Genomic DNA, 288,358 nt, shown 5'->3' on the forward strand with positions numbered 1-288,358 from the left:
CTATGGAAGCTGGGTGCACTGGAGCTGTGCAGTACAAGTATTGTGAGGCTGCTTTGACATCCACAAGCAGGCCTGTCAGCCCTGGTGCCCAGGCTATTTGTGTAAACACTGGTGCCAACCCAACTGTCCTCAATAACCCAGTAAATACACTATATGGTGGGGGTAGCAAAGTTTATTTAAATGCAACATTTGATAACTTTCCTTCTTTTAAGAAAAGCTTTGATGAGTGGTGCAGGCAGGGCAGGCATGTAGTCATGATAAATAAGTGTAATAAAAGTCCATTCACATCAGAAGATAAGGACTTCGAGTATATTAGGATTAAATATAGCTGCATTCACGGTCGCACAATAAAGCCCAGGGGGATAGGAAAGCGACCAAAGCAAGCTTACAATGGTACTGGCTGTGAAATGACAGTATGGGTAAGCCTATGTAAATCGCCTACTCTGCACTACAAGATAACTAAACTACAAGCTAAGCATAACCATCCCGCCCCGCCGCGGTAGTCTAGTGGCTAAGGTACTCGGCTGCTGACCCGCAGGGCGCGGGTTCGAATCCCGGCTGCGGCGGCTGCATTTCCGATGGAGGCGGAAATGTTGTAGGCCCGTGTGCTCAGATTCGGGTGCACGTTAAAGAACTCCAGGTGGTCTAAATTTCCGGAGCCCTCCACTACGGCGTCTCTCATAATCATATGGTGGTTTTGGGACGTTAAACCCCACATATCAATCAAATCACCAAGCATAACCATCCCACAGAATATTATGATTTGTATCCTCAGAAGCGGCTCCTGAATCATGGAGAAAAAGAAGAATTCTTTGACTTAGCTAAATGTAATATTGGCGCAAAGGATTTTAAAAACTTGGTCGAGCAAAAAACTGGTAAGAAGTTAACTACAAAGGACATTAATAATTACAAGCAACGATTTTCTATTCCTATCCGCAATGAGCAGGCTCATGGTGAAATGGTTTTAGAGAAGGTAGAGACCTTGCTAAAAAATAATCCAAACTGGGTTATTCACTATGAAATGAATCAAAATAATAACCTGCAATTCATACTTCTTCAAACAACGCATATGCGTGAGATTTTGGAAAAGTATTCAGAGATTCTATTTATTGATGGAACGTATAAAGTGAATATTGAGGGTTATATTCTTTACTCTATATTAGTTGAAAACGGTCGTGGTCGTGGGAGACCTGTGTGTTATGCCTTCTTACGAAATGAGACGACTGAAATTGTTGAGCCCATGTTCACAAAGTTTGTAGATTTCAACCCATTTGTTGTGTCTGCTTGCAAAGTAGTGATGATTGATAAAGATCTCAATGAACTGCGCATTTTAACCAGTATTCTTCCTAATTCTAACATACTTTTGTGTACGTGGCATGTGTTGCATTGTTTCCAGCAAAAGGTTAATGAAAAAGCTAGACAGCAACGTGATCAGTTGCTTCCTCTCTTAAAAAGCTTAGTTTATTCCCCCACTGAGCAAGACTACTTCGATAAGCTTGCTAACCTCCAAGCTATGACTTGCACAGATTTCATTTCTTACTATATGCATAACTGGCACTTGTGTAAGGAAATGTGGGTACATGCATATCGGCAAGCCCTTTCTACATTTAGTAATAATACTAATAATCGCATTGAGTGCCACAATCAAAAGATTAAAAATTATCTCTCTTCAAGCATGCATTTGGTTCAAGCAATAGAAGCATTGGTAGGTTACATTGATAATGATTCTTTATCTCTACAGTTCTCTAAGCTTAAAGAAATGAAGCTGAACCTAAACATAAATGATTTCAATGACCCATTTCAGCTAGAATTGTCCCGTAATTGCACTTCTGAGGCTACAAGTAAAGTACTAGAGCAGTATGAGAAGTTTAAAAATGTAAGTTATCAAGTCACTTCCACTCCTAATTCTTATGTTGTAGTTTCACCAAGATCACAGTACAGTGTTTCATTGTGCTTGGCTTCTTGCACATGTGCTTTTTATAACCAGTACACTCTGCCTTGTGCACATATTTTAGCAGTGCGTGACTTTACTAAGCAAGATCTTTTCGACAAGGCTTGCATACCAGACAGGTGGTGCAAGGATCATTTCCTGAGTGACAGCTGCACAACCACTAGTGCCACACCAGTGGTAACAAGCAGCATTCAGTCACCACCCTGTGTGAAGCTTGACACTGCACAAGAGAAGTATACTTATGCTTATAGGAGTCTTTGCGAAATGTCAAAAACCGTGGTTAACGTATTATCTAATTGTGGTGAGAAGGAGTTAATGGGAAAACTTTCGTCCTGCGAGGCTTTCTTCAGAAATTTAACCACATTTCCTCGTAACCAAACTTCAGCAGCCGTAAAGGCTGCACCAGCTCAGTTAGCACAAACTACTGCCACAAGTTATCTTGGGCATTCTAACAGTACAAAGCTTGTGGTACCTTTGGTTAAAGCAAGAAGGGGGCGGCCAAAAAAAGTGAGAGCTGTCAAGCGTAAATTTTTCCCAAATCAAGTAAAAAAGGTAGGCCTTGCAACTGTTAAAGTAGACATGCTAAATGTCTACAAACGGTATTCTCTTTCAGATGCAGATTTAAATGTTCTGGTACAGGTCACCTCCATATCAGATAGCGTAATCAATGTCGCACAGTATTTAATTCAGAAAAAGTATCCTACTTGTGTCGGCTTTCAAGATGTCTTACTGGGCCGATGTTTACAATTCACTCAAATCAAAGGCCCTTTCGTTCAAATCTTGCATGTTCAGAACCCCAATCATTGGCTTACAGTAACAAATGTTGGTGCGGACAAAAACACAGTCTTCATATATGATTCAATTGATCAAGATACCCCTCCTAACGCTGTTAGGCAAATCTGTCATATTCTAAAATTACAATCGCCAACATTAACCATTCAAACAATGAAGGCACAAAACCAGTGCAACACACTTGACTGTGGCTTGTTTGCAATTGCCAACATGTATTATATAGCGTCAGGCAGAAAACCAGAAACTTTGAACCTTAACCAAGTTATGCTACGCAAACATTTGCTGCAATGCATACAGAATGGTATGATCGAAGACTTTCCCCTTATAAACTCCATGGCTGCTCGCGTACAGCCAAGAGATAGTATTTACAAGTTACATTGTGTCTGCCGGCAACCACAATATAGAGGGGTAGTATTGGACATTACTTGTGCAAGTTGTTCAAGAGGATTTCACGGAGCTTGTCTCGGCTCTTTAGCAGCTAACTTGGACAAAAAAGTATTCGTGTGTTCTCAGTCATGTTTGCTGGTTGCCAAGGAAAAAATACATTTTTCTAATTAATAATAGCATTCCATTTTGGTGTAGACATATGGCAAAATTTCTAAGCATTCTTCATGTCTCCTCCTCTAATTTTTGCTTTTCTTTAAAGGGCCACTCACCGGGTTTGGCGATTTTGAGCTGACGTGCAATGCGTACATCGGGAGTTTATGGTCACGTCTGCCAAACATTACAACTCTATGCGACGCGGAAATGGGTCAAATTTCAAAACGCACGCTTCTCCCCCTTTTTTTTTTTGGGTCGCGCCCTCAGAGAAGGAGGTTATGATGTGCAAGTATGAATCGCCCTACATACACAGCAGTGCAGTGACGTTGGTCCTATATGTATACGACTGTGCTCTGACGCTGCCAACAATGGCACGTGACATGACGGAAATTATTTAACGTGACATGCGTAGTTAATGTAATTTGTTGCTTGAAGAGATTAATAAAACTTGGGATACATATTGAGACGCAATAGAAGAATGTGTTTGTCTTTTGCATTTTTTCCCCGTGAATTGCAACGAGATGCCGAGCTAATGTGCTGGCGTTTCGCATGCGTTTGTGTCTCCGCGGTTACTGCATCAAGCAGACTCCTGTCCTGGAAAAGAAATTAATGGTCGTGCGCATTCGAGCACTCATTATGCTCATCTTTTCAACCGCATCAAAGCCAGCGTTTCCAAACAATGTCGCAAAAACAGGCAGTAGACACAATACAATGCTGGTCAACAAAAAAACACCGCTCGCGCGCTCGAGGGTTGGGCTTGTTTGAGCACGTCATGTGCACGTGACCTCTTGGTTGGATGCTGGAGAGGGTAGGAAAGAGATTTGGCTTGTGAAGGCTACACGGGGGAGTGGCAAGGGTTTTGAGCTTGCCTCTTTTCATCCTTGTTTTCTGCTGTTAAAAAAAGAAGAAACTGTTTTCTCAGCTCGTAATGAACCGATTGAAAAACTTTTTGTGGTATAATGCTCTCCGTTAGATACACAACTTCCACAGTTTGTTATGGGACCTGGTGAGTGGCCCTTTAAGGACTGACTTCAGGGATCGAAAGTATGAAGTTAGGCATGTTGGTAATGCATAACGGATCACATAGCACAAAAATTTGACCCAGGACAAGAGAAAGAACAAACACGAGTGCTCACTTCCAAGAAGATTTACCTTGAAGAGCAAACACATATATACTCCTGAAATGTGAAAATCAGGCAAATCATTCAAGACGCCCACAACTGCCATGCGCAAATATCTTACATTTTCAAAAAAGACAATTTGACAAAGCCCGAGACAGAGTGCTGATGCAGTTCAGCTCTAGTCTACAAATCCTCTTTGCCTCGATAATTTCTCTTGTCATTTTATTTGTTGTTTTTCCTTCCAGCAATAATGATGTCCCGCAAAATCATTTTGCAGCCACACGTGCTGCAATGAACACCCTTGTAACCTCAAGAATGGTCGCAATCATTTCTTGGCCTTGCACTGCAGCAGGTGTGGCTCCAAACCACTTTTGTGTGACACCATTATCATTGGGAAAAAAAAACTACAAGAGAAATTGTCGTGGCGAAAAAGATTTGTAGACTAGAGCTGAACTGCATCAGTACTTTCTGTCACTCTGTCTCTAGGGATTTGTCAAAACGAATTGCCTTTCCTGAGGATGTAAGGTTTTCGTGCATGGAAGTTGTGGGCTTTTTGAATGATTTGTCTATTTTTTGCATTTCAAGAGTATATATGTTTGCTCTTCAAGATAAATCTTGTTGGAGGTGAGCACTCGTCTTTGTTCCTTCTCTTGTTCTGGGTCAAATTTTCACATTATGTGATGAGTTAACTTTCTGCATGCACCACCTTATTTTTTTTCCTTGTTGTAAGCTAGTGGTGGAGCGTTAACTAGAAGTACATAAAAACATTGCCAAATGTAGTTACCCCAAGGAACCAAATTCCTTTGTTGAGGCAATCCTTTCTGTGGCATTCCTTCTTTATTGACTTCTCATCACGTCAAACCTCAAACCTGTCTCTTTCATAAAAGTTCTAGAACTAGTTCTTGCTTTGTTTTGTTTTTTTTGCCAAAAGTAGAAAAACTTCTTTTCGTTGAGCAAATTTTCCTGAACTAAAATATATTCATATCTAATGCACGGAATGAAAAAGAAAAAACAAGAAAATTTATAGGCTGATCACTAAATGTCAATTGAATAAGGATTTCGGAAATAATACCATGAATGGCACACAACAAATACTCATGCATGCAGCCTTTTACCATGTGCAGCTGTAAACTGCAAACAAAAAGTATCGGATATTGTATATGATTTGCTTTTTTTTCTTTTCAGCAACAGTAACTTGCCCTTTAAGAGAAAAATATGAATATGAAATTTTCAAAAATAGTCATTTTTGAAAACCTGTCAATATATCAAAATGATTTAGTTGATTCATGATTATGCAAGCAGTTCTTGCATGCCTGTGGCACTGGGATTGTTAATGTAGGCAGGCTGAGTTTGTAATGTTCTAAAGCCTCAGCATTTTAGTGTTATATTACAATATAACATTCAAATATTTTATGAATTCAACTATGAAATTTGCTCACAATGAGTTTGCTACAAATTAAGCAACCAAAGTCTGTGTATATATTGCCCACATTAACGTCACACTGCCACAAGTCTCTAGGCGGAGCCTGACCGCTACAGCGCGCGTTCTCGGGTGGCGGATAGAGAAAAGTCTTGCAATGAAGTGATGCTAAGCAGCTTTTATTAATAAACAAGACTGGCACTTGTGCCCGCGGACCAACAGGCAGAAAATACATATGACAACAGGAGTCTTTTCACTGCTGTGGTGGGCAAGTTGAAAGTTTCAGGTGCCATTTTTCAAACTCTTTGATTTATCTGTTGTTTTTTTCGTCTGTTTTCTTCATCTTGTACAGGTCCAGTACATTGGGGACTCACCCTGTTGTCAAGTCATCAGGAAGTTGGACGATGCTGTCTTCTTCTAGCTAAATTATGCAACTACTAAGAAGGGGATCAGAATTCTATTTTGTAGCAGTTATTTTACAAATAAATGTTAGTAAAATTTTCCTTGGTTGTAGTAGTGTCATTGTGTACTCACGGACCATAACATTACATAAGACAGGAATTCAAGTGCACAGCAAAAAAGTGCTGCTATGAACACCTGTTATCAACATCAGCTGGTCATTCTTAATTTTGGTCTTTTATTTATCGCAGATCGAGTAGCCGCAATTGCTTGGTTTACAGGCTGAGAGAAAATTTAGCTCCCTTTCTTACACGCCAAAGGTTGCTGGCAGTGAAACAGCGTTGTCAGCATTTTGATAGATACATTGAAAATGAACGTGAAAACGGTGGAGGGACAAGACAAAGTTGAAGTACTGAGTCTTTCTAATCTTGTGTCTCCGTCGTGTTCGTGGGCGTTTTCCAAAAATGCATAGTTTCCAACTCGACCTTACTGATATATTGTGAAAACTTTATGAAAACATGAATCCCCGAAGTTAAGTATAAAACTTTCACATAGAATGCATCACTTCTAGCTTCAACAGTTGAGCTATTACAAAACTTTGATAAGTCGCAATGCACGTAAAAGCAAGTATGGTCAAGCTTCACTGCCTTGTAAAAGCACTGCGGTAAAGCCAGGGTGAGCAGAAGAGCATTACATGATACGAAATGAACGCATGCACAGGCCACTTGTGCATCAAACAAATATAAGCATTTGCGACTGCTCAGGCCAAGTATGCATCTTGGCGAGTCCTTTTCAAACAGACAAAAAGACAATTACCAAAAGATGATTAAGCTTCACTGCATGGAAAAAGCACTGTGGTAAAGCCAGCGTGAGCAGGAGAGCATTACATGATATGAAATGAACGCATGCACAGGCCACTTGTGCATCAAACAAATATAAGCATTTGCGACTGCTCAGGCCAAATATGCATCTTGGCACGTCCATTTCAGGCAAACAAAAGGAAAAATACCAAACTATGATCAAGCTACACTGCATGAAAAAAGCACTGCGGTAAAGCCAGCGTGAGCAGGAGAGCATTACATGATATGAAATGAACGCATGCAAAGGCCACTTGTGCATCAAGCAAATATAAGCATTTGCGACTGCTCAGGCCAAGTATGCATCTTGGCACGTCCGTTTCAGGCAAACAAAAGGACAAATACCAAACTATGATCAAGCTTCACTGCATGGAAAAAGCACTGTGGTAAAGCCAGCGTGAGCAGAAGAGCATTACATGATACGAAATGAACGCATGCACAGGCCACTTGTGCATCAAACAAATATAAGCATTTGCGACTGCTCAGGCCAAATATGCATCTTGGCACGTCCGTTTCAGCAAACAAAAGGACAAATACCAAACTATGATCAAGCTTCACTGCATGGAAAAAGCACTGTGGTAAAGCCAGCGTGAGCAGAAGAGCATTACATGATACGAAATGAACGCATGCACAAGCCACTTGTGCATCAAACAAATATAAGCATTTGCGACTGCTCAGGCCAAATATGCATCTTGGCACGTCCGTTTCAGGCAAACAAAAGGACAAATACCAAACTATGATCAAGCTTCACTGCATGGAAAAAGCACTGTGGTAAAGCCAGCGTGAGCAGAAGAGCATTACATGATACGAAATGAACGCATGCACAGGCCACTTGTGCATCAAACAAAAATAAGCATTTGCGACTGCTCAGGCCAAGTATGCATCTTGGCGAGTCCTTTTCAAACAGACAAAAAGACAATTACCAAAAGATGATTAAGCTTCACTGCATTGCGAAAGCATTGCGGTAAAGCCTATAAGTAAATGATGTGCATCAATCAAAGGATATATGCCTTATTCGTCGTACGCACCTGTTGGTGTATTAAAGCTGCTCACATTTGACAGGCTATTATGTGAGTGAGAGGCAATACCTGATGTGATAATAGCTGTTACATTTCTTTAATTGCTCACTTTGGGAACTATAGCTGGTTGATCGCAAGTTGAATTTGCATGAGTCCTTGAGTAACTTAGCCACGTGCCATCTTCGCACATGATGTCTTAGCTGTCACCGAGTTATATAGATAGATTGACGTGGCGTGGCTTTGATTGCGCGCGCAGTGCTGTTTAGGTTAACTGCTGCAGATGGGGAATAAATATTTAAAATCTCGTGGTACGCGATGCATTTGGTAAGGCATGCAGGGCTTATTCCTAATGTACGGCTCCTGCTTACGAGCTGCGCAGTCTGCGATCTGCGCCGATAGACAAACTGATGGTGGAAGAAAAATTGCTCTCTCCCACTAAAGGGAACCATGCATACGTGTGAAGCAGCGGGCGCTAACGCTTACACAGGCGGCGCCGTGGACGCTGGCTCTCATCGTGGCGTTGCGCAGGAGACCAACCTGGGGACGAGGCGCTAAGCACGCAGTGATGGACCAGTGTTTCTTTCTGTAACATGCCAATCACTGCTAATAGGTGAGAGACACAAGACTCTTATTAAATGCAGAGACCCTCAGTACATTTTTAACTAAGTATAACGCGCACTCTGCTCATTTTCATTGTTCAACAACGCACAAGAGAAATCTATCACCAGCACTACCTTGGAGGTCAATATCCAGTGCCTAATACGGGGTGACCAGTGAACGGTTGGGCAGTGCTATCAGTCATTTTTTTTTTTTATCAAGGAACTCGCTATCAGATGCTGCTTGCGTCGGTGGTGCGAGTCGAGAGAAGGGGGAGTGTAGGAGAAAAGAGAGACGGGGAGGGGACGCGCATGCGCAGCAAGGGTGGTCACGCCGCACACAGCATTGAACTCGACCATAACACGCTTGGCGTCTAAAGTGGCCCCAGTGTACGAGAGAAAATTGCTGGATCTGCAGTCGAAGATTTTCCGCCAAAGAAATGTAGGCTGCAGACTCTAGATCACATTACCGGCTGCCATTTGGTTCAGCACATTAAAAGTATCAGTTAATTTACATGGAGCATACTACGAACTATAGCTACATGTACTTTATAAATGTACCCGCAAAATCACCTGTAAATTTACATGGTGGACACTAATCCAGAGTTCCCGCCTGTTTCTGAAGCATTGTTACAGCAGAACACTGAAAAACATTGCTGCAGGTGCATATATATATATATATATATATATATATATATATATATATATATATATATATATATATATATATATATATATTCACACAGCAATTCATACACGCCATTCTAACAACCTGACATATACACATGGCCCCACTCATGGGTTGGCTGCTGTGAGGAGCATGCACAGTAGCTTTCCTTGACACTCGCAGTGCATCATTTTACTGTAACATAAACAGCGTCATAAGGCTAGACTATATTTTAGTTTTATGACATTCTTTGGCTCCCAAGGAGCAGGATGCTTTTCTTGAAAAGAAAAAGAAAAGGCAGATCTCATGCACAGTATACAGGAATCGATGCATAATATGCGAAGCAGCCAGGAAGGAGGAAACCATGCTGTACAATTAAGACGTGGATATTATGATTTGCATGTTAGGAAATGTCATTTATGGTCATCATACAGTGGTATGCAATGCAAATTTCACTGTATATTAAGTTAGCGAAATTGCCGCAAGCACACCAAGAGCCCGGCATGTAAATCACGTGGTGCATGATTGTATGTCATAATTTACATGTTACCATTTGCTCTTTATGTTCATCATGCAGTCACGTCCATAGGTTGACGAACTCACCCACGAGTCGACTCAATCAAACTCAGATCAAGCTGTGAGCCTCAGTCTGAATGAGCTGCATAAGTTTTGCTGACCTATGGTCACGTCATATTAATTTTGGTATAAACCAAGCTATAGCAAAATAACCGCAAGCACACCATGAACGTGACATGCATGTGAGCCCATTCGTGACATGCATGTCATGGTTTTTCCATTACCACACCATTAATTTATGTTATTTGCACAAAAATATCTCGTCATATCATATTTGGCATATATCTATGTAATGAAACAGCTGCGAGTGTACCAATCAATGTATAACGGTATGTATACCAATTTTGGTGTGTACATCCCTTTAATGATATGCTGAGGAGTGCACAAGGTCGTAGGTGGCTAGATAGATGGGTATATATATATATATATATATATATATATATATATATATATATATATATATATATATATATATATATATATATATATATATATATATATATATATATATATATATATTGAGAGAGAGAGAGATCGTTTGATTGTATGATTGATTGATTCAAAGTCACAGAAGTTCACTAAGAAATGCATTGCACTTGAAGTTAAACAATAGTAAAAGGTCAGCTTTTATTATTATATTGCGTGAATGGCACCAGTGCTCTATCTGGCTTATTAAATGAATATTATTTAATTTATTGTTATATAAATATAAAAAACACACCTATTTCATTTGCAGAACCCTCTGAAGAAAGTAGCATGTTATGATCGTAAATCTGTAATGGCTGGATGGCTCATTGAGATGTTGTCACTCTCTTACCACATTGCTTGTATTGCCTCTGTTGGCAATAAAACGCCAATGATAACCCCATTTCATTCATAGACAGTGCCAAGCTTACTGCCTACATCCCAGATCAGTGGGCTTGGGCTGAAGGCTGCTGTTGCGAACGCGTGTTGCCACTTGCATTACATCGTCAAAAAGTTTACAGTGTTACAAAATTGAAAAAAATAAAGTATTTCTTGAGTTCAAAAAACAATACTTCCCTGTAACTTCACATATCTTTAGGTAATATATATAACTTTATGAATACTTTTAGTCCACTAAGTGACCAGCAAAGTTGGCTTTCAATGAACACTGAGCTTTCTTCTAAAAAAAAAGCGAAATTGGAATTTATTTTTCAGTCGATATATCTTGAGCACCTTAATCGTTTTTACTTCATAGCATGTTGAACAGGCTGCTATGACATATTAATTGTGCCGTTTTATTTTGACATGCTTCTACAGTGAATATCGAAGTTCACAAATTTATTCAATTTGTCTCATGCCAAAATCCCTTAATGAGTTTATATACATAAAAAGTAATTTATTTACAGGTACATTATCTCATTAGCTTGCCATAAACACCATTTTATCGAGTGCATCCTATAGACATCCTTTGAATGAAAATTGTTGTTTGATACTCTCTAGCTCAGTCGGCGAAAAGCTATAAACTAGCACGAACAGGCAAGAAAATTTTTGTCTACAGAAATTAGCAAGCAGAGCAAGTTTTAAACACAAAGAAAAATTTGGTGATTTTTTAGCCAGATTTTGCAAAAAGCTGTTGAAGAGTGAGTATCATTTTAGTGGAGAGTTGTAGATGTTTGTCTGGCTTTTCGCCTGACATGTTACTCTAGATACTGGGTGATAACTATGATATATGCATTGATAAACACATAACACATACACTCACACATGTGCACTACACTATTTACGATGTTTCGTTCAGATTTGGGGCCCAAAAGAATGTCAGTAGCACTTTTGTGGCATGTAACGCACTGGAGCTACTTTGCCATGGGCCTAAAATATCTGGTGACTCTCCTTAAAAAGTATAAGTGATTGCTGTCTATATCTAACAAATTCTGGCCTTTTGGATTATATTTATCATACCTTTATCTCGTGTTTGTTTGATACTATTGAGATTTTGCTGTAATTTTAAACAATCAAAAAATATTCCCCTAGAGTTATTCAAACAAAAGACCAAATTGAATGGTACTGCACAATATTACTTGCACTTTTCAAATACTTTCACACCATTAATTCTGACACGTCAACTCTACCATGCTGTGTCCAAACTTTTATTGCATGACTTCATCAGTGTACTGTTATCATTTACTTTAGAGTTTTGCCTCTAAATTTAGGTTACAGACTTTAACAAAGTAGTACGACCTTTTCGAGACAGTGTATTGGAAGGCTCCAAACAATTTGAACCCCATTGGGTTCTTTATTGGGCCCTAGTATTCCACCTGACGTGGTTCTCTAGAATTTCACTTCTACAGAAATGCAACCATGGTGCCTGGATTAATCAAAGCTGCATCTATTGGGTGAGTAGGCGAGTACTGTATGAGCCACTGAAGCGGCACCACCTCTGAAAATATAAGTGCATACATGTGCACCAGCCTATACATGCAAATGCTTCTCTTGAATAAAAAATGATTTTTTTGTGGCTAAAGTATTTTCTTGCTATTTTTTTCTTCAGGCTTAGAAATGGCATAAAAAAGACATTCACAAACTTTATTGATAATGACTAACTAGCCTAAAAATTCATAAAGCGGTTTCATTTAAACGGGAAGGAGACTTTGGTACATTAGAATTGTCATTTACTGATTTTCTTGCAAGAAATGCCTCAAGGCCCTTACTTGTAGGGATATATTACATAAAGAGGAGGGAAAAACAGATACGCTGTAGCATCAATAAACAGCAGAACAACAATACTCATCAAACAAACACCTAAAAAAGTGTGACATAACAAACAAAATATACAAAAATGCAATTCTGAAAATAGAAAAGCTCTAGTGAGACAGCCTACAAATGGGTAATACTTTTAATAAGTTTATTAAATTTAAGTGTATTAATTTTAGTTGTAATATAAGGAGGCAGCCAGTTCAACTCGATAATGGTTTTAGGGATGAATGATTTAGCAAAGATGGAAGTACAGCAAGCTATGTGTTTAATTTTGAAAGGACGATGGTGATGTGGAAATATGATTGGAAAAAAAATGAAGTAATGAGTGGCAGTATATTTTATAAAAAAGAGGTAAATAAACTAGTGTACAATGATGGTAAAGGTTATCAAGACCAGCACAAGCCTTTAGGACTGACACACCAATGAAATGGTAGTAATCAGAAAAAAAAATCTGTTGCATTTTTTTGGAGAGATCGATGTTACCTATGATGTAGGCCTAATTCAGGTGCCACATCTATGAAGTATACTCTATATTTTAGGATGAATTAAAGTAAAGTGGGTGAGATTAAGCACCTGTGCAGGAGCATGTTGTAGATTACAATTTGAGAGGCAGAGAGGTAGTGGCAACTACAAAGCGAAATAGGTATGACGGCTCCATGTCAGGTCAAATATAGAATGAACATTTAAATAGTTGTCAGTGCAAGCTGAATCAACATTTATGTATTTGGAGTATGTGAAGTTCAGAAAGCAGCATAAAACTTTTTGTAAACGTGACAAGTTGAGCCTTACACTTATTTAGAAATGTAGCCATGATGAGCCCCAAGTTGTAATTGAACAGAGGTTGCTTTATAATAACTGATAGCCAGAGTTACTTTTCATGGCTCAGTACACTACAAATGAGGTCATCAGTGAAAAAGTCTAGTTTGAGATAAAATACATTCAGGCAAATCATTAACAAATATTAGAAAAGAACAGGGGACCAAGGAAACTTCCCTGCGGAGTGCCGAATGTTACTTGAGCTGTCGAAGAGTAAGAGCCATTAACAGAGGTGAATTGACTGCGATATCAGAGGAACCCTTGTATACTAAGATGTGTGTGTGAATGTTCAGTTGTGTTAACTACAGAGTCTATGGCCCGTATTCACAAACCAACCTTGGCCTTTCCTCGAGTTCTCCTCAAGCTTTTGTACCCTCCACTTGTGTTATAAAGGCACAAAAATGGTAAGGAGGTAAAAAACTACAACAAGACTGGTTCACGAATACTGGCCAACTTTGTACATCAAGCGCAATAAAGGCTTACAACCGATAACAAAAACTTGAGGTAACACCGAGGATGGTTAGTGAATACAGGCCTATGGTCGGAGACTCAATCAGTGCACCGAAAAAACTGGGAAACAAGGTTTCAACTTGAAAGCCAGTGTCTATTAATAAGCCATGAGTAAATTATGTCAGCTGATGATCACAAGGAAATTCCTTACAGAAACTGTGCTATTTAAACATGATGTAATTTTTGAAATAATTATTTATTTGAGTTTGAATGATGCCTTCGAGGAGCTTGGAAAAGGTGTAAGTGAAAGGAATGGGTCTGTATTTTAGAGAATCAGGGCAGGTGTCTGATTAGAACATTGTATAACTTGGCTTCACACCAGTCATGAGGAATGCAGCAAAATGATAATGATCAATAAAAAAAGTGCAGTAAAGGCTTCAAAAATGCTCCCAAACATATTTTAATATATCGTGGCTATAAACAAGGAGATCTATACTTGCAGCATTTTTATTGTTTCTAAATAAAGAAAAAATACCATCTTTACTGACGACTACAAATTTATTGCATAGAATAGAGAAATCATGAAATGAACTAAAGATTCGAAAAGGAGTAACCATTTCAAGAGTGAAAACAGATGAGAACGCTTTTATAATAAGATAGGCAGAATAGACGCCATTCAGCTAGTCAATGTTCAGATGGATCAGGATATAAATGCGGCTTATATTACATTCCAAAATCTCCAGGGTTTATTACATAGCACAGTGGACACGCAGGGGTGTCTGCATAAGCAGGCGTTTAGTGTGTAGTGACACCACGGACCCGAGCTAAGGGGGGGTTCTCACCAGAGATGGATTGGCCACCCGGGTGCAGTATCTGGCCACTACCTCCCACATGCATACGTCAAATAACTCACGGCCCTCAGTCCCCAGCAGCTGCGAAGCAACTGACCCCGGCAGCGGTCAGATCTGCAATGCAGCAGAGGGTGCTAAGAATCTCTGGATCCAGACAGGCCACCATTGGAACCTGAACTTGGCAACGTTTAACACTAGAACCTTATCTAGTGAGGGAAGCCTAGCTGTACTACTCGAGGAGCTAGAGGGTGTTAAATGGGATATAATAAAACTCAGTGAGGTTAGGAGGACAGATGAGGCCTATACGGTGCTACAGAATGGGCACCTCCTTTGCTATCGAGGCTTGGCTGACAGAAGAGAACTGGGAGTGGGGTTCCTAATTCACAGAAACATAGCTGGCAAAATATAGGAATACTATAGCATTAATGAAAGGGTGGTAGGTATCGTAATTAAACTCAATAAGAGATACAAGATGAAGGATACAACCTTACGCGCCTACATCCAGCCACGATAACGCATCAGTTGAAAGCTTCTATGAAAACGGACGTGGAATCAGCAATGAGTAAGGTAAAAACACACTATACTATACTGATGGCAGACTTTAATGCAAAGATAGGCTGGAGACCAGGCAGTAGGAGATTATGGCATCGGTACTAGAAATGCCGAAGGAGAGCTACTAGTAGAATTTGCAGAACGCAATAATTTACGTATTTTGAATACTTTCTACCAAAAACGAGGAAACCGTAAGTGGACATGGAGGAGCCCTAATGGGGAAAGTAACAACGGAATAGACTTTATAATGAGTGCACACCCAGGCATCGTGCAGGACGTGGAAGTGGTTGGCAGGGTGTGATGCAGTGACCATAGAATGGTACGGTCTCGATTTCACCTAGACTTGAAGAATAAACGACAGAAACTGATACGCAAGAAGCCAATCAATGAGCTAGCACTGAGAGGGAAAGTACAGGAATTCAGAGTCTCGTTTCAGAACAGGTACTCGGCTCTTAGTGAGGAAACCAACCTTAGCATAGATACAATGAATGATAATCTGACGAGTATCATTACGGAGTATGCAGTGGAAGTTGGAGGTAGGGTAGTTAGACAGGACACTGGCAAGCTTTCCCAGGAAACGAAGAATCTCATTAAGAAGCGTCAAATCATGAAAGTCTCAAGTACAACACACTAAATAGAACTGGCAGAGCTTTCGAAGTTGATTAATAGACGTAAAGTATCCGATGTAAGAAGGTATAACATGGAGGGAATTGAACATGTTCTGAAAAATGGAGGAAGCATCAAAACAGTGAAAAGGAAACTTGGAATAGGGAAAAATTGGATATATGCACTAAGGGACAAAGAAGGCAAAATAACTACCAATATGGATAGGATAGTTAAAATAACGGAGGAGTTTTACAGAGATCTGTACAGTAGCCAGGACAACCACGACCTTAATACTATAAGAACTTGCAGTAACCCAGATGACACCCCACTAGTAATGATAGAAGGAGTCAGAAAAGCTTTGGAGAGCATGCAAAGAGGCAAAGCTGCTGGTGAGGATTAGGTAACATCAGATCTGCTGAAAGATGGAGAACAAATTGTGTTAGAAAAACTAGCCACCCTATTTACGAGGTGTCTCCTGACGGGAAGGGTACGAGAGTCTTGGAAGAATGCTAACATCATCTTAATACATAAGAAAGGAGATGACAAGGACTAAAAGAATTACAGGCCGACCAGGTTGCTGTCCGTAGTATACAAGTTATTTACAAAGGTACTTGCTAACAGAGTTATTAAAACATTATAATTCGATCAACCAAAGGAACAAGCAGAATTTCGAACAGGATACTCAACAATCGACCACATTCATACTATCAATCAAATAATAGAGAAATGCTCAGAATATAACCAACCACTATTCATACCCTTCATAGATTACGAGAAGGCGTTTTATTCAGTAGAAATATCATCAGTCATGCAGACACTGCGGAATCAGAGCGTCGATGAAGCATATACAAAGATCCTGGAGTACATCTACAGGGGATCAACTGCTGTCCTAATGCTTCATAAAAAAAGCAACAGAATACCAATCAAGAAGGGTGTAAAGCAGGGGGATAAAATCTCCCCAATGCTATTTACCACGTGCTTACAAGAGGTTTTCAGAGGCCTAGAATGGGAACAGTTAGGGATAAGAGTTAATAGAGAATACCTTAGTAACCTGCGCTTCGCCGATGACATTTCATTGCTGAGTAACTCAGGGGACTAATTCCAACTCATGATTAAAGAATTAGACAAGGAGAGCAGAAAGGTGGGTCTTAGAATTGATCTGCAGAAAACGAAAGTAATGTACAACAACCTCGGAAGAGAGCAGTGCTTCAAGATAGTTAATAGTGCACTTCAAGTTGTTTATTTATTTTTATTTCATAATACCCCTAAAGGCCCCCGAAGGGGTATTACATAGGGGAACGGACACATGAAACAAATTTTTGTACGCTTATACAGTCTAAAAACAAGAATAAACAAAATAATGAAAGCGAGCTAAATACAAAAAGCAACAACAACAACCAAAATCAGATACTATGAAAAAAAGAAAAATTAGGCAGAGATGAAATATTGAATACTGGAAACATAAATTAAGGGCACTAACAAATACAGTATACAAGCAAAAAAAACTAAAATGATGGCATGATCTTAAGATACAAAAGTTCGCAATTAACACATAAATAATACAAATCAAGCGTGTACAATGGTCGTGAAAAACATTAACACATGATAACAAGAAAAATAAACAGTGATGTACATATGAAGAAGCCTAATGAGAGTACGTGCGGTGGATATCTAGTCGGAAATGTTGAGTAAAAGTTCGTTAAATGTTGGGAAATCTGCTTGAGTGGCAATGTGGGATGGCAAGCTATTCCATGCAACTATTGTTCGGGGAATGAAGGAATTAGCGTAATGAGCTGAGCAACAAGTTATACATTTTATCTTGAAGATATGGTCTGTGCGTGGAAAGATGACTGTTGGTGCTTCGAAAATGCGGTGAAGGTATGGGTGATGATAGAGCTTGTGGAGAAGCGAAAGGCGGGCAGTTCTGCGGCGATGAGTTAAGTCGTCAAGCTGAGCGCGAGTTTTTAGTAAAAGACTATGTCTACTTAGTGCAGGTAATAACCACGGAGCCGAACCAAGAGATTGAAGTAACTAGAAGAATAAGAATGGGGTGGAGCACATTTGGCAAGCACTTTCATGTTATGACAGGTAGATTGCCACTATCCCTCAAGAAGAAGATATATAACAGCTGTATCTTGCTGGTACTTAGCTATGGAGCAGAAACCTGAAGACTTACAAAGAGGGTTCAGCTTGAATAGAGGATGACGCAGCGAGCAATGGAAAGAAAAATGGTAGGTGTAACTTTAAGAGACAAAAAGAGAGCAGAGTGGATCAGGGAACAAAACGGGGTTAAGCATATCATAGTTGAAATCAAGAAGAGGAAATGGACATGGGCTGGGCATGTAGTGCATAGACAGGACAATTGCTGGTCGTTAAGGGTAACTAACTGGATTCTCAGAGAAGGCATGAGAGTTAGGGGGAGACAGAAGGTTAGGTGGGCAGATGAGATCAAGAAGTTTGTGGGTGTAAAGTGGCCGCAGCAAGCACAGGATCGAGTTAACTGGCGGAACATGGGAGAGGCCTTTGTCCTGCAGTGGACGTAGTCAGGCTGATGATGATAGTGCACAGCACCTCAACTGACGGCTTGAGGCTTTGAGCATTTTTCTGTAATCCATATCACTTGCTGTTGAATTCCCAAGGATTAATAGGGTACAGTGTAGACCTACGCAGACATTTTTGTTTCTTCTTTTTATTGGCTCTTTGAGGCAAAAATGCACATTTACTACACCGTACTTTTGTAACACGTATGTGTCATATCATGAGTTCGGGTAGTTTTGAGCGGCGTCTAATTTTGTTCAAAAAAATGAAGAGAACATAGAGCTAAAAGGCTCTCAGAAAAAGAAGTTTCAAGGTTTATCTCATCAAAATCAGAACCTACAATTTGTATAGGCTTCGTGATAAACTGAGTTAGGCGAAAGTCTTAACAAGCTTTTATAGTAAGGCATGGGCTACCTTATCACTAGCCGAGATAGATAAAGTGACAAAACTGAAGCCTGGAAGTTTAAAATCGCCGAACGTTTATAACTAACACTAAATTTGGCGTAGGTGAGGAGGCGACAAAATTTGTCAGTAGACCATCACATAAGGTCAGGAGGATTTTGCCCGGTCCTTTAGACCCACATGTTTTTGTCCTGCCACTGTTGAGCTTCAGTTATGAACTAAGTAGCCAAGAAGGGCATCTCTTAATCTGTCTATGTTATGAGAGATTAAAATGCATGTGTCGTATCAGTTTAGGTCATCGTGCACAATGAATGCATGGATCCGATGCAAGCAAATCAACGCAATACAGGCATCACACATGAAGCAAGCACTTCAGCTCCTTAGTCAGACATATGATCGCAGCACTTCCAACCATGCCCTGGTCACCTCAATAGCGAGACGTGAAGACTTCGTAGATCATGTGAGTTTTTCGACAAAATTGTAGTGCTTTTGTAATCTAGCTGCTATAGGCAACATTAAAAGAGGCTCTCGTGCAGTGCCAGGATTGCCAGCCTAATGCTGACTGTACTAACATTGTCGTCACAGGTGAAATTAATGAATTAGTGTGGTTTTATGTTGGGTGTTGCATTAATTAAATTGATGGCAACCTGTACAGTATGGCTAGTAATTCAAGTAGTAATGGGTTAGTCATCTTTATCTCATTTGTGAAGAAAGGTTGGATGAAAACAGCTTGTATACCTTTCTCTTATGTTGATGATAATAACCTTTCTACTTGAAAAAGGTTTCTACATGCATACGAAGCTACAATAGTCAGCCCTGTCCATAGCTGTACAAGGTTTGCAAGTCCTACCTGCGAACCTATCGCTGCACTATAACACGCTAAAGAAGAAAAGAAAACCGAAGAGCACCTGCAAGTGGTTTATATGGCAGTCTATTTGCGAACATATTCAACTCATACTTAGTGGAAGTGCAGCAGCACATCGTAGCCGCATGAATTAAGATGTGTGACCCTGGGCATGAGGGAGGTCAAGCTGGTTTGCTTGGTGGTCCAGACACGACTACCTGGTCTAGAGGCACAAGCGACAACATGGCCAACATTCCAGATTTGTTTAAAAGAAATAAGCGGACCATCTCTTCCTCAGAGTGTAAGCATGTAAACATTTTAATATCCAGTGCAAGGGTATAGTTAGCACAGAAGCTTAACGTGGCATGCATAGCACGTACATAAATGACTTTTTGTTAACTTTTTCATATAAGGCGATTAATAATGTGCTGCATGAAAACTGAAAATTGCATACGCAAGTTGTATCGCATTCTTGATTTTAGCAGCGCACTGAAAGATCCTCGTCCCTCAGAGCACTGCTGAAATTAATAACAATAATGTACTGTCTGCGACACAAGTTAACAAGTTTCTCCTAAGCACATATTGGACTGATCTTCCTGAATGCCGCCTCCTTTGATTTCGAATGTTTGATTATCCTCGCAGAATAGGACATTTATACGCTTGTTCAACAATCGATGCACTTTCTTGCCGAGACGTACAAGGACACACAAAACTACAGGCCCGTAAGCGAAAACGATGCAACTGACTGCATCGTTTCCTCCGCCACTGGGTAAGCAATGCTGTTCACGCTATTCATTGAAGCTCTGATGACAGAAAAACGCGCCGCAGTAGACGTGGTACGAGAACAGCGTCACTGGACGCATAGATTTCGCGAACGAAAGGCAAGGATGCCCATTAATTTGACACCAGACCACCGATTTCCTCTCTGTCTACAAAAGAAACACTCTGTCGACAGGCAAGGATGCACATTAATTTGACGCCAGACCACCGATTTCCTCTCGGTCTATCAAAGAAACACTCTGTTGACGTTGCGATGCAGATTTATCACACGGTGTTCGGCGAATGCTGTTGACATGGCACATTGCGATGTAGAATGTACACATGTACTGTACAATATTGTGTGCGATACTGTACGTATGTGTACTGTATGTGTACAATACTGTACACATGTACTGTATTAGGGTAGTCGTAGGATCAAAATGCGCTCCAAACCGAAACCAGGGGCAAACCCGCTGCACCCTCGAGCACAGAACAAACAATCAACTTATTTTCCTTTTAATAATACTTATAAACAAAAAATAATTTATTAGGTTGTTAAATTGAGCAATATATACTAAAATTACAAAATCAGTATACAAAAGATGTATTTTTATACAATGCGTCAATAATGAATTTATGCACTATAAAACACGTTACACACTTGTTTAATGACACTTTTGTAAGTTTATTGTATTATAAAGTAATTATTTGCACATTTGAATAGCTTTACGTTAATTTTTTTAAAGTGACGTCACTTCTGTGCGGCGCAGCAGCCAGTTCTGTATGGGGATGGCTGCTGCGCCGCGCGGTGCACGAGACGCTGCCTATTATTTCACATGCATGTGATTACAAGTGCGCTCTATCGTCGTGTAAGATTTCCGTGTTTTGCATTGAACAGCTAGCAGTGTTTTTGTATACTATTTTGATAATTTATTTCTTCTTCGGCCTATATGAAATGCTTTGTAATATATGTACTGTTACTTGAAATATTGTATGATTGTGTGTAGACTGACTGATTCTCACTTTCTTGGTGATTTGTATGAAATACTTCGAAAGTACATGTCCCCCCAATGTGATGAACGTTTTAGCTTTGTGATTTCATGGAATAAAATGGTATTTAAGGCTTTGCAATTTGCACTGCGACATTTTTTGACCTTGAGCACGGTAATTTTAGTGAATATTTTCAAGAAATGCACAAAAAAATGCACCTATATATTATAAAAGTGCACTTTGAAATCGTTTTCCACAGCACAAACACATTACTCTTCCAAAAACCGCTCAGCACGAATATCTAGGGAAATCTAAGGAATATTTTTCACTTCAGAGAGAGAAAAAGTGGCTCCGCAGGTTGGCAGCACTGGCTGTAACATGTGTGCTGCTGTTTGTGTCATAAGTGCACGTGCGTGATGTTTTCCTCTAGGCAAACACCGCAAAAGCGTCCTAGACAAGATGACAGCGTGGCAAGGAAGCAGATTTACCCTATATTCTCTTCCGGAAGCTCTTCAAAGGTGAGTGCACGTATACTGCTGTTCTTCAAACACCTGTGCGTGCGAGCATGCCCTGTCAGCGCAAGTTTGGCGGTTCCTTCAAAGGTCGGGTGCCCCACTTGAGATGCCGGTCCCGTCTCAAACATATTCGTCAAAGTGAAAGTTGGGACACCATTCAAGTGAATTACTGTCCTGTCTTTGTTGTTGATCTTGTTTTGCGTGCCGTTAGCCCTGACATAGGAGTAAAACTACCTTCGAAAGTGGCAGAGTGAAGGACAACTTCCTTTCTGCAACTTCCGAGAGCATCCGATAATCTTTATCTACCATGTTTATTGCGCGCTCACTGCGTGGTGTCGTAACTCATAAAGTAGCACAGAGTATGTCATTCGGTAAATAAAATCTTTAAATCAAGGCCAGCTGGAGAATCTGTGCCTGAGAATTCGCGAGCTCTACCCTTTTTCGACGCTTTGCATCGCGTACAAGTTTCTGGTGGCCTCTTCATGTTAGCTGACTCAGAAGTAAGCTTCTTCTTCGTGCACTCATATTCCTCATCTCACCGCATAGGGATTGATGTTGTGAATAATATCATTGTTTTGGGACGTTAAATTCCGACAACTGATAATTAAAATAAACCTACCGCCAACATTTGGCGATATTGCCCGCTCAACATACTTCAACAGAAGTGTGTTGAGCGGGTACGCCCGTTGTTCTCGACTATGCGAACGTTGCTTGCAGTTTTGTTCTTGCGTCGCGATCTCCTTTGCCGCTCCGGGTTACTGCTGTCGCTGAAAGGCAAAATGAAATGTTACGCTCAATTATGTTTTCAAATGTACTGATTTGACTGCCTTATTGTGCAAGTCCGTGTGTTCTGCAATGTTTACAACACCAAAGTGCTCAACCTAGTGTATGTTGACCCTGATGCTGGTTTACTCTTTAATTTTAATTTAATTTTAATAAGCCACCAAGAGACGTGTTGGATGAGAAATGTCATTACAAGTTTAGATAAAAAGCGGAAAAAGACCCATTCATGTGGCAAATTAGCTGTACCTGAGCACAGCTCTAGTATGAAACAAAGTGAGCTGTTGTTTTCCCTTCCTGATTTGCGAATATTAAATCATTCTTTTTTCACCTTGGGAAGTACAGAGACACACTCCAACTTCTTCATGCCATATTACTTCAGTGTACTCCACTTAATTATTTGTAATGTACTTGTTAATATCCATTGAATTATAGGCATTCATTTGTTATAAGTTTATGTACTTAGTTCACAAGATGACACTTAACATATATTCTTTGATTATGGCTGGCAGCAACTTTGCTCTTGCAGTGTCATCTATACCAAGTTTTAATGTTAGGGCAAACACAGTCACAAATGTTCAGTTTTTTCTTGAAGCTTATCCTAGCATCTATTAGGAAAAACACAAAGGGCAAGCATTCGAGTACTGGCCTGATACCACCAGAGCAAACGATCATGCAACGCAAACACTGGCTCGTTGTAAGACAAAGACAATGGAAGTGTGGTGTAAGCTCAACTGAAAGGGTCATATGGTTCATCTGATGTCTCGTGTAAGCTATCCATTGTCCCCATTTTTGAATGCTAATCATTGTGGCATTTGTACTCTTGTTAGGCAGGAGTTGTAAAGGTCTTAACCATTCTGATTATACATTTCGCACACTTTTTGAAGAGTGCTGGAAGCACTTCTGCTAGGTCACTTGATATTTCACTTCTGCTAGGTCACTTGATAGAGCTCAATGTTATACAGCCCAGCTGGCAGGTGCGTTCCTCTGGAAAGGAAACATTAGCTAAACATCGCCCTGATGAAGCACTTGAGCCAGAAAACTGAGCCAGCTTTCCTGTCCTTGAGGAAGCTTGGTTTATAAAACTGAAGCTTTTGCCTAAGATGTCACTGAGAGATGGTCTTTCAGTTCATGGGATAGCAAATCCATTCCTGAGATCACAACTCTGCTAGTGCTTTCCTAGCAAACATGAAAATTTTGGGTGATGTACTTTTTCATTGCAACTTCTGTATGTGTAGGAGTATATATGTGTAAATTGTATGTACTTGTGTAAACTGCTATAACTTATGCATTGCAATTATTTGCAATATATACCGATAAACTGTTTGCCAGAAACTCCTAAATGGGTGCTGGTATTGCACCGGGCACTAGTCATTTAGATTAGTGGACCAGCTATTCACCCCAAGATAGAGCGGAGTCGCCGCCCGGTGCCCACTGGCTGAAGGGTGCCTTGTGTGGATTGCTCCCTGCGTCGTCTGCTAGGCACATAAGGCTAGCATATGCGTGCACGTCCTGCTCATCCTCAAATGGTGGTTTGTCCCACTCTGTTAGTGCAAGTTGTACTGCTTGTACATTTTGCTGGCTCAATCTACAGACACCCTTGGCCTTGATCGGCTGTATCTGCACTGCAATAAGATCAGTTCATGCACTTGCCAAGAGTGCTGTATATTATCGTTGTACTGTCCATTCGCTAGTGGTGTAGGTGCTGCTTTATAGTTGGTGCACTTGGCGTCGTCCCAAACATGAGGAATATTAAATATTGCGTGAATGCAGAGTTTCAGCAACTGAGTGATAAATGAAGGTATGCATTGTTGTTAGGGGTTCAGGTCTGTGACAGTGTTGTTTATCGGTTATGCGAGAAGCATTACTTGTGCTTGAGATAATCTCTTATTGTACAGTCCTGGTCCCACATCAACGAAACATTTCTGTCTAGTTAATTCTGACACTTTGGTACTTATATTGTTATTTAAAAAAGAATAGAAAGTGGAATGAAACAGAGGTGATTAAACTTGAGTCGCTGTGCGCAATTTTAACATAGGGCAAAATTTGTACAGACACACCTGTCTGCTTAGATTTGGGTTCGCTTTAAGGAATCCAGATTGTCAAAATTAATCTAGATGGCATGCCTGACACTTATGTCATATAATTTCACGTGATATGTCATCTTTTTTTTTTTTTACACTGCCTTGACCATTTTTGTGGGGTTTTTATAGACTGATGGAAGGAGCAAACATTGTCTGCTTGAAAAAAAAAAAAGACTTTTCTCTCATCAATTAACCAAACCTTTATTTCACCCCTTTCATGGAGATAATCACTCAAAAGAACGTTGGGTGCGGAATTTTTACCTTTTATACCGTTATAGGAAAAAAAAAAGAGAGCACTAAAGCTATCTCAGCCCCATAGTTTTACTACATTCATTTCATGGAAAAATGAGTCACAGGAAATATAGATGCATATTCGTGGTTATTTCAGCTTGTCACCCAAAAATATGAAATTTTTCTTTCTTTCTCTTTTTTTTTCGATTATTAAAGACCAGCAAGCATGAAGCAAAAATAATTAATTTTGTCGCACTACAGCAGGGCATAGTGGGAGACACAAGTGCTACACTTACAAACAAATATGCAAGAAATGTGACATAGCATGAAAATGCACACTGTCGCCAAGTGCTAACATCCCTTTCAATGGAAGGTTGCGTTGCTCTCACAAGTAATATTAACGTTCGGCAAGATTTGTGCATCTCTTCCTTAGACGACATATATATTACGAGTATACTGCAGTCAGTGCATTTTATTAGTCGACAAGCAGCTCACACTGATCACAAAAAGTTGAACTGCATACATTGGTATGCGTGCCGCTGGCTGCCTGTCTATACCAGTGCAGTGATGGTGCTGCAGCCATATCTAGGGGGAATTCATGCAACAAATTTTGATAATCGTGTAATGAAGTTTCTCTTTTTCATTAATTTAATGAATTTGGTGAACTTCTGTTCAGCAAACAACTATTGTCCCTGTCACCCCTGCCGAGCCTTTAGACGAGTCGAAACCAACACCAGAGTTCAAGCCCTTGGCTGAGAAAATGCGGCCCTCTTCCCTGGATGAGTTCATAGGCCAGAGTGGTGTGCTGGGTGACCAAAGCCTTCTGCGGCAGCTCATCACCAGTAACCGCATTCCCTCCATGATTCTCTGGGGACCACCTGGCTGTGGAAAGGTTGGAATCTTGTGGAGCACTAGTAATAGTAGTACTTAATAATGTTAAAGTATATTCGTACAGAAGAAAAAGATCATAGCTGTCTCTTTGTGTTGATGCACACATTCAATGCTCTACTGGGGCTGTGGGAAGATACAGGTTGAAGTAGCCTAAAAAAGGGATGTTGTGAAATTTCTGGTGTCCTTAGGGCCTTCCTTAGGGTCAATAAAAGTGTCCTCACCTTCCTTTAATATTGTTGTTGTTCTTCTTAAAAGGGTGCACAGGTGGCCATGTGACTTTAGGCCAGACGGCACAATTGCCTTTGGTAATACTTTGGCTGATGACCGTGATGATGAATTGTGGCTCAGCTTTTTGTTGGCAATTATCAATCACCTACTAGTTACTCAATTCAAATGGTGTGATGTCCAGTGCAAAGGTGTGGTATCGCATGTCTAGAGACCGGATTTTAGGCAAATGCCTATTTTGTTCCTTTTGTTCCTATCACTTTTATATATGAGCCTGAATTAGAGTTTAGCAAAGCATTTTATAGTGTTCTTATAGTGCCTATCAATGCCTGTTTTGTATATTTCTGTCTGAATTCCTACAAGTGCCTATAAATGCCTATTCCTAATCACTGCCTATGTAAACACTATTGCACCGCAAATCTTGTTTTCGAGTACAGTTTAAAGCCTGTTACTCATGTTGCCAGGCAAAGGTGATCGTTCGGAACTCTACCAGGTGCAACATAATTTTTTAGTAGAGCAAATTTCTCAAAAGCTACTGCTAGCAGCTATGAAATGCGACAAGGCGGCCACCTTATGCCACCGCACTGACATGGCGCTAGTAGTTCGAGGAGGGGCAGGAGGAGATAAAATGCTATGTCTGCAGCCCTAAAAATGAGAGCACATCCCAGCGTATACGGTGGAAAGAAAATAAATCTGGGAAGAGGAGAGGGGAAGAAGGGGACTGTGACTTCCATGGCTGAGGATATGGCGAGTGGCTTTTACAGACGTTCTTTCACTCCAGCGTTCCCCAGGCATTGAAGTGCCTCCTTAAAGACCTGGATCTGTTGGGGAGCAGAGAACAGGAAGTACCTCTGTACAACTACAGGAAGATGAAGCACGAGTGCAAAACAGTAAAGTGCCGTTAGGAAAATCAGAGCACAAGCAAATTTTAAAAAACTCATGCCCAAATGGCTTTTTTTTTTGTAATTTACTTCTTAAAAGGCACTTCACCTGGTCACATAACAATATATAGTTGGACACTGGAAGTTGTTGCATGCACAATGAATGACTTTGTACCACCAGAATTTTTGTTTAATTGTTTAATTATGAGCCACAAAAGCATGATGCGAGGAGGTGTGCTTGATACCTTTTCCACTCGCCCTATGTAGACTTCGCAGGCCAAGTTTTTCCCTGCCCTAGACGCAGCAACTCGGAGCCTTGGAAAATCACGTAACTCGGATACATCAACACGTCATGCGCCCAGAAGGTTACATTCCGATGATATGAAGAAGCCAGGCCGTGTATGCAAACGGTGTTGTGTCGCTTTGGCGTTTTCTATAGTGAGAATACTGCCTGTTTCTGTGGAATGGATCCTCCTATACACGCACGTTTGAAGAGAGTGGCATGAATTGTGTATCTTAAACACGATACATGGCATCGCACTGGAGCTGCTGTAAGGGATGATGCATCAAAAACAGATCAAGTGTCCCTTCTCTTCGACCCGTGAGTTTTTGCGCTGTTACCGCCCATAATGTATCACTAACTAGCCCAACTATCAGTCTTCCTTCAGATCAAGGTGTGCCAGGGGTGGTGCCATCACGACGCGACAATGGCCGGAACACGAACGCAAACGAAATGGAGGCAGCTTAGTGTGGAATCTCACCCGTTTCTAAGCAATAAATAAATAAAATAATAAACATGCAAACAGATTCTGTTTACGTGTTTTAATATTTCTATCAACTTTCACTCTTTTATTCAAACAACGAATTGCACAAGTTACATGTCTCCTTGAATAATTCTCACAGTGTCATGTACTACTGTGACGTGCGCAGGACGATTCATTGTTGCATGTCACCTCCTCCATGTTGGTTGGTGCGCACCTGTGAGATAATGGGTAAGCAGTGTTCCGTCTGACCTCTCACCTCATTCCGGGTAGCGTAGTGTTGGAAATGATGGCAGACATGATCGTGAATGCTCAGTGCATGCATTCCAGGTCTGCTCGATATGCTCAAACTTGGTGAGGGGCCCTTCAAGGTGTTCACACACGGAGGAGAAATTGAACGTGCATGATTAAACTCCGCTATTACAAGGCCAAGAGACCCTTCTGACCTTTTAGCAGTCTAGCCACTTGGCCTTGTGCTGGTATTCTCTGCCGTGCCGAGAAAAGAGTCGGTACCGTGCTTATTCGACGGTGGACACATACGTATATAACGATGCTGAAAAACAAAAGGAGAGACCATGATCTGTAAACCTGGCCTGAAAAAGGACAGTTGCATGGCTATTCTAAACCATTGGTGTCTTTGCACCATTGTAAACTAACATTATATTTTTGCTTTGCTGTCGTAGAAACAGGTCGCACACGTCTCTTCAAAAATTCAAATTTTTGTAAAAAATTTACTGTGCCTATATGAACAATTTCGGGGACCTCAAACTGCATTTTGCTTGTCTATTTTTGGTGCCTTAAACCTGATTTTTTTAGTACCTAAAATTCTGGCCTCTAGTTATGTCTGTTAATGTGACTGCTTGCCCAAGATGATGTCTTTACGGGGTTTTCCCAAAGCAGTTTCAAGCACTGGCATGTCTTTGTGGCAAAACTCGTCACTGCTGCAAAAAATACTTGTGTTTGACTCCAGTTTGCATTGTGGTTTTTGTGTATTGGAAATTTTATTGTGGTCATCAGGGTATTTGCACTGCATGCCACAACCAGTGCCTGATGAGGCACTTAAAATTTTTGGCGTAATAAGAGACATTGCCAAAGCACAATTATGTTAGAATAAATAGCTGATTGTAGACAATCTTTTCATTACAATAATAAACATGCACATAGATTCAGAGAAATATGTGATGTCTTTATGCAATCATATTATGAGGCGGGTTCAGCAGCTAAGCGAAACGTATTGGGGGTATCTTTTCAGAAAGGGATTAGGCTGTTAAACAAGACCAAGCACTCCGCTCATGAAAGAGGTTCTCGGTGAGACATATGTTCTTTTTGGTTGAGAAGAACTGGTGGCTTGTAAAATTGAGAACACAGTGCAGTTACAGACGACACAACAGCAGTGGAGTTTCTAGCCGTGATGCAGTACTCAGTGGCCATCATTGTCATCTGTATCTACAGCTTGTTCACCCACTTGTACAGGAGCTTTGATGCTGCCTAAAAAAGTGAAGTTCTATCTGGAGTGATTAGCTGCAAACATTAACAATACAGTGATTATTTCTTATGACTCTGGAATGTAGAGTTGATACAGCACTTGGCTGTATCATGGGGGTTTATCAAGGAGTGCAGTGGCTACAACGATTGTAGCAACAGCAGGCAGGGTGTAGCCAGAGAGCAAACTGTTCGTGTGAACCAGCTGATGGTAGTGCGCTTTTTTACGAGCTGATCTTCCTCACATAATGATCATCATTGTCAGTTTATTTATGTCAACTGCAGTTTGAAGGCCCCTTTCCAATGATCTCCCCTCAGCCTGTCCAGCATCGGCCGATTCTGTTTTAATTTTATTCTGCAGTATTTGAATGTCTATATATGTAGGTTTCATTTCCGAAGTTGACTTTTTTATGACCTGTCATGGTAGGTCTTTTAACTGAATAAGGGCACGCACACAGACGCGAACACTGAAACAGGAAGTTGTTTTCGTGTTTATGTCTATGTGCACACCTTTATTCAGTTAAAAAATGAACCAATTCCAACTACCCCAATTATCCATGCTACTGCCATGGCAGCTTAACTGCGGTTTCATGGCTACTTCATTGCACGAGTAATCTCGAAAATGAAGGTTCAGCGCTCTGCCATGGTTACATAAGTTCGAAATGGGGCAAAGAGTCTCATGAACCTAAATTTTCTGCACGCTATATAACTTAAGATGAAGATTAATTTTGTTTTCTCCCCTTGCTGTGTGCTCCATAGTGCCATAGTTTAGGCACATCCAGTTTTGTACAATAACCTAAAGAGGATACTGTCGCTGCGATTGTTGTACCACAATAGAAATCATTGAAAGTACAGGCTTCAAACTGGGTAGATTTATCTAGCAAACTGCCTACGCATCTTTTTCTACAGTTTCAGTTTTGTTCTTCACGCAGCGTAGGCTGTATGGTGTGATACAAAGCACTCGGGCAAATAGGATGAAGAGCGCTAGGTTTCTTGGTTTGCTGTTGTATTGAAGTTTTACAACTAGTATGTATTTGACAATTTTAGCAAATCGTCGTGCATTCACTGCTGCGCGTAGACGTAGCATCCTTAGATGTAGCTGGATATTTTATAGAGCTCACATCTTTTTATAAGCGCATCTTGCGGAAATTAATTGAGATAGATTGGCTAACTAGATGCACCATCACGCTTTTCTGACTTTACTTCACAGCAAAGCGAGGGATGCATTAGGGGCAGACCACATGGATAGACACACAAGACATTGCAACAGACGATGTGTTAGGTGTTTCAAACATAATACTGTACTATCATTTCTATAAATAGGTAATACATACTTGTGAAGAAAAGCAAGCACGTTTGTTTTGAAGTGTTATGAAAAGTAATTTATTGTAACCTCATGCCAAACCTAGAACACGATGACAGAGCAGTGCATACCTTGGTTGTTGAGTTTGTCCAGGTTTCACTTCCATCTCATAGTTAAAGAAACTTCTTACACGGCTGAGACAGCTGCGCATATTGCGCATTTCTGATACATCTTCGTTTCTTTGCGCCAAAACAGCCCCGATAGTTAGAATTTTGATGCCAACGTCAGCTTCAGGGGAGAAAAAAGGCCACGTTGACTAATAAGAAGCGAACGGGCATAATCCTTTCTTTTTTACTCTACACCTTTCTGATGACAAATGCTCCCATGGTGGTGCCATAATCTCCTCTAAACTATTGTAAATATGTGTGACCCATCAAAAATGTGCTGCTGTGCACCAAGCATGCTGCTTCTACTATCTAGGCTGTGTGTTTTCATGCCACTTTTGCTAGCAAAAACCACAGAGTCGGTAGGCAAGCGTAGTGGCGTTGACTGTCAGGTTCTTTGTTGTGCGTAGTACGTTCCTCTAGTAACTGCGGTTTTCATGTCAACACTCCTGCGTGCGGTCACCTATGTGTGCGCATTTGCCATGAGCGAGTATGACTGTAAACGAGGAGTGATTTTCCTGTATTCGACGCGTCTCCTGGATGCTCTGGCGCGAGAACATGGGTTTTCAAAATGGGTTCCGTGAGCGATAGAATGTGTGCAGCCCATTCCTGGTTTACGCCCATTAGCTACTAATTTATTTAGACAAACAAGTTCTCATTGTATTTTGCATTTTAAAAAGGCCATCGCACGCGAAACCCGCACATTAGTGTCTGGAGGTAGAGGGGAATACTTGGTTATTTGCGAAGCCGTGGTGACAGAACGCGCGTTCAAACCATTTTAAACGATTTTAATGGGTACGTCGGAGCGCGACTCGTGATGTGTCGGAAATCACGTGGCACAGATGAATAATGATTTGCCACTGCTTTGTTTTGTAATAGAAACTTGCGACAAGCACCACTTTAAGAGGCGTCGTTGCGTGCCGGCTCTTACACGAGCTTTTAGGCTTTGCTTCACGTTCGTTCAGTCGGCGGCTGTTCCACATTGTGAAAGGCAAACTTCATTTTCTTTCTTTTCTTTTTGCAATAAAACCGTCCTCTATGCATTCGGCGGTTCATTTGCATGGACACGAATTTCTTACCTGCGCTACGTGAGTCGTGGAGCGGCGCGCCCCCACATTGCCAAAATTGGTGCCCCCACATTGCCAAAATTTGTCTTTTCGAGCTCCCAGAACGACATAATAAATGCCACTAACTGGTACGAAGCAAGGTTATTCTGCTCCCAAATTAAAATTTTTGTGCTCCCAAAACGTCAAATTTTTGTGCTCCAAAAACGTCTAATTAAACGGAAAAGAATGAAGCAAGTTTTAAATAAAGGTAGCCACATATTACTTTGTTTTATGCTATGAAAACAAGCGTCTTCAATTTCAAGAACGTAATCCATTCGGAGCAGATTCACAGCTTGTACCTCCCATCATTCCCGTGGTAATGCAAGTGCTACTGAAGGGAGCCCGCAATAACAGTAGCGCTGAATTCCCATCTAGGCATTATATTATGAAACCCTATGGGAAAAGGTTTGGTTTTGCTACTGGCCTTCCCAAAACTTTGGTGTATTTGTAGCGCCTCAATGCACCGCTCGTCAAGGAAGAAGAAGTTGGCATTTGGGCCGCGCGGTGGGAGCAGCGCGATAAAAAAAAAATCAGTTTGAAAACTGAACGCTGTCAGGGCTGGATCTTTCCCGTGTCAGCTCCGACAGTTAATAGTGACCCGATAAAGAACACGCAGCCTTGATCATCCCGCATGGATCCCGCCGGCTCTGCCACCAATTCTACCGGTCCTGACGCCTAAGAAGACGCCAGACCTAGCGGTGCTGCAGTCGCTGCGATTCAACATGTCAACCTGCCACCATTTTGGCCCAACAGCCCCAGCACATGGTTTCTGCAGGTCGAGGCGCACTTCCGTCTACGGCAAATCACCAGCCAACAGACCAGGTACTGGCATCCGGTATCCTGCTTACCTCTGGACGTAGCCAACGACTTAGCTGATATTTTAGCGTCGCCGCACCCGAGCCATCCCTATGACACGTTGAAGGCAGCTGTTATTTCCCGCAAGTCTGAGTCTGAACACAGCAGACTCCAACAGCTCATCACGGCTACAGAGCTCGGTGACTGTCACCCTATACAGCTCCTGCGACGCATGCGCCAGCTCCTTGGTGGCCCCTCCGCCCCTCAAGAGGAGAAGCTGTTACGTGAGTTGTTCCTCCAGCGCTTACCTCAGAGCATGGTCCCGGGCCTCGTAGCTACAGGAGATGTCCCAGTAGACACACTCGCTGAAATGGCTGACCGAGTGGCGGACTACTCGCGGGCACATAGCCTCAACGCCGTTACCACACCGCCACCGGCCACCGCTGCAGACCCGGCGCTCGCGAGCATCGAGAATCATTTGGACGCCCTTCTCAGGCGCCTCGATGACTTTGTACCTGGGCATCGTCGACCGTCATCCAGGTTTCAGATACGCAGTCGCTCCTCGACGCCCATACGTTCTCCGAAACTTTGGCCACCCAACGCGCCGCGGGACGTTTCATCCTCAACCGTGTGCTGGTACCACAGCCGATTCGGTGCCTCTGCTCGCAAGTGCACTCGCATGTGATCCTGGTCGGGAAATGCGACAACCGGCCACTGACGGCGGCAAGTGGTACTGGTCGAAAGTCATGCCGCCATTTCTATGTGTCTGATAAGATCACTGGCGCTTGCTTCCTAGTCCACACAGGAGCCCAGGTTAGAGTCATCCCGGCCTCGTGTGCAGATCGTCGTCGCAATGAACAGACCTGCCCACTCCAAGCGATCAACAATTCCGCCTTTCGCATATACGGCCAACGCTCTCTTACACTTGACCTTGGACTACGCCCTATGTTCCGCTGGATTTTCATCCTCGCTGACGTCTCGCAAGCTGTTCTTAGAGCTGACTTCCTCAGTTTTTGCAACCTTGCTGTAGACATGCATGCTCATCGCCTCATTGATCTCAACACCCGCCTCTCCATCAACAGTGTACTCTGTTCTTTCTCGCCAACGGGACTGCGAGCTCTCACACCTGCTTCGCCGAATGCAAAAATACTCGACGACTTTCCCAGCATCACGAAGCCGCACACCAGAGAGTCACCAGTGAAGCATTCTATCACTCACCACATTGTGACCTCTGGACCTCCCGTTTTTACACAACGCCGTCGACTATCTGGAGAACGCCTCGCCATCGCCCGCTGTGAGTTTGAGCACAAGCTTGAACTCGGCATTGTGCGGCCTTCCACCAGCAACTGGGCGTCGCCACTCCACATGGTGCCGAAGAAAGATCCTAGCGACAGGAGACCATGTGGGAATTACCGCAATCTCAATGCCCACACCTTACCAGACCGCTATCTACTTCTTCACATACAGGATTTCACATCAAATTTGGCTGGGTGCACAATCTTCTCTAAGATTGACTTAGTGAAGGCTTACCACCAGATTCCTGTAGAACCCGCCGACATTCCGAAGACGGCCATCACCACCCCATTCGGTCTGTTTGAATATGTGAGGATGCCTTTTGGATTGCGCAACTCTGCACAGACCTTTCAGCGCACTATCAACGAGGTCACGCGAGGTCTCGATTTCGTATTTGCCTACCTTGATGACCTCCTTGTAGCAAGCTCATCCGGCCCTGAGCATGAAGCCCACCTGTGCACCCTTTTCCACCGCCTGGATGATTACGGCCTCGTAATTAATCCCAATAAGTGCCTCTTCGGCATCGCTACAATAGAGTTCCTAGGCCACCTTGTCACTCCAAAGGGTATCCAATCACTCGCCAGCAAAGTGAAGGCTATTCAAGACTTTCCACCCCCGACTTCACTGAAGAGACTCCGAGAATTTCTGGGCCTACTAAACTTTCATCGCCGCTTTCTTCCAAAGTACGCCACATTCCTAAAGCCCTTGACCGACCTATTGGCTAAAAAGAAATACCCAGCTGCGCCACTGGAGTGGCCCAAGGACGCTGCATCTGCCTTCGGCACTGCCAAGAAGGCTCTGGCAGACGCTACCATGCTCATACATCCCGTCCCTGATGCCCCAATTCGTCTCATCACCGATGCATCAAGCGTGGCAGTTGGCGCCGTTCTCGACCAGCACGTATCGGGTTGGCAGCCCCTTGGGTTTTCCTCGCAAAAACTGAAGTCACCAGAGACAAAATACAGTACATTTGCCCGAGAACTCCTGCGGTATACCTCGCCATCAAACATTTTCGTCATTTATTGGAGAGCCGGGACTTTTACGTCGTTACAGACCACAAGCCCCTGAGGTTTGCCTTCTATCGCAATCACAGCAATTATACTGCACGGGAAATCCGTCAACTATGCTTTATTTCCGAGTTCACTGTGGATCTCAGACACGTAGATGGGCTGGAAAATGCTGCTGCTGATGCACTATCCCGCATCGATGCCTTGTCGACCCAGCCACCACTAGACATGGAAGAGCTAGCAGCTGCCCAAAGCAACGATCCTGAGCTGCATCGTCTTCGCTCTTCATCCACGTCTCTATCGTTCACGGAGTGCCCACTTCCATTTTCTACTTCATTAATAACGTGCGAAACGTCTACTGGTGTCCCTCGGCCCTTCGTGCCTTCAGCTTTTCGTCGTGCAATTTTTGATCAATTGCACAGCACGAGCCATCCTGGTATTCGTGCGACACAGAAGCTAGTCACATCTCGTTTCCTTTGGCCAAGCATCAATGCTGATGTCTGACGCTGGGCGCGAACCTGCCTTGAGTGCCAGCGCGTTAAAGTTCACCGTCACACTGTCACGGCAACATCCCGGTTTGGGCCCCCAGACGCAAGGTTTTCTCTCGTCCATCTTGACATCGTCGGTCCTCTTCCGTTATCGCAAGGAGCCTGTTACCTGCTGACATGTGTGGATCGCTTCACCAGATGGCCGGAAGCGTTTCCCATTTCCGACATTACAGCACCAACAGTTGCCAAGGCTTTCACAAACGCCTGGGTGTCGCTCTTTGGATGCCCTTCTGTCGTCACCACTGATCGCGGTCGTCAGTTTCAATCGGCCCTTTTCACCGCACTTACCAATATCCTGGGCATTCGACACATCCAGACAACTGCCTACCATCCTTCCGCCAATGGCATGGTCGAACGGCTTCATCGACAACTGAAAGCTGCCTTCACTGCTCACCAGCCAAGGGAACGTTGGCTCGACCACCTCCCCTTCGTACTTCTGGGCATCCAATCATCATTGAAAGTGGATCTCGGCTGCTCATCAGCCGAACTAGTCTATGGCGTTTCCCTGCGTCTTCCAGGAGAATTCTTCGAGCCATCATCGCCACCTTCCACTCACGATGCCTCCACGTACATTCGAGAGCTGCGCACCATGTTTCGGGACCTTGCTCCTGTGATTCCTGCTGACCGACACCCCCGGTCTGTCTTCGTCAGTCAGGATCTGCATGACTGCAGTCGCGTCTTCGTTCGGCGTGACCAAATACGGCCACCACTAACACCAGCCTATGATGGCCCATTCCGCGTACTCCATCGTACACCTAAGACGTTCGCGCTGGGCATCAATGGCCGTGAAGACGTGGCTGCTGATCGACTGAAACCTGCGTATATCGCCGCTCTCGCGGCTGCGGGGTTTCAATCTAAAATTTGGATGCCAACATCCAAGCATGTCCACTGGGTGACTCCTCTGGTGATTTTTGCGGCTCTCGCTCTACGGGGGGGAGCCCTGTAGCGTCTCAATGCACCGCTCGTCAAGGAAGAAGAAGTTGGCATTTCGGCCGCGCAGCGGGTGCAGCGCGATAATAAATAAAATCGGTTCGAAAACTGAATGCTGTCAGGGCTGGATCTTTCCCGTGTTAGCTCCGACATATTAAAACTACATGACGAAACTGTTTCGTAATAATGAGAAGAATAGTACTCAACTTGTGTTTCAATGGAGGAGAGCAAGAAAATTAGTAGCGGCACAACTCGCAATAAACACACCTTGTGTTCTGTATGTCCATTAAGCTGCATATCATGCTTCATGGACGTAGATGAACGTTATTTCAGGGAGTTGGATGGAACAGCTGTGCCATTTGCGCCATTGTGTGCCTAATTGTTTGCCTGCGTCATTCAGCGCCAGTTCACCCATGTTGTGCAAAACTCGTTTGTCTGTGCCGTACTGCGCCGCAGCACCCGAGCTTAGTCCTAAGATGTGACAGCTCCTTGCTTGTAAACATGGCTGGCTAAAACATATACTTTTTGGTTTTATCGAATTGGTTATAGTTCAGGCTTTTTCAAGGCTGTGAACGCTCCAGCAGCAGCTGTGAACGTTGATTCTCGTGGCGCCGTCATGATCGCTATGTGCGCGTGCTACCACGGCAGGCGTCAGCGCGAATTGCTCGTGAACCTTATGTGCTGCACCCTCAATGTAAAGAGACTTCGAAAGCAGCATCTCTTCCTGGAGCGGCCATATTTTTTACATCAGTGTTTACACTAGTATAGTTATGTGTTATCGGATCTGAAAAGCTTGACTGCCAGCCTTACAATTTGTTTCTATCACATTCATTGCTTTGCCCTTGCGGTGAAGCTTTTTTTAATGTATAATCTGATGGCACTGTTTGGGAAACGGAAAAAAAGGATTACGGTAACAGTGCTCAAAAGAAGTTAGATTGATGTTCGATCTCCGGGACAGTCGGGCAAAGACAAGTGTGCAGGACTGGTCACCGAGTGCATGAGCGTAATCTTGTTCATTTGGCTGCTGTGCTCCATTATATGCACTTATCGACTTGGCATTTGATGCTCGCATGTGCAGGTTAAACAAAATTGGTGGCTGTACATAGCTAAAAAAATTTACATTTGCACCGCAAGGGCATAGCAATGAAGGGGATAGCAACAAATTATGATGTATGAAGTCAGGCCGGAAGTTAACTCTTTTGAATATAATCTAACGTAACTGTAACGCTGGTGTAAGTTAATATGGTCGCTTCAAGGAGAGCAACACTTTTCGCAGAGTGTAGTACGTAGAAGTGTATGCGAGCTGCCCGCTTATGTCTGCCAATCGTGACCACGCTCTTAGAAGAAAATTTCATAAATGCTGCTCAAGAGACACCCTCCCCCATCCCTCACTTCTTTTCATGCTTTTTCAAGATAAGCGGAGCACTTCACTTCTGCTTCGATGGCAAGCCTCTGTAAAAGACTTATGACATCTACGCCTAAAAACTTGTCGAGAATGTCCTTATAATTCCCATAGCAATGATAAGGCTATTGCACAATTTAGCCAACTGTTTGAGAACTGCATCTTTGGACAAATGTTGCTTTTTGCAAGTGCTGTGTAGCGGAGCCACATTTGCTCTGAATGTTCTGACTGCTCTAAAATTGCTCGGAAAGGCCCTTCTGCCTGCTTCAGAAACACCTTTCTGGCTACTCGAAGCCTGCTTGCTCTGAAACGCACTTTTGCCTGCTCCCCAGGACTGCTCCAAAATACATGTATTCTGTTTCAGCCCCGTTGTTTGCTGGAAGCCCTTGGCTAAAAATACCCACGTGACTTGCCTGGTGGGCATCATGTTTACCATTGTGCCCACATCAGGCAGAGGAACAAAGAGTGAGCTCATATAAATCCCAGAGGAAAAGAAATTAAAGAAATACTTTACCTCCCATTTTCATACCCAGCTTGAAGCCTCTTGAGTGAGACCTGAGAGGGAGAGACTCTTTATTAGGAAAACTGCTTTTTGTAGGTGTCCATATATCGCTGACATGCTAGTGAGTTATGTTTACTTTTTATCCAGGATGGGAAAAGTATCTTGCTGCATGTGGTGTGAACATGTGCTTTGCTGCGAAGTCCAGTGATGTTCCGTGCAGGGAAATTCTCTTTTTTCGGGGAATTTTCGCCTGTCACTTTGAGCAAAAGAGAAAAGGGGAATTTTCGTGACATTGCAGGGAATTTCAGGAATGGTTAAATTCTCCTCATGACCAATAAATAGTGGTCACAGTGTGCCTTCATCTGCTGTAATCGGTTCTGCCGCATGCACCACACAAGCATAGCCTTTGAAATTTGTTTCTGATATTTACATGGAGCGATTTTTAGTTCACTATTGCTTTTACACTTGAAACCCACAATGTGCAGTGTACTAACAGTATATGAATTGATAAAGTCATGCTTTCATTGTGCGGTTGCAGAGGCGCTATTCATGATTTGAAATATTGCCAGTACGCCAGACACTTGTAAGTAAAGTATGTCTGTGCGTGAATGGGCGTGAAAAATAGTACTGTTGCCCAGGGAAGTATGCTGAGAATTTCGTCAACGTTTGCAGGGAAAATTTTCCGAAATATGGAATGTACATGTCTCTGATGCGGAATTATTCGGCGTAGTACGGAACATCACAAGCGAAGTCAGGACACTTGCCAACAAAAAGCTGGCGTGTATACTCGAGTAGTTCTTCAAGCTCTGTACGCTGCAGTTTTTTTTTTTCATAATATTTTCAGCCTTTCTGGCAGTGTTCTGAGTGAGAGATTTTTCAATTAACAATTGAAGTACTACAAGTTATACTAGCTTTATTTGCACTGTTTCTTGCATTGCTTTTGGTGTTAAACATTTATGTCTGACCAGCATTGATTTGCTTTACAGACAACATTGGCCCATATAATTGCGAACAAGTGCAAGCAGTCATCAGATGCAAGGTTCGCAACCTTGTCCGCAACTACGGCAGGCGTGAAGGATGTCAAGGATGTCTTAGAGAGAGCCAGAAATGACCAGAAGATGTTCAAGAAGAAGACCGTGCTGTTTATTGATGAGATTCACCGTTTCAACAAGCTTCAACAGGTTTGTCACAAAAGTGTTCTGACGTTACACTGAAGCTGTTAATTTTTTCCTTATACCTTAATGTGCTTGCGGTACTATTATCATCACGAATGGCCTGTACCTTTCTATAGTGTGAAACGGCATAGTTGTGTGCTGATGCTTGATGCTGATGACCTCAGATAGATGGCGCTCACCCACAGAGGGGGATGAGCCAAGAACCGGGTGGCAGGATATTTAAATGAAACTAAAATGAAATAAAGCCAATCTGATAAATTAGTTTAGAGATAAAACTGCCAATAAACAAAAATGGTAGGGCCTGCACTCTATTCGTTCTTTTTATCTTCTCCTTCCCTCGCATGCCAGACAATCGGCTATGCCGATATGTCTGGTATGGGATGCAATACTAACTCGCATGGGCAAGGTAATGAATACAGGGAGAGACAAAGAAAGAAAAAAAAGACAAGGAAATAAAAAGTCTGACAACAGAAGGAAAAGAAAAATTTTTGGTGAAAAAAATTTTTGGGTAAGTGCCTACAAGTGGCGAATGCAATGCCAACAATAATGGCATCTGCCCTCGGTGCACTTCTCAGAGGAGTGTGCTATTCTGAACATGTTATCATGTTTTTATCAGATTGAATGGACGGGTGAAGAGAACAACACACTAAAATCAATGATGACCAAGTCCATTTTAGTAGACAAAGACCACTGTACTAATAAGCTATATATATAGCCCCTTCAATGAATGTGCTCTCCTGTTAGCAGCAGCTGTTTGCTGTGGTGGATGGGATGCCGTTCGCTGTTATATCTTCAATGAGTTAGCAGCATGGCTGCATTACTGAAATGGGACTAATTTTTTAATGCCAGTTGGTCTTTCTTACAAACTGGCGCAATTTGGGCTGTCTTCCAGTGGTGGACAAACTCCAACAGCAATAATAAAGCACAAAATATTATATCAGGAAACTCTGACGTGGTTGTGGTATGTCTGCAAAGAAACTTGTTAGTGACATTGGCATGGACATTAAGGTTTTAAGATTGGTACCATAGAGAGTATGGCAGCATGTGATGTATAACTTGCATCAACTGCTGGGATGCTCCGCAGTTACATCAACAATCACTGCAGTCGGAGTGAACACTCGAAATGTGTATCATGAACGAGTTCTACCATCTCTATAACCATCTGTCCATTTACCGTTGTATTGGTCTCTTCTTCTCAGGAATGTGATTCCTCGATTACTTGGGCTAGAATCAGGAGAAGGCAAATTAAAATAAGAATCTCACAATCCATTCTCAACAGTTGTAAGCTTGCCTTTCACTTCAAACTTGGCTGCTCAATGGCCTTTTTTGATCTCGTTAACTTATGTCTTTTATAAAAATGTTGCAATTGGTCCATTCTCAGCAACTACATTCTTGAGGTTGGATATGTACTTCTTTGTACATCTCTTTTTTTTTTATGGTATGTCTATTATATTCAACTGCTTTGCATGATCTTACATGGAACGTGTGAATGTTTTTTCTCAGTCTGATCAGATAGCTTTTGCAGGACGTCTTTCTGCCAGCTGTGGAGTCTGGCACGATAGTCCTGGTGGGAGCTACCACAGAGAACCCGTCCTTCTCCCTCAACTCGGCTTTGCTCTCACGATGCCGCATCTTTATGCTCAAGAAGCTCCCCACTGCTGAGGTAGCACTCATTCTACATCGTGCTCTGGCCCATCTGGACGTTGAGCTTGTCTTCAAGAATGACGAACCACGAAAGGACCTTCCAAGTGGGTAAGCTAGAGAACGAGGCTTTTCAATTCACGTCAGTATCTGCGTGAGCGTGGAATGACCTGCCAAAGCTTTGCTTTAGGTTCGTAAATGCTTGTTCTCTTCAGGATCTATCGTGCAGACTCTTACAAGGGCTGCGCTTCCAGTTTGGCAGCCCAAATGCCAAAAAAAATCCATAAATTTAAAGTTATTGGTGAGAACTCCATAACTACTACAAAGTGCGTAAACTTGGAGGACCCTTGAGTTTTGCCTTCAAGAGTAGAACACCCTAGCATAACCGGGCCCTCAGCACATTGTTTTCTCAATTGCTAGCCTGGCGTCTATTCTCGGCATACTATGCCTCAGCCGTGCTGTAACAAATTTCACAATTGTGCCTGTAATATTAGCAGGCTTGTGCAAATATTGTTTTGAATATTTCAACGAGTATTACTGTATTCGACTTCGCTTGGATTTGAATTTAATTTAGAAAAACTTTCGTCGAAATGAACTTTCGTCGAAATATCGTTCTGCTTGTAACCAACTGTAAATGTGGTTTCACTGCAGTGGAGACGTTTAAGCCGTGAAAGCACTCATCTAAATGCATATTAGTGCACATGTAACCTCCTGTAAAGGTTGATTTGCTGCAGTAAAGGGTGCTAAGCCGTGAAAACATATATTTTTGAGAAATGCGCACCGCTGCGAAGCCCCACTTTAAAGGCTCATTTATACCAAAGGCGGGGCGGCAGAAGTGGCAAGGCGGCAAAGCGGGAAAAATCTCCTTTTCAGGCAGTGAAAGCGGGCCGAAAACGAGGCGACAAGCGCGATCATTCCCGGAGCAATTTTTTGCTGACTGCCGAAGCTTGCCGCTTTTCGCAGCCAATCAGAATGCCACATGGCGGAGGCGCGGTAGTGGCACTGATGTACCTTTAGGAAAGCATTGCCGTCATAGTGACACATGCGTAAAAGCGTGAGGTACCCGTCTCCTCAGCCGCGCGGTCAGCCAAAGGATGGTGTGTGGTCTGAAGAGGTGCATGCACTCACTTCTTCGAGTAGCCCACTTGCTTGCTATGTCGCGTCGCCTTTGGTGTAAATGAGCCTTAAGGTTAAATGAGGACATTATCCTCACATCGTTTTATACTTTTTTAGTTGAAAAGCTTGTTATACTTGCCTGTATGCTATAAGCATAAAAAATTTTAAGACCTAACATATTTTATAGGTTCTCACTAGGGTTGTGCAATTATCAAAATTTTTTAATACAAATAAATAGCTTCAAATATGAATTGAATATTTAATAATGAAGAGGTGCAATTTTCTTTCACCAGTAATCTTTTACCTAATCATATAGTTATGTTAGAAACAGTACAATTGTTATAGTCGGTTATTATGCACAAAAATGAAAAAAATGTCACCATCTGCACTCTCCAGAAAGCATAAGGCTGTAAGTGTTGAGCTTGTGACTGTGATGTCTTGGGTTTAATCCACATGTCAAAAAAAACTTTTGTATCTTTTTTTTAATACAAAAAAAGAAAAGCTTTTGTACCTGCCATGGTGGCTAGTTAGCATGAGGCCACTGTTTGATTGTGTAACAGTTAACGCCTGTGTACTTAAGTCTAAGCATTTACTAAAACAGCCTACAGGTGGTCATGGTTCATCCGGGTTCCCACACTATCAGTCTTGGCTCGAAAGACCCCGATTTTATTGTTTTGTTTTTAATTTTCTCCCCTGTTCTCACCCGTCAAGCCACTAAAGGAAATAGGACTACTTGGGGCGTTTTTCAAGTACACAGCAGTACTTGTTATCTCTCTTGCTTTCGTTTCCTTTGTCGAGGGCTGCGCGCTCGCCATTTTCCGATCAAGAATGATGTGTTGCGCTGATAGCAGCACGATCGTGACGAAGATATACCAAGAGCGCAGAGATAAAGCGAGGTAAGCGCGCAAAGTAGATTATTACTGATGTGTGATGGAAAGGGACTTTGAATACGCCTTTTTGTTAATGGAGCCACAACTCCCGGCAGCGAGGGCACTATTTTGCCGCATCGCGACCCCCTTGGGTGCACTGGCTGCTGACGGCAGTAAACTGAAGTTGACAAACGAGTGACATTGCAGCAATGGTGTAACAAGGGGTCGATTGCAAGAGATGTTGCCGCGCAATCGCGATGTGCGTACAACGGATTTTTAAAGCCACTGTCGGGAACCCAGTGGAACTACACAATAATCCGTCCGTCACCTCACATGTGCTACCGTTAGCAACAGATATGTGATGACGCCATTGTAATATTACAGGAAGTACATGGCCCTTTACATGTTTGCCATTGTGCAAAAAAACACGTCAGCTTATTCACATGACCATATCCACTACCATGGAATCATTCCGGAACTATGAAGAGAGTATACATACTGAAGTAGCGGCATAGCTGACAGACGACTCGTCAGGCTTCGACATGTGCATGTACGTTTGTACGTCGATTCATTAGCGGAAACTGGCTTGGCTATACATGAAACGCATTACCATCGTACATCAAGCTGAGCGCGCCCCTAGCTAGTTGCGTGCAGTGCATCGCCTACTAAGCTCACTCCATCAGCACCGTGCGCTATAACGTATGCGCGTGCATTTGCCCTTGTGTAGAGATATTCTTTTTTTTCGTGCTCGCTCAGAACAGGACCGAGCAAATGTGTGAAGACAATTTTGTCGAGCCAATGCCGTGGCGGCGAGTCGCCTTCGTTTACATGAGCGATGTGCGCTTGCGGTTCGGCGCACAAAGGCGCAACTTATATGAACTGTAACAGAGCTAAACTGCTAAAACACATGTACTGCTCTGCAGGCAGTACTTAGATTGATTGAGATGTTTATCGTTGCTAGGTTTGTCGCGAGGACGTGCCGCCGCATTCTTCGGTAGCCATCATCACGCTCCCGTGAATTTCCATGCAGGCATCACTGCATTTGCGCCGTAGTCATAGTAATCACTGCATGATCTACTGAGGCTCTTATCGCAAAATCGCAAGTTCTTCGCAGTGACATGTGCGAACGACTATTCGTGAACACCGAATATTTGAGGTTGTTCAGATATTTAAAATTTTTGAATATGGGGTTATCGAGTCGAATACAAATATTACAAATGCAGTATTGGACGAATACTCAAAACTTTTGAATATTCGCGCACCCCTAGTTGTCACTTCTACCAAAATTCAAATCCTGCTACTATTCAATGTTGTTTTCATTTCCTCTGATCCAAAAAAAAAGAAAGGACTTTTGCACAGGCCTTGTTTCACTTAAAAAAAAATATTGTGCAGGTTAGTTGAATCATGACAAATATGCCAATTTGTTTTTATAATATGTGATATATACTATTTGAATTCGATACCATGTTATTCAACCAAAGTCACTCTTCACTTAGAATTCGCTTGGCACTTGAAATTCATTATTCGTACAAGCTTAAACATTAGCCGCTTTTAACTATCCTAGAATGCTTACAGCTTGTACAATGGTGCAGTGCCAACTAGTCAATAATTCTTCCTTTTGGGAATTAGCAAGGAGCCCACAATGTGTTCGTAAGGCAACATGTTAACCAACATAGCTGCTTACTTTGTTCGAATTGGTATGAATTCGTCTCATGTGGCAGCACCGTGAGCAGAATTAGGCCTCACCAGGACTCGGAGAAGTAAGCTCAATCACAGTGTGCATAGGTGCAATTCCTGATGTTTCAAAGTATGTCAAGTTCGATCGCAGGTGTGTATGAGTCGGTGGCATGGGTCGAACAACAACTTTATTGCCGATAGTGATGAGTTTAAGTAGGCCAGGCGAGTGACATCACGCTTACGTAGGAGCGACAGCTTGTGCTCGCTATCGCGGCCGTGCCAACTCGGTTACATCTTCCTTTCCTTGGAGAAATATTGGTCGCTCTGGCATGGGGTACCGACGAGGCTCATGACGTTCCCAAGTGCTTCTCCGTGGTAGTGGGGGCTCTGGAACGGGACCCGAGCTTGGCAAGCCTGAGGAAAGTGTTGTGGTAGTGTCGGGGCATGGTAGCTCTGGAACCTCCCGGAGATGTTCTCATGTGCGTCGCATTTCTCGGCCATCTTCTGTTTTTACCAGTACGGAGCCTGAAGCTCCCGCTGATCCCAGCACAACGACCGGTGACCACGTCCCTGTGTGCATGTACAACGAGGCCCTCTGACCGGGTGAGAGGGCACGCAGGTCCCGAGCACTTCGATTGTAGTAGACCTTCTGCTTGTGGAGAATCTCTTTTAGACGGGAGTGCACCTTCCTGCTGGGCAATGGTGACAGCTTCAGGTAGCAGGAGGGAACCGGGAGCAGTGTTCTTGTCTGTTGACCCATCAGCCTCTGCTCAGGTGACTTCAGAATAGCATCACGTGGAGTATTGCGCAACTCAAGCAGAACTAAATGGAAGTTTGGGCTGTTAAACGAACACTTCTTCAGCAGCGTTTTCGCTTCTTGAACTACCCTTTCGGCCATGCCATTTGCGCGAGGGTGATAAGGGCTTGACGTCATGTGGGTGACTCTAGTTCATGCAGAAATTCACGGAACTCTTGGCTACTAAAAGGGGGCCGTTGTCACTACAGAGCTTCACTGGTAAGCCGTGGACCGGGGAAACTTTTGCACACCACTTCTTCAAGTGCCAGGCTGTTGTGTATCGATACTTCTTTATTTCAAAATAAAAGAAGTAGAAGTCTGCAATTAAGGCAAACTGTTTACCACCGTGATGGAATAAGTCCATGCCAACCATTTCCCATGGCAGACTGGGGACATCATGAGACAGTAGAGGCATCTTAGTGTTTTGCTTTTGCTGAGCCTGGCAATCTTTACATGATGCTGCAACCTGGTTAGTATCACTCAACATGGATGGCCAAAACATGACACTCCTAGCCCGAATTTTCATCTTTTGTGTCCCCGAGTGGGCCAGATGAAGAAGCCGAAGGATTTCAGCTCTCTTAGACCTTGGTACGGTTACCTACCGATAAGGCCATCTTGTGCATGCATTTCTTCCCCATATGCCCAAAATGGCCTGGCACATGCTGGGACGTCCTCTTTGTTTTCTGGCCAGTCAGTCTCTGCATAGGATCGAACGGTTGACAGAGCTGGATCATTGGCAGTTGCCACACGTAGTTCCTCGAGGCGATGCTCAGAAGTTAGAACAAGGGCAATGACGTTAACATTGAAACACTCGGTTTTTCCGTCAATAACGCCTTGCTTGGAAAACGAGAGAGCGCACCAGCCAAAAACAGCTCTTTTCCTGGTTTGTACATTAGATTGATGGCGTATCGCTGCAATGTCAGTCACATTCATTGCAGTCTAAGTGGGCATTGGTGAAGTGGCGTACTAAAATTGGCGCCAACGGACGATGGTCGGTTTCCACCGTAACCTCAGATTGGCCGAAAATATAGTCGTGAAATTTTTCGCAGCCATGCGCAATCGCCAGAGCTTCCTTTTCAATCAGCGCGTACCGCATGTGAGCATCGCTGAGCGATCTAGACGAGAAAGCGATAGGGCGAACGTCTTGTATAAGAACGGCGCCAACGCCCATGTGGCTGGGGTCAACAGAGAGGGTGACTGGCTTTTTCGGATCGAAGTAGGCAAGCACTGGCGCTGTTACTAAAGCTTGGCGCAGCTCATTGAAGCTGCATTGCTCTTTTTCTGTCCAGACCCTTGATTGATTGATATGTGAGGTTTAACCTCCCAAAACCACTATATGATTATGAGAGACACTTCTGTCCAGACCCTGGCAATATCTTTGCGCAGCAATGTTTTAAGTGGTGCGGTGAGTACAGTCATTCGAGGAATGAAGCACTGCACATAATTCATCGTTCCGAGGAATATTTTCATTTACTTACTGTTACTCGGCACTGGCGTGTCCAAAATGGCTTGGACGCGATCGGGTCCCAGACTCAGTCCTTGCGTGGTGAAAACGTGTCCCAAGTAGCGAACTTGCTCCTGCAATAAGACACATTTCTGCGAGTTCAGACGGAGGTTATGCTCATGGCAGCATGCGAGCACCCCGGTCAAGTTGTTGTCATGCTCTTCCTTCATTGTGCCCCAGACTAATATGTCGTCCATTACAACCACTAATCCAGACAGGCCCTCCAAGAGGCGGTGTATGGCTGCTTGAAATATTTCCGGGGCGAAAGCAATTCCAAAAGGCATGTGGAAAAACGGATAGCGCCCGAGGGCGTGCTCATTGTGCACAATCTGGAGCTGCTGTCAGAAAGTTTTATCTGCCAGAACCCAGATGCTGCGTCCAAGGTAGAAAAATATATAGCTCCAGCTAGTCGTTGCGCGACCTCCTCTAGAACTGGAATAGGGTAGTGTTCGTACAGAATAACCTTGTTGAGCGCCATTGGGTCGAGACAAATTCTTACTTTATCACCTTTAACTACGGCTACCATATAGCTTGACTATTCTATTGGTTCGGTTACCTTGGTTATGACGTTGTGCTCCTCCATGCATTGAAGTTCGGCCTTTACTTTTCTTCAATGGCGACCGTAACCCTTCTGGCTGGCACAACAACACCGACAACGCCGGGTTCAAGCTTCATTTCGTACTCAAATTTCTTCAGCTGTCCCAATCCTGTGAAAACATCGACGAAGGGCTGCGCCGTCGGGTAGAGTTGCTGTGTCTTGACGCTATGGACGCGATAAATCAAGCCAAGACTTTCTGCCGCTGCTCCGCTGAGGGTCGCCGGCACGTTTGGCTCATTGACGAAGAAGGTTTCATGGTGCTGTTTATCGTTCACGGATAGCGAGAACTTTACTTTAAACTGCGCAGTTGTTTTGTGGCCGAAAAAACTCGTTAACGTGGCTCGGCAGGCTTCACGAGTCTTTCTCGGAAGCGACAAAACATCTTCCTTCGAAATCACACAACAGTTTGCCCCAGTATAAAGTTTGCAGACCATCGGACGACCTTCAGTGGAAACTGTCGCTGTCCACTGGTCGCTAGCGAGTGCGTCCACAGTTAAAGCGTCTAGAAAAAAATGTGATCTTCGCTGTGCAAGAAGGATGACTGCGAGCATGTTTAGGCGAAATGATTCAATCCTCCACATTTCTTGCACGCTTTTCCTGTTGCTGGGCAGCGACTGCCGTGGTGAACTTTGTAGCCACATTTGTTACATGGCTTTGTCATTCTCGCCAATGCATTTACGGCGGCAGTTTCAGCGCCTTCAGTGGTGCCACGTATTTGTCGAAACTGCTCCTCGCCTTGCTCTTGGATGCGACAGATTTCGACTACTCTTTGGTAAGAAGGGTTTTCAGAAATTAACTTCTTTTGCAGCCCCTTGTCCCGGATACCGAGTATGATGCGGCTACGAAGCATGCTCTCTTCTGAGTCTCCAAAATCGCAGCGTTGGACTAGGGTTCGCAATTCGACAAGCCAGTCATTGAAACTTTCGTCCTCTTTTTGGTCTCGGGAGCCGAGGCAAAACTTGTGGTAAGCGAGGTTCTTCGCAGGCTGGTAGAAATCATCAAATTTTTTAAATTATAAAATTTACATTGGTTGTTTCTTCTCCTGGCTCAAACTTGAACAAAGCAAACACTTTTCTAGCCTCCTCCCCTATGGTCACTAAAAGCGTCGCCGCCTGAACTTTTTTTGGTTGCTTGTTCAGCTGAGTTGTTGTGGAAAACAGTTCAAACTCACTTTTTCAGGTCTTCCACCCAAGCCAAGCGTCTCGCGATGTGTCGAGGGGCCTCGGAGGCAGCAGGAGCGTTTTCGGCAATGCAGGCAGTGTCGGCAATGTAGGCGGTGTCGTCATGCTGACTGTTTTCGACTGCCACCATGTGTACAAGCCGATGGCATGGGTCGAACAACAACTTTATTGCTGATAGTGACGAGCTTAAGTACGGCCAGGCGGGTGACCTCAGGCTTGGGTAGGAGCGACAGCTTGCGCTCAGTATCGCAGCCGTGCCAGCTCGGTTAGAGCAGAGGGGAGGAGTCATTCTGTGACGGTTTTTCTCACTAGTTCCAAAGTGGCGAAAAGTGAAACTTTTCACCACTTGGGACGAGCAGGCCACGTTATTGTAATGTGATCATTGAAGTTGCGCTTGTAGGTGCCAAATTGAAGCGTAATTATACTCTAAATTATTATTGAGCCGTCCACACAGAACGAGTGTGCATTCGTCACCAAGTATTGTAGATAGCTGTGACCTCATGATGCACAAGCAGCAGGCAAAACTGTTCCGGAGCAACGAAAGAACCAATGGCAATGTGTGCTAGAGCAACGAGGCAGATGCGCCTGATCATAGGCCTTAAAACAAACTAAACATTGGCATTTTGTACAATTGCTTCCTAAAGGAGGACCTAGCTGAAGAAAGAAACCTTAAAGGGGTGCTGACACAAAAGTTCACAGCAGAGATAGCATGCGGGATTGATTCCCGTGAACATGCATATATAATACATAAAATATCAACAGCAATATAGCTTAGAAGGCTTTTCACATGAATTCTAAAAATATTGACACCATCAAAAGTCACTTTGTAGTGACCCCTTTACTTTCCTCAAGTTGCCACGCTGTGGTCGGTGAAATGATGATGTTATAACCACCTTTTTTTTTTTGCCGCGTTTGTTCTGGCAGTTCGTACGTCTCGGCGGCTGCTCGCAAGTCCATGGCTACGACCCACATGTTGAAAGTTTTGTGTTTTGGCAACACTGCTGTCCTTTTTTCTGTTTTTATTGCTTTCTTGGTGCGGACCGTGCGGAAGTGCATCATAGCCATGTGTGCTGACGTAATTGGTGGCTTGTCATTTTCGGAGCTCTCTGTATTTAAAACAGGTTGGTAATGAGAAGCATGTAATTAATTATCTGTTGTGTGCTGCATCAAACTGTGTGTCATGTTAGGACTAACAGGCCCCCAGCAGCACATTGCAAATTGTGAGGCTAAGTGTTTTGTGTCAGCACCCTTTTAAGGTACATTCTTTTTGATGAGCCCAGCGAGACAGCGCCAGGTTGCACCATTGCACAGTGCTTCTGACTTTCTTGCAGAGACATAAGGCAATTTTAATGTTGTTTAGTTGGGTAACTGTAAGAAAATTAAGCTTGTTAATAATGTTGTAATATGTTCACTCGGTTACAAACTTTCTTTGCAGTGAACAGCCCCTTTTTGATTACTTATTTCTTTTACATTGTGTATTTATAAAGTGCACTCCAGATAAGAGACAGTGTAAATCAATAAGCTCTAATTTCTTAGGAATATAACTTATAAGGTGCTTTGCAAACCTGTGCAACTTTTTTCTGTAATTCCACTTTGAAGCATTAGAAAAATCTGAGAAATATTCTAAAATTCTTTGATTAGCTTTACACTAGAGATTCATTATTCAAATTAGCTTTGCACTCAGAATTTCGCTATTCGTACACCTGAAGTCTATGGCAGTTTATTTGGCCAGAAAAGTTCACCAGTGGAAGTGTTCCCCGTCTTTTGCCAAGGCCTCATTGACGAGCCATTGCAGTTGGTTGGGGCGTTATCACTGCAAAGGATGGGCTTTCCTAGAGTGAAGTGAGGATTTGGAATGAGGTTTCAGAGGTGGTTAATTAAACTGGCATACCACGCCTTGTGGTACTTGAACATGAGCTCTTCGTGATGAGAGTGTTGCTGCGATTTGTAGTTGTGGAAAACAACACTGGTGTAATTTTGAGAAGTCAGAACTTCTTTGTTTCTGACTTAATCATGTGCTCCTAAAGGTTTGCTAATATTTTACACATTTTCTCACGATGTCAAGAGAGTCTTATAACCAGGTTACCACTTTATATGGCCTTATGGTTCATTCGCAGTAAGATTTACTCAGCTGCGAACTTTTTTGGCAATATTGTGGACCTCACAGTGTGTTATAAAAGAATTAGACAGAAAAGGTAAAATAAAGTAGAGCAGACCCGCATTATAAATAAGTGAACAGTAAGGTGGGAAAGTTCAGTTTAAGTGGCAATGTTAAACAGTGGTAGAACTGCTGTGCCAACTTTGCTACACTGCACCAAACCACTTCTTGTGCCATCCTGTACCAAAGCACACTGTAGTGCCGAAACTGCTCCCACACTCTCTTCTGTGCCTTTATGTGCCGTCATTCATGACAGGGCATGCCCAAGCGAGCTCCTGTCATCATCATTACCTGACGTGCTGTCGTGACATTGGTGGCTGCACGAAACAATCAGTTTCGCCGCGAGGGCGAAGCAATAAATACTGTAAGAACAAATTGTAATGCTGTACGAAGTAAGGCTATCAGCTAACTCTCTTCAATCCGATCTCGCGTAACTCTTCGAAATGCTGGGAGTGTAACGAAATATGGCCATGCTTTAGAGTGCAGTGGTTTTCAGACCCTGTAATCTCAGCGCAAAGTAAGTGGACCATTTGCTGATGCCTGTTTCTTAATATTGAGAGAGTGCACGGTTCAGCGCAAGCGATCTCGCCCTTATTGTCGAAGTTTAAGTTGCTGTTGTAACGATCGCTCTTGTGGCCAAAGTTCAAGTTGCTGCCCCCCCTCCTTCCGACACTTCTTTGCCCAATGAAAGACAGGCAGGGCCTTTCCTGTCCTTGCTGCTTGAGAAGCCATCCACAGCAGGCCTAGTATGCAGGGCGATGTTCTCACTTATACTCTTCATGCAACAGGGATGGCTGGCTTGTTTAATCTATACTTCAGCAATGTTCATCGCAAGCGCTTACGCGTCCTACCCACACGTAGAACATAAGATGCACAGGCTGATATTATCGATTTGGAGTTTATATGGATTGTGACAATGTCTGTCTCATTGCTATGCAGTAAAAATGAAGATATTTGTTTTTTAAGGACGATTGTCTTTTTTGGAATACTTCAATGCAAAAGTTTTGGTCGGTCTGTCTGTTTGTCAACCAAAACGGCTGAAGTTCAGCCACATCCACAGCGCCCACCAATACAGTGAAATCTTGGTAGAACGAACACCACATTAACAAACTTTTCAGATTAAAAAACTTTTAAACAATCCTGTACCGACTGCTGATAGTTGCAATATAGAATTATTTCACTACTGCGTACTTCAGAATACCGAACTTTTCAGAATAACGAGGGCTAATTTAGTTCCGAATTATATTAACAACGGCTCAGTGCTACGAACCCATGTTCTGAAATCTGTCGCGGCCACCGGAGCGGTACGCAAGCAGACGACACAGCGAATGGACACCTTGCTTTTCGGAAAATGCACAATGGTGCACGGAAAAAAAAAACAACGAAAGGACATCTTTTTTGTTTGTTTGTTGAAACGCCGACGCTGCAGTAAAGTAAGCTAGAGGGCTCACTCGCCAGCCGGTGCCGTGCATCGTGATGACACCGCGAAAGTGTCAAAAATGTGTTTTGGTGTGCCTCCGTGGCGCAGTGCCACCGCCGCCTTAGATGTAGTGAGTGTTGGCATTGGGCCAGTTTCTACGTGTTTGGAGCGGCGGTCGGTGTGTGAAACTTTCATTCATCAGAGTACCCATCGCACCTTGCATCGTCAAACTACTGGGTTTTTTAGCGAATAGTGATGTGATTTAGCAAGCAGTAACCGTCTCACGTGGTTTTTTTAAATGCCTCTGCGGCGGCTAAACCACTGTTTTGTGCCAGGCTGTTAGACAGGTTACGTCCACGTGAAGAGCAGCACAAAGCCGTTTTTGTTCGGTGTTCCGAAGGATGCAGTCCTGAGGAAGCAATGGGAAAAAATTTGCATTGAGGGGATAAAGCTGTGGACGACATATCTGCCATGTGTGAACTTCATTTTGAGCCGAGGTATGTGCAACGGCACTACGTGCATGTAATCGAAGGGAAGGAAGTACCTATACTATGTGGGAATCTTTGCCTGCGAGAGGACGACGTGCCCACCATGCTGTTTAACTTGGCGTTGTTTTATACAAAGAATTCGCCACGAGAAAGGCCTATTCGAAAGATAAAGCGATCGGGAAGCGTTCAAGGGGAGCAGGTACGTTGTGATACTATTGGCAATACTATTGATGGCTGCGCCGTCAACTCGGCAGAAATGCCTGCCACATGTGTGCAGACAGACAGACGCACGGATGGATGCACACATGGACAGACGGACGTACGCATGCACGGCTGGATGCGTACATGGGCGGAGGTACGTACACACAGGCGGACGCTTCGCCCCACTAATCATCATTCACTGTATGAATATGATGTGATTTTTTTAATGAAATGCAAAGATTGATTTGATTTGATTTTGATTTTTCAATTCAATTCAATTTTATTTCATCCCAAGGATGAGGGCAGGCTCGGGAGAAAAGTGACGTTTTGTCACTTGAGGAGAACCCGAGCCTCCCTAATACATGGCAAGCAACGTGGACGTGGGTGAAGAAACATAGGCCATGAACATATAGGCAACGAACATAAGCCATGAGATGTTTAGCGCAGTACAAGTCGGAAGATGCACGTACAGTAATGCTATATACAGAGACTAATATGCGTAAGTAGTTCGGCACAAATTCCGAAGTACAATGCAAAATATGACGGAATACAGAATACTATATATATGACAACAATGCTATGCATAGAAATTGTGTGTACACACATTCACATAAATATACACACACATATGGAGATGCATATACAGACACATATATATACACATACATACACATATATATATATATATATATATATATATATATATATATATATATATATATATATATATATATATATGCACATATATATACACATATATATACACACACATATACATATATAGAGAGTTCCATGAATGCCTGGACCACCATTTTCTCAATTTTCACGATAAAAGCACTTCCCTAATGTCACGTGCACTGCATTTCTCAAGGATTATTTTCGCCTCCAGTAATTTATTTAATAACAAAGGAACACTAAAACATAACATTTGTCGCCCAAAATTTGTTCTACAGAATCAAGTTTACATTGATAGCCGCATTACGTAAGCCTCAAATAGTTCGCCTTCACTACTTACCACACATAAGTGCGATTCACGTGCATCTGAAAGCAGTGCATAATCCCTTGGATGTACTGACTTCTGCATGCAGTGTAAACATGCGTTGCACGAGTAGTGATGACAGAGTTTCAAAAAAAATTGTTTGCTGCAGATTTACTCGAATGAGTACTCACGGTCTTTGGTGTGTTTCGTTGAACATGCCTGACATAACGAACTAACAGCAGAGCTGTATACACCACGCTACAGTGTTCTCGAAAGTTACTGTGATTTTTAGGCACTAATAGCCAATGCACAGAGTTCGCACCAGTTGTCTTTGTGTTTTCTCAGGTACATCCGCGTTACTGCCTATGCTGCCATAATTCATGTGCATTTTCATGCAGTATATATGATAACAGTGTGCAAAAACCATAGCTTCAGTTGCGCATTATCGCCTTCGTCAGGCAGGGCCCTACATTGAAGTCACTGGTGGCGCCACCACACATGTGACATCCGGCTTCAAGCAGGCGACCCCAGCAAGCCCACTGCCCTCTTTTAGCTCACTTTAGCTGCACCTTTACAATACAAGCGCAGAGGTGAGGGGCGAGGGCGACACGGGAGGGCAAGGTCAGTGAGGCAGAGTGGGAGTTGCAGAGCAGAAAGCATGTGGGCGCGGAAAACTTGAGACAGCGAGGGAGCACAAAGTGAAACGGGAGGAATTGGCATTTCTAGCTTTTTTTTTTGTTCGGAAGATGCTATGACATCCGTGACACTTCGGGTTTTTCTTATCTTTGTCATTTCAACGCGTGCTCTAGGAGGCCTTGTCAGTCGTGTTCATCTCTTTTCAGTGATTACTCATCGTGTTCACAAAGCAAGTCGGCATTCACATTGTGGTGCTACTATAATGAGTGCATCTCCGATTGCGATGAAGAAGCGGAAGCAGTTTTTGCTAAGCAAGAAAGTGGATATTCTTCAAGAACTAGAAAGCAAAAAGCAGGCTGTTGTGGTCAGAGAACTTGGAGTGGCCTGTTCCACAATCGCCACGATCCTGAAAGATAAGGACAAAATAATGAAGCGCCAGGATCAGTCGCAACTTGCCCCTCAAGGAATCGACTGTGGCTCGATGACTTCCAGCCAACAAACTCTGCGGTGCTCACATGGTTCAAAGACGTAAGAGCCCAGAACGTGCTCATGTCGGACCCGCTGATTCAGGAGAAGGCGCTACAGTTTGCTGCGATTTTGAATGTAACAGACTTCGAAGCATCTTCCGGTTGGCTTCACCGTTTTCATTAGCGAAATGCCATCACCTGGCAAACTGTGTCCAGTGAGAAGAAGGCAGCAGATGAAGCAGCCGTGTTCACGTGGCGGGAAGAGAAGTTTAGAGAAAGAATAGTCATACAGCGTGGCCGATATATTCAATGCCGATGAGACGGCCTGCTTCTACCAACTTCTGCCAGACAAGATGATTCACTTTAGGGGGAAGAGTGCAAGGGCAATAAAAAATCTAAGGTTCACATTAGTGTTCGGTATTGTTGCAACGCAACTGGTGCAGAGAAGCTTAAGCCTCTTGCCATTGGAATGTTTGCACAAACGCACTGCATAACGAGTGTAGTGTCCCTTTCATGCGATTTACAGGGCAAACAAATGAGCCTGGATGACTCGAAAGCTCTTTATGGAGTGGCTCTGACCGTGGACAAGAAGATGAAAAAGGAAGGACAAACCATTTTAATGATAGTTGATAACTGCTTGGCGCACATCGTCAACGTTCGGCTGACTGATGTGCGTCTTGAGTTTCATCGCTCAACTGCACATCTGTGCTTCAACCCCTCAATCAGGGAATGATTAGAAGTGTCAAGGCACACTTTTGCAAGCGTTTATAAACCTGCAACTTCCGAAGTCGGCTGTCATTAACGTACAACAAGCAGCGCAAATGCTCAGCGGCGCATGGTGGAGGGTCACTTTAACAACTGTTCAGAACTGCTGGCAGAATGCAGGGCTTATGCACACTAGTAAGCAGCCAGACGACGCTGGGCAGCCACGCAATGATGACCAGGCGGAGAAAGGCAATTATGGCAAGCTTTGGAGTGAGATGACCGATCTGTTGGCCATGGATTCAGTCTCGTTTGACGATTATGTGTTGTGCGATGAAGGAACCATAACATCAGCAGAGCTGGCGATAGAAGACGTCTTACAAACCATTCAAGATAAATGCAGCGACAATAGTGTGGACGATGCCACGAACCATGAAGGTGCAAACTCGTCGCAACCTGAAGACCGTCACGAGATCATGACGGCCGCAGATATGATGGATATTGTGTGGAAAGCATGAATGTTTCTAGCGAAAAATGCCAAAGCGACCGAATCACACCACAGGAATGTGGACAAGCTGAAGGCCTCCGCGCTGCAAAGTTCGTGCTGCACACATAAAAAAAAAATCACAGACTTCTTTAACTAAACGTGTATTTTTGGTGTTTACTTGTGCATTTGTGTTTTCTCGTGAAAAACGAGTTCAAGGACCCACCATTGTAAAAGTAAGCTCTTTTTTTTGGTCCGTGGAAAGTGATTATTTATAGTAAATTTTTGGTCTTTCACTTATAACAACCTTTCACATTAACGAATGAATAGCTGTGGCCTCCTGACGTTCAATATACCGAAATTTCACTGTATTGCTCAGGTTTCTGCGCTCATACTTGCATACCAGCCAAGTCTCCCGAATTGGCCGGGAGGTTTCTTCCGTTTGTATGGTTGTCATGAAAATCCCCGGAAATTGAAATTTTTGTGCATGATCTGGCCACATTGACAAAATAACAGCTCAATCCGCTCCATGCTTTTCAAATCAACCACATTTTATTGTAAATGAATTTAAGGGGCGTTCGTCTAAACGTACAGTAGAATCTCAGTGATGCAAAACCGTGGCAAATATGAATTAGTGAAATTTTCCTGCCAAATTTTAGCATGTTTATTGGTATAGTGCCTAGAATACATTGGGCCTAAATTCGAATGTTCCCAACACATTTCCTAATCACAACAGGTGATACAAACTTCAGTATGGAAACCGTCGAATGAAGGCTGAGAACTGCGTACTCAAAGCTTCAGAAATATGCGTGCGGCCAGCGCACGCACTGTTTTTTACAGTGAACATGATTGTCGTTGCCACAACTGCTGTGGACAAAACTAGGGTCGTTCTTGACTTGATTACGTATGGCAGTGATCACACTCCTGCACCAACGACACCAAAGTGCACCAAATCAAATTCACTCTGCAATCCTGATAATATCAATGGAAATTGCGCTACACTTCGCCAAAGTCGGATTTGGAAGCGTCTATCACCGGCGATATCTACGCCAGCACATCAAAACATGTGCACCTTTTCTTGGGGCCACCAAGGTCACAATCACGCACCTAGAATTATTCCGCTGAATAAACAGTGGTCGCATGTGTGTCCTAAATAATCTATGATGCAATGTTTAGTGTCGACGCAGCTTTTGTTGTGCAAGTCCGCTTAACGGCAAAACGTGCTCTCCGCAGGTGCTCATGACGCCTAGTCCTATTGGTACCATTAAACTGTGGCAGTGATTCACCAGCAGCCGTCGTCGGTTCCTGGAACGCTGCTGATAGTTCGTATGAAGGGTTGCGCAGCACGTAACTGAATAGATTTTCACTAATGGCTTCACGCTTGCCACCAGAATACCTGTATAGTCTACTTCTGGACGTCGCGATGTAATTTTTTGTGCTTCACGTCCTCAGAAGAACACGTGAAGGATGAGATACGTTGACACTTTTTCTCTAATATACTTTATTCCTGGATATTCATTGAAAAGAGCTTTTTTTGCAATGCCTTCCTGCAGCACATTCGCGTTTGTAATTGCTGTTGCGGTGAAAGCCCCCAAAAGACCCTGCTCTTTCGAACTCGATATTGCTAGGGTCTGAACACATTTTCGCATGGTTTTTTTCTAATGTTATCTCATAAATGAAAGCATGCGTCCTGGTCGGAGCAGCTGCAATTTGGTTTTAATACGCACAGCTTTCAGTAGGGGGGGCCACCGCCTGCGGTTCTGGTGTCAGAGGGCCCACTGTGAAACGACTGCGCCCTGTTATACACATGTTTTTCGCTTTCCATGGTCAGTAGTGTGTGGTTAAAAAAAATGTAACATTACGACATTGCATTCACTGATTATTTTTTTCAGGGGTGGGGAAGAATGTAGTCGCTAACATGTGATATATCTCGAAGCATAATGAGACTGCTCATTAACTTTCTGTGCTACCAACCTCGACATCGCGTTTCGGATAACTGACAGCAGGAAAACCGCTTCGGGAACTGAAGTGATCATTGTCCCTTTAGCCCACGTTCTTTTGACTTACGCGATATCGGGTCCAAAATATTCAATTTATTACTGTCACACAAGCTCTTAGCAATGAATTCGATACCTACAAATTGTATTTCTAAACCATAAAATAAGGCCTGACGTCATCTGCGAGGTGCACTGGCAGCAAGGTTTCGATTTCGGAGGTCCGTGCACTCGCCACACGCGCATAAAACTTTCTGCACGGGCAGTGTTCGATATCCGTACAGCGACTTAGATGACGAGATCCCCAGAACACCTCTTTCACGCCGACGCACGTACAGATAGAATCAGACTTGTCTAGAGCGCCCAGCCGGCTGCTCCAGCCGCCATACTTTTTTTTTTCTTTTCAGAAATGTTTAAAGGGAGACGCCGTAATTATACCAAACATGGTCATACTGCATGTTAAGTCCTTGTGCTATAAGCTTGTAGCCAACGTGAAATAGAAGCTGCGGCCAACAACACTGTCAACAAGCATGCACTCCGCTGCTCTAGACAAGTACGATTTTATAAACGGCAAACGGCATTTATGAATAGACCTCCAAAATGGCGTGACTATGGTGTGGCCGCCTCGCTATCAAGGCTCAGTGCACACCCCTATATGGCCACTCCAGAAATCGAAGCACTTTCACCCAGTCACTTTGCATTGAGAGTACAAGGTAGAAGAGTATACCAGCTGTCTTTAGTGCCAGCCGCAATAGAGCGCACCATGCAGCGACCACACCCTTAAAGTCAAAGTTCAAATAACAATGCCCCCCCCCCCCCCTTGCGGTCCTAGTTCCTTTCTGCTCCTTGACAACGGGTGGCGTGTTCCTTTCTGCTTGAGTACCAATCGACGGCAGGCCTGACACACCGGGTGATGTTACCATATCCGTCCTTTGTGCAAAGGAGATAGGTCGCCGCTTTTATCTCTGCTTTAGCCGCGTTCGTTGCCCCTGCTTGCGCGCTTTCACGCAGCAAAACATGATGCGCGGGAGGATGTTCTTAATTTGGACAATACTCAAAACATGATGGTGACAGCCAGTAGTGCAGCCAGGGGGGGACATCGGGAACGTCCCCCCTTCCCCCAAATTTTCGTTCGCTTTGGCACATACCGCGCAAAATGACCCTTTGCCTGCCTGTTTCTTCCCCTTAAACTCAAGGTGCCCCGTGCGCCCCCCCCCCCCCCCCCCCCAAAAAAAATTAGAAATATTTCTTTCTACGCCCCTGACGATGGGAAAATCCAGTCAGGAAGGTCAATATAATTGCAATCACAATAACAACAATATGGCTGTCGCCTTCAAGTTGTCTTAGGCTAATGCATAAGATGCCCCTTGAGGTTTTTGTTTCTTTTTGCATTGCTTTTTAGATTACACTATAGGGGGTTTTTGGAGTATAGGCAGAACGCCCTAGCCACATAACACACCACTTTAAAATGAAAACAAAGTTTTTTAAATCGTTCAGTTTCAGCACAGAGAGATGAGTGCCGGAGGAGATTGGCTTTATGAGACTACTTAAATGACGTCTTGTTGCGCCCATCAATATAATCAGTTGTGAAGAAAAATAACCTTTTTTTTATCCTTGAATTCATCTTATATAAATGCAGTTGGGACTGCGTGAGTCTCTAGCATTTGACTACTGAATCTGCTAATAGCCACATGGGTGCACTCAGAATGTTATTTCATGAAGTACTATTTTATCATCCAGTATTCTATTTATTTGCTACGAGAATAATCACTGAACAAGTTTTTCCAGAATACTCAACAGCATGATATTATTTTGGCATGATCAACTGAATTAGAGAGTGCTCCTAAGATCTCTAGCGTTATGAGGTTTGCAAATAATCAAAATATTTCTAGCTCTTCACAAGAGCCCCAAAATAATTATTCATATCCTCGAATGCAAATGATCTTGCTTCTTCTTCAGGATGTAAAATTAGCTGCTCGGGATTGCTCCAAAATGGAAAATTTCGCTGCTCCAAAGTGCTCATTACGGGGCCTAGTCAACAGGCTCCAACTTTTTTTTTACACCTTCCAAACAAGCTCGGCGATTCGTAGAGTAGACCACAGTGATCACGTTTTCTGAATATACAGAGCTGCGCGCCGCGCAGAGCCTCTATTTCGAAAAACCATTCCCGCGCTCCTTTCCTACGCCTGACCAATGTTCCTTGCACGCACAGTAACGACAACTCGGCGATCAGCGAAGTGACGCAGCACGCAGTTCGTCGATTGGTCTAAACCAGGTCTCAACAGACAGAAGTAAAGTCAACGACAGACAGTTCCTGTTTCCACTTACAGCTACGACAGAGCTATTAATTCATACGAGTTGCGAAACTTCCCATAGGCTTCATGCATCGAAATCGGAACACTTCACTGACCCAGTTTTTGGGAGCGAGCAGATTGTCGTGCCACCTGTTGATCAGCACACCCACTATTATGTGCATTATTTATATTTTGTGTTGCTGCTCCTAGATGGTGCGACAATCTGCTCCCAAAAAATTGAAATCTAGAAAAATTGGTCAACTTCATATCCAGGTTTCGGAACGCAGTTTTGCTGCAACTCATTGTCGGCTGAGAATCGAGTGAGTGGGCTGCGGAGAAGCATCCGCACCGGGTGAACAGTAAACAACCAGGCATCACAGCAAGTGGAAGTGCATTGCGACTGATCAAGTTCACCGATGACGTCAATCGCTGACGTCTAGTCACATTGCCGAAGTGGGTGGAGTCACAACGGTGGGCCACGCCTTCCCCTTTCTCTGAAGGAGAAGGGTGGCGAGACCGCACGAAAATTTGAAACCAGCTGAACGCGATGCTCCAGCCGCTGTAACTTCTTTAATATAGCACGTACTCACAAAATTCTTGTGGCAGCATGTTCACGAAGTAAAAGTGCACATATTTCTTTTTACAACAATTTTTATACCTTGTGCCTGTTTACTGGCCCTTTAAAGGCCAACTCCGGCGTTTTTTTGAGGTCAATAAATCTCAATGAAATTCTCTGGGTACGTTCCTTTGCACATTTCGGTCATTTATGCCAAATTACAGTTTTGAGAAATGCGCTGATTGTTTGCAAATGAATTTTAAAGATTGCCTCGAGAAGCTCACCTCGCTTGCCAGAATTATTGGCAACACTGTCTGTGTGACATCACGTTTGGCATGTCAACGGAAATGACGGGGCCGATGGCATCGCTACTTTGGCTGCTACAGCATTTATTGTGCGACCACAAGGCTACGGCGGTGGTGTTTAACATGGGTCTAGCACAGAAAAGCTTTCTTCCTTCCTCTGTGCTCTTTGGCCGGCGCTTCGCTAGTCTGGCTTTCAGAGTTTTTATACTCCACGCCGGCGGGACTCCGGTTCTTGCCAAATAGTACGTCATAAGCAGACAGGGCGCCCGGTTTGGTTTCGGTTTCGTTATTGCCCTTTTTTGTTTATTAAAAATTCTTTTCAAATTTCCTGAGCATTTAAGCTATTGGGCTCATCACAAGAGTGTCTCAGGAACATAGAAACACCATTTACCTTGACAGGGTAAAAAAAATGCCGGAGTTGGCCTTTAATCGAAATTTTCGCTTCTACAGAGTGCCCCAAAATAGAAATTTTTTCTGCTCCAAAGTGCTCCAAAATGGAAATTTTTCTGCTCCAAATTTAAGTGCTCCAAAATGCAAATTTTGTTATTTTAGAAATTGCTCCAAATCAGCAGGCCTCGGTAGCATCACTGTGTATGGAGACGACCTCACTGACAGAACCCCGAAAGTGTCCGTGCGTGAAACGCTCAACCAGTCAAAGCAACGCTGCTTTCCGCAAACTTTGCGGGCAAAACCGTGGGATATGCGATCGTAGATGGCATAAAGCGACTTAGTTTTGAAGGAACATGCGCAGCCAAATACACGGAGATTGAAAAATGAACTGTATACCGTTACCATTGCGCACAAAACCTCGGTTGCGGCGACACAATAGCGATCTACAAGTTCCGAGGGTACGCAGCTAACGCAGCAGTAAATTTAAGGCAGTAAATACATAAAAAAAGACCAGACGCGTTTTGGTTTTCCTGTCAAAAGAATCTAGTAGTGAGCAAAGCTTTGACTTGCCCCTTTGCTGCAGCTAGCTACGCCATCCCGTTTGATGCTATGTGTCCCAGAAAGGCATCCACGACTTGCTTTAACGGAAATAGATTCTACTAGTTGTGTTGATTTTTTTAGATTCTCACCTTAGTGGGAAACCCTACCCTCATGTGTTCGGCCACTCCAAGCCACTATAAGACCGCAACACCGATGTTGGGGCTTGTGTTTGAGACCCCCTCTCGCTCTCCTTTTTCGTGATGTTTTTTGTTTGTTTGTTTGTGGCTGGTTTTTTTTGTGCCAAAAAAAAATAGGGTCAAATAAACACTGCATTCCCCCCCTTCCCGTTCTGGAAATCTCCCGGATTCAGAATCCTTGAACTTGGCAAGAATGTACTTGTGCTATTGTCGATTAAAAAGTAAATATTGCGCATATCTGAGGCACAGTATCAACACATCAATATTCTGCGGTGTTTTTTTATACTATAGAAGGCATACATAAGTAATGTTATGAACTGTAGGGTTTATTGCGCTGCGCTGACAATGTGACACTATGCTGAAAGGGCAAGTTTCCTACGCTTTGCTAAGACTAACGGTGCTGTCATTTACCTTGAAATCTACAAAATATGGCCTGCAAGATTGTGCACACATGCTGTGCGCTTGCTATAATGGAGGCCATTCTTTTGTTTTCTGAGATTACTACCGGATGGTGCTCATGTCTCACACAGCACCTTTAGAATCCCATTTACCGATTTTTTTCGTGCAAAACATCAAATAAATGTTTTAATCTATTTACTCTCTACAGACAGAAGTCTTTGGATGATATTTGCAGTCGAACATGCAAATACGGGGCCAATTTTTTGGTCCTTCATTCTGTACATGTCAACACTTTTGTTTTGTCAATGTGAGCATCAAAAAAATTTCCTCTAAAGAGAGTTTAGCTATGCATTGCACTGCTTATTTCTATTTCACTCTCGGTTTTATGTCTGCTGTGGTTGTTTAATGGCACGAGCATGTTGTGTTCCAAGCACCCCTGTGTCACGAGCGAGCCTCCGAACCCGCGAAGGACCGGATGCTGAAACTGCTTCCAGATGTTGACTCCTCCCCTTCTCCCGCTCGGCGCAAACGAGCCACCGTCGTTTCGCCCGGCAGTTCGGCCGCCGCCTCCACCCGAATAGGAATAAACTTGTTTTTAACCGTTCGAGGCTGTTAGCTTTTTGGACTACCGCGACCTACGAGTACGTCTATGGGCCGACGACAACACCGGACATAACAGTGGCGACGAGGAAGTGGATTTGGACCAACGCTACGCAACGATATTGACAAGCTACAAGCTATGGCTACGCACGGGCTCCCAAATCGGCTACCCGAATTGAACGGCTCATCATGGTCATTGTGGTTTGGATGCCTGCAATTTTACTTCGAGGCTAACAACATCACTGATGCAGCAATGAAGAGGGCCAACCTGCTAACGCTGTGTGGGGAGCAGACATACAACACAGTCTGTGCCCTGATTCAGCCACGCACTCCAGCAGCTGTTGACTACGACGACATCGTAGCAGCGCTACAAGAGCACTATGACCCAAGGCCATCGGAGGTCTTCTGTCGAGCCCGCTTCCAACGGCGAGACCAACTGGAAGGCGAAAAAGTGGCAGAATACGTAGCGGCTCTCAAAAAGCTCGCTACTGACTGCAATTTCGGGACGTTGACCGTGACAGCTGCAGCTACTGCGCAGGAGGGAGGATCGACTGCCACACCTGCTAACACCACTATGCTCCCTTGGACGTTATGTTGCGTGACCGTTTTGTGTGCGGACTGCGTGACGCAGGCCTACAACAATGCTTGTTCGCGGAGACGGGTCTCACCTTCTCCAAAGCCTACGACATCGCCCAACGAGCGGAGAGCGCCGGTCACCAGCAGAGGGATATTCGACGGAACGTCGAGCCGGTGCATCACACCAGTCAGCAGTCAGGTCATTCCACGTCTAAGGCAAAATCAAGCAGAAAGTACAGCGCTGTTGGCGATGCGACGACATGCACGATCCCCAGGTATGTCGATACAAGACAGCGACCTGCAATTTTTGCCAAAAACTGGGACACATTGAAAGGGCATGCATCTCGAAGCGCTAACAGCTCGGACCGAAGACTTCAGTGCAACGAAACAACAATGTCGACGCACAGGAGGGCCAGACGCAAGATACAAGCCGAACAGCGCTAACGTCTTCGGCACTATATGACTTAAACGCCGTTGTTAACCTCAGAACGAGACCGTTGTTAACCGAGACAGAAGATTACAACTGCAATTATGGTACACCAGCGCCCTATCAGGCTTGAGGTGGATTCCGGAGCAGCATGTACGCTCATCAGCGAGGACACTTTTCGCGCTACTTGGCGTGAGAACGCGCCAGCTCTCCAGCAAGACGACACGCAGCTGAGAACGTGGTCCAGACATTCCCTTCCACTTCTGGGCTGTGCCAACGTAGACGTGTACTACAACGGGCAGACCCATCAGCTCCCCTTGCTAGTCGTCCACGGTTCTGGATCAAGCCTTTTAAGACGAAATTGGTTCACTCCCCTTGGAGTGGTCATTGGCGGAGTTCACCACACACCCAGTTATCCGTCAGTGGAGCAGCTTCAAGATAAGTACAAAGCGGTTTTCTCCGAAAAAATACCAGGGAACAACGGACTTCCAGTCACACTGGAGCTGCGGGAGGATGCGATGCCGAAATTTTTGAAAGCTAGGTCGGTGCCTTTCGCCCTACGAACGTCAGTCGAGAATGAGCTTGACCGACTGCAGGAACAAGGGATCATCGAACCGACGCAACATTCGGAATGGGCTACACCACTCGTCGTCCGAAAGAAGAACGGTACCCTACGCCTCTGCGGAGACTACCGGAGCACTGTCAACCTGGCGACAAAAGCATCTTCCTACCCACTGCCGACACCGGAAGAGGTTTTTAGCACGCTTCGTGGTGGAAAAATCTTCAGCACCTTGGACTTGACACAAGCCTATCAGCAGGTGAAGGTGAGCGAATCAACGTCTGAACTGCTCACGATAAACACTATTAAGTGTCTTTACAAAGTTAAAAGGCTACTATTCGAAATATCTGCAGTGCCAGCAATCTTCTAGAAATTTATGGAGTCTACACTTAGCGGGATCCCAGGTGTTTGCGTCTACTTGGACGATGTTATTGTCGGTGGCGCCTCCAATGAAGAGCACACAGAACGCTTGGAGCTCATTTTGGAAAGGCTAGCAAATGCTAATTTGCGGATCAGTAAAGAAAACTGTGTTTTTGCGGTGCCTGAAGTGAAGTTTCTTGGACATCAAATTGACGCGCAGGGTATCCATCCCACTGAAGACAAAGTGCGTGCAATCACCGAAGCACGAGCGCCTACTAACAAGCAAGAACTGCAGTTGTTTTTAGGGCTATTGACGTTCTACGACCGGTTCTTAGAACATCGAGCTACAGTGGCCAACGATCTATATCAGCTCTTACAGAAAGAAGTCCCATGGACTTGGTCGCCACGCCACCAAAAGTCATTTGTGGCCCTTAAGCAACTACTTCGCAAGTCTACTGTTCTGCGACACTACGACGAAAGGAGACCCCTACTGCTAGCCTGTGACGCATCACCATACGGAGTGGGAGCAGTCCTCTCCCAAGTTGACGACCAGGGACGGGAAGCCCCGATCGCTTTTGCTTCACGCACCCTATCGCAGGCAGAAAGGAATTATTCCCAGCTAGATAAAGAGGGACTTGCCATCGTCTACGCAGCAGATCATTTTCGGCAGTACATTACCGGCAGGAAAGTGACTTTCATAACAGATCACTGGCCCTTATTGGATATTGTGGGTCCCCAGAAGCCAATGCCACAGACATTGTCACCGTGGATGACACGATGGTGCATCAAGATGCCGGCATACGATTACGAACTCGTATATCGCACGGGGAAGAAACACCAGAACGCCGACGCACTAAGCCGCCTGCCGCTAGACACCACAATAGATGAACCACCCTTGCCGGGTGATATACTCATGTTCGAGGCGCTGCCGAACGCTCCGCTAACACCTGACACGGTAGCAGCATCAACGCAGGAGTGCACTGTCTTGAAGGAAGTCTATGCAGCTATACAAGAAGGCAACGTGCAGAAGCTAAAGGGTGAACATTTCAACGCTTACCGCAAGCGAGCTGCGGAGTTGAGCACTCATCGCGGTTGCGTCACCTTGGGATCAAGAGTTGTAATTCCAGCGGCACTTCGCGAACAGGCCATGTCGCTTGTCCACGCAGGTCATCGAGGCATTTTTGCCATGAAAAAGTGCGCCAGAAGTTATATGTGGTGGCCTGGTATCTACCATGATATAGAATTAACAGTTCACGATTGCCAGCCTTGCCAATGCAACCACAAAAGCCCGCCAAGAGCCCCTATTCCTGTAAGGGAAAGACCAGACACGTCTTGGCACACCCTGCACATTGATTTTGCTGAACCTATCGAAGGGTGTTCGTTCCTGGTGGTTGTAGACGCATACACCAAGTGGCTGGAGGTAAAACAAATGGCTACAACGACATCGGCAGCAGTTATCGACACTCTGCGGTCATTATTTGCAACGTTTGGCCTACCGCGCAAAGTGGTCTCGGACAACGGCACTCCGTTTGTGTCCACGGAGATTCTCAAGTTTTACAGCGACAACGGCGTCTCGTCTGTAAGATCAGCTCCTTACCACCCGGCTACGAACGGACATGCCGAGCGCTACGTGGCTGAGCTAAAGCGCGCCCTTACTAAAGACCAGACTGGGACAATGCAACGCCGCGTCGCGCGCTTTCTCTTCAGACAGCACAACACTGTTCAAAGCACTACTGATCAAACGCCAGCGAAATTGATGTTCGGACGAGAAATGAGAACCCAGCTGACAGCAATTGTCCCGGAGCCCTCAGCGAAAGCACCGTCGGAGGAAGAAAAGCTCCCGCATAGCAGGAGGATTGAAAGTGGACAGCGCATATACGCCCGCCAGTTCCACAGAAAGCCCGGCTGGGTTGAAGCGACGGCACTCAAACGCATAGGTTTGTGGTCATGGCTCGTCGACATTGGTGGAAAGGCCACACGCCGCCACCTTAATCAGCTACGCGGTTCAGGTAATTTGCCAAGGGAACCTCCCATTCAAGCAGCCACCTCGACGGTAGCTTCGTTCCACTTAGCCTGGCATCTCGCACCAGATGAACCGGCGCCGCCGCCCGCCGGCCCTGAACACAAGGGAAACGACACCTAGCGAGCGGAGGCTTCTCTTCCTAGTGCGTCCAGAGCGTCCACGTGCCCACGGCGGCCCCCAGATCGCTTCCAAGCGACAATCTAAGGAGGGAGGAGATGTTGTGTTCCAAGCACCCCTGTGTCACGAGCGAGCCTCCGAACCCGCGAAGGACCGGATGCTGAAACTGCTTTCAGATGTTGACTCCTCCCCTTCCCCTGCTCGGCGCAAACGAGCCACCGTCGTTTCCCCCGCAGTTCGGCCGCCGCCTCCACCCGAATAGGAATAAACTTGTTTTTAACCGTTCGAGGCTGTCTGAGCTTTTTGGACTACCGCGACCTACGCGTACGTCTTTGGGCCGACGACAACACCGGACATAACAGAGCATAAGGTGTTTTTAAAAGTATTTTTATTTTTATAGTCTCATTGGATTTAGAGTGAAGACAACTTTTGTTGGATTATCTCTGGTCTTGCTGCTCATGTCAGCTGTGGTGTTTTATTAGTATGGACATTTTTCATTTGTCTGAGATCTAGCCCTATGCAAAAGCATTGCTTTTCTTTTGGTTTCTCTGGATTACCCCTCTTTCAAACGTCATATCTTAATGATGGGAACATACACATATTTTTTGTGGTAATTGTTGTTTCTTGTGATTCTGATGGGTTCATTGATATTGAATGCGCCAAAAAGCACTGGAATTTCTTGTTTTCCAAAAGTATAAAAGACATTTGAACTAGTGATGATGTTTCATTGCAGACACCTGCTCCGAAACTAACTTGGATTGCTTTGAAACGCACCTTTCGATGCTCGATAGCAGGACCGAATCTGAGCTGCAGCAGCCGCATTTTTGGTGGAGTTGAGATGCTAGAGGATGATGTACATGGAATTATTTGCTCATTAAAGAAGCTCATTGAAGTTAGAGATTTCCAGAACCCTCCATTACAGCGCTCTCCATAATCGTACTATGGCTTTGGAATGTTAAGCTTTGACAAATAAGAATTTCTGCATCTCAGTGGCATCTCTCATAGCTCAGGTGTTGTTGTCTTGGGATCCAGCAAATCCACCCTGTTGATTATGCGGAGGGTCAGTGAATTTCGGTTTGAACTCGAAGCATTTGAGCAGGTTCTGTGTGGGTGAAGCTCAAGCATCGCGGTGGAAATTGCCACGATTTTTAAAAAGTGGCCCCAGAGAAATGCCTTCACTGCTGAGCGATTTAGAACAGTAAAATTTAGGTACAAGACAATGTACAGTAAAATAGCAGCAGAAAGGAAAGTGACCCTCAGTGGGGCTGTGAGCAGTAGTGCGGTGGTGGCAAGCTTTCCTAGTAGCAAAAGACATCGCTGGCTCTCCAGGCCACTCCTTTTGTCCCTTGTCCTTCTCGCCTGATCACTGCTCATTGCCTACGGTCATTGCCTACGGCCAAACCGAACAGGCGGGAGAAAGGGAAGGCAGGCAGCTGTTTTGGCCGCTCCAGCTGGGGAATTCCGACATGGAAAAAAGGGGTGATGTCATACAGAGCGTCACCCTACACGGTCTATTATGAAAGAAATGGGCGTGATTTTATTGTGAAACGACTATCCGTGGCAGCATGGCGAAACCAGTTGGGCCATGCTGTGGAGGATCTGCCCATCTAACAACTGCTGAACGCTGGTTTACTCTGAGCAGTGTGAGCCAAAACAAATGCTGAAAAAATTAAAATGCCATGTTGTGCATCTGCAAGCTGATGTCAAAGGTACTCCATCATGACAATGGCCCCAGCCACAGACCCTTCGTCATTACCAACTTCCCAACCCAGTGGCCCCCGATTCCCCGTACAGTCTTGACTGGCCTTCATGCTTTCCCAGCTGACAAGAGAGCTTAAAAGGAAGCATTGGGAGGTCGCGGAAAAGATGCAAAAGCATGTTACAAAATTTCTGAGACACATTCTCGTGGAGTGCTTTCAGGGCACCTTCCAGGCATGGCATACACATCTCCACAAGTGCATAGATGCAGGTTGGGAGAGTATTTTGAAGAATTTTAATTCTTTCTGCAGGTCTGATCAGTTAATATAGTTTTCTCAGAAAGCGGGCATGAATTTAATTAATGTACCCTGTACGTTCTGAACAGGCAGCTGCTGATGGAGGAGGCGGCAGTGGACTATCTGGCGGCCATGTGCGATGGGGATGCCCGCACCGCCCTCAACTCACTCCAGACAGCTGTAGAGGCACACCGCAGCATGGCTGAAGGACAGCTCATCACCGCCAAGAGCATCAAGGAAGGCCTCAAAAGGACACACTTCCACTATGACCGAGCAGGTACTGCGGGCATCTGTTGAGGGCTGTGTTTACAACATACTACATTAACTGTGGTTTGTACATACTGCTGATTCTTTATGAGAAGTACAGTCGAACCACGCTACAATGAACGCCGCTTCAACAAAATTCCCGCTACAACAAAAAATTTACGGTTCCCCGTCAGCACTCCATAGGAGCCAATGCGTAAATATTGTTGCCACAACGAACGCTTTTTCTTCTGCCCTCCCGCTTCAACGGAATTTCATGATGCAATTCCAAGCTCAGGTATTTATTGCTATACAATAAACCTAATCTTAAATATTTTGATGCATTTTCGGAACCTGAAAATACGTCGACAACAGCAGAAGCAGGGCAGTCTCATTGCCATCGCTATCAAGCTATCGTGGCGCCCATGCTTGCTGAACAGCGGTGGTTTCTGGTGGTGCCAACGCGTGTTTTAGACTTCGTCGACGTAATTCCAGGTTCTGAAAATGCATCAAAATGTTAAGCGTTGGGTTTACTGTATAGCCGCAGACGATCCGAAGCTGAATCTCAGTTGCGTAGTTTATGTATGGTGGCTAGAAACAAAGGTGTCAGCATCGGCGCTCTGAAGAGCGAGCGAGAATTCATCCGGATGCGGCGGTGCTGCCGCTTTCAAGGTGCCCCTCCTCACGCGCACGCGTATTAGTCGTTTTTTGTTGCAAATATTTGATGCTACCCTGCGGATTGCAATAAAGTCTACCTGTCACAATTCTGGCGGTGCGCTGCAAAGCGTGTATTGGCCCTGAAAACTAGTGTTTTCAATTCACGTTGTAGTATATCAGCTACGAAGCCCAAGAGATAGAGTATCAAGTGACTTGCCGTGAGCTTGACACCAAAACAAAGTCCGTGCAGTTTTCACTTTGATGCCGCAGTGTTCTCCGTGAAGTCTCAATGCACATAAAGGTATCGGCCACCGTTATTTTTATGACTTGTGCAATCAAGGTATAATTTTACAAGCAAGCCATTTATTTTCACGAAAGCGGAAAAACAACATGAAAGATAAACACGACATATGCATTAAGGTTGGAGAGAACTGCAAGTTAAATGAAACTCAACTCAAGCAAGTGAATAAGGCAACTAAAGAGAACAGTAAATATACGATGATACAATGGGCATCCATACACACATGACATTAAGATTTGATTGGCAAACATAGATACAGTAACAAAACAGTTCACGAAAAAATTGATTTCTGCGTATGTGAAACGCAGCCAGACAGTGACATCCAGTTGTTAATGGAAGCTTTGTAACAATGTGAACAAGACAATAGTAAATTAACAAGAAACAACACAGTGTGAGTAATGCACAATAACAAAAATAAAACCTTGTTCGCTGAGTTAATACTATGACAGTTAAGTCATACGCCTCAACTTCAAAAACTTCGTTTTTTCTCTCTCTTTTTTTGATTTGACGCATTTTCTCCAGCAACGAGAAAATGAATTCTCGTCAGTGTAAAGAATCTAACTATTTGGTTTATCACTTCCGGCTCGTGGTGTTCACATCCAACCATATTTAACCTTTTCATAGACAAGCAAGAAATAAGGTCTGTTATGCTGTCACTTTTCAACTTGTTGAAACTGAAGCAATAGGTGATTGCACCTTCCACAGCTTTGACCAGGTCTGTTAAGGACTCGGACGGGTACAGAAGGCATGATTCTGCCTTAAGGAAGCTGGAATTCTCAGAGTGAAGCAACAACTTGCTACATTCGTTGCGCTTCGTCTTTTTCACCATCTTCCGGGCCACATAACCAGTGACGTAATAAGTTATCCGGGAGTCACATTTGCGTCCAATGAGATCAGTGTGGTGAGGGAGGGCTTCACAAGCAACAATCATTTCATGAACCTCCTTTAAGCGCCCCACATCTAGCAACTCATCCAGCTTATTCTGCAATTTTATTGAATTATTGTGGATGCCCGGACATAGAAGGCCGCTCAGAACTCCAGAAGGTTTGTTTACACTGGAGGGTGACTGTGTCAAACTGTAAAACTGTGGCAATTCACAGAAATCAAAAATTGTGTCGGCATAGGGTGATTATTCGAGCCAGGCATTTGCTTCAGAATTCCAAAAACGATTTTAAGCACGTCTTGGCAGAGGCAAGACATCATCAAGTATTTATAGCCCAAGGTTTTCGTGACATAGTGCCGAATGGAAAGGGTGCTGGTTAGAGTGACGCGGAGTCCTGTTGATTCACTTAGGAACCCACCCTCCTTAGGTACAGCTTTTTCCAAAGTTGCTAAGAACCTATTGATAACGTGCTTGTAGCTACGGACGATGAATCTTTTGTCGAAATGAGCTTAGCACACAACGCAGTTCTTTTTCAGTGGTTTATCAGCACGAGAAATCGCACGCTCCGAGGCCTTGCGCCGCTCATCGTTGGCAGGTGCAGGGAAGAGAGACGCTTTATTTCCTTGTGCGGGCCGAAACATATCCCGCATTGCATCCAGGTGCAAAGCAGTGTCCTTGCTGTTTCTCCATCAATATGGCATGGTCACATTGGCCCTTGGCATGGTCAGCCATTGGCATGGTCACGTTGGCATGGTCACATGGTCACACGTCCAAATAGGCAAAGAGCAGACGTTGCAACTTGCGAGCACACGATCAAGCGACTAAAAGAGCCGCGCTAGCGGCTGGCGAGTCTTCTCGACCGATCAGACTTGCACGCCACTCCGCGGCAAAATTGAAATACCAGCACGCCTCTTTTCAAGGCGCGGTCGGGATGATGCTGACACCTCTCGTTCTAGCCACCATAGTTCATGGTTTCCTTCGCGCAGTTGCTGGGCGCATCTGCGGAACGATGCTGTTTCGAATTCTAATGCCTATCATTTTGTTCGCGCTTTGCCAGTGTAGTGACTAGTCAGAGCGGATGTTCGTCCGCATTATCAACAAAATCAGCTAGCCGCGAAAAATTGATGATAAGAATGGCATAAAATAAGGCAAAAGTCACCGGTCCACGATACCCTGCTGCCATCTCGGCATTTTGACGGCGGACAGCTGCTGTTGTTAACGTGTAATGCAACTGTTTGGTTCATTCACGAAAGCGGTTGTAGTCATTGTTTCAGCGTGCTTTTCACCATGACCTCACTATGCATGGGTGAGAATCGTGTCGTGACGCTGCTGGGATAGAAAAAAAAGAAGCGGACATTTATTGAATTTTGAGATCAAAGGTTCTTTTGTTTTCCTAGTTCAGATCCGCTATATTTTTTCGATTTCACAACCAAATTTTCGCTTCAACGAAATTTTTTTTGCGCCCCTTCAATTTCGTTGTAGCGGGGTTTGACTGTATTGGCACCACATGCACAAGTCAAAACTGATTAATTTTAAATGCAAACAAGCTTGTGCTTTCTAATTTTAAGCTAGTCCCTCCCTGCAAATCATCCCTGTAGTAATAACTAGCATCATTACTCCTCTACCTTTTACCTCCACAGTATCTTTGTAAAGTTGAAGAAGATTTGTGCAGTATCACAAAAACATAATCAATAATATTGCCTCAGATATCGTATTTCTATGTGCAAGTAAATGCTTGGGAAGGTTGGAGACAGTTGCCACTTGAAGAGTATGCAGGCCAGTTTTCTTGGGTGAAGGAGCATGAAGATCTCTGCGCATTGGGAGGAGGGGCAGCAGTTGCGAGCTTTGATTGAAAGCGCATGGTCGTGTCCACTGACTTGCATACGTTCTTGACAGAGGTCAGTACACAGCTCCTACCCTTTTACTTCTTTGTTCCCTGTTGCGACTCCGGGTTCTACGGGTCTCAGTTTTGGTAGTACTCGTACTAACGACAACAATTTATTTACATGGTTGAGGAGCTCAGAAATGAGCTCGGGGAAGTCGGCCTCGAGGGCTTTAGCTGAAGGTCTCGTTCTGGACGAAGCTTGCTGAAGGAATGCAGAACTGAACTGAAGAACTGAAAATATACGAAAGGTCTTCCGCTTATATAGTGGCCCATTGTACGCGGCTTCAGCCAATACGCCGCTCGATAGTCAAGTGCTCCACCCACGAAGGCAGGGAAAGACACCACAAAATGCACGTGGAGAGGGCACAGTCTAAAACGATGCCCAATAATGGTCACAAACACACCACACCACATTTTGCACCCATCACCAACATTTTGCGCACGTCCAATGATCCTAGATGACCGGAGTTCCAAGAATTCTCTCGAAGATTAAGGTAGTTTTCGAAAAGCCCGGCTCCTGGTACATGTGCTAAACTTACCTGTCTGCGTTCGGGTAGGACAATGTAGCGGCTTGACAGCTTCTCGTCAAACATGCCACTCTATTTAGCTGATGCTATTGAAAGAGGGGGAATGAGGAGAGGTTCACTAATCTCTCGTCGTTTGCTAGATGTCACTGCTTAAAATCGGCAAATCCCCGAGACCTCGCTTCTCCTCGAAAGGTAAAGCTACAACCCATTTGGGTTTAAGCTTCCAGCCCATACAGCAAATACCATGCTGCTTCAGGTCTCTCCAAATGTACGATGGCTTTAAAAATTGCCCATGTGCCTCCTTGTTGATGGGAAAGCCTTTTTGACAATGGCCTTTTCTGTCTCGTGCGTTTTATTTGCGCCAAACCGGTCCTGGCACACCTTTGTTCACTCTTGACAGAAAGGAAATCAGCCCGTCTCAACGGCCCATCCTTGCTTATAGCATGCGTCTAAAACATTTAGTCCGGTTTCTAACTGACGAAAGAACTTCTACAAGGATGATGGTCGTAACAGCCCTCATAGCTTACTTCCCTTTGAAGCAACAGACACCACGAGAACTGCTTTGTTGACTGGAGCAGCTGTATTCCTTTGCACCAGAAGTGAGTGGAGCTATGCCAGATCAGGGGCTAAAGGAGTTAGCTGCTAGCCTTACTTTGTATAACATTCCAGTATGTTGCTGTGGAATCTATGGGTTCACCCTTGCAGAATATTGTTACTTTTTAGAGTCAAGTGTCCAGTATTACCTAGACACCAATTTAAGGGACACAAAAGGCAAATAAGAATTCGTCAGAGTGAAAGCTCAATGTATGAGAATGCCTATATATGGCAATCTTAGCAACAGCAGTGCCTTACTTACCAAGAAATTAGTCTAAATGTACCACACAACGTGCGCCATGAGTTGCACATTCCCAAAGTGATCCTGATGAGGTCAGAGTTACCACTTACAATCAATCACTAGTAATCGAACTAGCTGCACTGAATAAATATCCTTCTGTGCATAAAGAGACATAATGAAAAGCTGCTTGTTCGTTCCTGTTTGATTTAAAGGAAAAAAAAAACGCCTGTTGTTACTGTGGGGAATGGCGCAAGTGGTTCAAAAGGTCAGTTTTCCACTGCTTAAGCTAGATAGGTGGTGCCGCAGTTGAACCAAGCGAGCAGAATTATGGCTTACAAGGTTGCATAACATTTTTCAATGGCTGTTGTTGCTACTGTAGTTCCCACTACTATCGCTCTGCTGCTACTTGTGTCGAGGGTTATAAAGTAAAGATAGGCAACTTTGGGCACAGAAACAGTAAAGTCCGCTTTCACGCACAGGTGATTTGAAGTGTGGTAACGTGATACAGACCATTAAAACGTGATTTTATTTCAAAATAAGCACTTTCTTGGCTCAAATCTAGTGCTACAAGGTTTCTGGACTGCTGTTTCAACAATTGAAGTCGACTTGTGAGTGTCCCTTCAATCTTATTTCATGCCTAAAGCAAATGTAGTTTAGAGTCAAGTGTGGTGCACTTTAAAGCGACATATTTTACAGCCAACTGCGTGTACCCTACTACAATTTAAATCCTGCTACTAGGACTTGGATTCGCTTCAATATTATTTTTGATAATTTCCAATTGCTAAGGCTTTGCTTAGAGTCGGAAAAGGTGAGATTTCGCGCAAGCTTAATGAAGACACTTGTGCATGTAGTATGTTATAGCAGAGCTCACATCTGAACCATTTTGCAGGTGATCAGCACTATGACATCATCTCTGCTTTCATCAAGTCTATGCGAGGTGGTGATGCCAATGCAGCCCTCTACTACATGGCACGCATGCTGGCCGGAGGCGAGGACCCACTCTTCATTGCACGCAGGCTCGTCATCTTTGCTAGTGAGGACATTGGTGAGCTGTTTTCGGAGGAGGCATTTAAAGGGGGATGCGCCCTTTGAAAACCGAAATATTGCGAAAAATTCAATATTTTGAAAACCACATATTCGGGTAGTATGTCTTATAAACTGTTTGTTCTGTAAATATGAATGTTTAACTCATTGCGAAAGTACGTCAAACAAATTATATAACGTGGCGCGGCAGCAGGCGCTGAAAATACGCCAACTTCGCGCTGTTTCTCAACCACACAGCTCAGTGCCGCCATCTTGGTCTTGTTTTGCTTGTGAATTTGTTTTTTGTTTTTTTTTTACCCCTCGCAAAAAAAAGCAGCGGCGTGGCCGCGCGGGAACCACTTATAATTGGAGGGACTCTCGAAGTTTTGAAGCCTCCCGCGGCTCGGATGCGAAGCCGCTATTGGAATAAGCGCGCGCCTCTTGAGGGAGTGGGTGATCACGCAGCTCCTATTTGCTGCTGTGCGCAATGATGCATCTTTCCGCCTCTCCCCGGCTCGTCATCTGCTCCGTCGCCGGCCTTGCAAGCGTCGGTGTTCCCTTGGCGTGTGTTGTTTTCCCGTTTGCCATCATTTCGCTCGGTTCTCACGCGCTCTTCAATCTTTCACCGTTTCAAGACCACAACTGCATTTATGCTTATCGCGACATCGAGAATCGGCGCAACGCTCCGTTGTCACAAGTGAGGCTGGTGTTGGCGTTTCGTGCCTAAGTGGGCCTGGTGCATTGCGCACGCTAACTGCAGTGATTACAGCCCTGAACAGTGCTACCGCGTCGTCGGCTGTGCATTTGCCAACACGTTTTTGGACGTGCAAGGAGTTAGCCGCGAAGGATAGTGAACGTGTTGTTGTGCAACCAAGCAAAGCCCTGGGCTATGTCGGCAACTGACGCCGCTATGCCGGCAACTGACGACGCTATGCTGGCAACCACCGGGCAGCGGAAAAACGGAGAATGACTCTTTTCGTGTGAAAAAGGCTCAAGAACTGCTGCAACACGAGCAGGAAAAGCAGAAAAGGAAAAAAGTTACAAAGAGCATTCCTAGCTACTTTGCAGAGTCATTTTAGACCAAAATATTTGTTCGAAACTTTCGAAGTCCATTTTCTCAGAAGGACTTTTTTTGGCCAGTGAGGCTCTTTAGTCTGGTGATGTCTCTGCAACCGCTAATCTGATTTCTATCAGACTGGTTTTATTATGTACTCCAATACATAGCCCACACACTGACAGAGCTGTTTTATAAATTTATTGCATCTGTAATTTGTTATAATTATTAAAATTTTATTGATAACTGCTCAATGGCAAACACCAAATTCAGTGCTCTGTTAAAAGTTTTCTGCAAGGAACTTAAAAAAAAAGGCTCTGCCCTAGTTTAATACCTGTGCCACACAGTCACTTTTTATCGTGATCAGGGCAATCTGGATCAGTTTTGTTGATTGCGAACAACTTAATAGCCGCTGCTACACGGCCCAAGCTAATCCGGTTCGAGTTTAGGTCATATGAAAATACCCTTGGTAGTGATTGTGTGCCGCAAAACATGCCATTAACAAAACTCGGCGGACGGTATATCTATGGAGCTCTTTATCAGCAGTGTTATCTGTGTAAAAACCGCTTGAACGCCAAAAACTTTGCCTGCCACTATAATAGTTCATAAGTTCATCATTCGATCAAATTTTCTTAGCACTTACCTATATTGCTGTGTGATGCTGTAGGCCTGTGTACTCAGATTTGGGTGCACATTAAAAAACCCCAGGTGGTCGAAATTACCGGAGCTCTCCACTACGCCGTCTCTCATAATCATATGGTGGTTTTGGGACATTAAACCCCACATATCAATCAATCAAATCAATATTGCTTTGTGAGATTCTTAATCTTCGCTTCTATCTCTGATGGGCCCCGCTAGTAGCCGTGTAGTCACAGCGAAGCGTCAATCTCGATGTACGCGTCAGTGTTTCACTAGCGCCTCAAGCCTGTTCCAGTCGCTCCTGCCAGCGGTCAATTACAGCCGAATCTCGATAATTCGAACTCGAAGAGGCCCGAAAATTTGTTCAAAATAAAAGAAGTTCAAAATAATGAAAGCTAAATAAAATGGAGGGCTCTCCATGCAGTGGCGCATGTGCATTGAGCTAACACACGAGGGGGAAGTTTCAGAAGACTTACATTTATTCACAAATCACAGGACATCCATTAATAATTGGAGGAATCGGTGATGCACATCTGCACACGCTTGCCTTGCAGCGAGTCAATCAATTTCGCACGCAGCTTGCAAAGCATTTCCACTTCGGTTTCAGCATTCTCCTGGCAAGAGAAGTTGCGCGCAGAAATGTCCAGCGCCGACACTTTCTAATGCCCCTGACACACGGGCACCCTGAAGTTCTTTAGACAAGGGGACATCTTTCGGAAAGGCGTTTGGGCGCAGTGACACACGACAAAGGAGTAACTCCTTTCCGGCAAAGATCCTTTTCGCAAAAGCAGATCCCGCATCTACTTTTCTGGCAGGAAGGGAGTACTCTCGCATACAGTGTGCATAATTTATCAATAGAAGAAAACGTGTCGCAACACTGCGGTGCCCTGTCAGTATTTTTTTGCGCTGAGAAAATGTTTTCATTTTCAGCAGCAGTGCGATTTGTTGAAAAGTGAAGGCCTATAGTCTGTCTATACTCTCAAACGCCTGCATTACGTCACTAGCGCGATCATGTTAGGGTTGGCAGCGGCAGTTGCCGTGTCGGCGACGTAGTATCTTGTAACAATGGAGTCGGAAAAGTGGCCGTCGCCTAATAACGGCAATGTGTCTTCGAACCAGCGTTCGTTGCGCACATAGGCCCACCTTTCGCAGATGATGGCTCGGGGGGACAGTGCGGAAGCAGTCAAAATGAAGCTGTTCATGACGAGTCTTTGTTTGAGGCTCATCACTCTTGCCTTCGCAGCGTTTAGCTCATCTTCGATGGAGCCAAGGGCGACAATAGTCAGGCCCACCTCAACTGTTGCTTTATCTCTGTCTCTGCGCTGAGACATCGCAGGACCACGATGAAACGCGGCACGCCGTCACTGAACCAGCTGAACGCAGCCATGTAAAAAGCACGACAAAAAACAAAAACAGCAAAACACCAACTGTTCATAGTTGCCACGAACTTAAGTTGGTGCTAAAAACGCAAAAAAGCGAAAGAAAATTACAGGTATGCACATTATAAGCCACCAGACAATAAAAAAATGGTTTTATGCTCCGGCGTCGCTGAATGGGATGTACATGCGCAGATTCTTTTTAATATTTCCAATCTTGCTGCTTCCACAAACAGCGCCATTGTTTCTGCAGCGTTCTTCTGAGGCACCGCCTAAAGCAGTAGTCCGGTGCCGTGTGTCATCAGCGCCACTCCTTTCTGCAAATGGTCCCCTTAGGCGACAAAAGGGGTTTACTTCAAAGTACTTTACTTTTGCGCGTGTGTCAAGGGTATCAAGACGACAATGACGACTGTGTAGCGGAGCCTCTCCACGTCGCAGCGCAGCGCCGCAGCGTGGTCAGCACATGACGAAAAAGGAGGAGCGTCTTCACGCAGAGAGAAGCAGATCGGCATTTGAGAGAAAACCAACACTCCACGGCAGCTGCAGCTTTTTTTTTTTTTTTTGCTCTCTTCGCGCTTGTCGTTGAAAGGAGAAGGGTACCGTGGCAGGTACGGAAGAGACCCCCTCCCCCTCAAGGCGCAGAGCCGTGCTCCCGCAACGGGCAAGGGCTGCAAAGATAGGGCCTTTTTCCTTTCCTTTAACCGCACATTCATTCAACCAGCAACAGCTTTCTTTTTTTTTTTTTCTTCCTCTCTCTCTTTGCGCGCAGTGTTGGAAGGATAGAAGTCTTTATGTGGCAGGGACATAAAAGGGAGAAGCCTGACGTGGGCGCGTCACAGATCGGCATTTGAGAGAGAGCAAACATTCCACCCCAGCCTTTTCTTTCCTTTTTATTTCCTTCGCGCGCAGCATTGAGGTGTCGCAGGTGCCGCCGCAGGATTGGGCGGGGTGCTGAGAGCATTTTTCGAGCACAGTATTTTTGAATTAACTTTTTGAATTTTTTTGTTTATTGTGCTTTCAACAAGGTCAACTAGGGGGTGCAGACAACAGCAAAATCGCGATCTCTCAGGCAGATCGCGATGCGCGGATTGCGATAATCTTGATCCCGATCACGCCTGATCGTGATTAAAAGTGACCCTGTAGCAGCACCTAATCTGGATCTTGGTTAATCCAGATCGACACCGATCGTGATTAAAAGTGCCCGTGTGAAACCAGTATAAAGCACCCATCCCGAAATCATCACAGTGAATTTCACAGTGCTAGCACATTTATTAAATTCATCAGAGCCTGACTAAGAAACCTATGTGGACTATCCTGATAAATGGCTGTAACTTTGAAACCAGTGAACCTAAATGCATGAAATTTTGTGGTTATTCAAATGGCTTCATCATTAGCCTACCCTGAAAATTTCATTAGGATATCTCGAAAAACAAAAAGTTGCCCTTCCATGGTAGCCTTCCCCCTTAAAGGGACAGTTTTCGTGCAATGGAAAAGCTGCACAAACACATCTTTCGAATTGACTTAATGAGTGCTTGAACACTAGGCTTTTGAAAAGGCAGTAGATGCAATGCCATGAGCCATTTTGGCTCCTCTTATATTTTGCACCGACTGTAGATTAGCCTCTGCAATAGAGCGTATAAGTTGTGTATGTGTCTACTTTCATATGTTCAGCTCACAGATTGAAATGCATCAATTTAAGGATAGGTAATGCATCTACTTTCATTTCCACAGTCTTCATTTGGCGTAACATTATCAGAATTTAACAAGAACGCTTACCATTGGTTACCAGATTTCTAGTGACATGAAACTTATCTGGAGCACTTGAGTTTACCAGTCATTATACCGAAAATTCTGGTGTCCGTCATCGATCAAAAAGCACTGTACAGCCATTGCCAGACTTTCTGAAGAAGACCTGCACTAACCGTTAGCGTAAAAACTGTGCCAACTTAAGGGGGAAGACTGGTCTTAGACATTTTTTTGTTTATTTCTTGAGGGATCTTGATCAAACTGTGCAGGATTATGCAGTTTTTTTCTGCTGATTTCAAATATTTAATTTGTTTTTCTCTAACTAATCTTGTTCAACTTTAGTTTACCCCCTATTGTATAAGGCCATCATAGAAAAAAAGTGCTTAATTAAAAGCTACATTTAAGATATGCCAACATTGACTAATGATTATAGATTGAAAGTATGAAAGTTTTTTGTTTTTAGGCTTTCTTGGTTATTTTGCAGCAAAATTATCAATTTTCAAAAGCAGTTGAAGTTATGTTACAATTTTCATGAGTAATAAGTGAAAAAGGCTTGCGCTATAAACTCTGCTACCATACTTGCATTCTACACACATACAGGTATCTATTGCAAAAAGAATTATTGTTGTACCTGCCCTAGCTGTAGAGATATTGAGGCCTCAAAATCGAAGAGTTGTAAATTTACTTTTTTGAGAAAAATGAAAAAAACTGAAAACACGTAGCTTCTTCAAAAAGCAACAATCATGGTGCGCATGTTTTGAATCCTCATAAAGGTGCTCATAAATTCATAGCAGAGCTTCTAACACAGCTGCTGGTAAGTTATAAAGAAGCCTGGAAGTCTGTTCCTTATTTTTTCGTAGGTTCTGCATGTTAACAGCACCAAGAATCTGGTCAGTTAGAGTGACATTACAAAAAAGTACCACTTCCTGGTGTGTGAAAATCTGCAGAGATAGAAAAATACTTGCAGAAACCAAGTATGTCAATTTTAAAAAATGAGTTTTTTGTCACATTTTGGTCCCAAAGACCAGTCTACCCCTTAATATTAACACTGCTAAGTGAGCATTCAGATCCGCGAGATGATTACAGTAGAATCTCGATTATATGAATGGGGTTGATGCGAATTTCGCGATAATACGAATTTTAAGGTTACCTCAAGAGAAGTACATTATAAAAAATACGCCGTCATCTAGTGTTACACGAATGGTTTACCCCCCAGCAACCGCAAATGATACGAACACACGATTGACCACTGCACGCAAGCGGTACAATGTGGCTTGACTGTGGGAGCAAAGCTTGTTCACACTTGGGCTCAAAAAGAGGGAATGCGGCAAAACTCACTGGAATTTCTCTCGCTTCTCCGCCGGAAAGGTGGCCAGAAAACTATGCCGCGAGGGTGATGCGAAAAAATTGGTCCGAGACCAATTTCGCGGCCACATGATAGCAGATTACCTTCCTGCTACGGCTGTGGCTACACCCGCTGCACTAGCTCGCAAACCACGTGATGTAAACAACCAGCTGTACATTCAACATGGTGGCGAAGGCGTCGGCAGCGGCTCGTGTCAACTCAATCGTGAACCACTCACCCAGCACGACAAACTTCATGGCCTTGAAAAAGACATGTTCATCGAGAGCCTGGTTTGAATTGCGACCGCTGCGAACACCGGAAGTAGAAAGAGACACAGCAGCAGTGACTCCGCATGCTTTGACGTGTCTCGCTTTTGCACTGCCGTCGCCACCGCTGCCGGTGCATTCGCTCGTGTCGTTTCATCTGACGTATCTCCCAAAATGTTTGTACACGTGTAAACTGTTTCTTTGCAGTGCTTTGCATTCTCAAGCGGCGACGGCGGTGGTGGTATGTATGCGAGGGGCAGAACGAATGTAAATATTTTCGGCGGGCGCGGACCTGCTTTTGCGGCCACTCTGGTGTTTTCACTTGAATTTTCCAGGACTGATTTTTTTCTTGTCGACTTTGCGGCACTCGCTTCGCCGCTGAAGTCGTGAAGCGAGTTTTGCGGCTTTCATTGCCTTTGATGCCAAGCGTGAGCGCGCATTACAGCACCAGCAGCATGAGTGGGGAAACCGTGGCACCTTATTGAGAGGTGGTGAAAGCAGGAAAGTTGAAAAGAACAGCATGCACTTTTTTCACCAAGAAGTTGTTGACCTCAATGAAGTTCTTCTTCATTTTAATGATCAGCTTTAACTTGTTGTTAGTTCATAGGAATAAGGAATAATATGAATATTTTGCGTGCTCTCTACAAATTCGTAATATCGAGATTCTACTGGAGCTGCTGTCATGCTAGCAATATCATTTTACCCAAAGAATTACTAACAAAACTTCGCTGAGAGCAACAATCATGTTGTGTATTCACATACCATGTTTTCTAGAGTATTGTTTTTTAAAGGGCCAGTCAACAGGCTCCAACTTTTTTTACACCCTCCAAACGAGCTCGGTAATTCGTAGAGTAGACCGCAACGATCACGTTTCCTGAATATTACAGAGCTGCGTGCTGCGCAGAGCCTCCATTTCTAAAGACCGTTCCCGCGCTCCTTTCCTATGCCTGATCAATGCTTCTTCAGGGTGTCTGGCGACCAGGAAAACCGTGAAAACCTGGAAATGTCAGGGAATTTTCAGCCACCGGGAAAAGTCAGGGAATTGTCAGGAAATTCGTCAATCAAGCGAGACAAGTCAGGGAAAGCTATCTTGGGGCTTGCCCACACTACTAATCTGTCGCACAGCCGATCGCTTTGGGTGAAACACTAGAGCCAAGGAAATGAAATTTTCATAGAAGGACGATAGGAGATGTCTAAATTCCACGCTCACTCTGCTTTTCTTTTATGTAGGGAATCTTGAAGGCGATGCATTTTGGTAGCCAATCTTGGAGGCGATGCATTTTGGTAGCCAATATTGAAGCCTATGCTTTCTTACGATGTCAAGAGCCAGAATTACGTAATCGAAGTGGAACACGGCAGGTTTTCGGTGTCACCTATTTTTGCGCCATTGTTTGCACGCACTGACCTCTACTAAAATTAGTTTGTGCGTTCTGGCTGCGGAGGCAGGGTAACGTAGCATATCGAGCCGAGCCACGACAATCTGCACGCAATAAATCCAGCATGGCGACGTCCCTTTGTTGTACAGTGCCGCTAGGCTCTACCACGCCTGAAAATGTGTGAATTGTGAGCTTTGCGTTCTCGCAAACGTTTTCCCGGAGTTCCTGTGTAGCGCGAATTGTGGTGTGCGATGTTGTCCTCGACTAAGTGCTTCTGTGATTTGAAGTGAACATATCCGTATATATCTGTGAAGGCATATTCCGGAGAGAAGGAATCCATCAGACTTGCAGCATTTCAGACGCGATCATCAGTGTCGCGCGCTGCTTATCAGTGCTGCGTTTCGGTGTCGCGCGCTGCAAAATATTTTTTCATCAAAGATGTCAGGAGGCAAGAAGTGTTCCTTTAATGCGGACTGGCCGAACCCAAGTGTCTCCGACTATGCAAGTTGGATTAGGCCTGTGGAAAATGATCCGCACAAAGCCATCTGTACAGTTTGCCAAAAAAACTTTTTCGCTGAGCAACATGGGTCGCAGAGCTGTTTCAAGTCATGCCTCTAGCAAGAAGCACATTTCTGCATTGAATTTTCTCAAAAGTGCTTCCCAGCCAAAGCTATTGTGATTTTTTAAATGCCCGACGGATGCCTCGCCTAGCAGTAGCGCTGGATCTGCGCCTGCTGCTACCGAAGTTGCAGTGACTACAGCTCCTGTGCAAGTGTCAGTGGGCGGATTTTTGTTTAAGAACAACGTGACTAAAGCAGAAATATTTTGGTGTCTCAATACCATAATGACACATGGATCCTTTCGTTCTGCGGCAGCGTCTGCGGCACTTTTTCCACTGATGTTTCCCATTTCTGAGGTGGCTGCAAAAGTTCAGCTGGGTAAAGACAAGGTAGGCTACACCATTTGCCATGGCATTGCGCCGTACTTTCGCAATATGTTGCTGTCAAGTCTCGTCAATGTGCCTTACCTGGTAGTCTGTTTCGACGAGGCGCTGAACAAGGTCACCCAGAAACAGCAAATGGATGCTCTCATTAGATACTGGGATGCTGCTGACGACAGCGTGAAGACTCGCTACCTGACGTCTTGTTTCATGGGTCATACGTGCGCTGAAGACTTGGCGTCAGCGTTTCGTCAAGCGGTGGAGGAAATCAAAGGATCCAAAATCCTGCAAGTGTCCATGGACGGGCCAAATGTCAATTTTAGGTTTTTGCGATCTCTGAAGGAAGAGCTTTGCGAGTCAGATGAGAGCCATATCCTCGACATAGGAAGCTGTGGCCTTCATGCAATCAATGGTGCTTATAAAGCTGGCCACGGTGCATCTGGCTGGGATTTGGTATCATTTTTTCGAAGCGCCTACAACCTGTTCAAATGCGTTCCTGCACGTTGCGCTGACTTCGTCAGCCTCACGGGGTGCTCGAAATTCCCCATGAAGTTCTGTGCAGTGAGGTGGCTGGAAAACAGTACTGTAATCTGTAGGGCACTGGAGATTCTACCCGACCTCATTGTATTTGTGCAGCAGTGTAAAGAAAAAGCACACAAGAGGCCAACATGCTCAAGCTACAAAGTGGTTGAAGAAGCTGTGTCTAATCAGGTCTTGTCAGCAAAGCTAGTTTTTGCTCTTTTGATTGCTGAGGAATTGGAACCCTTTCTGCGTGAATTTCAAACAGATAAACCGATGGTTTCATTCCTGTCAGCAGCACTAGAGAGCATTCTGCGTTCACTGCTGTCGAGAATTCTAAAACGGGAAGTTCTCGATGCTGCCGACACGATCGCCAAGTTGATGAAGATAGACCTAAGCATACCAGAAAATGCAGTAAATGTAGCCGCATTCGACGTTGGGTTTTCGGCAAAAAACGAGCTCCGCAAGAACAAGAAGTTGTCACAGCTTGCAATAATGAATTTTAAATAAGGCTGCATATCGTTTGTCAAGGCTTGTGCACAGAAAGTGGTGGAGAGATCGCCGCTTAAGTACAAGTTGGCCGTGGGTGCAGGCTGTTTGGACCCTGTCTGTGCATTGTCTTTGGAGGCTGGCCTCAGGCGGCTTACGCTGGCACTGGAAGTACTTTCCGAGCACCACTGGATGACCGGCTTGCAAGCAGAGCGAGCCCATCGCTCCTACGTGAAGGTGTGCTCAGAAAGCAGTACACGGGCACAGCTGGCAAACTTTGACAGGAAGAAACAGAGGCTGGATACTCTGTGGACAAACATGTTCCCAGGATCACAAGGAGCTGCAGTTTTTTGTGAAACTTCTCTCGTGCTTGTCTCACGGCAATGCTGCGGTAGAGAGAGGCTTTTCCTTCAACAAGGAATGCCTTGTTGAAAATTTGAAAGAAGATTCTCTTGTGGCACAGAGGGTAGTGCATGATGGGATCTTGGCAGCAGGTGGCATCGCTGAAGTAGACATTACCGACAGGATGGTGAAGACAGTTTGCAGTGCCTACAGCGTCTACAGGGAGCAGCTGCAAACAAAGAAGAGAGAGCGAGATGAAACAACTGAATTAGAGAAGAAGAAAAAGAGAGCAGCAGCTCTGATTAAAGAGCTACAAGAAAAAAAGCAAAGGCTGCTTAGTGAAGCGCAACTTGAAGCTTCTATTCTTCAAGACGAAATAAACTCTCTCAAACCCTAATTGAAGTGCATTTCGAGAATGAGGGCAGTTGCAATAAATGTTTTACTCTACAATGAAATGTATTTTCTGTACCCTTTTAATATGCTTCACGGACCATTTCCACAAAATGGTGTCTTTTATATAGGTCAGGGAATTTTAGCTAAAATGGTCAGTGAAAACCTGGAAAAGTCAGGGAAATCGAATTCTGCAATTTGATAGACACCCTGTTCTTGCATGTGCAGTGACAACTCGACGATCAGGGACGTGACATAGCACGCAGCTTGTCGATTGGTCTAAACCAGGTCTCAACAAACACTAGTGAAGTCAACAACAGTTCTTGATCCCACCCACATTTACGACAGAACTATTCAATCATAAGAGTTGGGAAACTCTTTGTAGGCTCCATGTGTCAAAATGAGGACGCTTCACTGACCCAGTTTTTGTGATTTAACACATTGTCGCGCCACGTGTTGATCGGCACACCCACTACTGAGCGCATTATTTGTGTTTCATGTTGCTCCCGGATGGCACGACGTTTTTTTTTTTTTTCGAAAAATCAAACACCAGAAAAATCGGGCGAACTTTTTGTCCGGTTTTTAAAACGCAGTTTTGCTGCAAATTGTTGTCGGCTGCAAATCTAGCGACTGGGCTGCGGAGAAGCATCAGCACCAGATAAACAGTAAACAAGCAGGCATAGCAGCAAGCGAAAATGTGTTGCGACTGATCGAATTCGTCGATGACGTCAATCGCTGACATTTTGTCACATTGCCGAAGTGGGCGGAGTAACGACGACGGGCCACGCCTTCCCCTCCCTCTGAAAGAGAAAGGTGGCAAGGCCATGCGAAAATCTGAAACCAGCTGGACACAATGTTCTAATCCCTGTAACTTCCCTAATATAGCTCGTATTTGCAAAATTCTTGCGGCAGTAAGTTTATGAAGTAAAAGTGTAAAAGTGCACATATTTCTTTTTACAACAATATTTGAACCTTGGGGTTGTTTACTGGCCCTTTAGGTGTCGTATGCCGGGGTCTACCATGGCTCCGTGACATCTTTCTGTCACAGATATGAATGACGTAACATATTTACTAACAGACTGCAAAGAAAAAAATTGGCAGATCTCTCATACAAAAGGAATCGATGATATGCAAAGCACGAGTGAGGAAGGTTAATATATCATATTAAAATGAGCGTAACGTTACGAGAAAGACAAAAAATTATGCCATACATGACTTCAATGTCATGATTATCATGTTTGCACCAGTGATATACCTTCGTCATTCATTCACGTCCCGTAATACCAAATTTGGTATATGTGAAGCTAGCGAAACAGCCACGAGGGCACAATGAGCATGGTGTGTAGTCATGACTTACATGACATGCATGTCATGATTTCCACGTTAGGGTCTGTCACTTATGTTAGCCATGCAGTTATGTCATACGCTACCAGTTTTGCAAAATAGTCAAATCTCAATATAACGAAGTTGAGGGGGAGTTGTAATTACTTCGTTAGAACCATTATTTCATTATGACCAACATCCATTTCTACCGACAATTAGCCAACAAGAGAGAATGTACTCGCCAACGAATGTCGCACAGAGAAAAACAGCCGTCTGAAGGCAAGAAATAGCAAAATAATTCAGAACAATTAACTTTATTTTCGCCAAAATGAGCACATCAGCTGGCAGATCACTTCGAAGAAAAATAGTTCTTAATAGACATTTGCCGATTCTTTCTCACTTGAATGACTGCTTTTTCAGCAGCAGCAGCTATTTCGAGTACGTCCTCGTTGTTATCGTAAGCACCAAAGAAGCGGCACAGCAGGTCTGTCGCATCCCGCGCTTGCACGGCCAGCGGGGGTTTGCCAACATTAGGCTCTGGGGTGTCGACACATTTGTCACTGCTGTCATGCATGCTTATCACCGCAGGCACAATCTGCATCTGACAACTCTTCAGTTGTCATCGCGTCAGCATCGGCGCAGACGTACATCTACCACAGTGAGCGTCCCACGACATCTGGGCCTGGTCGCTCGCGGCACCCACTGGCGACATCTCTGAAATCTTCGGCCACATTTTTTTTTCTTGATGCCAGACTCAACGATTTTCAACATCGCCAGCTTCTGCTTGATTGTAATATTATTGCGCTTACGTTTGCCGCTGCCGTTGTCCATCTCATTGTTCATCTTCCCGCCTCGGCCAATCTCCGGCGCGGAGGTGAAGGGGAGAAGGAGGTCAGATGCGCAGGCGGGTCAACAAGTTCTGCAGGAGAGGGGAAGCCGGCTGGAGCGCAAGCTCGAGCGAGTTGCTGCACACGTGAGTCTATTAGTTCTTGAGGGAAGGGGAGGCAGGGAGATTTCCTCCCACACGCGTGTTACAAACGGCTCCCAGGGAGCGCAAGGCGCAAGTTTTGAATTACCGCCGCCGTCATGAAACGTAAACCGTCGCGCGCTATAAGATATTGAGTTGATGTATACCATAATAATCAGTAAATGCTCATTGTAGATGAAGAATGGTTCGTTATAGCCCTTGAAGAATGGTTCGTTATAGTCATTATGAGGTAATTTTTGCTTTATTAAAACGAGGATTTAAATACATTGCCATCTAGGTGAATTTCAAGGGGAATTAATATTGCTTCATTATATTCATTAGTTTGTTATGTCCCACTTCGTTATAAAGAGGTTTTACTGTATATGTAAACGAAACCACCACAGGAGCAGCAACACCATGACATTTAAATCATGACGTACATGTCACCATTTTCGTGTTATGATTAGTTAACTGATGGTCCTCATACAATTATCTTGTTCTATACCAATTTCGGTAGTATAGATCTTATTACCCAAACAGCCAGGACAGCTAAAAGTTGTAGGCGGCTACATAGATAGGTAGGTAAAGAAGTAAGTAAGTAAAGTAAAGTAAAGTAGGTAGATGGGTGGGTGAATGGCTAGGTAGGTGGGTAGGTTGGCTGGGCTGGGCTGGGCTGGGCTGGGCTGGGCTGGGCTGGGCCGGGCTGGGCTGGGCTGGGCTGGGCTCACACTTCGAGCCAGTGACCTCACACTTCTCAGCGTGTGATGCTAATCACTATGCCACAGAGTGTCCCTTCTCCAACATGTTAACGGCAAGTCATTTACATACCTGCCAACTCTTCCAGTTTTTTCCATAAAATGTACGAATTTCGACCGCGCTTACGATTTTACGAACCTTGTCTCAAATTTTATGCAAATCATATTATTTCTGACAAAAAAAAAGTAAAATAGCGTGGCCTCCACGATTGACTATGGCACATTGCCATAGCTAGTCACGGAGGCTGCAAAAACGGCTTTGTGCTGTATTCCACCGCCAGGAGAGCACAATATGTATTGGTGTTATCTTTATCACATACCTGCCAAGTCTCCCGCATTATCTGGGAGAATCCCATATTTCAACCATTTCTTCCCTTTGTACGGTTGCCATGAATATATCCCGTAAATTGAAATTTGTGTGTGAGATCTGGCTGTATTGACAAAAAAGCTGGTCAGTCTGTTCCAGGCTTTTTGTGAGCCTACCACATTTTGTAAACGAATTTGAGAGGCGTTCATCTAAACGTACAGTAGAGTCTCGGTGATGCGAAATGTGGCAGATACGAATTAGTGAAATTCTCCAGCCAAATTTATGTGTCTATTGGGCCAAAATTCATATGTTCCGAACACTTTTCATAATTGCTGCGTATGATATGAACTTTTGTACCGAAACTGTCGAACGAAAAAGATGATCGAGAGCAGCGTGCTCGAAGCTTCAGAAGTACATGTGCGGCCAGCACACGCACTGTCTTCTACAGTTCGTGCGGTTGTCGTTGCCACAATCGCTGTGGATGAAACCGTGGTCATTCTACACCATCGTGTATGACGATGACGTTACTGACAGAACTCCGAAAGTGTGCGCTCGGCCAACGCTTGACCAGTCAAACCAACACTGCTTTCCGCAAAGTCTGTGGACAAAACGGCGGCAGTTGAGATCATTGGTAGCACAGAACGACTTACCCCCGTATTCACAAACACTCATTGACTTGAACTCGGCTTGAAACGCCCTTCTATGCACCACATTCGAAACGCGTCTGTGCCTTTGTGCTGCCTTGGCACCGCCTAAAGACAGCGCATTCGAAAGGCGTTTGTGCTGCATTGAAGTCGGTGGCAAGTCAAGTCCAAGTTAAGCATTTCTGAATATGGGGGTTAGTTTTGAAGCATGTGGTAAGCAGAAGACCTGAATCATGCTACTCCTTTTTTTTGCCAGGTGTTGCCGACTCCCACGCACTTGTTCTTGCCATGGCAACGCACGACAGTGTCATGAAAGTTGGCCTGCCCGAATGTCGGGTGAGTGTCAGCGATTGCTTTTATTTGTGCCATTCTATGCCGTTCTGTTTTAAAGATTATTGTAGTAACTGCTTAATACTTTTTTGGTTCTGGACAGGTTTTCATTCAGTATCTGACTTCGATTGATTTAACAGGGTACTGTAATATGGAATGAGCTGCTCATGTCCAGTCATTGGTGCAGAAGCGGGGCAAACTTGGAAGACAAATATAAAAATGAAGCGCATGCACAATGATGCCTTGCAACTTTACTTCAAACCGAGTTGTGTAGCCCAAAACTGTGTGCACCTTGTCTGCCTGTACAGCTATTTACAGTCAAATCTCGTTAGTGTGTACCCACTGCATACTAATGGTTAAAACGTAGCTGCGACGAATCCCCGACCGAGTCTCATAGAAACTAATGCATTCGCGGACCGCTTAAGTCGTAGCGTTCGGCTTTGTCTACCGGTTAGTGCATACTAACCGCATATCGCGATAACATTTCGCACCCCAAATTTGACTGCCCCACTGAACTTGCAGATGCCACATCGTGCTGTGGACGGTTTTCTATTGTGTTAACCCATATTTGCCACGTTCCATTTCCCAAGTTTTGTTATCGTCCCAAAACACTACCCGATTCTCAGCGCAAACCGCGCCTGCAGTTTTCAAGAAGCTTCCGGACTGTAGTAGATCATTTTGATAAGATCACGCCTACTCTGCAAACTGTACAGATTATTCTGGAACCTACGGCACCGCCAGCGATAACGCTAGAACATTCAACGGCAAGAGTATAAATGCCGACGCGCTTCGCCGCTTGTCAGTAGTTGATCGACGGCCGACGCTCCGTTCGCCGCTATCAGTCCAAGACTGCTACTGTAATCAGACTTTCCATTTACCGGGCACAGGTTTACCCAAATAAACAGTTAAATTCCAACGCAAAGTCTCCTGTCTTCGGCCATGCCACGACCCCGTGACATCTGGTGGAGGTGCTGCTTCTTTGATGTTCTGGACGCCCCCTTCAAGCCGCGACCCCAGTCCAAGCGGCAAAGAAGACACGGACGCTAACCCTGAACAGTGAACAAGCCGCAGGCAGAGGGGACTACAACCAGAGTACAGGCCCCTTCCTGAAGCAGCCAGGCAGACCCGGATCCCGACATCAACTACTGCATCCATGACCGCCCCCGTGCAGCCTGCACCACTCCTGCTCCGGCAACCCAAAGAGCCGCCAACTTTCCGCGGTTTGCCACTGGAAGACCAGGAAAGCTGGATCGAAAGGTTCGACTGCGTCACCGCCTTCAATGACTGGACAGACGATGACAAGCTCCGGCATGTGTATTTCGCCTTAGAAGATGCTGCTCGGACCTGGTTCGAGAATCAAGAGCGAAGCCTTACAACGTGGGATGTCTTTCCCGCCGGGTTCCTCACTACTTTCGCAAGTGTGGTGCGCAAGGAGAAGGCCGCAGCTCTTCTCGAAACCCGCATGCAGATGCCAAACGAAAACGTGGCGCTATTCACAGAAGATATAATTAAACTTTCCCGCCACGCTGACTCCGACATGTCCGAGGAGAAGAAGGTCCGTCTGCTCATGCGAGGAGTAAAGCAGGAACTCTTCGCCGGGCTGATCAGAAACCCGCCAAAGATGGTCGCCGAATTCATTTCAAAAGCATCTACGATAGAGAAAACGCTCGAGATGCACACACGGCAATATAACCGTAGCTTCTCATCTACAAGCTACGCCGGCATTCAAGCGCTTGGAACCACTGACTTGCGTGAGACGATCCGAGCGATCGTGCAAGAAGAGCTATGAAAATTACTTCCTTCAGCGCAGCATCACGTGGGATCCGTCGCAGACGTCGTACGCCAGGAGATCCAGCAATCGCTGGGCATTTCTCAGTCTCAAGAGCCTCAGCTGCAAGCCATGAGCTATGCTGCTGCAGCCCGCCGCCACGCCCCTCCTCCACGCGCACGCCAAAACACTGCCCCATCGCTCTTCCGTCGCCAGACGCCACCGCTGCCACCACCCCCACCGATGTCCTACCGTTTGCCAGCGGCCCAGCGCAGTGCGCCGAGGAAGACTCACGTCTAGCGCACCCCTGACCACCGCCCACTCTGCTACCACTGCGGCAAGGCCGGACACGCATACTGCTGTTGCCAATAACGACAGATGGGACTGCGTGGTTTCGCTGTCAATGTACCGCGTCCACAGTCAGGAGAACGGCCACGTGACATCGCTGACTACCTGACAGGAACTCGGTGGACACCACGAAGCCCTTCCGGTTCGCCGTCGCCCAGCCGCCGCATGTCACCGCACCACCGGCAGTACTCTGGCCCAACGCGGGACCGGTCTCTTAGCCCGTATCCGGGAAACTAAGGGCAGCAACCAATGGAGGTGCGGTTGCTGTGCGACGAACTATCGAAGATCCTCCGATGACGACGACGCCGCGACGGAGCTTTCTGAACACAACACCAACCAGGCGAAGCCCTGACGGCGAAACCTCACTTACCGAAGGTGACCTGATGACACAACATGGAAGCAGCGGAACAGGCCGACGCAGTCGTGACCCGACGCCACGCCCTAGCTGTAATGCGAGACGCCGAACTAGCCCTCGACGTTCTTATCGACGGCCACAGTGTAACCGCTCTCGTCGATACTGGAGCCGACTACTCCGTCATCAGTGGGTTGTTCGCCGCGAAGTTAAAGAAAGTTAGGACATGTTGGGAAGGCCCTGAAATCTGCACAGCCGGAGGTCATCTCGTAACGCCTGCAGGAATCTGCACAATGAGAGTCACCATTAAAGGCCGTATTTATCCTACAGACTTCGTAGTCCTACAGCGTTGCTCGAGAGATGTCATGCTTGGCATGGACTTCTTATGCCTCCATGGTGCTGTCATCAACCTAAAAACAAAGTCGATAACGTTATCCACAGAAGAAGCACTACTGCCGCACACGCCGTCAGGAAACCATGCCTTGAATGTTCTCGAAGAACAAGTCGCCATTCCGCCTCGCTCAAGCGTCATTATTTCAGTCGGCGCTCCTAAATCACCTGATTTAGAAGGTGTCGTTGAAGGCAGTCAGCTTCTGTTGGTCACCCGAAATATTTGCATCGCAAGAGGAATTGCAGAGCTGCGGGGAGGCAAAGCAACGGTTATGCTCACGAATTTCAGCAATGAGTACAAACATGTGAACAAAGGAACAACGGTCGCATACATCGAAGAAATTGTCGAAGCCACCAGTGCTTTCGCCTTCACCGATTCTGCGGAACCTGCTCAGAGGAACCAAGCCCCTCCCATAGCTTTCGATGTCAATCCCAGACTTCCGAACCATAAGCAAGAACAGCTCAAGGCCCTTCTCCTGCAATACGAAGATTGCTTTTTGTCGTCATCAAAAATTCGGCAGACCCCAATCCCGAAACATCGCATCATAACCAAAGAAAATGCCAGACCACTCCGTCAGAGTTCGTACAGGGTTTCGACATGAGAACATGAGGCCATGAAGAGACAAGTTGATGAAATGCTGCGGGATGACATTATCCAGCTGTCCAAGAGTTCATGGGCATCCCCCGTGGTGTTAGTGAAGAAAAAAGGTGGGACCCTACGTTTCTGCGTCGATTATCGCCGCCTGAACAAAATCACAAGAAAGGACGTGTATCCTCTCCCACGAATGGACGACGCACTTGATCAGCTCCATAACGCCGAATACTTTTCGTTAATGGACCTCAAGACTGGCTATTGGTAAATCGAAGTCGACGAAAGTGACCGAGAGAAGACGACGTTTATAACACCGGACAGCCTCTTCGAGTTCAAGGTGATGCCCTTCGGTCTTTGCTCAGTCCCTGCAACTTTTCAACGCGTTATGGATACTGTACTGGCAGGATTGAAGTGGCAGACTTGCCTTGTGTACTTGGACGATGACGTCGTGTTTTCCTCGAGTTATGACAAGCATCTTCGGCGCCCTGAAGCTGTACGTCAAGCCATCAAGAAGTCCGAACTCACACTGAAGCCAGAAAAGGGCAGATTTGCGTACGAGGAGCTCTTCTTTCTGGGTCATGTTATTAGCAAGTCTGAAGTTCGTCCCGATCCACGGAAAACAGCCGCCATCGCCAACTTCCCACCGCCCACTGACAAGAAGGCGGGGCGCCGATTTCTGGGCCTGTGTGCCTAATATAGGCGGTTCGTGAAAAACTTCGCCCGCATCGCCGATCCTCTCACTAACCTTACCAAGGCCGACGTGGAGTTCAAGTGGGAAACGTCGCAGGAACACGCTTTTCAGGAGCGTAAACATCGCCTCCAGACGCCTCCGTTACTTGCCCATTTCGAGGAACTCGCCGAGACAGAAATACACACTGACACAAGCAGCGTAAGTCTTGGCGCCGTTCTTGTGCAGAGGGCTGACAGACTTAATAGGGTTATTAGTTACGCCAGCCGATCGCTATCCAAAGCAGAAGCTAATTATTCCACAACAGAAAAGGAGTGCCTCGCCATCATCTAGGCTACGTCGAAATTTCGCCCCTACCTCTACGACAGGCCCTTCAAAGTTGTGAGCGACCACCACCCCTTGTGTTGGCTAGCCACCTTGAAGGACCCTTCAGGTCGCCTCGCACGATGGAGCCTGAGACTTCAAGAATATGACATTACTGTCATTTACAAGTCCGGCAAGAAACACTCCGACGCCGACTGTCTCTTTCGTGCGCCTGTCGACCAACCACCACCCGACGACCCGGATGATGACTACTTCTTGGGAACGATAACTACCGACGACTTCGCTGAACGACAGCGGGCCGACCTGGAACTTAAGGCCCTAATAGAATACCTCGAAGGCAGGACCGCCGAAGTTCCGAAGGTATTCAAGCGCGCACTTGCGTCGTTCTTCCTGCGAAACAGTCTTCTACAAAAGAAAAACTTTTCGCCGCTTCGAGCTAAGTACCTCCTTGTGGTGCCTTCAGCTCTGCGACCAGAACTCCTGCAGGCCCTGCACGACGATCCGACGGCAGGGCACCTCGGTGTTTCTCGCACGCTCGCGAGGCACGTCTTACCACCGACGTCATTCGTTATGTGAGGACATGCCGGGACTGTCAGCGACGCAAGGCACCGCCGACAAGGGCAGCGGGACTTCTGCAGCCAATTGAACCACCTTGCCGACCTTTCTAGCAGATTGGTATGGACCTACTGGGGCCATATCCGACGTCGGCTTTCGGAAACAAGTGGATCGTGGTAGCTACCGACTACCTCACCCGCTACGCCGAGACAAAAGCCCTTCGCAAAGGCAGTGCATCCGAGGTAGCTAAGTTCTTCGTCGAAAATATCGTCCTACGTCACGGCTCTCCAGAGGTTCTTATCACCAACAGAGGAACGACATTTACTGCCGAGTTAACTCGAGCGGTCTTGGCATACAGCCAGACAAACCACCGCCCGACGACAGCGTACCACCCACAGATCAAGGTTCTTACTAATACTATGCGGCTATTTTATGTTCGTAATATACTAAAGCAATGAAAATTTACATATTTTACTAAATTTATAAGTGCGGTACTAAGTGCTCCGACGGTACGGTGGATAAACGAGGTGCATGCAGTCTATAGAGATCCTCTTGCAGTATGATCCTCTTGCATGCACGATTGTCGGAGGCCGAATGAAGAGCTTCGGCTTTGGCATGGACTTTGGCACGGGCATTGAATCTGCTCACAATCTGCATCGGAGAGCATTGTGAGCGGTACGTGTTCATTCTGCGTAGCACAGGCTTGGCAAGCTCACACTAAACTGTACTCACTCTCTCTCGGTTGCTTCGCTTTCGTCCGCATTGAAATGGCTCCAATGTATCGACGCAGCTACAGTGCCGCGTTCAAGCAAAAAGTGATCCTTCATGCCGAATCGACAAGCAACCTTTCAGCGGAGCGTGAATTTGGCATCTCGGAGAAGTGTGTTCACCGTTGCTACTCGAGCGACCCCTTTCCTCCCGCGTTTTTCCATGCTTGTTCAAGACGTGTGGTTTCCTTTCTGTTTGAACATTTCTTGGCAGTTCTAGAACGTGGCGGGAAGGGGGGGGGGGGGGGCTCATTATATCTTTGTTTCAGCAGCACTTGCGCGCTTTTACTCGCTCTTAAAAGTTACGATGTGCAAGGGTATATTCTCAATCTGGACTTGCTACGTAGGGAACATGGCGGTGACAGCAAAAACTGGTGAGAGTGTCTACATAATTTCTATCGCGCTTTAATAACACAGTTAATAACGCAGTTTTGTTCTGCTAAATAAGTGTTTTGGCTTAGCTCTGCCTTCAATACCCCTTTTGTTCAGTTTGTGCGTTTAATTTTCATTTTGTGTGCGGAACCTGCATATAATGAAATTCTCTTTATAACAAATTTTTCTGGGAATTTATCAATTTCGTTATATTCAGGTTTACCTGTATCATGTTTGGATGTGTCACTTACCTTTCTTGTTCATTCACGTCACGTAATACTAAATATAATATATGCGAAGCTACCGAAAGGCCGCGAGCGCATCATGAGCGTGGTATATAGTCATGATCTTACATGACACGCTTGTCATCATTATCGTGTTTGCACCAGTCATATACCTTATTCATTTATTCAAGTCACGTAGCACCGAATTTGTACTTGTGAAGCTGACGAAAGGTTGCGAGCGCATCATGAGGGTGGTATATAGTCATGATCTTACATGACACATGTCGTGATTATCATGTTCCCATCAGTCATATGCCTTCGTCATTCATTCACATCACATAATACCAAAATTGGTACATGTGAAGCTAGCGAAACTGCTTCGAGCGCATCATGAGCGTGGCATGTGGTCATGTTCTTACATGAAATGCATGTCATGATTATTGTGTTTTCACCAGTCGTATACATTCGTCATCCATTCACGTCACGTAATACGAAATTTGGTATATGTGAAGATAGCCAAACGACCGCGAGCACACCATGAGTGTTTGGCCTGTAGTCGTGAGTTACATGCATGTCATGATTTCCACGTTAGGGCTTGCCACTTAAGTTCGCCATGTAGTATTGTCATACCGTACCAGTTTTGCAGCATGTCATGTGAATGAAACCATCACAAGAGCAACAAGACCAAAGTAAATCATGACATTCATGACATACATGGCATGATTATCATGTTATGACTAGTCACTTAACCTCTTCATGCAATATTGTAGGCCCGTGTGCTCAGATTTGGGTGCACGTTAAAGAACCCCAAGTGGTCGAAATTTCCGGAGCCCTCCACTACGACGTCTCTCATAATCATATGGTGGTTTTGGGATGTTAAACCCCACATATCAATCAATCAATCATCAGACTCTTCATGCAGTCATGTTATGCCATAAAAATTTTGGTATAGATCCCATCATCGAAACGGCCAGGAGAGCTAAATGTCGTAGGCAGCAAGATCGATACTCCCAAAGTCGCCGAAGTTCGCTAAGAAGTGGCACTTTAGGCAATATTTTCTCGGAAACTGAGTTTCTTCTTTTGTTGGCGGCGGTGGCACATGCAGGAAGATGCGAAGTTGTAGCTGGTGGTTAATTCATAGTGCATTTAGTGCATAGTTATGCCGCCGGCCCCTGCAGATGCCGCCGGCCCCTGCGGTGTTTTACTGTATTACTGTTGCAGTCCCTGCTGTCATATCGGCATTATTTGTCGTCATCGTGCAGCTTGACTGTTGCTGGAAGGTCAAGAAAAAGAGAATACAGTTTCCACAACAGCCTCATTCATTTGGAGTTAAGCGCGGGGCCCTTATTCTGAAACGATCACGAAAGGCGACAGTATCGCCTGTTATGTAGCATCTGATGCATTCAACAACTGCATCATTGTAGCAAAACAGCCATTTGGGCTACAGTCGATCCCCACTACACTGAAACTGACGGAACGCGGAAAAAATTTCCTTGAAGCGAAAATTTCATTGCTGTGAAATCATAAATATGTAGCTGACGTTAGCTAGCAATACAAAGGAACGTCTATTCTCGGTTATCTTACTGCGCACTAGTATGGGCAAAAACGTCTGCTCAGAACCTCAACAAACTAGAGACGTTACAGAAAAAGGTTCTTAGAATATTTGAAAAATTTTATGGGCTTCCTAGCGAACTACGTACTCATCAGCTCTTTATAAATCATGATCTTATTAGAGCAAGTGACCTTTACACATATAAACTAATACTTTATATTCAGAAAAACAAACTTCATCAGCATTCAATTGACAGCTCCTGTCGATACGCTCTCCGAAATCAACTAAGACCAGTTCCCTTTTCTCGCACACGTTACGGAGAATGCCTTCTACACCACCAGATACCAACAATATTGAACAAATTCTTAACCAGTATCGACTTCGAACTGCCTGAACGTATATTCAAGAAACATGTACGAAGTATGTTGTTACACGCATAGGAATTGCTCAAACAGCACTAGCTATCTTTCGTTATCATGTTTTTTACATGTTTTCTTTCCTTTTTGTATAAGAATTGTTGTTTTGCGCATGTGCCTACAAGATTTATGCGACCTACGTGAAATTATGTATGTATTTTGTTCACTAAAAGGAAAAAGTACTAAGCTCTCATTTTGGCTTATGCATGTACAGTGAATTACGCGATATTTTTGTAAAATGCCTGCTGCTCTGGAACGGGTTCTTGGGCTCTCTCAAGATGTCTCCGACATCTTTTCGCCTAAGGACCTCCGACTTGATGTTGTTGGAAATAAACTTGACTTGACTTGACTTGACTTGACTCAAAATTTAAAAAAATTTCCGCTGCTTTTTGTTCTTTCCCAGCAGTGTCACGCCACGATTCTCACTCATGCATAGCGAGGCTATGGTGAAAAGCGCGCTGAAACACCACCTACAACCGCTTTCGTGAACGAACGAAACCATTCCTTTAACATGTTAACACCAGCAGCTGTCCCCCGTCAAAGTGTATCGGACAATGCCGAGATGGAAGGAAGTGCCTGAAAACAGTGGCGCATACCCACGCTGGGGGATGGGCCAAAAACCGGGTAGTTCTGATGAAATACTGTTAATTTGTTAACTCACGGTTAACTCAGGGTATCGTAGAGCAGTGACTTCTGCCTAATTCTATGCCATTCTTATCATCCACCACTCGGGGCTGGCTGATCTTGCTAATGCAGACGAACAGCGGCTCTGATGGGTTACCAAAATGACTAAGTGCGAACGAAATGATACGCATTGGCATTGAAAAAGGCATCGTTCCGCACAGCTGCATTAAAAAAACTATGAACTGAGCTTCAGCTTCGGATCATCTGCGACTCAAAAGCAAGCCAGTGGCAAAAGCAGGGCTAGCAGGGCAGTCTCATTGCCATCACCATCGAGCAACGACGGAGCCCATGCTTGCTGAACAGCGGCGATTTATGGTGGTGCCAGCGCGTTTTTTAGACTTCATCGACATATTTTCAGGTTCTGTGTTAAGATTGTGTTAAAGTGTTAAAGATTGTGTTTGCAGTATAGGAATCAATATCTGAGCCTGGAATTTGAAATCGTGAAATTTCGTTGAAGTGGGACAGCAGAAGAAAAAGCGTTCATTATGGCGACAATATTTATGTATCGACTCCTATGGACTGCTGACGGGGAACCGTGAATTTTTCGTTGTAGTGGAAACCCCGCGTTCGTTGTAGTGGGGTTCGACTGTAGTTAGTAGTGGAGCATTATGCAAGATAGAAGTGTGGTGCAGTAAGTAATACGGACTGGAGGAGAGTGCACTTGTGTTTTTCTTCTCTCCTCCAGTCCCTTTTACGTACTGCGCCCCACTTCTATCTTCCATAAAGAACTGCATCATTACTTGCCTTATGTGATTCTTACGTAATTTTTAAAGGGAAAAGAAGAGAAAAGTGAGCCCCATAACTGTCTGAATCAGAGTGCAACACCTAAAATGTAGCTCACCAGGGATAGGGGTAAGGAGGGATTATAAGGATAGGATTAAAGGTATACATAGAGAGAGGAAAGATAGAGCAAGGCGCAGGGACAGCGAACGACGGAAGTAAAGAAGAGATAAGAAAGATGGACATGGTCGCAGGAGTCTGAGGACGAGGCACCACTCAGCGAGATGCAGGAGATGGGGTAGGTGGAGCCCAGTCGGCCAGAGCTGCGCTGTCGTGTGATGTCATTGCAGTACTGGTCACTGGTTTTACAAATGTTGCACAACACAAGAATGAGCATACAGTACTAGCGCAGAGCAGCCCTATCGTTGTGTTTTCGAGCATATACTGGCTTCTACGCAGCGGCCGGGCTTGGCTACGGCTACTTGAAAGGTGAAACATGTTGAACGTGCTTTGAACGTTTTTTGTTGCCTTTTGCAAATATTCCAATGCTTGAATATTCTAATGAATTATGCAGTATTTGAGTTTGCTTCGAATCGAATTTAAATTACAGAAAATTTCGAAAAATCAGGGATCCCACTTCTGTGCCAGCTGCACCAAACTAGATTTGCTGCGCCAACCTAATAAAATCGACGAAAATAGTGCTAAACTGCGCAAAACCACCCATCTCAGGGTTTCGCAACCTGTGGCCCGCTGACCGCATGCAGCTCGCAGGGCAATTTTATTGCGGCTCCCGGTACGACGTCAGAAATCATAAAATCGCTAGACACTGTAACTGTGGCAGTATTTAAATAACTATAAATAATGTTTTAATTAGCGGAGACAGCGGTCGAGTCTCATGAGAGGATCCTTTACCTTCCTGCGAACAGGCCTATAACAACTGTATACTAGGTGTTGAAGGGCCACTCACCAGGTTTGACAATTTTGAGCTGACAAGCGCAATGCGTAGATAAGACGTTCACGTTTACGTCTGCCAAAATTTGCAACGCTACGCGCCGCGGAAATGGGTCAAATTTCAAAATGAACGCTGCTCCCCCTTACTTTTGTGGGAGTAGGCCCAGGGAATGAAGGCATGATGTGCGCGTTGTGGGGGTGCTGACACCCCCCCTGTAAAGTTGTCTGCGCCGCGTGGCGCACGTGTCTCGCCCCAGGGCGTTATTTCGGTGGTGACCACCACCGGGCGATAGATGGCGTTGTGTTCGCTCTGAGTACCACTGTTGGTAGAGTGGCAGCGCCGGTGGTGGCCCCTGGCGGAAGGCGGGCCTTGGTGGTGGGCGAGCGTTGAGCGAGCCTCTTCTGCGCGTGGCGGCTGCCGCGAACGGCTGTCTGTAGCGCGGGTCCCCGGTGCTCGGCACCGCGGGCTTCGCGCCGGGGTCCCACGTGGAAAGTCAGGCGTTGGCGACGCCGCCTTGGGTATGTGCTAGTGTGTTGGGTGTGTTAGTGTGTGTTTATCATGTGATTGTGTGTTTAGTGTGTCACTGGGTTATGTTGTTTGTATGGTAGCGTGTTAGTTGAAATTTATGTATCATTCGGCGGACGATATCGTCGTCTAAATTAGTTAATAAATGTATGTATGTGGAGTGCTTTGTTCCGACCGTGTTCACTGTGTTCGTCACTCCAAGAGCGTGGCGTGGCGGTGCGCGCGTTCGCCTCGCCGAGACCCCACACTGGCTGCCCAACGTGGAGCTCTTGGAGTATCGGACGACAGTTTTTGCGGTTCGGTACAGGGATTTTGTTAGAGCCGGAGTAGAGTAGGCCTAGGGGGGACTTCTTTGCTAGCGTCGGTGGTGTGCTTTGTTGAGAAGCGAGGGGATTGGTTTTGTAACGTGTTTCAATTTGTCGGCAGGTTGACTTTCTATTTTTTTTTTTGCTCGCAAGTGTTCTTATCTTTTTGTTGTTAGTTTTCAAAAACGTTGTTGAATTAGGACGAGAGCCATGCGGTCCGCATCCTGGGGTGAGCAAGGCCTAGAGCACGTGGTTTGTAGGCCAGGCCCGAAGCGAGTGAGTACGGAAGCCTCGTGGGTGGTCCGATTTTCTGTAAATAGCTTCTTCTATATCTTTGGGCTCAGGGAGCCGGGCGTCGTTGCTGACTTGTATTGCGGCTCGACGCCGGGGCGTCGTGACACAGCCCGGGGCGGTGGACGCCGATCGCTCGGTAAGCTGCTGTGTGCGGCGAGCGATAGGGCCACCTCACAGAGTGGACGTCTCCTCGCGGCTGCCTCTCCTGCGCCTAGGCTGGGTGCTGGGTGGATGCCGGTTGTTGCCGAGCGACTCATTAGGCCTAAGGCTCTGCGCAGCCGCCTGTCGCACGTGGCACAACTAGGTGGATCGTAGCGTTGAGGTGTTGCGCTCTGCTTCCCTCACTTTTTTTTTTCTTGTGAGCACGAGTTAGGAAAAGTGATTTTTGTTTTTATTTTGATGGGCGTCTCGGCCGCCACCGATGTATTAGCTAGCAGTACTAACCACCGTACCACGTGGCCGAAAAGCCTGAAGCTCCCTCCCCTGGGCCGTGCTCCTTTGTTTCTTTCGAGTTTTGTTTTTTGTTGATGTATTCAGCGGGAGGGATGTCATCCACGGCCGGCTGTCCTGCGCATCGTCAGCGTCGCTGGCCAGGAATGCGGTCGTGAGTTCGGGCGATGAAGATGCCTGGGACCTGCGCAACTGCCTGCAGTCCGGCGCCCTCGTGAGTGCTGGTCGCAACTGGAAGACGTGTCGGCGCTAGCGACGGATCGTCGCGCCGACGGCAACGTTGCTGTTGCGGGGCCGGTACTGAGGTGAAGTCTAGCCGGACAGTGCAGCAGTGTCGACCAGCGGCGGTGTCGTGGTGCAAGGACATTATGGTCGTGCGATATCATTTTTTTGTTAAAGCTTGTGTAGCTAATTTCTGATTTCGGGATATGGTTTGATTTAAGGTTGGGGGAATGTGGGGGTGCTGACACCCCCCCTGTAAAGTTGTCTGCGCCGCGTGGCGCACGTGTCTCGCCCCAGGGCGTTATTTCGGTGGTGACCACCACCGGGCGATAGATGGCGTTGTGTTCGCTCTGAGTACCACTGTTGGTAGAGTGGCAGCGCCGGTGGTGGCCCCTGGCGGAAGGCGGGCCTTGGTGGTGGGCGAGCGTTGAGCGAGCCTCTTCTGCGCGTGGCGGCTGCCGCGAACGGCTGTCTGTAGCGCGGGTCCCCGGTGCTCGGCACCGCGGGCTTCGCGCCGGGGTCCCACGTGGAAAGTCAGGCGTTGGCGACGCCGCCTTGGGTATGTGCTAGTGTGTTGGGTGTGTTAGTGTGTGTTTATCATGTGATTGTGTGTTTAGTGTGTCACTGGGTTATGTTGTTTGTATGGTAGCGTGTTAGTTGAAATTGGTGTATCATTCGGCGGAAGATATCGTCGTCTAAATTAGTTAATAAATCTATATATGTTGTGTGCTTTGTACCGACCGTGTCCACTGTGTCCGTTCACTCCAAGAGCGTGGCGTGGCGATGCGCGCGTTCGCCTCGCCGAGACCCCACAGCGTATGTCGGCGTTTCGCATGCATTCATGTCCCTGCGATTAGTACATCGAGCAGACGGAAGCCGTGGAACGCTCCTACGCGTTCACGTGCTCATTGTGCTCATCTATTCTACCGCGTCTAAACCAGCGTTTCCAAACAATCCTGCAGAAACAGGCAGTAGACCTCAAAACAACGATGGTCAAAAAAAAAAAAAAAAAAAACTTTGCTCGCGTGCATAGAAATTGGGCTTGTTCAAGCACGTCATGCGCACGTGACCCCTTGGTTGAATGCCGGTGAGGTTAGGGAAGAGATTTGGTTTGCGAAGGCTACGTGAAGGAGCGGCAAGGGTTTCGAGCTCGCCTCCTCTCATCCTCGTTTCGTACCGCTTAAAAAAAAACAGTTTTCTCAGCTCGTATTGAAGTGATTCAAAAAAATTTTTGTGGCAAAATGTTCCTCATTAGACACCCAACAACTTCCACGGTTTAACTAAAGTTTGATAAGGGGCCTGGTGAGTGACCCTATAAGACGACGACAACGAATGCGTCTCCGCTCCGCTGCTACCCTCTGCGCCGCAGCCACAGCATGGTCAGCACGTGACGAGAAAAGAGGAGCGTTTCCATGAGGAGAGAAGCAGATCGGTCTTCGAGAGGTAACCAACACTCTACGGCAGCTTTTTTTTTTTTTTTTTTTTTGCTTTCTTCGCGCGCGGTGGTGAAAGGTCTCTACGTGTCAGGAATGGAAAGGGGGAGGCGTGGCACCGGCTCGCAGACAGGGTTGCCAGGTTGGGCTATAAATAGCCGAATCGTGCTACATTTTTGTGGAGCTGGCGGGATTTTTGGTTGTTGGCTATTCTGCTACTTTTGGCTATCCTGCTCCCTACCGGGTTGCAGAAATTGGGCGCCTTTTTTTCTCTTTCCTGTTCTAACCACTACCACCACCACCACCACTCCCCAATAGCTTTCTTTTTCCCTCTCTCTCCACCGCATGATAAATGATTTTGAGAGGCGTTCTTCGAAACTTACAGTAGAGTCTCAGTGATGCAAAACAGCGTCAGATATGAATTCGTGAAATTCCCCATCCAAATTCATGTGTCCATTGGGCCACAATTCTAATTTTCCGAACACTTTTTCTAATCGTGGCGCGTACTATGAGCTTTAGTACCGAAATTGTCGAACGAAGGTCGATTGAGAGAAGTGTGCTCGAATCACCAGCACACGCACTGTCTTGTACAGTGCGTGTGCTGTGGACGAAACCGCAACTGCTGTGGACGAAACCGAGGTCGTTCGACACGATCATGTATGCAACAACGTTACTGACAAAACTCGCGCGCGGCCAACGTTCGACCAGTCAAAGCAACATTGCTCTCTGCAAACTCTGTGGAGAAAACCACGGCAGTTGCGACCATAGATATCATAAAATGACTCGGTTTTGAAGGCACGTGGATTGAAAACAAAACCACCGTTTTTTACAAACCACCGCGTACAAAACCACGGTCGCAGCCATGGGATAGCGATCTACGAGCTCCGAGAGCATGTGGCTGATGCAGTGGTATGTTCAAAGGCGGCAAAGACGTAAAAAAAGGCTAGAAGCGTTTCGCCGTTCCTCTCCGAAGAATCTAGTTGCAGGCAAAGCCAAAGCTTTGACCCCTGCTTTCGCGGCAGTCATCTGCGCCGTCCCGTTCATTGAGGTGTGTCTTAGGAAGACATACGTGAGTTGTTTTGACGGAAATATATTTTGCTAGTTGATTTGATGACACGAAATTTTGGCCGGGAGCATTTGCACTCCCCCTTTTAGACTGTCACTCTAGTGGAAAACCCTACCCTCGTGTGTTGGGCCACTCCAAGCCATTATGAGACCGGAGCACCGATGTGAGCGTTTGCCCCCCCTTCCCCCCTTTGTTTTTCGCGATGTTTTTTCGTTTTTGTTTTTTTTGTGTGCCAAAAATGGGAGAAAATAATTCAGCGTGCCAATTTGACCTATGGCGACAAAACGTGATTACGCTTGTCACTAAATGCAAAACTATCACAGCTACAAGTTTTTTTAAAAAGTCTGTAGCCCCCCGCCTTCCCCCTCCCTGCTCGGGGGTTTTACGAATTTCTCTGTTTGCCAGGTTAGCAGGTATGCATTAGAGAAAGAGCAAACATTCCACCCCAGTCTTTTTCTTTCTTCATTTCCTTCTTCGCACGCAGCGTTGAGGTGTCGGAGGTGCTGCCGTGGGATTGGGCGTGGTGCTGAGAGCATTTTTGGAGCGCAGTATGTTTTAATTAACCATCGCAAATGCTTGCGCATTCGAATTGCAAGGTGTTTTGTCCATCGGAATACACATAGCTTTGACGGGACCACAACATCAATTCTAATTAACCAGAAGTTCGAAATAAGCGTGTTCGAAATAATGAGATTTGACATTAGTAAATTATGCTTTCATAATTTTAGAATCACCACGCTTCCCTCGAGAACTCTCTCGGTAAGCAAAAACGTGTGCAAGAAGAAAATTCGGGTGGCTTTACATAGTTGAAATAATACATCAATTGCCGTGACTTTATAAATTTTGACGTTTCTTTACTAGGTCCTACATAGCTATTTAGTACTAAAAACAAAGTAAACTGACTTCTGAGATGGCTGTAGGCTTAACATACTAAGTCTCAGGAAATCACTTTGAACCAATGTCGCTAAAGTATAGTTTGAGCGTGAAATTAAAAAATAATTTATGAATAAATGTATTACCGATATTTTCTCCCCAATTAATAAACCTGAGATGGTGAAAAGAACGACGTAAAAGTTCTCGAATCCTTTTTCAATCTCAAAAGATTCTTTGTTCTAGGTCAGCGTCCATTTATTATTAAAGTGTTTGAGGTACTTTCTTCTCCAAAGTGCTCCATTATGAATATATACCTATGCCAAAGTGCTCCTAATAGTAAGATTACCTGCTCTAAAACTGAAATTTTACTGCTGCTAAATGCTTCTATTAGCAAGATTGCCAGCTCCAAAGTGCTCCAAAACTATATTTTACTGCTCCAAAGTGCTCTAAAACTAAAATTTGACTGCTCCAAAAATTGCTCCGAAACAGCAGTCCCCAGTGAGATCACTGAATAATTCGAAACAAACAAATAGGTGGATATTAGTCCGCATGTAACACCCAGTAATGGTGGAGGGGCACTAAGCCGTGAAAACATATATCCAGGAGAAATCTGCACTGCCGCAAAGCACCACTTCAAGGTTTAATGAAGGTATTATCCCTACATCGATTTGTTTTAATTTAAAATCTTGTTATACGGGCCTATACGCTCTAAGCATAGCAAATTTTAAAACATAACATAGTTTACATGCTATCATTTGCATTCTACAGAAAGTCAAATCCTGCTAAAACCCAAGTTGTTTCTGCTTCTTTTGATGCAAAAAGAAATGTTATTTGCAGAGGCCTCATTTTAATATCAAAAATATTGTGCAGGTTAGGTGACGACAATTATGCCCATTTTTTTATTATTATATGTATTGAGAAACAACGTTCAAGCCTCCAAAACTCTTCTTCACACTTGAGCCAAAGCCCCTCTGCCTAGACCCAAGCGGTGATGATGAGTACTTACAGATCAGAAGGTGATTAATACGAATAGTGCTAATAGTATGAATAGTGCTCACACTAATTTCCCCGCGTGTCAAAGTGGCCAACTTGGCTGCGACTTCCACTTGTAAGAGACGTCGCACAAGAGGCTTTAGACAGGAAACATGAACTATCTCTAAACCACGGTAGCGACGATCGGGAGGAACGTCAACAGGAGTGATACAATAGTTCACAGGAGATGTTTATTTGTTAATTATGTAGGGACCAAGGAATTGCGACTAAAACTTTTCACACAATCCTGGAACACGAGGAGGCATCCAAAGAAGGACTTCGTCGCCAGGACAAAAAGAGACGTCATGATGAGAGATGTCCTACCGCTGCTTGCGATCTTATTGACTGGCTTTAGTACTAAGCCGAGCAAGTTGCCGACAGTTGAAGTCTTGAAACAAGCTGGTCGGGTGTAGTGGAAGTGACGGTCGGTGTGCAGAAGAAGCGTCAATCGTGAATGTTGGCAAAAAGACCATAAACAAGGTAGAAGTGTGGGTACACGGTACACTCAAACCTCGTTAAAACGAAATTGAAGGGGAGCCACAATTATTTCGTTATATCCATTATTTCATTATATCGATTATAACAGTTTCTGGCAATGTATGCTCACATGGGCGCGCTCCTATAAGCATGCAAAGAAGGAAACCGCCTCGCAGCCCGATGTACCGCAACGCGACCACAAGTGGGACAGAAAATAAACACAGTCGAATCTCATTAATTCAAACACGCTTAATTCGAACTTCCGGTAATTCGAGCTCTGTGCTGTGGTCCCGTCAAAGCTATGTGTATTTCAATGGGCGAAAACACCCTGTAATTTGAACGTGCAAGCACTTGCCACAGTTAATTCGAACATAACGCGCTCCGGAAATGGTCTCAGCACCATGCCCAATCCCGCACGGCACCTCCCATTGCTGCGCGCAAAGAAGGAAGAAAAGAAAAGGAAAGAAAAAAACTGGGGCGGATTGTTTGCTCTCTCTCAAATGTTGATCTGCGACGCGCGTGTGCCACGCTTCTTTCTTTTCCGTCTCTGCACGTAGAGACCCTTCTCATTTCGAGGCCGCGCGTCGAGAGGGAGGAGAAAAAAAAACTAGCTGTCGCGGAGAGTCCTCCTTTCCCAGTGCAGCAGAGACGCAGTCATTGCCGTCGTCTTTCGAGAGTGTTGGCGATGGACTTAGCCGCGCGCTACTATGTTCTGCAAACTACTTGTGAAATTGATTGATTTGCTGCGAGGCGAACGTGTGCAGATGTGCATCACCGATTACTTCAAATAATGACGGATGTCCTCTGATTTGTGAATAAATGCAAGTCTTCTGAAGCTTCCCCATCGTGTGGTCTTATAAGTGAGAGGGAAATCGCTTTGCACCGCGGCACCGCTTCTCGGTCATGTGACCCGCTGAACGCTTCCTCAATCCTCTCCGCTGGCTTCTGAGGAGGAGGAATCTCTCGGCCGCCCGTGGCGTAGTTGTGAGGTCGGCGCGGGAGTTTTGAAAACGCTCCGCCGAGCGAGTGTCAAACTCTGCAGAAAACTATATACTTAACACACTACGTTTGGCTTGTTTTTTGATAGACTATTTGATAGACTAATTTAGTTCGTTATATCCATTTCCCTGTCAATTTTACTTCGTTACAATGAGGTTTAAAATGCATGGTTCTCAATGGAGCTTTAAAGGGGAATTTCATTTACTTTGTTATATCCATTACTTCGTTATATCCCATTACATTTTAACGAAGTTTGAGTCAAGTGCACTGGATGGCGGTATTATGAGCGAATGTCACAAATGGTAAAATTGTGTCCCAATTGTCATGAGCTGGCCAAATATACATGCATATCATTTCGATTAGTGTGTGGTGGTTGGGCTCTGTGATACCATTCGTCTGAGGATGGTATGCTGATGTGGTCTTGTGAATTCTGCCGCAATTTTTAAGCATTTATTCAACTACTGTAGATAGGAAAGTCTTGCCGCGATCGCTTAGGAGGACACGGGGTGCACCGTGACACAAGACAATGGCTCCGAGAAAGAAGGTTGCCACATCAGACATTGAACTGGAGCGTAGAGGAGCAGTCTTCGCGTATTGCGTGAGGTGGTCGACGGCTGTCACGATCCACCGATATCCTGCAGCTGTTACTGGAAGAGGTCCGACTATGTCTATTCCAACAACATCAAAAGGTTTTTCTAGACATGGCATTGGTTGCAACAAACCAGCAGGAGGTGAAGTTGATCGCTTGCGTTGTTGGCATAGTGCGCAAGAAGACATACCTTGCCACAGAGGTGGAGAGGCCAGGCCAGAAAAAGCGGCTCTTCATACGGCTGTACGTTGTTACGAAGACGAGACGCCAACACGGTCCCAAAGACGCCACTGCTCCGAACTCCGCCGACACGGTCACCAGCCGTTGGTAGCGTGTGTTACTCAGCTCGCGAATGCTTCTGCGCAGAGCTGATAGACGAGCGGACGAGATGACGGTGAGTTAAGGCAAGGTTTATGTACAGCATAGAAATAGAGGCGTTACAAATTCGGCACTGGGGCCGACATCTTAGGGACTCGAAAAGCCGAGATGCTTTCTCTGACACATAGGTCTACTGCTGCCGACGCACCGGAGGGCTTATTTATAGGCACCGGGTGTATCCTTTGAGTAACCAAATGTCCAACCAGAAGCGCCGCTGGCCGTGATGTCGGAATCCTCCAATAGGGCCCACGGCTGCGCGTGGTTGCACCAAGAACGAGAGATGTTCCCACGCATTGTGTAAGACTCGCCAGACTAGAAGGGGCCGATTGCTGCGCGTGGTTGCAGCCACGAACGAGTGATGTTCCCACGCATTGCGTAAGACTCGCCAGACTGGAAGGCATCGATTGCTTCAACGGGCTCGTGGTCTGAGGGAGCTCGTGTTGCATTGCGTGACAGGCCGGCGCCGCTGCTTGATGACGTCGTTGAGTTGATGGCGTCTGGCGGGCTCGGTTGCTGGCCTTGACACAGATTGCCTTTTGCAGAGGTATTAACGTTCGGTGTGGAGTCAGTCGCAGGCGTAACAGCATTCCCGGCGCCAGACAATGCGCCGGAACGACGAGCTGCTTCCACGTGGCTCGGATGTCGGGCGCGCTCGTTCGCCATGCCCCTCCAGGTTCGCCTCCAGGGCCATGGGGAGAATGCAGCTCCAGACTCCGGTCCGTGAACACATCCCATTCTTGAGGACGTATCTCAGCTTCTCTGGCTTGTCACCACAAATTGCCGGCCAGCTTCGCTCGTCTCTTCTGATGATTTTTGGTCTCAGCACTTGTCGATGGTTCTCCAACTTGTCAGGAACGGTTCGACAACAGAAAACACACGCAAGCAAGTGCCCTCGGTCACCCGACAGAACACCAGACAAAGTATAGTACAGCATATACCTAGCTACGTGTCTATCGGAATTTCGTTCCCTCTACATAAAAAGGCACATGTGGGACACAAGACTTAAAAGTGAGAACTCAAATTTTTACTCGTACAACAACGCAACAAAATAGAATACAACATAAAGTTGGCCCCTTGAGATCACCCTGGATGAGAGCGCTCAGCTAAGGCCGCGATGAGGACAAAGTTTTGCCCCAAATCGCCAGCGAGAAACTGAAAGGTCGAGATGGTACTAACTAAAATGCACGGCGCAATGCGTCTGCATTAGCGTTTAGCTTTCCTTTTTTTGTAGCGAACGTCAAAGTTATGCTGTTGGAGTATCACGCTCCACCTCAGTAACCGGCCACTTTTAGGCGACATGTTATTTAACCAGGTTAGAGGACAGCAGTCCGTTTCGACCACATGCCTCGAACCAGAGACATAATAGGCTAGCTTCTGAACGGTCCACACGAGGCAAGCGCATTCCTTTTCAGAGGTACTGTATGCCTCTTCCCTGCCGCTGAGTTTTCGATTTAAATACAAAACTGGCCTTTCGTTACCAGCATTGTCTTCCTTGCACAATATAGCTCCCATGCCACAATCACTTGCGTCACATTGAATCACAAATCTCTTAGAGAAATTGGGTGCCATGAGAACGGGCTTTTCGCTTAGGGCCTGTTTCAGCTGGCTAAACACATTCTCCTTTTCTGAGTCCCATACTACTTTAACCGGCCCGGACTTTCGAAGTGCGTCAGAGGACTGGCGATGCTAAAGTAGTTTTGCACGTAATGCTGATAGTATCCAGCTAGGCCCAAAAATGCCCTTATCTCAGATTTTATGGTTGGTCGTGGATAGTTCACGACGGCGGCTACCTTAATTTCTGAAGGTCTACATCGGCCACGCCCCACAACATGTCCCAGGTAAGACACCACGTCTCATCCTAGGTGATATTTAGTAGGTTTCACGGTAAGACCAGCTTCTTTGAACGTTTTCAGCACGACGCGTAAATGCTCGACATGTTCTTCCCAGTTGTTTGAGAAGATAGCGACATCATCAAGATACGGCAGAGCGAACTCAGGGAGGCCATTAAGAACACGATCCGTTAAGACTGAAAAACAAAAGGGCGTATTTTTCAATCCAAAGCTCAGCTTAAGTGGACGATGGCATTGTCCGCACCAAACAGAATCTCCGAGACAGGTACTGGTGGCCAGCCTTAGACAAGCAGGTCGAGCATGCAGTTAACAACTGCCATATATGTCAGGCAGCTGACAAGTCTGCCAGACCTGCATTTTCTCCGTTGCACCCAGTCCAGTGGCCTGATTGGCCATGGCAGAAACTCGGCATGGACATCATCGGTCCTTTGCATAATGTTCCGCAAAATGCCCGGTACATTGTTTCTCTCATTGACTACTATTCCAAATGGTCAGAGCTTTGTTTCACACATACTGTTACTTCTGAGGTCATCATTGAGTTTCTGTCTTCAATCTTCAGCCGTGAAGGTTTTCCTGATGCCATAGTTACGGACAATGGTCCTCAGTTTCAGTCCCAACATTTCGAGGCTTTTCTTTCACAACGAGGAATTCAGCACTTGAGGTCATCAGTTTTCTATCCCCAATCAAATGGGCAAATCGAGCGCTTTAATCGCGTTCTGAAGGAACATATCCAGATCACCCAATTAGAGCACCGTCCCCTCAAGCAAGTCTTGACTGAATGTTTAGCTTCGTACAGGTTCACACCACAAGGCACCACTGGAGTGTCTCCTACTCAAGTTCTCCACGGTAGGCAACCGCGAGTAGCTCTCGACATAGTCTCTTTGCCTCGTAATATAGCAGTGTCTTCTCCTGATCAAATTCGTACCAGGGTTTTTTCTCGTCAACAAGCAATGAAAAAGTATGTCGACACCCGTCGAGGTGCAAAGCAGTCCACAATTTGCACTGGCGATCTAGTCAAGGTTCGTGTGCCAGCAAGCGCCCCAAGTATCGGGGTCCTTACAAAGTCTTGGGCCAGGTTAGCCCCACTTCTTTTCGCTTAAGTGATGGTAACATCTGGAATGCTTCGCGCCTTGTTATTTTTTATACGGATTCGCCTTCAACACCTAAAAGTCTTCCCCATCACGTTCCGTCCGCGCCTTTCATCTATGCATCAGATTATTACATGTGGCCTCCATGTACAGGCATTTCTTCTTCAAGGGGGGAGGAGTTACCAGTCGGTGTCGCTGGTTCAAGTACACCAAGTCATACGGTTCACTTCGAACCTTCAAATACGGCTGAGTCTGTTGACCCGGACTTCGGTCCGCAAAATTCTTCCGAAGCTCATGCTGCGAGCTCTAATGAGGCCCCAAATTTTAACGCTCGTTCAGAGCCTTCACAATCTTCCACTGAATGTGCAGAGACACCTGATTCTACACCCAAAAGGGCCCGCCCTAAGCGGAAGCGGCAGAAGCCGCGTCGGTTTGAAGACTACGTGATGTAGAACTCTTGTTCCGAACAGTTGTGTACTTTTTTTCTTGTTTGTCAGTGCATTTTCAGGACTTGTAGTGTGTGAGTTCGGTGTGCCGTGCTCTGAATGTTCATGTGTTCTAATGTACATACCTTGTAAAATATGTTGGTATCGAGCATGTATATATATAAACAGTGTATAGGTGTGCTTTTTTCGAGAAGGGGATGATTGTTGTGTTCTGTGTTTTCGGTTTCGGAATGACATGTGAGGATGCCAGGGGGCGCCGCTCTGGCACCCGGAATTTTCAAGGCGACTGTAAATAAAATCAGTGTGTGCTAGCAGAGTCCTTCAATTTTACTGGTCACGAAACTGCTCCGTAACTCAATGGGAGAGCTTCATATGATGCGTTGGGTTGCCGCGCGGTGGCGCCACCATCTCACGGAGGGGATTCGTCGGGCTGGTCGGGCGGCGTTGCGCTGGCTCGAACGACGCTGCGAGTTGTTTGCTTTGTGTGGGAAACATGCATATCGTGCTGTTGTGATGCGGAGTTAGTGCAGCGACGACGCCGAACACGTGTTGTGTCCCGGGATGTCGTTCCGGGTACAAGGGCAGAACAGAAAAAGTTTCCTTGTTCTGTTTACCCAGCGACAGTGTGCTGCGCGAGAAATGGAAGCGCTTACTTCCAAGGCAAGAAACGGGTGACTTTTGCTTCGACTCTAAGTATGTGAGTGTGTGCGAGAAGCATTTTGATGACAGTGACATCGTCCGCGTAGATGAATTTGTGGTGAATGGTGAAAAAGTGTCACTTCCGCGCGACAAGCCCCTTCTGAAGCCTTGTGCCATTCCAAGGAAGTTTGACGGCTTGCCAGCGTATTTGACGAAGCCGAAGCAGCGGTCACGGACCCTGACAAGAAGGTCCCCAGCGAAGCGACGTCGTGAGTCGTCCTCATGTGCCCGTAAAACAGAAGTTCACGCCAAACCAGGCACATCGGGTGCCGCGTCGTGTGATGAAGGTGAGTTTACGTCCAATGTTGTTTTAACTTTCTTGCCCGTGCAGTGATTATATCGGTGAAATTTCGAAGGAGTGTGTGAGCTGAAAGTGTGCTATTTGAAACGATTTTTGAAAGTGTTTTGCAGATCCTGCACTGCCCACAGATCTTGTCGGCGAGGGGCCAACGCGCACTTCGGGCTCGGCGTGCCAGACAGATGAATTTACCAGCCCTCTCGCCGAGGTTAAACTGCTGAAGTGCCAACTTCGGGCAACGAAACAACAGCTGACCTTGTGTCAGACGAAATTGACCAAAATGAGACTGCAAGCGAGCAAGCACAAAAACTTGAAGAAAGCCTTCTAAAAATGTCAACCCGCACGAAGTTGATTTATAACCTTGTGGTCAGGCTCGCATGCAAAAAAACCTTTCTGGTGTCTTTGTGCTTTCACTTTTAATATTTCCACGAAATATCGCTCAGGATTCGTTTTTTGTTTTGTAACCATGCGTGGTCGCTTCCGGTTTTTTATCTGGTGTTTCAAATGAAGCGCCCGTTTGCTCTTTTTTTTTGTACGTCGCGTCGGGCAATATTATTGATATGGAAAGGTTGTCACCTTGTCACTAACTTGATTTCTTGTTTGCTCGAAAATATTCTCGACCCTATTTTCATGGATCGAAAATTAATGACGTCCCGAGAGCAATTCATGCATAGCAAATGCCGCGTGACTCACTTTATCGATGTCTTCTGTGCAGGCCACGCTGCGGACTGCTTCTTCGACGTTCGCGTTTCCTTCTAGTCTTTTGCAGAGCATGAGTTCGCTTTAATAAACTTCATTCAGTAGAAGTTTACGTTTGTCTTTGTTGCGTGGCAATGTTCTGTTTCTTCCGTTGCTACACATCAAAGCGCAAACAATAAATTTTTGTACGCTGCACCACGCTCTTTTTCTCCCTTCATAATATTGAAATTTATTTTTGTAGCATGTGATAAAAGTTTGCGCTTCCTTTTTTGCAAGGATTGAAAAGCGGGTTCGCGGAAAGACACAGTGCAACATACAACATTTCGTGTTTTGATCCTTTCCCTTTATGCAGCGCTTTTAAATGTTACTGTACCACCTCATCGAAAAGAGAATATTACTGGGGTATCTGCGTGCTCAGCGCATTCCAGAGCACTCAACAGATTCATTAAAAGCCTACTCTGAAGGATGCGTACCTGCTTCTTTTCAGTTTTTTTTCGTTGCAATATTGATAGGCCCGCAGCAGTCCGCAGGTATGGAGCTACCGTATGTATTGTGGTTACAAAGTTTTCTTGAAGGAAAAAAAACAAAAGATATTTTAAAATCGGTAAACACGGCGCAGCGCTTGCGCCCAAAGACGCGAAAGCAGTTGCCGTTCGTGGCCGAGGTCTGCGGCGATTTATTCGAAAAAATAAAACCCCATTGGAGGCAGGTGGTATACACAATAATTGGGCGATTCATCGCTAACAACTACGAAAAGAAAAAAAGAAACCCAGCGCGCAGAGACCAGAAGCAGCGAGCGTTTTCATGCCAAAAGCTGGCAAATATGCTGCACGCGCGGCGGCTGGATCTCCTCAGTGCGACGGTGGCGCCAGTAGTGGCACCCGCGGACCCTATATAAAACTAGCGCCGAAGTTTCGTGACCAGTAAAGCATTGAAGGACTCTGGTGCTAGGTAACCGTGGAGTGCGGTTGTTGTGCTTTCTTTCGGCGCTACGCGTCAACCCGTGTGTTCGGGCTGGTTGGTGTCCCCGCCGGCTGCGTACGTCTCCGTCGGCCGTCTTCTTCTTCTTCTGCTTCGCCGGGACCAGCCAGCCCGCAACACAGCACTTCACTCACGCGACCACCACCCGTCTACCTGCCCCGCTTCGCATTGCTATTTCGGAAGAGGTTGCCCAAGCTGTTCCCCTTGCGCACCACGAGCCACCTCTATCTAGCTGTGTTCACTGCCAGCTGCCTACGGAGGGCCTACCGGCTGCGTGTAGCGCAGCCGGTAGGCCCTCCTGTTGCCCATACGCCAGCCGTGCAGCCTGTGGCCGCGCCCCTAATGTAAGCAGCGCAGCCTGTGGCTCCTCCTGTCGCCTTTTCGCAAGAGATGCAGCCTGTAGCAGTGCCGTTCACATATGTAGACGCTGTGCGTAGGCTTCCGCAACCGCCCTACGCCACGCGCTCCCGGCCCGCACACCCGGCTGCTTATACTGCACCTTGGGTGGCACCAACAATCGCCAATCCTTGGAGGACGCCCAATAAACGACCGATATGCTACACCTGCTTCACTCCCGGACACGTTGCCTGCTACTGCCGCCGTCGACCTCAGACGTTTGGCGACTATGCCAGATCGTCGCAACCCGGCAGCCAACCCTTCGCCCAATACGGGCCGGTCTCGTCACTTCACATATGGGCCTACTAAGGAGGAAAGGAAGGAAAAAACCTTATTTGCTACGGTGTGCGATAGGGGTCATGAGTTTGATGGGTGGGGCCCTAAGTCCAGGGCTCCACTGGCTGCCGCCGCCTGCCTGACGTGACGCAGAAGTGCAAGCTGCACCTCTGGGTCAGAGCTGGCGAGCTGTGCCTCCCATTGCTTGAAAGTATTAAAAAGCTTGTACTGACCTAAAAAGGTATCTAAATTTGGTGGTCGTTCTAGGCATCCCCACGAAATGTGGTAGAGCGATGGCGAGCCCCGCCACACCACGGACACGCATGCCCATACAGCGTTGGAAAAATTTTGTGTAATCTTTGAAGATTGCGAAAGACTCCCGTTTGAATTTGGCGGAGGTCAATTGCGTCCTCCCCTACTAATGATTTGTGGGGGGTGCTGTCTTTTTGTCGCATGCCTCACTGGTCAGGAAGAATTTTGCGAGGGGCCATTCTGGATGGGTCATTATGCTCCTCAATAGTTTCCTGCTGGAGTAATTCAAAAGATCGAATGAGCTGTCGAAGCTCTGCTCGGTTCGTGAGCCCTCGAGCACAAGCGTCGGCACTTTCGTTCCCCTCCAGGCCTGCATGTCCTGGACACCAGATCAGCCTGTATTTGTTCTTCAATCTCCCGCCTAAGAATTTGCTTATTTTTATCGGAAGGCGGCCTCTTAAAAAGAAACGGCACGCTTCCTGCGAGTCGGAAATGATAGTTGTCAGCGGCTCATCTCTCTGTTTCTGCGCTTTGATTGCAAAGGCAATGGCAAAGCATTCCGCCTTGGCCATAGAGGAAGTGTACAGCGATGCACATGTCACCATGCCGTTGTTGTTGCTAAGTACTGATGCGACTGACCGTTTAAAATTGTACCTCGAAGCGTCCACATACAAAACATTTGATTTGTTTTCTAATGTTTTTCAGAGCCATCGCACTCTCTCCTCTCGGCGCTTTCTGTTTGTTTTTACGTTCATGTTCTTGGGCAGCGGTGAGATCCAGACATTGCTGCGGACGGGATCCGGGATTTCTACAAGAACCTCGTCCAGGTTCTGGGGGTATGGCGGAAAGCCCACCCTAGCAAGTATCTCTCTCCCCGCTTTCGTTTGACTTAGACGGTTTCTCTGCGCAGTCAGTACCGCTGTCTTTAGCTCAGGGTATGTATTATATTGCCGCATTCAACCTGCAGAGGAGAGCTCGCACAGCCAGATAGGAAGACGAAGCTCTTGCCCGGTCCTCTTTACGAGCGTCTTTCATTTTTAATTAAAGTGAGCTCTTCTATATCGAACTCCTGCTGTGTCTGCGTCGTGACACTGGTGGAGGTGCTGGGTACATGTCCAGGACACCTTCCAACAGCCCAGGATCTAGTCCACAAAGAATTCCGCTCGTCGAAACACCCGTTCACCGCGCCAGCCGCTGCCTGTTAGGCCTGAGCCCAGAGTTTGGTCCTTGGACGGAAAACATGACCGCGCCGGGAAGCAGTTGCCCCACCATGACGAGCCCAAGCACGACACAGGTGACTGTTTTCACCCCTTAAACTCCTGTGGACTTCCATGGCAACACATATGAGGACGCAGATGACTGGCTTGAGGAGTTCGAGCGCACAGCCAACGTTAACGGGTGGAACGCCGCACAGAAGTTGGGGTACGTGTATTTCCCTCTTCAAGACAGGGCTCGCACGTGGTTCATGAATCGCGTGTGGTCAACGTGGGACGAGCTCCGGCGGAAATTCCTGGACACCTTCGCAAACACCGAAAGGCTGGAGCATGCACTACGACTCCTTGAATCACGGATTCAAAAGCCCAACGAGTCTGTTGCTATGTTTGTTGAGGACATGGCTCGTCTCTTTCATCGAGCCGATCCCGATATGTCCGGGAACAGAAAGATCAGCCACCTCATGCGTGGTGTTAAAGAGCAGCTGTTTGCTGGTCTCGTACGGAACCCACCTTCAAGCGTCGACGAATTTTAGAAGGAGGCGACCGCCATAGAACGCGCACTACAGCTACGGTACCGCCAGTACGACCGTCCAAACAACAGCGGACAAATCAGCGCAACCGCCGTGACCACTGTGACTCCTGACGAGCGTTCTTTGCATGACCTGATACGCGAAATTTTGCAAGAAGAGGTGAAGAAGCTCGCCGCCACACTGAATGACTGCGCGATTGCGTCGGTCACAGAAGTTGTTCGCCAAGAAATAAGGCAAGCGCTTTCACTTCCCGAGCCAAACACTGAAATAGTTAGGCCAACATATGCAGATATGCTCCGTCGACAGCCTAGATCTAACGTGCCGCCACCTCAACAGTACCGCCAGCAACATCCGCCGAGAGTGCCTTGGTACTACAGGGAAACGTTGACGCCGATGCGACTCCCACTCCGCAAAACCGACATATGGCCTACCCCTGACTACAGGCCTACAGGCCCCTGTGCTTCCATTGTGGGGAAGCAGGCCACATCGTGCGGTATTGTCCTCATCGCGTTGCCGGATATCAATGATTTCCGTCCACTACCCCTCGGCGCTATTTCGACGGAAGACGCAACGTTGAAACGAGCGCGACGATACCGTGAGACTTTTCTCCTGGCTTCCGGTCACACTCGCCCTCCCCAGGTCATTTTCCCCGATCTAATAGAGTTAGCACCACGGACATGGCGAGAGGAAGGTCTTCCAGTCCACGCCGGGGAAACTAAAAGCAGCGACCTTAGGGGGGAAGGTTGCGAATTGCCGAAGATTTGAAAATCCCCCATTACCGCCGCATGAAGTGCCGCACATTTCGAATGAACCGACGAAAGACGAGATTGTCACCGCCGACATTACACTTTCAATTGACGGTCACGACGTGACCGCACTGGTTGACACTGGTGCGGACTTTTCAATATTGAGTGCGAATCTGGCCGACCAATTGAAGAAGGTAAAAATGGAATGGACGGGGCCGCAAATTAGAGGAGCCGGAGGCCAGCTGCTGACATCACCGGAAAGTGCACCGCACGAATCAAGATCGGGGATTCATCATTCGTGGCCACCTTCGTTATTCTTTCTGAGTGTTGTGAACAGGCCATCTTGGGTATGGATTTCCTGCGGGAGTACGGTGCCATTACAAATATACCGGACGGTGTACTGACCTTCTCAGCGGACCATAGCGCAGCGCTGCAGCGCAAGCCCATGCGCGTGATTGACGACGTGACCATGCCACCGTTGTCATGCCGCCTCGTCTCTGTCACGTGTAACACGCAGCATAGTGGAGAAGGTGTCGTGGAACAAATATCGACGCTTTTACTCTCTCGAGGAATCGCTATTGCCAGAAGTCTCGTCAGTGTAGTGTCTGGGCAAGCAGAGGTCCTGTTGACAAACTTCAGCAACGAGCATCGACACATTGCAGAGGGTACCACAGTTGCATACTTCGAAGAAATTGTAGAATTCCGCGAGTGCTTCGCAGTACAACAGGCAGAGACGCCGGCCGCTTCAACACCACTGCCTGTCGACGTGAGCACAGATTTATCGCCAGCGCAGAGGCAGAGTCTTCTAGATATTCTCGGCCAGTTTGAAGATTGTTTTTCGTCAACCACGAGGGTAAATCAAACGCCACTGACAAAGCACCGAATTATAACGGAAGAGACGGCAAGACCAATTCGACAAAACCCATACCGCGTGGCACCAAAAGAACGCGAAGCAATCCAAGAACAAGTCCAAAAAATGCTCAATGATGACATCATTCAGCCGTCAAAAAGCACTTGGGCATCACCGGTAGTGCTAGTTAAGAAGAAAGACGGCAGCTTACGCTTCTGTGTGGACTACTGCAAGCTGAACCGCGTGACAAAGAAAGACGTATACCCACTACCGTGTATTGACGATTCACTTGACAGGCAGAGGCATGCGCGCTTCTTCTCGTCGATGGACCTGAAAAGCGGTTATTGCAAATCGAGGTCGATGAGCGTGACAGAGAAAAGACTGCTTTTGTTACGCCTGACGAGCTTTACGAGTTTAAAGTCTTGCCCTTCGGATTGTGCTCAGCCCCAGCAACATTTCAGAGACTGATGGATACCGTCCTATCAGGCCTTAAGTGGCAGACGTGTCTGGTTTACCTCGACGACGTCATTGTTTTCTCACCAACATTCGAGGAACATCTAAAACGGCTGGTTTTAGTATTTCGAGCAATACGGTCCACTGGCTTATCGCTGAAACCTGAGAAATGCCATTTCGGTTTCAAGAAACTTCGATTCTTAGGACATGTGGTGAGCCATGAAGGTGTTCGTCCGGACCCCGACAAGATGGACGCCGTCCGAAACCGGACGGCGTCTATCTCGTAGACTGGTCGTAGACACCCCCTGTGCTTGCTCACTTTGACGAGGACGCTCCAACCGTGATCCACACTGATGCCAGCAACGTAGGTTTAGGCGCTGTACTCGTCCAGTGGCAAGACTCAGCCGAGAGAGTGATTGCATATGCAAGTAGGACGCTTTCCCGTGTCGAGTCCCATTATTCCACAACGGAAAAGGAATGTCTTGCTGTAGTATGGGCAGTTCTGAAGTTTCGACCATACCTCTACGGCCGTCCCTTCCACGTAGTCAGCGACCACCACTCTCTTTGCTGGCTGACCAACCTGAAGGACCCATCCGGGCGGCTAGCGCGCTGGAGCTTACGCCTACAAGAATTCGATATGACGGTCGTCTATAAGTCGGGACGACAGCACTCTGATGCTGATTGCTTATTCAGGTCACCTATAAGGCAAGATGATGTCTCAGAAGATGATGACATGGCATTTTTAAGAGTGGTCGACACGGTCACCATTTCGTCTAAGCAGAAAGAAGACAGTGAGTTGCTCCCTCTTATTAATTTCCTTAATGGCCAGTCTACGAGCGTGTCCAAGATATTTGCAAGGAGCCTGCCATTATTCTGCTTGCGCAGTGGTGTCCTATACAAGAAGAACTCTGCCCCCAGCGGAAATGCCCACTTACTTGTCGTCCCGACAACCATTCGCGATGAGATCCTGAGCGCTTGCCACGATGAGCCAACCTCCGGCCACCTCGGATACACGCGCACATTGGCCAGAATCCAACAGAAGTACTACTGGCCGAAGCTTCCAGGCACTGTAAAGCATTACGTACGCACGTGCCTCGATTGTCAACGACAAAAATCGCCACCTTTAAAACCAGCCAGATTGTTGCAACCAGTTCAAGTGCCCACCATGCCTTTTGCACAAATCGGAATGGATTTTCTTGAACCATTTCCGACTTCGCATACTGGAAACAAGTGGGTAATTGCCGCTACGGACTATCTTACTCGCTACGCAGAAACAAAGGCTTTATCAAGTGGAACCGCAGTAGAAGCGGCACGATTTTTCATTGAAAATATCGTTCTGAGGCATGGTGCTCCTAGAATTATAATAACAGGCAGAGGTACCGCTTTCACGGCCATGCTCCTCAAGTCAATGCTTGAGCTGACTGGAACAGCGCATCGAAAAACTACCTCCTACCACGCACCAACCAATGGCCTAACAGAGCGCCTCAATAAGACAATTGCTGATATGCTGAGCATGTATATCGACGGAGATCATAAAAATAGAGATGACATTCTACTATACGTGACGTTTGCCTATAATACAGCGCAGCAGGAAACTACCCGAAGCACGCCATTTAGTCTTCTTTATGGCCGTGAAGTGACGACAATGCTTGATGCCATGTTGCTGCACGACTGCGACGATACAGACACGGATGCTCAAGCCTTTGTCCAAGGAGCCAAAGAGGCGCAGCAGCTAGCACACGTGCGAATCGCCCGGCAGCAGAGTTACGACGCACAATGTATAACCTGTGACACCGACACGTCACTTATCAACCAGGCGAGAATGTGTGGGTCTGGAGCCCTACTCCCCGACGCGGCCTTTCTGAAAAGTTACTGAAGAAGTACTTTGGTCGCTACAAAGTTGTACGGCGCCTAAGTGACGTGAAATGTGAGGTCATCCTTGACAGTTCCTCGCGAACTCGTCAGCAAAAATCAGAAATAGTACACGTTGTGTGGGTGAAGCCATATCGCAGTGAGCCATTTGCATAATACGTCAGCTACGTACACCACGTATGTTATAGCAGAGCATCGGGACGATGCTCTTCCTGGAGGGAGGCAAATGCTGCATTCAACCTGCAGAAAAGAGCTCGCGCAGCAAGAAAGATAGACGAAGTTCTTGCCCGGCCCTCTTCACGAGCACCATGCATTTATTTAAATTGAGCTCTTCTATATCCGTCTTCTGCTGTGTCTGCGTCCTGACAATATCATCTAGATAACATAACCAGGTTTTGCACTCAAGGCCACGAAGAACGGTGTCTATTATACGCTCAAACATTGCCGGAGTGTTGCATAAACCGAAGGGCCTTACGTTGAACTCATAGAGGCCATCGGGTGTTGCAAATGTTGTCTTGTCCTTGTCTGCTTCATGCATAGGTATTTGCCGATACCCTGAACGGAGATCAAGGCTTGAGAAATATTCAGCGCCCTGGAGGGAGTCTAGCGCATCGTCAATTCATGGCATCGGATATACATCTTCGTACGTGGTCTTATTTAGTGCTCTATAATCAACGCAAAATCGTACCAAGCCATACTCCTTCCGGACCAGCACAATGGGCGGTGACCAAAAACTTGACGATGGCCAAATTATGCCACGTTTCAGCATGTTAGTGACGTCCTTGACAATTTTGCATCCCGCGGCAGTCACGTGGTATGGTCAACGGCATACAATGAAATTGCCTTTTGTTTTGATACGGTGCTCTGCGACAGACGTGCGCTCGAGAAGGTTAGTGTGGACATCGAAAGAAGCACTGTGTTTTCCAAGTACTGCTAAGAGATCCTACTTTTGCGCCGCAGGGAGATCAGAATTTATGGTAGAAATTAAAGCAGTCGTCGTCACATGGTCTTCGTTTACAATAGGCAATACTGGTACATCATTATGAAAGGGCATTAGGGCAAGAGGTTCGGGTCAGCAAAGCAGGCTAGCCGGGTACCTTGAGGCAGAAGAGGGGGGAAGATGTAGGGTTACGGGCAGTGATCAATGCTTGGCTGTCACTAAACCTGACCAAGCTAGGTGCAATAACGATCCCGTCATATATCGAGTGATCACATGGAGCGAGAAACACATCACCCTTAATGATCTTACCGGACTTTAATGTCAAGAAATTCTCGTTGTCAGGTGGAATTCGACAATTGGCTGCCGTGATGAAATGCATTTCGTGAGTACCTTCATCAGATGAAAATTTCGCTGATGGCAAGATATTACGACCAATGCTGAAGAAAGGAAGTCCTATCCCAATATAAGTGCGTGTGGGCATGACGACACCACTAGAAAAGGAATATGATGAAAAATGCCATCGACAAAAACTCTCGGTGTGCACACACCGATGGGCTGAACAAGTATTGCATTGGCACACCGAAGAGAAGGTCCAGTATACGGCGTTTTCACTTTGCACAACCGAGAACACAGTTCAGTACTAATGACGGAAAGCGCCACGCCTGTGTCTGCCCATACTTCAGTCGATAAACCTTCAATACATTCTAACAGGACATTTCAGGGCTGCTGCGAAGGAGTTTGGCTTGTCCCGAAACATGCAGCTTTCCCTCCCAAAGCTCCACTTCCTATTTTTTCGGGCAGTGGCCCAGGGTCGACATAGCTAGTCGTAGAGGCGAAGAGGAGCGGTGCATTGGTGACGGAGAGCGGTGACCCGGAAAATGAGAAGGAAGCTCTGTGGAGCTTCGAAGAAGCTCCACAGAGCTTTGAAGAAGGAGCTCCTTTGAAGCTCTGTGGAGATGGTGAGCAGTGTTTGTACCGTCGGTAGGGTTGACTGTATTGTGGTATCTGACCAGGCAGCTCATCTCTTTCATAGTAGTAATAACCCTGCTTTTTGTCCTCTTGGCGGCGTCGGCAAAAGCGGGAAATATGACCACAAATTCCGCAATAATAGCATACAGGTCAGGGTGGCCGCCAGGAGTTGGGAGGCAGAAGCGACGGTCGTGGTGACAGAGCAGTCATCGACCCGTGAATCGGAGATGTGTGGGGTGGCCTCTGAGAAGGTGCCAGCGCCGCAACCTATGCATAAATTGGGTGGGGTGGTGCTAGAGAAGAAGGCGCCAGCATCGCAACCTGTGCATAAGTTGGCGTCGGTACAACATCATGCCTGGGGACTTTGGTAGACCTCATGGCAACAAGTTCTTCCCTGCTGATGTTGCAGAGGCTGCTGCCAGGCGATGGCGTGCGAAGCTCAAGAGGGGAAGGCACAGTTTGTGCCTGGAGTTCCTCTCATGTGATGGTGCGAATCAATGCACGTACCTCGACATCAGAGGGTGCACTCATATGAAACGTGTCAGGTTGCAGACGTAGCAAATGGAGCTCATCAAGGCGCTGACATGTTACGACAATTTGGGAGACAGTAGTAGGGTCCTGTACCGCAAGCGTGTTGAATGCCGCAGCACCAATGCCTTTGAGCAGGTGGCGCACCTTGTCGATCTCCGTTATTGAGTTGTTCACTTGACAACAAAGGGCGAGGACATCTTCAATATATGACGTATATGATTTGCCATTTTGCTGAACACGCTCCGCTAGCTTCTTCGCTATGTCTGAGCGAATGGAAGCGTTCACAAAAATCTGCCGTAGCTGGTGTTTAAATGAGGCCCAATCCAGAAAGTTCAGGTCGTGATTTTGCGACACCGGTCAGGTGAAAGGAGACGCGGGTGAGCTTCGCATAGTAATCCCAGTGATTGAGGGCACTCGCATGATCGTACTCCTGCAACCAGTCGTCGATATCATCACCACGAAAGCCGCTAAATACCGGGACATCCTTCTGCGGGATGGTGATCAAGCAGGAAGGAGGTGCTGTCGGGGCAGATGTCGTGGGTGCTGCCGCGGAAGAGCTCTCGTCTTGTGACATTGCCGAGGTTGGTTGGGGCGAACGGTGACCGGAACGGAGTTCCAGGGGTGTATTGGAGTGGCGTAAAGGCAACGGTATAGCGAAAGGACTGGGTGACCGGACAGCACAATGCACCACTTGAGAGACAGCGTTCAAGCCTCCAAAACTCTTCTTTATTCACACTTGAGCCAAAGCCCCTCTGCCTAGACCCAAGCGGTAATAATGAGTATTCACAGGTGAGAAGGCAAATAACATGAATAGTGCTAACAGCATGAATAGTGCTCACAGTACATATACTATTCGCATTCGATTCAAAATTATTCGACCAGAATCACTATTCGCTTCGAATTCGCTTTGAACCTGAAATTCACTATTTGCACAAGCCTAGTTTTTTGTGTAGTTGTTTAAAGCACAGTATATTATTTAAAGAATGCAACTTTATGTGATATTTATTTCTGTTAAGAGTTTAGCATGGCATACTCAAAGAGTTCAGCTGTAGTGCACCGCTGCAGCGACATCGCCTCAGTATCCCTACATTTGCCCGTGCCCAATAAATAATACGAGAAATGAACGGTTAAAGAGTGCTGAGACAGGTTTTTTTTATTTTTGTCAGCGTTTCAGCTAGAGCAGCGGTTCTCAGCCATGGATGTGTCGGGGACCCCTTGTGGACTGGCTGAATTCATGGGGGACCCCTTGCAGCGGAGGGAAGGGAAGGGAAAGGACGGGGGGTACGTAGGTAAATTAACACAACTTTAGCGTGAAACAGGTGCCTTTTATTTCTGCCAAAAACATCAAACAAATGTGCCACATCACTTCATTTTGGACAGTTCATCAATACGTGGCACAGTCGCGCTTAACCCTTTCGGCCCAGGCGGTGTCAATTGACACCACCGCACAAATTTTGCCCTAGTATCTCGAAAACGTAACCAATACTGCTCATTCTTGGGGGCATAGTTTTTCAATGATCCCCACTGCGATTGACAACAATATTGCGGCACGTTTGTGGAGGTAGCAGCCACAAAGAAGAAGAAGCGTGACCGAGGTCTTCCGTGAAGCCGAGGCGCGTAAGTTGAGGCGGGTAAGCGCCATTTTCGGGACGACGTACCGAAGCTGTTTCAGTGAGTATTAGGCTGAAAAGTAAGACGTTGGTTCCCATTTTGTGTGCACCATTGAGCGGCAGAAAAAAAATAAGCCACTTTTTTCATTTTCCAATCACAGGGCCCTAATTACCTAATTTGATTCCACGTTAATCCGAAAATGCTTGTACCAGTGGCTCAATTTTTTGTTTGTGGTCTTCTGAGGTCCCAACTACTAGAAAAACGTGCACAAAAAGTGTATCTGACCAAAATAAAAAATCCAGGGCTGAAAGGGTTAAAAAAATGTGGGTGAGGTTTTGCAGATCACAGAAATACCTTCAGGGACCCCCTAGGGTCCGCGGACCCCCATTTGAGAACCACTGGGCAAGAGCATCATCAAACCGTTCTCATCAAAAATTCAGTGACATGCTGTGTACGAAAGCTGCTATGGACAATTACGTCATACTCTCTTTCTCACCTCTGCCTAGCCTCTTCGACCCATGAGGTGCGCTGGCATTGGTGGTGATCGTAGAGCTCTCATGAGCGCCCTCGAGAATTTGTGCTTTAACACTCTAGACCTCCGCGATGGCGCATCGACAGGTTGCGCGCGCAGTCTGGGAGGCCTTCACATAGTGCGCCCGGCTGCACGCGCGCTGTCTGGCAACAGAGACGAAGATCGCAAAGTGGTTCATATCTGCTCAGACATGTACAGCCGCTCTACCATCCGATCTTACTTCCGCACATTCTACAGCCCATTAGAGCAATCAGATCAGCAGCCACAGTGATGTGGCTGCTGAGATGCTCTGGCCTCGTAAAGTGGCCAGAGCATGTCGCTCTCTGAATGGGCATTTGAAAACCTCTTTGGCCGAGTTGCAACGATTTGCACCGATCTGCAGTGGTTTGCTGCTTTAAAGCGTTTTAATCAATTACACAGTTGTGCAGAGAGCTCAGATGCGTCTCTATTGAGACTTGATCTTCTGGCCCAATGTGTTTGTGCAATATGACCAAAACTGTTTCAAGGTCTCTTTAACGCTGTTAGTGCATTCAAACTGCATAAAATACATTCTGGCAGAACAGCAAAGGTTGAGAACACAACCAGGCAATGGTCACTGAAAGCTTCCGTGAAAGAAAAAAATTCCAGTGCACATCTACCAAGAGTTGAAAAATAGAAGCTAACGTCTGCATTGCTGAAATGCTCGACTTCACCATGAACTTACAGTGATAAGGTGCGTTCGTTTATAAGAGGCATGTCAGGAGGACCGTAGAGCACCGTCATGTTAGCAGGGATACTAGATAGCACCCTCATTTTTGCGCTTTTGTTCAACAGCATATCAGCGTGCACGGAAAGCAAAACTATTGCGATTTTCATCTTTTAGTGATCATTTCAGAATACGTGGGGGTGCAACAGGTGCGCCGATTTGATACAGTTCCTCATTCTTGCACTGAGCTGTGCCAGAACCATGAACAATGCTAAAATTGTGCCATGCTGCGCCAAAATGCCCGGCCAGGCTCGAAGCTTGCTCAGTTGCGCTAATTTTAGGGAGAAAAGGCGGCCACGTTGGCTATCTATTTGCAGTTTGTGTCATCAATCAATCCAAGCGTGCAGACCCTAATCTTTAACCACAGTTTAAGATATATCCCAATTAGACAGGGCACTTGGGACACGCAATCGACCAGATAAAGTAACAAAGTCACGCGCTGTCCATCCGCTGACAGCTGCGGATACCTATTGGCGGGACGGCGCAACCTGAAAACAAAAAAATGGCAGTGGCTTAGCTCAGCTATGCCAGGATATATGTAGCGTTAGCAAAGGTTCAGCTGATTATTCTTAGCTTTCCAGATATCATGCTTACAGCTGTTCCAATGACACACACACGGTATACGTATTATGTGGCACATGTATATTTATTTTGGCGGGCAACTACTTCGGGATCTGATGAGTTAAGCTTCTTCGCTCTACTGTACCGTTGAGCAGCATTTGCACTCTCTTTCTTCGTGGCTATATCACAGTGGCAAACGCCACTCAGAGGCGCTATCAAGGGGCTCCAGCGCAGTGTCGGATGGCGTCTGCACAGGGAACAGGCGCGCGTCGGCGTCCATATGTTTACTAAGGCTATGACGGCACTCCTCTGGAAAGCGCACACGGGGGGCGGTAAGTCGCGCGTGGCCACGGCCGAGTGCGAGGGAGGTGCCGGCTTCAGTGCGTGACACCACTGATCGTCTGCGCAGCGCATCGAATTGCGCGCAAACCGGCGGCGAGCCGCGCGCAGCGGTGGCGGCGGAGTATTATTGCGCATGCGCAGACCAGTGCCACGCGAAATCGACTCAGCGAGGCCAGTGTAGCTAACGCTACAAAAGCGTTGCTATAGCCATATATAGCCACCAACGTTGCTGTAGCCACCAGGTTGTCAACATGCTATGGCATGTTAGCAACTAAAGCTGGAAGCCTTTCCTGCGTGCAAACGAACTCGACGTGCAGCGAAAATTGTCGTTGCCAGCGACCGCGTGGGTTGCCATAGCAGTGGCAATTAAAACATCTTTTTGTTTTGAAGTTGTGTGTTCCCGGCGATAGATATCCGGTGCCGTTGCCGAGCCAACAAGGGCGTGCCGTTGTTACTTTATCTGGTCGAATGCACCTTGCAAGCGATACAACAAGTTGTGCCCTAGACCTAATTCCATCACGAAAAAAAAGAAAAAAGGGGGGGGGGGGGGGACGTAGCAGTGTTTTGTGACTTTTTGTAACTTGTGCAGAACTCTGCTTAATCCACCTTCGCCGCAGTGCAACGGCGTCCTATGGAAAAGGGCGCTTTGAGTTTGTAGGGGCACTTAGTGCTAATCACGAAACGCAGCACATAGTAGGATTGATGGCGTCTGAAGAAGTTACTGGCAATTATTTGGAGCAATGTATGACATTTCTGGCACCATGAGAAAAACTGTGGCAGTTATTATTTATTGCCACCCCTACGAATCCCTGAATTTCAAGTTCGCCAGCTTGGTAGATCCACATTCGAATTCGCAGTCGAATGCGGCGAATGATAATGTGGACTTTACTATTATTTGCTCAGTGAGGCGACTCATAATACTAATTTTATTGAAATAGCAGTGCTCTTACTCACACTGCACAATTTAAGGGGAGATGCGGGTCGAAAAATGCGAGTTTTTTTTTTTTTTTCAAAATTACAGATTTTTTATTTTACCCTGTTTTGATAAGATTGCTACCTTTACTGTTATGAAAAAAAATAATACAGGTCGAGACTTAACTGGAAATGCTTTAAAATTGCATCTGAAGATCACAACGTGCCTGTTAAAAGGTCGAAAGTGTACAGTCTTCGAGCACCTTGCTGCTGATAATGCGCCGTCGCTCGCCATTGTTGATCGCATGAATCAAAGAGTCGAGCCTCACTCTTCAAATAACAAGTTTCTCTCGCTGATGCAGCACAAGAAATAATAAAAAGAAGCACTCTTCTGCGCGTTTTTTGAGCACCGTGACTGGCTTATCACATGGTATGAATCAGGGACCGCCATTGGCCACTGCACGCCTGTATGTGCTGTCAAACATATTTGCGGGGTCCATGTCGTGTCGAGCAGCACAGCTGAACAATGCCTTTCTCATGTAATTATCTCTGTTATGGATGAAAAAAGGCATTGCTTGCAAGTGAAAGACGTTGTGCAGCGCGCTCTGTAGGAATAGGCTACAAGCAGCTAGTCCGATTTGCAGCAGTTATTGGCTTGCAAAAGCCAATGCATCAAAAGTCGTTCACACCCGTCAGCCGGAAAGTTCGTGATGCGACAATGGATGACGTCAGCACCAATCTTGAGAGGTGGAAAGAGCTCGCAGTGAGAGAACTTAGCAGGGACGACATTGCCATTATGTACGACGGTATGTGGCACAAACATGGCTGCAAAATGGCATGACACTGGACTTAGTTTGGATTTCACAGTCCTGTCGAACTTCTTCCTAGCTTGCAGTTAGCACAAGGCTCTGCCGAATGTAGCGGAAGTTTGGCAAGCGTTTTATGGCCCTGTCTGTAAGCGAAATGTCTGTGAGGAGTCGGCTCGAAAAAGCCGAGAGGAACAAACTCATGATGCTGGTGTATTTTAGTCGCAGTGGCCACTACAAGAAGGAATGTTCTTTTTTGTGTGCAAATTTCATCTGATTTAATGATATCTTTCATAAATAAATACTCGATTTTAACTTTAAAACTCGTTATTCTCGAAACACAAGTTTTGACATTTTTTCCAATGTGCCCCTCCTTTTTCGGGCACTTCTAGTGCTTGGATCTGCATGAAATTTTGCACAATTTTTTTCCTAAGTACGAAAAATGCAATTCTCTAGATTAAATTTCAATATTTTATTGTATAATAAAAAAATGTATGTATACTTTTACTATGGTAGGTGAAATATGGACTTTTTACATCTATTATTTTTCACGCGTATTACATATTTTGTATGTGATCCCTAATTAGTTATTTGCACTCTAAATTTTATTTGAAGCATTATGAATTTTAAATAATAAAAAATTACAGAAGTTTAGGGATGAAAAGAGGGGGGCAAAAAGGTTAGGGTTTTCACTTTGTCATGTTGCAGAGATAAAAGTGTGTAACTTGCAAGAAAACTAATTATATATTTGAAATCAGCATGAAAAGTTCCATAAACAGCTCAAGTTTCATTGCTCTAGGCTGAATATTAAAAAAAAGTGTCTTCGAGTAGCGTCTCCCCTTAAGGCATGTTGAATGATTTGTACATATTTTTGTCTAAGTGTAAGGCTATTTTTTCATACTGTTCCTGTAGTAACACAGGCGCGCGCAGCGAAGCAGCAAGGACGATGGTCGGGCAGTCAACGACAGCGTTTATTGTCCGCAGCGTGGTTATATACATTGGCATTAGAAGAGGGTGAAGGGAAGGAGGGAAAGAGGGAGAATGAAGGCGCACAGGGCCCAAACGAAATGGTGCGCGCGCAGCTGGTTTTGCTGGCGTTACAAACGAAACAAATACAACATTTCTTTCCTCTTAAAAGTGGAACCGTTGTACCGGGTTCCTAACTCTTGTGGATCACCTCAGCGTTGGCTGATGCGGGACCACCTCAGGCGAGTGTTCGTCCGTAGTGACTGGAGGTTCCGTAGCAGCTGTTGCGGAAAACTCACTCCGACCATCCGCTGCCGGTAGCTCTGGGCTTCGCTCTTGCTCATTCCGCCTGGACGTGCGTTGCAACGCAGGAGACGGGACAGGAGTAGTCACGCTGGCAGGTTCAGCTTCAGCATCCGCGCCTTGAGCCGACCCCGCAGTTGCAGACTCCGGCACCGATTCGCGGCGGCGGCGGACTTGGTCGATATGACGCTGCACTAACCCTCTTGGTGTGTCCACTACTATCATTCTCGCCCCCGACGCAGCTTTTACGCGTCCAGGCGTCCATCTTTTGCCGGCACCGTTGTTGCGCACGTAGACGCTGCTTCCTGGCGAGATGGTCCAATCGTCAGCACCCGGCGACCAGTTTTCATCCCTGGGCGGCAGGCAGGTGTCAAGACGGGACCGCAGCTGGTAACCGAGAAGCATCTCCGAGGGTGACTTTCCTTCTTTTTGCGGGGTCCTCCTGTAATGGAATAGCAGGCGCATGATGTTATCTTCTAGTGGGCCATCTTGCATTTTCCGCAAACCATCCTTAAGGGTTCGCACTGCTCTTTCCGCTGCTCCATTCGACTGAGGATGGAAAGGCGCTGTACGCAAGTGGACAATATTGTTTCTTGCTACAAACGTGGCGGACTCCTGGCTCGTAAATTGCGTGCCATTATCGGACACGATTGTGCGTGGCACTCCGAACCGACAAAACAGACTTCGTAAGCAGCGAATAGTACCCGCTGTGTTCGCATGCATCATAGGTATTGCTTCAATCCACTTCGTGTGAGCATCTACCACCACAAGTATCATCTTACCGGCTAATGGGCCCGCAAAATCGATGTGGATCCGGGACCACTTCTCGGCCGTTTTCGGCCAACTCACCGTTGGTGCTGCGGCAGGCATGGGCAGGTTTTCTACACAGCTTACACACCGCACCGACAATTCCTGAATCTCCCTGTCCATCCCTGGCCACCAAAACAGTGACCGTGCCACCGCTTTCATTGACGAAGAGCCTTGGTGTGTTTCATGTAGCAGCTGCAACATCCTTTTCTGCGCCTTCCGTGGTATGACGACTCTGTTGCCCCAATAAATTAGCCGGTGAGCCATCGACAGCTCCATTTTGCGATCAAAAAAAGGGCAGCAAGTCGGGCACCATTCCATTTGTTGTTCGAGGCCAGCCATGCAAGATGTATTCCGCGACACGGGCTAACAACGAGTCCTTGGCAGTGAGCTCCTGTAACTCGTGCGTCGTCACTATACCTTCGTCCAGGGCCTCCAACGACAGGACGTACTCGGGAGGCTCCCCTTCGGCTACTGGTTCCGCTGCCGCCGGGGCTGGTAGTCTGCTGAGGGCATCTGCTGTCAGTAGTTGTTTCTTCGGAACGTACTGTAGCTTGTACTGGTAGCCTCCTAGGAACAGTGCCCACCGTTGAATGCGCGCGGCGGCCATCGGCCGCGTTTGGCGGTCAGGCTTGAGCAGTCCCAGCAGTGGCTGATGGTCGGTTACCAGGGTGAATTGCCGACCTAGGAGGTAGTCACGAAAACGAGAAACGCCAAAAATCAGTGCCAAGGCTTCTCGCTCCAGTTGAGAGTAGTTTCGCTCCGCTTTTGTTAACGTTCTGGAGCGAAAACCGATTGGTCTGTGCTCATTTCCCGCAGAGTGAAAAAGAACAGCACCCACGCCATACGGGGAAGCATCACATTCTAACTCCAGTTCCTTGTTGGGATCAAAATGAACGAGAAGCTGCGCATTCTTCAACATTACTTTCGCTTTCTCGAACGCTGACTGTTGCGGTTCCCGCCATTCCCAACGGGCTCGTTTTTCCATGAGCTGATACAAGGGGCTGAGCACAGTCGACATGTTGGGCAGGAAACGTGCGTAGAACGTGAGCATGCCAAGGAACGAGTACAATTCGCTAACGTTACGCGAGCGCGGGGCTTGTATGACGGCGTCTACGTTCTTTTCAATGGGGTGGAGGCCTTGCCGATCTATACGATGGCCAAGGTAAGTCACAGAAGGTTGCCGAAGCTTGCACTTGTCAATCCTAAGTTTAACGCCGTGCTCTCGGAACCGCTCCAACACTCTCTTGAGCTGCTCTCCGTTATCACTCTTGCCTTCTGACACTAACACGTCGTCAAGGTAGGCTTGAACACCCAGCAGCCCGCCGAGTACTGCATCCATCTTTCTTTGAAAAATGGCCGGTGCGGAAGCTATTCCAAACGGAAGTCTGTTATACCGGAAAAGCCCTCGGTGCGTGTTAATGACACACAGCCCGCTGGACGCTTCGTCAAGGGGCACTTGATTGTATGCATCTTTTAAGTCTAAGATGCTGAAATATTCGCCTCCGTTTAAGCTTGTGAACATGTCCTCTATCACCGAAAGAGGGTAACGCTCCACCTCACATGCCGGGTTAAGGTTAACCTTAAAGTCACCGCATATCCTCACGCTCCCGTCCTTTTTCAAAACGACCACAATAGGTGTAGCCCATTCTGCATGTTGCACGGGCGATAGAACCCCAAGTGACGCCAGCCGATCAATTTCACGAGAGACCTTATCGCGGAGGGCGTAAGGAAGAGATCTGGGCTTACAGAATTTCGGTGTCGCTGTCTCCTTGAGTTTTAGGCTGGCTGGTGGACCTTTGATTAGTCCAAGGTCTGTTGAGAAAACATCCTCGAACTTGCCGAGCAGTCGGTTCAGCATAGAGTCGCTTGGCTCGGCGCTTGCTGTAGGGTCCAGCGCAGTCAGGTCTCCAATGGGAACGCCCGTCTTGCTAAGCAAAGCAATGAGATCGCGGCCACATAGGCTGGGTCCTGCACAGTCAAGCACGATGAGCGGGCAAGGCACAGATACATTTTGATACTTCACTGGGAGTTCGAGTTCCCCCAACACCGGAAGCTGTCCCGCGTAACATGACAGCTTGATTCGTGGTGGTTGTAAGCGCGGCCACTGTGCGTGGTGTCGATCGTACACTTGGCGCGATACGACGCACACCGGGGAACCAGTATCTACCTCCATGGCAAGGTCTACGTTGCCCCATCGAAACGTGCGGCGTATGGGTGGTTCGAAACCGTTTTTTCTTTCCGAAATCAACGTCCAAACGTTGCGCTATCCAGGTCGTCGTTGCTAGACACGCTTTCAACTGTCAGTGCCTTTACAGTCGCTGCCCGCCTTCCCACCTTTGCATCAGTTGGAGCACTGTAGCATTTCTTTGCCAAATGACCGCGCCGCCCACAGTGATAGCAGCGTGCGTTAACCCAGCGGCAGGCGTTATCGTCGTGCTTCGTGCTTCCACATCAGCCGCAGTCATGCGACGCGCCTAGTGTACGATTACCTCGAGAGGGCGAGGGATGATGGGCTTGCATTTTTAACACAGTCGGCGGCTCTGCACTCATATTTTTTGCATCGCTGTCGGTTGCCTCGGCTGCAATGGACATTGATTCAGCCTCCTCGAGGGTTAAATCTTTATGTGCCAGTAACTGCTTGCGCAAGTTAATTGAGCGTACGCCGCAAACAATCCTGTCCCTCAACATCCGGTTCAGCGCACTTCCGAAGTTGCAATTGTCTGCTATGCGCCGTATTTCGACTAGGAATGCGTGCACCGACTCCCCTTCTTGTTGGCAACGGGTAAAAAACTTGTAGCTTTCTGCAATCTCGTGACGCTTGGGATCGTAGTAGTCATTTAATGCTGCGACCGCTTCGGCGTAAGTAAGGGAATTCGGCGTCCGAGGTGCAATTAGCCCCGCTAGCACTTGCACAGTCTGCGTGCTGAGTGCTGCCACCAGAAGTGCTCTCTGCCTTTTGGAGTCAGCAATAGCATTTGCTTCAAAATACGCTTCAGCCCGAACAAGGTATGGTTTCCACTTATCTCTTGTGTCGTCGAAAACCGGGAGCTGGAGGCTGGTCATGGTCGCCGGTACTTGTTGCGGCAGGCCGTCGGCTTCAACTTTCACGGCAGCATGGGCGGTTTCCGGGCTCGTCGCCACTGTAGTAACACAGGCGCGCGCAGCGAAGCAGCAAGGATGATGGTCGGGCAGTCAACGACAGCGTTTATTGTCCGCAGCGTGGTTATATACATTGGCATTAGAAGAGGGTGAAGGGAAGGAGGGAAAGAGGGAGAATGAAGGCGCACAGGGCCCAAACGAAATGGTGCGCGCGCAGCTGGTTTCGCTGGCGTTACAAACGAAACAAATACAACAGTTCCAGATTCTGTCTTTCTTGATAAAAAAATGAATGTTTTGTTGACCGTAACCTGCACCAAATTTGGGTTCTTCTGCTCCAAAAGTAACTTTTGGCTGTTTCAAAAATTGCTCCAAATTCTATTTTGTTTGTTTCACTCCTGAATACGGCCCCATTTCCACACTGCACTAATATATAATTTTCTGAAGATGAGCTGGGCACAATAACCGCTCTGTTATTGCACAACAGAACTAAGCATTCACTGTAATGTTTTATGCACCAAGCAGTCTCTCGGTGGTTTTCTGTGCTTCTCGTTCAGAAGAGGTGCTAAGCAGCACTTTATTGTTCACTCCAAATAAGTTCTCAAGATGACAGTACAGTAATGCTTCGTTAACTCGAAGTCATAAAAACCAGGAAAAATTTCAAGATAAACGGATTTTTGACATAAGCAAAGATGTGCTAATTGCCGGGGAAATTATGCGCTTTTTCTTAATATCACTACTACTCACTGGTTCTTCAGCAGCAGTTTCTGATCTTTCTTCTCGTGCAGGTTCAAAAGAGAAAAAAATAACATACAAGAGACTTTAACTGGCTGGGTATCGCCATGCTGCCATTTTATTTAGCAGAGAAAAACTGCTGAATGCTTGTCTGTTTTGCGGTCATACTCGGGCCTAGGAAGGTGTCCCTGAGCTGCTTGAGGCATCGCATCAGTTGATCTTCTCTGCCGCTGCACTTGACTTTATTCCAAAACCATACCATCAATAGAATATACTTTTACAGCGCAAACATAAAACGATCCACAAAGAAAGCGACGACACACACCAGCGCTTTCTTTGTGGATCGTTTTATGTTTGCGCTGTAAAAGTATATTCTATGGCTATGAACCAACTAGGCCCAAAAGAAGTTTTACCATACCATCAAGGCTGCTTCAACGTCTGGGAACTTTCGCCCTCAAGCCCACTTCCACTTCGTGCAGAAGTCCTGCTGAAATCCATCCAGCACCTTCTGCTTGCTTTTAGTACCGTCAAAAACATGGACAAAGGGATGCCTAATTTCTGTACAATGCTTGATTTCGTTTGGCCTCCTTTCTCTACTTACTTAATTAGGGCAACCTTCTTTTTTCTAGCGTTAGCAACTATACTGCTTTGATGCCGTGCTTGCTGCATTCAGGCCAAGTTCTCGATCCTCTCAGCGGGTGAAAAATTCATACCTCTAAATTTGCGCAGATGAAAGGAAATCACATCTGAGGGAAAGTCATGTGCACTGCACAAAGTGAACGAGACAAACTATGCCAAGCGTGGGCAGAGGGTCTCCCTGCTCAGCGCATGTGTCACATGATGTGCCACAGGGTCGCTTGACAAAGTTTATATGTCGCTGGGCTGAGACTTCGCGTTAGCGGAAAGCATGAATGTAGTGGCAGGTGCGATTGAATAAATAAAAAAAATTGACAGACTTGAGGTGTGGAATCATTGCACAAATGTGAAATGGTTTGGCGGTGAAAATTTCCACTCCCAGTCAAGATAGATTTCCAGTTATTCGCCATCTGGCCCAAAAATACTTCGAGATAAAGAGAAAAATATACATGGAACATATAGGAAAATGTTCAGTGTCGCAGAAAATTTCGACTTAGCCGAGTTTTCGAAATATGTGAGTTCGAGTTAACGAGGTATTGCTGTACTTACGTATGTGTACTTTCAAATGAAAGAAGATTATATTGCTTAAGTGAAAGCTCAGCAGTTTGACTGTCATTAATTAGAAAAATTCGGTAATTCGAACATCTCCCCTGGTCACAGCCAGCGTATGCATCATTTAATGCACTAAACTTAGCATTAAAGCTTGGATGTAATGGTTGAACATTGGAGGTGACGAAGTGCAAAATAACATAGGAACAAGAAAATACTGCATTGCCCTTCTTTGTCTGCTTCTTATCTTGTGCTGTGATACCTCCAGTCGAACTCTTATTAATTCAGTCACGTTTAGCAACAAACCAGATGATGCAGATAAAGCTCAGACCGTATCAAGAGTGAAGCACTACGAATGTGTGATGTAAAAGAGTGACAACAGTGCTCGTAAGCAACTGAAACCAGATGCTGTCCCATCATCTTCATCAGTTAGCAACCAAAGTTTTGTTCAAATGCGGATCTAGCATGCGGCAGCTTTGTTTATACTTTATGCAATGTGCGTGCAGTGTCACAAAACTAATGGAAGCCTTTGAAGATGCAGCTTTCAGCTGCGGTCGGTACGCTCACATAAAACACGTTGGCTATTCCGCGATGCATGAACTGTCAGTTGCCAGTCAATTTACCTGCGAAAGAATTATCTTCATGTGCATGTAGTGGCGTTACATCATGTGGGAGGGATGAAAAGCACATTTCGGGCTAAGAAAACACAGGAGATTAGCGTTATGGTTGCTTTGGGAGCAAATTACTAGGGCGATGAAAATTGAAGCTTTTACAGTGCTGTCTTATGCAAGTATTCATCAAGAATATGAAAATGTATTGGTGTAACTGACATTTGCCTATTGTTTTCTAGATGCTAAGGTGATTTGGCATTAGGTTACTCTGTACATTTTTTCTGGTCCCTTGAAATTCAAATGAACAAGGCTTTACTGTATGTTGTTATCCCCTTTCTTTTAGTTCCGACACTGGGTAACTCAATTGTCTTTGTTGTGTCAAAATCAGCTGACATATTATCACTCCCCGCAGCACTATCATCACATTTCACTGCTATTGAATAACAGCAGCAGCGTCATGAGTAGCTGTCCATTGGTTGTCTCGTGCAGATCATGCTTTCCCACTGTGCTACGTACTGTGCAAGAGCACCCAAGTCACGCGAGACGTACAATGCGTACGCACGTGCAGAAGAGGCTGTCCAGAAACAGGAGGGACCCCTGCCAGCAGTGCCTGTGCACTTGCGAAACCACGCGAGCCCTGGACAACGTGCAGAGGGACGTAGCAAGCCGTTTCTGCCTCAGCAGCTAGCGCACCTGGACTTCTTTAAGTAGCATCCACGAAGAGGCATAATTTAGGAAAAGAGAGACACTGAGCGGACCAGTTATCCAACACAGCTGTAGTTACTCACTGGTTTATGCGTTTTGAAACTTTGAAAGTCTTGTTTGTGTATAAATGCGATGTGTTGCTGTAGTTCTTAAGCTCGGGGCAGGAGGATGGGTGAAGCCTTCAAAACAGGCATGGAGGCTGCTAGCAACAAATACTTTTCTCACTGCTGCAAGATCTGGGCCTAACTGATGTGTCTTGCAGCTTCATGCCACATGCTGCAGACCATTCCTTGTTTGTTTGTTTTTTGTTTTGTTTTTTCACTGGGCTACCAGCAGCACTACTTACTATTTTTTAATATTGCAGGGGTGTGAAACCTTGAACATGCCGTGCCGAAATGCTTTACCAGCCTTGAAATTTTTCCAGTTGCACTAATTTTAGCAATAGACACAACCTGCACTTTGGAAGGTTATGTAATACAATCCTGGTGTGCACGAAAAGATGGAAAATGTGTAGGCACACTTCATGTTGGGTGCCCATAACCTCTGTTTTTTTATTTTGCTAGCTGCTGTGTTGCTCAACTAATATGTTTCAAAATTGACTCATAAGCTTTGTGTAAAGTATGCTGATATGTTGACATTGTGCCACAGATTTATTCAATGGAAATATCAGTCTTTTGCCTGCATACGAACTCTTTCGATTTGCCTAAGAAAGTCCAGAAGTTTTAGCAATGCTCCTGATTGTGTGGGTATGGCCATCTCCGGATTAACAGCCACAACCCCACCATAAAAAGAAAGAATGCAAGAGAATGGTTCTGGAATTTCAACGTCTTGTTCTGTCGTGTGCAGAACACTTAAGTAATTTTCAGGAAGTCTAGTAGAGCCAGGCAAAGTACAATTGGTGTCTGCTTTTTATAAAACTATCGAGGCAAGGCTAGCTACATCGTTGATCAAATGAAATTGCCCAGAAGAGGTTGTGGAGCATCTGAGTGTTCACCTACTCAGGGTGTTAACCAATGGGCTCATTGACACCACAAATTTAGCTACATCGCCGATCAAATGAAATTGCCCGAAAGAGGTTGTGGAGCCTTTGAGTGTTCACCTACTCTGTGTATTAACCAATGAGCTCATTGACAGCACCGATTGCTTATTGACCAAGGAAGATTGGAAACTTTTGTTCAAGGTTAACAGCTCTCTGGCACTCTGTAGAGCACCAGCCGAGTCTGCTCACGAGGTAGAACAATCAGATGAGAAACCAGAAGAAGTGGTATGCATTCTTATTTTGGAAGAGGAAGTTTCTGGGAAACATGTACATTTTTGATTGTTGGAAATAAATTAATGAATTAGGAGAGGGATGTGCCATTAAGCCAAAGAGAAGAGTTACACAAAGAGCAACTAGGTGACACTATGCTAAAGAAATGTTGGGAAAATAATTGTAGTGGGAGATTCGGCATATTGACTTCTCATGGGCTTAGACGACTGTGGCTCAGTTGTGGGCACCCGAGATTAGCACACTTTAGACTTGTGCGTTTAGCTCACAAGTCTCTATGAGCGGCACCTAGGGCGAAAGTTAACTAAACATAGCATTAAATTTTTTTTGGCAAGGTGTTAGCTAAGGAGGTATTAGAGCATTGTCATTCGTTCCACGTATGTCAAATTGCTTCAGACTGGTAACCATTGCGGTCATCTACAACTATACACAATCTCGAAGGAATGAATGCCTTTACAACCTGGAGATGCAGGAGGCATTTCAAGTAGCCTGTCCTCTTTGCTATGTTGAAACACGTTAATGCTGCACTTAATCTGCTTACTGGATCCATACCATTCAAGATGCACAATCTGCCCATTCGGATCAGGTGTCCTCATTGGACACTGCTGCAAGTGATGCCATATGTGTAATCATCTGTGAACTGATGATGGTTATTCTTCGGCAGGCTTTTATACTGCCACAAGCTAAAGGGGTGCAAGTCCTATTGATATTCACCTAAAATTTCTGCAGTAGCCATTTCAGTTCGAGCTTTTTCACTTTTTATCACTACTTGTTGGAAACAGCAGGTGCTCTTGCAAGAGAGACAGTAATGATGTCCAAAAATAAAAGGCACGAATCAACCCCTTCTTACGCATGGGTGATACAGTTCTCTTTGCTTTTATGTCACCTCAAAACTCGTGTGACTCAAAGTAGAGGATATGCGTTACTGCACTAACTAAAAAGTCACAGTTCCAGCCCTAGGCCGAACCAATGGATGCGATAGCAACACATCGAACTGTTAAACGAAGTAAGGCTAGGAGATTTAGGAACCATACAAAACGTAGTGAACATGGTCAAATTAGTAATGAGCTGCCGTATTTCTCACACGGATAGCAGCATGTTCTTTCTGTAACTGGGCACGTATGTGAGCCTGCCTTACTTCAGCATGACTACCATTCTGTTGGAGCTGTTCTGCAAATGTTCGTAACACACAAGGTGGCATCACAAAGGCCGATGTACATACAGTGTTTTTGCTGGCGTTTCTCCGGTGTTTTCTTTCTTGGCGTAAATCGACATTGTCGATACTGGTGACGATAGCAAAAAGTACAGCTTCAATGCACTTCACCAATACCTACACCTCAGATTGTTCCAGACATTGCAATGTGGGCATCGACACGGAATGCCGCTGATTCGTGGGACAAGCTTACTAGCTTGCTGGCTTGTTCAGTGGCATACCAACTTTTTCACGAGTGGGGGGAGCAAAGCTACCTCACTCGTCAGCCAGAATATATATATATATATATAAATATATTGTGGCCGTTTGTTACTTACATCGTTCTCATCCCTGAATTATTATAATCACCATCATCCACTTGCCTCTTCCTCATGGCCACTCTGTGCCATCATCTTCGTCATCGTCTGTATACTGGCTCTGCCCGTTCGTTTTGCGAGGTCTTTCCTCAAATAAACGCTGTCGCAACCAAGACTACCGAGACTTCATACATGGTGGAGATGGATTTTTGTTCCTCTGACCTCCCGCAGCCCGCTCTACCCCCTGAAGCTTCATTCAGGCCGCCGATTGCGCCCACTGTCAGGCAGCATGTCCCAGACCGAGCCTTCCGGTGCTGATGTCATCAACCACGCACCCCCGCAAGCTGCCCCTCCTATTTACATACACAGACATCAGTGGGAACCCCCGCTCTTCGCTGGTCTTCGTGGAGAAGACGTAAAACACTGGCTCGATGACTATGATCGTGTGTCGCTAATCGGTGGGACGAGGCCGCCAAACTGCGTTACGTCCCTTTTTATCTGACCGGAGTTGCGAAGACATGGTATTTTAACCACGTCATTGACTTACCCGACTGGGCTACCTTCCAGCAGCAGCTGCGACACGTTTTCGAGACACCGGACATTCGATCTGCTGTCGCGAAGAGGACACTCGATACTCGCCGACAATATCCCGGTGAATCGTACACTTCATACATCAAAGATGTCCTCGCACTGTGCCGGCGTGTCAATCAATCTATGCCGGAATCGGACAAAATGCGCCACATATTGAAAGGCATGGGCCTGTTGCCTTTAATGCCCTCACTGTGCAAAACCCAGTTATCATCGCTGATTTCATAACGGCGTGCCAGCACCTTGATGCACTGGACTCCGTTTGTCTACAACCGGACATTGACGACCATCACTCCACGTCTCATGGCCACCTGCATAACCTCATCCGGGACATTATACGCGAAAAGTTGTGGTCTATGGGCTTCACACCTCCTGCACCGCGTCCTACACAGTCATCGGGAGTGCCCTTGCGTGACATCGTCAGGGAGGAACTTACATCCCTGACCGGCTCTGCGCCTGTACACACAGGTGCAACCTGCTTCATGTCCCATATCCACCTACTCTCAAGTTGCTGCCGTGCCTCTCAGTGATGTACACGGGACATAGCCGCTGCCAACCTAGGCGTCGGTTGCTGCCGCTCCTCCGGTGACTACTGTTCGATGCCTTCTGACCCTTCTTCGGCCCACCTGACCGCGCTATCTCCAGGGGCCCCGAACGCCTTCTACTCCCCACCCTGGCACTTGTCCCACCCTGTCTGCTACTACTGCGGCTATCGCGGCCACATATCTCGTTTCTGCCAAAAGCGCCAGCAAGATTAGCGTCAGAACGACATGCGTGAACGGGATTTGTACACTGGGGCCTCTCATCAAGGTTGGCGTTATTCGTCTTTTCCGCACCGGTCTCCATCTCCTCTGGCATCGACTGCACCGGCGAACAGCCGAAACACGAGACGCCGCTCGCCTTCGCCCTTCCGCCGTTCCACTTCTCCACCTCGGTCCGCCTCATTCTCCTCTGATATTCATTCGGAAAACTAAATGATGCAGTTTGTAGAGGAAAAACTGCATTTGAAATTTGAACTGAAATTCCTTCATCAGGCTCGTGTAACATGGTTTCTGTGGAAGTAGAAGAAGTGCGAGTCGATGCTTTGGTGAACAGAGGTGCGACATTGTCTGTTATACGTGCTGATTTGTGTGAACATTCAAGGAAAGTAATGACGCTTTACGATTGCCCCACGTTAGTTGCTGCCCAGAGTAACGTCATTCTCTTTTCCTCGTTTTGCACTGTACGTGTTTTCATCGACGACCTCCGCCATCATGTCCAGTTTGCTGTCCTGTCCCGCTGCTCTAACTGACTAATTTGAGGGTGGGACTTCCTATCATGTGCTTCCACGGCTGTTTGTTATGGACAACGCGTCGTTCACCTTACTGACACTGACTACATGCTTGACGACGACAATCAAAAGCCACTTCATCTGGCCGCTGCAAAAGACATCGAACTGCCGCCTCTACAAGAACAAATTGTCAGCATTACGCCCAACGACATCTATCACGGTGATGTATTGGTCTCCCCGTCACCACTTTGCGTTCGGTAAGGCATAGTTCTTCCATCCGGTGTCGTTCGTTTTTGCAATGGCTCTGCACTTGTCACCGCTGTAAACTCTACCCCGGAGAAGATCTTACTGCCACAGGGCACTACTGTGGCCCGTGTTGCCGACTTCGAGCCTGTATTTGTCATGCCACTTCGGGCCATCGCATCACCGCTATCAGCAGCATCTTGACAAATTCACAGACGCAGCAGCTGCTCGCATTGTTACAGAAGCACGCAAATTCTTTCGATATTTGCTCGCCTAAGCTGGGCCGCACTACTACTACAGGACATCGAATTCAAACAGTTGGGACATCTATCGTACATCGCCGACCCTACCGCGTGTCTCTAGCTGAAAGAAAAATTATTGGAAAAATCGTTGCTGACATGCTTAAACGGCAAGTCATCCGTCCCTCATCTAGCCCTTGGTCGCCTCCTATTGCTTTGGTCCGTAAAAAGGATCGCCATGTGTATTTTGGCGTGGACTACCGGGCGCTCAATAAGATCACACGCAAGGACGTGTACCCTATGCCATGCATTGACAACGCCATTAATTTCCTACAAGGCGCGGAATTTTTTTCAAGCATCGACTTGCGTTTTGAGTACTGGCAGATTTCCATGCATGAAGACGATAAAGATAAAAAGGCGTTCGCAACCACCGATGAGCCATACAAATTCAACGTGATGCCTTTCTGGCTCTGCAACGCACCCGCGACTTTTGAGCCCATGATAGACACCGTGCTGTGCGGCCTGAAATGAAAAAGTTGCCTTTGCTACCTGGACGACATTATTATCTTTTTGTCAACATTTCCTGAGCACCTAGAACGATTGGATCAAGTTCTGACGTGCCTTGCCGGTGCTGTGCTCCAAATAAACACTAAGAAATGCTCTTTCGCTAGCAGATCTATCAAGGTCTTAGGACACGTCGTGAGCAAAGATGGCATTCGGCCCGACCCTGACAAGATTTCTGCAGTCCTTAACTTTCCGCGTCCCGAAAGACCAAAGGAGCTTCGCAGTTTTCTTGGCCTCGCCTCTTATTTTCGCCAGTTTATCCAAAACTTCGCCTCTATTGTTGCTCCATTACACCAGCTACTTGCTTCCCACGTTTCCTTTCTGTGGTCTCAAGAATGTCAACCACGTGTTGAAGCGGGCCCTCACATCTGAACCTCTGCTCTGCCACTTTGACGAAGCCGCACTGACTATCCTCCATACCGACGCTAGCGGTCTTGGTATGGGAGCAGTTCTTCTACAACGCGACTTGTCTTCCCTAGAAATAATATAGGAGCAGTTCCTCTACAACCCGGCTAGTCTTCTCTAGAAAAAGTTGTTGCATATGCCAGTAGCGTACTCACCTCTGCCGAAAAGAACTACACGATAACTGAGCAAGAGTGTCCGGCTGTGGTTTGGTCGGTGCAGAAGTTCCGTCGCTATCTTTACGACCATCCCTTTACAATCGTTATGGACTACCCTGCCTTATGCTGGCTTTCTACATCAAAGAACTTGCCCGGACGCTTGGGTCGGTGGATAATACCCTTGCAGGAGTACGACTTTGACATAACTTACAAGTCAGGTAGAAAACATCAAGATGCCGACGCTTTATCTCATTGCCCGCTTCCAACCACCCATATCAGCGGTGGTGAGAACTCAACCGCCACATCTACCAAAGTTCATACGCTCGCATCGATAGGGCAACTCTTTTTGGACGACGAGCTAACATTTATCTCTTGCCGACGATCTAATCCATACCGCAGATGCATGATGGACCACCTTTCGGGAGTTTCTCATCCACCAAACACGCGACTTCGTCGTCCACTCGTGCACTTTAAGCTGGACAATGGAGTTCTCTACCGGCACATTTACCACCCTGACGGTCAGCGCTGAACTCCTGTGCTGCCACGCTCTCTTCGACTTTAAGTGCTCGAAGCCTTCCACGATGACTTGACTGATGGTCATCTTGGTTTTAAAAAACTCTTGACCGCATTCGATGTCGCTATTACTGGCCTGGCCTTTGTTCTAGCGTAGCGCGGTACATCGGTTCCTGCTACCCATGTCAGCGTCGTAAACTCCCCACATTTGCACCTGCGGTACCTCTACAGCCACTTCCATGCCCTTCAATGCCGTTCGAGGTTGTAGGTGTCGACCTTATGGTAACCCCCGCTATAACTGCAGCGGACGATCACTGCGGGTTCAGGCTTAGCGAGCCTCAGGGCCGCTACTCCGTTTACTCGCGTGTAGCGCACCGCTCCGCGTGCGCTCAACTAATAAGGCGTTTAGCGCGGCGCGGCAAATAGACAGTGTTCTAATGTAAAAGTACACAACACTTTATTGCCTCTGGCGGCACCCTGAACAACAGTACAACGTCCGCTCCCGGGACGCGGGTAGCAAAGGCACCCGCACGCGGACGTTCACAATAAAAGGAAAACCGCGAGCACGTCGCAGCTGGCAATGGCGAGCTTTGACACGCCGGTCGGGAAAAGGTCCCTCGCGGCTATGCTGCGCGCTCTCGCGATGGCCAGTGGGCCTGGTCGCGAGTGTTAGGGCAAACCTCGTACGCGTAGGCCTACGGCAAGTGCGGCTCGTTGTGGTACGACCACTTCAAGCACTAGGCACCGCTCTGGGCTTAGCGTACGCTACCGAAGCCAGCACTCAAGTAAACACGCCTGCCGGGACGCCCAAGGCCACCCCGGGCAGGCTACAGTTCGCGATTCCCAAAGGGGACGCAGACGAAGGAAAACATGTGCTTACCCGGCGTCGACCACGGAGCAAGAGAGCGCTCCCTCGGCGCGCGCGTACCGCGTGCCGTGCCCGCACGTGGCGTCATCTATCGCCACGTGGTGTTGACCGAGCAGGAAAGCAAAAGGGTGTGGCCGTGTGGCGGAATGCCCGCGAAAATGGTCGCGGGAGCGCCTCAGATCCCCACAACCTTTACGGGCCTCTCGCCGTAACATCTGCTGGCAAACGATGGATAGTGACTGCCATGGGCCACCTGACATGATACGCTGAGACGTCCTCTGTTATTACAGGCTCAGCTGTAGAAGTTGCAGACTTTATTCTTCACGCCATAATTCTGCGCCATGGGGCTTCTTGTGTACTGCTTAGTGACCATGGCAAAGTGTTCTTGTCACAAATGGTAAATGAAATACTGCGCGCTTCTGGAACTAATCACAAGACAGCTTCAAGCTACCACCCTCAGACAAACGGTCTCACAGAAAGATTTCATCGAACCCTTGCTGACATGGTAGACGTTTACGTCCAACCCGACCACAAAAACTGGGATACTCTTTTACCATTCCTGCCCTTTGCCTACAACACCATCGTACAGCGAACAACTTGCTACTCACCGTTTTACCACGTGTATGGACGCACCCCGACTACTTTTCTCGACATCTCCTTCTTTAACAGCCATGGCAATTCATGTCAGTCTTCTAGCGAAGAATATATTTCCCACCTGGCTCAGTCTCGCCATCAGACTCGCATCAATACTGAAGCGAAACAGCACGAGCCGAAGATCATCTATGACGCTTCCCATCGCGTTGTGTCTTTCCATCCTGGTGACGAGGTGCTGCTTTTGACATCTATTCGCACTCCTGGTCTCTATGACGAATTCCAACTGCGCTTCATCAGGCCATACATAGTTTTAGAACAGACTTCCCCATTACCGCAGCGCCGATATTGTCCACGTTTCTCGAAATGAAACCTTTCACGCGACGTTCCCCGTCACTTTGACTTACGGCGGCCAAGGTGTTCGCTTCCATGTGGAGGGAATGAGTGTGGGCGTTTGTTACTTACATCGTTCTCATCTCTGCATCATCATAATCACCATCATCCGCTTGCCTCTTCCTCATGGCCACTCTGTGCCATCATCATCGTCGTCTGTGTACTGGCTCTGCCCGTTCGTTTTGCGAGGTCTTTCCTCAAATAAACGCTGTCGCAACCAAGACTTTATTATATATATATATATATATATATATATATATATACATATATATATATATATTATATCATATATATATATATATATTTATATATATATTATATTATATTATATATATGGAGAGAGAACTGCTTACAGGTTAGAAAGATCAGAACGTGGTACAAGTAGAGCGCATAAAAATTCGTCGTGACAAAAAAGAGCTATCAACCCGGCACATAATCGTAACATTCACCCAATGCACATTACCAGATGAAATCGAAGCCGGGTACCTCGAACTACACCTGTGACCATACATCCCAAACCCGTGACGCTGCTTCAAGTGTCAACAGTTCGGACACGCTTCCTAGAGTTGCTGAGGCAGCTAACGTTTGCAAAATGCAGAACTACGGGACACTCTACTAAAGATGACTGCAATGCTGAGGTACACTGCGCGAAATGAGACTGTGACCACCCGGATTATTCTAGGTTCTGCGCTGCGTGGAAACGAGAAAAAGAAATTTTAACTGTCAAAGTGACACACAACATCAGTTTCCGTGAGGCCAGACAGCGTGTCTCGCCGCGCTTTGCCGAGAATACATCTTTCGCCGAAGTGGTGCAACGGGGGCCAGCACCACAACAGCATCATGCGGCCACCGAAGCCACGCAAAACGTGCCGAGGCTGCCGCTATCGGTTCCTAGGGTGGGAGCAGCCCAGGCTGCCCTGCCTTCATTGAATTCAGCCATGCCAGATGCCTCCCTCTGCCAGGGCGCTTCAGACGTCAAGGAAACCCCTTTTTCATCCAGGCTGACCGGACTAAAGGCTTTGCTGCTCAAGGCAAAGCCGACTCTACGTCCACAGAACGCGCTAGAGCGTGTTCTGTGGCCCGTACATTGCCACGCAAGAGGCAATGGACACAACTCCAAGTGCAAAGGTGCAGGCAGCGCCAAAGGAGCGGCGAGAACTGTTCGACCGCTCTAAAAAAGAAAAAGAACCCTAATTACAGGGCCTAAAAAAGGCTCTCTAAGATAAGCCTCCTTTGCCACAAAGCATACATCACCTTTAATATGGACAACATACTACAATGGAATGTGAGAGGACTGTTACACAACCTCGACGATTTATAAGAACTCCTAAGAAAATTTTGTCCAAAAGTGCTGTGTGTAAAGGAGACAAACCCAAAGTATACAAACTTTCTTCGTAGCTATGCCATCTTTAGGAAAGACCGCCAGGATGCTCTTGTATCATCTGGCAGTGTTGCAATTATAATAGATAGAAACGTAGCATGCCAGCACTTTCCTTTCCGAAGGGCACTGGAGGAAGTGACCATATGAGCTATAATTGCAAACTCATGACCATCTGCTCATTACACAAACCACCACACTATCAGCTACACAAACACAAATTTCAATCCTTCATAGATGAGTTACTTAAACCTTACCTTGTTCTAGGCGATTTAAATGCTCACTCTAGCCTGTGGGGCGACTCTAGCACCAATGCACGGGGGCGCCTTAATGAGAATTTTCTTTTCTCAACAGGGACACGTCTGCTAAACAATGAAGAAACCACGTTTTATAGCCTCACAAACAACACTTATCCATCCATAGATCTTAGCATCATTTCTACATCTGTCTTTCTTGATTTTAACTGGGAAGTGGTTAGAAACACTTATGAGAGTGACCACTTTCTAACACTCTTCAAAACGCATCGAACAAATGAATGTCCACACCGCGCTCCTCATTGGACGCTTGAAAAATCAAATTGGGAGGAATTTCACAAACTTGCGATTATCTCCTGGGCAGACATGGCTTCTTTTAATATTGACAATTCTGTTGAGTATGTTACGGCTTTTTTAATTAATGCTGCCTCTCAAAGCATACCGGAAATAGCCAAGGTGACAAGAAAACGCCGTGTCCCCTGGTGGAACAACGAGTGCGGAGGGGCACGAAAGAAACAAAACAAGGCATGGGAACTGTTGCGAGACTCCCCTACAGCTGAAAATCTTGAAGCGTTTAAGCAAGCAAAATCCCAAGGGAGGGGAACGCGTCGTGGACAGGCTAGGAGGAAAAGCTGCAAGAAGTTTCTGTTAACAGTAAACTCCTATATCGACGAAGGGAGAGCCTGGAACTGCGTTATTAGAATAAGAGGGCAACAAGCATTTTCACTTCCTTTTGTGAATGTACAGGGTAACACCCTGGAAGGCCAAGCAAACTCCCTTGGTCAGTATTTCGAGCTTGTTTCCAGCACATCGCACTATTCTGAAACGTTTAGCAGATACAAAGCAAGAGTTGAGAGGCAAAAACTTCAGCGTCAATCTACAGCAGATGAACCATACAACAGACCATTCTGCCTAGCAGAATTGCAGGCGTCGCTGAATTGCTGCAACAATTCAGCGCCCGGCTCTCACTGTGTAATGTACGAAATGCTAAAACACTTACCCTATGAAAGACAGAAAACCCTTCTTGGCCTTTATAACACTATGCGGTTCTCCGGCGAGATGCCCTTAGCTTAGGAAGAAGCTGTTGTATTGAAATTCTGAATCAGGGCAAGGACCCATCTGTCGTTTCTAGTTATAGGCCTGTAGCCTTGACCAGTTGTCTGTGTAAGGTGTTAGAAAAGATGATCAACAGGCGTCTGCTACACTATCTAGAATCGAACAACCTTCTCGATCTATACCAGTGTGGATTTTGGGAGGGGCGGTCTACAACTGATCATTTAATATGTATCGAGACTGCAATTCGCGATGCATTCATCCACAAACAGTTCTTTCTCTCAGTATTTCTTGACATGGAGAAGGCTTATGATACAACATGGAAGTTTGGAATACTGAGAGACCTTTCACACTTAGGCATACGTGGTAGAATGTTCAGCATCATAGAGAGCTACCTGTCAAACCGCACATTTTGTGTTCGAGTTGGAAATATTTTGTCACGTCTGTTTGTCCAAGAAATGGGTGTATCACAGGGTGGTGTGCTTAGCTACACTCTATTTATTTTAAAAATGAATGCCTTGCGTCTTTCCATCCCGCGTAACATGTTCTACTGCATGTATGTGGATGACATAGAGATAGGTTTCAAGTCCAGCAATCTAGCAATATGTGAGCAGCAAGTACAGCTTGGCTCAAGATGTCCCAATGGCCATATGAAAACGGTTTCAGGTTAAACCCTCAAAAAAAGCACAGGTGTCCTCTTTTCTAGAAGGAGAGGAGTTAGTATGAGGCAACAATTACCGGCGTGTTGTGTGTAGTCCAATTACTGCGGCTGATGCAGAGCGCGTAGCCAGTTTCCGACCCGCCAACTAGCGAAGCTGATCGGTTCCGCGAAGGCGAACGCGGAAGACCCAGGCACGGGAAAGAAAGGAAGGAGACTTCTTCGTTCACACGGTTCACGAGCGGAGCCATCAAGGTCGCCCACCTTCGGGATTAGAAGAAGAAGGCTTACTAGGTAGAGTGTTTGGCAAGAAGCAGGCCAGGCGCCCCCGCCTGAGTTTAAGCCATTAATGGCATGCATGCGCGCCATTGAGAATGACGCGGGGACGCGACCACTTGGCTGACCGAGACATAGTGGCGGCAGGGAGACGAGCATAACTTCCCCTGCTGTACATCATTACCAAGTGTTGTTAGCATGTCGGGGCGCCTCGCTGTCGCATGCACAACTGGTAAGTGCACGGAGCCCAACGGCGTACTCACCGCTCTTAAGGAGGCTTCTACGAAGCAACATTTAATGGGAGAGCTGACAGGGTTCGAGCGTGAGAACGGCCGCCGACGAATGTCGGCCAATGGAGGCAGCATGGCTTGGCATGGTAGAGAGTGTCACACGTGGAGAACCTATCCCTTTGCGTGTTGTATTTGGTAACGTGGTTTTTACCAATCTAGTGCCTATTATGAAAGTGTTTCTTGGTTGTGATGATGCGAGTCCCAACGTGTGATTGGTTTGTGTGAAGACCCTCTGTTCAACCGAGGGTTGAAAAGAGGATGTCTGAATCTGAAATAAAGAGCAGAGGTTCGGGCTTGGTCTCGGGCAAACGCCTGAGGCTACAATAAAGCGTCTCTTCACCGGACTACGGCTCTTCTTTCGCGCTGCCACCGTGCACTCGAGTTATCGAGGAGACCCATTCCGAACCTGAAACATCTTCCCTCCTTTGCTAGTGTAGAAGCTGGTCGAGGAGGAGGAAATTAACTAGAGGCCTTCACCCAAACCCCGCAATCAACCTGCCTGGCCAACGACTACGAGTAGAGACAGAGTACAAATTTCTAGGCCTGATTCTGGATTCAAAATTAACCTTTGTGCATTGCATAAAACATATGAAGAACAAGTGCCTAAAAATTACGAACCTTTTAAAACTGCTGTCTCGCTGTACGTGGTGTAGTGACAAAAAATGCCTGTTAAGCCTGTACAAAAGCCTTGTTCACACACGTCTAGACTACGGTGCCATAATGTATCAGTCCACCTCATCAACTGTCTTAAAGATGCTGGATCCAGTGCACCATTTAGGCATTTGCCTCTCCACAGGTGCCTTCAGGACGAGCCCTGTGGAAAGTCTGTATGTGGAATCTGACTAATGGCCACTTCATTTGCAGAGAACATACCTATCATTCATGTATTTCTTAAAAGGTTACGAAATAATGGACACCCCACACACCCTAGCATAAATGACTTGTCCAGTTTCACTCGTTCATAACCGTCCCCAAGTGAGACAGCCATACTCACTACGTGCAAGAGGTTTGGCACGGGAAATGGGCATCCCACTTCAGCTCAACCTGATGCCTCCTGCAAAGTATCTTCCACTATGGCAGTGGCAGACTATTGAGTGTGATCTCTCCTTTCTACGGGTTATTAAACACACACCACTAGCACACATCCACACGTACACTTTCTTGAATTTCAACACTAATATTGCTACCCTGAATACATCACTAATGCTTCGAAATCGTACACCAGAGTGTCTTATGCTGTGGTTGGCCCATCCTTTTCGGATGCCGGCGTTTTACACACCCATACAAGTATTTTCACTACAGAAGCGTATGTCATATATTCTGCCAGTAAGCACATTAGGCAATTAAAATTGCACAATTCAGTTATATACACAGATTCAATAAGTGTCATAAAAGCATTGAAAACACTTAAGAAACACAAAAACCCTGTTATTGTGTCGCTCTATTCACTGCTGTCTACCACTTATGCACTTAAACAGCATATTATACTCTGCTAAGTCTCGGGACACCGTGAGATAAAAGGATATGTATAGGCTGATAGTCTGGCTGCATCTGTCCACGAGAGTGGTGCCAATGAATCATTTTCTGTCCCTGCATTGGACCTGAAGCCTTTTATAAAGAAATTATTAAGAATACACTGGCAGCTCTTGTGGGATAGATAAATGGAAAATAAATTCCTTCTCATCAAGCCGCGCCTTGGTACTTGGTTACCAGTGTCAGTCTCGCTACACTGAAGTCACACTTTGTAGCATGAGAATAGGACGCACATACAGTATGCACGCTCACCCACTGTCCGGTGGTGACCAACCATGTGTGAAAAATGTGGTGTACCACTTACTGTGCTTCACGTTCTCTTTGAATGCACTTATCTTAATTCCATCAAGAAAAAAGCATTTTCCGTCTGATTGTCAACATCTCCCACTCCATCCTGCAGTGTTTATAGGCAGTGAGCCTCTTTTTAAATATGATTCACTCCTCCGTTTGCTTAGAGATATTCGTGGTTCTAGCATTATATATACACGCAACCGCAGCACAGCCTCTTGACTGAGGCCGCTCCTGCGGTAGTATTTTCAAAGCAAGCACTTGCCTCCAGCCCTTTGGAAACTAAGGACACCAAGAGGCATGCACGCTATTATTCACCAGTTTTTACCTTTCGCCATAATGATCACTCATCGCCCATCAAACACCCATCACTTTAAGTGTGATGGCAAAAATTTTAATTTCTGTATAGATACATCTGTGTACACTGATCTCGCCTTGCTCTCATGATTTTAATATGTACATTTTACTCACCTCTAGTGCGTGGACTTTTAAGGCCTTTATACAGCCGCATACCATATTCATTGTTCATATCTTCTTGTCTCATTACCTGGAGCTCTTTGGCAATCAAGTGGCCCTTGCACCAAAAAGCACCATATATCATCATCAAGAGCATCACTATCGGTAAGGCACAATTGCCTGGCACACTACAGGCAATGCTTCTTTTTGTTAAGCATGTCACTAAACTCTTGAACAGCTTTCAGACTTTGTTTCAAAGCAAGCAGCCTCCCTCTCAATCATGTCTTTTGCAAGAAAATGGTGGTTATTGTGAAGTTGGTGATGGGCAGATTTTTTTGTGGCAAGAAGGTTTCATGGATGTGACAGGCTCGCGTGTAAAAGACGCAAACGTTGGAAGGCGAAGCCCGAGCTTGGCTCTGACACTAAAAAGAAATTGGAGCTGTGGACTGCGACTCAGAAAAAGGCATTCCATATCAAGGCCAGAGCTTTTTATATAACCTGCACATGGTATCTCGTCTCAAGGTTGCCCCGTGACAACAGGGTGCTATTCCTTATGAGATTGAGCTGAATAAACTTTATTGGCCCAACAGTTGCACCCGGGGCTAGGCTGCCAGAGATCCATTGTTCAAGAAACATCTTTAGAGGTCCTCGGCGATGGCCCGGGCTCGCTGGACGGTCCACTCCTGGTCTTTAGGACCCCGCTGAGCAGGGCGGCTTGCCATAGCTCAGCAAGGCACCCCAATTCAAAGGGTCCTTCAGTTGACATCATCCTTGCTACGCAGAACCAATAATATTAGGTGTCTGTTGTTCCATTTAAGCAGCAGTTCTGCCTAATGAATCTCCATTCACTGAGAGCCTACTGTACAGCCCCGATAGTTTAGGCAGGGCATCTGTGCTTCATCGCTACCTGTAGCTTTCGTCAAATTATCAACTGAAAGTCAGATGTTGACTGCAGTCAGAATATCAACTACTACTGTTTCCAGTAGTAGTTGATACTACTGTTTACTACTGTACTACTGATACTACTGTTTACTACTGATACTACTGTAGATACTACTGTTTCTAGAGAATGAACGAAAGAAGTGGAAATTCTAACGGCTCATTTTCCATTGTCAGACAAAATAATGTTGCCACATTCCTTTCTTTTAAGTTTTTGTTATCACACTGTTACACTACTATGTTCAGTGCAAACTCTGCCTACAGTGTTAGAGAAGCTTTGAGGCTATAGTAGATCATTTTGTTAAGATTATGCCCACTTTGTGAACGTTTCAGATTAATTTAGAACTTCCGTCACCGCTAACGATAATGCTAGAATGTTCGATGGCAAGTGTATAAATGCCGACACGCTTCACAGCTTGTCAGTTCGACGGCCGACGCTCTGCTCGCCGTTATGAGTGCCAGTGTCTTGCTGTGATCTGACTTTTCTTTTACGTGGCCACAAGTTCGGTCCAAATAAACAGTTTATTATTCAACCTGCAGTTTGCTCCCTTCGTCCACGTGACATCTGGTGGAGGTGCTGTTTCTTCCATGTACCGGACGCCCCCATCAAGCCGTGAACCCCGCCCACGCTGCGAAGGAGACAATGACACCAATCCTGAACAACGAAAAAGCTGCCAGCTACTGGGTCTACCCCCAGAGTACGGGCCTCCACCTGTAAAGACGCGGCAAACCACGACCCCGACCTCAGACACGGCAATAATGACCGCTCCTGTGCAACCTGCACTGATTTCACTCCGGCAACCCAAGGAGCCACCAACTTTCTGTGGGACATCCCTCGAAGACCCAGAATCCTGGCTTGAGATATACGACCATTTCGCTGCCTTTAACAACTGCAGCAACAAGAACAAGCTGTGCCTTGCATACTTTTACCTAGAAGACTCGGCAAAAACCTGGTTCGAAAACCGAGTCTTTACTCCAAACCTGGGAAGATTTCCGCAGCGCATTCTTGCACATCTTCATGAGTGTTGTCCACAAGGAGAAGGCTGCTTCCTTGCTAGAAACCCACACGCAACTCCCAAATGAGAAAGTTGCCATCTTCACGGAAGAGAGTACTCGACTATTCTGCCTTGCTGATGCTGAGATGGCCGAAGAAAAAAAGTTCGGCTGCTCATGCGGAGTGTTAAACAAGAACTCTTTGCAGGACTTCTCTGCAAACCACCCACGATGGTCGCCGAGTTTCTAGCCGAAGCTACAACTATAAAAAAGGCGCCTGAGATGCGTACAAGGCAGTACGACCGCCGCTCATCGACAACAGACTATGCCAACATTCAAGCCCACAGTGCCAATGACTTGCGCGAGACCATCTGCACGGTCGTGCTGCGAAGAGCTGTGTAAGATGTTTCCGAAATCGCAGCCTCAAGTGGACTTGATCACTGACATTGTTTGTGAGGAAGACCAGCAATCATTGGGAATTCCCGAACGGGCACAGTTTCATCCGAAGGCTATGAACTACGCTGCTGCAGTGCATCAAAGCGCTCCCCCACCACGCCTACGTCAAGACGCCTCACCACAGCAGTTTTACCGCTGCACTACCACAAACGCCATAGCACCTACCTTCAAGCCGGCACAACGCACCAAGAAAGACAGACATGTGGCGCTGCCCCGATCACCGCCCACTTTACTACCACTGCGGGGAAGCTGGCCACACCTATCGCCACCGCCAGTATCGACAGATGGTACTGCATGCCTTCGCCATCAATGCACCGTGTCCACCGCCAGGGGAACGGCCACGTGGCATCGCGGACTACCTGGAAGGAGCACAATGAACACCACGAAGTGCTTCACATTCACCGTCGCCCAGCCGCCATACTGTAGCCCAACTAAGAACTTGTCTCCTAGCCCGTATCCGGGAAACTAAGGGCAGCAACCAATGGTGGTGCGGTTGCTGTGCGACGAACTACCGAAGTTCCTCCTTCTTTGATGCAATGGAACTTTCCGAACACGACGTGAACCACGCAAAGCCCTGACGATGAAACCTCACTTATTGAAGATGGCTTGACGACGCAATGTGGAAGCAGCAGAACAAGCCGACGCAGCCATGGCCCGACGCCACGACATAACTGCAATGCGAAACAACGAACTAGCGACCTCGAAGTTTTTAATCGATGACCACAGGGTGACAGCTCTCGTCAACATCGTAGCCGACTATTCTGTCATCAGTGGAGCAGTTGAAGAAAGTTGAAGAAAGTCAACTATGCCTGGGAAGGCCCCGAAATACGGACAGCTGTAGGCCACCTAATAACACCGGAGGGAGTCTGTATGGCGAGAGTATGCATTAACAACCACATTTACCCCGCAAGCTTTGTTGTACTACAGCAGTGCTTGAGTGATGTGATTCTTGGTATGGACTTCCTAAGCGTTCATGGTGCAATCATTGATCTTAGATCCAAGTCAATAACGATAACAACACAACGAGCCCTACTGCCGTACACGCCACCCGAAAAACAGGCCTTGAATGTACTGAAACAGCAAATCGCCATTCCCTTTCGCTTCAATATCAACATTTCCGTCAGCTCTCAGAAATCAACATACCTGCAAGGCATTGTTCAAAGCGACCAGCAGCTGTTAATCAACCGCAAGATTTGTAACGCAAGAGGAATAACCCAGCTGAGATGGGGGAAAACAACAGTGATGCTCATGAACTTCAGCAACAAATACAAGCACCTGAGTAAAGGCACGACGGCTGCCTATTTCGAAGAAATTATAGAAGCCAGTGACGCTATCGCCCTCACCGAGTCTACTGAACCTGCTTCGACAAATCGAAGTCTCCAAGAGAATTTCAACGTCAATCCGTTAGTTCTGAAGCATAAGCGATAACGGTTGAAAACCCTGCTCCGGCAACACGAGGACTGCTTTCCAGCGTAGAAAACTTGGTAGACACCAGTAGCCAAACATCGCATTATAACAAAGGAGAGTACCAGACCACTCCGTCAGAGCCCATACAGAGTTTAGAGGCGAGAGCGGAAGGAAATAAGGAGGCAAGTCGACGAAACGCTACGCGACGACATCATCCGACCTTCCAAGAGTGCGTGGGCATCGCCTGTGATGTTATTGAAAAAGAAGGACGACACCCTACGTTCCTGCATCGATTATTGCCGCCTGACCGAAATCACGAAGAAGGGTGTGCATCCTCTGCCACAAATAGACGACACTTTCGACCGACTTCACAATGTGAAGTATTTTTTGTCAATGGACCTCAAGACCAGCTACAGTGAAAGCTCGTTAATTTGAACGTCAAATATTCGAATTTATGGATAATCCGAAGTGTAAGTTGTGGTCTGGCCAAGCTCCATACAAGCCTATGAATAAAAAAGCCCGTTAATTCGAACGCGAGTTGGTTCCATCTTGGATAATTCGAGCTATGCGCCACCGCGCCGGCGGCTTGGCTAGTCACTCGATAGGGCGGCTGCCGAGTTACGAGGTGGCGTTGACAGGGAGCGAAGAGAAAAACGGAGAAACTGACACGGAGGCCAGAGTGCAGAAAATGCCACCATTCCCCTCTCCCGCAATCTCTCTATCGGTGGCTGCCTGCTCTCCATCCTACGTAACCTCCAAGATTTGTTTTTTTTTTTTAAGTGCCAATCTCGGAGCCTTTGAAAATCCTGCGTAGTTGTCGCTGTTAGACGACGGATGGCATGACCAGCACACGGATGCGTGGCGCCAGTTCCTGCGCCCGCGGTGTGCACCGTTGCGGCGTCTTGAATGATGTGTGTGTGATTTTGCCACGATCTACGTAAAGTGCTGTGCGGTGTATTGGGGTGTGAGTGAGGTGCACCCAGTGAGGCTCTGTCTGCTGTCCCCGTTGGTTAGCGTGCAGCTTACCGTGCCAGCGAAAAGGTAGGCCTAACCAACTGACCGATGACCCATCGATAACAATCTACTTCACGAGGCAGATACCAGATGGCGCTAGCAGCGTGACTTGATCAATCCATCCGATCGTGGTGGTGCGCGGAAGCGGGATATTTGAGCACTCAAGGCGGCCAAAAACTGCAGAATGGGCAGAATGCAAGCAAAACGAAGCCCGTCCACCGAAGCCACTAACAAGAGACACAGCTGGGTGGCGTGTACAAGTTGCGATGTGCGGATCGACATTGAGGACACGCCTTTTGAAACTGTAGAGGAGGCAAGCATGACAGCACATTATGACAGCAAGCAGTGCGTCCTGAGAGAGGAGTTCGCGCTGTTTTCGCGACAACAAAAGCGCTTCAGGGAGCTGCTCAACGAAGGTCGGTGTGCTTGCAGATATGGAGACAAGAATGCCTTCAGAATGAGGCACGGCACTTTACGCGCTGTGAAGTGGAACAGGCTAGTTCCGCACATGGAAGGATGCCACCCTCCAGAATGTGATGAACGAAATTGATGCTGCAGTGGACATTTGGAGCGCACCAGAGACAGTTGTGGTTGTAAATTGCGAAAGCAGCGATATCGTGAACAGTGATGCCTCCCCAGATATTATAATACAGGAGCTCAAGGCCAGGATGCAGACGTGGCAGGCGAAAGCCAATAAGCATCGTTTCATTGCGTACGATGTTCCTGAACCGGAAGACTGTAATGACTTAGTGCTGAGCAAATGCAAGCTGTGGAATGATGAGAAGCTGAGGAAGGTTTGCGAGAAACTGGGCCAACGGTGGAGTTTGTAAGCACCACATGAGCGCCGACAGGTGGGGTGCACAGCTTGCTGTACAAGGTCGGTGCAGCTGAGGAACTGGGCACACGCCTGGGACACAGGCTTTGTGTTTCTTTAGGACTCCAGCCGGTTGGACTTACAATACGACGGACACGAACAAGCGGTTACTCGCACCCCCTGGCACCGCTTATGACAGCCCTCGGACAGGCGATGCTACAGATGGTAGAGAAACAGGACCAGGTGAAGCGCAGAAAGCCCCCTTGTCCTTCCAGTCAGAAGTAAAACATGTACACCATCGTCGCCACCACCGTGGCCTACGTGTAAGGGAAACCAACGTGAGTCTTCTCGATGTGCATGGCACAAGAAAGCCGAGCAAGTGGGAAGAGCTATATGCGATGCTAGAGTGAAAGAATGGAACTCTATCCACTAACAGAGATGCATTTTCATGGGCTGGAGGAACCCCCTGTACATTCGAACTGGGAATGGTCAGGCTTCAACCACGAAGGGAATACACGCAAAGGCGGAGGAATAGGTATCCTGTGGCGGTCCGGAGCGATGTGGGAAAGGTTGACCTGCCCATGCACTGAACACATGTGGCTCCGTGGTAGCATCCTAGGGATTCTCGTGATAGTAGGTGTGGTCTACCTCGCAGTGAGCAATGGCAAACATGATGGAAATGCTCGAATTATGAAACGTGTGTCAATGGATGTACAATGATGAGCAGCTGACAGAGAAGTTTTACTCATGGGTGACTTCAATGGCCACCTGCAGGCACTGGACGGTTTCCAAGACTTTAATGGAGACCTGGTGGACCTGACAGCACATGAACTAATCTTGGAATTAGCGAACCTTCGCTCTGACTGCAAGGGTAAATTTACATGGTGTGCTAGGAACAGCCATTCATGCATCAACTATGTACTTATGTCACCAAAGCTGTCCCGCCACACTACATCAATCACAGTAGATGAGGATGGGAAGTTCAGTGTGGGAAGTGATCATAACCGAATTAAATTGACCTTCTCGACTTCCTCCTGGTGTCAAAAACGGACAGACTGTCGTGAGTTGGCCGCAAGCTACCTACTGGAAGAGACATTGAAGACATCGCCCAAGAGTTTGAAGGCAGGCTCATGAATCTGGAGTCACCTTTCTATGACCAATATGTAGAAGCTCTGCAACAGATAATGGAAGCACATGAAGTATGTGTTAACTCCCATGGAGGGGTCTGTCTGAAGCCATGGTGGGACAAGGAGGTCAAAGTGGCACTAAGTGCTCAACGGGAAGCGAATCACCTACACAGAAAAGCGGTAAAGACACTCCCTCCACACGAATTTGCAGAGCTATGGCAGAGGTACCTGGAGTGCAAAAGAGCTATGCAAGCAATAGTACAACGCAAGATTGCCGAGCACAATGGCAAGCAGCTGAAAGCCTTAACTGAAGACAGGCAAAACGGTTCCTGGCGGTTTTGGACATATGTGTCATCGCTTGACAGGAGGGCAGCCATGCCGCAGATTCGAAAGGAGGAGACGGATTTGGCCGTCTGTGATCTTTCGTAACATCTTACAGAATACATGCATCATCTGTACCAACCCGCGCAGTCAGCATGTGTGTTTGCAGAGGAGAATGAAGCAGAAATCCACTGCCCCAAAGATGAAATCATGAAATGGCAAGTGACACGAAGAGCGGTGGACAGGGCAATCGCACGCATCTGTGCGCACACGGCAAAAGGACTCGATGGCATACCCGCCGGTGTTGTAAAACACCTGGGGGATGCTGCCCGAGATCACCTTGCTAACATCCCTGGCATCGTGGCGGGTGACACAGTCCCTACAGCCTGGTGAACAGGAAGGGTGTGCCTGATGAGAAAGAAAGGTAGAGACGCTGGGCTTCTACGAGATTACAGGTCTTTGACTCTAACAAGCGTCCTATAGCGTGTCTTTGCACAGATATTGAAGGCCTGCATGAGTGGGCGGGCAGAGAACAACATTTTGCTCACAGACTTGCAGGACGGGTTTCGAGCTGACCGACGCCTGGAAGACAACCTCTTGGTGCTGATACAAACCATAACAATGGCTCACAATGAGTCCAGAAACCTGTATGGTTGCTTTCTTGATGTACCTAAGGCATATGACAGTGCCCCACTTGAATCCCTATTCCAGCGGATGGTGGAATGTCAGAGGTGTGGGTCGGCCTAATGCGTCAATTGTACAAAGATAATTCAGTTATAGCGTGCTTTGACGGAGCCCTGTCCTGACCAGTAATGGTAACACGGGGACTTAAGCAGGGCTGCCCCCTCTCACCCCTGCTATACATGATTTATGTTTCTGGACTGGAACATATGCTCCTAGCATCCGGTATCAGCTTCTCATTCACCCACCTGTACGATGGAATGCCTGCGACTTGGAAGCTGCCGGGTTTAGTGTATGCTGACGACTTGGTCCTGCTAGCCGAAAGCCCAACGGGCCTGCAACAACTGGTCACCCTCACTGCGACCAATTTGTACCACCTGGACCTGGCCTTCAATGCAAAGAAGTCTGCTGCATTACAGTTGTCAGGCTCCCACCCTAATGCCGACATATACCTGTTAGGAGGAGATCAGATACAGTAGGCCTATGAATATCGGTACCTCGGGGTAGTATTGAGCACCTGCGGTGACTTGTTGGGGGCACATGAAATAAATCTGCGCAAGACTTCGCAGAGAACAGCAAATGTGCTGCGCCAGAAAAGCCTATGAGGATGCAACTGTTTCCTCCTCATCCAAGACTTGTGGAAAGCTGTTCATGTCCCAGGCCTCACATTTGCCAATGCCATACTGTGTCTCGCTGTGACAACCAGGCAATGGCTGGAGCGTGGCCAGCGGGAGGTGGGCCGTATAACCCTTGGATGCCACGGGCGTGTCGCCATAGAGGCCATTCAGGGTGACCTGCGATGGTCCTCATTTGAGGCGCGCGAGGTAAGAAGTAAGGCTACTTACGAAGAACGCCTACGACTCATGGACGACGAACAGTGGCCCAGGCGACTGTTCAGATATGCGAGTCTCACCGGCACACAAACGCAGTGGTGCACGTGCCTGGGCAGCCTGAAAAGAAAGTTTGGCTTCTCTGCAAACCCTGTGACTGAGGACAAGATGTACAAGTTGGCCCATGCAGTGAAGACGCAGGTGTGTGGAGGAGACAGAACGGTGGCGGCGTGCCATGTTGGATAAATCCACACTGCTCACATACCGCACTCACAAGGCCGACATTGGCATGGAGCCCCTTTATGATAACAGCGGTGGCAGCGCACTCCTTTTTGAGGCACGTGCAGGAGCACTGCGTACGTTGGCATACCGTCGCAGGTTCGACACATCTGCGGACGTGGCTGGGGCCGTATGCCAAATATGCGGCACTAAAGAGGAGACCACAGAAGACATCGTCCTCCGCTGCGCTGACTTGTGCCTGGGTCACCTAGAGGGCACCACCTTCCCGCTGGCACTGGGATTCCGAGGAGATACGGAGAAGAGCACAGCTGGCCAGAGCGGTCTACATGACAAAACATGGCTTGGTGCAAACAAAACATGGGGATTGGTGCAGTGGTGGCGCAGAACGCATAGACAGTGCCGATGTGCAATGTAGACGTTTAGACAATGTAGCTGGTCTGCAAAGAGTGTGACACATTTTGTTTTTCTCTGTCTCTCTCTCTTTTCTCTGTCTTCCTTCTTTTCTTTCTTTTTCTGGTTAAGGCAGTTGAGAGCTGCCTACCCGTTACAAAGGGCAGAACCACAATCCATCATCATCATCAGCGTCGAAGCTTTGCCCAGCCTTCTCTGCAGTCTCTGTCTCGAGCGTGCGCCGTACACCTCGGTTGTTGGTGCTGGGAATAGCTTCCGACTGTCGCGATTCTTTGTATTGGTGTTAGGCCTCGGTTAACATTGGTTGCGGTAGCGCCGGTAGTAGCTTCCAGTCTGTCGCGATTCTGCTGCTCCGACTTGATGGCCTGTGCCCGCGGCATATACCGTGGCAAAACACTTTCTTCGAGCAAACATGACAGCGGTACTGCAGCTTATGGACCAGAGTATAACTAGAAATTTAAAATCATTTTATCGGTGTCATATGTTGGAATGAATTATTTTGTGCAATAACTACCAAGTTACGCTCCTAAGTGCACTACACATGCATGTGCGTGCTTGGGGCAAGTGACAGCGCTTACGATAGCAAATTGCTTTCGCCACTGTGGCTTCAGCACCAAAGCTGTGCAAGCTAACAAGCCACCAGTACTCCAACAAGGCGTCACCGCCCCCATGGCCGACGTTTTGGAAGACGTCTGCTTTGCGGACTACGTCGATGTGGACTCAAGTGCAGTGGTGTGTGGTGCACTCACAGATGGTGACATAATATGTCAGGTGAAAAGTGCAAAACCCGTCGCTGCCAGTGACGATGATGAGGAGGAGGACGAAGCACCAGTGCGGCCCTTTGCTACGGAAGTCATGGCCGGATTGAATGCCGCCCGTCTTTTCACGAGTTCGGAAGAAGGCGGAGAAGAGGCCTTCCGCCAAATTCTCTCGTTAGAGCAAAAAGTGCTGGTTGTCGCCTTCAAGGAAAGAAGGCAGACTGCAATCACAAATTTTTTCAAAAAATAAATTGTTATGCCCTACTCGCAGTGTACTATTGTCGTTCCTCACTTTCGTTACTTCGAACTTTTGTTAATTTGAACTGAGACAGCTTCCCCTTGTGGTTCAAATTAACGAGTTTTTGCTGTATTTGCAAATTAAGGTTGACGAGAAAGACAGAGAAAAAAATACCTTTATAACACCAGACGGCCTCTTCGAGTTCAAGGTGATGCCTTTTGGTCTTCGTTCGGCCCCCACGACTTTCCAACGAGTTATGAATACTGTGCTGGCGGGCTTGAAGTGGCAGACTTACCTTGTGTATTTGGATGACATCGTTGTGTTCTCCTTAAACTTCAATGAATACCTTCGGCGCCTTGCAGCTGTACTTCAAGCAATAAAAAACCAGCGGACTCACCCTCAAGCTAAAGAAGTGCCGCTTCGCATACGAGGAACTCATGTTCTTGGGCCACGTGATAAGCACACAGACCAACAGAAAACAACCGCCATCGCTGCATTCTCGCCACCCACCCACAAGAAGGCCGTCCGTCGATTTGTCAACCTGTGCGCCTAATACAGGCGGTTCATCGAAAAACTTCGCACAGATCGTCGAGCCACTCACTAACCTTACCAGGTTCCATGTAGAATTCAAGTGGGAAATGCCGCAGGAGGAAGCATTTCAAGAACTAAAATGACGCCTGCAGATGCCTCCATTACTGGCGCATTTTGATGAATTTGCCAAAACAAATACATACAGACGCAAGCAGTGTAGAACTCGGCGCCATTCCTGTGCAGAGGACTGGTGGACAGAAAAGGGTCATCTGTTACGCTAGCTGGTCGCTATCAAAGGCTGAGGCCAACTATTCTACAACAGAAAAAAGAGTGCCTTGCAATCCTCTAGGCTACATCAAAATTTCACATTCTATCTTTACGGCAGGCCCTTCAAAATTGTAAGTAACCACCACGCCTTGTGTTCCATCGTGAACTTTTTTACAGCGCAACACCAGAAAAAATACAGGACAGGGAAGGAGTAGAACAGAAAGAAAAGACGGCGCCTTGTGTTGCCTGGCGAAACTGAAAGACCTTTGGGTAGTCTCACAAGGTGGAGCCGAAAAATGCAAGAATTCGAAATTTTCGTCGTTTACGAGTCTGAAAGAAAGCACTCCGACGCAGACTTCCTATCTCGTGCCACCGCTGAACCACCAACGAAGGATGACGCAAACGATGACTGCTTCTTGGGAACCAAGAGGGCTGGCGACTTCACCGGGCGACAACAAGCTGACCCAGAATTCAGGAGCCTTGTAGAATAGCTCAAGGGCAAGATCGCCGTTACAAAAGTAGTCAAACGAGTATAGTCATTTTTCTTGAGAATCGATGTTCTCCTGAAGAAAAACTTTTCGCCACTTTAAACTAACTACCTTGTCGTAGTACTTTCAATGTTGTGCCCAGATATTTCGGTTGCTCTACACGACCACCAGACGGCTGGACACCTCGGTGTTTCCCGTACGCTTGCAAGAATACAGAAGAAGTACTACTGGCCACGCCTTTCCACCGGCGTCACTAGTTATGAGAAAACATGCTGGGACTGCCAACGATGAAACACACCGCCGACTAGGTCAGCGGGACTTTTGCAGCCCATCAAGCCACCTCACCAGCCATTCCAGCAAATCGGCATGGACTTACTGGGGCTGTTCCCTACGTCGAATTCTGGGAACAAATGGATCGTCGTAGCAACTGACTATGTCACGCACTACGTCTAGACAAGGATTTCGCCAAAAGGCAGTACAACCAAGGTATCAAAGTTCTTCGTGGAAAACATCATCCTGCATCACGGTGCTCCACAGGTCCTCATTACTGACCGAGGTACAGCCTTTACGGCAGACCTAACTCAGGCGATCCTGAGGTGCAGCCAGACAAGTCACCGCTGGACCACCGCCTATTATCCGCAGACCAATGACCTCACCGAGCGTCTTAAAATGGGACCATCGCCCGTGGATGTGCTGGCCATGTACGTCGACGTCGAGCACAAGACGTGGGATGATATCCTTCCGTACGTGACCTTTGCATACAATATGGCTGTCTAAAAAACGACGCAGATGACACCATATAAGTTGGTCTATGGAAGGAGCCCGGCGACGACACTTGACACTATGCTTCCCAACATTGCTGACAAAGAGAACCTCAACGTCACCCCCTACCTCCAGCGCACGGAAGATGCTCGTGAACTCGCCCGCCTACGCATCAACAATGGGCAGGCGACCGACAGCCGGCGTTACAATCTTCGACAAAGCTTTGTGGAGTTACAATCTTCGACAAAGCTTTGTGGATGGTATCTTGGATTATAAAGAGTGATTCGACGTCTCTGCCCGTTCAATTATGACGTTGTCTCCGACAGCATCACGAACTTTCCATAACGCAGATACCGACCTGAAGTCGTCTATGTCGCGCGTCTCAAGCCCTTTTTTGCACATTAATGAACTGAAACAGTCTATTAATGAACTGAAACAGTCTATTTTGTTGTTGTTGTTGTTATTGCTGTATCCCAATTTATTACTTGTACTTTTTTACATTCTTTTTGTACTTTCATCTTCTGTTAAAGCATCGGGACGATGCCTTCCTTTTTCGGAGGGGGGCAATGCCACGTTCCTTTTCTCAAGTTTTCGTTATCGCCCTGTTACACTATGTTCAGCGCAAACGGCACCTACATTGTTAGAGAAGCTTTGAGGCTGTAGTAAATTGTTTTGTTAAGTTTACGCCCACTTCGTGAACCTTTCAGATTATTCTGGAACCTACGCCGCCACTAGCGATAACGCTAGAATGTTCGATGGCAAGTGTGTAAATGTTGGCACGCTTCGCCACTTGTCAGTTGATCGATGGCCTACGCTCTGCTCACCGCTATCAGTGCCAGTGTCTAGCTGTAATCTGACTATCCTTTTACAGGGCCACAAGTTCGATCCAAATAAACAGTTTATTATTCGACCTGCAATCTGCTCCCTTCTTCCACATCACGAATTTGAACTAACGGACAATAATGCCAGAAAAATATGGGGGATGACGTTTGAAGTCTGTAATGTAAATGTGAAGAAAGAAAAGTGGACGAATAATATGAAGTGGACAAGGGTATAGCTGCCACGATAGCTCAGCTGGTACAGCAATAGATGCATTATTTGAAGGTCGCAAGTTCGGTCCCTCCCCACAGCAAGTTATCTGTTTGTCCACTTTTATTTGATCCCCTCGCCTGTGTAGCTTCCAACATGCTTATTGGGATCGAGGAAGGAAAGGTGTAGGAACCTGTCATAACTTTTTATAACTCTGCTTATATAAGACCCCCAAACAAAAATCTTTGTGGCTAGATATTCACGGGGCAATAAACTTCCACAGTGAGTTAATTCGCAAATACTTGGGGAAGTGTTGTATGGCCATTTAAAGCACAGCGATGAATGACTTTGACACAGCAATAACTTTTGACTGCATTTCAGCACTCGGGCTTCCTAATACAAGTGTTATTTGATTTCTTTCAATATTTAAATTAGAACAATCTCCCTGATAACACTGCAGCACTGCATAAAAAGAAATAAATAACTGCACTGTCACTGTGGTACTCTCCTGGTCCATTACACAAGAGAAAGAAAAGAAATCCACTGTGCTCATCCACACTCCTCTGTCCGCTGCTGGAGATCTATGGCTATGGACTGCGCCACGTCACCGATGCAGCGCAGCTCCTGCAACTGCTCATTGTGTAGCCCTGCTAGGCGCTCCAGAGTAGCGGCCTGGTGCTCGGCCACCTCTCTCTGTTGCTTTGCCTCGTCGGCGAGGCGTTCGAGAGCAGCAGCCTGCCGAACAGCTGCGTCTTTCATCCCTCGAAGCACCTGGAAATGTGCCAGAAATGTTAATCGCAGAAGAGCACTCTCTGTGGGAAAGGAAGTGGCCAAACAGCATTCATAAATTAGCGAAGTTTGCTGAACAGGCAGTGCACCATTTGTATGACACGATGCCCTGAAACTCATCTCTCAACTCCAGCCACTGCAAGTTTCCCATAGTTCAGTTTTTTAATGGAGATGTCATTTCATAGCCCTATCACACGAGTACCCACGAACTCTCTCGTCAACCGAGATGCAGTTCGTGGCACATTATCTCCCTTACGTTAAGGAAGTTAAAGCTTTTTGCAAAAAAAGTTCGGCGATCTTCCTTGATGATGGAAAAAAAATTCAAACAAAAAACAGCTGCAGTAAGCACTTATAAACTCATTAATATTAAAAGTTTTTTCACTGCATAATCTGTTCATAATGTGCATTTAACAAAAAGGAACTACGCGTAAAAAAGTAGGTACTCTCTCCACCATGCCTCACCAAAAACCATCATGTCACCATTTCTAAAGTTTCTCCGAGTCCGCGCCTTCCATCCTATCTGTGCCCACCATGGTGTTTACATCTCTGCAACTCATTCACTTCTTATTGTGGTGTTGCTTATTCTATTTCAACACTGCCGAAATTCATAGCAGTGGTTGAAGCGGGTTTTCTTCCTTCGTCGACACCGGTAGTCATGCCGGCACTACATGTGAGTTGTGTGACCTGTTTGTAGCAAGGGCTTCGTGTACTAAATGCAAGACTTGTGCTCATCTGATATTGTAAAAAACATTGCGATCTACATGGTATCGCAACTTCACAGAGCTCGGTGACAACTTGATGTGTTTGATAATCAGAGTATGTAGAGAAAATATGTATCGAAACAAATATACACTGTTGCCAGCACTCCTGTCAATCAAAAATGCTTTCAGAGAAATGAGACGTGACATTTTGCATGCACAGAAGGTGCAGCAGCACCTAATGGGCCTCTTGTGGCTTCTGTTGAAATCTTGTAAAGCTTTCGGGTGACATTGGTGTAACTCTGTCATACTGCCTACAGGAGTTCTACATTGATGAAGTTTAAAGGGACCCTGAAATGATTTTTTTGAAATTTTGTCAGCCTTCAGGCTAGAGCATCACTAAGGCCACTAAGAAGAATTATATAGTAACCTCCTCAGCTATGCTTTGCCTCCTCAACTGATGAGACTTGCTGTCATCGCTGGAGATTGCAGAGTTCGCATGAGTGCACTTGACGATTTGAGCTTCGCCCAGTCTAGACCTCCGAGATGGCACGCTGACAGGTTGCGCGCAGTCTCGAAGGCAACCACACAGTGCACCCAGCAGCACGCACGCCATCTGGCAACAAAGACGAACATCGCAGAGTGGTTGATGTGTGCTCCTACAGGTGCCGCCACCTCACCAGCCGAACTTGCTTCCGCACATTCCATAGCCAACCCGATCAGCAGACTGAGTGACATCGCTTTACCAAGGCATGTCGTTTTGTGCATAAGCAGTTGAGAATTAGGCTAGGCTGAGTCGCAGAGATCTTCAGCGATTCCCAGCTTTATAGTGTTATAAGAAATCACACAGTTTATACAGTAAAGGATCCTTGGGACTTAATCTATCGGCCTAATGTGTTTGTACAAAATTGTCAGAACTGTTTCAGGGTCCCTTTAATAGAGTTTGGTGACGGCTGTATGACAGGGGCAAAACTTCGGTGACCGCAGAAAACCAGCTCAGATGATATTCACTGCAGGAATTGGGCAAGCCCCTCTACTAAGCACAGCAGGTGCAAGTGTAAAATAATAACACTGCTCGATGAAGAGCAGCTTGCGAAACAGGTGCAAAAGAAAATGAGAAAAGGTAGAGAGGGAGAAAAAGAAAGAAAAATAAACAAAATAAGCACATAAAAAGGTAGACAGAGAGAGAGAAGCTGAGATAGGGACAATGGGAAGAAAGAGAAAGAAAGGTTGAAAAGGCAGAAAAGAGAAAAAAAAATCTCAAAACAAAGAAATAGAAAAAGAAACTGATACAAGGCATAGAGACAGAAATAAAAATAAGACAGAACAAAGATGCACACCTAGCTCTGCTCTCCCTTCAGGATGACGCCACTAGCGGCCATAATTTTTTATTGGAAATAGTAGTACTGCCACGTGACTAATTCACGTACAGACGAACTGAAAGGCCGAAGAACATCAGCAGACCAAAGAATGTCAGCAGTCCGAAATCCAAGCAATCGCAAGCTCGGGTCGCGCGTGTATATCACCAATGCTCTGGCTTGCCTTGCTTGCTGCTTCGTCGTCATCTCCCATTGGTCCCTACAATACATGCACTGCCGAAAGCTTGATACTGTAAGAAAAAAAAATTAACACTTCACTTCCCATGAGGTTTCCACTTAATCTTTAGTATAACTCCCTTTGTGTCATAGTTTGCCCTCAAAAATCAGGCACAGTGTATGGTGGAAAAGGAATTCAGTAAAGAGCCCCTTTGGTAAATATTGAATATATATTGCTCCATTATACACACAGTTCTTGCTTAAGACGAACAATACAGAAGTGTTCGTTAGCTTTCCCATAGACTCAATGCAAAATAACCTGCCTAAGTTGAATCACATAACAGGCCTCTTCTGTTAAGCCGAACTCTCGCAGCTACATACAAACAACGATGGGGATTCTGCACAACAAACATTATAGTCGTAATGGGAACATTCAGGCGAACAAAAAAAGCAAAATGAAAAAAAAAACTTACTACCAGGAAGACTCAAAGCAAATCAAAAGCAAATTCCAAAGTGAGGAACGAAAATGAAACAAGTGTAAAAGAAAAGTCAGCACATAAAGCTGGTATCTCCCTCACCCCTAGCCTATAGGTGCAGAAAGGGCCAGCTTTATTAGTAAAAAAAAGCAAAAAAAAAGGCTCCGTCTTTTTGTATTTTCCTTGCCTTCTTCAGTTCCTCAACAGGGGTACAGTAGAGCACAGAAGAACACAAGAGCAATGCAAGGAGGGGGGGGGGGGGGGCAAAAAAAACTGGGGTGGAAGTGGATTTCAGTGTTTTGGAGTAGCTCAGGGAGCAGGAATAATGCTGTTTTGGAGCAGCTTTGGCGCAGTAAAAAGGGAGTTTTTAAGCAGGCGTGAAGCACCAAAACGTGTTTTTAAAAAAACGTGAGTTTGTCTTAAAGCAGCTGTCTAGCTTCACAAACATCACCAGAAATCAAAATTATTTCTGGGAATAAAAACTTCAATGGTTTTCACAAAACATTCAGTACTAATGAGCTTAGCAGACTTACTACCTTTAAAAGTGTGTTTGTGTGTTCCCGTCATTGAAAACCAGAGTTGACAGTGAAATAACATGGAAAACAAGAGATCAATTATGTTTATCTCTTGATTTCATTACCGCTATACTCAGTTTCACACACCACGTGTAATGCTGCAAATGTACCACTCCGCCTATATCGTAGCCAGTTTTCGTCTTTGCAAATGCTCGCACGAGTCGAGTAGTTGTCTCTGCGTGACATTTCTTCCAAAAAAAAAAAATGCAAATACTTTCTGGAGGGTACTTCGGGCAGCATCTGCTGTGGTACTGTATTTGTTTATTGGTGGCGGTCGCACACATCAAGAGATGCACATTTGTACTTGCACGCGCACTGGCACTTAGAGCATTATTCACAGATAACTCACAGTTACTCATGTTGGTGCCATGGATTTTACGAGGAAACCACGGCGATAACAGTGACCAGACGAGCACCAGCAAGCCCGATGAATGTACCGAATCACGTGATATAACTACACTGAATACCGATGTGGTTGCGTCCTATGTGTACCATAGTTTCGTAAATATACACTATAGGGAACTGTGGCGCTAGTGTCTATGGGGGCTGCAACGCAGAGCACTTCAGAGATCATGGGAATGATGGGTAGTACAGAGATCTGTCTAATATTCGTACTTCTGGCTCCACGTGTGTTCGTGCGGCTTGGAGCTATTGTCTCAGGAAACAAACATCAGCAAATGTTTAACAGTTGTGCTTCACCACCGTAATATTTTAGGCTTACCATTTTAAATGGGGTCACAAAATTCAAAAAGGTTCGTTCTTTCTTTTAAAACAAAACCAACACACAGCAATAAACAAAGCCACAAGTGCGATTCGCAGCCCGCAAGTACCAAGACCAGGCAAATATGTGTACTACCCATCATTCCCATAGTCGCTAAACGATCGCAGCGCCAGAGTCCCCTCTAGTTAATTTTAGGAAACCCTATCATGTGTACTATAGCCAACGCTCAGTCTTGCTTGGTTAGCAAAAATAATTGGCTAAATTTGGCAGTTTAAACTTCCAATCGACAATTACCGCTAATATTGCCATTTATACACATCCTGATGCAGCAGGTCATATTGGTGCAGAACAGCGCAATTGACACAGCACTTCCACCCCTGAAAAAATCCAAATGAAAGTAAAAACGGGAACAAAGATAGTCTGTACATTATAACCACATAAAACAGAAACCACATATGCGGCACTAGCACTCCCGTCAGAGGAGCCGTATGCATCGTCATCGCTGTCATACATTAGCGCCTGAGCACATGTTGGGGTCAGTTTGCATTCTTTTGCATGGTGCCTGTGCAGGCCGTATATGTTCGCAGTGAAATGCAGCAAATCGTGATGTGCCATTTTCATTACGAAAATGTATAACAAAAGAAGGTCATTTTACACATTAAATATAGCTACATTGTGATGTGGACTTGTGACCGTGAGTAGCGTAAATGAAGATATATTCAGCTGCATGTCGTTCAGAAAAAGTTACTTCGGGGTGAAAATATGAAATTATCCAAACCTCAAAAAAAAGCTTGCATACTTTCATAAGCAACTTTGCATATATTGGCTGTGTGGAGGCAGCGGTATGCAATGGAGGCATATCCAAAAGACTAAGTAAAAACCTGTAAAACAGCTTCTCAGAAGGTGAATAGGCATGAATATAAATTTTACATTTTCTGAAGGAAAATTGCGCTTGTCGCTTCCTTTTTGTATTTTTTTAATATAGGCAAAATAGGGTCGCGCTACAGTTTTATGGTTAAAATGTGGTAGCAATTTATTTAAATGCTGTATCAGTAACTGCAGGTAACTCCGGTTACTAATCAAGATGGCAACGCCCATGCAGAAGCGACTGCCCACTTCGATTCAAACTTGCGCTTGCAATTCGGTCATTACGTTGGCAGCAACAAATAAGTGGTGAAATGAGCAATCGCTTGATGGCATCTTACGCTGAAGATGAAGCTTCGCGTGAATTCTGTTGTTATTTGCGAGATAAGATGCCTGCTGAGCTTAACATGCCAAAAATTCAGGTATGGTTGTTAGAATTAGCACAAAATAGTGAAGAATACATTACTGTCGAAGCATCAGCACATTAATCTAAACCAAATACCAAGTGTCCAGTTTGTAACTTACGGGTCATATAAAGCACCATGACGACTTGACAAATTCGAAGTGGACAGCATCAGCTGTGATGGATGCAGCCATTTTTCTTTTTCTCGGTGATGTCATCTATTCATTTTGCTTGCCCTACATGTGCGAGCAGATGCCAGGGAGACACCGAACAGATGACATGATGCGTATCAATAATACATGTCGAAGGGGCTAATCACCCTTCCTACTGGCTAAGGAGCCCTCTAGCCTTCACTGTGCTCAAAGGAACTTCTGAGAGTATAGTGATAGTGATGTCAGTTTTCACCGCATGTACAACTGTTCAATAACAGCTGCACAGGCACACAGTCTCCAGTGCAAGCAGTGTGTAAAGTCTCAAAAAAAAATGTATCTTCATTTCTTTTAGGCACTAGAGGAGGACTGGCAAAAAAACATTTATACCACATTCTTTCCATTGCAGTATGGAGCTAAAGATGTACTCACCACGAGCAGAAACTTTGTTTGCCTGAGCATGCAACAGTTAATTATTCGGAGTTGCTACCAAAAGTGACCAATCACAGTACCGGTTTTGAAGAATGCCAAGAGAGGTGGAATTAGGGTGTTTTTTTCAGCTGGCCACACGAGCACACAAAACAGTGATGCACCTGCAGGATCACGCGCACGTAAGCACCATGTTCATCAGTGTGGCAGAGAGCACTCGCAAGAGTCGTGGCCGCTGACATGTACTCGTGACGTAGGTGGCTTCTATTTGTTTTACATTATTTCCACAGTAATCTCTATTTTACGAGCTGCTATGTGTCGTGCTCACTTGTCGTACACTTTAAAGTTGATTTTAAACTTTTTATGGTCTACATTACCAGTAGATATTTCGTGGATGATATGCATGCATCCACAAAGTTTGTCTTTCAAAACTTTTTTTTATGTCGTACTCCTTTAAATGCTACCAAACACAAAATAAAACCATCAACTGACCATGACGATGTCATTAGGATAGTGTGCGCTGTGGGCATGTCGATGCTTCATCCGACGTACTTTTTGCTGCGGCGCTGAAAAACACAAGCAATTTTCATTTTATGGGGACAGGCTAAACAAAATATTCTCAAAAATCGATTCTTTTTTTCGTTATTTGAAATGTGCAGTCTTTTCTGAGCCAGAATCAGTCATTTGTCTTTGTAAAATTTTTTTTCTCTAAAAAAACATATTTCAAAACTTGTGCAGCTGCTTGCCATGCCCCCATTCTTATGTAGCAAGAGATTCCTTGCAGTTCTAGCGTCATAGACTTATGAAGAAGTTACAATTTGCAAGCTGGAGTGCATTTTGGTGCATCCGGAAAAGAACGGGCCCAGAACAGTAAGAAAGAAAGAAAGCAGAGACATCAAGCTTTCTGTTGGGAAATCTATATCTGGCCGAGGACGTCTTAGTGGTGTCATAAATGGCAAGCACTAAAACTGTTATTGTTGGGCCATTAAAAGAAATAGAGCCAGCTTAAAGGACACCTGAAAAGCTCTCCTGTCCACATATTTTCACATGGCATCAAAGAATACCAATAAGTCTCACGGCCTCTGCTTGAATGATGCCGCAACTTGGTGTATATTCAACGATGCCCATTTGAATGATGAACCATTTGTTCATAAAAGGCACCTTCCAGCATCTCTTATTGAGGCTGTTAACCCAAATTATCCAAAACTGGCTCATCCAGAATTGCTTGCTAAATGCCTCCATGGGAAAACTCAAAACCACAATGAGTTGTTGGATTGTCATGAAAGAGCGCGCTCCAAAAAAAAAAAAAAACATTTTTCTTGGGTATTCCAGGGACGCGGCAAGTGCTGCATACTATGCAGCATATTACATCTCGAAGTCTTGAAGCTTTTAATCTTGATATATCTAATCAATCCTGGTCATCTGTATTTAAACAGAAAAATACCGATAGCGCATATGATGCCTTCATCCACATTTTTCAATGCATTTACACAAAACATTTTCCTTTCAAAACATTAAAATCTGCAAAAAAGGAAAAAAAAAAATGGGTCACTCAAGAACATTTGACAATGATAAAGCGTAAGCACATCTGTTATCACATTTTTTTTTACGTACGTGCTTTGCTGAATTTTTGAAAGAACTTAAAAAACTTCTAGATAGATTAAATGCTGAACTTCAGCACGCCAATAAAGCCTACTATCAGCATATTTTTGAACACACCAACGGTCAAGTGCAACATGGAAGCTAATTATTACCATACTCGGTTGTTATAATAAAAATGCTTTGCCTGAGTCTATAAACTTTTGGGGTAAAGATTTAAATGACGCAACACTCGCAAATCATTTTAATGAATACTTCATAAATGCAGTTGTGTTGTGCAATGATAACGCAGAATTTGTCGTCGGTTGTAGTCACATGAGCCAAAGTGTCTTTCTCGACCCAATAAACGAAAGGGAAGTATGCGAAATCTTCAAACATCTAAATATTACTAAATTGCTTGATGCCGATGACTTGCAGATCACACCAATAAAATATGTTTTATATTTACTTAGTGATGTATTACCCTATATATATATAACTTAGCTCTTGAACATGGTGTTTTTCCAGAAGAAAGGTGGTGACCGCAACACAGAAAGTAACTACAGGCCTATGTCGGTCCTTCCCATCTTCTCTAAACGTTCAGAAAAAACTATTCATGTCGGCATAACGAAATTCTTTAATAAACATGATGTGTTAACAGACGCGCAGTTTGGCTTTAGATGTGGTAAGTCCACTGAAACTGCGTTCATGACCTTAAAAAAAGCTATACTTCATAACTTTGAACAAAATAAATACACACTCGGCACCTTTCTGGATTTCAGTAAGGCATTGGACTTGCTTCATGATAATATATTGTTAGAAAAGTTAGAATAATATGGCATTCGTGGTGTTGGCAAATCTTTAATTTAATCATATCTTAGCAATAGGTGCCAAAGTTTTTACAATAATGGAAATAGCTCGTCATTTTTGCCCCTCACTTGTGGTGTACCGCAAGGCGTAAGATCCGCTGATGTTCAATGTTTACATTAATGATAATTTTCAACTCGACACCACAGTTAAATACGTGATATATGCAGATGATTTAACAATATCCTTGATGGCATTTATTTAGATGATATTATAAGTAAAGCAAATGATATACTATCAAGGATTTCATCGTGGACCAGAATGAACTGGCTTAAAATTAATCCAAATAAAACCAGAGCCATTGTTTTTTGTGCCAAAAATAAAGTACTCACTACCCATCAATCTTTAGTTCTAGAATCAGTGCCGATAGATATTGTTGATACCCACAAAATACTTGGATTTCATTTTTCTTCAAACCTTTGCTGGGATACACATGTAAATTTTGTTTGTAAGAAGCTTTCTTCAGTAACAAGAGTGATGTCTCGCTGTGGTAACATTTTGCCTCTCAAGGTCAAACTTCAGATATAACACATGCTGTTCAATTCACATCTAATGTACGGTACTCTTGTATGGGCCACGACAAGCAAAGCAAACATAAATAAAGTCATTACTCTGCAAAAAAAGATAGTCTGCCAAATTAGAAATATTCGGAACGACGCGTGAAACTTTCCAAGAACTCAATATAATACGAGCTGACAACCTTTATACATTTCGCCTATTGTACATTCTTTATTTCTCGAATTGGGAGCTCTTAAACTTCATTAAATCGCTTTCATGTCTCGAGCATCGTGTCATTTCAGTTCCCACAAAAATACAGACATTTGGTTTGTACCGTGTTTTCACACCACGTATAAATACCAAGCTTTGGCCTACAACGTTCCCAAAATACTTAATACGCACGAAAGTATGATCACCTGCAACAAGAAACAATTACACTCTCGTTTCAGCTCTCTGGCATCATAGGAACATGCGCAACAATTTTTTCTCACAGTCTCGTATTTTTCACAGTTTAATCTTGTGTTAAATACATTGTATCATGCTACATCTTGTTATCTTGCATACGTATGTACTTTGTGTTTCACGGAATGTATATATGTGGGCTTTAAAGTGCATAAGTGTCAATGTATACGATGGTCTATGCACGATGTACCTTGATTCTTAGAAACTCCTTTTTTTTTTATTGCAGAATCATAACACGTATTTTAAAATAATCAATTGTTAAATCATTTTTTGAATTAGTATGTATTGTTCAAGTTTTTATATTAGCACTTGCAATTTATGTACCTGTAATCATTTCGACACTACTGTCATGTGCACGTACAGGTCACGGGGGCCTTTTTCAAGCCGACGGCTTTTAGCCTTGGCGACCTTCCAGTTTTTGTCTGGTAAATAAATAAAGTTTGAAATATGTACTTTTGATACTGTGTTCACTTTTAATGATGGCAATATAACCCTTGTGAATGTTCTGAACTATTTTGGAATTTCGCCAGGTCAGTGCACAGTGCAAAGCCTATGCACTATTGAACTGCGTCGACAGTATTCTGCCGACATGGCTGCACAGCAGGTGACCAATGAGGCTTGTAAGGCAAGCCCTTTCAAAACGAAAAGTAAAAAATTACATTGGTGATGAGTATCTAGCTCGTGCTTATTGAATGGGTGTGTCAATTCGCTGTTATCTTGTTGTACCTTTGAAATAATACAAATTTTCATTTAAAGGCCCTCTTCAGGGTATTATATAAGGGGGGAAAAAGTATCAATAACAGCCTAATCATTATTATGCAATGCTAGAAAAAAATTAAAATGTTTGCAAAAATACAGAATATATTATTTCACTTTCAAAAGCGAAGCAAGGACAGTGGAATAGGCAGAACAAGTGGTAAAAATGCCGTTACAAGAATAATAGTACATGAAATAACGCTGCAATGGGTGGCAGATTACGGGTTTAAAAGCATGTGCCTAAACTTATTGGAGTCTTGCTGATTTACGACTTGTTCTGGCAACGCATTCCATTGCTTAATAGCATTTGGTAAGAAGGATTTGCTGAATGCTTTAGTATTACCATGTAAGCGTTGAACACTGAGGTTATATGAGGTTTTCTCAGAACACACTCTTTTTGTACTTATGTTCCTTTTTCTCAGCAACCACAGTATCTAAAGTCATAGATTTTGGCCAGTATTTAGATAATGTAATAGTAAATATGCTGAAGGTGGATTATTGTTGCGTGAGCAAGCACTTTTCTGCAACATAACATCTCATAGCCATTAACGAGGTATAATTACGTATCTGAAGTAAAAAATCTACAAAAAATTTGCATTACAATTTGCAGTGCTAAATCTGCTTTAGTAGGAAGAAGAATGGCTCATGATCACAATGGTAGTAATACGTAGCCCTTAAGGTCATGGAGAAAAAGGTACATAAACATCGCCTAAAATACATGGCGGGTATAGAGCTTACCCTTTTTCGTTACATCGAAGGCCAATGTACAGCATTTCTGCATGATTTATTTATTTACGTATTTATTTCAACATACTGCAGCCTTTAAGGGCTATCGCAGGAGTGGAGACAGAGCATGAAAATTTGCAATACAATGCATAATGTACAAAGCATGAAGATCAGTGGTTATTAATGTACAAAATGAATTCTTTATTTGATAGATTTAACATGACTGGGCAATGTATTTTATATTTCAATAGTGTGGACAAAAAAAAAACTGTATACAAATTTGCTTTGGTAATTAAAAAGAGACATGTTCAACTCGCGACGATGTCTGGTGTAAGTTGGTTTGGCGAGTGGTGATGTAGTCAGTCAGAAATAGGAGACCATGGATAGTGAATGACAGTGTAAAAAAACATTAAAGATTCAAAGTTATGACAAAAAAAGACAGTATCAAGCTGAAGGCTACGAAGACGGGAACTAGGTGAAAAACATTTTTCATAGCAACCATATAAGACACACTGCTTCTTTGAAGACAGATTCAATTTTTTATGTTAGATATTTTGTGAGGATTCCATATGACAGAGCCGTACTCGAGAATTGGACAAACCAGGGTTTGATAAGTCAGGAGTCTTGTGTTAGTTGGGGCTAAACGTAGAGTATGGTGTAGGTACCCAAGTCTTCTAAGAGCATGGTTACATATTTCAATGTGATGTGACCAAGACAAAGCCTTAGTAAATAAATGACCTAAATATTACTATTCAGATGCATTTTCCAGAGGTGAACCATTAAATTATTAAGCTAAAGAAGAAAGAGAGCATTTAGTAAATGACATGGAGACAATCTTACGGAAGGTAAATTGCAACTGTCAAGCTTCACACCATGATTGGATTGATGCAAATAAATAATTAAGAACGATGTTATCGTTGGGGGTTTTAATCGTATGCTACAAGACGCAGTCATTGGCATACATGCAAATTGTAACAGGAATGTTATGTGGTAGATCACTCAGGAAAAGGAGAGGGCATAATATGAAGCCGTGAGGTGCGCCAGACTTTACCCTGGAAACAGACGATTGAAAGACTTATACTGCACACACTGAAACTGATTGGGAAGGAAAGAAGAAATCCAGTTAACTAATCGTTGATTTTTAAGGGCCCCCGACACCAATTTTGGAAACCCGAGATGGCTGTGTTGTTTGGGAGTCCTCCGAGCGGGTGCACTCCTGATCGATTATTAGTGACGAGCATTGCCTGTAAGATATTTCATTTTAGTTTTAAAGAAAGGATGTGTGCTCGTCTGAGTATTCAGGTGCAATCGACATTTTCTTTGGTTTGATGTAAACGGGGGCCCCCTCAGTACGTTGCAGAAGTCAAGTAAGTGTTGTTGGCGTCAGAGAATATTTGCGGGGCACGCACAATACCTCGTCCAGCAGCTGGTGAAGGCTACTGTTCGTCACACCTTGCTGCCCAAGGTGGTTTTGGCGGCGTACACCAGGAACACGGATTTAGACCAAATTATTCTACCTCCACCGCCGTTATGACCCTTACTCAAGCAATAAACACTACATTTAATGAAAATAAATTAGTAACAGTTATCTTTCTGGACCTCAAAAAAGCCTTTGACACCGTAAATCACAGAATACTGGTAAGTAAATTACCACATTAAGATTTCCGTGGGACCATATTTCAACTTCTTTCAGATTACCTGAAAGATCGTCAACAGGCTGTAGTAATTAATGATTTCATGTCTTCTATGAGCCATTTGAGTACTTGTGTTCCCCAGGGCTCGGCGCTGGGACCATTGCTCTTCTCCTTGTACATTAATGACCTTCCGCAGATATTACAGCCTTCTAACATACTGATGTATGCTGACGATACTTGTGTCATAGTAACAGGTAAAAATCTAACTGATCTTGAATCGAAGTATAATATGGAACTAGAAAAGGTCGCTCATTGGTTATCGAATAATAAACTATCTATAAATACCGATAAGACTAAATGCATCACATTTAGCTCTCGGTTAAGATTCATTAATGCTAATGACATACACATAAAAATTCACGATTCCCTGATCGAGCAAGTAACCACAATTAAATATCTGGGTGTCACTATAGATAACAACTTACATTGGCAGATGCAGATTCAAAATGTGTGTTCCAAATTAGCCTCAGGGTGTCATGCACTTACTCAGGCTCGTCAATATTTTAATACCACTACTCTACGAATGCTTTATTATGCTTTCATTCATTGTCATATCTCATATTGCATTGAGTCTTGGGGCGGCACGTACACAACTTACCTGGACCCGGTTAGACAACTTCAAAAACGGGCTGTAAGAATCCTTACTCATTCCAAGTATAACGACCCCAGCAAACTTTTGTTTTCCAGATTACTTATTTTACTTTTCGACAAGCTATGGAAATTAAAACTAGCCAGATGCATACACACAGTTATTAATTACAACAAACCTTTTCATGTGTCGATGTTTCCCGCCCCTTCTCGTTCTACTAGACAACTAACCTTTGGTAAATGGAATATTCCACGAACTAACAACGTATATGGTGAACGGCTTTTACAGTTTGTTGGTATTAAAATCTGGAATGGTATTCCTTTTGAAATAAAAATGTGTTCCAATTTCGCTATGGCACAAAAAAAACACTATTTAGAAGAATGTACTGATTTATTAATGTCCTGTCATAATTAGTCTGATGACTGTCTTGATTTCAATATGTAAGCAGGTGTTTATTCCGTTTTCGTTCTCTCGTGCATTGTAACGGTTTAGTGCGGTTATTTCATGCACTGAAATGTTTCTTTGCCGATTCTTTATTACATTAGATTGTAAAAACTTTAGTTTCTTTATTGATATTCTTTATTGATATTGTATAACTTTCTTAGTTACACTTTTCCGAAGTGCCTTTATAAAATCTTTCTTTTTTGGACCCAAACTAGCCTATGGCTATGGGTCCACGCAGTGTATGCAAATTTTTCGTAAAAAGTGTGACCAATAATATTCAATTCAATTCAATGCTTTTTTTTCTGAAGGGGACACGCTCACAGCACCCAAATTGTTTCCCCGCTCACAGGTCCCCCTATTTGTAAACGGCGTGCTCAGCGTCACTGAAACTTGAACGCACGTAGTTCCAAGCACATCCCCGCTATGGAGCGCTAGTTTCTTATGGTATTTAACCCTTCGTTCGACAGTGGGGCACATACCTCCCACTTTTCCTTCGGGAGAAAAAAAAAATTACCACAGTCACACATCCCAGTCAGACGGCGGTGAGGTGCTGCTATGTAACCCAATTCATTGTAAATTCATAAAAAAATGTACCGCACTTTCGAAAGGTGGCAGTAATGCCAAAAATCAGTTGAACTTTGTAATTCTTATGGCAAGGAGTGTGAGTATTTCCTTCGATAAGTTGCTGTTCGAAATGATTGATGTTTCTATTTTTCTGGTTCTTTAGAGACATAATTTTAGGTGCTATTCATCACGTTCATTTACAAATATGAGCCACAACTCATGCAATAACTGTGTCATATCACCGACGTATGTAATATGTATCACCATGTTTTTTGCTAAGCCTACTTGTTGTGAAGGATGCATGGAAACATTTGTTTTTATTTTATACGCCCTGTTTGCATTTTCGGAACCTCGCTTATGCGTGAGGAGACCCTGAATTGTTTGTTAGCCTTCCTGGTGACTCCAACTCCAGTGGCGTTGAGGCCGAAAGCAGCGACACCGACTTTGTGTCCGAGAATGCGCCGGTGAAAAGTAGCCATAACAGTGATGACATCGATACACAGCCAGCGAGAAAGCGGACAAGGAGGCTGGCAAAAAGAAGATCTAAGAGACCATCTGACACTTCGGCGCTCAAGTATGAAGATACCAGAAATTCTGAAGAGGAAGATGGACTTGATCAGTGGAGTACTTCAGAGCCAGTAAACTTTGTTAGAACTCCAAGGTATGAGACCCAAAATTTTCTCCAAAAGTGCCAACAAGTGCAGTTGAAGCAGTTGCGCTGTGCTTCACTGATGATCTTCTTGGCGCCATATTGGAGCGCGTGAATCGTGAGAGTGCCCAAAAATACGGACTTGAATAACCAATTCTAAGTGTGGAGAAACTGAAAGCTCATTTTGGTCAACTTTTGCTGATGAGTGTATCTCGAAGGCACCATTTCAACAACTAGTGGAACTGTGATGGCTTGTTCCACAGCCCTGAAATATCCTGAGTGATGCCATTCAAGCGATTTGAGGCAATCATGAACAGCCTGCGCATAGGTGACAGGAAGAAAGAAAAGAGAAAAATAAGAGAGGAAGGTACGCCCGCTCATTGAAGCACTCAAATTTTTTCGAACAGAATATACTCCAGTAAGAGAGTAAGTTGGGCCAGTTGGTTGGCATTCATTATGAACTTGTTTACAACACAACACCAGAAAACAGGTCAGGGAAGGAGCAAAACAGACAAAAAAGTCAGCGCCCTCTTTTTCTTTTGCTCCTTCCCTGTCCTGTGTTTCTGGTGTTGCGCTGTAAACAAGTTTATGAAGAATACACTCCTTCAGCCTACCAAGCTATTGATGAAAGCATAATTTCCCTTCAAGGGAGGTCCACTATGAAACAATACTAGCCTGTGAAACCCACAGAAAGGGGCTAGAAAATGTGGTGAGAAGCTGATTCTCAGACCAGTTACTTGCTGGAATTCCAAGTGTGCAAAGGAATAAAACACGAGTAGGCCATCGAAGCTAGGTTTGGGCGAACACATAGTCCTTTTGCTTTGCAAGAACACGCAGCCCGGAAGACAAATTTATTTTGATAATTAATTCACATCTACAAGCTCAGGGGTGCAACAACCGAAATGGAATTCGGTGAGATTTCTGGAGCAGAAAAATGTTATTTTTTGAGCACTAAAATCTGAGTTCGAAGCAGGTTACAAAAAAAAATTCATTTCTTATCACGAAAGATGAAATTTGGAGCAGTAATTAAAAGGCTTATATTTAGCAAAAGAAAAAAATATGTACTAACCAATCGCCATCCCCTAAATTGTGCAGAGTGAACATGAGCACCACTATTTCAAAAAAGGTATTATTTTTAACCACCCCTCTGTGTATGATAGAGTCTACATTAGCATTTGTCGCACCTGTCAAATCTTTAAAAGGACTCTGCAAATTAAATATGTGATCTTGTGATGCTGCAGACCCTGAAGTTCAGGAGATTTGTCAAACTGAAAATTAGGAGTGTTAGAAAGAAAAAAAAACTGTTTCAAACTTTTTTTAAAGCTGCAGTAATGCTTTGCTTTCGATCTGCTCCAAATTATTGCCAGTAACCTTTCTTATATGTCAGAGATCATACTAGTACTCACAATTATGTGGGGAATACCCACCTGAGTAATCGAAAAAATGTGCCGTGTCCCGTTACTAGTGCTAACAGTCCCTTTTTAATCTGACCAAGAGTTTCCGCAGGGCACTCGTGTACCGAGGCAAAGGTGGCTTAAGTAGCGCTCTACACGGCTTAAAACAAGGCCAAAAAATTTTTGATCCACAACACTCCCTCTCCGCCCCCTTTTTCTTTCTTTCATGGTGGGGCTCGGTTTAGGGCACAACTTTTCGGCTCGCTTACAAGGAATGTCTGACCAGATAATAACAATGGCGCACATCCATTGGCCCGGTGACGGCACCGGTTATTTCTCGCGGGGACGATGCAACTTTAAGACAGAAAAGTGCTTTATGTGCTGTTTTTATGGGAACCAATGTGGTCGCGGGAACGCCGGCGTTTGCACCACGCCAAGTTTGTTTGCGTGCGGAAAACACGGCACACGCTTCGAGCTTCACTTCCTAATATGCCATAGTCGTGTTTGCTGACTAGAAAATTCATGTTTCCCGCGAAGGCTATGGCAACGCATTCGTACCACCAATTGGTATCCGCTGCGCTCAGAGGACCGACAGGTGCGCAGTGTTTTCACTTTATTAAGTCGATCGAGTCTCGCAAGTGTCCTGACCTCATTAGTATATGTCTTACACTGTGGTTCAGGGTTAGGTTCTGCACGCTTAGACTCATTCATGAAGCAAACTGTGAGCATCTTGAGGCAGGCCGGACATTTTGGTGCAGCGTGGCACAATTCCAGCGAATTGCGTGGTTTTGGCACAGCTTAGCACAGAAATGGGGAGTTGTATCAAATTTGGCCCGATTGGCGCAGCTGTTGCATCCCTGCGAGCCTCTTCAGGGTTCGTACTGGTTTTGAAGACATAAGTTCAAGGGTGTTTAAGGACTTTCGAGGCCCGAAATAATATGACCCATATTAGTATTTGATCTCGTAATCATCATAAAAAAAAACAACAAATTTATTGAACCCTTACTGAACAGCCTAAGACGAGTTGAATTATTGAACAGTTTAAGACTCGTTTAAGACTACAGCGGAGCACATGGAAAGTGTTCATGAAAGCTCCAGCAGTTTTGTTATGATTTCTTCGTTGATGTTTAGCAGTTCTTGTGTTTTGCTTCTTGCTGCTTTCCTGAGAATGTTTGACCTCACTGTGTGTGTAACATCACCTGTCTCTTCGACTTTCAAAGCCAATTCATCTGCTGCAGCAACTGTTGCTTCTAGCTTCACTTTCTTTCTCCTTAAATTATAAATTTCGTCCTCCACAAGGCACCATTTTGAATCATTCACTTCTTCTTGTTGCTACCTCTTCCAAATGTGCACAGTAACGATGCCTTGCAGATGAAACAGAGGTCTTCAGTTCCTTTGTTATAGGGATGTTAAGGATTGCACCTGCCTAATCAAAGGCATCAGATATAGCACATTGCACGATCCATGACAGGCTTCTGAGGTTTTTCACAGAAACTTGCTTGTTTACACTAAACCTTCTCTCAACAGCTGCCTAGCCGTGGCTCAACACAAGCAAAAGTTCCACTACTCTCCATAGCTCACTGTACGATGAGTTGAACTTGAGCAGTTCTAAAAAAATGTATCTAGCCTATTCGAACTCTTTTCGAACAAACGCAGCTTGTGCTTTTCCATCTGTAGCATTTCGGCATACTCAGCAAGCACAGTGTATTGACGGTAATCAGTCAACCTTCCAGCAGCGATGAGCGCATTCAGACATTCTTCAGACCTTCTAAACATTGGTCTAGCTTGGTGAACATTTGCCAAGGATCCAGCGAGGAGAGACCTCTAACCAAGGAGAACTTCAGAGGACTCTTCTCAAGAACCTTTCTCGTCACACTGAAAAGGCATTGCTTACATTCCATTTTAAATACAAATGTTTCTTTTGCACTGACCTTAGATTCCTTCAAAATTTGCTCAGCTGTATGTCTAATGTCCACTTTCTCAAGTGCAGTGTGATTGTTCACATTTTTAATGTTGATTTTTAACAGGCTTGTCAGCCCACTTGATGCAGAGAGAACTGAGCACTTCAAAAACTTAGTGCGCAACTTCCGGACAATTGCTTCAAAATCGCTTGCGAGAAAGAATACAAGTGGTTAGTCCACCTGATATTCCATCAGGAAAGGCTTGAGAATTAGTGCAATTGCGAGGGCGAAGTTCAGTTTTACTTGAATTAGCGAGTCCCCACAGAAATTTTGCAAGTTCTGAAATGGAGCGCATTTTGGCTAGTTCACCTCTTTACGTCTTGCAGACTCGATGCGCAGTCGCGGCCACGTCTGTGTAGAGCGCTCGAGCAGCCGGTTTTTGCTCTGCGGGCTCTGAAGTGGTGTATCAGGAGCATGCACAGCCTAGTTGTCAGGCTGACCACGTCAGGGCCTGATACTGCCCCAAGCTTTCGCCCCACAGAACAAGCACTGGCTGTTTGTGTGCTCTACGCAGACATGGCTGCGGTTGCACACTGCCACATCAGGCCACAGAGCCAGTGCACGTTCAATCACTGGAACATTTTTGACCCAGCGATAGGCAACAATCCTGACAGAAAACATTGTCTTCCCGGACACCATTGGGAAGTCCTCTCACCTTTCTGGGGAATCTTCAAATAACAAACCTATACTAGACAGGAAAATGTCCAATCCCCACTAGCTCACAGTTACACCTGCTCTGTATGTGTTGTGCTCCACGTGTAGACCAAAAGTGCCTAAATCAAGACAGTTTACCTGATAGTTTTCTTGCAAGTGCTTCTGAAAAATTTCAAATATAAAGTTTGGTCCGTCCATGGAAACTTCAAGAATCTTTGCAAGTGGCAATGGCTCCAGTGCCTTCAACAACTTATCTTCAATGTCATCCGCCATTGCATGGCCCAAAAAAACGGACGTCAAGTACCTGATAGTTATCCTTTGAGATGCATACCAGTATCTGATGTGAACGTACATCTGTTTCTGATGGAGGTAATCATTTGCAGATTCATTAAACAAAACAATGTAGTAATCATACTTCTCAATTGCCTGGTGGACGAACGATTGAAAGAAGGGGCCCAAATTAAAGCACGCAAGGTAGCGCACTTCTTTTCTTTACACATAAAGGCCTTCGCCACATCGCTGTCGGAAAACATTTTCCAGAACATTTCGCTTGCGTGTGCAGATGAACTCTACGAGTAATGTGAAGTGACAACCTTCAATGCCCACAATATCTCTGCTTCGGTCCCTGCATAGTGGGCTTTGCACGCAGTATTCAAATCTGAGGACTGCGTTGGTACTGAACGAATGAATTCACCACTCTCGTTGGGGGTCACATATTTTATCAAGGAGCTACTTGCTGCGTCCTTTATGCTGCCGATGTGCTTCGCACTGCTCTGATGGATTTTCAGCGCAGACTTCCCCATTGATAATAAATCGAATGTCTTTGCACATGGTCTGCATCTAGCATGATGTGAACTCATTGGGTCCGGCGCACTGCCAGTGCATTGCACACAAACACCACTACATCTACGTCTAACGCGCGCAGCATAATACGTACTCTGATGAAGTGAACGGGAAGTGACGAACAAGCAGGCTAAATGTCCATTGCCAATGAAAAATGCACACACAATACAGCAACATGAGTGCTGATGGCGGATTTGTGGTGGACACGGAGGAAGGATTGGCTTGGATTGGAAGGCCACTTACAACCGCTCTCAACGTGGTCGGCTGCTGAACGAACACTCGGCATCGCTTAAGGCCATAAACTTTTTACATTCTCACGGTGTTGTTGTTGGCGGTGGTTGTTGAAGGAAGAATGAGACGCCCAATTTCTGCAGCCCATATGGGAGCACGACACAGCATCTCACAGTGTGACCATAGCAGCGACAACTGCCTTCCCTTCCGACCTCCTCTCACGCGCAGCCCGAGTCTGCCCCGCAAAGTTCTTCTACACTTGTAAGATTTGTAAAGGCACTTACATTTAAGTACATTAGCCATGCACCTTTCAGCAAACAATGTGCGAACGCGATGCATTTTTTTTCCCCTCCGGTAATCGATCGTTTTTAGTGAGTGGGGGACGCTGTTTCACTGGGCACTGAGAAAACGTTAGCAAAGCATCGATACCGAAACAAACATTACTTAATAAGATTTGTCAGCTATTCTTCAATGGTTGTTGCTACTTTACAAAAGAAAGAAAAATAATCTAAGGACTTAAGGCACCGTGGACGGAATTTAAGGGTTTTAATGCACCACTTTCAGGTACCGCAATATTCAAGGGTATTTAAGACCTTGAAAATGACACTTTCAAATTCTAGGGTTTCCAAGGTTTTGAAGGACCCGTGCGGGCCCTGCTCTTATAGCAAGCTGTTCAAAAAAACAATAATAATAACATCCTTGTTGTTGGGACTGTGGGTGAACAGGAGAGGCCTGCCCAAGAAGATGAAGGAAGACAACAAGCTCAAGAAAAGCGAACACATCTGGAAGTCCGAAGGTCTAGTTACAGCTTATTAGAGGCGTGACACTAAGGATGTGCATGTTCTATCAAAATTCCACCAGCCAGAAGACACTGCGGTGGTGACACGCAAGCTGTCGAATGAATCCTTCATCGATGTAACATGCCCTAAGGCAATAGCAGACTACAATACCCGGGTGAATGCTATTGAGAAGTTTGACTGGAAAAAATATTGCTACCGCACCGGCATATGCTTCAAGAAGCCTTGGTACAAAATTTTCAACTTCCTTTTGGATGCGGCGATTGTGAACTCATTTCTTCAGCTCTCATTGAACAGTAACATTTCGTACATGTACTTCTTATTCCTTCTTGGCCGCCTCTTGAAATGAGCAGAAGTTCAGAGGGCAGGGCAGTTGGCCCTACCGCTAGAAAAAGAGGGGGCAAAAACGTGCCCAGAAAATAGCCACTGTGAATGATGACGCGAGATTTGCTGGACGAGACCACAACCCCGTGATTGTCCCCAAGAGGTGCAAGTGTAGGTGGCGTTCCACTGTTGGGAAAGAGGTGTGCACAAAATTTCTATGCTTGGTTTGTGAAGTGCCCTTCTGTACCACCTGTTTCGGGCCATTCCACGCCGAGAAAACCCAATGAAGTAGCCGTTAGGAGGTACGCTAGTGGGACAGTATTTTACCACTCTTGAAAAAGCTGTTCGTGCATCAGTGGGACAGATATGTCCCACTTTTTTGTTAATAAACAACTGGCTTGAATTTGATCAAAGTTTCATACTATTTCCTAGAAAGCCATATGAAAATATCACGACTGTTTTTGATTTGATCATGAAAAAAAAATACAGGTCAATACAGAAAGTTCGAACTGATGCAAAATTGTTCTGAATTAACAATGCTAGCTTCAATAATATGATCCCCCCCCCCCCCCATCAGTAGATTTAGGATCCAATTTCAGAATTACCAGATGCAGAGCTACAAATTACACTAAAAATGTAGCAAACAACACTTTTAGTGTCTGGGGTCTTTTAAGGATACCAGAGAGCTTTCTAAATAGTCTAGTGCTATACAATATCCAATACTCTTAAATAATGAATAAAGATCACTTCGATTTGGTAACCTACATCGAGAGCCGCGATGATATCATGAGTGAATTCGCTGAGTTGGGTAGGGTTCTGTAACCACGTCGAAATCCATGTTGAGATTCAGATGAAATGTTATTTGACTCTAGAAATTCAATAATGTGTTCTCATACTATGCATTTAAGAATTTTGCATCAATGAGATGTAAGAAAAATTGGTCTATAGTTCAATAAGAATTTTTGAAAAATGATACTGGCATAGCGACAAGTTTGTAGTGAATATCTAGTAAGGAATGCAATAGGAGTGGCAGTAACGTTTCATGTGCACATAATAAGTAGTTGGCGCTAAAAGCTTGCAGATCACAAAGACTTGCCAGATGCAAAGCCTGTGCCACCTTCTTCTAGCTCTCCAACAGGTACATTGCTGCAAGGTGGACAGCTGTACTGATGGTCACCTGCTGAGCAAAGAAAAAAAGTGACTACAATGCAACATCAGTGCACACTGTCACTGCATGCTGCTGCACAAACATAACAAAACCATAAACAAAAGAACACAGTGAAACTTACCTGATATACCACTTGTTCCTTCAGCTGTGTCAACAGACACCCTGCTGGTTTGCCTTGCTTGCAGCAGGGTGGGACCCTGGCTTGGTACTGTGACTTGGCTTGGATCAGTGGCCTCACTTGTGGCAGACTCTTCACTTAGCACAACCTCTACCGCCATGCTGGGGACTTGGTCCTGTACAGAAGTGCCAGATATGTGAGCCAGACACTGCTATACCGAAACCGCTAGTGTCATGCTGCACTAACGCTGGAGGAACTGATGCGGCACTGGCATGACACTTTCATGACACTGATGCACTTAAGAGCTTGAGATTTTGTTCTACATCAATTGTGAGCTGCTCATAAAGTAATTTAGATTGTGGTCACTTTATATACTATACCATACTTGTGTTTTGTTTAAATATTGGTTAGCACACTCACTCCTCTCTAGTAATGTTTGCGAGCAATACCCTGCAATTAAACGAGTACTGACACTAATTTTAAACATCTCCGAGTTGTCACTTTAAAAACAATGGTGTCGAGAGCCCCAAGAAGAGTATTGGGGTCTGTGAGAATGCATCCAACATATTTTTAACACTGCTACTTTATAAAACACTTTTAAAATTTCCTCGATTTGGCTGCACTTTCTGCACTAGTTTAAGAGTGCTGCACTTTGGTTCTCGATTCGGCGAGTGCAGCTCATGCCACCTGTGCTTCTGCACTCGATTTGACGTTGTGCTGCAAGAGTTCATTGGCACATAAGCACTAGCTTCGCCGCGAGTTCTCGTCTCGCGCAAGTAGGGCTAGGTATACTGCACTTTTGCTCTCGATATGATTGCTGCACCGAAACAGCTCGTGTCATGCTGCACTAACGCTGGAGGAACTGATGCGGCACTGGCATGACACTTTCATGAATTGCATCCAGAAGGTGCAACAAAATTGAGGACACCTTCAGTTTCACTCAGTGACATGCCATCACAGTGTAATGTCACTGAAAGACAGCAGCTTCTGACGCACTAGCAGCATATTCGTCACCTGCACATAGAGCACATAACCAAAAATGAGTGAATTATCGTCAGGTGAACCCCAACCGTGCTTTCTGCAACATAAGCTGAATGCAATGCAGGACACAGAGTTCCAAAACACAGCGGAACTGTGCTGATTTGTAGAAGTAATGCCAACAGCAGCATCACTGGCTTGCTGATACTCAGCGATGAAAACTGTAAAATCAGAGGTTAACACTGCATATAAAGGAAACGACAACCATCTCTTTTACAATGTCTTAAGAATGTGTTGATGCTACTTTAATCTGGTAACATCTGGCTGCAGGTGCAAATGTGCTTCTAGTGTGTACAGAGGCACACGTACGGAACCTCTCCTTATATACATTTAATTTTAAAAAAAGCACAAATTTGGTACAAGGCCGTGACAAAATCCCCGACCAAATAATGAGCGACTGACACGCTGCAACATTGTTTGAGAGCCACTGAATTTTTCGAAGTAAATGTTGCAAAGTAATGAGAGAAATAAAAGCGATTATACTCGATTACACCGCTTACCGCATTTTCAGGAGCCTCGAAGGCAGCATCGGCAACGACTGGTCGGGGCAGCGTTCCTACGACATCGAGGATGCGCAACCGCCACCTCGGGAGATAGTTTCTTCTGCAGATATGCACAAACGGAGCTAGTAAAGTGAGACCAAAATAGTAATAACAAAAGCGCCCACTCACCCACGAGTCGCGAGTTGCCTCGCTTCATGCACCTGCCTGCGCCACCAAGCACGCCACGCGGGTGTCGTCTTTGAAATGGGGCCCAAGGCGTTAAGCTTCGCCGCCAGTTGCCGCCAAAGAGCACGCCTGTCGAACTCCGGCAGCGGCTCGGGACAGACCACATGAGACCGGCGGGTGAGAAGGGGATGCTGCTCCATGAAGCCAATGATGAACTCTTTCTGACTCTCCGAAGCGCGTGGGCCAAAACCGACGTCCCGGTGCGACGGCATTCAACCGCTTTAGGAGCAAGCTGCACGGCAGAACTTGAAAGCTTGCGAGAGACACCGCGACCAACAGCACTGTTGACGTCTTCAAAATGCGCGCCCATGCAGCAGAAAATTCACAGGCCAAGTGTGCCGTTGCGTAGATCAGCCAGGAGGCTCGGCCCACCTAGGAAGTGTTTCGGTTCACCCGGTGGCACGAACCTTTTCGAGGCAAAAACGTTCGGTTCACCTAATAGCCGCTTAAAACCGGCTTGACTTGGCCTAAAGTGTATGAATAGATGGCGTTAAATTCGGTGTGTTGAAAAACATTTTTCAGGCGATTTAGGCGTTCTTTATTCTGTGGTTCAGGTAGAGTTCCTCACTAGCTTCTGACACACAGTCTGTAGCGGGTTCATCGTATTCTAGTCGTGATGTTATTTTTTCCGATGTTGGTGTTGGATTAGACTGTAATCTGTTTGAAATGGCGAGAACCACCTCTGCCCGTGAGGTCGTGGTTATAAAGTGATTCATACGCAAGTCGCTGCCGCTTTTGTTAATTCCTGTGATGTCGCCGTGTTCAGGAGCTTCTCATCCGTGCTTATCGAGTAGTTAACGTCATTCGCCCGAAGCACAGAATTAACACCTACCAGCCCGAAGTGTTTGCCACCAAATCTACAAGCAATGACAACGAGCATAAAATAAAGGCCTTTGGAACGCGATTTGTGAATATTGGTCTGATGCATGTACTACGCGGATGTATGGTAGGTGCATGCGTGTTGCTTGAGGACCGATCAAACAGCTGGTGTCACTTGGGAGGAAGTATATACTGTGCCAACGCTTTCATTGAAGCTTGTCCTTGCGTAAGTGCGCGAGATAGATACGGAATGCACAAGTTGGAATTAGAGAACGTTCTTGTCCGAGTGGCTTTATTAAGCAGTCACAGATGATTGCAATTTGTTTGCTTAGCAGTGTGTGTTTAGATTGGGGTAACAAACAGTGAAGGTAGTTGTGTGTGGGTGAGGAAATTAGTTTTCTTTGTTGCGGTGCCTTCCAAACAAATCCGTTATTTCTTCTTTTCATTGCGTCGGTCTCTTGATGTGGCACTAAATTTTGCTATGTGCTCTTCGTGACACTTTCTCTCGCTCTAGAATGCTCTAGTAAAAGTTGACGCTAAAGTTCAGCTGAAGTGTTTAAAGTTCCTTGCAGCTAACCACAGCAACATTTCTTTGTCTATGTGATTAGTTGGACGCACGTTATTTGGCATGCCTTTTATAACGCAAAACGTTTCTTTCTTTTTTTCGTTTACTGAGCAGTCCGGAAAAAGTCGGGGACATTTGTCCCGACTGGGACAGCGCGGGCAAAGTCTTGGACAGTCCAGCAAAATTCGGGACGGCTGATAACACTAGTTTAGGCAAGTGTATAGAAATGAAAAAAAAATGTAATAAAATAGAAATTTCATTGCTGGGAGCATTGTCGAGCTTCAATTGCTAACCCGTAAAGGTCTTTTCAAAGTTAACATTGCCGCAATACAGCAGTGTCATGGGGTGAAGTGCTTGCAGTGTATTGCAGTAAAGCATACATAACGCGCGCGTGTGTGTGTGAAATGGAAGCGTAGCACTGCTATTAGGCCTAATGCGATGCGGCGTGCTTTGTCTTATTACTGGTCATGCGACAGACGGCATCAGCACCAACTTCAACCTTTGTAAAGAGTCCATATGTTCCCCCCATAATTATTTTTTTTTAATTGTGGCAAGTGATTCACACTGCAGTAAACTTCTAGTATATCGCATCAATAATTTAAAATTGTTGCATGGCCCCCAATAAAGAAGTGAAAAATACCTGTGACAGACTCCTTGGTACTCCAGATTTTGTGCCATCAGATATGTGCTCTAAAATGAAAATGATCATTATTATTGAAAGATGTACTCAGGCTAGGTATTGGAGATGATTGTGCATGTTTTGCAAATTTCCTTTTAAAAGCTCATGCTTCACTTTATCGGGTTTTCTTTAGTTATTAAGAAAAATAGCTCCCCAAGAATGGTCTAAAATTAAACACACAGTTTGTCATGGGGCAAGTTGAGCTTAGCAAGAAAATGATTTACGAAAATCATTCTGTCGCATAACTAAGAGCAAGGTGGTTTCAGGAAACATGTTGACCTGAGATGATGGCACATGTTCAAGCATCTTCCAAAGGCTGCTTGTTGTTATAATGTGGCTGTAATTGAACAAATGTCTGTCATCAGGTGTGGAGAAACATCGCATCTCTGATGATCAAGTTTTTAAAGAATGGGTTTTCAGGAGATGCTAAAAACTTTTTTTGAAGGGGTGAGCATAAGAGAGCATTACTTTATCAAAGTCTCCAATTTCATTAGGTTAGCACTGAGGCTTTCAGGTATGTTAAATGAGCATGGTCACTTGAGTAACACTCAGAGGTCAATAATTATGGGGTGAACAGCAAGGTATGTATGAAACAGGATTATGCAAATTACAGAAATAGACATAGTGAAGTTGTCGAGAAGACTTTGTTAACAGTAGATTTACAGGCTTCATGCAGAATTTTCTTTCCAGCAGGGTGAATTTACTTTTGCTAATGCTTTCCATGGCATCATTGCAGTTCATAAGCACTGGTTTTACGGACTGCACGTGATGATCTTGTTTTTTCAAGGTTAATGTACTGATTAAAAAGTATAGGATCAAGAAACTTACATGCTGTCTTAAGGCATAATCAGGCTCACCATAGAGGTAAGTGGTGACATTTTAGTGAGTTATATGAGGGAGGTCTGTGTACATAACATCATAGTAATCTTGCAATGCGGTAGCTTTATTTGTGTAACGAGTGAAGATTCTTTTCCTGTTAAAAATTTCTGCCAAGCAAACAAGTTCCAACAGTAGGATTTGCCCTCAAGTAAAGCAGGTTATAAGAGTGAGCTTATTCAGAAGCCCTTCAGTGTACCCACTGAAAGAATTAGTACCTATAGGGCAAAAATTCCAGTGCACCAAGAAGGCCAAGGGAGGACGGTGCAGGTTAACATTTCAGGAGGGTATCTTCTGGACATCATCTTTCTCTAGCCACAAGCTTCTATGGCCAATGTTTCGCAGACTCCTATTAACATAAACTAGGTATAAATATTGCTTCTCTATTGCAAGATGACTCACCATATACCTTTTGAGAGTCTCCTCACCACAAGCCCTTACATTAGCCTAAAAATATTTTTTTCTACGGTGCCCTTTTTTTGTCCTAAACAGTTGTCTCAAGCAACAATATGCACATTGTGATTGTCTAGCTGGTGACCACAGAGACTGCTCCAGCCATCACGATGTATACTCCACTCAAAATGTAAGACACTGCAAAATCATAGTCAGGTGTGCGTGCATACGACCTTGAACATGGAAGCAGTGACCACTTCTCTTGTGTTCTCTGCACTGGCACATGCTTGTTGCACACCTGTTCAAGATTGTGACAGTGAAATTAGTTCTGGCAATGCTGTCTCAGAGGAAAGACTGTGTACACCCTTAGGAACACCATTGTGGAGCGAGCAGAGGTTCATATAAATGTAGTAATAAACTGGCAACACCATGGTGATATAAGCACAACTGCATTAATTTATTACATTTTTATTGAGGCAGACATCACACAGCTAAGCCTAGTTGTGATCTCTTTTCGTTGTTGTCTACATAGTTTTCCCGTTGGTCACAGCACAGGAAGAAAAATTTCTCTGTGAGAGCACCACATTTTAAGCTTGCATGACTCCAATGAAGCACTGTGCGAACAGATATATTGAAAATGTCAACACTTCGGGTCCTATAAATGGTGAACTGGTTGTCACATTCAGCCGGTGATCCTGCAGGAGCTTTAGCATATACTCTAAGGTCATTTTGCATCAACAATGCCACATACAATAGTTTAACAATGGCTGTTAAAGGCAAGATGATGCATAGCTTCAGGGAGGTAATTAAGCTAAGGGGGAAAATTATAGATGCCTAAGCACCACTGGAAAAATGAAAAAGCACACAAAAAGAGTGTCAGTCGCAGCTGAACTACAGAAAATATTTACACAGCACCACACATTTGTGTCGTCTAGAATTTTTCCTAATAATGTTATACCAACCTGCCCAGCAACAAGTACTTCTAAGGTAATAAAGTGTAGAATGACACTTGCATAAAACAGGAAACACAGGACGCGAGTTAACTGCCATCTATCTTTGTTTGTGGCTTTGGTAGAAAATATATAAGGAAACAGACACATGTGCAGAGTGACAGTGTGCAATGTCACAGTCATCAAAAACATCACTTAACATTGCCTGCTCGAGAAACTTTCCTGGTTTTCAAAGTTTCAACAAATGTGTCACAATTAAGTACACCACTTCTTTTCCAGCTTGAACTGCTTCCAACAGTTCACATCTATCAGGACTGCTGCCTGTAATCTTTCTCTGGTATTTAATCTGAACTGACATGCCCTAATACTTACGCACAATTAGCCAGATTTGTCTATCTAACCTTAACAGCCTGTAAGTCCACGTGTAACAACACCCGCTCCACCCTTCCAGTGGTCATAGTCCATACGGGTCATTATATCATTCAGTTAGCTGCCTAACTATACTTTCATTCATTCATTTCATATTTCTTGAAAATAGAGATATGTGAACCCTACAACTGCTTTGCAAAAAACAAATGAAGTACAACACTTGCTATGATGGCTTAATTAAAAAAATTATTTCACGATGATGGCCTCTGCGGTGGACCACACCCCACTGCCGATAAGGACTGCAAACGTAAATTTCAAGTTCCGTACATCGTACGCCAACGACGACGCCGACGCCGTCGACGCGGTCGTAGCCGCTCCCGAGGATCGAGTGGAGCCAGCTCCCGCGATTCCAGCGCCACCTCGAGCACCTATGCGACATCCAGGCGAAGCCGCTCCCTCACACCGACAGCGAGACGTCGCAGTGCCCAGCGCAGCCACTCCCGCTCCAGGAGACACTCCCCATCTCGCCAGGCTGAGCTGACATGGGCGGACCGAGTCCAAGGGAAGAAACCACCGCTACGGAGCACGCCGCCAGTCACAAAGGTAACGCGGCCCTCATTGCCAGAGCATGAAAGCGAGGTAGTTACAACTCTACGAGCAGAACTAGCAGGTCTTCGGGCAACCATACAACAGCTCACCACACAACTAAATGAGGCGAGGCACCAAATACAAACTCTCACAGCTCCTAAAGATCCCCCCTCATCCACTGTAGATGTTAGCAAACCTAAACGCAGAGCCCCACCACTCCGCGAAGCGGACACGAATGACAGCGACTCACCAGAAGACACTCTAAACGAAATCTTACGTCTCACGCGAGAAAACCACGATAACATCGACACGCTGTCACGCCGGGTGGAAGCACTAGAGCAAAAAGCCACCATAAAAGCTAAAACCAAAGCCAGAACAGTAGTTTCTGTGGATCCTACGGCAATTCTGCCTGGGCCACCAAATTCAATGTAATCATCATGGCTTCCACAACCCAAAACACGTTAGAAATTTGGCAGTGGAATTGCGCTAGCTTCGCGACCCGTAAAACCCCACTGCTGCAGTACATTAAAGCGCAACCCAAGAAGCCACACGTAATATTACTGCAGGAGACCCTTTGTGATACTCTCACATTATCGGGTTACCACCCCATCTCACAACGAGGGGATACCAAGAGAGGTATAGCCACGCTGATTAGCAAGAAATTTGCTCACATAGTACATGAGGTATTACCCACCCGCAGCCGCCTGGAAGCGATACTCGTCGAACTCGTACCAAACCGTTTTTTAAAACAAAGCGTTTTTATCCTTAACGTTTACAGCTCCCCGTCAGACTACAGACAGTCCTTCCATGCGCTCTTAACTAAAGCCACAACGCTCGCGCGAAACTCTCCGCTTGTTATAGCAGGCGACTTCAATGCCCCCCACCCGTCATGGGGTTACCCCCAGGCAACGGCTAAAGGCACTAACCTCACGCGAGCAATTGACGACTTGTCCCTCACACTCATCACAGATCACCGATTCCCTACGAGACTTGGAACATCGGTACAACGCGACACTACGCCGGACTTGGTATTTACCCGTAACGTCACAGGCCACACCTGGACCAATACGCAGGAAAACCTGGGCAGCGATCACTTCATCATACGAACCGAACTACCCAACGCATCAGCCCCACCCCGTACATTCACGCTAACGGACTGGGATGCCTTCCGCACCCTCCGCAAAAACAACACAAAGGAATACAACACATTCATCGAACTACTCACCTCACTTCAGGAAGACATAGCCAAAACAACGAAAACAATACAAACAGAACTCGAGGTCCCGAGAATGGACCCACATCTGGCACATTTGCTCGAGGCAAAAGCGTCAATACTCGCGCGCTGGAAAACACAACGACTAAACAGACGCTTACGAAAACGTCTATCAATACTGAACCAAGACATTGCCAAATATTGCACGGAGCTCACACGACTCCAATGGCATGAACTCTGCTCGGCGGTCGACGGCCGCATGCGAACTGGGGGTAAATGGAACCTCCTAAAATACATGCTGGACGACTGCGAAACAAAAAACAACCAGAGTCATGCCATAGACCGGCTCCTACACTCGCACAAAAAGATGGGAGGAACAAACTCATCCTTTCTTGAAGAAATCTCCAAACGTCACCTCCCCTTAAACACAGCACAACCCACCGACTACCCAGAAATAGAATGCGAAACGATACCCGAACTCGACGAACCCTTCACGGAGTCAGAAATTCGGGAGGCATTACACAACCTCAACAGCAGATCAGCCCCCGGTCCTGACAAGGTAACCAACCGCCTGTTGCGAAATTTAGACGACCAAGCCATCACACTACTCACAAAAGACATTAATTACATGTGGGAAACTGGCCAGGTACCTGAACAATGGCGCACGGCCACGGTAATCCTTCTCTCAAAGCCAGGTAAACCACTCAACTTCGACAATCTACGCCCGATTTCCCTAACCTCATGCATAGGAAAAGCAGCTGAACATGTCATCCTAAATCGTGTATCGCGCTACATAGAGGATCACGAACTCTTTCCGTTCAACATGGTCGGGTTCCGTCCGCACCTTTCAACACAAGACGTCATGCTATTACTAAAGAAACAGATCTTCGACTCAAAAACGAGAGATGTTCGTGGCATTCTCGCCCTAGACCTCACTAAAGCATTCGACAGCGTCTCACACCGCTTTATACTGGAATCCATTGCCAGCCTTGGTCTCGGTAAAAGATTCCAGGCGTACATTCGTTCTTTTCTGCAAAATCGAAAAGCTCAGCTGCATTTATCGCAACTTACATCCGACACTTACACATTAGGTTCCAACGGGACACCACAAGGGGCAGTCATTTCTCCACTCCTTTTTAACATAGTAATGAAGGGACTATCTGACAAACTCCGCGAGATCCCAAACATAAACCATGCTATATACGCAGATGACATCACCATCTGGTGCCCGGGAGGCTCATTGGCGGAGTTGGAGCAAGCCCTTCAAACTGCTCTCAATACCACAGAAGCCTACTTAAAAAACACTGGACTTCGTTTGTCGCCCACAAAATCAGAGTTGCTACTGTACCGGCAATCTCGCCAAGGCGTTCGTAACTTAACACCCTTAGGTGATCTACCCATAGCGCTACACGCCAAAGATGGGCAGCGAATACCCCGCGTGGACTCCATACGCATTCTCGGCCTCCTCGTCGAGGCCACTGGCTGTCATGCAAGAACAATTAAACATATCACAGCTAAAACCGAAAACATGCTCCGACTCATTCAGCGAGTCTCGGGTCGTAGACGAGGCCTTGGAGAGGCCAACCTTCTGCGCATATACCACGCGTTCCTAATGAGTCACATCAATTACGTCGCCTCTGCCCACAACTGGACGAAGGTAGAAAAGACGAAACTAAACACACTCATGCGCAAAAGCATTAAACAAGTCCTTGGTTTGCCTCAAAACACGAGCACTTCCCGTCTCGACCAACTAGGCATGCACAACGGCATCGATGAAGTGATCGAGGCCCAGACCACAGCCCAAGTGATCCGCCTCTCCTCCTCCAAGGCAGGCCGCCGACTTCTAAGCGAGGCCGGCATGTCCCCACACCCCTGCCTTGAACGCGCAGTAACCCTCCCCAGAGTTGTCCGAGCTACTTACATGGTAACCCCATTTCCGCGAAATGTCCACCCACAACACAACAAAGGCAGACGGCTGGCCCGCGCTCGCGCGATCCTAAACCGTACCGCCGCGAATCGCAACTCTACCGCATTCGTCGACGCAGCGCAATACGGTAACTCCTCCTCTTTCGCACTCGCGGTAGTAGATGGCGACGGAGCCCTACGCTCAGCCGCCTCGGTTAGGCTATCAACAAGCGCCATAGCCGAACAAGTTGCTATAGCTTTAGCGATGACCGACCCCTCACTCACTAATGTCTTCACAGACTCTCGCGCCGCCATTCGGGCTTACGAAACCGGCAACATCGCTCCAGAAGCAGCCCGCATTTTACAAACACGGAAATATACGGGCTCGCACTACCTCTCTTGGTTCCCTGCCCACATGGGCAAAGACGTTCACCCACAACAACCCAACCTCAACGAAATGGCTCATGATCGAGCACGAGAACTGACCCGCCGTGACGATCAATCAGCCACCGAAGAGCTGGGCCCAGACGTGCAGTTTAATGACCCACTACTCACCTTCCATGAAATTACCTCCCACTACCGACACAACAGAAGCCGATACCCTTTACCCCATTCAAAACTCGAACGCGCGCAAGAAGTAGCCTTTAGAATGTTACAAACGAGATCGTACCCATCACGGGGCCGACTCAGCCATTATAACTCAGACATAAATTCACAGTGCCCAGATTGCACAGAAGTGTACTGTTCACTCGCGCACATGCTCTGGCAATGTCCCGCGTTACCTCAGGGACCTCTCACCAGTGAGTCCGACTGGGAGGAGGCACTCAGGAGCCCCAATCTCCGAAACCAACTTAAGGCAGTCCAGAGGGCCCAAGAACTGGCGGAACGCCACCACGTCCCAGCCCCGACTCGGGCGTCGCCTACGGTAGCGGCTGCTAGGATGTCCCACGTGGGCACCCTGGTGGCTTAAACTCCTCAGGACCATATATTAAAGTTCTTGACTGACTGATGATGGCCCAGAAGCTTTCTCTAGAAAACATGTAAAGCCCATATGGAGAAGTATGTGTCCCAGGGAAATTCTGAAACTGCCAAATTCGAAGGGTGTGCAAAATATTCTACGATTTCACATACCAAGTTGAATACTGTTCTATTTGATTCAGTCGCCATTATTTGTAGAACTAAATATTTTTTACTGGTTTAATAAAATTCAAAATGTTAAGTGCACTGAAATAAAGAGGAAATGTGTAAAAGTATAATAAATTTCATCCCTGGCAGGTTATATGCATTAAACATGACAGCTTATCTAGTGCAGCTGGCTGCTTCGCTCTAGGAAAGTGATTTTGCTACCTATATAATTGTCACTTACCTTTTCTTAACACTTCTGTAGATTTTAAGGCCTTGCTGTTTTGGCCAGATACTCGATTCCTACTTTCAAGATTGCTAGGAGTCCTTATCATAGCTGCAAAGGGAGATACAGCCAGTATTTGATATACACTGCAGTCCACTTATAACGATACCACATATAACGATATATCGGTTATAACGATGGGTCGACTTAACAGTCTCATTTTATGCATTGGGGCTATGGGGAAAAAAACCATATATAACGATATGTTATCCACCGCATATCGGATACAACGATGAAAAGTTTGCCGTGGACGGCATGTTTCATTCAGAATAATCGTAACATTTAGATTGATAAGTTCCTCTGAAACGAACTATGCCGAGACAAGACGAAAAGTTAGCGTAGGCGAGTACGTATCTGCCGCCACTGCAGCACAGCGCCGGCAGCGCGTCCCGGCCGTTCAAAAAGCCGAGGAGAGCATCGCGAGTTGGCGCGACGCGCTACAGATGGCGCCAGCTGTGTCACGTTTTGCGCCTGGCCGCGCGTCGACCGCGGAGAGGCTGAGAGAATTAAAAAAAAATGCGAAAAGCAAAGCGCCGCGCTCCGCGGCTCCCCGCCTTCTACAACGGCAAGCCGGCAAGCTACTCGTAGCTTGCCGAACGAAAGCGGGAAAGAGAAAGAAAATAAAAAAGCGAAAAGCAAAGCGCCGCGGCGGCATCGGGGCGGGGCCTCGTTGGCATTCCGGCTGTGTACCTCTGGCTGTGCTTTCTTCCTCCCACTGCTCCCACCCCGCCGTCGGTCAGTCTTTCTTCCTCAGCGAACCCGCGATGCGTTCTTCGGAGTAAGAAATAAAGTCTTGTTTTTGACATCCTACTATCTACAATATTTATGAATTGGTGAAAATAGCGAAATGAAGCCTGGAGCTACAAAAGGTACGTCCGGCGACGATTTTTTGGCGGCAGTCCAGATATAACGATCACCGGTTATAACGATCATATTTTTAGGTTTTCTCGATATTGTTATAAGTGGACTGCACTGTACTTGTTTTTGTATTGCAATGGAAGTAATACATCAACTGGGAAATAGCAATGAAATATTTTGTATTAAAATTTATTTCAAATTCGTTTTGCTGCACAACTTGTGTACCAAACAGTGGCCGACAACCATTGGGTTTATTTGCACCGTGCTCTGTCATGACGAAGCACATGCATGAAACTTGAGAGACACGAGCTCATGCATGCAGGTGCAATTATTATGTAGTCGTCCCTTGAAACATCCTTGGTAATTTTAAATACTTGGCTGGGTAGATGTCTGTTAAATTATTCTCGAATGTTCAGGCTGACTACAAAATGAGCAATGCTAATAATGTTCTTGGCTTGTGCCACAAATTTTTTACCACTCATTCTTTAAAAATATTTCCTAATGCTGTTGTTGTACAACCAAACAAGAATATGTACATGGTCTTTAGCATACTGTTATTCACAAACTAAATGCCAGTTCATTACAACTCAAGACAGTTAAACATTCACATTCCATAATTACGATCAAACTGCAGGTGAGTTACCACAACAACCAATCTTGCACTGATGTCATTATATATTCATTATGAATTTACTAATTTGCATTCTTGCTTCTTTTTCACAGAGTATGCATATTATTATACAAGACACCACAACTAACTAATTTATCAACTTCAGTATTTTATCACTTTCAATCAACCATCATATTGCAAAGTCTTGAAACAAGTCACTTTTAAGACCCTTGTGCCCTTACAGTGCATCGAAGGCCCTGAAGTGTCAAACAGGCCAAAAGGCATTGGTAAGGCTTGTTCATAGGCATTGGACAAATCTGTTTACAAAACGTGCTAAAGGCACATGCGTGCACATGTTTTGGTTTGATTGTACGTTAACATTAAGAAAGAAAGGAGTGGTGCGACATTTCTGGCACAAGCCAAGTATGTGGTTAGCATTGCTAACTTTCACTTCACTTCACTTTATTACCTTAAAGACCACGGTGAGGGTATATTGCACAAGGGGTGGGTTAACAAATGGAGGTTACAGAGAGTGATCTTCTGAAAAACAATATGTATTTATGTTTTGCGCAAACGTTGATGAACACGTTATGGCTGCAATGTCACGGGGAAGGCCATTCCAGTCCACTGCTGTGCGAAGAAAAAATGAGGCAGCAAAAGTAGTAGTGCGTGCGCGTGCGATTGAATAAGGATGGGTTGTGCGGTGAGATATGCGCTTTGGTGGGATGATGTAAGGTGCTTGATTGAGGGAACTGTGAAAAAACTTGTGAAACAAACAGAGGCTGGCGATGCGGCAACGCACAGAAAGATTAGCAGTATCAATGTCACGTTTTAGGGATGATATGCTTATGTCGTATGAATATGAAGAGTGAATGAACCTAGTGGCACGATTTTGTACAGATTCTATTTCGTTTATTAGGTATATCTGGTGCGGGCTCCAGATGGGCGCTGCATATTCTAGTTTAGGTCTGATGAGCAATCTGTAAGCCAGAATTTTTATGTCTAGCGGTGCTTGACGCAAATGACGCTTTAGGAAACCGAGGAATCTGTTCGCGGATGATATGATGTTGTTTATGTATGTGTCCCAGGAAAGGTTATATGTTAAGGTGACGCCTAGGTATTTATATGACTGAACTTGTTCGATAGCAGAATTAGAGATTAGGTATGAGAATGATAAAGGATTACGCTGGCGTTCAAATGAGACGAGTTTGCATTTAGTGGGGTTAAGCTTCATTAACCAAAGATCACACCACTGTTGCACGAGATCCAGATTCTGTTGGAGTGTAGTTTGATCAGAAACGTTAGTAACTGTGTGATAGATGACACAGTCGTCGGCAAATAAACGGATATGGGAAAATACATGAACAGGAAGATCATTAATATATATTGGGAACAAGAGGGGTGCGAGTACAGATCCTTGGGGGGCCCCGGATGTTACTGGGAAGGAGATAGAACGGGTATTTTTAATGGAGACGAACTGAGAGCGGTTAGTAAGAAATTGCGTGATCTATGCAAGAATGTTGGGGTGCAGGTTCAGCTGGGAAAGTTTTAACAGCAGGCGTTTGTGCGGTACCTTATCAAAGGCTTTTGCGAAGTCGAGAAAAATTGCATCGGTCTGAAAGTGACGGTCGAGAGAAGAATGTATATCATGAATAAATATAGAAAGTTGGGTTTCACAGGATAATGCTTTACGAAATCCGTGCTGGGAAGAATGAAAAAAATTGTTGGTATCAAGAAAGTTCATGAAGTGTGAATATAAGACATGTTCCATGATTTTGCAGGGGACGCTTGTTAGAGAGATGGGTCAATAATTTAGGGGGGACTGTCTGTTACCTGATCTGTGGACTGGAACGACCTTTCTCTCCTTCCAGTCGTCTGGTAAAATTCCTGTTTCGAGTGACAATGAGAACATCATCGAAAAGTACACTGCAATAATTTCCTTAGTATTTTTTAACAATTTAGAGTTAATATTGTCTATGCCAGCTGATGATGAAAGTTTTAATTTGTCAATGAGTGATGAAATGCCACTAACGGAAAACACAACAGGGGCCATCACTGGTATTGTCGTAGTAGGTGGCGTAGGAAACGGTACGTTGGCTTCTTTAGTGAACACTGATGAGAACGCGGTGCTAAAGATATTGGCACAAACAGTGTCGCTTACGTCTTCATTTTTATCGTCTGTAAGCATGATGTCTCATGTTAGTTGCGGGTTTATGATTTCCCAGAATTTTTTAGGGTTAGATTTCAGAATTTTAGATAAATCATTGTGATAGAATGTCTGTTTCGCTTTTCTAATTTCAGCATAATAAGCATCTTCCGCAGCATAGTACTTGCCCCATGTGTACGCATTACCATTAAACTTTGCAGCTCGGAAGAGGCGCTTTTTTTTATTTTCAAGTGTTTTCAAACTTTTGGAAAACCATGGTTTATTTTTATTGGCAGTAAAGCTCACTGTGGGGATAAATTTATTAGTCAAGTCAGTTATCTTGTCCTTAAGCATTAGCCAGCTGTCATTGAGAGAACAGGAACCGAGATTGAGTTCGAAGTATGGTAGGAAATCTCGTAATTCACAATTAATTAATTCATAATTACCCTTATCATACAAGTGAATTGTTTTGCGGAAAATGGGGCGTATTTTTGGGGTGAAGTTAAATATGGTATGAATGACTTTGTGATCGCTGATTTCACGTAAGTATGCAATAGATTTTAAGCTTTCGGGGCTATTTATTAGTACCAGGTCTAAAATGTTTGAGGATTCACTAGTGACGCGCGTTGGTTCGGTTACCTGTTGGATGAGGTTAAAGTTGAGGCAAACATCGACGAATTCTCTTGCTCCAGTATTTCCCGAGGTTGGTGAAACCTGATTGAGCCAATTAGTGGAGGGAAAGTTAAAATCCCCATAAAGCAGAATACGTGCATTAGGGTGTTTATTAGTTAGCTGGGATAAGATTTCGTTAAGTTTGTGGGGGAAGTCTGGGTCAGGTTGAGGGGCCTATAGCATATGCCAAGTATTATTGCTTCGGGAGGGGCACGGCATATTACCCATAATGATTCTAGTTGTGAAGATGTGTTGATTAGAGAGCATGATAGTTCTTTTTTAGTGGCGATGAGTATGCCTCCACCACGTGCATTTTTACGATCGTGACGAAAGAATATGATATTTATCCCGCACTAACTTTATAGTTAGTGCGGGAGTTTCAGATTAATTCCACCCTATTTTTTTTAGCAATATATCTATAACATGTGGTATAAATAGTTTCTGTTAGTAATTTCACAAATGACAACACTATTATCAGCAAATCATGACGAAATTTAGATGATAGCAAGGAAGGGGCATTGGCAGCTAAAATGAGAAATAAGCTGGGCTTAGCTGAGCACAAAGTTAGTTCAATTTCATGCGAAGCATTCAAAGTACTAAACTTTGTTCGGTAGTGCCAAGGTCCAGATGACTTAATTTTAAAGCAAATGTTTATGACTGACCTTGTCAAATGTGTTACAAAATTCTAAAATAATTCAGTCTATGAATCACTGCATCAAGAGAATGGCACAATTTATGAGTAAACAAGTGGAGTCTAACTTTGAAGCGTAGTTTTAAATCTATACTGGGTAGTGTTGTATGAAATGTAGGGCGATATAGACGTACTTAGCTACTGAATAAGCTTTGTTGAATAAAATAATAGTAGTGGTATTACAACATATGTGCAAGTTAAAATGAGGAAAAATAATAATAAATTTTTTAAATCCCAGAAGAAAAAAAGAAAATTAAAAAAATTACAGCATGTTCATGGAGTGATTGACGATGAGTGGGGTGAAGCGTCCGTCCGTGCACGTGTCTATGCGTCCGATCGCGTTTGAGAATGCAGATGACGCATTGGTAACACCGATGAGACGCGTGCCAAAGGAGCCGAGCGCAAGCGTCTATAACATGCCCGCCACTCTGCTTTGTTTATGCCCCACCAACGATCCATTATGTATGGTGACTATAAAGGAGACTGAGAGATCCGCTCGTTCTATGCATACACAGGCACAGCCCCCCCATGCAGCCAATCTGAGAGTAGGGGTACAGCGCCATCTAGTTATCTTTACCCAACTGCAGTTTCTATGTAATTCTTAAGAAAGCACTGTCTATTATACTGTTTGGCAAATACTGCCTTCTTTTCTTTGTTTTCTCTTTTCTTGGTTATGCGTGATGCTTGTACCATATCTAAGGACATAGTGAAAGATGAGGCATCAGTACCAAAAGGACTTATTTGGTTTGCATTCTTTTATGATTTGGGGGAAGTATGAATATTTATAGCAACTTGATTTGAAAGTGTATTTATTAAGTGTTTGTGAGTGCCTGTAATGTGTTAACTTAAAACGACAGAAAAAATTACTTTTGACATGTCGATGTTTATGTCACTATGAATTAATTGAAACAAAATCTTTAGTCTTGCTATTTCTGCCCTACATTGTAGTGTTAATAGACCAGCTTTCGTTTGCAACTCAGTAGGAGAATTCGTTAGATTGCATTTGTTATAAATATACCTCATTGCCTTCCTGTGCACCCCCTTTTAATCCTTGCAATTAGTTACTTTATATGCGGAAACCAAACAATACTATTATAATCATGTTAGTAATATATTCATTTATTATTATTATTATTATTATTATTATTATTATTATTATTATTATTATTATTATTATTATTATTATTATTATTATTATTATTATTATTATTATTATTATTATTATTAATATTATTATTATTATTATTATTATTATTACCATTGCATTGATAACATTGCACTCGATTTGCAGTTTACTCATTAAATCTGTATTTCACTGTTACACTGTTCAAGGCAGTATTTATAATGTCCTTACAGAGACCTATATATTTTAACTGCATTTAATGGACTCAGATATATCAGCCAGTCTTGTGGCACACCCTACAGGACAAGAATATTTTCGTCATTTCAGGACATCCCGGGGATGTTTTGGATTCTTAAAGGAGGTACGTATTAGGGAATGACTGATGCACGGCTACCTGTTTTTTATGCAATCTCACCTTTTCTCCAAAAGATTAGGTGATGGCAGTATGAGGCAAAGCAGTTAGACCTTTTTAGAGTAGCTTTATGCCTTTCTATAAATTTCAGTGCCATGTCCTCCTCTGGCAGAGAGGTGCTAGACAATAGGAGGTAAGGGAGTGCCAGCGCCTTTAAACTTCGATGCAGCACACAGCAATATTTGGATGTGCATATGTCCTCTGCTTTACACAAACTGTTTTTTAGTTGTTTGCACTGCTTGAAATACCCTGTGCCTTTTTGAAATGAAACTTGTACTGGCATACAATGAACTGTAAATGTTGTCAGCATTAGATGTACAAAAAAAAAACATCATGAAGGCAGTGAGCCCTTATCACTTATTTGCCTTGCACTACAGCTATTCTGGAATGAAGAGAATGGCCATAAGGAAGATAATAATAATAATAATAATAATAATAATAATAATAATAATAATAATAATAATAATAATAACAATAATAATAATAATAATGTAAAGGGGGTTTATTGAAGGACTGAGCAAGCGGGTGGTAGCTCTAAAGGAACGCAGGCGAACCCAGATGACGGTGCTTGATCGCCGATCTCGTGCCTTCTTCTTGTGCTGATGATAGCTGACCTGATGGTATCAACGTCTTTCTTATTCACTACAATTACCCCCGGCGAAAAAGTTGAAGCCATCCTGGCGATCTAACACGTGGGGACAAGCGGGTCAAAGTACGGCTTCAGACGGTTTACGTGAACGATATCACGTCCACGCCGACGACGGTCGCTCGGTGGCGTGAGGGGTTCAATGGCGTAGTTCACGGGTGAAGTACGCTCGACCACGCGGTAGGGACCATGATAATTGGAGAGTAGCTTGGGTGATACACCAGGGGCGCAGGGCGGTACATGAAGCCATACAAGTGCTCCAGGAACGAACGTCGGTGCAGAACGATGGTCGTCGTCACGGATCTCCTTCTGGCGCTGTTGGTCGGATGTAGTAAGCCGCTTGGCTAGCCTGCGGCACTCTTCTGCGTAACGAGCGGCTTCCGAGACTGGCTTGTATTCGGAGGGATCTGGCGAGTATGGGAGTAAAGTGTCGATGGTGTGTGATGGTTCGCGACCGTACAGGAGAAAAAATGGGGAAAACCCTGTAGTGACTTGCGTAGCGGTGTTATACGCGTGTGTCACAAATGGGAGAACGAGGTCCCAGTTTGTTTGATCAGAAGCGACATGCGTAGCGAACATGTCCCCCAGAGTACGATTAAACCGCTCAGTCAAGCCGTTCGTCTGTGGGTGGTAGGCTGTACTCTTCCGGTGAACCATATGGCACTGTTGAAGAAGTGCTTGTATTACATCGGAGAGGAAAACACGCCCTCGGTCACTGAGGAGTCCTCGAGGAGGACCATGACGAAGCACAAAACGATTGAGTATGAAAGTTGCGACGTCTTGTGCTGCAGCTGTGGGGAGAGCAGCAGTTTCAGCGTACCGTGTTAGATGATCCACTGCCACGATAGCCCATCGGTTGCCTGCCGTTGTTAATGGTAGTGGTCCGTAGAGGTCAATTCCTACACGGTCGAATGGGCGGTCTGGGCATGGAAGTGGCTGCAATGAACCTGTTGCAGGATGTGGCGGGCTTTTCCGCCGCTGACATTCGTGGCAGCCGCGAATGAACTGGCGGACGAAGGTAAACATTCCGCGCCAGTAATACCTTTTTCGTAGGCGCTCGTAGGTCTTGAAAACACCGGCGTGAGCACATTGCGGGTCGGAATGAAACGACGCGCAGATGGTAGAGCGCAGCGTTCGGGGAATGACTAGTAGCCATTTCCTACCAACTGCTGAATAGTTGCGCTGGTACAAAAGGCCATCCCGAATACTGAAGTGCGGAGCCTGGCGGCGCAGGGTTCGAGTGGTTGGAAGTGTCGGTGCCTCGGATAACGCGTCAAGAAGCGAAGCGATCCATGGTTCATTGCGTTGTGCAGAAGAGATGGTGTCCTCGTCAAGCGCTGACAACGTGCTGTCCGAGGAAACAGATGCGATGTCCGGGGATAGGGGAGATCGTGACAGTGCATCAGCATTGGCATGCTTGTGGCCGGAACGATATACTACGCGAATGTCATATTCTTGAAGCCGAAGAGCCCAACGGGCAAGACGACCTGATGGGTCCTTAAGCGACGATAACCAGCATAATGCGTGGTGGTCCGTTACTACATCAAAAGCACGGTCATAAAGGTATGGGCGGAACTTGACAAGCGCCCAAATGATCGCCAAGCATTCCTTCTCGGTGACGCTGTAGTTTGATTCAGCCTTGGTAAGAGTTCTGCTGGCGTAGGCGACGACATACTCGGCGAATCCAGGCTTGCGTTGCGCGAGAACCGCACCGAGGCCGACACCACTGGCGTCGGTGTGGACCTCAGTTGCTGCCGTAGGATCGTAGTGACGCAGTATTGGTGGCGAAGTGAGGAGACGACGAAGGGTACAGAAGGCTTGGTCACACTCAGAAGACCATGCCGAAATATCAGTGGTGCTGCCTATAAGTTCGGTCAAAGGCGCAATGATAGAGGCGAAGTTGCGCACGAACCGGCGAAAGTAGGAGCATAACCCCACGAAGCTCCGTAACTGCTTCATAGTCGTTGGTTTGGGGAAGTCGGCGACAGCACGTAACTTAGCCGGGTCTGGAAGTATACCGTCCTTTGATACGACGTGCCCGAGAATCGTAAGTTGGCGAGCAGCGAAGTGACACTTCTTGAGGTTGAGTTGGAGCTGAGCATTCTTCAGGCACGTGAGGACGTGTTTGAGGCGCTCGAGATGTGTTCCAAAGTCTGGCGCAAAGACGACTATATCGTCGAGATAGCAGAGACAGATTTGCCATTTCAAACCCCGAAGAACCGAGTCCATCATGCGCTCGAAGGTGGCAGGCGCATTGCAGAGGCCGAAGGGCATGACATTAAACTCATACAGACCGTCCGGTGTCACGAAGGCTATTTTTGGTCGATCGGCATTGGCAAGGGGGACCTGCCAGTACCCTGAGCGCAAATCTAATGATGAAAAAAACTCGGCACCTTGTAAAGTATCAAGGGCATCGTCAATCCTGGGTATAGGATACACGTCTCTTCGAGTGATCTTATTTAGGCGCCGGTAATCCACGCAGAAGCGAACGGAACCATCCTTTTTTTTAACGAGCACTACAGGTGAGGCCCATGGACTTTGTGAAGGTTGAAGGACGCCACGTTGCAGCATATCGTTCACCTGTTCGGTAATAACTTGGCGTTCCGTCACAGAAACACGATATGGTCGCTGTCGTAGTGGCGCATGGGAGCCGGTATCGATGTAATGTAGAGTGGTAGAAGTGCGGCCAAGTGAAGGTTGAACAACATCGAAAGATTCGCGGTACTGGTACAGCAGTTGGAGGAGTTCAGATCGTTCAGATGGTGACAGTCCGTCTGCGATCGCCGAATCGAACACTTTTGAAGCCTGTAGATGAGAGTGGTTAAGAGCACTGACAGCGGCGAGGTCACTTTGGGATGATTCTTGCGGCACGGTAAAAATTTGTCCGTTATCAATGGGCTGTACGCATCCAAGAGACTCGCCTTTAAACAGTTTGATGGTATGCGGAAAGGGATTGGTAAGGCAGAGAGCACTGGCTCCATTAGAAATTGAGAGGGCTGAATAAGGGAGCAGAAGTGGTTTCCGACTTAGAAAGAGGCGTGATGGCTCGAAAAATGCTACTTCATCACGCATGCCGTCGGAGACCACAGGGAGCAGAACAGCTGTTGTCGGTGGAATGTCAGTGTCTTCTTTGATAACTAGCTTGTGCGCGGCTTGATTAGTGTAGTCGTAGGGCTGCTCGAAGAACGGAAGCAGTTCAAGTTCGGAACGGGCACAATCTATAACGGCACGATTACGGGATAGGAAATCCCAGCCAAGTATGTTGTCATGAGAGCACGAGGAAAGGACGATAAACTCAACAATGTAGTTGTCCTCCGCAATTTTGAGTCGGGCAGTGCAGGCGGCTATAGGTCGAACAGGTTCTCCATTTGCTGCACGTAAGAACATATCAAGCGGCGTGGTCACCTTTCGGAGCTTGCGGCAAAGTTTGGCGTCTATAACAGACACAGCGGCACCGGTATCCACAAGAGCGTATGCATGGGCGCCGTCTACAAAAACTTCGACGATATTTGACGGCAAGGTGCGAGGACTTGAACATTTCGATAGCGCAGTTCTTGCCCCTTGAACTGCGACGGCTAGTTTCCCTCGTTTTGAGGGGCTGGTCGTGGACGCATGGGTGACATGGAGCGTCGATTGGGTGAAGGTGAGCGACGAGACGAAGTTGCCGGATAGTCACGGGAAGACGTGTTTGACTGACGATCCGAACTTTCATAACCAAAAGGTGGTCGGTCCATGTAATTGCTTCGTGGTCGGACGTCTGTGTAGGAGGGCACGCGACGACGGCAGTATCGGGAGATATGGCCAGGTCCGCCGCACGCAAAACAAATCGGTCGGTTATCGCGCGTTCGCCAGGCATTTGCAGCAAGGGGCGCCGCCCACGCGGCATACGGCTGAGTCGAGGCTGTGGTAGCGAGGGGAGGAGCCCATGCGACGGAAGACTGAGTAGGAGCGGTGACATGCGGCAGTCCATTGAACGGCGAGGGCTGGTGTGGCTGCTGCCTCTTTACTGCGTCAGCATAAGTAAGAGGCGCGGCGACAACTTGCTGCTGAAAGGGCACTGGCATAGCCTCGGCAATCTGGTCCTGAAGTGCATGTCGGAGCATGGGAGCTAACGGTGTCGGTGGTTGCTCTTGCTGCTGCTGCGGGAGCTCTTGGCGCTGACAAAACGGCAGGAGGGAAAGCTGACGTGCGACCTCCTCACGCACAAAGTCTTTCATTTGTGCTAGAAGGCGGGAGTGGTCAGGTACGACGTCCAGGGCAGCGAGTGGTTGGTTAGGCTGAAATGAACGACGGGTGAGAGCTCGTTGCCGTCACAATTCGTCGTAGTTCTGGCACAGAGTTACCACTTCAGACACCGTGCCACGAGACTTCGCCAGGAGCATTTGAAAGACGTCGTCATCAACACCTTTCATAATGTGCTGGATCTTGGCACTTTCGCTCATTGCGGCATCGACGCGCTTGCAGAGATCGAGTATATCTTCAATATAGGCGGTAAACGTTTCGCCAGGTTCTTGTGCCCGTGAGCGCAGGCGTTGTTCGGCGCGCAACTTCCGCACGGCAGGGCGACCGAAAACCGAGGATATTGCCTGCTTGAAAGTGGCCCAGTTCTCGAACTCGGATTCGTGGTTTGTATACCACAGTTTCGCCACATTAGCCAAGTAAAAGTTGACGGTGCTTGATCGCCGATCTCGTGCCTTCTTCTTGTGCTGATGATAGCTGACCTGATGGTATCAACGTCTTTCTTATTCACTACAATAATAATAATAATAATAATAATAATAATAATAATAATAATAATAATAATAATAATAATAATAATAATAATAATAATAATAATAATAATAATAATAATAATAATAATAATAATTCACACCAACTGGTTTCATTATAACAAATGATTCCAGCTGATTCCATTTCCAGGCCAGCTGGTTTCATTTTCAGTCTCGAGTGGTTCATGCTGGGACCAACTGGAACATGTTGCTAATCTGTTGCCTTGTACTTAGTCCCAGCTGTATACAGCCATGGTTTCAGTTAAAGTGAACTGAAACCGTGGAGTATTTTCACGTGGAAAGGAAAGAATGTAGAAAGTGATGCATCCAAAGGCAGAAAAGAAAACAAAGAGGAAAGATAAAACAGGGAACAGAGCAAGAAAAAAAAGGTGAGCTCTCAAAGAGAAAGAGAGAAGAAAAGAGAGAAAGAAGGAGGAACATGCACACTGAACTTCTCTTGCCCTCATTTTTGAGGGCTCCTCGTTTTTTCCCTATGCGTCACTTTTTTACCATTACCTGGCTAAATTTTCGCTCCTATACACAGATCGACTTAATTGATGATGCACTCAGATTTAGCGTACATGCTCGTTGTCACATCCTGTCCCGAAATTCTCATGCCTGTCGTGCCAGAAAATAGCCATGCAAGGAAATGTGGTCGGACGTTGCACGGAAGTCTGATTCTGCTACCATACAATGTCACAGTGCGATGTCAGTGACACCTATGGTCGCAGAAACAGACACTGTTCATGGGTACCCTTCACTGCCAATAACTGCAGCGGCATGCACCAGGGCTTCAGCTGTGACTGTTTTCGCTCAAGTAAAACGGCGCCCTGTGCGTGCTCCTGCACTTGTCGGTGGTGTGTGGATGCAGCACAAAGTGAAGAAGGCTGGGCGTACTGCCGTGCCACTGTGCTCTGCTGCTTTTGAGCAGAGCCCACCTTCTGACTGTGGGCCACCCGACGCCTGCGGTGTAACATCCACGGTGAGCCCCCAGTCAGAAGGTGTGGTTCTGCGCAAGGACTGCAGTGCGGCTGACACCAGTACTTTCTCACCTTGTGGTGAAGACCCTGAACAGGAGCAGAAAGCAACATCAGCAAAATTGCCACACAGCCATATTTGCACAGGTGGAGGAAATCTTTCTGTAGGAAGCACATTCAGCCCTTATAAGGAGTTTAAAGCTAGCTTTGAAGGATGGAAAAGGGAAGGGTTCCATCCGATGCGTATTGAAAGATCAGATAAAAACCCATTGTATACTGAGAAAGATTTAAACAAAGCAGACTTTCCTTATGTTCGAGTTAAATTTGTCTGTTGCCACGCAGGGTATCCAAATCTGAGGGGACAAAATATTCGACCCAATCAACGCTTCAATGGTACAGGTTGCAACGTTGAACTTGAGCTTGCGCTGCGTGTTTCTCTACAGCCCTATTATGAAGTTGTAAATTTAGCGGATGTGCACAACCATAAAATAGGTCCCAAGATTTTTGTATGGTGCAATAATAATCATGCATTAAGTGCTTCTGAAAAAGAGCAACTTCAGGAGTTGATTTCTTGTAATGTGAAACCTAAAGACCTAAAGGATGCCATTCTGAGGAAAACGGGAAAACACGTTACTTCTCGTGATATTATAAACATGAAGCATAGAACAGTTCAAAAAATTCAGGACAATGCTCATCATGAAGCCCTTCTGTTAGAAAAAATCAACGAATTGTTTTCGGAAAACTCTGGGTGGAAGGTTCATATTGAAAAGAATACAGAAAATGGTCTCTTGTACATATTGCTTCAATCAGACCATATGGCCCAGTTACTAGAAAAATACCCTGAAGAGTTGTTCTTTGATGGTACGTATAAAGTTAATAAAGAAGGGTATATCTTGCATTCGATTCTGTGCGAAGATAGAACAAGCCATGGGAGGCCTGTATGTTATGCATTTGTTCAGCGGGAGACATCAGAAATATTAAAGTCTTTCCTAGAGACATTCCTTTGTTTGAAACCTGTCGTAGAGGAGTAGAGGAGAAGTGCAAAATTGTGGTAATGGACAAAGATTTAAATGAAATGAATATAATTGAACAGCTTCTGCCCAAATGTAGAATCTTGTGTTCTTGGCACGTGTTAAAGTACTTACACACGAAAGTGATGCAGCATAAGTCAAACAGTCTAGATAAGAAGTATGTTAAAGATATAATTACGAAACTGGGTTTTGCGCATACCGTAGATATATATCAAGAGCACTTGCAGGACTTGGAAGAAGCACTTGAAGATGACAAAGCCCTTCTGCAGTGCTTTTGTAAAAATTAGCACAGCTGCAAGATCATGGGGGTTCATGCTTATCGTGCAAATGCATGTAGTTTAGGAAATAATACTAACAATCGAATGGAAAGCCATAATCAAAAGTTAAAAAATTATCTAACACGTGACATGCACTTAGTGGAAGCAGTAAAAGCTCTGATAAAATATGTGACCCATGATGCTCTAGCACTCAGCCATACGCAATATAAAGAAATGAGAACTTGCATTGACACCAGTAAGACTGATAAGTTTTGCATTGAGGTGTCAGCAAAATGCACCGAATATGCTAGAAAATTGGTATGTAAAGAATATGGGCTGTTTATGAAATATACAGGAGACTCTGTTGTCTCTGATGGTAAATGAACCGTTTTTGTTGGCAGTAAGCTTTATGAAGTTACTAATAATATGAGGACATGCATATGCACATTTAATGCGCAGTACCAGCTGCCCTGCAGGCACATTCTCGCAGCTAGATCAAAAAATAATATAGAACTGTTTGATGAAAGTTGTGTGTCAAAGCACTGGCTTAAATCTGATTTTGTGCAGACCGACCAGACAGTGTCACCAGACAAACTAAGCATTTTAACCACAAGCATGGTAAAAAAGGTACAGCCAAAACTTGATAACTCAGAGGCCAGATATAAATATGCATATGCACGTCTGTTGGAACTTCCAAAGGAAGCTGCTAATGTACTAGCCCAATGTAGCGCAACTGAACTTTGCGAAAAATTGAGCGAGTGTGAGGACTTTTTACAAAATCTTGTTACTTACCCTATAGAAATAAGAAACATGATTCACCACTTCCTAAAATAGCACAAAGTAAGGAACAAGTTAGTGGGGAAGGAAAAGGCTTAGAAGTGTCAAAAGAAGTAAGTAATTCGTGGAGTGTAGACCTGAACGACTATCTATTGGCCAAGTCTGTAGATGATGACACTATGAAGAAGGGCTCCACAGAAGATAAATCGGAACTGAAAGTGCAATCCTGTCAAGTTAAATCTGATTCAAAAGATGAAATTAACTTTACTACAGCCTCGCATAATGATAAGGTATGTCAGGTTCTAGCAAAGACATCGGACACTAGCTCTTCGCCTAGTGATTTTGCACAGCAACTGACAGCGCTTAGCATACCTCTAGTTAAATCCGCTCGCGGCCGACCACGTAAGAGATGTGCACATGATACGAAGCGGGAAGAAAAAAAGACTACGTTTGCATGTTTTGAAAAGCTCTCAATTTAAAGAGAAGGCACCTGTGACAGTCGTTGGTATAACAGTGGAAGAAATTAGTGACCCCATAGCTGACGCGATTTGTGTTCCCAATAATTACAAACCGTACAAAATAAGTTCCTCTGATTTAGTGGCCTTACGAGGCATGGGATGGCTGTCAGATGCAATCGTACATGCAGCGCAATTTATTATTTCGCGTCAGTTTCCTGGTCTGTGCAATTATCAGGATGTTCTTCTTGGGGAGAGCTTGACATTTAAGAAGCGAGACAACTTTATTCAAATTCTGCATATTCCTGGGCATTGGGTTACAGTGACAAATTATGGTGCCCCTACAAATAGTATTTTTCTGTACGATTCGTTAGACCAGGACATTATGCCAAGTGTAGCAACTCAAGTTATGAACATAATGAGTCTAGCTTCTAACACTCTCACCATTCACGCTAAGGCAGTACAGCGTCAAGAGAACTTTTATGACTGTGGCGTTTTTGCCATTGCTAATGCATTCACCATTGCATCTGGCGTCGACCCGTGCACCGTTGCTTTTGATAAGACCTTAATGTGCAGGCATTTAATATCATGTCTTACAGACAATGAGATGGTGCATTTCCCTATTGCTACAATGCAAGTGACCACCCAGGGTAAAACCAAAATCAAGTTGCTTTTTTGTTCCAAAGTAATATTACATGTTTAAACCATTAAAAAAATCAGCCTTAAACTGAAACCATATAGTTCTATAGCTGCTGATTTGAGACCTATCTATAGATTCCAACTCTAGGTTATTAATATACTCGGTCATCATCATTAGCATTCTTAGTTCTTCTGCCCCACAAAGAATTTTAAAATGACATTCTTTGGTCCATGTTATCCAGTGAGATAACTTTCTGCAGGCGTTACTTATCCAGAAAATAATGCAAACCATTATACTATATGCACCTTGCTTTTAAAAACTAAGTGGTTTGAGGAAAAGTTAATAAATTTTGATGCCTATCGGTCAATAAAATGAACTGTGTAAATAACCCAGGCCAGAAAGTTATTATTTTTGCGGTATATTTTAGGGACCATGAGCATCCTAGCATGTTGCAACCTTTTTAGATGTTTAAGTATACAAATGTATGAAACCTTTTAAAGGGGCCCTAAAGGCATACTGTTGGTGCACTGTTTGTGGTGCACGGTTTGTTACATGCTAAGAAAATGCCTTGTTTAAAAAGAAGTTATATATTAAGTGGTCAGCATGCTACAACTGGTATTTAAACAACTTTCCAAGTAGGTCTTCTTGACATTTTGTCCCTTAGGTGGCGTGAAATACAGTAGTAGCAGGCGTGGTAGAAGGGAAGTTTTGCTATTATGAGCAGACACCAGTCAGTAGCTTCGGAGAAGCTTCTGTGGCACAGGTGGGTAATTTCAGAGAACTTTCACTGCCCCCCCCCCCCCCTTTTTTGGGGGATGACTGAAGCTAGCCATGAGTCTTGTCGGCGGCTCTTAGTTCAAAGAATGAAATAGAAAGAACCAAGCAGTATTTTATACCAGATTTGGGCGGACGTTAAAAAACTCCAGGTGGTAGAAATTTCCTGAGCTTTCCACTATGACGTCTCTCATAATCATATGCTGGTTTTGAGATGTTAAACCTTACATATGAAAAAATAAGCATTTCATACCAGATTTTATGGCGCTGAAATCGTCTTTTCTACTTTGGACAGTTTCAGTAATTACTTTTTCTGGGACTCGACTATGTCATTTGATAGAGTTACAGAGTTCGCAGAATATTGCATGGGTGACTCGAGCCTTATCATACATTTACTTCTTTCTTGGTGAACTAAGCCCTGTAGATAATACTGACGTTTAGGCATTCTTAAACTTTCACTCATCATTCGAACGGGAGAAATTTTTTGCCTTTAGCGTCCCTTTCAGATGAAGAAAATTTGTTCCTTTGTGATTGAATGCCTGACTTCATTTTCTAAGCTGTGCTATGTGGAAACACATACTTTGGCAAAATGAAAGCTAATGCGGGCAGCTGGTGAAAATTTACTTTTTCAACTGTAAATAAATTTTATGTGATTGTATTACAATGTAAGATGTTCTTAATGTTTTAACAAATAGTTCATATGGCAGCAGTTCAGCATGGCCTGTATTAGTTTCATACTGTCTAAGTCTCTGGGCGGAGCCTGACAGCTACAGAGCGCGTTCTCGGGTGGCAGATAGAGAAACGTTCCATGATGTGAAGTTGCACAAAGCTGCTTCATATCATGTTACAGGCAGTTATGCCCGCGGACCAACAGGCTTATAGTCATGGTTTATATTAGTGACAACCATATTTTTGCTGCTGTTAGCGGCCAGTGGTTTTTACACATCACCCAAATTTAAGTCAGTGCATATACTTAGACATTGTGATGTGCGTGTAACATCAGTGCAGTGCTCATGTTGGTTACCATTCACGAGACCATAACAAGGACCTGCTGCTAGCCATCATGTCCTGGTCCTGACCTGCCTTTGGGAGGCTGACTCAGCCGTCTAGGTTGGCGAGCGGGTTCCTGCTTCTGGTCACCAGCCACGATGGTGCAGTGACCAGCCACCATGGTGCATGCATGGGTAGATCTGTCTGATATAAAGTGTTAATGCAGGCTTGTTAATACGTCGTGAACTTTCTATAAAAAGCACCACAACTAGACAAAGAAAGAAGAAACAGAAGCTGCAAGGGGCATCCTGTCTCTTGCAGCTCTATCTATCAGATGTTCTGATCTCTCTGCTCACATTTGGAGATTGTTTTCACACTGTGACTGAAGCGCTTCTGTCCATGACTTATGGGTGAATTGGGCTTCTCATCTGCTTCAGCCAACAAATACACCTGCAAAGAGTGAGTCTGCCACTGTGGATGACACCAGCATTGGAACTAATAGTGACTGTTTTTGTTTCAAATGTTCAGCATAGCTTCATTTAATTACAAAGCTTTGCTTGTCATAGTAGTTTGGTAATGGGTGCAGTTTCAGTGTGGTTGTTTTGCTTTTATTTAAAATTACTTTAGTTTTAAATGTTTGACATTTGTGTGTGAAAAACTGCCTCATCCTTTCCTGAAACGAGACCCTGCCTCAGTAAAACGATCCTGCATCACAGTCTGAATGGCGGCAGCTGCTTCAATGCTGCCCAAGGATGTAGTATTGATGTTTGAGAGCAGCAGCCATAGGCCGGTAGTAAAAGTGGAACCTATTTAAACTCACTCAAGAAATACGTTTCACCATGGAAACTCACTCGGACTCAAATTTACTGAAGTTTAGCTCAACAGAACTAATTGGGACTCGCTAAACTGTTTCTCAACCACTCTCACTCAGGCTCAAACTTACCAACATACTACTCAGTTTGGCACGCTCAGACTCACGATTTGACCAGTGTCTGAGTGAGCCCTATTTAATGAGCAAACAGCTGTCACTGGTCGCAATCTAATAAGAATATTTTATGAAATATGCAGCTCACATCAGAAATTTTTGCCATAAATGTCCCATGAGCAAGTTTGTGAAGGGAGGTCTTGGCGACCCCCTTATCTCCTAACTTGTGCCTCTGTTCAATAACCGCATGAACGGTTGTGTGTTGACGTATGCTTGAGCAGACTTGATTAGCAATATAAGCAAATCTGACGACGATAGTTATGCTGATAGGCGGGTATATAGGAACATATGTCAGAAATAAAATGTGGTGCTCACTAAGGCTCACCCGAGAAATACACATTGAGCTTAGGGCTCACCATCTCAGACTCGCAAATATTTTCCTCACTCGGATTCAAGCTCATTAAAATTTTCCTTAGCCACACTCACTCTAACTCAAACTCATGTAATATTACTCAGCTCTACTCACTCAAACTCACGACTCGATCATAGTCCAAGTGAGCCTGGCCCCATTAACGTCCAACGTGCCATGCTCGAATCAGCCAATCGCTGATACAATGGCTGTGATGGGTAATTTTTGAGCTTGTAGCGCAATTTGTGGAGTGAAAGAAAAGCAATTTTCAGGTGAATTTGAACATTTATTGAGAAATTCTGGCCTCGTGCTGCGCAACAATATTTGGCTCATGTGTTCTCGGGAGTCTTCACTACCGATTGGCCGCGTTTTGCGACCATATTTAATAAGTGGTGCAGTGCCCCTTAAACTTTGAAGAGGTTTTGCGGCAGTGCGAATTCCCTTGGATAGGTGCTTTCACGGCATAGCATTCTATGCTGCAGTGAAATTGCCTTTACAGAAGGTTATGTGCAGATTAATGTTAACTATTTGTTCATTATTTTCACTTCAATATTTTCAGTAATTTAAAATCGAGTCAAAGTGAGTTTGAATACAGTACTGTTCCTTCAAATATTCAAATATTTGTACAAGCCTGCTTTTTTTAGTTAATATATTTGTCTATTTTGCTCTCTCTACGCAATTGGTTTCTCCCCTTTTCTTTGTCTCTTTCTCCTCTTTCTAATGGTTCTCCCATCTTCTTTTTCGCTCTCTCCTTTGCATCCTCCCTTGCCTTTCCCACCCCCTATACTATTTAAGGCTATGATTTCTTTTGTCACCGTGCGTAAAGAGCTGAAGAGTTATTATGCTCAGCTTTCAATTGTACGTTCGCTGGTTCGAATATTGCCTCGGGTAAGCAAAAAAAAAAAAGAAGTATTGTTTTCTTTTCTTCTGCTGCTAAGAAGTGGTTCATTGTAAATGGGACCCATCTTCTAAAGCTGCACATGTTCGGAGGTGCCAGTTAGCTTGCCAGTATCCATTCAAATGTTATGACTGGCAGTGCAAGGACCAAGTCTGCAATAGACGCTCATTGGCGTACCAGCCAAATGTGGTACGCGTCCAACAGAAACGCAAGAGGTGTCTGGGTGTGCTGCAGGGAACATGCATCAGCGTTGCTGGGACAGACAGTTCGTGTATGAGGAGAGGCGTATGCACGGACGGAGGATATGAAAAGCGCGTCGCGTGTGCGCTCAGGGCTCTCTCTGTGGCCTTCGTTACGGCCAGTCCTGTCTCCTGTACAAGCGCATCTCGACGCCTTGTGTTTTTTACACCTGTAAATATGTAAATAAATCGTGTGTTTCTGCCGTCAAGAAGCCTCTCAAAGGTGTCTCCTTCCCCGGCACCTGGGTGAAAGCCTGCGCCCCTAACCTCGGTCACATCAAGGTGTGCTTCCCAAAAGTATCGCTGCGGTATGTATTGTGTGCTCACAATTGACAACAATGAAGGCATGGTTAAACTTGTTCCTGGTTTATCAACAGCCTTCTTGCAATATGTGCCTGTTTCAAATATACGAGGACTAGGTTTTCTTTTTTTTTTCAAGTCCTAATTCGTTCGAGATAACACTACAGCGAATTCAAGACACTCATGTTTGGAAGACTTAAGTAAACTTTCCAGCTGCCCCTTTGCATAGTTGCCACTGCAATTAAGGCATCTGTTTTGGCCCTGGAGCAGCTTTTTTATGCCCCCCCCCCCCACACACACATTGAAGACAGCCAAGTCAATTTTGTATGCCACTCACTGTCTGTAGATTGTTGTCTACACAACCTGCTTCAATATTTTTATACTGTTTTCACACTTTGCGGCCACCAGGGTTGCCACCTTTTCCCAAACAAAAAACAGGCCCTTCAACGAGGGAAAGAGGGAGGGCCGAGGATACCTGGAGGTTAATGTCCAGCAATAGACACCATGTCAGGTCTTTGGCATACAGTGCCATTTGAAAATAATATTGCTTTCCTTGAGTCAAATAAACCTGATATAAACGCAAAAATGGCTGACTGAGCTAACCTACTAGTCTAATTGCTGGCATAAAAATATCCATGGTTAGAATAATGCTTTATTTCCATCACTTAAAAGAGAAAAATTGGGCAACCCTTAAGGTTTGCTTTCAAGAATTGAACGCGATAACGATACCCTGGCCCTAGTGTGTACTTCAAGCACTTGGTGCATGAAATCTTTTCGAACTTGGTATGTACTCGCTATGTGGTCTGAAGGAAATGTGTGCAGCGAAATGTGTGCGTTTTGTTATGGCTGGCCACCTTTTAACTATGAAGTCCTTAAGGTAATCAAATGTTCTGATGCCTGATTACAATGCACACTTGTATCAAGAAATATTACTGTGATATTACATATTGAATTGTGAAGGCAGTATACAGGAGACATGTGTTTGCAAAGCCTAACGTTATTTTCACAGCATTTTCAAGCAGATGAAGTTATTTTCCTTAATTACCAAGCAGATGTGTGGCTGTGCGATAGAACGCCTGCTTGCCATGCAAACGGCCTGGGCTTGATCCTCCCGCAAACTGGGAAATTTTTTATTACTTATTTTATTTGCATCTTTCTTGATTTTTCCTGTTGCTCACAAGGTTCATCACTCACAATCAACGATGCCCACGAGATTTTTAAAACTATCACGTTAAAACTGGCATAAAAGGGTAACAATGTATGACTGATTGAATAAGCTTTTACAGCTTATGCCAAATCACACTGGTGTGATGTTGAAATCCCTAGGTCCATTGTTAGACTACCAAATGTCATGGCTTTCACTTTTATGTCTGTTTAGGGGTACAGCAATTAACTGGCCAGGAAGTGTAAATAGATCTTTCTTTATTTGGAAACATGCAGAAGTATGATAATGTCAAGCTCCCTTTCCCTTGAGTAATCTGAGTTGTATATGGTGTTTGAAATGGTGTTTGAGTTGAAATGGTGTTTTAAAATCACAGCAGCTGTGCCATTGCACCGCTTCGTGGCAAAAGCTTAGTATCGAGTTCTGGAGGATTTCTGCACGTTGCCTGCTGCAGCTCAGACAATCGTTAATCTGGCTTAAAATTATATAGCATATATATTGCATTCTCACTTTCAATTTTGCTTATTATGCAGTTTAACTTACCCTTCGTGAGTTCATCGATATTTTTCACATAATAACAGAAATTTGCAGAACTTCATGCCTAAAAATAGTGTGACGCAATCTTCACTAAAATATGGCCATCAATTTATGAGAAAAAGTGGGACGCATGTGGCTCATCGACCTATGAAGCATCTTTGAATAAGTGGGGCAACACATGTCACATTGTCTCATAAGGGCACTAAGCTGTAATTCTGCTGCCAAATTTCTTGCCCAAAAAGGCCCAATGAAAGCAGTACAGAGGAACACTGCTAAAACTGTGGGAAAAAATTGCAGTGAACCTTAATTTCACATTTTCTACGCAATTCTGCGCCTCTGCCTGTGGCATTGTGTCTAGCGGCTCTGTCCCAAGGTCTTCACATACACGTACCCTTTCAGCTTGTGTCTGTCTTGTCGGTAGGTGTCGATAATATTGAAACTCGTCGAAAACAAGGAGAAAACAGCAGGCATAGATGAGTGCACGCATTCATATGAAAATAAAGAAAAAAGAGAATATTGCTTTTCATTCACATTTAATGAAGCTGTGTCTATGCATGTCTTGTCTTGTATCTGCGATGGATAAGGTCGAACATCTCAGTTAAGCCTGCATTTTCGCAAATAATTAAAATTGTGGTAATGAATCATGGCAAGCCACTTCGACGTGGTGTCAATGTACTCAATGCTGTAAGTGCGTTTACAAATGCTGCATCATATTCGTGAACTCTATTCAGGTGTGACATATTTGCTTTTCTCATATATCTTGCATGATTTGATGATCTTGAATATTCGTGTTCTCTTTGGCTTCCTGGCTGTATGAAGCAGCAATTTTGCCATATTTTTCCTTTGGCCCGAAATTTTAGCAACAGTGTCTTAGCCACAGCTTTTGCTCTCATTGCCTCTCTTCATAATGATAAAAAATATCAAAGAATGTGCTGTTTTGTGACATCCATCAAACATAAAAAAACAGTTATGCATGTATGCTATGTTGTTAGGCTATGCAAGGAACTGCTTCATTTTTCATTCGAGTGCACTTCCACAATGATTTTAGGCAGATAGAATTTTTGCAATTTAGAAAGAAAATGTATAGTTGCACGCTAAAGTTCTCTAAAAAATCTGAACAGAAGAATACCATAAATTTGAAAGTTTAGCTACCTGGTATGCAATGTGACACCGGCTGAAAAAAATATTAACAGAATAAAAGATTTTAAGCTCACGTATCACTGATACCATGCATTGTAAATGTGCAATATATAGTTTCTCAGTTTCCTTAATGTTTCTGGTACACCACAGCTGGAAGGCATTGTGCTGATGGCAACGTAAAGTGGCAGAGAAAGTTTTACTGAGAAAAAAGTGGGATGCATTCATCCTATTAACCACCAAAAGGTTAAAAAATTGATGCTCAGCAATGGAGCTTCCTCCACAGCAACAAAAACCTGCATTGAACCACAGTGCATGCACACACCATCTCTCCAGCACTTCGCTCATGCACTCTGTCATGGCAGAATTTGGTACTAATGCAGTGAACAGCTCTAGGCCACTGTTTTCAACATGTGTTGCATATTAGACTCGATCAGCAACAACGTTTGGTGAAAACTGTTTCATTGCCTTTTTTGTGTTGCCAATGCGTGATTAGACACTCTGAATTACGAGCTTTCCAGTGACATAAAAGAAATGTACATTAAAAAAATTGGTTGGCCATAGGAAATAATCAGGCCCTCGAAATCCACAGAACCGTTAAGAAAGGGTAAGTATTCATTGGTACAAGCACATTCCTGGAGCTGAGTAGCCAGCTGCGCTACACAACTTCTCAAGTCTTTTCTTTTAATGTGCCAGGGCGGATGCTGTGTATCATACTGTTGCACAAGTGTTCCTTTTATATTGGTGTACTTAACATTTTAATACATTAGTAAACTTTTAAAACGTATATAATTTTGCAAATCATGACTGTGGAATTGAACACAACAAAACTAAATTTTTAGTGTTAAATCACCTAATATTTCTACAGATCGAATCACACTTGTCTAAAACACCCAGCCGACCGCTCCAGTTGCTGTGTTCTGCAGAAATATGTTAATGCTGACGCCGTACGAATATCTAACATGGCATACGGCGTGCTAGGCCTTTGTGCGATAATTTAAGCGTGAACAGAAGCAAGTAGCTAAGGTGACATAGAAGCCGTCGCTAACAAGAGCCATGCGCTCCGCTGCTCTGGACAAGTGTGATTCCACCTGTACAGCTGCAGTGTTGTCAATTTTTTGGTGCATGAAATTCTCCATGTTCACTTTACATCTGGTCCATGATATAAAAACATTGAAATATAAAGAATAACAAATAAAACGTTCTAGGTCTGAGTGAGAATAGACGCCAAGCTGCTTGTGTGGCAAGCAGGCGTTCTACCACAAAGCCACGTGCCTGCTCAAAAATAATTTTTATGCTTTACAAATACACGCGTCTTGTATACACGCTTCACAATACAACATGTAATATCGCAGTATTTCATGGTACAAATGTGCATTGCCACTGGCCATCAAAACGTGTGATTATCATAATGACTTCGTTGTTTAAAGCCAGCCACGAATAACAAAAGGCACAAATGCTACTGGAGTATTCTCTTAGGACCATGTACTGGGTGCATATCAAGTTTAAAAACATTTCATGCACATAGTTGCTCGTGGTTTAAAGCACACTACCCAGTACCTGTATTGCATGGTCTATCCTGTGTCCCATCTCTGCGCTCTTCGGAGTAACTATGTGTACGTATCAACAAGCTCGCTTAGCCACCATTTAAAAATCCATTACGCAGACTGCAACTATGTGCGAAATCCTTACTAGCACAAGCCACTTTAAACATTGATAGCGTAGCAATAATCTGCAGTATAAACTTTTCAAGTAATGTTACCCTGCAAATAGTATGCACTAGGTGGTTGGAGTATGCACTAGGGATAGGATATTACTGTTGTGTTCTACTCAAACCTTGAGGGTCCCCTAATTTTTTTCACCAAACAATTGTAAGATTCATAGATAGTAATGTTCAACAAGCATGGTATTGTAAGTAATCACCCTTTTGGCCTATACTGGAAGAGTGGAGGGGGTGCTGTTAGGAGTGAATTTACAGGCTGTTAAGAGTGTATGGACAAATTTGACAGATTGCTGTGCAAGTATGCAAGCATTAGGGCATGTCAGTTCAGATTAAATACCTGAAAAAGATCACAGGCAGGGGTCCTGATAGATGTGGACTCTTGAAAGCATTTCATGCTAAGAAAGAAGTGATGTATCATTACACATCTGTTGAAACTTGGAAGGTCAGGAAAGTATTTCAAGCGTAGGTATGCGACGTTTCTTGACAGTACATGGCTGTGACATTGCACACTTCCATACTGCACATGTGTCTGTTTCCTAACATACTTGCTAGCAAAGCCACAACAGGGTGTTTATCAATTTAGTTTTTTTCAAATTTAGCAATTTTTCCAGGTTTTTCACATAGATTAAAAGCAAACTCCATGACCATATAGTCTGCTTGGAAAAATGTGCGGTGGAAAGAACACTTTAGCGGTAAAAAAATAAAATATGACGCACTCATATAAAACAAATGAACACATTTTGCACACACACTCATAATGTTGTGAGTGTATGTGGTAAATATGAAAAAATGTGTGTATCTGGTCAAAACAAAACTTATGACCCAGGCACTAAGGAAGTTGGCTGTTTGGTTTTTGGAACAACCAGAACACAACCACACAAATAAAATCAACTGCAGCTGCAAGTTTGAAGGAGCCTGCGATAGTTCGACAGTACAGCCAATGCTGCTAGGAAACGTAAAGGTGGCGCTATCTCGCGGCATTCATATAAAACAAGGATGCGGCAGCCCGGCCAGTTGGCTTACTGGAGCACATTCTAGTTCATTATAATGGCTATAGCCTGCAGGCCATTTAGGGTTGGATTAGATTACCTTGACCTAGACTGCTGTATTTACTAATGATTTGCATCCCCGTTTCATTTGTACATGTCTAAAATATACTTTTCAGCAAAAAGGAGTACTTACGTATTTTATGCAACCTTGTCTTGACAACGACTAGCAACAATGTCGCAACAACGAAACCGTACAGCGAAATTTACTTTATCTTTTCTTTCACCCTTTTTTTTTCTTTTTACACAATGCACACATGCTTGTTGGTGTTTTATTTCTCTGGGTTCTGACACGTGGAGCACAATGAAAGTACTCAGACACCTGCAATAAAAGCTGGGGTAGCGTTTGAAGCACTGATGTTTGAATATAGGGAGGAAAAAAGGAATCTGTCAGACCGCAACAGCTTCCCCGATTCCATAGGTAAATAAAAGATGCAGAATCGTGAGTTAGGCAAATTGGTGAGTGTTCACCGTAGAATATTTTACAAAGGAACGGGTTAGAAGCAGTCAGAGAGGGTCACAGCGCTGATTTCACAACTGAAATTTATTTGGAAAAGGAAAGAACATATATAGAAAATATTCACTCATCAAAACTTTGCACATGTACACATGTGTTACAACACAGAATGATTCATGTCTTCTCTAAGGCCTTATGTTCTTCATCTAGACGAGTGTTACATAAAATACTTATGCACTTGTTGTTAGATCTAATGAAAAATGCTTCGGCTACTTCACACATGCGCTAATCAACATGTCAATATTTGATATTTGTTTTCTACAAGTGGGGCACACACAGGGCTGGGTAGTATCGCAATAGTATTTAAGAGATACTTTTGAGTGTCTGTATTGCTGTATCAAGGCACTTTTCAAAAATGTATTTGTATCTCAGTAGTGAAATACTTTTACGGCGTATCGCATGTATCGCGATACTATCCAGGACACGGGTATCCCGTTACTTTTTTTTTTCGTAAACGAGCTGAGACGTGTTGACAATGGGGAAAAAAAATTTCTGCTGTGACCTTGGCAGTCCACAGCAAGATATGCACCCACCATTTCTACATTTCTGCTGAGGGCGAAACTGACTCCTACCTTCTTGAAAGCGAGCTAGTTGCTTTGCTAACGTATCCCATAGTGCTCTTTCAGGCAGAACTGGAATGTGTTTGAATGATGGCCTGCTTCAGCGTGACAACAATGTTATACTGCTATATTGAATTACAGCGTGGATATTTTCATTGTGAGGAGTATTGTAAACTGCACAATGGGCGCCATTTTTAAAATGTATTGCCTCATGCCAATTGAACGAGTAGTGTTTGTTTTTCTCGTTTTTTTTCCCACTTTTCTTTTGCAGGGCCCATTTGAAAACTGGAGCTTACTGCGGAAGCCACAAACCACCCAAAGAATTTGGTGCCGTGTGCCATCTACGATACTTCTTTCTGCAGAGCATTTCTGAAAAACGCCAGCATGGCCAAACAACGATTCGAAAGAGGTTTTTTTGAGTTTCCTTTTGCATTTCTTGTTTTGTCCGTTCTTAATTCTTTCTGCCTTTTCTAAGATGTTTCTAGAAAACATTAAACCTTCAACTGGAAGTTCGTTAATTTATGGTTCCAGCACCTCCCTTGAACTATGCTCCTTCTAGCATAACTAATACTGTTGCTGTTGAGTTCCGGATCTCAGTGTACAATGCGTGTGACTGATGCTCTCATATGGCATAGTTTTTTATTGCAACTGATATCTGTAAATATGTGGTTATTAACAATTATGTGCAGTGTAAGCATCCTTTGTAATGCCTTAATGACACTCAGAGAATGGCGAAAATATAATAAATCAATTTCATTTGCAAGTTTCAATGTGCTGCACATTTTAAATATTATGCTGCACATAACAAATGTTTGTATGGAGTATAACTATCCCCGACATAGAGAAAAGTATTTTAGTATATGTATTCTGGAATACTTTTTTGTCTTTTTGCAAACGTATCTCTGAAATATCCTGTCACATGAATTACAAATTTATCTCAGTATCTGTATTTTATGCTTCCAAACTACGCATTTCGATATCTGAATTCGAGAATACTTTTTCGGGCATCTCTGCCCAGCCCTGGGCACACATCCACATGTCCTACAACGAGCTGCCAAATTATATGTGATTTTAGCATCTGATGGCATTAGCTCATGCTCCCTTAAGTGCACGTTTATGTAATGCCCCATTTCACCTAAATATTCGCAGCTGCAAGACAGTGAAATCCCATAAACCACGCCAGTAGTGCAAGGAGCATATCTGTGGACATGAATGGAGACACATTTGTTCCCTTTCCCTGGCTGCTGACACAATGCTCTATCCACCAAAGTACACACATTATGGACTTTATTACGTGCTGAGAATGACATTGTAGGCTTATGCCACAGGAGCGAAAGAAAGACACGCCTGAACGATAACCGATGCCAGCCAGGAACGCAAGCCGTGGCTTCACGTGCCACGGCCTAGCGCCTTCTTTATTTTCTTCTGTCGCCATCGCGCGCTCTCCGGTTTGCGCGCCGCCCGAACGAGGGCGCTGCTGGGCCCCCCGTGTTGACTGGAAGTCGGAATGTGACATGCCGTTTGCGGTGTTCCAACATAAGATCAGTCGTAGATGAGAGGCTTTCTAGGGCGGTCTCCAGGTACGCCGGTTTGAGTGGGTCCAAGCTGACTGTCTCTTCACGGCCGTTCTGAAGTAGAGTGGCAGTTTTGGGGGTGCGGTGAAGGACGCTTCGACGTCATCTCACGTCTCTCTTCTCTCGTCGCTACATTGGTGACCCGGAGAACACGCCCTTCGCCGAACGGCCCGCTGCCATGTTCCCGCAACTCTGCCCGCCAATGTAGCGACGTGAGAAGAGACGTGAGATGACGTCGAAGGCGGCCGATGGGGCCATGCCGATCTCGCCACTTCATTCCAGGCCTGAAGCGGAGCCACGTCGACTACCAGCGTCCAAACCGCCAGGCCAGAAGTTCCTTCTAAGCCTCGCGCAGCTCGAGCTAGCATCAGCTGCGCGAGAGGCGCGGCGCAGTGATCAAGAAATGATGGCGATGATGATGGCACTACAGACTACTTCTACACCCGATCCGGTCGCAGAAACTTCCACTCCTGCACCTGATCACGACCGCGAGGTAGAAATTTCACAAGCGTTGACATAGCGACGTACAGAACGTGAAAGGCCAGGCCAGTAGAAGCGGCGGCGTACACGGTCATATGTGTGAGAGACACCAAGGTGGCCCGTGGTTGGCGCGTCATGGAGCTCGCGTAGGACTGTGGAACGCAGGTGCTTTGGTATGACCAGAAGTAGGTCGTGACCATTGGGCGATAAATTACGCCGATATAAGGTGCCGTCCTTTAAGGTAAACATGCGAACAGAAGCGTCTTGCGGTGGAGATTCGTGCTGTTGTATTAGGCGTCTGATATCCGGATCGCGACGCTGCTCGTCCCCGAGATGAAGCAGCTGGGAGATGGAAAGGACGCAACCCACATAATCAGTGCTCGTAAAATCGCAGTCGGCCACAGGGTAGCGTGACAGACAATCCACATCTTTGTGCAGTTTTCCTGATTTGTACACTACGGTGTAAGAATACTCCTGGAGGCGGAGTGCCCAGCGGGCGAGACGACCTGTGGGATCTTTGAGGGAGGCAAGCCAGCAGAGAGCGTGGTGGTCGGTAAGAACGATAAATGGTCGGCCGTATAAGTAAGGGCGAAATTTCGCGACTGCCCACACCAGCGCTAGGCATTCGCGCTCTGTGATGGAATAATTACGCTCCGAGGTGGACAGCAGCCTGCTGGCATAAGCAATCACGTGATGCTGCCCACGTTGTCGCTGAGCCAACACAGCGCCTATTCCGTAACCGCTGGCATCGGTGCGCACTTCGGTCGGTGCCGTAGGGTCGAAGTGAGCCAGCACAGGAGAAGAAGTGAGCAAAGTGGTCAGGTGGGAAAATGCTGCTGCTTGCGAGGGACCCCAGGTAAACGTCTCATCTGGTTTGAGTAAATCTGTTAGGGGCCGAGCGATTTCCGCGAAGTTCTTGATGAACCGCCGAAAATAGGAGCAGAGCCCCACAAAGTTGCGGACATCTTTGGCGGTTTTCGGCACAGGAAAGTCCTTCACAGCTCGAACTTTTTCTGGGTCAGGCTGTACGCCGTAAGCGTCAACAATATGTCCAAGTATTGTAATGCGACGGCGACCAAACCGGCACTTGGATGAATTCAGCTGAAGGCCGGCGAGACGGAATACATCAAGAATTTTTGACAGTGTCGCAAGGTGCGCTTCAAAAGTGGGAGCAAACACAATCACGTCATCCAGATAACAAAGACACGTAGACCACTTGAATCCATGGAGCAGGGAGTCCATCATTCGTTCAAAGGTGGCGGGGGAATTACATAAGCCGAAAGGCATGACTTTGAATTGGTAGAGGCCATCGGGTGTTATAAAAGCCGTCTTCTCTCGGTCCATGGGGTCCACGGCAATCTGCCAATAACCAGAACGAAGATCGATGGAAGAAAAGTAGGCGGCACCATGGAGGCAATCAAGGGCGTCATCAATGCGGGGCAGAGGGTATGCGTCTTTCTTGGTGATGTTGTTAAGGTGGCGATAGTCCACACAAAATCACCACGATCCGTCCTTCTTTTTAACTAATACCACCGGGGATGCCCAGGGACTGGAGGATGGTTCAATAATGTCCTTCGCTAGCATCTTGTTCACCTCCTTCTGTATTATGCTCCGCTCAAAAGCAGACACTCTGTAGGGACGACGGTGAACAGGGTTGGCATCACCTGTGTGTATGCGATGCTGGACAAAGGACGTCTGCCCAAGAGGTCGGTCACCAAAATCGAAAATATCCTGGTAGGCCTCGAGAAGATGTTGTAGGGCTTCAACTTGCGGAGGCGGAAGATCAGTGGCGATCATGCCTACAATTTGAATTTGACGGCTGCCCGAATGTGTTGCGAGTGATGTGCGCTGCGGTGAAACAAGTGTGTCTAAGGCAAGCACTTCAATTTGTGAATCGAGCAATGGACACAGGTGGGCCACAGAAATGCCTTGTGGAAGCACATGATTCATGTAGCCGAAATTGACAAGAGGTAGACAAGTTTTGTTATCTGTGATGCTGGGCACCGTATAGGGCACTGCAACATTGTGCGTAAGGAGTACGTCGATCAGAGGCGTAGCGTAATAGTCACCGTCGGGCACAGCTGGTGAGCACAGAAAATCGACGTACGTCACAGTTTTGGAGGGCAGGCGAACAAAGTCGCTGCATTGTAATCGGCATGTAGATTGGTATGGGGCGGCACTGATTTGTGGCAGTTCAAGGCGGAGCACACCAGCGGAGCAATCAATCAGAGCAGAATTGGCGGCAAGAAAATCGAGGCCTAGTATGAGGTCGTGGGGACATGTTTCAAGCACGGTAAAAAGGACGACCACTTGATAACCGGCTACGGTAAGTTGAGCTGTGCACATACCGACGACAGGGACTTTTGCACCATCTGCAACTTGGACGACACTGGTCAAGGGGGGCGTGAGGGCCTTCTTCATGCGACGACGAAAACGCGAACTCATAATACAGACGTGAGCGCCCGTATCAATCAAAGCTTCAACAGGTGTGCCATCAACATATACTTCTAGGGTGTTCCGGTTCAAACGTAAGGGCAACAGAGGACTTTTGGGTAAGGTCGACAGGGCAGCTTCACCTCCAGAAGCTGCGCAGCCTAGTTTTCCGGGGACATGCGGCAGTTGAACGATGGCGAGGGAGAGCGGCGACGCGTGTTTGAACGAGAAGGGCGGCTTTGAGGCGGTGGCGACGACGGGGCAGGGTGGCCGTAGTCCTCAGGGGCAGTAAATGCTGTAGACTGAGTGCGGGTCGGATAACAGTGGTTTGGTGGACGGAATGAGTTACTGTAAGCGGGGTACGAGCCAGAAGACATAGATGGCCATTGGCTGCGGCAGTAACGAGCGATGTGTCCTGCGCGACCACAGCGGAAGCAGATTGGCTTATCATCAGCTGTTCGCCATTCAGACGGGTTCCTGGTTCGAATAGAGTACGGACGGCGACGTCTGATGTCCACAGAAGCTATCGAGGGACCAGTATTATCCCATGTGGATGCAGTGGACAGGATACCAAGGTTAGCGAATTCCTGGCGGACAACAGCCTGGATCAAGGCGACAGCTGTCGTTGAGGCGTCGGGCAACGTCGGTTTGTTGGCAGCCGGGTAAGCGGCCTCGAGTTCACGTCGGACGATGCGCGTCACGTCTTCGGTTGTAGACGGATGACAAGGAGTGGCTTCGCAAGACGACGTTGCCGCGGTGTTGGGTAGGCGCTGAAACTGCTGCAAAATGCGTCGACTCTTCGCCTGCTCGAGACGGCGGCACTCTTTGATCACGGCGTCGATGGTCGTTACGTTGGTAAATACAAGCAGGCTGAACACATCGTCGGTGATTCATTTTAAAACGTGCGAAATCTTGTCGGCCTCAGTCATGTTGGGATCGGCCCTTTGACACTGTTCTGTTTTACGCGCTCTGCAAAGACACAACCACACGAGACGCTAGCTAGCAAGGGACTGTTTATTGATGGCTGCCGCGCCGCGCGCGCGCCCTCTCTCAAGGTGGCCAGGTGAGGTGGGATCATCCCGATTTATTAAGCGGTGGCCCGCCTGGTACATCCTCCTTTTTCTTTAGGTGATGTAGTCGGCAAAGCGCGTCGGTGCTCTACGTGGCCTAGTTGATCTTCTGAGACTCGAGTCGGCTGCTTCTTGTGCCTGGCAAGTGACCTTATGCTGGGACGGGACCACGTCGGGGTCCCTTGATGGTTGACTTGCAATGGGTGGTGCACGTGCAGCTGACTGGTTCAGTAGAGCATCCGATGCAGGCGCCTGTTGTGACGGATGTCGTTCCTTTCGTGATGCGGATGCTGTTGTCAAATCGGGCGCTGTATCTGATGTTGAATGTTGTCTATGCTGTATAGGCGACGGGATTATCGGTGCGACATCCTTGTCATCCAGTGGGTCTAAGTGTTCGGGCGTCCTTTTTAGATGCTGACGATTCCTTCGATAACGCCGGCCTTCATCTGTACAGACTATGTAAGATCTAGGGCCAGCAAGTTTCTCTACTCGGGCTTTCGGAAACCACCCCTTGTCGTTTCTTATTCTGACGACGTCCCCTTCGGAGAGAGGTGTGAGAGGTATGCCTTCGCCGTGATCCTGTGGATGTTTCCGCACTGACGATGTCGAAGCCGATGAGAAGTCTGGAAGTCGTCCCCGAAGCATCCGTCCCATAAGGAGCTGACTTGGTGTGCGTCCGTCTATCAGGGGCGAGATTCGATAATTGAGCAGTGCAACCCAAAACTCCTCGCCAGCGTACTCACTTTTCTTCAAGAGGCGCTTTACGACCTGTACCCCTTTCTCAGCTAGACCATTGGCCCTGGGGAAGTGTGGACTGGATATGGTATGAGTAAAATCGTATTTTACTGCAAACTGTCTAAACTCTCGCGATGTGAACTGTGGTCCTCCATCGGTACAGACTTCAATGGGTATACCGTGGCGAGCAAACATGGTCCCTAGTGTGTCCACTACGACCTGACTTGTTGACTGAGGCAACTGTTCCACTTCTGGGTAGTTGGAGTAGGCACAGTACGCAACCAGGTAACGCTTGCCCCCATGGTCAAATAGGTCGACACCAATTCGCTGCCACGGCCGCGTTGGGATTTCCCTCGATAACAGTGGCTCTGAAGGTTGCCGGTAGGCAAAGTGCTGACATGTGGCACACTTGCTAATGAGTGACTTGATGTCAGCATTCATCCCAGGCCAGTACATCAGAAGGCGTGCTCTGGCTTTGCACTTGCTCATTCCCAAATGGCCTTCATGAAGACGTTGCAGCATGGATCGCCTCAGACTCTTTGGGATTACCACCCTGCTGCCCCGCAAAAGCACTCCATCAACATATGACAGTTCTGACAAACATGGAGCTAGTTCGCCTGAGACTGGTCGTCCTTCCTGGAGTGCCTCCACCACTTGCTTGAGGTATGGGTCCGCCAGGATTGCAGAGGTCAGTTCAGTCTTCGTGTTCTCACTTACGATGCTGGCTAGCACGCGAGTCGCATGGATGCATACGTCTTGTTCGCTTTCTCCGTCACTCGGTTGGGTTCCTGGAATTCGGGACAGTGTGTCCGCCACTAGCAGATGCTTCCCAGGAACATATTGCAATTTGATATCAAAAGGCATTAGCCTCAAGAAATAGCGCTGCAATCGTGGCGGCATTTCACTCAGGTTCTTTTGTGAAATAGCAAGCAAAGGTCGGTGGTCTGTTTCGACTGTCACTGATAACCCCAGTACGAACTCCCGGAAACGCTCACAAGCAAACGTCACGGCCAGCGCTTCCTTTTCAATTTGGGCATATTTTGTTTCAGCCTTTGAGAGCACCCTTGAAGCATAACCCACTGGGCGCCAATCTTGGTCATGGAGTTGAAGAAGAGCAGCACCTACTGCAAAGCTTGATGCATCAGCTGAGAGTTTCGTTTGCTTCAATGGGTCAAAAACTGCGATCACTGGAGCCGATGTCAAAGCCTTAATAAGATCTTTCCATTCTTTGTCATGGTGAACTTCCCATATGAATTCAACATCATTCTTTATCAATGACCTAAGGGCGTCAGTTCTTTTTGAGAGATTAGGTATGAATTTGCCAAAGTAATTCATAATACCTAAAAACCTTTGAACTTCCTGTTTACTCGACGGCTTTTGCATGTTGGCAACGCATTCAATGAGACTAGCATCGGGTTTTATTCCTTCTTTGCTGATACAATCTCCCAGGAATTTAACTTCGGCCTTCGCGAACAGACACTTTTCTTTGTTCAGTGTCAGGCCAGCCTTTCTCGCTGCCATCAGTGCTGCACGCAGGCGTTGATCATGCTGCTCTTTTGATGCACCCCAAATTAAAATATCATCGACATATACGCGTGTGCCCGGCAGGTTTTCAAACACTTCCGTCATTGCCTTCTGAAATACTTCGGGGGCGGACGCGATACCAAATGGCAGGCGCAAAAATCGGTATCTTCCGAACGGCGTGCTAAAGGTGCAGATCTTTGAAGTGTCTTCGTCTAAGGGGATCTGGTGAAACCCGCTATTGGCATCAAGCTTGGTGAACATCACCGCTCCTGCCAGCTCTGCTTCTATTTCTTCACGTGAGGGTAGCTGATAATGCTCGCGTTTAAGGCTTCGATTAATGTACCGCGGGTCTAGGCATATTCGCATGCGGCCATTCTTCTTCATAATAAGAACAAGTGGACTCACCCAGTCTGACGGCTCTTCCATTTTGCATATGATGCCCTGCGAGACCATCCGGGCCAACTCCTGCTTAAGTGGCGCTCGCAGTGCGTGTGGCACTTTCCTCGGCGGCATGATCGTGGGGCGCGCATCATCCTTCATTGCCAGCGAATATGGTCTACGGATGCAGCCCAGACCGTGGAATAACTCCGGGAACTCGGTGACCCAGTCGGTGCTAACGTCACTTCTTGAAGATACATCGTGAACGCGGGAAATCAGCCCGAAACGTTCTGCTGCATTCAATCCGAGTAGGACTTGCTTGCCTCTCTTGACCACAAAAAAACTGATATTCTCTTGCTGCTCTCCTAGACGTAGTGGCAGACTGATAACGCCCAAATGATGTATTTTGCTTCCTTCGTAGTTAGTAAGTACTGTGGTCGATGGCCGCACCATGGTCGGCAAACGCATCCTGCGAAAGTACGAGTACGGCAATATGTTCGCTTGCGCTCCTGTATCCACTTTCAGTTCTGTCGGGTGCCCGGCAAGGTCCCCTGCCACCGTCCAATCCTGATTTTTGGACACGTTTCTGATTTGTACCGTGAGAACTTGAATGTCTTCATCGGTAGCGTCCGAGGACTCCTCCAGTGCATCTTCTGTTGCAGCGACGCCTAACTCATGAACGCCGCGTCTACTCCTGCAGCAAGCTGCAAAATGGTTTCTTTTGTTGCACAGCGTGCACGTTTTTCCAAACGCTGGGCAGCGTCTTGGTCCGTGAATCTTGCCACAGTAGCCACAGCGTCGACGTTGTCCGCTCGTACGAGACTGTCCGGCAGCGTTTGCAATTTTTTCGACTCTCTGCACTTTCGCTTCGCTTTCAAGAGCCCGGTTCTGCGTTGCTGCCAGTTCCGCGGCTTTGCAGATTTCTACAGCTGATTCTAGGGTTAAGTCCTTCTCCTGAAGCAGGCGTGCACGTAGCTTCTTGTCGACGATACCGCACACTATCTGGTCCCTCACCATCGAGTCCCTAAGTTCGCCAAAATTACAAGTCTGTGCTTTCAACTGAATATCGCGCAAAAACTGTTCGAAAGGTTCACCATCCTGTTGTTGCCGACTGCGCAGAACGTACCTCTCGAATGTCTCGTTGCACCGAGGCGTGCAGTAGTCTTCGAAGGCTTTGACGATCGAGTCATAGTCCTCTCGTTGTTCTGCTGATAGAGGTAGGGTGTTAAACACTTCAATTGCCTCTGGGCCCGCGACGTGTAGAAAGATGGCAGCCTTCTGTGCTGGCGTCCGTTTCTTGTTGGTCTCAGTAGCTTTGAAGTAGAGTTCGATTCGTTGGCGGAACTTTTTCCAGTTGTCGGCCGGAGTATTTGTCAGTACAAGTGGCTCGGGTGGTGGTAGGCAGTCCATCTTCAGCGCAGGGTTCGACTGTTACACTTCTGACACCATGTTCTGTTTTACGCGCTCTGCAAAGACACAACCACACGAGACGCTAGCTAGCAAGGGACTGTTTATTGATGGCTGCCGCGCCGCGCGCGCGCCCTCTCTCAAGGTGGCCAGGTGAGGTGGGATCATCCCGATTTATTAAGCGGTGGCCCGCCTGGTACAGACACAACGCTAAGACGTCTTGAATATAAGTCAAGTAGGGCTCAGTGGACGTCTGTGTACGTACAGCCAATTGCTTTCGGGCATCAAGCTGTTGACCAAACGGGTTGCCAAAAAGGTCGCGGAGCTGTTGTTTAAACATTTCCCAGCTTGTGATTTCGTGCTCGTGGGTCTCAAACCATGTGCGAGGGGTCTTGTCAAGATAGAAAATGACATTCGCAAGCATAACGGTTGGGTCCCAGCCATATTGCTTGCTGATGCGCTCGTACATGCTAAGCCACTTGTCCACATTTGCGTTGTCCTCTCCAGTAAAGGTACCGGGATCACGGGGTTGCGTTAGGGCGACGTACCGGGTTGCTGTCGTTGCTGAGGTAGGTGGCGAAGCCGTATCCTCACCCGGAGCCATGGTAGCAGACTTAAGGAGGCGCCCACTGCGTAGCTCCGTTGTCAGAATAGCACACCTTGGGTCGTAATGGCGTAAAATCGGTGGGGACGTAAGTAGGCGGCGCAGTGTAAGAAGAGCACTCTGGAACGGGGTTTATTGGCATAAGTAATGCTTGCACAGCAGGTCTATCGATGCGGGAACCGGGCAGCAGGAACCGACGCAGGATACACAACGCTCGGGGCAACAGCTCGCGCTCGGCTCCTCTTCCTAAAGGCGTGACCCACTGCGGCACATATTCTTCTTCCTCTCTACAATACCCCGGCGACGAAGACGAGCCATCCTGGCAAGTCAAGGTGATGATATTAGGAGTGGGTCGTGATATGGCTTGAGACGACTCACGTGGACAGTCTCACGACCAAGGCGTCGCCTGTCTGTAGATGGCGTGACCGGCTCGATCACGTATGTGACAGGAGATTGACGTTCGACGACGCGATAAGGACCGTGAAACTTGGGGGCAAACTTAGCGGACAGACCTGGGGAGTGGAAGGGCAGTCGAAGCCAGACAAGCAAGCCCACGGCAAAAGTCTCGACTTGCTGGTCGCGGTCGTGGCGGTCTTTTTCGAATGCTTGCTTGTCCGAGGTGAATGATCGGGCCAACTGACGACACTCTTCAGCGTGGTGCAAAATTTCAGAAAGAGGGCTGAACCCTGAGACGTCGGGACGATACGGCAAAATGGTGTCAAGGGTGGAGCATGGCTCACGCCCATATAGAAGAAAGAAAGGCGAGAAGCCTGTGGTTGACTGCGTCGCGGTGTTGTACGCATAGGTCACAAATAAGAGAATGACATCCCAGTTTGATTGGTCGGAATTGACATACATGGCGAGCATGTCTCCTAGCGTTCGGTTGAAGCGCTCAGTTAGACCATTGGTCTGCGGGTGGTAGGCTGTAGAGGTGCGGTGCACCGTGCGGCATGCCTGAAGGAGTTGTTGTACAACTTCGGATAAAAAGACACGCCCTCGATCACTTAGCAGTTCACGTGGTGCCCCGTGACGCAGTACGAAGCGTCGCAAAATGAAATTGGCTACGTCACGTGCACCAGCCGTAGGTAGTGGAGCTGTTTCAGCATACCTCGTCAGATGGTCGACGGCGACAATGATCCATCGATTTCCAGTGGCAGTGTAAGTAAGGGGACCATATAGATCGATACCAACGCGGTCGAAAGGGTGCGCCGGACACGGTAGAGGCTGTAATAATCCGGGTGAATGGGCAGCTGTCTTTCGTCGTTGGCATAATGAACAAGACCGAATGTATTTTTGTACAAAAGTGTACATACCACGCCAGTAGTAACGCTGGCAGATCCGCTGATATGTTTTTAACACACCAGCGTGAGCATGTTGTGGGTCGGCATGAAAATACGCACAGACATCAGATCGCATGTGGCGTGGTATAACCAAGAGCCATTTACGACCATCCGCGTGGTAGTTTCTGCGGTATAGTTGCGCGTCCCGTATCGCGAAATGTGTGGCTTGGCGGCGAAGAGCGCGTGGGTACGCAGACGTTGAAGAGTCGGAAAGAATGTTAAGGAGAGATGTTATCCATGGGTCTTTCCGCTGTTCAGACGGCATGCTTTTGACGGAAATGGGAGCGATGGAGAAGTTGATGTCCGAATGCAGGTCTGCGGTGGATCTCACTGGTGATCGTGAGAGGGCGTTCGCATCAGAGTGTTTTCGTCCTGAGCGGTAGACGACACGAATGTCGAATTCTTGTAGTCGAAGAGCCCAACGTCCAAGGCGACCTGAAGGATCTTTTAGAGACGCCAACCAACAAAGTGCATGGTGATCGGTCACAACGTCGAAACTCTGTCCGTACAAGTAAGGACGAGACTTGCTTAACGCCCAAACGATTGCGAGGCATTCTTTTTCAGTGACGGAGTAGTTCATCTCCGCTTTCGTGAGTGCGCGGCTTGCGTATGCGACGACGTACTCTGGAATACCTGGCTTTCGTTGCGCGAGTACTGCTCCCAGACCAACGCCACTGGCATCTGTGTGCACTTCAGTGGGGGCACTTGGGACGTAATGGCGTAAAATCGGTGGGGACGTAAGTAGGTGGCGCAGTGTAAGGAAAGCTTCGTCACATGCCGGGGTCCAGTTAGAAAGATTAGCTGGACCGTTCAGTAGTTGTGTAAGTGGGGCTATTATTGTTGCAAAGTTGTGGACGAAACGACGAAAATACGAGCACAAGCCGATGAAGCTCCTAAGTTCTTTGAGTGAAGTCGGCTTCGGAAAGTCTGCTACGGCTCGAAGTTTGTCCGGGTCGGGGGAAATTCCATCCTTTGTCACAACGTGACCAAGTATCGTAAGTTGGCGAGCCCCAAAGCGGCACTTCTTTAGGTTAAGCTGGAGGTTTGCCTTGGTAAGACACTAAAGAATGGTGCGCAGACGGTCGACGTGGGTAGGGAAATCAGGAGTAAATACAATAACATCATCGAGGTAACATAAGCATATCTGCCATTTAAGGCCGCGTAAAATGCTGTCCATCATTCGCTCAAACGTTGCAGGTGCATTGCACAGACCGAATGGCATAACCATGAATTCGTATAGGCCATCCGGCGTAACGAATGCTGTTTTGGGACGGTCATACTCTGCCATCGGAACCTGCCAGTAACCTGAACGTAAGTCCAGCGAAGAAAAGAATTCGGCACCTTGTAGGCAATCGATAGCGTCGTCGATGCGGGGAAGAGGGTATACATCTTTCCGGGTAATTTTGTTCAGTCGCCGGTAGTCGACACAAAATCTAATCGAACCGTCTTTTTTCTTCACTAGCACTACAGGTGAAGACCAGGGGCTAGAAGATGGTTTGATGACGCCGCGCTGAAGCATATCATTCACCTGTTCTGCAATTACACTTCGTTCCTTGGGTGATACGCGGTAGGGGCGTTGCCGCAAAGGAGGGTGCGTTCCAGTGTAGATTTTGTGAGCGACGGTGTTAGTTTGACTCAGTGCCTTTTGAGGAAGGTCAAATGAATCTCGGAATTCATGGAGAAGGGTCTCCAGATCAGAAGGTTGCGTGTTCGTATCACGTCCGGGTCACCACTTGTAGGCTTATGCCACAGGAGCGAAAGAAAGACACGCCTGAACGATAACCGATGCCAGCCAGGAACGCGAGCCGTGGCTTCACGTGCCACGGCCTAGCGCCTTCTTTATTTTCTTCTGTCGCCATCGCGCGCTCTCCGGTTTGCGCGCCGCCCGAACGAGGGCGCTACAACATGTTTATGCAATAACGAGCACCAACATTTTTCAAACCATGTGCTATCCTGTGTATGTATGGGATAACTGCCTGCCTCTTTTTCTTGCTAATTTCTGGTGCACTAGAATCACAATGATAAAACTTCTCGATCTTTGAAATAAGTTTTTCCGACAAGGAGCAAATCACGTCACCCGGAAAGCCAGAAGTTGCAAGGCGAGCAACTTGTGTATCAAATGCATGCGCCATAAGGTGCTCGCGTAACTTCTGAAGAGCGGCACCCAGCACAGTTGACGCAACGGCTCCCTGTATGGTTTTGAGTGGCCAGAATTAAAATTCAGAATTGGCTTTATGAATCTAGGTTGGTATTGCTATATATGTGATCTTTGACAAAAGCCTGTCTTAAATAGAGAAACTGTAGCTCATCAATTTTTTGAAACTCCAAAGTGAAACGCTGACATTTCGTTTTCCTTAACATCTTTCTTTATATTAGCAACCAGTACAGAGCAATTGTTAATGTACAGTAGAACTAAGAAGTCATGGACATATCAAACAGCGTGTGATGATAACCAATTCAATAGCTTTTGCAGCTGCCCGCCTACATACCCAAGAAAAATATAAATAATTACATGTATATTCATGATTCAATGCAGATACCAGATTTTTGAACAAAATTATTTCCCTTCCAAGACACAACGGTAGAATTTAGGTGGCCTGCATGAGCTCTAAAAACGACGCAATAGAGATGCCACACAGGCACTGAAACAACAACTCATCATTATCTTCTCTCATACACTGCTTTATACACTTCAAATCTTCACATTGGGGCAAACAATAACATAAATCTTTTATGTCTATACCGAATGCATTACGGCACAAAGAAGGTTGTTCACTTAGTGATAAGATGATAGATTCTGAGTTGGAAATTCTTAGCGGATCACAAGTCTTCAAACGCTCCAAATTTCTTTGAATATGCTCTGAAACAATTATTTACCAAGTGTCTTTTTCTGAAACAACAGCTCTTAGTGCCAACATGAATCTTCACTGAAATAAAAACTGATAGTTTTTGCCTTTTTCCTTTTTGCACACTTGCCACAACGCGTTCCTGATTAAGCGTTAGTAACAGGGCATAAACTTATTCGTTCAGTCACCCGCTTTTTGCATCAACACTTTTTTTTATTAATATATACCCTAAAGGCCCATTCAGGCATTACACAGGGCGTTTTAGTTATACAATAAATTTGCAAATCAGAACATTGCTATTATAAAATTAAGGTGGTAAACAAAGTAAAATACATTTCTATAGACAACGATGCAAAAGGAAAAAAAAATGTGGCAGGAATGAAAACTCAATAAAAGAGACACAGCTATAGTGCAAAAAAATATACATACAGAAATTTGCCATGAAAAAAAATTGCCCCTTATCTGCATATTAGAAAAATGTCGTTGAAAGACTATTGTATTTCACCTGAAAAGAGTGAATACACAGAAATATTTATTTGATGTTTTGCACGAGAAAACTGGTGAATGGGATCCTGGAAGTGTTGCGTGAGACATGAGCGCCATCTGGCGGTAATTTCAGAAAACGAAAGGATGGCCTTTGTTATAGCGAGCACGCAGCATGCGTGCAATCTTGGAGGCCATATTTTTTAGATTTCAAGATAGGTAGCAGCACAGTATTGTCTTAGCAAAGCGTAGGAGACTCGCCTTTTGTGCGAAACGTCGCATTGTCTGCTGCAGTGCTTAGAATTACTTCTTTATACCTTTTCTAGTATAAATACAGTGCACAATATCGACATGTTGATATTGTGCCTCAAATATGCTCAATATTTGCTTTTTATTGACAATCGTACAAGTATGAACGCAGAAACTTGAGCAATACTGGTGGATGCTGTGGATGTGGTCGTGCTTGAGCCTTTTTGCTGACAGACAGACCAAAATTTTTGCGTTGGAGAATCCCAAGCATGACTATCATCTTTAAGGAGAAAATATATTTACAATAAAAAAGTAAAAATAAGCACATACATGCACTTACAAAGTCACACAGATAGGTAAGTCATATGTCCAAGAAAATATTGAATTGGTTTACAAAGGCGGCATGATCAATGAATCAAGCGATGTCGCCCGGCAGTGTGTTCCAGTGATGTGTGCTTCGAAGTAATGGTGAGTGTTGATACATAATTGTGCGTGCCAAAAAAGGGTGTATTTTGAATTGGTGATCAATATGTTTCAAAATATTATGAGGTGTGTTTGTACAAGCTTCATGAAGGCACATTTACTATGATAAAATGTATGAAAATGCAACAACAGTGACGACAGTCTGCGTTTTTCAAGAAGGGGTAATGAAAGTGAGTGTGTAATATCTGTAGTGCTGCAGTTGCAAGAATACTACTTGGTGATAAATTCTGCTGCTTCATTTTGTATTGATTATAGTTATTGATTGATTTGTGGGGTTTAACGTCCCAAAACCACTACTTGATTATGAGAGACGCCGTAGCGGAGGGCTCCGGAAATTTCGACCACCTGGGGTTCTTTAACGTGCACCCAAATCTGAGTACACGGGCCTACAACAGTTCCGCCTCCATCGGAAATGCAGCCGCCACAGCCGGGATTTGATCCCGCGACCTGCGGGTCAGCAGCCGAGTACCTTAGCCACTAGACCACCGTGGCGGGGCTATTGATTCTAGTTAATCGATGAGATATGATTGATGTGGGTTCTAGATGATGGATGCATAATCAATCTTTGAACAAACAAGTGTAGTGTATGCTAGCATTTTAGAGGTATAGTTCACCAAGTAAAGGTTTCTTTTAATAAATCCAAGTGCTTTTGACACCGCACTAGTTACGATATCGATGTGCTTATTCTAAGGCCGGTCATGAGATAAATGAATACCAAGATATTTAAATAGGGATGCTTTTTCAATGGGGAGAGCTTGAATTTCATATTGACTCATTTCTGTTTTATGTGCTCTTGTAAACGTCATGGCCTTCGTTTTGGAAGTGTTAATTAGCCATGGTGACACCAAAATGCGAGTTTATTAAGGTCCAACTATAATGACTCGTTAGCTTGGGTGCTGTCAATTTTTCTGTAAATGATGTAGTTGTATGTAAATAATTTGATAGTAGATGAAAAAGCATGTCCAATGTCGTTGATGTAAATGAGAAACAAAACTGGTCCCATGATTGATCCCTGGGGAACACCAGACTTTGCATGTGAAAGTGAAGATGCATGTCCATTCACATAAATTGATTGGCTGCAGTTGCTCGGAAAATGATTTATTCAGCTTTTTTCCAAACCAGTGGCTACCTTATCATTATACATAGAGCCATCTAGAGTTGAAAAGATGCCTTCCTTGTCAGCAACCAAAACATACAACTTAGCTTCCAGATGCGTCTCAGACAGCATGAACACCGTTGTGAGGAGTGACCAGGCTATGCAAAACAAAGGCAAGATGAAAAAGCCCGTAGGCTTTTTTTGTGAAGCTAAGTTGCGTGTTTTGGTTACCTTCATGCTACCTTCATTTACATACTCTTCTATGAAAATAATGATAAAAAATAGTCATGGATTTAATAACACCATTTCAAGGAAATGAAATGAAAAGAGAGTGTGCTACTCTTGAAATATCTGTAATAAGTGCATAGCGGAGGATGTTTGCAGCTGCATCGCCAGTAATACTAATAATAGCGGTAATATTATACAAGGCAAGACATAGCCCAGCAAACCTCTTGTGACGGCAGTTCTAACATAAGCACCTAACTAAAAGGCCTTGAAGCCAGGCCGAATTTGTGGCAACGACAAATATGCACAAATTTACCGTTGTGAGAAATGCTGTGCTTGGAAAGTCAGATATGGTATGTGATATGTAGAAGGAACATACATCAAAATAGTGCTTGTACCAACATGGAAGCTAAGGAATGCTTTAGTCAATGGGAAGAATAAGCTGCCGAGCGGAAATGATGATGATGTATGGTGTTTTTTGGCGCAAGGGCCATTTGATGGCCAAAGAGCGCCAGTTCACGGGACAAGGAATGTGGACAATGATTGTGATTAGCGGCTGTATAAGGGCCATAAAATTCCTCGCGGTAAGGCGGGTAAAAACATACAAGTAATAAAATCATGACCATGCCGTGAAAGGTGTGTGTGGTGCGAATAGATGACAAAAGTTGGTGATAATAAAAATGATGGTGGACATGTATGGCATTAGCACAAGTGCCTCACTCGTACATACCCTTGCGTCCAAGGGCCGTGAAGCAAGCGCTTTGTGTGTAGCCACCGCAGCGAAAACCTCTCTGGAGAGGTCGTGCTACGGAATGTTCGAGTAAATATTATGAAAGCTATGAATTTCTTTTAAAAAGGCTAACAATGATTTATGACTAAAAAGCGGTTCCCTACCGAGGAACATTGCAGGGTGTAAAGGTGTATGTTGTCGGTAGGGCAATGGAAAGTGTTGTTCTCTTAGAGTGTCCAATTGTTTGCACTGAATTAAAATGTGAAGAACTGTTAGTACTTCACCACATCTGTCACACAATGGTAGATCGCCATCGGACAAAAGATATGAGTGTGTCGTGTATGTGTGTCCTATCCTGAGCCTCGTTAATGTTACCTCTGTATGACGTGATTTTGATACTGGTGGCCAATGGCCAAGGTATGGCTTGATAATGTGTAGTTTGTTTTGTATGTGTCTATCCCACTTGCTTTGCCAGTAGTCCCTGAGCTTTCGTTTGAGAGACGGCTTAAGATCAAGGGCCGGGATTGATATGGGTGTAGTGGCGGTGCTTTCATGGACGCATGCAGCAAGCTGATCCGCCATCACGTTGCCTTGAATCTCACGGTGCCCTGGCACCCAGCACACTACAACATGTTGGTTGAGTGTGTAGAGTGTGCATAAAATAGAGTAAAGTGAGACGAGGACAGGGTTTTTTTGTTTTTTAAGACTGTGCAGAGCCGTTACCACACTGAGGGAGTCTGTATAAATTACTGCTTTTTGTATTTATAATTGTTTGATGTGTTTAGCTGCCACAAGTATCGCGTAAGATTCCGCTGTGAAGATAGTTGTGCCTGGATGTAGAGGGCCAGCATTCGAAAAGGAAGGGCCAACAGCAGCGTAGGACACAGAGGAGTTGGACTTAGAGGCATCTGTAAAGAACTCAGGACGTGTGTATTTGTGTTGAAGTTCTAGGAAGTATGTTCGGATATGAGCAATAGGCGCATGTTTAGTAACTTCTAGGAAAGACACATCGCAATCTATAGTATGCCACTGCCATGGTGGCGGGTATGCTACAGGAGCCATTAAACTGTGTTCAAGTGACACTCCAGTGTCCTCAGCTAGACCCTTCAGGCGAACTGAGAAGGGCTGCCTCATCGAAGGCCTGTTTTGAAAAAGAATAGAGCTCGACAAATCAATAATAGTAGAGTATGAGGGGTGCTTCTTGTCTGCTTTCACTTTAAGAAAATAAACAAAGGACATGTAAGTTCTCTGCAGATAAAGCAACCACTCATTTGACTCAACGTAAAGGCTTTCTACGGGGCTGGTGCGAAAAGCACCCGTAGAAAGGCGGATGTCCAAATGGTGCACGGGGTCCAGCATCTTCAAAGCACTTTGAGTCGCAGATTGATAATCAACGGCCCCATAATCTAAGCTGGTGCGAATGAGGCTTCTATACAGGTGCATGAGACATTGCCTGTCACTACCCCACATAGTACGTGACAACACTTTTATAACATTCATGGCTTTTAAACATTTTGTTTTTAAATACTTGATGTGCGGCAGAAAGGTCAACTTGTTGTCCAAGATTAAGCCTAAGAATTTATGCTCCGCATTGACAGACAGACGTTGACCGTTCAGTTCAATGTCAGGTTCTGAGTGCACGCTTCTCTTTCAGGAGAACAAGACACAGGTGCTTTTTTCTGGGTTCAGCCGGAATCCGTTTTCCTCTGCCCATTTGGAGACCTTGTTTAAACCTAACTGAACCTGCCGCTCACACATTGCTAGGTTGCATGACTTAAAGCCAAGCTGGACGTCATCGACATATGTGGAATAGAACATGTTGCGGGGGATAGACGGGCGCAAGGAATTCATTTTGATAATAAAAAGTGTACAACTAAGTACACCACCTTGTGGTAGTCCCGTTTCTTGCACAAATGTTTGGGAGAGAATACTGCCCACACAGACACGGAATTTCCGATTGGACAAGTAACTCTCGATTATGGAAAGCATTCTACCTCGCACACCCAGGTGAGACAAATCTCTTTATATGCCAAAACGCCATGTTGTGTCGTAAGCCTTCTCGATATCAAGAAACAGAGAGGAAGTATTGTTTGTGGACGAAAGCGTCTCGGATCTGTGCCTCGATACACACCAGATGGTCGGTGGTGGATCTACCCTCTCGAAAGCCACATTGGTATTGGTCAAGCAGATTGTGTGTTTCAAGGAAATATAAAAGTCGGCGGTTTATCATTTTTTCAAAAAGTTTACAAAGGCAGCTTGTTAGTGCAATGGGCCTATAACTTGAAACAGAGGAATGATCTTTGCCCTGTTTCAAAATAGGGATAGCAATAGCCTCTTTCCAGGAAGCAGGGATGGTGCCAGAAAGCCAGATAGCATTGTATAGAGAGAGTAAAGTTTTTCGTGTTTTGAGCGGCAGGTTTTTCAACATTTCATACGTGACACGGTTGTAGCCTGGGGCAGAATTACTGCAAGAGTTTAGTGATGTTTGTAGCTCAGCTAAGTTGAAAGGTTGGTTGTATGCCTCGTGATTTGTGCACTTGTATTCTAGTTTCTGCTTTTCTATCCTTGCTTTATATCTTTAAAAAGCTTCAATATAGTGTGACGAGCAAGACACTTGCTCGTAGTGTGCACTGAGGAAGTTCGCCTGATCTTCCAGGCTGTCACCCTGTGTGTTTACGAGTGGGAGTGAGTGTACTTGTCTTTCTGCTACCCTACGAACCATGTTCCAGACTTTAGCCTCTTGTGTATATGAATTTATCCCTGATAAAAACTTGCGCCAGCTTTCTCTTCTGGCCTGCCGACGCGTTCTCCTGCCTCGAGATTTTATTTTCCTAAAGCTCTCAAGGTTTTCCGCTGTCGGCGAGTTCCGCAGCAACCTCCATGCCCTGTTCTGTTCCTTTCGCGCATTCTGACACTCAGTGTTCCACCACGGGTCATGTCGTTTGCCGGGCAGTGCAGATGTTTGTGGAATGCACTTGGCTGCTGCGTCAGTAAGAAAAGCCGTGAAGTACTGCACAGCTTCATCTATGCCTAATCTGCATATGTCAGTCCAACTTAAGTGAGTAATCTTTTGAAATTTTTCCCAGTCGGCTTTGTTTACCAGCCATTTGGGAACACGTGGAGGACATTCATATATTATTGGTGTACTATAAACTAAAGAAAAATGCTCACTTCCATATGGATTATTTATGACTTTCCACTGAAGTAATGGTACAAGTGAAGGAGATGCGATACTGAGCTCTATGGAAGAGTAAGTTTTGTTGGCAAGGTTATAATATGTTGCCTCTTTCCTATTCAACTGACAAGCACCTGATGAAATGAGGAATTGTTCAATGAGACGACCTCGTGCATCACAGCGAGAGTCACCCCACAGACCATTATGTGCGTTCAGGTCCCCAAGGACCAGATAAGGTTCAGGTAGTTCGTCTATTAAAGACTGAAATTGAAGTTTTTCAAGATGGTGGTGCGGAGGTATGTAAAAAGAACAGACAGTGACAAGTTTGTTTAGAATAACTGCTCGGACAGCCACCGCCTCAAGGGAAGTTTTAAGGGGTAATTGTGTGCATGCTATACCATGACTAACTATAACCGCTACACCACCGGATGGTGGCATGGCATCATCTCTATCCTTTCGGAAGATTACATAGTTCCGTAAAAAGTTTGTGTTTGTTCGTTTTAAGTGTGTCTCTTGTACACGCAGCACTCTTGGATTGTGTTCATGGAGGAGTTCTTGCAAGTCATCGAGGTTTCGAAGAAGGCCTCGGATTTTCCACTGTAATATTTCTGTCTGCATATTTAAACAAGAGAGATGCTGCTGTGTGTACAAAGAGTATCGTGTGTTGGAGTGAGCTCGTTAATTCAGGTGGCAGGACGGTCGTCCGGCCCCGTTATTGGTTTTTTGTTTTTCTTGGCCCGCTCCAAGGAGGCACGCCGCTGTTTCGGTACCAAGGGTACCGTTGTATTCATTGCCTCCTCAGAGGCACTGGATGCCCGCACATGCGAGCTGGTGGTTTGGATTTTAGGCCTCGCCCGGTGAGGTGAGGCCTTGAGACCAGAGGACCCTGGAGTCTCCGGCCTCAATTTGCTTGGAGGCAGAGTAGACTGAACTACTGTCGACTTGGGGGCAGGCGCCACAGCCGATGGCTCGCTCTGCACTGGCCGAAGGGGTGGCGATGGCTGGTGCGGTGTTGCCCCCTGACGCGCCGCATCAGCATATATTGTGCCGTAAAATGGCGACACTCTTCGTCTTGCTTCCTTGAGTGTGATATTTTCTTTTACTTTAGGAGTGATTATTTCTTTTTATTTCTTCCAATTAGGACACGAACGTGAATATGCGGCGTGTTCCCCGTCACAATTCCTGCAGTGAGGCGTAGTAACACAGTTATCAGATGGGTGGCCTTGGCTACCACATCTTGCACAAGTTTCCTGACCCCTGCAGTTCTGCGAACCATAACCAAATCGTTGGCATTTATAACACCGTCTTGAATTGGGAATGTAGGGACGGACAGAGAGTTTGATGTAGCCTGTGTCTATAGATGAAGGCAGTGTGCTAGATGCGAAAGTGAGTATTAAATGTTTGGTAGGTATTTCTTTGTTGTCGTGTCTGTTGACGATTCGTTTCACATCCGTGACATTTTGCTCTTTCCACCCTTCAAGCAGTTCCTGTTCAGACATTTCAAGAAAGTCTGCTTCTGGAACAACTCCGCGTGTGGTGTTCATTGATCTATGAGGTGAAACAGATACTGGGATATCACCCAATGCTACGAGACTGCCAAGTTTTTCATAGTGATGTTTTTTAGGCAGCTCAAGGAGAAGGTCTCCGCTAGCCATCTTCGTAACCTTGTATCCTGGGCCAAAGACCTCAGTCAGAGATTTTGCAACAAGAAATGGAGATATGGCTCTGGCTTGTTTTGTTGGATTTTCGCTGTGCACAACATGGAATGTTGGAAAGCATTGTCTGGGTTGGCTTAAAATTGATATTTCATCGGTGCGTCCCCTCTTAAGCGGAAGACGATCTAGGAGACGGGGAAATGGAGGTGTTCCCTTAGTAGTGTACTTTTTTTCGGCAGCAATGGCGACCACCCACCATGGAGTCCAACCAGGGGACGCTGAAGCACTTAATAGCATAAGGCTGCAGACGCCAGCCGTACATTGCCACTATAACCAAATATAACTACTCAAGGTTGAGTAATTGCACAAGGTTAACCCTTGCCACCAGGAAAATTGGAAGTAAACAGAAGAGAGAAGTAGACAGGACAGACTAAAAAAGAGAGAGATAAAGACGAAGTTGTAGGGGAGACAGATAGGAAAAGGTGACTGTCAATTTCCCCTGGGTGGATCAGCCCAGGGGTGCCGTCTACGTGAAGCCGGAGCCAAAGGGGTGTGTTGCCTCTGCTGGGGGGCCTTAAAGGTCCAATCACCCAGCATTAGCTCAACCCCCAGGATCCCCTTTTTTCCGGACACGGCAGAGCCACGCACGGCTAGGCGTGGAAGGGAGTAGAAACTCCCCCGTTAGCTCGGGTCCGTGGTGTCGCTACGCACCAAACGCCTACTTGCACAGGCACCCCAGCGGGGGCCGAGCGGAAATTTTCTGTAGTCTTCTTTACACTGTAATCTGCCACGAGTGTGACATGTCAGTCTATGAGACCTGTGATTTCAATTTCAATGAAAGAGTTAAACAACACAACAGTTCAAAATGAAGTCACCAAATCATGGGTGGCCTTGAATGCCCTCGCTGAACATGTGGAATATACAGGCTTTCAAATTGACTGGTCAAGCAACCGTGTTCTGGTCGAAGAAAACAAACTTGAATCATGCCAGCACCTGAAATCCCTGCACATTCACACAGCTGCACATATCCTACATAAGATTTATGGAACGCTGACCATATACTTTTGGTGCTTACATCACGCACCTAATCATACTTACATGCGATGTACCTTTCTTATGGCTGTCATTCAGAACAATATCAGGTGCCCGAACATCAATAAACTTTGTGTTATTTTGGTCGGTGTATCCTTATGTTTGTACACTAAGAAGAAACAGTTATGCATTGCCTTTTTTAGGCCTCTTCTAGATGTTCACTGTAGTTGCAGTCAAGGAGTGACTTTTTGAGTATTGATTAAGGGTAATGCTTATTTTTGTGATGGTGGCACAGACTACCACCAGTTTCCATGAATTAGCCAGGTTTTACCAAAGTTCCTCCAGTTTTCCAGCAAGGCCCCAATTCCCCGACTTTCCCAGGTTGGTAGACGCCCTGCACAAACAAAGATAGATGGCAGTTAACTCGCGTCCTGTGTTTCCTGTTTTATGCAAGTGTCATTCTGCACTTTATTACCTTAGAAGTACTTGTTGCTGGGCAGGTTGGTATAACATTATTAGGGAAAATTCTAGACGACGCAAATGTATGGTGCTGTGTAAATATTTTCTGTAGTTCAGCTGCGACTGATGCTCTTTTTCTGTGCTTTTTCATTTTTCCAGTGGTGCTTAGGCATTTATAATTTTCCCCCTTAGCTTAATTACCTCCCTGAAGCTATGCATCAACTTGCCCATTAACAGCCATTGTTCAACTATTGTATGTGGCATTGTTGATGCAAAATGACCTTAGAGTATATGCTAAAGCTCCTGCAGGATCACCGGCTGAATGTGACAACCAGTTCACCATTTATAGGACCCGAAGTATTGACATTTTCAATATATTTGTTCGCACAGTGCTTCATTGGAGTCATGCAAGCTTAAAATATGGTGCTCTCACAGAGAAATTTTTCTTCCTGTGCTGTGACAAACGGGAAAACTATGTAGACAATAACGAAAAGAGATCACAACTAGGCTTAGCTGTGTGATGTCTGCCTCAATAAAAATGTAATAAATTAATGCAATTGTGCTTATATCACCATGGTGTTGCCAGTTTATTACTACATTTATATGAACCTCTGCTCGCTCCACCATGGTGTTCCTAAGGGTGTACACAGTCTTTCCTCTGAGACAGCATTGCCAGAACTAATTTCACTGTCACAATCTTGAACAGGTGTGCAACAAGCATGTGCCAGTGCAGAGAACACAAGAGAAGTGGTCACTGCTTGCATGTTCAAGGTCGTATGCATGCACACCGGACTATGATTTTGCAGTGTCTTACATTTTGAGTGGAGTATACATCGTGATGGCTGGAGCAGTCTCTGTGGTCACCAGCTAGACAATCATAATGTGCATATTGTTGCTTGAGACAACTGTTTAGGACAAAAAAAAGGGCACCGTAGAAAAAAGTATTTTTAGGCTAATGTAAGGGCTTGTGGTGGGGAGACTCTCAAAAGGTATATGGTGTGTCATCTCGCAATAGAGAAGCAACATTTATACCTAGTTTATGTTAGTAGGAGTCTGCTAAACATTGGCCATACAAGCTTGTGGCTAGACAAGGATGATGTCCAGAAGATACCCTCCTGAAATGTTAACCTGCACCGTCCTCCCTTGCCTTTCTTGGTGCACTGGAATTTTTGCCCTATAGGTACTAATTCCTTCAGTGGGTACTCTTGAAGGGCTTCTGAATAAGCTCACTCTTACCACCTGCTTTACCCAAGGGCAAATCCTACTGTTGGAACTTGTTTGCTTGGCAGAAGTTTTTAACAGGAAAAGAAGCTTCACTCGTTACACAAATAAAGCTACAGCATTGCAAGATTACTATGATGTTATGTACACAGACCTCCCACATATAACTCACTAAAATGTCACCACTTACCTCTCTGGTGAGCATGATTATGCCTTAAGACAGCATGTAAGTTTCTTGATCCTGTACTTTTTAATCAGTACATTAACCTTGAAAAAACAAGATCATCACGTGCAGTCCGTAAAACCAGTGCTTATGAAGTGCAATGATGCTATCGGAAGCATCAGCAAAAGTAAATTCACCCTGCTAGAAATCAAATTCTGCGTGAAGCCTGTAAATCTACTGTTAACAAAGTCTTCTCGACAACTTCATTACTTGTACTTCTGCAATTTGCATAATCCTGTCTCATGCATACCTTGCTGTCAACCCAAAAATTATTGACCTATGAGGTGTTACTCATGTCACCATGCTCATTTAACATACCTGCAAGCCTCAGAGCTAACATAATAAAATTGAAGACTTTAATAAATTAATGCTCTCTGCTACTCACCCCTTCAAAAAAAAGTTTTAGCATCCCCTTCAAACCTGTTTTTTTAAAGTCTGAACAGGCACAGTGACGTGACTCATGAAAGGCATATCCGCAGCTTGTGGTGCAACTAAAATCTTTTTGAAGCAGCATAAAAGCCGCCTAAAGCTTTTAAGCTAGAGCTGTTGCACCACATGTTACAGGGAACTAGTTCATGAACATATGCATGCATGTTCACTTGGACTTCTGCTCAACATAAACGTAGGCTTTTTGCTTTTTTGCAGACATCCCCAATTTATATCAAGCTACCTAGCGCTTTCCGGGAATTCACATGGCATTTGTAAATGACTCTGGCTTTCAGTGATAGTTTAGCTACAATATTGAAGCACGGACTGGTAAGACTATTTATGCATTGTACTTACTTTCCAAAAAAAAAAGGGTCTGATTATATTAATGTTTTTATTAGTACAACCCAATCATTCAATGTGTGAAGAAGTGGTTGCTGTCACCGTTTATCTACAGAATCGTTAGGTTCCTGATTAATGAGCACTTCATAAAAAAGGGTTTTGTAACTGGTCCTTACTGCCCATTATTTATTATGGCTCGACAAAATTTAGAGTTATGGGGGAGTAAGTAGTTAGACTTGGCAAACTGTTTGACATGTACAGTCGTCGAGGTCGAGAAGCCCAGCCGAGACATACTGGAATAATGGGACACCATGCTTTCTAGGAGAAGTAACAGTGATTGTACAGCATGCGGTACTGCTGATAAAATTTGCCCACTGTATGGACTTAAAACCTAACCACATTGTATGAAATATTTTGAAAGTAAACTGTAACAAATAGGACCACAAATAAAAAAAATAACTAAGTGGTCAGTTCTATATGCAGGTACTAAATTACTGTATTTTAATACAGTAAAGCAAGACTGTTGTCCAAGCACAACTAGCTCATTATTACTTTTACCTGACAGTAACCACAACAGTTAGAAACTATTTGGCTGAAGTCACGTGGTAACTTTTGTAGTATAAGCGGGTTCAAATTATTAAGAAAGTTGGTGCCCAGCAAAGTTTTCAACTACATTGCACGTTCATGTCCACTGTGATGACATCTCCAAATCGCAGGGGTAACGTATGGATTTCAAGCGTATGCCATATACTTGCTCCCTGAGAGAACACAACAACGAAGAGTGCACGCATGCTTGACACAAATAATGAAATTGTTGAAAAAGATGTAGCAGGTTTCGTCTCTTGGAGTAGATCCCTGCAGGGACTTACCTAATTACCACCCCATTTTGCCAACAAGCAGCCCATGTAAGACGTTCGAACATGCGTTATTATGTCGGGTCATAACCAGTTTCCTCTAACCACCTTGCACTTAGTTCTGGCACGACATAGGTTTCAAAGATTTATTTCTTGCAAACTGTGTGAGTAATTGTAGACCATTCTTCAACAGTTATTTTCATGCTTACTCGATAGAAAAACATGAGCTACAAATTTTCTAAGTTTCTAAAATATGAATGGTAATTGAATTGTGAATGATAATCATTTATAATCATTTTCTTTATAATCACTTTATTACCTTTATATAACTTTAAACCTTTTATAACTTTATAACCTTTTTTATCACTTTATAACCTTTTATAACTTTAAACCTTTATAATCATTTTCAATTTGAGGCATAGCACAAATTTTGAAGTACGACTGGAGCCTCTCATATGCATGTTTCGTTCATTTGAAGGTGCCATTTAACAATCTTGAATTAATCCTGCAATGAACTAACACCTGAATGCCTTGCGAATTGCCTGCCACAAAATGTATTTTGGTAAATTGTTCTGGGCTTGTTACACAAGCTGAAGATGATGACGATACTGACCGCCGCATCGTCACTGATGAGGCAGAGGATAGCGCGTGTACAATTTAGGTGCACACACGAGGCCCAATGTCAGTGCTACATTTCCAATTTACACACGAGCGCGCGCAATACGTATGCTTTACCGCAATACACAACGTGCACTTCACCGCAAGGCATGACTGCTTTGCGGCACTGTTTAATTTTAAGTAGACGCTTAAGGTGGCAATTTTGACCGAATATTTATAGTGCTCTCAGCATATCTTCAATTGTATTTCTTTTTTTTTTCTTTGTATACACCCACAAGAACAGGCATAGCTTAGAAAACCGATTATCGTAATCGGCGACAGCATATTTAAGCCACTTGGAAAATAACGTCGTGTGAACGCCTGGTAATATTCCATCGCTTCCAACTTGTGCATTTCGTATCTGTCTCACGCAGTTACGCAAGAAGAAGCTTCAATGAAAGTTTTGGCGCAAGCATACACTTCACCCAAGCGAAACATCGATCCATACGCTACACACGCACTTACCAGACATACACGTACGGCATACATCCACAAATAGCATAACACACGGTGTTCATGATCGGGCAAGTCGTTACCACATTGCTTATAGACAGTATTACAGAACGAGACCATGTATCCATGCGCAGAGGCGGTTCTCGCGAATGCATACAACTCCCGCTCAAGCAAAGACCCCGGATAAATAACCACCGCACGGTAAAGATCCTCACAAGTTAGTGAGGAGCCTTAGACCTTTCGTTCCCACCACCTAAACGTCCCCAAAAAATGTCCAACAAGGCGATTCTGCCACCGTCTATTCATACATTTTCAGCCAAGTCAAGCCGGTTTTAAGCGGCTATTGGGTGAACCAAACGTTTTGGCCCTCAAAAGGTTCGTGCCACCCGGTGGCAGCAGACGCGGCCGCCCACCTATCAGTTTCAAGAACGGAAACTGTACCTTTGGACTGTTGTACAAAAATAATATGCAAATGCGTAGCGGCGGCGCACTGAACGGCAATACCGCGAGACGAAACGGCGCAGGTAGTACTATCATCATCAATAAACAGACGCATATATACATATATATATTTTTTGCAGGTGGGCGAATTTGCGGCTGGTTCGCGCTGCTCGCTTCCTCTGGGTTTTTTTTTTTCGTTGCTAAATCGCGCTTCACGTCTGTAATTATCGCCAGGTGATCTAGCTGGCCTCGACTGGCAAAAACAACGTCCATCAAGTAAAGTTTGCCTCATTTATTGCGAGTGTCTAAGCCAGTACAATCAATGTATACGGTCGGGTTCGAACAAAGCAAGTCACTCATACATATCGACAGCTTTAAACCCGTGTGTAAAGACTTCAAAGCGAACAAGCATACACATATAACTGAACATCGAGATCGCTGAATGAACGTCGCTCTCATTGTGTTGCGGCGATCGAGTTTTTAATAGCGTGGCTTCAGGACAAGGTCCGATTCTGCCGTCAGATGCGGCGCTTCCCTGTAGTGTTGATTTTGAAGTTAATGCATGGAATCGGGAAGGAGACTTGCACATTGCCGATAGATAGTTCGCGCAGTGAAAGCAATGTAGTTTTGTTAAATAAGTAACTGCAGATGCGTGCACCTGTGAAATTTTCTCGCTCTGCAATGCTACATTGAGTACTTTACAATTGTGCAATGTTGCGTCGTGTCGACAGGGTAGGCACTAGTTTTAATTCTCAGCCGTGAGCCCATATCAAAGATAATATGTATTTAGGTGATGGGCCTAAAAATATTTCAGGCTTGCTACATTTATTGCTAGAGTCAAGTTACACAGTTACTTCCGCTAGAATTTCTCGTCGCAGGTAATGACCAGTCTGCTGACTATGCAGCGAACATGCATGCTGATAAAAGAGAGTTATGAGGTGTGTGCTTACAAACCGAAAATGCCCAATTCTAAGAAAATAAGCTTCAGATATGCATTGTACATTTTTGTTGTTTGTACATCTTTGTTGGTGCTCTTACAGTACACTATCTGCTCAGCTCTGAGCACAAACTCTTTTGCACAGACACACTGATAGAACTTGGGCACTTTCTTGCAAGCAGTCACTCCTGAAATCAAATGGTGGTACATGATGTGAATTCGTCTGAATACTGGATCAATAAAGGTCACATTTATTACACACTTGTTATTGTGTTGGCTTTTTTCAGTATACTTTTGCTTGAAAGATGCAGTTGTTTTCTCCCTGCTACATTTAGAGGTTAGGACTTGAAATATGTACTATCTTGCAGTGTGGCTGTGAATAAGCCAAGATCATTTATGTTTCAACTACCAGTGCGATTTCCTAGATTTTTTTCATGACCGTAAAGCACAGAATTTCACTTTGTAGTGGTATACACTATAGTTATGACAACTTAATTTAAACAAAAGCACATCTTTTCAAAGAAATCTGGGACGTTTCTCTGCTACATGAAAAAAAAAGTACCACATGCAATGAACGCAATCTTGCTCTTCACGACAGCATTCACGTTTTTGAGGAAGCTGTGCTGCAACTGCTCATCACCTTTATGATTTATTATTGCAGGAGGCCATTGAACATATGTACAAAGCTCAATCATTTGAGTGCAGCCTTATGAGCTTTGACACATCTTTTTGTAAACTTGTATGAGCTAAACACAGTTAATTAAGACAAAAAAGTTCTGGGTGTTGTTCGTAAACTGTCACAAAACACAACTACATGTCGGAAGGCCTGTTAATGCCCATCACTGTGGGCGTGTTCATTATGTAGTGCAATTAATAATTTCCAACGATTCACATGCCAACTATGAAGTGATCGTGAGTCGTACAGTAGTGGGCAAATTTAGATTGATTCTCGCTTCCAAAGGTTCAAACAAATGACATTCTAGCCTCACGGGAGACAAGACGTACAGTACAGTCAAAACATTTGCTTTGACGCCTTATGTTATCAGATTTTTAATTTTTTCAAGCTTCCATCTTTTAAGGGTCAGTTTAGTTCACCTGCATTAATCCGAACTGGTTCACAGCTGTGCACGAGAAGTTCAGAACTTGTGCAACACGAGTTCAGCGGTGTGGCATCACAAGTGAATGACAAGGTGCCGACAAGGTGGAATCCTTATTTTTGTTCGCTTAATTTAATGAGCTGCAAATATCTTGGAAAAACACGCTGCATTTGTAGAGGTGGGTACAGCACCTAAGTTGAATGCTATGTTGTTTGTTAAGCTGTGCGTGCGGCTGCACCAAACCATCGCCGTCAGAGCAGAAGGTACAGGAAAATCTTGAAGTAGTTTTGGTGCTGTTGTCACAGAACGAGCGCTAAACAAGAGCGCGCCGCCAAATCCTTGCGACAACGGGCGGCAGAAACGCCGCGAGGTAAAAAGAAAAAAAAGAAAGCCAACATCCAGGGCTCCCGGGCGCGCGCTCTCCCCGCAGAAGCACGGCTTCGCAGACGATCCTCCTCACCCCACATCGGCGGCCCAGCAAGACCGCGATTTTTCTAGAACGAAGGAGGCGGGGTCAGACCGAGTGAATCATCCTCCGGAGAGGGCAGTCGAACCGTCTCGTGCCTCTCCCCAGCCTTCGCTGCGTATCGCGCCGACGAAATGACGAGAAATCTCTGGAAGGTGGCGCGGAAGGTATTTAATCGAGCGGCCGAGACGAGAAAGCAGGAGAAGACGGAAAGTTAGCGCCGGAGCGCGTAGGAATTCCGCCGTGTAGTCGGCGAAGGTTCTGCCCGTAGTGACAAAACAGGAGGAGACGGAAGTGAGCGCCAGAGTGCGTTGAGAGTCCGCCGTGTAGTCGGCGAAGTTTTTGGTCCGTAGGGACGGCTCGAGCTACAGGCAAGAGCGTGGGTTTACCGCTATCGAGCGAAGACGCGGGCAACAGCTGCGTGTGTGAAGCCGACGGATTTCCGGCGAAGAAGTTTGAAGCTTGGAGAGTGGCCATTTGAGGACGCGAGGTTTCCTGGAAGAGAAACTTCGAGAGCTACGGAACGACAACAACGCTGGACTTTGAGCGAGTGATTCTCGGAAGAGTATCATCTGGACTTTGGTTCCAAGAACTTTGGACTGGATAGGTTTTCTATCTCTTTAGTCTTTAAGTGTCTTGGATGTTCAATGCATGCGACTGCATTGTAGTGCGTATCGTTGTCTGTGTCCGTAGCTTTGAGTGTGGCTGATTGTACCGTGTAGTACGTTGTTTGATTGGTGACGTATTGTATGTAACTATTGTGGAGTGTGCATTTTTGTGTATTGTTTTCGATCTGCCATTATTGAGAATATAATTTGTTTGTTTATCAACTCTCGGCTCTGACTTGTTCTTTGGGCCACAGCCGGGGTCCGCTGGCGCGCCAAAAAGGACCACTTCTGAATTGTCCACGCTTTCGTGGTGCGGTTCGGAGGGCCGATACTTCGGCTCTTAGAATTAGCCCGGCGATCGCCTCCCTAATTAACGGGACAGGTGTGACAATTAATCTGGCGTCCGCGACATAGGACCTCTTGGTGCACAGTGTGTCCAAAGTAGTGAGAAAGAGCCTCGAGTTGTTGATAGTGCTATCGGAACGATTCTGTGTGTTGTTCAGTGTTCTCGTTAACGAGTGCAGGGGAGTGTTCCGATAGACTGATTTAGGCAGATACTTTTTGCACGCGGCAAGGTTTTATTTGCGAGTTGCGAGACACAATGGATCTCGAAAAGTTAGTTGGTCTTGGTGGGAAGATGGGTCTTTCTGGCGCCGAACTACGGAAGTGGGTAAGCCAGAAGGAGAAAGAGGCGGTGGAGAGAGAGAGGTTGACAGCTGAGAGGGCCAAGGAAGAAAAGGCAGCTGAGTTGGAGAGAGAAAAGCTGGCAGCTGAAAGGGCGAAAGAAGAAAGAGAAGCGAGGGAGCGACAGCTGAAGGAAGAAAGAGAAGCGAGGGAGCGACAGCTGAAAGAAGAAAGAGAAGCGGAGATGGCTGAAAGGGAGCGGCAGCGGCAGCACGAGATGGAACTCGAGCGGCTCCGTTTGCAACAGCGAAGTGAAACTCCCGTCCAAGCTAGAGTTGAGAGCAGCGAACGGGAAGATCATGGCTTCCGCTTGAACCCAAGCAAGCTGCTCGTAGCGTTTGATGAAAGGAAGGACGACCTAGACGCGTACCTCCACCGATTTGAGACGATTGCGAAGAGCCAGAATTGGCCGGAACATCAATGGGCAACTGCTTTGAGTACTTGCTTAAGTGGTGAAGCGCTCAGTGTGTACGGTAGGCTGACGCCGACCGATGCAGCCAACTATGCAAAGGTGAAAGCTGCTTTGCTGAAGCGATTTAGATTTACCGTGGAAGGATTCCGGGACAGATTTCGGACAGGAAAGCCAGCTGATGGGGAGACGGCTACGCAGTATGCCGCCCGACTTTGCCATTATTTCGACAGATGGATTGAACTTTCAGGGACAGCGCAGGAGTACGGTGAGCTTAGAGAGCTGCTAATTAGAGAACAATTTCTTACTAGTTGCCACCCAAGCCTGTCACTGTACTTAAAAGAGAGGAAGGCTGACTCACTTGAAGACATGCTGGAATTGGCTGATCAATTCTTGGAAGCGCAAGGTGGCACTAATTTGGCCAAGGTCAAGAAGGATTGTCCCGATGATTCGAAGAAATTGGCTCCCGAAGAAAAGAAGCGTGCACCAGAGAGCATTCCGCGATGTTTTCTGTGCAACCGAGTGGGTCATCGCGCGAAAAACTGTCGAACGATCTTTACGAGCCCTACGGTTGTAAAATGTTTTAAGTGTGGTCAGACTGGGCACAAAGCAGACGCTTGTCGAAACGGAGCGAGTCAAACTCACCAGGTATCCTGTGTGCAAGCGGCACCGAAATCTGATAATAATGCCGTCACTGATGGATTCGTAGAGTTGAAGAATGGGGAGAAAATTCCTATTGTGGGTGCTGTAATGTCAAAACAGCCAACCGGTGTTACGAAAGGAATGCCAGCGCTGCCTGGAAAACTTGCGGGCAAAAAGATTACGGTGTTCAGAGATACCGGCAGTTCCACTGTTATCGTGCGGAGAAATTTGGTACAGGAAAGTGAGTTGACAGGCAGAACGAAGCCGGTTTGCCTAATTGACCGTACGGTTCGGATGCTTCCCGAAGCAGAAATTGAGGTTGAAACCCCGTACTTCAGCGGGAAGGTTACAGCTCTATGCATGGCGACCCCCCTGTATGACCTTGTCATCGGAAACATCGTCGGGGCGCGAGGGCTGAATGATCCAGAATGTTTGGGAGAAGACCCGAAGATAGAGCCCTCGCCAACACAGCGGCCGCGAGATACAAGGGAGGAGCATCCCGTGACGGATCTCACTAGAGCACAAGGTGAAGCTGCGGCGCAAGAGTCAGCGAAGGAGAAGACGATCGTGTCGAATAAGTTCGCGGGCCGAGCAACCGGACTTACGTCGGCACGACCTCAACCGACCGACAGTGTAAAGGAGACGGAGTAGGCCAGCCGGGCAAAATGTAGAGGCATGATCGAGCGGGTAAATAAACAGACAGGACCCGTCGAAGGTAATGACGCGTTAACGGTGTCGGAAGTGACAACGATGGCTGAGACGCCGCCTCAGATACCGTCGTTGGAAGGGGCTCGCCGAAAAGGAACGTGGAAACACAAGAAGAGATCGAGCGAGCACCGCAAAAAGGGGCGCAAGCGCTGCTCGAAGTATTCAGGATAAGTGGAGAAGTCAAATCAGAATGTGTTGGGCAGTGCTGAGGGACATATGTTGTGTTAACGTTCTTGTTATCCTGCGTCTCAAGTGTATGTAGAGTGAGTCAGTGTTCTGTGCGATGGTGTGATGTATAGTGTTGTATAATTGTTGTATAGACAGAACTTTGTACGTTTGTATTGTTTAGAATGTGTGATGAAGTGTTGTAGGCATGTACCTGTGGCTATATTTCATGTGTTGTGGAATTGAACTACAATGTACGATTGTATTGAGAGATATAGTGTGAATGTGAAGTGTCATGAGCGACGGATTGTGTTACAGTCTGTGAGAATGTGTGGTGACTGTTCGCGCTCGTTTGTGTGGTTTTGAATATTATGAGATAATATTCTTAAAGTGGGGGGCAGTGTCACAGAACGAGCGCTAAACAAGAGCGCGCCGCCAAATCCTTGCGACAACGGGCGGCAGAAACGCCACGAGGTAAAAAGAAAAAAAAAGAAAGCCAACATCCAGGGCTCAAGGGCGCGCGCTCTCCCCGCAGAAGCACGGCTTCGCAGACGATCCTCCTCACCCCACATCGGCGGCCCAGCAAGACCGCGATTTTTCTAGAACGAAGGAGGCGGGGTCAGACCGAGTGAATCATCCTCCGGAGAGGGCAGTCGAACCGTCTCGTGCCTCTCCCCAGCCTTCGCTGCGTATCGCGCCGACGAAATGACGAGAAATCTCTGGAAGGTGGCGCGGAAGGTATTTAATCGAGCGGCCGAGACGAGAAAGCAGGAGAAGACGGAAAGTTAGCGCCGGAGCGCGTAGGAATTCCGCCGTGTAGTCGGCGAAGGTTCTGCCCGTAGTGACAGAACAGGAGGAGACGGAAGTGAGCGCCAGAGTGCGTAGAGAGTCCGCCGTGTAGTCGGCGAAGTTTTTGGTCCGTAGGGACGGCTCGAGCTACAGGCAAGAGCGTGGGTTTACCGCTATCGAGCGATGACGCGGGCAACAGCTGCGTGTGTGAAGCCGACGGATTTCCGGCGAAGAAGTTTGAAGCTTGGAGAGTGGCCATTTGAGGACGCGAGGTTTCCTGGAAGAGAAACTTCGAGAGCTACGGAACGACAACAACGCTGGACTTTGAGCGAGTGATTCTCGGAAGAGTATCATCTGGACTTTGGTTCCAAGAACTTTGGACTGGATAGGTTTTCTATCTCTTTAGTCTTTAAGTGTCTTGGATGTTCAATGCATGCGACTGCATTGTAGTGCGTATCGTTGTCTGTGTCCGTAGCTTTGAGTGTGGCTGATTGTACCGTGTAGTACGTTGTTTGATTGGTGACGTATTGTATGTAACTATTGTGGAGTGTGCATTTTTGTGTATTGTTTTCGATCTGCCATTATTGAGAATATAATTTGTTTGTTTATCAACTCTCGGCTCTGACTTGTTCTTTGGGCCACAGCCGGCGTCCGCTGGCGCGCCAAAAAGGACCACTTCTAAATTGTCCACGCTTTCGTGGTGCGGTTCGGAGGGCCGATACTTCGGCTCTTAGAATTAGCCCGGCGATCGCCTCCCTAATTAACGGGACAGGTGTGACAGCTGTACCTCTCCTGCGCTTTTTGAAATTAATGGCAAGATTGAGAAGATGCCATTACTGCGCCACTGAAACAAATGGTGAGGTTCAGCACTTTGTAAAATGGATAATGTGGTGCAGGCGAATCGAACAAACCCTTAAGCACACAAGCGTCTTGGCGTTTCATCTCCATCAAAATATGGCCACAGTGGCTGGGATCAAACAGTGTTGTTGAGCTCAGCAGTGCCACACAATCTTATTATTAGTGTTACAGTTTCAACATAATTGAAGTGTAGATTCCATGCCACGGTCGGCAGGCAATGCTTGTAGCCAATCTAAAGCACCTCTCCATGATATGCGCGGTAAAACATTCACAAATACAGCATTACATGTGTGAGGTTAGAGATGACCTGCTGTAGTAAACATTCAGATGTTTCAACATGCTTGCAGAGTGGACATTCGGGGGTAGTCATCCTGTCATTGCATGGCGGTCAGAAAAAACAAGTAACATCACCAGATATCAATGCATGAAATCAATGCATAATCAATGCATGAAATTTTCCAAAGTAAACAAATAAACTCAGTTAATTAGTAAACAGCAGTATTTTATACATATATGTAGTGGCACCTCATAACACGTGTATCACTCAAGGCTGCTTCTTCACAAGGCATGTCAAGTAGCAGGTTCCTTGCCCATTGTACACAGCTGCTTCCATGTCAGGTGGGCCAGGAGTCTGTGGCAGAAAAAGAAGTATTTCTCATTTATGTGACGCTTCCTTTGTAACACTATAGCAAAACCAGACCCATAATTATGTGATGTTTCTCAAACGCAACTGCAGTAAACTATTAACTAGTAGGTTTTTTGCACTAGTATATGGGCTAGCTAAAAAGACATGCGAGGCGACAGTGATTTATTTGCCTTCTTTCATCGCAACGGCCTGGTTGGTGTTACCTGGTGATAGAATTTCAGAATTAACTATTGAGTTAGCGACTCGTTTCCACATGAAGCCACGACGCAGGTAACACACGTTTTTCCGGTAACAGATTGAGACGTTAAACAATTTTAAAATTTAATATTGCAATGCGCTGCCATCGTGTGACGCCTACGCAGTCATTGGTAAAAAAACTACATATGTTGAAATTAACCAACTAGCCCCGCAAACAACCGTCCTTAAAAAAACTGAAGTGGTTTCTACTCACCGGCCCGGGCTTGCAACGGGTGTTCATCCGATGAAAGCTTCCACGGTCGCTTTGTTCCCCGGAATTCTCTTCGCGAAAGCATTTGAACGAGTCAAAATAAACAGAACGAGAAAGAGTGTGTCGGTCGGCAGAGGCTCGGAATATTTACAGCGAAACGAAACAGCCCGAGACACATCCGAACGTACCGCGAGCCGTCTGCCGTCGCAACTGTTGGCCGCTGCAAACTTTGAAACACGGAGGTTCCTCCGTGCTTTGAAATGAGGATAATGATGTCAATAGGCTGCTGCTGGCTGCGAGTCAGCTGGAGCAAAAACTATTAAAAAGTTGAATGCGCAGCACATGTTTAAAAAAAACTACCTACTAGAAGAACAAGTTGTTTTTCATGTGTAGCAGTACGGAAACAGGTAGTATTTGATCAATTTAAAATTAAAACTTGACCCTGATGAAGGTGCCTCTGCAAGAAAGTGCAATAGCGTGAGTGGCGAAAGATGTTAGTAAATCCACTCTAGGTGTTTGAAACAGAAACGCCGCGGTTGGTTGCCCCCTACAGGTGAACACTTGAACTTGAGAGTTACCGTGCCTGTGCCAGTTGCGTATCGCGTGCCGTAGCGTGCACACCTTTTTCCTTCCTCCGTGGTAGCGTAGAATGTAGGCTGGCGAAATGTCGTGCTATCGGTACATTAGAACCCGGGCTCTTTCCAAGGGTTACAGCTCTGCCTCCTACTTCACACTACAGAGGGAAATATGCGAACAGAGCATGGTCATCACCAGCATGCCACCTGAGCAACTGATAGGAATTCTCCAGCCAGAGCTGGTGATGACTGAGTATGGACCTCTGTACCAACAATTGCAGACCCTTGATCATCTGTCAGTGGCGTACTATCCTGATGACCAGCTGTATGAAGAGTCACTGCACATCCTTCTGGCTCTTCAGCAAAAACTCCAGTACCACGCTCACCTGAGCACATCTATGGATATTGTCGATGGCTCATATTCAAGTCGTCCTGCAGCCATTACGAGGCTGTTGGTGGAGCTTAATGGGATTGAGATTTTGCTGCGTATCATTATGCAGTACAGCCTGCTTCCTAGAGAGAGTGCCATCAAGCATGTTAAGGATCCTCGTTACCTCGTTATACAGAGTCATTGTGTTAAAGTTCTACATAGGCTCTGTGTCGATGATGCAAATACAGCACGGGAATTGTCTGAGAAAGAAGCACTTTTTCAAGGCCTCTTCTCCTTGCTGCAGTTCAGTGAAACTTGCTTAGTGGCATGCGACCTCATAGAATGTCTTTTGCTTTCACGGCGAGAAGTTCTGGATCTTACCGCCATATCCAACATATCCAGTCTGATCGCCAACTTCAGTCACAATCAACTGGCCAATTTCTGCAAAATTCTGGCTATAAGCTTGTCAAACCTGGATGTGTATGAGCACAAAACGTCACTGTATGGCCAGTGCAAGGAGAAAAACCGCAATAACTTTTCCTGTGTTCGAGACATCAATCAAGAGGTCATCTTAAATGTACCTGGTATTCTCAAGCGTCTGGTCATGATAGCTTGTGCAAAACCCTACACACCAAGGTTTCCAGCTATTGCTGGGGAAATGAACCACTGGATGCAATGGATCGAAAATCAAGTCAGCACTTCCGGCACTGGCCCAGTGATGGACTTTATTGGTGGGATCTCTCAGTGGAATAGAGAAAGCGGCTGGTTCCAACATGAAGCAGCCCTAAAGATCTCAGCAGAAATGACATTCCGTGCAGAGGCTGTCTACATACTAGGCTTACTACTTGTTGGAAAACGCAAAAAAGAGGTGCAAAGGGCGCTGGCATCACTGCGGCTAATCCCACAGCTGTCGGATCTGTTTGATCACTTCGTATGGAAACACAATACAATGCGAGGCCAAGACAGGGGTCGCCTGCCAGGTTACAACGTTAACTGCGAGTGTAGTCCTGAAGTTGCCCTCAAGATTCAAGTGCTAAGATTGGTGCACATCTTTTGTGATCATGCAGAGTACAAACATGTCATGCTTTCATGGAGTGAATACAGTGAACTCAAAAGAAATGAACAAACACGAAGTGTAGAAAGTCCAAGCCTTGATCGCAACTTGATGTGCACTGGGAGTAACGGCCTTCTCACCAAAATAGTTGAAGTACTCAAGAAAGAAGCGGGTAGCTCCACGCTCAGATTCTGGCTGTCACGTGCTATCGAAAGTTATCTACGTGGGTGCACCAGTAGTGCTGATCAAGACTTCCTCCTTTCTAGGGGCCTTCGGCAGTTGGTCGCTGGCAACCTAGTCAACTGTAATGTTCGCCAGAAAGAAGTGCTTCAAAGCAGTTTTGACCTCCTGGGCGAGCTGGTGAAGTTCAATCTAAGGGCATTCCGGCAGCTTGACAAAATCCTGAGCACCGAGGCAAAGCAACGAAAGCTACTCCAGCTGGTCAACGGCTACTTGGTGGACTCCAACATGTTTGTCCGTAGCCTGGTTATTTCTCAGGAGCACCTCTCTGTGTCAGATGACTATGAGGCTAAAGAGTATGCTGAGAGGACCAGCTATGTGCTGAGCCATATCGGGGACCAACGAAACCGGATTCGTTATCTCAAGAAGCTGGTTTCTCTTGTCACCATTTCCAACCTCACGCAGGAGAATGTGAGCTGTGTCAACACAGCCTTAGTGCTGCTGATCTTTGCACAACAGCACGGTCAACTGGTGGGTTACCTGCATGCTCTGCGGGGCCCACCTCCAGCAGGTGCAGCCAGCAAAGCGGCCTGCAATGCCAATGCACATACTAGTGTCCCTGCTGGCTCCACAGCAGCCACAGCCACAGCTTCGTCAGAAAGCTTATAGCAAAACCTGCTTGAGCTGCTGCACTTGTGGCAAGAACACTACCTTCATAAAGACGAAGATTGCTCTGCCCTCGAAAAGAGCTCACGAATCGCGTTTCACCGGTAGAAGGCCATGGTGAACACACTTGTCTCGGAGGACATTACCAGTCCGGTGTCCCTAGTCTATTATGTTCACCCTGGGCCCAGCACCCGAGACAGTTGATGGACTGAATGCTCCGCATAAGGGCAGTGCAACCCAGCCTCTGACCATGTGCATGTAATACTGTGAGTTTGTTCATAGATGACATGGGCCCTGTGTGCTGTGCACAGTTTTTTTTAAAAAGCAGTTATTGCTATCATAATAAAGTTGGCATTGTTCTCTATAGCATGCTCAGTCATTCATTCCTGTGATGTTTGCTAAAGAACATAACAAATGGCTAAATAATGCAGCCGGTTTCAGTTAACATTCATTTTGGCTACACGTGATAGCATCCTTGGCCTGTTCGGCTGCTTAGTATTGATGAGATTTCTACAGTCAGTGAATCTCTTTGCTGTCAAGAGCCCTATTTTAACTAAGCAATAGAGGACTCAAGGGAACTAGTTTCTTTTGATGGTGAAGTCACTAGATAACAAAACTGCGCGTTTTCATGGGCCTCGCACCTAACCGTGGCGTACTACAGGTGTTCGACAGCATCCATTCTTTGTGCCGCATTGTTAGCAACGCGATTTTCCTCCGGTGGTGATTGTAACCAGGTGTCTGAACTAGAAACCACGGAACAAGCGTGCGTATACGTACTCCGAATTTGCAGCATTCGTGAAAATTATGCTGAAAAGCCATCATAAAAAATAACGACTGTGCCCAAGAATTCATTCAATGAATGCCTTGTAGGTTAGTGAAAATTATGCGGTGTTGTTTTTTATGACACCGTCGATGCATTTGCGGTCTACAGGCCCTTATTAAGACTGTAATCTAATCTTGCTTTTCAGGTTCCTGTACAGTTACCACATGCTTCTCAAATCAAATCAAATCAGGCTTTATTATTTCATAATAAGATGCACAGAAAAAGAATATACAGAAGGAGGTCCCGTAGTGTACACTGAAATGGGACCTCCTATGAAATGTAAACACAAGTATTTAGTTAGCAACAACAGTGCAAAACTAACAGTGCAAAACTGCGCATTAAAGCTTCTGTTCTGCTTCGCTTAAGATGCTCGCTCTTCGCAATATTGTGTCGCTCTCCGCAATATTGTCTGTATTGTAGCAAAAAGTGTTAACATGTCTACACGCACCTGCACAAGGTAATAGGTGCACCTGGTTACCTTGTGCGTGCTTGTGCATTCAGAAGCTGAAAAAAGCCACAAAACACCGCTCAGCCTGGAATAACGTACCCAGTGCTACAACCGATTACTTATAAGAGTCATGGTAGTTTCCATACTATTTAAATCCTAGAGAACATGAAAACGGTTAGAAGGCAGTGTTTCGTTTCTCTCGTGGGTAAGAGCAACAAAACGCTCCGTTCACCCGATAGCCGCTTAAAAGCGACTTCACTTGGCTTGAAGTGTTTGAACAGATGGCGGCAGAAACACTTGGCCTAAAGCTTTTTTTCACGTGGTTTAGGTAGCGTAGAGTGTGTCACCAGCTTTTTCGGAAATATGCAGTGGTGGGTTTATGGTTTATTTCCATGGTGGCTGTTGGTTTTGGCCATAAGCTGAAGCACCTCTGTTTGCGGGGATGTGATCGCGTTGTGTAAGAGTGATTCACGTGAAAGTCGCTGCCACTTTTCTCAGTTCTTGCATGGTCGCTGTGTTTACGCTGATGGGCAAACGGATTTCACCGCGGTGCTCAGTAGATAACACCAAATCTCTCGAAGTGTTTGCTGCCAAATCTGTAAGGAGTGATAACGAGCTGTACGATCGTAAATTAAAGGCCATTTCTTGTATGATTTGTGAATACCTGTCAGACACACAATTTTAATATTGTGGCGTACGCATTACGTAGACGTGTAGTGCTCGTGTTGCTGAGGGTCGATCGGTATCAGTTGGACTGTCGTTTGGGTGAATTATGACCAACACTTTTCGTTTTTTCATTAAGCTTCGTATTGCGCAAGTGCGCGAGGTAAATACGGCATGCACAAGGTCGAAGAGACGGGATGTGAAGGCTGTTCACCCGACGTAACAATTATGCTGTCACCGATGATGACAATCTGTTTTCTTAGCTGGGTCAGTTTAGATAGGTGTATACAAAGGGAAAAAAATAAAACGAAAATTTATGGCTGGAACCCACAGAGGAAGGTGCTGGAACCATTGTCTAGCTCAAAATGCCGATCCTCAAACGTCTTCCTAGACACCGTCGCCACCGACCTCAGCCTTTGTAACGAGCTCATAATCATTTACACTGGAAAACATTTTGGGACAAGCAGTTGGCAAGGCAACAAACTGCTAGTTTATTACGAGAAGTGCTAAATACCTATGACAAGACTCCAATGGTGGAAAATTTTATGAGCAGTTTGTTAATGAAGCAGGCTGACCTTTGCGAGAAATTGACTTATGAAACATTTTGCCAGAACTAAGAGTAAGCTGGTTTCAACGAACTTATGGCGACCCGAGATGATAGTACATGTTCATGCAACTTACAGGGGCTGCTTGTTGGCGAGATGGGGTAGTAATCAGACAAGTGCCTGCCATGAGATGTGGACACGCATTGCATTCCAAGTCTTAAAAAGGTTGCTATAAAAGGCCAGTTTCGAAAGTTTTAGACAGGATTAGCACACAGCAGTACTTATTTAGGCCTCCATATAATAGGGCTACCGCTAAGGCTCGCAGCTACCCTAATTGAGCTGTTCACTTTTTGAAACACTTCGTAGGTCAATAATTGTTGGTTTCACAGTGAATTTTGCATATTGAGGAATTAGAAGCAATGAAATTATAAGAATACTTTGTTTGCAATGCATAGGCAGTCTTAATTTCAAATGAAGTTTCCAGGAGGGTGAATTTACTTTTGCTGATTCTTCTGGTACCATCATCGCTGTGGTGTAGGTCGTGCCACTGATGACAATCTAGTTTTTTCTAGGTAAGCTTCCCGATTAAAAAAAAGATGACATCAATCAGACTACATACTGTCTTAGGGTTCAATCAGGCACACCATAGAGGTAATTTGGAACTCTTTAATGAATTTTGTAGAAGAGGTCTGTGTACAGTGTATGTATGATAATCATTCAGTGCCCAAGCTTTGTTTGTGTAATACTTGAAACCTTTTTGTCTATAAAATTTATACTGGGGCATACAAGCTCCAGCACCAGGTTTGGCCCCTAAGCAGGCGGTAAGAGTGAGCTCAATCATAAGCCCTTCAGGAGCACTCACCCAGGAATCTAGTACCTACGGGGCAATACCTCCAGTGCACCAAGAAGGGCATGGAAGAAGAGTGCAGGTCACTTCAGGAGCGCATCTTCTGGCCATCATCGCTATGTAGCCATGAACTTGTACTACCAATGTTTATCAGATTCTACTAACAGACTAGGTTCAAATGTTGCCTCTCTATTGCAAGATGGCACATCATTCATTCACATAGTTCCCTCACTACAGGCCCTTAGACTCACTTAAAAATATTTCCTAGCACGGTGTCCCTATCTCGTTCACACGCAGCTGTCTCAAAGCGAAAGTATGCAGCTTGTCACAGTCAATCTAGCTGGTGCCATGCAGGGACGGCTCCAGCCGTTATGATGTGCACTCTCGTCACTGGAGCTATCTGACATTATAGAATTAAAGCCTTGTGTGCATGCTTAAAACCAATGACCACTTCTGCTTGCGTGCTCTGCACTGGTTCGTACGTGTCACACGTATACACAAAATTGTGACGAACCTGGCTTTAGTTCTGGCAAATACTCCTTTTGCATTAACTTAAAGTGTCAGGCAACACATCATTTTACCCAACTGTGGTCGTTTTTACTTGTCATTTGCATAGTTCTCCAGGTTGGTCACAGTACAGAAATAAACGTTTCTTTTTGAAAGCACTACATTTTTAAGTTTACAAGACTCCACTGTAGCACTTGCAACATATACAAGCAGTGATATGCGGAACTTCATGACTTTTTTGTCCTAACAAAGGTAAACTCATTGTCATCTTTAGCCTGCCATGATGCACAAGCTTTAACATATGCTCTGTTGTCATCTTGTGTCAATGATGCCCCATACATTCTAAAAGTTTACCAAAGCTTGTGATTTGGCAAGATGGTACAGCTTCAGGGGGGGAATGAGGTGCAGAAGTGAGATTCCTGTAACGCAAAAACCACAGGACATGTTTAACATCCATTTGTCTTTATTTGTGGCTTTTTCAGCAGGTATGTAAGTAAATAGACATATCTGCGCTGTGGCACAATACAGTTTTACAGTCATTTAACATAAAAACATCACAAAACAATGCTCAAGAAAAATTTTTGCCTTTGTAAGTTTAAACAGATGTGTCGCCAACACACACATCTGCCTGCAATGCTTATCTCATATTTGACCTCAACTGACATGCTCGGGCACTCGCGCAGCAATAAAACAGATTTTCCCAGCCACTCTGAACAGTTTGTAAGTTCACTCAATACAACTCCTCTCCACCTTACCAGTGATCATAGGCCAGATATGAGTCATTATATTAATCACATACCTACGCAACTATAGTTGTCAAACATGAATATATGTGAACCTTACAATGGCTTTGTATGAAGGCCTTGTTAAAATATTTTGTGATCATGACACAGAAACCTTCTCTAGACAAAATATGAAGCAACATTGAGACTTATATGCACCAGGAAAATTCCAACACAGCATATATTGTAAGGATGTGCAAATATTTATCTATTTAGCATATCGAATTGAATACTAATATATTCTACTCAGTACAGATTATTTGTAAAAGTGAATATTTTTTTAATAGTTCACTGATGTTTCAAAATGTTTAGTACTCTGAAAAAAACAGAAACCTTATTCAACAGTATGATACATGGCATCCCAGCTGGCTCGAGTTCTTAGATTTTGAAGGGCCTCATTATTTCTTACAAATGCTGTACCTTCCCTAGTCCGACAACTGACTTAATGTACTTGTTTTTTTTATTGCAATGTGAATCATGCAAGCAGCAGGGAAAAGGCAGTGAAATATTTTATATCAAGATTTGTTGCCGATGAAGTCTTACACATAGCATCACATGCTGAAAGAGTAGCTGATAACCAATCAATGTATTGGCACCAGATTCTGCCATGTCTAAGCACATGCTCGAAACACCTGAAAGGCACCGCATGTGTGCATCGCGGTTATATGAATTTATAAGTTTTTGTGAAAGAAGGACCACTTTTCAGTGTCAACTCTTATTAAGGTGCAGTAAGCAAATTAGAAAATTGTGATGCGCCTGTGTATACCAACCATAATTTTAAGACTGATTAATCATTGCCTGAGTGGCAGCAGGCAATATAAAACTGTAAAATGACTCCAAAAGTCACTTCCAAGGCTTCAGCACAAGGCGACACTGAATTGCTGTTGCTGTGATTTGCAAACTCAGTTTACAGATACACATATTACTCAAGTCAAGAAATTGAGCTTGATTCTATCGCTATAATTCTGTCTGGGGCCTGTCCAAATCAGACTTTCATATGCTACAGGAAACAATTAAGCAATTACTAGTACAAATACTTCTTTTAAGTTCTTACTGATTACAAACAGTAATTACAGCCCCAGCAATATAAATGAGCAACTACAGAAATGTAATCAATTACTTTTTCCTTACTTTCATTCAAAAGATTTCATTATATACTATCATGCATTATTGTGCACAGTCGAAGAACGCCCACTTTTCAATTATCTGCACGATAGTATTAAACCTTGTTCACATGTGGTTTTTATCATAACCCGTCTTACTCCTGGGTAATTTTAATCTTCCAAACAAAATATGAAATGATCATCCTTGTTTGCTCGCTCTTTTCAGTCATAAGCTAGTGCTGAGTTTTTATTTTGTCACAGCTAGTAATACAACAGACACGTGTATCGATGTTGCACGAGTACACCCAACCTCGACCTTGTTTTGACATCTTACTCTGATAATAGGCTAGATATTATATACTTGCCTGGGATAAGTGATCAGTGCATACCCATATTTTTATTTATTTATTCACCTATTTATTCATGATACCTCAAAGATTCCGATGTGGGACGTTGCACGAGGGTTGGGCACACCGAACAAATGGCCGGTCTGGTTAAAATTTTTACAGATGGTCTTCAAAGGTTGCTTTGAAATGAGAAATATATTGGTTATTAGAGCATTATCAAGGGGAATTTCTGGGGAATCACCATATTTTTAGGTTCACAATATTCTACTGAAGCACTTACAACATATGCAAACTGTGATATCCTGAATATCAGCACTTTTTTTCCCAACAAAGGTAAACTGGTTGTCATCCTCAGGCTGTGATCATAAAAGAGCTTTAGCATATGCACCATTGTGTCAATGATGCCGCATTCGATGTGATAGTTTAACAAGGCTTCAAAATTGGCACAAGCTTCAGTGAGGGAATAAATGATACCTATGTACATAATGCGAGAAACACATGACATGTGTTAACTTCCATGTGTTTGTATTTGTCGCTTTGCCAGCAAAGATGTAAGAAGTCAGACACATTCATAGTATGACGATGTACTATGTCACAGTCTTTGAATGTCAAGAAGCATAACAAAACATTGCTTAAGAAACTTTTCCACTTTCAAATGTTTTAACGGGTTTCACGAATACTACATACATCACTCCCTTCTCAGCGTGACATGCTTCCAACAGTCTACCTGCCATTGTATCACAACCCCTGCCTGGAATACTTATCTCATATTTAATCTCGACTGACATGCTCTGCAACCCACGCAACAATAAGCCAAATTTTTTCATTCACTCTGGACAGCGTTCACTTTTACCAACCGGCCTCCAAACTACAAGTGGCCATAGGCCAAAGAGGGGTTAGTATATCAATCACATAACTGCAGCACTATGCTTGTCAAAAATGAGTATAGATGAACAATACAATCACTTTGTAAAAAAGAAGTGAAGGGCAAGTAGAACACTTTTTGTGAAGGCTTTGTTAGAACAAGGCACAGAAGCTTTTAGTAGTAAACATATAAAGCCAACATGAAAAATTATATGCACGATAAAAATTCTAGCACTGCAAATATTCTGAAGGTGTGCAAATATATTTAATCATTGAACATACCAAGTTAAATGGTTCTACAATGAAAATTAAAAGAAGCTTCTACAGCAATACCAATAACTGTGTCTATCTTCTGGAATTCTCAGCTTGCAAATTTCAATATATAGGTCAAACTGAAGCACCATTTAGTATAATATGTTTCAATAACCACAAGGCACGTATGACCACATATTCTAACCTGCACCTTTCAAAGAAGTCATTCGCTTGATCAACCAACAACAACGATATAGGAATCTGGTTTTCGATCCCACCATGAGAGAGAGGTGTGTGAATCCTTTCTTATATATAAATTAAGGGACGCACACCATCTGGTATTGATGAAAGTGTCGGAAAGCTGACATTCCTGACCAGGTAATAGATAAGCCATACTTTCATATATTTACTAATTAACCTCATTTTCTATGCTTGTTATAGATCTGTTTTTACTGGCTTTTGTGGCGCACTTTGTCGAGTTCATTTTTACCACTGTCTCTGCTTTTATAGTTTATATTTTACCTTTTACTTTCTAGTTCGTTTACTCTTGTTACCATCAGCACACTTCATTTATTATTCACATTCGCTACCTGTTTTCACTGCTGTTGCATTTTTCATTGAATTCCTTCCATATGTAAGTTCTTGCATTCATAAGTAAGGCTGTTCCTGTGCATAGCCCACACTTTGCTGTTGAAAACTGTGTCTTGCTTGCAATTTTTCTATGCAGTCACAACTATATCAAACAAATACCTATGTTTATTTCTAGTTGCATCAAATGTCGATTCTCATTAATTTAAACTCGAAGGGACCTCTGAATTTTGTTTGAATTATCAATGAGTTTGAATTATCAAAAGTTCTCACATAGACGACTTTGGGTGAGGTGACACCACACATTAAAGTTAGGCATTGATTTTATCACATTTAAAAATTTTTCAGGTATTTTTAAACCCTAACTGCACACAATGAAGAGAAAGCAGAGGTGTAAGCTCCACAAGTTCATTGGCCATTTGCTGCTGATCACACCTTTTAAAAAAATCGTGAATTGCCAACTGATTCTTTGCTATAGGTATGCACTTTTAGCACAAAGCTCTCTATACCAGTTGAAAAGCAGTACAGTTTACCATGTGTGTGCTTTGTTTTAAACATTTGTTTACTAACAAATTCTTTTTTCTTGAAGGCCTGAGGTGCCTACTTTTCATTTTTAGACTGTTAGGACTATATAAGCACACAAATTTTGAAATAGTAGTGCATATGTGCATGGGAAAGCAGCAGATATTTTCTGGTATGGAACTGCAAAAAGTATGAGTTAACCGAATGATGGGGTTTGATTTAAGAGGCTTTTAAATAAATTGAAAGAATAGAGGGCCAACGAAAAAAATGAGTTTTGTTTGAATAAATCGAAAATATGTATATTCAGAGTTTCAATTATCGAGAGTCTACTGTATAGCATATCTATGACAATAATAGTTGAACACGTGTTGGGTGCCCCCCGCTGTACTCATGTATATAAGAAGTGTGTTTTGGCCTGTGCCCTGTATCCCCTGACAAAGGCAGGCCCCCCTGCTGAAACGTTGTAAGAAAGACATTTTTACTCATTCATCTATTATTTCTAAATGATCCAGTTCATTCAAAGTACTGCATCTCCAGAAACACTTCTGGATATGTGTGTATGTGTGTGTGTTATTTTTTATAGCTCTGTAAGTCCTTGCAGGCTGTTATATGAGAGGACATTTGTACTTTACTATGTGAAAAGCAGTTCAAAATGTCAGCAAAAAACTTCAGCAGGTTGACAATTAACGAATTCACTTGGATCAAGCCTAACTGTTTCATTTGATAATTGTGCAAAATAGAAAGAAAAACTCGAGTACATCAATGCTTGTAGTACAAAGTGAAACATAATATAGATAATTGAATTATACCCAGTAACACTCTAGTTGGAGGGTGCAAAGAGCACAAGGTAGGATTTCTGTTGAGTGTTTCATTACACAGTTTGTTCAAGGACGACAGGCATGTGATTTATGTTTGTGTAGACTTCTGAAGGCTAGCTCTTTAAAGTAACATGGTCACGGAGTGTGTTTTCTGGTATTACATGTAAGCAAACCTGGTTGTTGATTTGTTGGATTCGTTCAAGCTCGTATATGCTAGCTTCTGGCTGTGTGGATCCCAGATTACACCATCATCTATGGTTGGGCACACTGCTGTTTTAGAGGCCATCAGCTTTGTTTCAGGCATGACATCTCGTAAATTTGGCCTTAGAATGGCCACCTACACTTAGTCGAATTACAGATATTTCCAATGTGCTTGTTCCAGGTGCAATGATGTTTATTCAAACAGAGAAGTCGCAACGAGGTCATGACGGAAAATGGGCGTACGGAAGGTCTGGCAAAGGTGGCACAGGTTCTCACGCAATCAAAGCACGGTGTTTTTCGTTCTCTTTGGAAGACACATATGCGTTAGTGCGTATGCTCCACTACCATACCCCACCCCCCCCTTTGGGGTGAAGAGTAGCCATCCTGGCCACTCAGGGAGTAGGCACATTGAGGGGGTTGTAGTAGGTCTTGAGACGGTCGACGTGCACGGTCTCGCGTCCTCGTCGGCACAAATCTGGCGATTGTGTTAGGGGCTCGATGATGTAATTCACCGGTGAGGTCGCGTTAATGACACGGTAAGAACCATGGTATTGGGCCAGAAGCTTAGAAGAAAGGCCAGAAACGTGCGGGGGCGCCCAAAGCCACACAAGAGAGCCAGTACTAAACGTAGGAGCTATGTGATGAACGTCGTCATGTCGGGTTTTCTGTAGATCTTGAGCCTCACTTGTCAGAAACCGGGCCAACTGACGGCAGCCTTCAGCATATCTGGCGACTTTGAAATTGGGGAGCACTCAGATGCATCAAGGCGGTGCGGGAGTATAGTGTCGAGTGGGTGGGAAGGTTCGCGGCCGGACAAAAGAAAGAACGGGAAAAAAACCAGTAGTCGCTTGCGACGCAGTGTTGTAAGCGAAGGTAACAAAATGTAATACAGCGTCCCAGTTAGTGTGGTCGGAGGAGGTGTACATCCTCAGCATGTCGCCAAGTGTACTGTTGAACCGTTCAGTGAGACCATTCGTCTGTGGATGGTATGTGGTAGATTTATGGTGGATGATGTTGCATTCAACGAGAATAGCTTGGATGACCTCCGACAGGAACACTCGACCCCTATCACTGAGTAATTCCCGTGGAGCACCATGGCGGAGAATGAAGCAGCGCAGAGTGAAGAGTGCAACTTCGTGGGTGGTCGCTGCCGGTAGAGCTGCAGTCTCAGCGTAGTGTATCAGATGATCGACACGGACAATAATCCACCGGTTTCCAGAGCCTCTATATGGGAGGGGGCCATAGAGGTCGATACCCACGCAATCGAATGGGCGAGCCGGGCACGGGAGTGGCTGTAACATGCCAGAGAGGTGCCGCGGAGGTGTCTTGTTCTGTTGGCAAGTGGTGCAAGACTGAACGTATTTCTGCACAAAGCGATACATTCCTCGCCAGTAATATCGTTGGCGCAGCCTGTCGTAGGTTTTCAGGACACCTGCGTGAGCACTTTGGGGATCTGCTTGGAAATTCATGCAGACGTCAGAGCGCATATGAGTTGGGACAGCAAGGAGCCACTTCCGACAACCAGGCATGTAATTGCGGCGGTACAAAATGTTGTCTCGCATGGAAAAGTGGGCTGCTTGCCGGCGCAGCGCTCTCGTGGAAGGGACAGCAGACCGATCGGTAAGTGGGCGTGTCGCTATGCGGCAGCAGGGTGAGCTGTCGGGTGACTTGCTCCCTGATGAAGTTTTTGATCTGGTTCGACAGAGTCCCTAGGCGAACGTTGCCATTTGCAAGTGCGACGACCGAGATCGAATCTGATGGTACACTATGTCAGGCGATGAAACGCTGACGATGCAATTCATCGAAGCTCTGGCACAGGCTTACAAGGACTGCCACTGTGGTCGGGCTTTTCGCCACCAACATCTGGAATGCGCCATCCTAGATGCCCTTGAGAATATGTCGAATTTTCTCTTCTTCAGGCATAGATGGGTTAACACGCCTGCAGAGGTCGAGCACATCCTCAATGTAACTAGTAAACGTCTCGCCAGGCTGCTGGGCTCAGTGGCGTAGACGCTGGTCAGCGCGGAGTTTTCGGACGTCTGGCAATAACGTAGACGAGCTTAGAGTCGTCGTCTCACTTGTTGCTGGCACTTACGCGTTCGTACAAGGAGAGCCAATCCTCGACGTCTTGCTCACCACTGCCGCTGAAGATTGGTGAATCCCGCTGACGGGTAGCGCCAGGGCAGGTCGACGGGGCAGCCGATGGTGCGGGCTGTGCTGGGACGGGCTGGTTGGCGACTGCGTCAGTCATGTTGTACGGTGGTCTTTGGCCCAGCTTGCCAGAGCGGAGCTCCAGGTCTGCTTAGGAATCTCAGCACCTCCACCAAATGCGATGTTGTTTATTCAAACAGAAAAGTTGCAACGAGGTCGCGCCGGAAAATGGGCGTACGGCAAGTCTGGCAAAGGCAGCACAGGTTCTCGCGCAATCAGAGCGAGGGGTTTTTCGTTCTCTTTGGTAGGCGCATGCGCGTTGGTGCGTATGCTCCACTACACAGGTTAGATTCGAAGCAATGTAACACGTACCACATATTTTATCTGAATTGATCGCTTCACTTTTTTATGTTTATTTTTTTACATATCAGTGGCTTTCTTCTTTTATTATTGATCGGCTAACAGGTAGTTCGGTCAAAATTGATCTTCATGCTCCATTTTCACACCATTTTTCAACTCCACACAAAGCATTATTAAGCAAAACCTGGTCAGCAACGTGTTCTACACCAGTTAATTGCAGAAAGTCGTCTCTGAGCAGTCTCAAATCAGTGGAAAAATTTTGCATCAACATGGCAAATCGGTAGCATTTAGTAAGAGGCTCCAAGTCTCTCCTAATCTTTTTTTACAATGTGCTATGATACGTCAGCACTGGACATGAAAGCGTACAACCGGCTTGTTGTGTTTTGGGTTTTCAGTTTGGTTTCGGATTGACATTAGAGGATGCCAGGGGGCGCCGCTCTGGCACCTAGGATTTCAAGGCGACTGTAAAATAAAGCAGTGTGTGTTAGGTAACCGTAGAGTGCGGTTGTGTCCAACGTTTGGTTGTGTCATAGAGAAATAAATAAAGGTTAAGAGTGGACACTCCCGTAGACCCCAGCGGCCCAATCGACCCTAGCACACCTGGTGGTTGGTGAGAGCAAGTGGCGTGCGCTTCCTGTTTCGGTTTCACTGGCGCTAATTTTGAAGTACTTTGCGTAACCGACGTTTGGCTATGACGAAAGTTCATGATTTTAGACCACTTTTCATCGCCCAAATGGATAGTTTTTGTTGGTAGTTTTGATTTAGCGATTCCCTGTTTTGTTTTGTACAGTGGTTCGTGCGAATTGGTCGTGACGTAATTTTTATTTCGATTAAGTTTTAATAAAAAGAGATGCAGGTAATAATAATTCACTACGGTTTTATACGTCGCGCTTGTGTTTTTCTTTTGGTACAAGTGATCAATGTATATATCAGTCAAAGAGACAGAGTATCCGCAATGTTTTATTCAAAGGCAAGGTAGAGTCTAAGAGTATAAAAAGCACAATATGACAAAGGTAGACAACAAATACATCTCGTCTTACAAATAAGTTGTAACAAATATTGTAACAAATACAGAGAGCACAGACAACGCACACATCGCTAGAGTTGGCAGAAGCCGAGAAGCTGGTGAAGTATGACACACCGGGCCAGTGGGTAAGTAAGGATCTATGGCAAAAACACAGCGCACAATGCTGATGAAGAAGGAAGAAGTGACATATACACAGCAATGAAGTCGCGAATGACGTTTGGGGTTAACCGAAATAATGCGTAGAAACAAAAAGAGCGCACAGAAACCACACGACACAATATAGCAGAAAGGCAAGGTGCAGTGTGCTGGCTGTGCTTAAGAACAGGTAGCCCAAAATGAAAAAAAAGCAGACTTAATGCCTGCTTGTCCTCAGAAAGGTAGGGCTTTGCAGCTTGCTCACTACGCGAAAGACAAACTTTATGCTGCAACACTGGCAGGTCTTGTGGCTCTTCTTATGGGTCGCCTTCATCAAAAACTTAAGATCCCAAGTGATTTGCGTCTGGGTGTTGCTGTGACGCTTGCGAGCTAAAATAGATTGTAGTCATCACTTATCCAGAATTGTGGACCTTAATTGGTGCTACGAGAGCGGTATTACAGGGCTAATAAATAGCAGAAGGAAACCACTTTGGCTCATTATTTTTCACAAAGGCTCTACATCGTACGTTATCACTCACAAGCTATATAAAAATAAAATGGCAGCGCCCGCAGCCCCATCAAATGCTACAAGTTTGGGTATTCTTTTGAAAATTTTGATGGGCGAGATGAGAAGGTTGATGAGAAGCTAAAATACAAAAAGCGTGATAACGTGAGCCGTGCCCACATCATACTGTGTTCCTTACCCGCTCGAAGACATTTCAACAAGCGGTTTTGTTATCGATATATTACTTGAGCTGGAGAGATAAAGCATACACAGTGACCAAGCGACCCACAGTAAAGTGTACAATTGCTAACCTTTGAACTTTTCAAGCCGTATGTCTGAGATTGAAGACTGGAACCTAACCCTATCTAAGTTTCGGTTCACAAAACGCACATGCCAACATAAACGAACCCGGCAAAACATTATCAGAAACTTCGCGCGACACCCAGCAGAGCAGAAATGAAAATCGCCAACACTTGACAGATGGTGATACAAAACATCGCACACTTTCATGTGATGTGCAGTGGCCTCAATCATGGCAAGAAAGTGAGATTCAAGTTGTTGTACGTATGCAAAAGCTGCTTCTGATGGCACAGTGAGATTCCCAAAAAGTTTGCAGGGGACGTGGTATGCTTTGAGCATTGTGAAATACTGGTGGGTACCCTTAAGCGTCTCACTGTCGTCTTTCAGTAACTGTGGGAAACTGCAACCGTCACATGCATTCCGAAGGAAGTGTTTGATGAGAAACCCAGCTACATAATATGCAGCGGAGTCATCGATAATTTGGGAGTGAATGTTGGTCGCAAGTTCAGAGAGATCGTCTAGAGCGGGAAAGTCGTCAGGCTGTGGCTGTGCACACTCCTCATTATCCACAAGACACGCACTGGTGAGGGAGAATGGCGAGAGCTGCTCCTGGAGGAGGTCACATTCATCATCCTCGACATTTCCGTATTCTGACAGCTTGAAGAGTTTTCTTATGCAAATGTGCTTCAGGCCACAAATAAATTGTGCTACATTGGGGTTGGTGTTGCAACCCTGTTTTTGCCTAAAGTGGCCAAATATGTTCTCCAGAGGATCCTGTTGAAGCCTGCGTGTTAACAGGTATTCAAAATTGTAATTTTTGGAGAGGTCGTCCCATAGTTGACAAATAGCCTTAATTGTAATTTGCCAACCTACGATGGTTTGTGGTTGAATTCTGCCGACAAACTGCCATGATGCAATCCAGGGAAGCTGGCCTCGGAGAAAGTCAATCAGCTCTGAATCATTTTTAATAATTGCATGCCGCAGCTTTTGCGAAGTTCTTTTTTTACTCGAGCTGTTCAAGGTATCGAAAATCCTGTCCATACGATCACAAAATTGAGCTGTAGTGATGGCCGAGGCAGGCAGCACCTTCGCATACACCATTGCCGTGATAGCAATCGAAACTGATGCACTGAGGACCTGAGTTGCTCTGCTGACCTTCTTATTAGAAAAAGGTTTCTGATGAACATGCCGTTCAGTCAACTTTGGAGCCAACCGCAACCGCAACTCATGTGAGAATTGCTAAAGGCTTCCAATGTGCGACCAGTTAACGATGTCATCCCCAATGTATAACGTGTGTGCTTGGACATTATTGCGCGTTGTTTTAATTAAATGCGGGACATCAAAAATATAATACACCCGCTCACCATTACCTTCAAAAAAAGGCTTTGCTACAGTCACTCTTAGTTGGTTAGCGAGACTTACATTTGAACTGCCCTGGTCACAAATGACTGCTTTCACTGCAATATTAATGCTCCTAAGCTCCAAAATGAGTGACACCAGCAGCTTATGCATAACAGATGATGGTGTTGATGTGTGCCCTATGGTAAAAGCAACCGGTTGAACCCACTTTCTCGAAACACCAACAAGAACAAAAAACCAGTGCTCGATCAGCAATGGTTGAAGTGCGATGAGTGCCATCATCTGTAAAACCCTGGACAACGTCTCTTGCAGCATCATAGTACAAATTCTTTTTGAATGCTATTTCGTCGAAAACTAAAGCGCACACTCGGTCTCGTTCATTCCAAGCTTGAGTATTTGTTGCAATGGAAGAAAGGATTCCTGGAATTATGCCTGGAGTCATCTTTACATTAGCTAGCCACCTCCTTAATGAATGCCGGGAGGGCAACGAAAAATATGGGGCCAGAAATCGGTATGCTCGTGGACCTCGGAAGTTTAAGTGAAGAGCGAATTTCTTGAACCACACGGAAAACCGCTTGCCCTTGCGTTTGGGCCTCAAGCGAAAATGTGCAGAAAGAAGTTTAAAAACCTCCTCGGTGACGTGCGGTCGGATAACTCCAAGGGCCTTTGAAGTCGACGGTGCTTGGTGAGGCTGTCTCCGCAGTCTTTTGATAGTTTTTCGCTGTGCTGCTACTTTGGCTTGCAGATGTTTAATGGTTTGCTTGTACTTCATTGATAGAGACATTGTCGCTGGCACACAGGAACGCACTGCAATAAACAAAAAAAATGGATGTTAAAGCGAAGAACAACTAATCCCATACGAGCACTTTCCTCGCTCTTTCAGACCCAAGGTGCACAACTTTCTGTGGTGCAAAGTTTTCGATTCCACTACCTAAAAACAAACCATTCACAATGTTGACAATGCACGAAAAAAATGAAAATCACTGAGAGCCCACCCTTACATTTTGTAAGTGCACACGTAGTGTCCTTTTGAGGATAGTTTTCTCAGAATGTCCTAAACATAAAATAGCACATTAGAAACAGCTGCAATAAAAGCATAGTCACCGTTTTCTCTAGGGCACTCAGGCGTGGAGCTGTTGGCGGAGACGTCTTCTGGAGGATCTTGTGAAGCTTGTTCAGTGCCTCGGACAGTGCTGTCGGAACAATCTTGCGAGCGGCCTGCGGAAGTCTCTATATCAATACACTCTGGTGTGGAAGTGAACACACAACTTACCGGTCACACAAGTTCCTTTTGTGACAGCTGAACGACTGGTTAAGGTTTTCTCTGGCAAGACGAAGTCAGCAGAAATTCTTTCACTAGCTACAAGGGAGCTGCCACCTGCAGAGGTTTGGCTAACAGTCAATTTGGGTAAAAAAAAAGAAATCGCGATACTGAACGCACCCTGCTCATCGGGGCACCTCAATGTGTGGGAGCCGCTTTTTGAAGCCTCTACCGCAGGTCCTGAAGAAATAAAATTACAACAATGTGTCAGTAAGAGACTTAAAGTAACACAAACTGAAGCTTATCCGCACCTTGCAGTGCAGCTTCTGCAGTCATGTCACAGTCACTATTTGAAGCGACGCTCAGAGAACCTGCATATATGTGCAGTTGGTACAAGTTACAAAGCTTGTAGCATGGGGAAACTTAAACAGCTCTTTCAAACGCATAAATTGGTCGAACGTGGAAGAAAAGAGAATGCACCAACTAGGAAACAAGTAATTTGTGATTTCTGGAATTATCAACAGTGCCAGCTTTCACTGATGAAAGGTATATGTACATGTGCACTCAGGCTTGAAGATAACGTGAAATAGCCCTTTAAAGTCTTTCAAAACAAGTTGCGCAGGTCCAGAGCATCAAAAAAACGACAGAAATGTAAAGATGCTGTTAGGAAGGTGATAGCCCACAATTCAAATTACAAAATTTAAGACTTTCCAAGTGTTACTTCTATAGTGAGGTTTCTCCATCGGCTACAAAGATCTTCGCGGTTAACTGTCGCCACTGATTCAATACAAGTGGCTGCTATTGCACATATTTGAGTTTCAGCCAATCACTTACATGGTGCAGCTGGTTGCTCACTGGGAACAGCCATTCTTGTAAGCCTTGTGTGCCCAGGGTCCATGAAACTTTGAGATAAAAATGGTCGCTACAAAACCTGTACGTTGCGTACAATAGGCTGGCCGGCTTACTCAGGAGATCATCGCGTCCAGCATACTGCATCCATGCTTTCATCCTGCATTGGCAATGAACTATCAGCTGAAAGGGGAAGTGCTTGAATAGTGATTTTTTATTGTTACCCTCACTGAGCAAGTAAGAGCAGTAAGCCTAAAGACATGCAAACCATACAAAAGCTTTAACACACCTGCCGTCCCGTGATATGCGGAAGAAACTTGTCCCAGGCTTCTTGTGGGTTCTGCCATTGTTGAAGCGCCACGATACACAGCAGTAGCTGCCGTAGCTTGGACCACCGGGCGGCATGGCATCAGCGCGGTCTGAAAATGTTAGTAAGTGGATGCTTCGCTGTCAAATTACGAAAAAGATATGTGCACGTCATAAGTGTACCAGCAAACCCCTTTGAATGATTAGCTAATCGATGCACAATACAAAACCAGTGATACATCTCTGACCCATAAAACTCTGACTTACAAAGATAGACATCAAAACCACGTACGAAGATTTCAGAAGTTTCCAGGCCGCTATCCCTTGTAATGCAATAGTATCGCGGCCTGGGAACTTCAGAACACCTTCGTGCGTACGCAGTATCAGCAGTACATTGGGAAGAAAATTCGTAGTTGAAATTTGTCCGGCAAAATTATGTTGGAAACGTCAAAAAAATTTTTGGGCAGCTTGCACTAGTGGCACAAGGCTAGCGAAGAAACGAATATGATGGCCACTTGACTAGTCCAGATTTGCCTCCGGCACACCAAGAATTATTCGTGTTCCGAGCCTTCGGAAAACGCGTCGTGAAGCATGCGAGGCCCAGCGAACGCTTCTCAATATTTTGCACCGAGCTGCCCAGCTATGCTCAGCGCACAGACGCTCGCGTCCGTGGCAGACGCAGCACGCGTCGCCTCGGCTTGACGCCGTGCCGCCTTTGCTATACTGCATACGTAGCACAATGTTCCCGTCTAGCCACCGCATACAGCCACAAACTTTCTTTTTAGCGAACCTCCCAGTCCTTACAAGCTTCAGAAAAAGGTTACAACTGCGTGAATGAGACGCCACGTAAGAAACAAACTCGCACACACGAAGCGCAACGTGTGTGTGTGTGAATCTTTCTATGTTTGTTGCATGGTGTCTTATTCACCCAGGTGTAACCGTTTTCTGAAAAAATGACCCAACAAGACCAACAACATGTCATTCAACAAGCTTCACTTGAAAACGTGCCTCACTTGTTATCTCACGCACGAAAAAGCCGACGTAGCCGACGTTGACGAAAGCGACGAAAGCTTCTCGCTGTCAGTCATGCATGAGCTTGTCGCTTGGTGGATGGTGTTTATGACAGTACAGCTAAAGAAAAATAATCGCGTAAGGTGTGTCAAATAAATTGTTATTATGTATAAAAAAACATACCAAATTTTTTCCGTATATTTATTATTTGTAAAAACAATTCTGTTGCATATATTATAACTGTTTTTTTTTGCGCTTGCGTCCTTTGACGTTTGGTGAGAGCACTAGTTCGTTACGTAGTCGTGACGCACTTCCTAAGGCCAGGTTTTGCGGAGTGTCCTCTCTTGTCTTTTTCTTTCTCTATGGTTGTGTGCTTTTCTTTCGGCGCTCCGCGCCAACCTGCGTGTTCGGGCTGGTCGGTGCCCCCGCCAGCCGCGTACGTCTCCGCCGGCCGTCTTCTTCTTCTTCTTCTGCTTCGTCGGGACCAGCCAGTCCCAACACAGCAATGGCGACGAGGACCTGTAAGAGCCCGTTTCGTTCTCCGTGTTCGTGCTAACCCTAGACGCTCTTTGTTCCCAGCAAGGTGGCTACTGCGTGCTGCGTCGCTTCATTTCTTCATTCAGCTACGCCGCCTCTGCCTTCGTCTTCAAACAGTGTACTGGCGTCATTTTCTTCTCGTCTGCACCTCTCCATTCTTCTTGCTTGAAATGGCGTCT

The 288,358-nt window shown here is 45.3% G+C and overlaps 5 protein-coding genes and 2 pseudogenes across 16 annotated transcripts; 3 read left to right on the forward strand and 4 right to left on the reverse strand.

The window, feature by feature from the left end:
- Positions 1-21,258: 21,258 nt before the first annotated feature.
- LOC119178713 (ATPase WRNIP1-like) lies at positions 21,259-230,153 on the forward strand. 7 transcript variants are annotated; one of them, XM_075877220.1, is made up of 9 exons: positions 21,259-21,343; positions 21,895-21,982; positions 25,751-25,966; positions 39,351-39,545; positions 41,065-41,291; positions 69,877-70,064; positions 76,008-76,163; positions 90,876-90,955; positions 155,577-167,284. In XM_075877220.1, exons 3-9 carry the CDS (start codon positions 25,835-25,837, stop codon positions 156,117-156,119), a joined length of 1,521 nt encoding a protein of 506 aa, XP_075733335.1. In that variant the 5' UTR covers positions 21,259-21,343; positions 21,895-21,982; positions 25,751-25,834; the 3' UTR covers positions 156,120-167,284. The 7 variants fall into 7 exon arrangements, with proteins under 7 accessions (XP_075733335.1, XP_075733391.1, XP_075733478.1 ...); XM_075877276.1 differs by lacking the exons at positions 21,259-21,343; positions 155,577-167,284 and adding an exon at positions 229,443-230,153 and having other exon boundaries at positions 21,754-21,982; XM_075877363.1 differs by lacking the exons at positions 21,259-21,343; positions 155,577-167,284 and adding an exon at positions 174,023-177,904 and having other exon boundaries at positions 21,754-21,982.
- LOC142775694 (uncharacterized) lies at positions 79,302-88,513 on the forward strand (annotated as a pseudogene).
- Positions 133,186-135,147, reverse strand: LOC142770817 (uncharacterized). Its single transcript, XM_075872693.1, has 2 exons — positions 134,721-135,147; positions 133,186-133,655 (listed from the first exon to the last, which is right to left on the reverse strand). Exons 1-2 carry the CDS (start codon positions 135,145-135,147, stop codon positions 133,258-133,260), a joined length of 825 nt encoding a protein of 274 aa, XP_075728808.1. The 3' UTR covers positions 133,186-133,257.
- On the reverse strand, positions 167,764-192,569 carry LOC119178714 (uncharacterized). Of its 6 annotated transcripts, XM_075877724.1 has the most exons (7): positions 192,069-192,568; positions 191,898-192,000; positions 190,363-190,534; positions 190,170-190,253; positions 174,535-174,608; positions 170,433-170,499; positions 168,040-168,174 (listed from the first exon to the last, which is right to left on the reverse strand). In XM_075877724.1, the coding sequence occupies exons 1-6, from the start codon at positions 192,335-192,337 to the stop codon at positions 170,452-170,454; spliced, it is 750 nt and encodes a 249-aa protein (XP_075733839.1). In that variant the 5' UTR covers positions 192,338-192,568; the 3' UTR covers positions 168,040-168,174; positions 170,433-170,451. The 6 variants fall into 6 exon arrangements, with proteins under 6 accessions (XP_037285848.2, XP_037285847.2, XP_075733880.1 ...); XM_037429951.2 differs by lacking the exon at positions 170,433-170,499 and having other exon boundaries at positions 167,764-168,174; positions 190,170-190,250; XM_037429950.2 differs by lacking the exon at positions 170,433-170,499 and having other exon boundaries at positions 167,764-168,174.
- Positions 183,447-187,151, reverse strand: LOC142770830 (uncharacterized; annotated as a pseudogene).
- Positions 230,154-267,028: 36,875 nt separating the features above from the next.
- On the forward strand, positions 267,029-269,206 carry LOC119177983 (short transient receptor potential channel 4-associated protein). The gene has a single exon (XM_037429157.2). It carries the CDS (start codon positions 267,044-267,046, stop codon positions 269,069-269,071), a length of 2,028 nt encoding a protein of 675 aa, XP_037285054.2. The 5' UTR covers positions 267,029-267,043; the 3' UTR covers positions 269,072-269,206.
- A 15,860-nt stretch (positions 269,207-285,066) lies between these two features.
- LOC142768223 (uncharacterized) lies at positions 285,067-286,098 on the reverse strand. The gene is made up of 4 exons (XM_075870175.1): positions 285,788-286,098; positions 285,657-285,716; positions 285,489-285,593; positions 285,067-285,433 (listed from the first exon to the last, which is right to left on the reverse strand). Exons 1-4 carry the CDS (start codon positions 285,810-285,812, stop codon positions 285,270-285,272), a joined length of 354 nt encoding a protein of 117 aa, XP_075726290.1. The 5' UTR covers positions 285,813-286,098; the 3' UTR covers positions 285,067-285,269.
- Between the last annotated feature and the right edge of the window lie 2,260 nt (positions 286,099-288,358).

The sequence above is a fragment of the Rhipicephalus microplus genome, chromosome 1 (genome assembly GCF_043290135.1).
Source record: "Rhipicephalus microplus isolate Deutch F79 chromosome 1, USDA_Rmic, whole genome shotgun sequence".
Classification (NCBI taxonomy): domain Eukaryota; kingdom Metazoa; phylum Arthropoda; class Arachnida; order Ixodida; family Ixodidae; genus Rhipicephalus; species Rhipicephalus microplus.

Excerpts from the sequence above, each read along its gene's own strand:
- LOC119178714 (XM_037429950.2), bottom strand. The coding sequence starts at position 192,337 with ATGCCGTCGCACCGGGACGTCGGTTTTGGCCCACGCGCTTCGGAGAGT. Across the intron at positions 192,001-192,068 it reads AGGCAACTCGCGACTCGTGG|AAGAAACTATCTCCCGAGGT; the intron begins GTGAGTGGGCGC and ends GCATATCTGCAG. Across the intron at positions 174,609-190,169 it reads TGGCACAGGCTTTGCATCTG|CGCCGCAGCAAAAAGTACGT; the intron begins GCAAGTCTTTGT and ends TGTGTTTTTCAG.
- LOC119178713 (XM_075877146.1), top strand. The coding sequence starts at position 21,881 with ATGTTTTCCTCTAGGCAAACACCGCAAAAGCGTCCTAGACAAGATGAC. Across the intron at positions 21,983-25,750 it reads CTTCCGGAAGCTCTTCAAAG|CAAACAACTATTGTCCCTGT; the intron begins GTGAGTGCACGT and ends ACTTCTGTTCAG. Across the intron at positions 41,292-69,876 it reads CGAAAGGACCTTCCAAGTGG|GCAGCTGCTGATGGAGGAGG; the intron begins GTAAGCTAGAGA and ends CGTTCTGAACAG.
- LOC119177983 (XM_037429157.2), top strand. The coding sequence starts at position 267,044 with ATGACTGAGTATGGACCTCTGTACCAACAATTGCAGACCCTTGATCAT.
- LOC142768223 (XM_075870175.1), bottom strand. The coding sequence starts at position 285,812 with ATGACTGCAGAAGCTGCACTGCAAG. Across the intron at positions 285,717-285,787 it reads TGCAGAAGCTGCACTGCAAG|GACCTGCGGTAGAGGCTTCA; the intron begins GTGCGGATAAGC and ends TTATTTCTTCAG. Across the intron at positions 285,594-285,656 it reads GAGGTGCCCCGATGAGCAGG|GTGGCAGCTCCCTTGTAGCT; the intron begins GTGCGTTCAGTA and ends AAACCTCTGCAG.
- LOC142770817 (XM_075872693.1), bottom strand. The coding sequence starts at position 135,147 with ATGGAGGTAGATACTGGTTCCCCGGTGTGCGTCGTATCGCGCCAAGTG. Across the intron at positions 133,656-134,720 it reads GACAGCGACACCGAAATTCT|GTCGGCAATTCACCCTGGTA; the intron begins GTAAGCCCAGAT and ends ACTACCTCCTAG.